A 274,451-nucleotide genomic window follows, 5' to 3' on the forward strand; every position below is an offset into this window, starting at 1 on the left:
AACCCATAATAGCGGAAAGATTGCTATGCATAATGCATAATTACATTAATGTAAAGTTGGCAGCCTCTATTTTAAGGGAGAGGGAAAGAGAGAGAGATTGAACTATAAAGTGGACGATTTTGGGCAAACTCCGGAATCAGCTTACAGCAGTATGGAAGGAAAGAGATCTATAGAGCACAGAGATTAATTAAAGCACATCTGAAGCAAACAATATCTAAATGCATAATAAGAGTGGAACTGAAAAAGCAAGAATTAAACAGATGAATAGTGAAATGATAATGTTGATAATGTTGATAATGATAACATACTGACTACAGCGGAAGATATCGTAGAAGTTTCTCCCTGCAGTAAGAGTGAGAGCACTGAGAAAGAATGAAAGAATTTCTTACTGTAAAATGATGGTTAGTGATGCCCAGTAGGAAGTAATATATTAGATGGTAAACAAACGAATGAAAAAGGGTATATATATCATAAAGTATTTTAGGGAATGTTGAATGACTTGACTGTAACCGAAACCTGATTGTTTAATGAAAAAGAATAAAGAGGATTTCATATGAAATTCTATTATACGTAAAAAGGAACGCTGAAAGTTTCTTGGTATATAATGTAGACTATGGATTACGCTGCGGCCAGAAGATGCAGGTAGTACTCAAGGCAAACAAAGAAATTTTTCATAATTTCTTCCAATACCTAGCGACAAGCAGCTCCAATAAGCTCCCAAATGAAATCAAATCTATAACCTTATCTTATGCATTCAGAAAAAGATTGAGAGACTACCTCATGGGACTAAACAATGTTGACAATTACTTCAAACATATAGTATAAGAGATCATTATAACTCACATATCATATCCAATTAAGATACCAATATACTAACTAGTTCATTCACTTAGGAGACTAATATATTAACATGTACATCAAATCAAACCGTGTAAGGTGAGCCCTCATTGATACGGTCACTGGACTCGTAGTGACTGTTTGATCTAATTTAATTCTCTAGTAACCAGTATGGCTATGGCCCTTGGTTACACATAAATACACAAACTAATTTACTTTATCACTAAAAACAGTAACTTATTATAAACTACAAAAAGCTATTTTACTCTATTATATATAAGGAAACATTATTATTATTATTATTTTAACGGTGTCTCCATGGAGTCAAAAGACTCATCGCGGGAGACCCGACATTGACACACTAACCATTATTTACACAATACCTGTCATTCCTCTCCATAAATTCATTCACAGTTGAAGCATTCACAACCACCTCTGGCAAAGCATTCCACCCATTCACAACCCTCCAAGTAAAAAATCTAGTCCTAACACCCTTGTTAACCACACTCTTACACAATCTCCAGGGATGGCCCCTCGTTCTCTCACATCTTGCACTGGTCTTAAAAATATCATCAGTATTAATCCTGTAAAACCCCTTTAACAATTTAAATACCTCTATTATATCTCCTCTCCTACGTCTATCAGCTAGTTTTTGGAGCCCACAGATCATCTCTCTATCCTCATAGGGAACATCCCACAGACCTGCAACAATCTTTGTAACCCGCCTCTGCATCCTTTCCACCACTTCCGCATCACCAAGAAATCCTGGCGACCAGATCTGTGCACGATAGTCCAAATGCGGCCTTATTAATGCCTTATAGAGTGGAACAATAATTTCCCTATCCCTGCTTGTTAGTGTGTTTCTCAACAACCATGTAATTTGATGTGATGTTTTAGCAATCTTGGCAATATGCCCTTTAAACTTAAGTTCTCTGTCCACAATAACTCCTAAGTCTCTTGTCTCATCAACTTCCTGTAGTTCAGCTCCGTTAATATAGTAAATAGCATGCGATGTCATTAACTGTAACAAAATAAATAGCCAAATATAAGCGTAATTACCAACGAAAAATGATAGTAATACTTGAGTTGTATTGATAATATCGTATATTAAATTGCAAAACTGAAAGAAGCGCAAAATATTACTGAAGCATGCAAATAGAAAGCATGCAAGAAGAAACTTTCCAATTATCATCAATTTTGCACATATTTTTTTCTGGAAGTTTTAGCCGACTCCGAAATTAGTCGATCTGGCACAGGTATACAGAATTTCTCTCCTAGAGATTCAACTGTTGATCCTGCAACTCAGAATAATTTACTGTAGAAAAATCACAAAGTCCAATAAGACATGTTTAGTGATTATATATTTCAGCTTACAGAAATAGAGGCCTGTGTAGTTCTATTCAAATGATGTTTGTATCCATGGTGCAAAATGGTCCGAAAAAGAAATTCGTTTCGTACTCGCAAACAGTGGAACCCATGCTATTTCCGACAATACTATATTAAGCTCAGGGACCACAACATAGCGGCATTCGTTTGTGTCTCTTCATAGGATGCAGTTTAAATTTAGTAAGTGTCTTGGTCCAGCTATCTCTAATTGGCTATCAGTGGAGTTTGATTGCCCTTCAGTGTCCAAAAGTTGGACTGGGCTAATTTTTACTCATTATCAAACTTTTTTTTAATTTTTTTTTAAAAATCTGCTAACATCTTATATATCTCATAGGCATTAGGTGATACCGTTCTCAGTCTCGATCATTAGCTAATAAGAGATAGATGGCCAAAACCATCACTAATTCTAAACTGCATATGGTGAATGTGCATTGCACTAGTTCTGATGTACTCTGAATGATAGATGATAGATGAAATTTTGGATCTGGTAGTGATAGCAAAGACCTAAATTTCAAGCAGCCTGTATTGCGAAATATGAAAGGAGCTTTATTACTATGATAAGGGTGACAATAACAAATTGAAACAATAAGTTTTTCCGATTCCTAGCATTCAGTGGATCACTCCTGGAACATTGAATACAAATTTAGATAATTCGATATGGAACTGTTGAGAGAGTTTAGAGACAAATAAGGGCAATGTTAAAAAAATCAGCAAATGCCTTTCCCTCCCTATAGGTAGTACGTAAGGCATTTTTTTATCTCTAACTTTCGGAGAGTTAGGAAACAATTCCATCACTACAAGTAGCCAATCAGAAATAGCTAGTCCAAAGCTATCGCTAGTTATACACGAAACCAGTGAATAGAGACGGCAGACAAGTGCGACGATCTCGTGGTCCATAATCTAACACTGCTTTTACTGTCTGAAAATAGTGTAGGTTCTAAGGTCCATTTTCTTGAGTTAATGGGAGGAAAAACCAGGGTTTCCTGAGAAATAATCCCGCTTGTCAGAAATCGATTAACTGGTGATCGATTAATCATGAAACAGTCAGAAAACGGCTTAGAAAACGAAAAAGGTTCCTCTACTCGGCGACTAAATTTGAACTTACCACGCTCTTTCTTTGGGCGATGAAGCTCCGTGGACGGCACACATCACTTCCACTAGCTACACAGGCAAGTGGGAATAGTCATATAGTAGAGGGTATTTAAGTGGATGAAGGGATTTTATCAGAATAATAGGGACTCTGTGTAGCTCAGTGGATGTGGAGTTTGTACACCACGACACTTGACCGCACAAAGGAAGACTTCGTGGTTTCGAATCTAGTCGGCGACTAGAAGAAATTTTTCTAAGACTTTATTCGACCGGTTCCCAAGTTAGTCGATCTCTGGCACGGGCAAGTGGGTTTTTCTCCTGGAAACTCTGGTTTTTCGTCCGCCGGTAAATTCAAGAAAATCGACCGTAGAACCCACATTATTTCAGACATTAAATACGAGTGTTTGGGTTAGTGACCACGAGATGGCGGCACTTGTTGAGCCGTCTCTCTTCACTGCGTCCCGCTTAATTAGTGATAGCCTTGGGCCAGATATCTCTGATTGGGCATGGAAATTGAACTGCCCAATCAGTCTCCAAAAGTTAGATAGGGCTAAAATGGCCTCGCCTACTCCCTATATACGAGAATAAACAGGCTTTAGCTGATTTTTTTTTAAATAGGGACTCGCAATGTGTTAAGATGGATTTAAAAAAATTAACTTGAAAGCTCATTTTTCTAAAGCTAAATAGGAGTATGGAAGAAGAAAATGCGTGTTATGCTTTATAGATAGAAAGTGTATGTGAGTATGCCATATGAATATTCCATACATATAGTCCTTCTGGAAAGAAGTCAACAGACACCGCAATGGACAAGGTGCATCGTGTCATGCAACGAGTTATGTGTTTGTAGCTATAAATTGAAGGAATATGATGCTCTTAAGTCAGTGTAACTGTCTGGGAACTGACAGAGTTTGAAACAGGCATCCTATCATAACGTCTGTTTCAAACTCCATCAGCTCCCAGACCACTCGCCTATGCGCATACCGCAGGCCTATCTGTTCAGCAAATTATTGAGAAATTGGGCTATCCCAGGTCAACAATCAATGATATCATACTGAGAGTGAAGCACAGGGAGTCAACTGCTAGCGTTGCCAGCTGTGGATAACCTGCCACACCACACTCACCGAACGTGAGTGTGGTGCGCAGGTCATCCACATAATGCCATTAATGCCAGGTCAGTCACATAATTCCATATAATGCTTCGTAGGGTGCTACGAAGCATTATATGGAAAACCGCCATTCGTCGGCAGATACGTTGAATGCGAAATTCCGGGCGTCGACTGGAGCATGAATCCGCTCAAAAATTTTCAGACCTCACAAGATGGGTTCCATGGTAAGACCACAATATCTTACATTACCCGAACCAACATGCACCGTCGTCTTCAGGGGTGCAAAGAGTATGCATGTCACATGCATAGCGACGAATCACGCTACAGCTTCTACCTAGTAGGTCGAAGGGTGTGGCAGATGCCCGGCGCACGTCCCTTACCAGAGTGCGTAACTCAAACTATGAAATTCAGAGGTGGAAATGCGATGGTATGATCCTGTTTTTCGTAATTTGGCCTCCGATCTCTGTTTGTGGTGCCACAAACATTGAATTTCGAAAGGTATCTGAACAGTGCAATTCTTCCTACTTTGTGGCGTTTCTGTAGATTTTTCTACAGAACTATTTTTCTAGATTATTTTCTTGGATCTATGTGATTTGTGGACATGAACGCCACACTTGACTGACCTCCACAGAGCTTGATCTCAACCCCACCAAATATCTGTGGGATGAACTGGAGTGTCTAGTGAGGTCAAGAGTCGTCTGCCCCCACAACAGCCCAAAATCTCATCACATGCCTACAAGAAGAATGGTCCAAAATTCCCATTGATCTCTATCGCGCGCTTGTGGAAAGTATGCCCCGTAGGATTGCTGCAGTCATCGCATCGAGAGGAGGTCCTACATCTTATTAAGTTGGGAGCCATGGCTGTTTGTTCCTCAAACTATGGTGTCCATTGACTTCTTTCCAAGCAGTGTATATAGTATAGGAATCCTTCATAAGGACTTCTCAACGGAAGGCGAGCTAGCCAGTCTCATATACGTGCAATAGGGTTTTCCTCTAGAAAACATGGGTTTTTCATTCCCAAAAAACAATTACATCATCCAAAAGAATACACGGAGTTTAATGGACATAATACATGGCATCCAACCTTAGTTGATGGTAGCCAATGCAGATAGAATCAATTGCTCTATCACAGCGTCAGTTATAGCCAAATTACTTGGCTGTGATTCAGTCCAATATAATGCTTGTCTGTCGTATGCTAATCGCACTTCTAAAACACGACAGGCGTCTATCTACCCATTTAAAATTTTGATAATATTTTATCCATGTTTATGAATCATTTGCAAAATATTCTCTTTAACTTCTTAATAGTTTTATGTACTAATTTTTCTGGATTGTCTGAAAATTTAATATCTTCAAAGAAATTCCGATTTTCAGTTAAAAATGTGAGCTCTGCCTTAAAATTAATTAAAGAATGAGATTTTTTCAACCATGTTAAATATTAACGAATCTTATATTGCAAGAACATGGAGTGTAATTTTTAATAATTAAATAGCAATTATGGCTTCAAGATATTAGTCCTCAGCAGTTCCTGTCTTGCAATCCATATTTGACAGAAAATAATACACTAGATTATAAAATCCTTCTCTGTTGTAGTCCTGCCCTCTTTAGTGAAACTTAGGCATATGTCTTTCCCCAGCTGAATGTCGATAGTTAATCACAGTGAATTAATGGGAGTGTTTAAATTAGTTAAATGCGTTTGCCACTGTCCTACCAAGAATGCTAAGTTTTTTCAGACTGAATCCTGGTAAGAATATTACTTATGAAATAGTTTTTTATTTGTGATTATATGGTGGGAAGTAACATACGGATTATTTCATTTGCCTGTATTGTTGTAAGTTAAAATACCGCTTGAAATGGAATTAGTAATGTGTTTGTGTGCTTGCCATTTCATCTTCTATATTTTACTGTGTACCTACTTTTCAATTTTATTTATCTTTAAGAATAAATGAGTGAATTACAGGAAAAGCACACCCGAATATATAGAGGACGTTGCGTCATATCAGCCGGCCGCGTATTTTAACGCGTTACCAAATACAGTAAGTGGCCGGCTTGGTAGGTTAGGTGGATAGTGTCTGTCGGTAGTCAATAGATGATTTTCAAGGTGCTTGAAAAGGTTATACGTTTCTCTAAAGCAGAGTTACCTTTAAATAAGGCTGAAACGTATAGGGACACAAACAAATAAGTTGTGATGCTTTTTACCATACCTAGAATTATTACTGTAAACAGTTTTATGAATGAGGCCATTTAGATTTGGTGGTTGTTAACATATACTCAAAGAGAGAGAGAGAGGGAGTAAATAGATTTTTTAGATATGAAAGTGGAATATTGACAATGTTTATTGTACATATTATATCACGTTTGTAATAATAATAAAAAACATGCTATTAGATATTCATTTTAACAGATTATTTTTAAGTGCAAATTATATATATATATATAATTATTTTTAATTGCATTCACACCATAAAAGTTTGGAGATCTAGGTGTGCCTAATGTGAATGACACAAGTCATATTGAAGGGATGTCAATCATGTGGCACTGAGCTATGTTAAAAATTTTGTTAATTTTTAACAAAATAACACAAAGCAAACATCATCTGTAACGCTACATCTCTAATAAATAAAGAAATGACAACTAACACAGCAAATACTTTAAGGTACATCTTGTGTTGAAACATTAAAATGCAAAGAGAATTCAGAGTGGAAACAGCAGAAATGGATAAAAAAAAAAAATGTAAACATCCATGTTAACCTGCACATTGCATTTGTTTGCTATAGGCTCTTCTGTCTTTTTTGTGTGGGAAAAATTAAAAAAAAAAACCAACACTGAGCAGTTATCCTAACACAAATATTAAGAAAGAGAAGACAAAAATGAATAAACGCCAGTACTTCAGCATCAATAATGATAACAAATGCAAGAAAATCGAGAATTAACAGAATGCAGCACAAGTTATAGATTATGTAGATATCAAAAAGGATAAAGATAAATTTTTTGAACTATTGTTTGCACATTATTTGTTACCGGAAGTTACAACAGAAATATAAAATCACAAACACAAGATAAAAATAACATATAAAACACTAAATATACCAAAATAACACAAAGCAGATAAATACACTACACTAGATAACACAAAAGATACACACTACCTGAGAAGTGTGACTATCTAAGGTAGATCTTGCATTTAAAACAGTGAAATCATCTTTCAGAAAAAACAAAACATGGACAGCAATAATAGGAAGTACTAAGAACCTACAGTATACTACCAAACTCCTCTGGCCTGCAGCAATCAAAAGCTAACCTTGCCTTTTAAAGTCATTGAAAGCAGCCTATCACCACCCCCCTATGGAAACAATAACAACAACAAAAAAAAAGCATTCACAAGCAAGAAAATGCCAATACCAGAAACACATCACAAACATACTGCCAAAGTCTTTAGCCAATATCCCTTGAAAAAATTCAACTGATAACAGCATGTGTACCTTAAATGTTAATAAACTCCAATGCCTAATCAGAAAAAAACAGATATATGAAGAAAAATAAACACAGAAGAGTAGAATATGACATGACATTTCTTGAAAACCAAAAATAATTAAAATAAACACACCACCATTAAAACAAACATGCAAACAGTTCAACAAATGTATTATAGAAACACTACTACCAAAAACCACTAAAAATGAATACAACAAAATTAACAAAATCTTCATGAAAAAATTAACAGTACCATTCTGAACAATAAAAAAAAATTAAAAAAAAAATATATATATAATATATATATATATATATATATATATATATATACACCTCTGTAAACATGATTCAAACCAACCAGTTAATAACATTTCTGATTATGTTAATCACATGACACACATAGTTTTGCTGATTTCTTGGCTATCAGAAAGCTGTGGCTTTTGTGAAGTAATATCCCTGGTCGGGTAAAGGTTAGATAATCAAGGAAACCTGCTCTGTTGGCAGAACTTTATTTCAAGCTACTTCAGGCTGCTGGCCTGGTTGGCCAAGTGGTTAGCATATCTGCTCTCCAACTGACAGGTCACTGGTTCGAATCCCACACTGCAGTCATGGTTGTTTGTAATTGTCACACCTTGTGTACTGCTATAACCTTTGATATAGCACAGTATAACCTTTGCTGTCCTTTGTACCATTAAAACCATAAATCATCATCACTTCAGGCCTCCAATAAGCAGGGTGATATGCAGTATCATACAGGTTGATGAAAGTCATCTAATTATGTGTTTTCTAAAAATATTTAACCTTATATCAATTCACTGCAGACAACTTTTTTTAATCTTTAGTAGACTACACTCTAATAGCAGTGGTGCTTGAATTAAATGTTTAACAGCTTTACAGTGTTTGATCATGATTGTATTTCACATAATTTACTGAAATCTATCTCATGATACTAAACTTACAATTGTTTCAATCAGTTGTTGAATTTTGAATTTCTTTTCAGTTCAACTTAAAGCACATCTCAAAAACAGTTTTTTGTTTAGAGAGAAGTCTGGTAATTTGGCATGAAGTTGATATCATATATTCACATGATGTTCTCTTATCATAACTTTATTCTTTATTTTTCATTACAGTCTCTAGGGCAGTGGTTCTTAACCTTTTCGAAGTCATGGAACACTTTTGATTATAAGAAAAATTTGGGGAACACCAAGAGCATTAGGTAAAATTGTTCCAATTCATAAGGGAGGTGATAAGAGTAAGGCTTTGAATTATAGACCAGTCTGTGTGTCTGGAGTTGTGGTCAAGGTATTAGAGAAGTTAGTTAGGAATGAGATTCAGAATTGGGTTGACAACAGAAAAATACTCTTTGGCAGCCAGCATGGATTTACTAAAGGAAGATCGTGCTTTAGCAACCTGCTTACTTTTTATAATAAAGTGACAAATGCGTTGGATAAGGGTGTTGCATATACAGTGGTATATTTAGATTTTGCAAAGCCGTTTGATAAATTGCCACATGACAAGCTGGTAATTAAATTGGAACGGATGGGGGATGAACAGTAGATTGGTTTGCTGGATTGGAGATTGGCTGTCTGATAGGTATCAGCGAGTTGTCTATGGAGGAGTGATATCCCAGAAGAGGAAAGTTACTAGTGGTGTACCTCAAGGGTCTGTTTTGGGTCCACTGCTGTTTAATTTGTATGTAAATGATATCTGGAGAGGTCTGAATGGTGATGTGCAGTTGTTTGCAGATGATGCAAAGTTGGAGAGAGCAATCAGGAGTCGTGTGGATGCTGTAGTTTTGCAAGAGGACTTGAATACACTGGCTGAATGGGTAAATAAGTGGGGGATGTCAATTCAATGTTTCAGAGCGTAAGGTTTTGGAATTTGGGAAGCAGAGATGGGATGTAAAGTACACAATCGGTGCAAATGTCTTGGAAGAGGTAGAGGAAATGAGAGAGATCTGGGAGTGATTGTAGACAAGGACCTAAAATTTCAGGGACATGTTACTAAAATAGTGAAGATAACACAGCAGATAATGGGAATGATGCGGAGGACATTGATTTGTAGAAGTAAGGATGTTATGGTTCCTTTGTATAAGGCTTTGGTCAGGCCATATGGATTACTGTGCACAGATCTGGTCACCTGGTTTTCAAAAAGATGAAATTGCATTGGAAAAAGTTCAGGGGTGATTGACTAAGGTGGTTTCTGGTCTCTGTAATGTAGAGTATGAAGACAGATTGATAAAATGCAATTTGCAGAAATTGGTGGATAGAAGGAGGAGGGGGGATATGATTGAGACATATAAGCTGTTAAGAGGTTATTACCAGATTAATGTCGGGGAGGCTTTGTATAGAATGGGTGAGGATAGCAGGAGAACAAGAGGTCATTCCTGGAAGCTGTATAAGGAGGGTGTGAGCAAGGGTGCGAGGAGCAGGTTTTTTGCATGGAGAGTGGTGAGTGATGGGAATGCTTATCCCGAGAATGTGGTGTGTGCAGAGACAGTGAATATATTTAAGGCACAGTATGATAAACTGTGTGTATAACAGTGGACCTCCCACGATGAGTCTTTGACTCCATGGATGTTTTTATAATAATAATAATAATAATAATAATAATAATAATTAGGGTCATAAAATAACAATAAAATATGCATGGACTTGCTTTTTATAAAAATAGAACTTATTTTAATGCGATACTTGAGCTTGTCGGCTTTCAGCAATATCAGGTCTAATATGTGATATAGCTACCCTCATCTCCTTGTCTATATTAGTAAGTCTTTCGCATGTTTTAGTTTTTATATGGGTTAATATTGAGAAATCGAGCTCACACAAATATGCTGTTGAAAACTGTAACAAAATTTTCAGTGCCCTTGTGGAGGTGAGCTGGGTATTCAGCTTGAACAAAAATCCAAAATTCCTCAAGAGTTATTTCAGAGAATTTCATTTTTAGAGTACGATCCGTTGACAAGGTAACTAATTGTGCTTCTTGTAACGAAAATTCACAACTCGTTGTATCAACTGTGCCAAATGGATTTCGTATCTAGTCATAACTGTGTGTATTTAACGAAGGAAAGTAAATTGAAATCTTTTCTTCCAATATTGTTAATTGTTCTGTTATAATGGAAAAATTCCCTCGACATTTTTATGCAGAGTAGCCAATTATACTCAGAACTGTGTCAGGTGACATCTTTCATCGGCGGAACACTTGTAACCAGTTCTCGGAACACCGGTTAAGAACCACTGCTCTAGAGCAGCGGTCTCCAAAGTGTGGTACGCATACTCCAGGGGGGGTGCGTCAAAAAAAGTTTTATATTTGATAGGAAAAAAATTAAGTAATTAATTAAAGATAAAAAATATTACTTTCTTTCATCAATTAAACATATATCTAATATAGACAAAGACATAAAGATCCTGTAAACTTAAATTTGCGAGTAGCGCAAATTGGGCGACTTTGCACACATAATCGTCCGTGGCAAAGCTGTTATGTTTATTAAACTAGGGAGTAAATCTCTTACTTCTTATCATTGTCATTGTTTATAGAGCATCCTGGTATTGACAAGCCCAACTAGAGAAGGAAAATTGCTTACATATCCTGCTATCTACAGATGACACCACAGCTGTATTATTTGACTATTAGTAGTAAGATTAACGATTTTTTAGTATATATTGTTTCTGTGCAATTCCAAAGCTTACTTTTACGTTTTACGTTTTTTGTGCTTACTTTTACGTTTACACTAGAAATCGTGAATTAATATTATCAAAATTGCTTACATTTTTTAAATGGTTAAAAAAATTTCCTCCAAAGAAACTGCGAATTGAAGATAATTATGATAGTACTTCTACATCAGATGAACAGCAAGGAAAAGTAAGGATTGATTCTTCTATTCAAACAAGTTCGTTATCAGTCAAATTAAGTGATAAAAACATTAATCTGAAGCTTAACAAAACCCCAAGGATGTTCGAAATTATCAAGAAGACTACTTTGTTAGATCGTACTTCCTTGTTTTTGATCCTGGCTCTTTTTGTTTTAACTTTGTTGTTAAACAAGTAATAAGTTGCTGGTTGATTACTAATTTAAATATAGAGAAATTTATATTTTTAGACTATGCCACTCTATATCTAGATTAGTCTAATGAAATGTAGTGAAACCAAACATCGACTAAATTTATATCAATATTATTTCTTACATAGACCGAGTTTATCTCTTATGTTTGAAGCTCCTGCTAGGCCTGATAATTTCATGAACGGTGCAGTAAGGGAGATTCAGGCAAACACAATTTTAAAATCATCAAAACAAAACATTTAATTCTGGGTTATATATTATACATATAAACTCAATTCTGAGAACAAGATAATATAAATGTCTTAGCTTAACTGGTTACAACATCTTACAGATTCAGTCTATGGGCATTCTGCTATCAGACTTAGCTTTCACAATATTAAAATAACTTTTAATAGAGTTCAATATCATAAAATCCCTTAGCAACAAATTTTACTATTATCACACAGCCAGTCAAGTCTCAATAATAGTTCTCAAAAGCAGTTGTTGCCACCATTGATGGTGGCAACAACTGCTTCATGAGTATACACTTTCATACTTCATACTCTGGCTGATTTCCGCAAGAAACGTTACAGTTAATGTGGGGAATAAGAGGAGGAATTACACATATATCTCTGCACTGAAGTAATATAAAATTGGACAGTTCTTACCGGATAAATCCTTTGCTCATGGTATTCACTGAGGCACACTTAAAACTTTAGTTAACTATCACACTGGAGCTACACATTTCAAAAGTAATCTTCTTTAAAATAACTTAATTATTAATCTCTGCGCATCACAAATGTAGACACACTTTCACTAGAAAATTCACTTGTTCCTCATTTACTTCTTTGCAATAAAATCAGCTTTTCACTAATCTTCCTTAAAAACTCTGGAATTCGTCATAACTTTAGAATTCCTTATCAATATTCTGAGTTGCCAATTTACATCCCGATCCTTCGTAATCTAATTACAGCACTTAATTCCTATTACTACAGCTCTCTTACTTTACTCCGTGCTGCTAAATAGCTATCTCCTCATCTCTTCTTAATCTAATTACAGCACCTACCTAATTCCTATTACTACAGCCTCTTACTTTACTCTGTGCTGCTAATTAGCTATCTCCTGATCTCTTTTTAATCTAATTACAGCACCTAATTCCTATTACTACAGCCTCTTACTTTACTCCATGCTGCCATGAGTGCTTCCTGCCTCTCCGCACTGTCGTGAGTGCTTCCCCCTCTTTCTTCACCGCACTATCGTGAATGCTTCTGGTCTACTGATCCCCTGTATACTCTCGCTTTTCGCTTATATACCTTCACTTTCTTTCTTGCCAAAACTTGTTCTCACAGTCTAGCTCATATCAATTCCATCTCCCTTTGAATGCCATAGCTCATGCGCTATCTAGTTTTAATTTCGTCTCCATGACAACAATCAAAATGAAACATAAGTATAAGCATTACATAACATTTTACCTTTACATGCAGTAATGAAAATTAATAAAAAAAATATTATAGTTACTTAAATTTACCTTCACCTTCATTCACAATAACAAAAAATATATATATATATTACAGTTCACATAAGGCTCATAAAGTTACATACATACAATTTCTTATAATATTATTGAAGGAATAAAGTAATAAAATAAATGGCATTTACTACAGAGTCCTTTCATTATTATGACATATCCTAAAATTATATAATTAATTAATAACTTACAAAATACAGAGCAATTATATGAGTAATACAGTTTAAGCAAGAGACAAACAATATTTACAAGTCTTGCTTACGTTATGGAAGATCATGTTGGATTCTGAAAGAAATACCAATAACTTTAATTTCTCTTCATTCAGAATCCAACAACTTGAAATGGGGATTTACATCGACGATAGTCAACAATGAACCTCGTCCTACATGTGTATTGTGTCATGAGACGCTATGAAATGGAAGTATGAAACCATCATTATTAGTAAGACACTTAAAAACTAAACATCCTGAACATGAACACAAATCATTACAATTATTATTATTACGGGCAACTCCAGGGAGTTCTTAGACTCATCGAGGGAGGCCCCAAATCATATTCATCACAACTATTCGACATTCATACAGTATCTATCATACCTGGCCTTAAACTCATTCACTGTCACAGCATCCACCACAGACTCTGGCAGCCCATTCCACTCATTCACCACTCTAAAAGTAAAGAACCCAGCTCTAACACCTTTACTAACCACACTTTTGCCCAGTTTCCATGGATGTCCCCTAGTCCTACCACAACCAGCCCTGTTCTCAAAAATATCTCTTCTGAATTAATTTTATAGAAACCCTTCAGTAATTTGAATGTCTTAATCATATCTCCCCTCCTCTGCCTATCAACCAATTTTTGCAACCCACAAATCCTCAACCTGTTCTCATAAGGTTCATTCCACAGACCTGCTATCATCTTGGTCACTCGCCTCTGGATCCTCTCAACCTCCTTCCCATCAAGAAGAAACCTAAGTGACCAAATCTGGGCACAGTAGTCAAGATGGGGGTCTTATCAAGGCTTGATACAGAGGAACAATAACCTGCTTGTCAACGTATTCTTCAGCAACCAAGTGATTTGATGAGCTGATTTGGCCACTTTTGCAATGTGCCCCCTAAACTTCAACTCCTTATCCACCAACACTCCTAAATCTCGTGTCTCATCAATTTCCTGGAGTACAGTTCCAACAATGTAGTAAACTGCTGCTAATCTTTTCATCCCAAAATGTTGCAAAATTTTGACATCATCTGCATTCACTATTGTCCTACCCAACTTTGCATCATCTGCAAACAAATGAACTATTCCTCTCAGATCCTTTCCTATATCATTAATGAACAAATTAAACAGCAGTGGTCCAAGAACAGATCCTTGTGGCACACCACTAATCACAGGCCGTCTTGTGGACTCTACTCCTGAATAAACCACTCTCTGATATCTCTCCGTCAACCACCCTTCTATCTATCTCACCAACCCTATATCCATCCCCATATGCTGCAGTTTACTGATTAGAATTCCATGTGGTATCCTGTCAAAGGCCTTAGCAAGGTCCAGTAGAATCACTGTAAACCCATTACCCTTAACCAGTTCAGCCGTCACTGTTATAATACGTGAGCAAGTTACTGAGGCATGACCTACCCTTCACAAAACCATGCTGTCCCCGATATCCCATTTTCATCTATCCAATCTTGTATTTTCCTCTTGACTATTTTCTCCAAGACCTTGATAATGATTCCTGTTATGCTGATTGGCCGGTAATTTTCAACAGCAGCCTTGGAACCACCTTTATGCAGTGGAATTATTTTCCCCTCTTTCCACCCCCTTGGGACTGACCCAGACCCAAGGCTCAAATTAAACAAAATGGTCAAGGGCACTGACAATTCTTTAGCCGCTTCACGTATGACACACTAGCTGGTATACCATACAATCCCACAGATGTATTGACATTGAGGTTCTGTAATAGACTAGTTACCTCTACTTCACTCATCACAATTCCAGTATAAGCTGTTGGTTCTTCCATTCCTGCAATGTCATCACCTGGATGATATACTCTTGCAAAGTGTTCGCTCAGTAATTCCACTATATTGACTGATTCGGTTACCTCCCTACCCTCAGCATTTTTTAAAATCATTCTGCCATGAACATTTTTCCTTTTACTTGCAACATATTGAAAAAACTGTTTGGAATTCTCTTTAGCCTGCATGGCCAATTTTCTTTCGTAATCCGCTTTTGCTTTTCTTACCACCCTTGTTACCATCCTGCGCCTGAGCTTTATACTGTTCCTGCGCCTGTTGGTCACCTTTCTCCTTAAATTCCCTCCACAGTTGTTTCTTTTTTTGCAGCTCAAGCTTAATAGTGTTATTCATCCATTTAACCCCTACTTGATTTATTATTCGGACTCTTTGTATACAGTCAACCATTACATCCTGCAAACACTTCTTAACCACCTTCCATACACTATCAACATCCAGCCCTTGCAGTTTTACATGCCATGACACTGAGCCAAGCACACTCCTAAGCTTGTCATACTTACCAGCCCGGTAATTCCACATGTACCCTGTCTTAATTGTAAATTCCACTCCTTTAGCCACCTCCCAAGTCATGACCTTATGGTCACTCTCACCAATTGGTGGCAACATGGTCATGTTCATTACAGCCACATTCTCAGTTGCAATTACTAGGTCAAGCACTCTCTGCCCCCTGGTATTTTCCACTACATGCTGTCGCAGATAGTTGTTCCTTAATAACTGCATAAAATCCAATTCCTTCTTCCCATGTGCCCTCTCCTCTTTGCAGTCAATGTTACCATAATTGAAATCACCCATGATAATTACCCTCCTTCAACTTATTTCTTCTATTTGCCTATGCATTCTGTCCCCGCCATATATTCCATCACCTGGTCTATAGCAGCACCCAATTGTATATTTTGTTCTGCTAGATTCTATCTCACACCAAACAGTCTCAAATGTGCTCTTTTCTCTATCCTGCAGTTCAACTTCTATACTCCTTGGCTGCAACTCATCAGCTATCATCAATAACACTCCTCCCCCCTTTTTATTCTCCCTGTCACTCCTGAACATGCCATACCATACCCGTTGCATTCAATCCCACTAGCTTTATCATCTTCTGTCATCCATGTTTCTTCCCTGTGGCCTGGAAGTGCCAACCAAAAACTCTTCCTTCTTGTTCCTAATACTCCTGGCATTAGTGTACATGAATTGCAGAAGCCCATTAGTCCCATTCGTACTCGCTCTGGCATATTATACTCATTCATACACTCAACTGCCTCCCTAAAGTCTGCATATCTACTCCCCCCCCTTAATAAATCTAGTTTCCCTCTGAGTCTGTACATCCACTTCCACATCATTCATTAACACTTTTTCAAGCCTCCATACACCAACTCCATGAGTTGGTGTATGGAGGCTTGAAAACAGGAGTTGGTGAAATCAATTCTTTGAACGATATATGAAGACATGTAATTTTCAATCCAACAACTTAAAAAAAAAAATTACTAAAATTAATGATAAATATTTAGAGGCATCTCTTGAGGTTGCATTCTTAATTGCAAAAGACCAAAAGCCATGCACCAGTGGGGAAACACTTGCACTCCCAACTGCCATAAAAATGGTAGAAATAATGCATGGAAAAGAATATGCAGATAAAGTAAAATGTATTCCCTTATCAGTAAATACTATTGGTAGATGTATAGAAATCATTGCAGATAATTTAAAGAAGCAACTATTATAACAAGTGACTCAATGTGGGAAATTTGCTATACAGCTTGATGAAAGCACAGATGTTGCCAACATGTCTCAGTTATTGGTATTTACTAGATATTATTTTAATAATGAATTACACAAAGAACTACTTTTTTGTGAGGCACTTCAGGAAAGATGTACAGGGGAAGATATCTTCTCAACAGTAAATAACTTCTTTGTTAAAAACAATATTTTGTGAAAAAACTGTTTAAGCATAACTAGCGATGGAGAAGCTGCTTTAATTGGTACAAAGAAAGGATTCAAAGGAAAAGTAACCGAAATAGCACCACATGTCAAATTCATTCATTGTATTATCCACAGGCAAGCTGTTGCGGCAAAAAAAATGCAGCCTGATATACACAAAATACTGCAGGATGTTATCAATATAGTTCATTTTATAAAAACGAGGCCTTTGAATAATAAAATATTTACAGTACTATGTCAAGAGATGGGCAGTATCCACGAAAATCTTCTATACCACACGGAGGTTCGTCGGTTATCTTGAGGAAAAGTGCTTAAGAGTTGTAGAACTAAAAGATTTTACTCATTTTCCTACTGGATGAAGATAAGAAATTTGCAGATCTTTTCAATGACGATAAGTGGTTATTAATACTATGCTACCTAGCTAATATTTTTGAAAAAGTAAACATGCTTAATTTGTCTCTTCAAGGAAAACATAACATTTTAACAATGAATGAGAAAATAACTGCATTTCGAAAGAAAATGGTGCTGTAGCGAGAGAAATTTGAAAAGGGATGTTTAGAAATGTTTCCATCTTTATCTGATTTCGTTACAAAGAATAATGTAATTGTAAAACAAACAAAAAGTCTAATATCTGCACATTTAAAAAGTTTAGAGATATTTTTGTAACTTATTCACAGATCTTCCTGGCAAAGAATTTCAATGGATTTTATACCCATTTGCAGAATATGTAAAAATTGACCACCTTCCGATTATTTTTCAAGAGCAATTAATTGACATTAGATACAATACAACTTTGATAAACGAATTTCAACAGAAATCTCTTCACAATTGGTGGATGAGACTGAAGTCCGAGTATAGCAATTTAGTAAACACAGCAAATGATGCACTCCTACTGTTTGCCTCTACTTATTTATGTGAGGTATAATTTTCTAAAATGACAGGTATTAAAATCAAATATCGAAAAAAATTAAACTTGGAACCAGACCTTCGTATCGCAGTATCAGAGGCCATCAAACCAGAATTTCAAGAAATTATGAAAGAAATGCAATGCAAGTTCACATTAAATATTGTAATAAATGTGTTTGTAAGCTGTTAATAATAAAAATAATGCATAAAAATATCTAGCTTTTTTAATTATTATATGATGATACAAGGCATATTTCCTCTTTATAATACTTATTACAATAGATTTTTGCTCAATCAATTGGGGGTATGCGCTATTTATTTTTTCTGTCTTGGGGGTACACGATCAAAAAAGTTTGGAGACCACTGCTCTATGATGTTCTCTTATCATAACTTTATTCTTTATTTTTCAGTAGCAGTCTCTAGAGCAGGGGTTCCCAACTCTATGCCTGCGGGTACCATGGCGCCCATCGACCAATTTGTGTGTGCCCGCCGCTGTTCAACCGTGTGGCGTATTATTTGAAATAATCACGCAACAATTCATGGCATGTGTTAATGACACATGACGAGTATTAAATGCATACAATGTAAAGTAGACGTGCATTCGAAGTTGTTCATTCCAGTTTAAGAACTGGAATATCTTCATATTCTTCTAATTATGAAGCACTGGCCAATGAAATGCAATGCCAAAGATCACACTAACTTACATATATATATTTAAATTTTTATATAATGTAAACTTTTAAGTAATAAAACATTTGATTATAATGTAAACTTTGTATGTATTCATTTAACAAAAGAATTCAAAAAATTTGTTTGAAAAAATAGATGGTGCCCGTCACCCTATCGGTATTTTAGAATGTGCTCTAGGAAACAAAAACGTTAGGAACCCCTGCTCTAGAGGATAGAAGAAGGTATTTTTCTGACATATTATCTTTTTCAGCATTGACTGAACCTTCAATAATGTTGATCTTTCCTGCCTTGAGATCTACTGTATCTTCCCCCCCATGAAATGCTTGCAGGAAATTGAACACTCTGTATGTGTACAATGATTTTGGCTTCACTAGAAACTCAGACACTTCCATTAGTATATGTTGCATTAAATGTCATGGGCTATTGCCACAGGTTTCTTAACAGATTTCATGCTAACTTGCTAGATGTTTCTGAATGTTCATGTCGGTGTTGTACTTTTGGGGCAACATTTACAAGTACATTCCCCTAGGGATGTACTTGCAGAGTCCTAACCCCCTCTAGCAGGCTGTTTGATTACATGGACCTGTTTTTATTTTATAAAAACAGGTTTACATGTCATCAAAACCAGCTTATTACTGATAGCTGTTGGTGAGCTAAGAATTAAATATTCCAGAAACTCTGCTCAGAAGAGCAAATGTAATTTTTTTTTCCAAGCCACTTCAGGTCTTCAATAACCAAGGTGGAAACACCAGATGATAAAAATCATCTACTATTTAAACACATTAAAAAATATTCATGTCACACTAGGATTCAAATCTATAGCCTGTTGTTGGAGGATGGAAGTACTACTTGCTTGGCTAACTAGGCAGGCAGTCAGATATTGCTTGTTAAAATTAGTCTTACAACAGTGCATCAAAAGTTACAGAATAAAAAAAAAAAAACATTTTGTCGCAAATCTAAAATTCATTCATCCATTCTTGGAATACTGTTCATGTACATGTTTGGAGTGGTGGACCTAAAACCTCCCAAAAAATTCTTGATACTGTCTGGAGGAGAGCGAATTAACTCATAGATGCACTGTTTGAACTCTGTCTTTTCTACAGATACTTCCATGTTCAATACTCTGTTGAACTGGCCTCCATCATTCCTCTACTTTCTGTTGGGCCTATTAAAACAAGAGCAGCAGCTGCCCAACATCTCTTTTCAGTATAACTGCAAACATACCAAACCTGCTTCTCCTCTTCCTTTTTTGTTCCGTCTACTGCTGTTCTCTGGAACAGCTTCCCTCATGAAGTGTTCTCCAACTACAACTTCCAGCTCTTTAAGAAAAAATGTCAGTAAACTTCTTGGCCGACACTCACCTGTATCCCATACACATTGATGTCTTATATCGTGTATAGGATCAATAAAATAAAATAAAATTGGAGTTACTCTCCCACAATGAGTCCTTAGAGCAGGGGTCGCCAAACTTCTTTGACCGTCAACCCCTTCAGGAGTTTCTTGACTTTTTATCAACCCCCACTATTTTACTATTACGTAATTATAATAGGACAAGCAAAAAAGACGCTTATGCGAGTTTTTAGATTGTTTATTTTATAGTTACGGTGTATATTGTATGCGTAATATAGTATGTGGGCTGTTCAGTAAGTAATAAGACTAATTTTGCTGTGGCGAAACCACTCATCACAATATTAATTTCTGTGGAATAAAGAAATGTTGCTGTATGTATTAACAAAAGAGGTTGATAGATGGCGTATACGGGCTGATGTGCCAGAGTGTCACGTGACTAAATGCAAGTGCTCATCGGCACGCCTACGAGGTGCGACCAGTCTTCGAAATGGAAGCGTCCTTGGAACAGTATTATGTGATTAAATTTTGTGTGCATTTGCAAAAATCGGCATCGGACACTTTTAACGTGCTACGCAAAGCTTTCCACGATGAAGCAATGTTGAGGGCAAGTGTTTTTCACTGGCATAAAACTTTTAAGGAACGAAGGCAAAATGTGGAAGATCTTGATCGTGAGGGAAGACCTTCAATGTCCATCCCGGAGACAATGATGAACACAGTAGCGATTATCATCAAGCACGTCAAAAGGAAGCGTCCGTTACTGAAGAATGGCTTCTTATTGCACCATGATAATGCAAGGCCACATATTTGCTAGTTGTGTAGCGGACGTTTTGCAGAAGAACAACACAGATATCCTACCACACCCTCCATACAGTCCTGATCTCGCACCGTGCAATTTCTGGCTATTTCCTCAGCTCAAGAAACCACTAAGAGGCCGCCATTTCGAAAGCAACAAAGCATGTGTAAAAGCTTCAGAGGCGGTTTTGAAAGAACTCTCAAAAAACGGACTCTCGCATGTGTTTAAGAAGTGGACGCAACGTTGGGACAAATGCATCACGTCTCACAGTAGTTACTTCGAAAAAGACCATGTAAATGATGACGATTAAAGGTAATCTGTTTTCTGTATAAATATAGTCTTATTACTTATTGAACAGCCTACGTATATATTATTATATTGGCTTAACGTCAAAGGGATACGTTTTTGTTTTTGACGTTCTTCTTAACATTACATATTTGATAGGAGGGATAAATAATATATAAAATATATTTATATAAAACCACTGACATCCCTTTATTGGTAAATACATCATCTTGGCCTACTTGATTGGCCTCCGTAACTATTTTCATGACCTTGCTCCATCTTACAGGTCCTATTCATGTCACTGTTCCCACGATTCACTCTTAATTGCATTGTCATTCAGTATGGAGGTAATCCAAGTTAACTGAATTAAATATTACCTGTACAATGATGTCTTATATTTTTCTATCGATCCCCTGAGCCTGAATCGACCCCTAACAATGTTATATCAACCCCTGGGGGGTCAATATCGACCACTTTGGCGACCACTGCCTTAGAGTCATTATGGGAGAGTAACCATAATTTTAAAGCCATAATTTGTCATCATTGTACGCCCACACTTTGTAGAACCTACTTTGGCTTTGTGCCAAGAATAATCAATTCATGGTGAAGGGGAGAAAGAAATAAAAGATGCATGAATTGGCCACCAACACCCAAAGTCATGTGCTTTATACATAAATTTTCCAATTGTTGTACAAGCAAAATAGTTACCACTTTGACAACTAGAATTTTCATTAAAGAAAAGCTAAATTTCCGACGTACAATAATAAACACTCATTCCATGAAATGCATTGATTACCCTAATATCAGAATGAATTCTCCTTTTGACATGCGCAGAAGTGTCGAAGGGTCTCGCATTCTGTGGACCTACAGTAGTAATGTAGTAAAATTCAATATTAATATGTCTTCCATTTAATGTTATTAGTCCATACCATTCTGTTTTTCTTCTATAATGTTATCTTTCAGACTGTAGGAAAATAGCCATAATTTATATTGTGAATAGTAATATTAGTGTCACATAATAATAATATATTATTATATGCACTTGTTCATATTTTGCTACAAGATCTCTAGTAGGTCTTGTAGCAAAATATTTTACTACAGTCTGAAAGATAATGTTATACTCTAATAACATTAACTGAAAGACATGTAAAGAATGAAATAAATTTCTTATTTTTTGCGAAATGTGATCAGTGATTATTCATCAAAATTTAATATAGGCAGTCAGTATTCATTTTGTTATTTGCTTACTGTGTAGCACTTTGTATACTATTATTATTTTTATTATACTCCATGAAGTATCAGAACTCTCCTCCACTGCATACTGCATGTTCTCTGGCCAGTTTGTCTCTTTTGCAACAGGAAAATCCCAAAGTTCTGGAAAAGAAACCCTATTAACTTCATATTAGACTCGGCTAATTTACCTTATAAAGAGATGAGTTAGTTTTATAAAAGCCCATATAATGATTCCTCACCCATATTTTTATATAAAGTTATTAACATGACTGTATCATTAGTGACCAAAGAGAGCCACCTATGCAAATCAGACTTGATTGCAGCATGGTAAAATTTGCTAATGAGTTTTTATCTTTCATTTATATATTTATCCAACATTAATTTATTACTTCTAAATAAAACTTTAGTTGTTTTTTTAGCAAACTAAATAACTGTAAAATAATTATAACAAGAAGTCAGTTATTATTATTATGTGATGTCTCCAAGGAATCCAAGAGTTCATTTTGGGAGGGCACTCCATGCCACATAATCAACCATCTGTTTCTACTTCACCACTGTCCATCTCTACACACTATGCCATTTACTGCCTACTAAAAGTATTTTTGTCTGTTATGTGAATTGCATACATTCTCTGGATGATTTTCCTGTATGAGAGAAGAAAAAACCCAAGTTTCTAGGCAGAAAAAAAAACCGAAAAGAAACCTACTACTTTTGTATGATATCAGCTAACTTACATTCATCTGAAAACACCCTTATAAAGATTTCTCATCTTCATGATGAGAATTGAACTCTTTTTACTTGTAAAATTCAAAATATTTCTTATAACAGTTACTGTAATGTTTCCTAGCAGAAATCATATATATATATAAATTTCTTGCAGTGTTCAGGTAGTTTTATTTGATGTTTATTTAGTGTGTACTAAAACTTTTCTTTTTTAGGATGGCACTGTATAAAGAAAAGTTTGGTTATTGCTGTGTAATGTTTATCCTGTTATATATTATTTGTTAAATTACCTTGCTTGCTGTCTCTTAATATCGTTATTATGCAGGCATCTTCATGGACTCCGAAGATCCATTACAGGAGGTCCACATTAACCATTATTTACATAATACACACCATATCTCTCCCTAAGCTCATCATAGTTCATTCCTTCAGAATGCTCACAACTACCTCTGGTAGTCATTCGAATCATTTGGTATTCTTCAAGAAAAGAACCTAGTTCTTTCCCTGCTTTCATGCATTAAAAAATTTCTTTTGTATTGGAGTTATAGAACCTCCTTGAGTAACTTACATCATTATCAATTTTCTGATATGTACAGCAATCCCTCGATTAGTGCGCCTAATGCATTCTTTAAAATAGGCATATTAATCGAAAATGCACTAAACGAATATAATAACCTTCCTCTGGGAAAATGTATAATTTGTTCCTCAGATTTCTTTTTTGACCCTTAATTTTTTTTATAAAAGAATTAGGGTATGTCTCAGAGCCTAGTTAAAGGAAAACCATGAAGCTGAAAGACAATAAAACATATTCAGAATATAAATTTATTATCTGCTTCTTAACAAAGAATTGAGCTAACGTAGTTTGGCGAGCACTCTATTTCTTTTTTTCATACAACTGATGGTATGGCCCTATTGCTTCTTCTGCAAATTTTACTGGTTCTCTCTTCACCAGGGTCAGTTTCTAAGCATTGCTGCTTAAAAACTTCGATTGTACGAAAACTATTTTCAAATTGTTTCTGTGAAGCCTCTTTGGGCTTGTCAGTGATTAAATTTTTTTCATATTCTTCAGGATCTTCCTGCTGTGCATCTAAATTTAGCAGGTCGGAATCACTCAACTTCTCAGAATGAGATTTAATTAACTTAGATTCATTTGAAAAGCCTCTAAAATCATTTGCACAATGTGGAAGAATGTGCTTCCGAACGGCTCGCATATTGCTAGCAGTAATTTCATTTGACTTTATAACCAGGCTGAGATTTCTCTGATTTGGCTAGAAAAGTGTTGGAAGGAATTTGCTTCCAAAAAAAGGCTGGTTTCATCGACATTAAATATTTGTTGATCACAATAGTCTCCTTCTTACACAATTTTCTCCAAAATCTCTGGATATCTCCTTATATCTGTACTTGTAGCTTCTCCTGTGATTAGAACATTATGTAGGTTATTTCTCTTTTTGAAATGCTCAAATCACCCAGCACTAACATGGAATTCTTTTTCTTTTCCATCATTGATAGCCCTTTCTTTCCAGGTTACAAAGAGACAATACTTTTGATTTAATAAGGCCACTGTTTAGCAGGATCCGTTTTTGGTTACAATCTTCGATCCATGTTAAAAGAAGTCTCTCTAATTCAGTCATTATAATACTTTGATTTCGAGTGCATGCATGATGAACTTGAAGCAGCCTTACCCTTCTCTTTGTATTCAGCAGTTGATTCACCCATTTTTGTGTTCTTGTCCTATCTCTGCTCTGGATTCGCCTTGTTCATTTTTCTTTATTATTTCAAGTTTTTCTTCCAATCAGATTACTTTTCGAATCATTTTCACACTTCTATTTTTTGCTCACTAATTCTTTTACTCATGATTAAAGGTTAGGAAAATAATTTAAAATAAAAAAGTAAGGAAAGCAATTGCACGAGATATGATCAGCAAAATGCTATGTAAAGCAGACGACATACATTTTGGCAGTAAATTTGGAACATAGTGTACTGTACATGGAAATAGTGTAGTATGCCATTAAAAAATAACTTTGTAAAATGTTTCAAATTTGTAACTAAATTATTTCATCCTGGTGAGTGATTTTTTAAATAGTTAGCCATAAAAAAAGTATAGATCGAAAATTTTTAAAATCTGTAACATTTATTTTTAAGATGTATATGGGCACACTAATCGAATTTTAGAGGTGCACTAATTGAATTTGGGTATAAAAAAAAATGAACTCGCTAATCAGGGGCGCATTAATCAAGGGATTGCTGTACTCTCAAAGGGTGTTCAGGTTAGTATGACAGCACTACATGATTAAGTTTACATTATTATTATTAATCTCCTATTCACAAGTTAACACCAAATTAGTTTGTTACTTGTCAGCACTCCAGTATTGTCATATCTAACATTTTGTGCTTCTAAGACACTACTGACTGAATCGATCCACCTAGACCTTGATTTTCCTCTGGGTCTCTTTCCTGACATCTTGGCATCAAACATCTGTTTTGCTAACCTTTCCTCACCCATTCTATTTAAGTGAATATTTAACTTAGATTAGATTAGCCTTAGATCTCTCTTGAAGGCTAACAATGTCAAGTTCCTTTTTAATATCTTCATTATTAATATGATTCTGCCATTGATGCCATCAATTCAATCCCCCCCCTCCCCAATTTTTCTTAGAACCCTGTAATCTTTGATCAAGTGTTTTATCTCTTTCTAAAAACTGGTTTGAACATGTCTTGTATAGTTTGGTGTTTTGGCTAATTTCTCTCTTATTCCATGTAAATTTATTCAGCTGACTACCCACCATACCAACTTTAGTCTGTTGCTTATTCTCTTGTCTATTTCCAGATTTAACTTGTCATCTTTGCTAAAAACTGTGCCTAAATAGCTGAAATATTTTACTTGTTCTATAGGATCCCTATTCAGAATACAACTGAAGTTTTCTATGTTCCTGCATATTTTTATAGTTTTGGTATTTTTATTGCTGATTTTCATGCCAAATTTGTTATAGCCATTCTTCAGTTTAGTTAAAGAATCCTGGAGACTTGCACTGGATGTGTTTAAGGGTACAACATTATCTGCATAAAGCAAAGAACTAAGTTTGATATTTCCAATTCTAATATCAGGCCTAATGCCATTTTCTTTCATAATATTATTCATATAGATGACGAATAAGAGTGGAGATAATATGCATCCTTGTCTTAAGGATTGTCTTACCCCCCCCCCCCCCAATTTTTGATCAAACCATCTGACTGACAACTTAAATATAGACTATGTATTGTTCTGTATAATGTTCCATTTATTACATATAATTCTAGTGTTTTGAAAAGCTTTTCTCTGAGCATTTTATAGTATGTTTTTTCCAGATCTACAAAACTTAACTACAGATCTTTGTCATATTCCTATGATTTTTCAACTATTTGTCGTAAAGTGAAAATCTGAACCCAGCTTATTCTTCTCAAGTTTCTTTTCCACAATCTTTCTCAACCTCTTTTCAAGTATTGCTTACATAAATCTTACCTGGAACACTTAGTAGAGAAATTGCTCTGTAATTCTCACATTCAACTTTATTCCCTTTTTTTATAAATGGGAACTATGAAAGCTCTCCTCCAATCATCTGGAATTCGACTTTCTGACCAGGCCTCTGAATTATGCAGTGTAGCCACTACAAAACTTTTATACCTCCATACTTGAGCATTTTTGATCGAATACCATCTACTCCAGCTGCCTTTCCACATTTAAAGTTTGTGAACCCTTTTTCTACCTAAAGTATAGATATATACTCCTCCTTGCATTCCTCTTGAAAATTTTCTAGTATGGTTCTGTTCACTGCTTGGTCGTTTAATAGTCTTTCGGAGTAATTACTCCAGATATCTAGGATATCATTAGCTTTAGTTTTCATGTCAGCTTTATCATCTTTGATTCTGTTTAAACTTTTTCAATAGCTTCCAGAACATATTTTGCCACCTGGCTGATATTTACTTTCTATATTCTTACTAGTCTTCTTATGACATTTGTTTACTTTTACACATAGCTTAGCTCTCTTACATTTTTCTCTGTATTCTTTTTAAGGCATCTGCTGACTTATTTGCTAGGAACTCTCCAGCCAAAAGGCTGCAGATTCAAATCCCACCATGGGCATGGCTGCTTGTGATTGTCTGTGGAAGTACTAGTGGTGGGCAGTGGATGGCAGTGGTGTAGTTGCAGTTAGTTGTAGTTGGTGGAATGAGTGGTGGGGATGGAGTTGTAGAGTAAATGCCCTCCCTCGATGAGTCTTTGGTCTCCCTGGAGATGTCATGTAATAATAACTTTTGGTATGCTTTCTTCTTTTCCAGGACTGCTTCTTTAACTTCCTGTGTCCACCATGCTGTTCTTATTTTTCTATCCTTGCAGACAACTTCACCACATTCCTTCCTACCTGAGTCAATCAATGTCTTCAGAGTTTGCCACTGAGACTGCAGGGTTTGGTTCTTGTTTTCAGTGTTTCATTTTTTCTTCAATAATGCTTGTATAGTTGAGTCTATAGTTTACTTGTAAAAGCCACTCAGTTTTAATTCTTTTTAAAATTTTCTTATATACTGTTCTTTTCAATGTAATATCCATTTTAACTTGCTGAGCCACTAAATAATGGTCACTTCCAATTTCGAATCCTCTGTGCACTCTTGTATCTTGAACCAGAGCATGAAGATATCATTGTCATCAATAACATACAGGAAAACCTTGCTTAATGTGAATTCGATATGCATGATAATAAGTTAGCGCGATTGAGTGAGATGACGCTGTTTCCCCACTTTAAGCGAGTGATTAATTAGTTAACGCATTTTTTTACGTCATGCAAAATTTTTTGTCACCAGTCTGCAGGTGAGCGGAAAAGCTGAAAGTCATTAAGAGACATGAAAGTGGCACTAGAAATACAATGACTGTTGTGAGACCTGGAATAGGATACAGCGAGTCTGCAGTTTGGACTATATTAAATAAGAGCAAAGAATACAAAGAACAAGGAAAGTTGCTACTGTTCTTTAAGCATGCAGATCACCTGAAATAGAAGCCATTTAATGATTGAGATGGAGCATCTTCTATCACTCTGGATTGAGGATTATAACCAATAAAGAATATCTCTTAGTCCTGAGATATTCAGGCAAAAGCCTTCAATATTTTTACCTCATTGAAAGAGGCCAAATTTCAAGATGAATGTGTAAGCTTTTTACCGAGTTTAGGATGGTTTGACCATTTTAAAAGTGAGCTGGACTGCGTAGTGTAAGAATAACTGGGGAATCTGCTAGTGCTGATAAAGATTCTGTAGCCAAGTTTCCTGAAAAATTGCAAAGGATAATTCAGGAAGATGGTTATGACGATCAGCAAATATCAACAAAAACTTTTCTAGCTAAAACTGGAGCATCTCAACCAGGATACAAAGTATCTAAAGATCATCTTTTATTTTTATTTTTACGCTTTTATTAGGAGGTAATGCATAGGCTTTAAACTCAAGCCTATGTTAGTTTATCATGCACAAAATCCAAAATCTAAGATTATTGAAGAAATCAGCAGAATTGGAAAAGAACTTGGATTTAATGAACTGGATAATGAAGATGTGAGAAACTTGCTTGATTCCCTTTCAGAATAGTTAAGAACGAGAATGATCTCTTTGAACTAGAAGAACGGTGTGCATATGAAGAAGAAGAAAAGGAGTGTGAACAAGAAGAGAACGTTACGACTAAGAAGCTAACTGCATAAAAAAACTTTAGCTAATTTTCAATCACATTGAGTATTCTAAGGAAATTTTGGTTGATCCTGATATGGAATGAAGCTTTGAAGTCCACAGAAATTTGCAATAGCTGGCGATCGCTTTATCAAGCGATCGCCAGCTATTGCAAATTATATGACAAGATGAAATGTCGAGCATGATTCAAATATCTTTACTTAATTTTTTTGTAAAAAAGTAGCTCAATCAAATGTTTAGACATTAAATAAAAATTTAAGCAATTGATTTTTATTAACTTTAATGATTTTATCCTCTAATATAGCTTATATTGTAATTTTTTTTTCAAAATTTTCACTAACTGATGGATGAATTATAATTATTTTTATGGTTATTGTATTCGATTAATGCGATTTTGCTTAGCGTGTATTAATTGATTAATTAATACACGCTAAGTGTATTAATTAATCAATTATTTGATTAATTAATGTGATTAATTAATCCATCAATTATTATTAATTGATGGATTAATTAATCACATTAAGCGAGGTTTCATGTACTGAGGCTTTTCTTATTTCTTGTGTCTTTACTCCATGTGAACTTGTGCACAATGTTATGTTGGTGTTAGTAATGTCCATGTCCTGAGCATGAGTCCAGCAAATACTTACCATTATTATCTTTATGCTTTTCTCCAAATTTTTCCGAAACATTCTTATATGCCTGGCAGGATTCATTTTATACTCTACTGTTCAGATTTCCAACAAAGACCACTTTTTCCATTTTCTTTATGTCAGTACCTGTTCTAATAACTGAAAAATTCTTCCATTTCTTCCTTAGAAGAACATTCTGGGGAGCATAGGTACAAATAAATTTCAAGTTTCATTGTCCATTTCTCCATTTTGAAGTTTGTCCATATAAAAACTTGAAACTGCCTTCCAATCGAGAAGTTTATCTTCATGCTTGGTGTTGAATGCTATTGCCACTTCTTCCTTTTGTTGATTATTATTGTCTGAATATAAAATCCTATACTTATTATTTAATAAGATCTCACCTGTTTTTGTCTTCTTTGTCTCAGCGATACCAATTATGTCTATGTGGTACTTTTCCATTTCCTCAAGTTCGGTTTCCTTTCCATTAATACTCCTTATATTGATGGTTCCTATCTTAAGTTGGGTTTATTCTTCTTCTTCTAGATGCTAAATTGGAGCTTGTTCCAGTAGCTGAGAAGTAGGGGCCTTGTTTAATGGGTAACCTCCCAGCCAGCATGAAATTTCATCATGTACCATCATATGTATTTGTACCATCATATGCATTTGTGGTTTAAGCCAATAGAGAGTACAGTTTGATCGGCTAAGTCCCAAATTGCCAGCCCATCCTCGTTCATTCAGTACCCAGTAGATACTTAGTAATTGGGCACACCACGTGAAGGTGAGGATTAGACATTAGGTCAGAAGTCCCGATCGATTAATGGCATTGTTATTATCATAATCATTTTGCTCTCCGTGATTAATTGTTATAAATTTTACCAGTATGTGAAGACAGATTAATTGTCAGCGTAGTTAAATTGTCCTACTGATGCACATTGTTTAGGAACAAGCTGTTGCTTATTTACTATTAATTTTTTTAATTTTTTTTCTGCTCTAGGTCACGATTAGTATTATATCATGCACATTCAGTTGGTACAGTAAAGACCTGCTCACGCACTTTTTTTAATTTACCTGGTGGTTCCGGGAGGCACAGAGAATATTCGGAACGAAGGCTTATAGGGTAATTATTTCAGATTTTCAGTTTCCAAATACAGTTATAATCAAATCAAAAGAAGTACAGTTGTATGCATGAATACTCAGGGGTTCGCATTTTATAATTAGGTACACATATGAACACACACAGTCATATGGTATTTCATGTTATGCTGTATATTTATTTAGCATTACATAAGTTGATTTTAATAGTTATAGTTCATTTGATATTTAACATTTTGTGCTTTATTCTTTTTTTAAATTATCTCATTATATATATATATATATATATATATATATTTTTTTTTTTTTTTTTTTTTTTCTAAATGTTAACTTTATAATTTTGTTCAAAAAATGTACCTGGTTGGCACTTCTTACTCACTAACCAACAGCCTTGGGTTCACTTTGCCTAGTGCAGGCATAGATGTCTGTGAATATTTTAGGGTAGTGGATGAATTTTATTGCCCTTTTTGAGACCATCAACATAGATTATATAACTCTTCCTGCTCATGGTACTAATGTACAAGAAGTTTACAAACTTTATTGGTTGGAATTCACTTAAGCTTTTAATGGTATGGTTACTATCACTTCTGCTGCTGATGTTGAATGTCATCAATACATTTTTTCATACAGGATGATTCTTCCAGATGTCTTTGAGGAATGTGTAATTTTAATCCCAGGGCTCTGTGTTAAAAATTGATGATTTACTGTACTATAATAAAATTAGTTTAATCCTTTATCCAAGTGTGAGCAAACAAAGTTTGCACCTGAAAGTATCTTCAGGACTGGGGTAAGGTGGTCCAACTCGTTGCAAAGGTGGAGCAAGCTACCAACACTCCTATCTCAGTATCTCCTATAATGCAAAACACATCTCCTTGCAGATATGTCTAATGTTATGCATTAAGGGAAGGGCCACTACTCAGACTAGTTTCGACCTTTATTGAGGTCTCTTCAGTGGGAGCCAGGCCCAAGTGGAGATAACAGGCAGAAGCATTAGCAGGTCATAGCAGTGTGGTGTTGTACCACCTTACCCCAGTCCTGAAGATACTTTCAGGCGCAAACTTTGTTTGCTCACACTTGGATAAAGGATTAAACTAATTTTATTATACTCTAACCAAGTGAAAAATAAACTTTCAACATCTTTCTCTAAATACAAAGTAATTTATTAAAAAAGGGTGGCACACCATTTGGCAACTCCTATAGGTAGAGATGACCTGCTAATGCTTCTGCCTGTTATCTCCGCTTGGGCCTGGCTCCCACTGAAGAGACCTCAATAAAGGTCGAAACTAGTCTGGGTAGTGGCCCTTCCCTTAATGCATAACATTAGACATATCCGCAAGGAGATGTGTTTTGCATTATAGGAGATACTGAGATAGGAGTGTTGGTAGCCTGCTCCACCTTTGCAACGAGTTGCCTGGTGTTGTACCACCTTACCCCAGTCCTGAAGATACTTTCAGGCGCAAACTTTGTTTGCTCACACTTGGATAAAGGATTAAACTAATTTTATTATACTCTAACCAAGTGAAAAATAAACTTTCAACATTTTTCTCTAAATCCAGATTTACTGTACTATAATAACAAGCATAGCTGAAGTGTTCATGTGATGATCCCTTTCAGCTTGTTTACAAGCTGGGGATTCTGCTGCCAGCGATCTACAGTACAGTATAATATAATACAGTACAGTACAATCTTCTATAGTTTTCTACAGTTTTATAGTGCTACTAGCATCCTCTTTATCAGAGACACAATGGCTAAAATTAAATGGCCCTTATGGGAACCGGCCCTAACAATCATATGACACAATATAGAGGCCCTCTCCTTTAAAAGAAGATCTTATTGCAAAAATGTGTAAAGAACAAAAATGTGATATATTATGTCTACTGGAGACACACAAAGGACCTCAACAAGCCAGACCTAAAATCGCTAGAATGAAGCTCATTAAAGAAATACCACATGAAAAATATGAAAGTGCTATTTTCACTCGGCAGGAGATTCAGGTTACAGGATGCCTAACCACAAGCCAAAATAACATAGAAATCCTTTGAATAGATCTGGGTAACATCAGTGTTTTCTCAGTATATAAACCACCTAGTATAACTTTTGCTTTTGAAATTTCCCAGTATTTGACGCAAAGGAAACCTGCTATTATTATAGGCGACTTTCATAGCACACAGTGGGGTTATAGTGAAACAAATCAGAATGGAGAGTTAGTCGAACAGTGGGTTGAAAGTAATCAAATGAGTCTTATACACCATCCTAAACAGCCATCATCATTTAACAGTGGAAGAGATGGAAATGAGGATATAACCCAGACCTTGGATTTGTTAGTAATAGAATAGTTAATCTGTGTACTAAACAGGTACTTGCACCAATCTCAAGTTCACAACATAGACCAATAATGCTGCAAGTTTTCCCACCAGTCCGACTTAAGGAGATCCCACTTAGAAGACACTTTAATTTTAAAAAAGCTATCTGGGAACGGTTCTCCAGAGAATTAGACATAAACTTGTCCAACATTTCACCAATACCAGAAAATTATGGAAAGTTCATCAAAGCTATTAGATGGTCTGCTACCAGGCACATCCCAAGAGGTTGTAGAACATGTTATATTCCAGGTTTTACAGAACACAATGTGGAAATATATGAAAGATATTGTGACCTATATGATAAAAATCCATTTTCATCAGAAACAATTGACACAGTCCAGGAACTTATAGCAGCACTGTCTGAAAAAAAGAAGTCAACAATGTGCAGAGAAAATTAAAAGCTTAGATGTGAAACACAGTAGCAGGAAAGCCTGGCCTTTACTCAAAAAATTATCTGGTGATCCCACAACAGCAGTAACCGAAGTTAATATAAATGCAAACCAAATTGCAACTCCGCTATCTCTGAATGGTAAATTGAACACCAAAGTTAAAATATCTAAAAATTACATTAAAAAAGTTATTCAGAAAATAATCTCTTCGACGAACCATTTACTAAAGAGGACCTAGAAAATACCCTAAAAGCCTTAAAACCGTGAAAAGCTGCTGGTATAGATGATAACAGAAATGAGATACTAAGAAATCTGGGAGAAAAGGCAAAGGAGTGGCTGTTAGAATTTTTCAACTTTTGTTGGAAATTTGCTAAAATACCCAGCATATGGTGACAAACGAAAGTAATACCTATCCTGAAACCAGGTAAGCCTGCTGAGGATCTAAAGAGCTACAGGCCTATGGCTCTCTTATGCACAACGCTGAAGCTGTATGAGAGGATAATCTTGAACAGACTAAGCCCAGAAATAGAGAAAGTGCTGATAAAAGAACAGGCAGGATTTAGACCAGGAAGATCATGCACTGCAAGTATAAAACTTAACACAGTTTATTGAGGATGGCTTTGAAAGGGGATTAGCAACAGGAGCTGTATTTATAGATTTGACAGCAGCATATGACTCACTAAATCTTAGAAAGCTTATAGTCAAAATTTACAGCATGACAAACAGCTATCGGTTAGTGGAGGTATTCAGATCGCTGCTATTCAGCAGGAGATGCTTTGTTGATTTTCAAGGAAAAAAGAGCAAATGGCATATCCAGAAAAATGGTCTACCTCAGGGAAGTGTGCTCTCTCCCCTCCTTTAATATATATACTAACGTGGTTCACTCAAGAACCTTATGTGCAGATGACCAGGCAATAGCTTATCAAGCAAAATCCTTTGATAACATTGAGAAGAAGCTCACACAAGAACTAGAAACCCTTACAGTTTACTATAAGGAAAACCAACTGAAATCAAATCCCAGTAAAACTGAAATGTGTCTTTTCCATCTCAATAATAGGGAGGCAAGGAGAGAGTTGAATATAGAGTGGAATGCCGTGAAATTGGTCAATTATCGAAATCCAACTTACCCAGGTGTCACACTAGATAGGACCTTAAATTATAAGCGACACATAGAGAAGACAGCAGCTAAAATTCAAACATGTAATAATATCCTATGCCGATTAACATCATTTCAGTGGGGTGCAAGTCCACAAGTACTGCACACCTCTGCACTGGCACTTTGCTTTTCAACAGTTGAGTATGCTAGTCCTGTTTGTGAAAGATCATCACATGTCAAAATTATGGACAAGGTTTTTAATGAAACGTGTCGGCACATTACCAGCTGCCTTAAGCCTACAAAAATTGACCAGCTATACTCACTGTCTGGAATTGCACCACCTTATATCAGAACAACACAGAGTAGATATGAGCGGAAACAACTAAATGATGAACAGCATCTTTTGTATGGACATGTTGCAGTAAATAGGAGGCTAAACTAAAGGAAAAGTTTTATTCACTCAGTGGAATTGTTGGTTGATTCCATAAAAGCCACAAGGCCAAAAATGTGGCAAGAACAAGCTCCAGAGGCTCTGAATTTAAACAAATTTCTTCCAGCTTACATCTAGACTGGCAAAGATGGAAGACATTGAATAGACTTTGTTCTGGAATGGGCAGAATATGGCCAGATTGGGCTACACAGACAAAATGTGGTGAAACACAAACTATGGATCATCTTTTGCAATGCTGTCTAATGGACATTAATAATATATGTACCTGAGAAGATTTAATGTGGTGTAATGAAACAGCTTTAAAGTATATTAATCATCACTGGATGAGTGAAATTTGACATTTTATGTTTTTGTATAATATTTTATGCAAGTGGCATTTTTGTCTCTTAATGTATGCTTTTAATCCATATTCTTTTAATGTCTATTTCTTTAAATGTATGCTTTTAATCACTTATATTTATGATCTTACATTTTCTGTAGTTCGCACACAAAATAAATAAATAAATAACAAGCAACAAAACACTAATAAAGATGTGAACCACATAGCTACATTCAAATTACAGATAACATCTTATCTTTCAGCACTCAGCTCTGGTTTTAAAATCTGAGTTTTATTATCAGATAAATTCATTTAAATACTTTCTGCATACACTACATTATTTATAGCCCAACAGCACAAGTTGATATGAGCCACTGAAAAATAGTGGGTAGCTTTTGAGGCAGTGTGGTGTAAAATTCACCAGACTAATAGAACAAAATATACAGTTGCTTGCTGTTATAGGCTGAAGAGAGATTTCAGGGATGATATGAAAGACATGTCCCATTAGTACAATAAGTGCTGGTCAAGTAATTATTACAGGGGGACTTCAGCTATGGAGCTATAGATTTGGAAGGAGGAAAGATCAAATGGCAGGAAGGAAATGGAATTTATACATTTACTGAGAGATAATTACTTGAAGAAGCATGTGATGGAATGGACTTGGGTTATGAGAGTCATGGATCTGATCATAGAGTCCAAAGACCTATCCATAACTAAGGTGACCATGCTGCCTCTAATTACAGAGAGTGATCATGCAGTCTTGATCTGCGATGTTGCAAAATATGTGGAATTTTCAGTTAAGAAGGAGTATTTGTGGGTCTACAAAGACAGGTGCCTATGACAAGCATCGTCTTCGGAGCTCGTTGAGGAAACTCCAAAGACTATGCACTGTCGAAACAGCTCACACCCTGTTACTCCCACCCCTGATCTTATTCCACCATATCCTTCCCCTTCCCAAAAAATTTCTATTTTCTCTTGATCTAGACACTCTTGATTTAATCAAGTCTAAATTTCCCCCAGATATTTTTGAATTATTTCAATTTACCATGAATGCAGGTTACTTTACATGGGGGGGGGGGAATTCTACAAACAGATTAATGGTACTGCTATGGGTTCCCCCCCTCTCTCCCCCGTTAGCAAATTTTTACATGGAACACTTTGAAAACAAAGTACTTACCACAGCTACATACAAGCCACAAGTGTGGTTACACTATGTAGATGATGTATTTGCCATCTGGCCCCATGGAAGACACTTTGGATGCTTTTGTCACCTACCTAAACAGCCAACACCCCAAAATTCACTTCATAGTAGAAAAAGAATCAAATAACTGTTTACCATTTCTTGACACATTAGTCACCCGCCTTTCAGATGGATCACTATCTTTTTCTATTTACAGAAAGCCTACACACACAGGAAGATACCTACATAAACAATCACATCATCATCCAGTCCAGCAGTACGGCATTTTAAAAACACTTACACACAGAACCAGAGCCATTTGTTCTAACGATACAGCTCTGACCACTGAACTCCAATACCTGCGCCATATGTTCTTAGCCAACGGCTACAATCCCTATAAAATAGATAAAATACTACATAGGCCCATTACTCTGCCCTCCCCTAATACACAAGAATACGACATGACCATTTCTATTCCCTATATCAGAGGTACATCAGAAAAGATAGCCAAAGTATTGTTGAAACATGGCCTTCGCACCACTTTCAAACCTCATGTCAAGCTGGCAACTCTGATCCGCTCGCCTAAGGATAAACTTCGCCCTTTAGCACATCCAGGAGTGTATGAAGTTCTATGTGACTGTGACTTGGCCTATTATGGGCAAACAGGAAGATCAGTGAACATCCGCCTGGAAGAACATGAAAGATACATTCGCTACTATTACTATGGCAAGTCGGCACTGGCAGACCACGCTTTGGACACTCCTTCACACAGGATTAGATGGAGGAAAATGAATGTGCTATTTAGGAGTCGTTATAGATCTGAAAGATTATTTTTTGAGTCAGCAATGGCTTTGGATAATTCTCCCAACCTTAACAAATATGGTTGCATTAATTTGCCAAAAATTTGGGAGACGGTTATCCTTAAGAAAAACTTCTGGATAACTGCTTGTTTTTTTTTTTTTCTTTTTTTTTTTTTTTCTTTTTTTTTTATTGGGTGGAATGCTTTGCCAGAACTGGTTGTGAATGCTTCAACTGTGAATGAATTTAAGGAGAGATATGACAGGTATTGTGTAAATAATGGTTAGTGTGTCAATGTCGGGTCTCCCGCAATGAGTCTTTTGACTCCATGGAGACACCGTTAAAAAATAATAATAATAATAATAAAACATCTTTGTTGATAAAAGTGTTTGTGGTGTTGTTAATACCGTGAAAAATAAGTCATGAATAACCATCAACACCTAAGCTTATCTGTTAGATCTATAAGCTAAAATTGGTTTGAACACAGTCTTCTATACAGTTACTTCAGTGTCTTGATCAATTTTCTTTTTTCCTTATAAATTTATTCAATTGACTCACCACTTTATCAGCTTACTTATTTTCCTTATTTTCTTGCCTTATTTCCATATTTAATTTGCCAGCTTCACAAAAAATTATGATTAAATATCTGAAGTGTTTTAATTGTTCTATAGGTTCCCTTTTCAGGATGCACCTCATGTTTTCAACATTCTTGCCTATTTTCATAGTCTTTGTCTTTTCTTTTCGTTTCTTTTTTTTTTCTAATTTTCATGCCAAAATCTTACCATAGTCATTCAGTTTTGTTAAGGAATTTATACCAACTTGTACTGGATTCATTTATTATTTTAACTTCATTAGCATAAAGTAAAGAGCTGAGGTTAACATATCCAATTTTGGTATCAGATTTAGTGCCACTTTCCTTCATAATGTGAACCATATAGCTAATTATCATCATCATCGAATTCCTGCCATGTACTCTCAAGGGGGTGTACAGGATATGATAGTACTACATGAAAACTTTACATCATTACTAACTTCCTATCTACAACTTTCCTCCAAATCAGTCTGTTACTTGTCAAGATTACTGTATCAATCCACTTATATCTTGGTCTTCCTCTGGGTCTTTTTCCTGCCAACCTGGCAGAGAATACTTGTTTTGCTAATCTTTCTTTGCCCATTCTGTTTTAAGTGACCATACCACCTGAGATTAGCTCTGCTAACACATTCCTGGATGCTGACAATCTCAAGTTCTTTCCTAATATCCTAATTTTTAATATGTGATTGCCATTGATGCCATCTGTTCGTGCTCCTAATCTTTCTCAGGACTCTCATATCTTCAGTCTCTAGTCTTTGGTCAAGTGTTTTACTTCTGACCCAGCTATCAGATCCATAAGTTAAAACTGGTTTGAACACTGTCTTGTATACAGCTAATTTAGTGTTCTGACTAATTTCTCTCTTATTCCATATGAATTTATTCAATTGACTTCCTACCATACTACCAGCTTTGTTGATTCTGTTCTCTATTTCCATATTTAATTTTCTTCCATCCCTCTTCACTAAAAATCGTGCCTAAGTAGCTGAAATGTTTTAATTGTTCCACAGGTTCTCCATTCGCAACGCACTTGACATTTTCAGTGATTCTGCTTATTTTCATTGTCTTTCGCTTGTTATTGCTGACCTTCATACCATATCTATTACAACAGTTATTCAATTTACTCAGGAAATCTTGCAGACTTGTAGCGGATTTATTTGAAAGTATAACATCATCTGCATAAAGCAAAGTGTTGACATTAACATCTCCAATTTTGATATCAGGTTTAATACACTTTCCTTCATAATGTGATCCATATACATAATAAACAACAGAGGGGATAAGGAAAAGTTGGTCCTTGTTGGGGATCCAATAATCTGTGTATTTTAGTCTACAGTTCACATTTGAGAGCTGCTCAAATTTTATTCGCTTTAAAACTTTCTTACATGTTCTTCTTTTCAATATGAAATTTAATTTTATTCTGCTCAAGACTAAATAGTGATCGCTTCCAATTTCAAATCCTCTGTACACTCTGGTGTCCTGCACCAGGGAGAAACATCACTATCAACAATAACATAGTTAATGAGACTTTTCTTATTCCATGCCTCTTCTCTCCATGTAAATTTGCGTATATTTTTATGTTGGAACATGGTGTTAGTAATAACCAGTCCATGTCCTGAGCAGAAATCCAACAGGTATTTGCCATTATTATTAGCTTTGCTCTTTTCTCCAAATTTTCCCAAAATATTTTTGTATGTCTGACAATCATTTCTTACTCAGCTATTTAGATCCCCAACAAGGACCAACTTTTCCTTTTTCATTGTGTCAGTTGCTTTCTCTAAAGCTTCAAAAAATTCCTCCACTTCTACCTTAGTAGAACATTCTGTGAGACGATAGATACAAATAAGTCTCATTGTCCAGTTTCCCATTCTCATATTTGTCCACATCACTCTGCTTGAGACTCCCTGCCATTCAAGAAGATTAGCCTCGTATTTAGTGTTGAATACTATGGCTACTGCTTCTTTTCCTTGATTGTCATTGTCTAATATAACATTTTGTATTTATTACTCAGAAAGATCTCACCAGTTTTGTCTGTTTTGTTTCAGTCATGTCAGTCTGGTACTTATCTCGTTCCTTAGCGCCATTTCTTTGCCATTCAGGCTTCTTATGTTGATAGTACTGATCTTTAACTCTGGCAATGTTGAGTTGGGGTGTGTTTTAGGATTTGTTCCAGTAGCTGACTTTTTGCTGTTTGTCCTTATTATTTGTTAATTACTATATAGTTGCGAATAATAATTATTATTATTATACGTGCACCTTCGTGAAGTCCAAAGACTCATTGCAGGAGACCTACTCTATCTACATAATCTGTCATACCTCTCCTTGAACTCATCCTCTCTACTGCTTCCTCATCCCCAAGAAATCCAGATGTGGGCATATCAAAGCCTTATAAAGAGGAATAACAACTTCCTTCTCTACGTGTTAATGTGTTTTTCAATAGCCAAGTAATCTTATGGGGTACTTTAGCAATATGTCCTCTAAACTTTAACTCTCTGTCTACCATCACCCCTAAATCTCTAGCTTCATCTATTTCTTGGAATAGATGAAGCTAGAGATTTAGGGGATACACTGCTTGTAATCTATTTTTCTCAAAATGCATAACTTTACATTTCTACACACTACTGATACTCATATCTTTTGGCCATATACACACACCATGTGCTCTGCAGATTCTCATCTAAAAAGAAAAGCACTTTTATTAAAGCTACTTTAATCTCTTTTGGTTACAACTCTGATATTATTACAAAAATAATAGAGAGTTATGGCTTTCTTCTCAAGAAGACCCATCCCACATGTCAAAGGCTGAAGTGAAAAATAAATTAACTTTTCTTCCACCTGTTCCAAAAGATTAGTGTTCTCTTTCTCTTTTGTATCCAGGTATTTTATTGAATTTTTTATTGCTGCAGACTTCCATATTATGGGGGAGACATAATTTTAGAGACACCCTATTTCTACAAGACACAGGCCTCATTGGAAAATGACTAAAGCATTAAAGCCAGTTTTGTTAGAAAGCTTGCATAAAGAAAGTTGTAAAACTCTTATTCATCAATGAAACTCAAATAGGAACGATTTTCTAAGTTTTTTCATCAGTAATTTAATTTTCCTTTAGTGATTACAGATTAAGTCATATGTTATAATTTTTAACTGTTATATTTTATTTTCTCTAAGTATTGATAATGATCATGAAACATGGCTGAAATTTTTTCATTCATTGAATGATATTTTGTTCTCAATGTTTTTGCTATAGCAAAGCTTCCCGTTATGACAAGCTATTTCTGTGGTCTCTACACATTAGCAGAAGTGAACATCGACTGTATTATGATATCTAAAGGGCTTTCATTGTATTATGATTGACATTATAATATATCTGAAGGGCTTTCACTGTTATTTAATTTAATTATTTTTAAATCTCTAGGTACTCCATGACTCAACTATTTGAAGTGGTTTCAGGAGTAGAACACTATCAGCAGTTTGTTCCATGGTGCACACGTTCTGTAGTTACTAAAAGGAGTCCTCATTATTTAAGAGCTGATATGGAAATTGGATTTAGTCCTCTTGTTGAACGCTACACTTCTTCTGTTACCCTAGCTAGGCCACATTTAGTGAAGGTAAATGTTTTAATAAGTACTTGTTAGTTAAATTTGTCTTAGTTACATTCATAAATATAATATCAGTACAGATGCAGCATGTAGGATATCAGCACAGAAGAGTGTTCAGTTGAACTGACTATTCTTTTGACCAGGCTATATAATTTGAGTCTCAGAAAATGGAAGATTCCACAGGAGTGGAAAGAACATGGTAATCATTGCACAAGGGTAGTGCAAAGACTGATGTATCCGGCTATTGACCAATCAGTATCTCAGGAGTTGTGGTGAAGATTTTCGAAAAATTGGTTAGGGCTTGCATTCAGAAATAGGTTGTCAGAGAATCTCTACTTTGCAATGAAAAGCATGAGTTAACAAAGGAAAATAATGTTACCTTTGAGTTAGACAAGGGAATGGATACACTTTTGCATTTCTAATTCTCAAAACTCCACTCTTTCTAAACAAAAATTTAACTGTCATCTTCATTAATCACTTTTCATCTAACTTTGCTTTCATTTAAGACACTGTTGAACTCCTTTTTGTCTCAGATGTGAATATGAATACTGGTGGAAAGGCTTAGCCATTGATCATAACTGTATTTTTTAAGGAAATTACATGTAGACTAATATATTAACTATAAAATAAATTTAATTAATACTTCTATTATTTCAGTAAAATCAAATTGCCATCATTGGGAAACAAAATATAATATGATATGTGCATGTAGGCACTACACTAAGTAATGAGGCTGAAGCATATCAACTGAAAGTAAGCCCAAATTCCTAAATAGCATCCCATGGTGCACTAAATTGGACATCCTTGGCTGTTGGGCTGAAGTACGGAGGATGAAAGCATCTCAAATTTGGGACAGTTTCTTGCAACCAAATTTGTGGAGGTTAGGGTAGTATCCTATGGCAGTGTCCAAAACATTGTGGATTGGGTGCTGTTATCTGAACTGATTAATTTTATCCTGTTATATAAAGTTTTAATAATCCCATGCTGTTTGGGGTGGTTACTGTTTGTGAATGTATCTACTAGTGTGAGGGAGTCTTCTGTAAATGAAGAATTCTAGGGATCCATCATGCTGGCATGTAATTAAAGTGTCTAAGAAGGGGAGACTTATTTTATTTTTCTAATGTGAATGAGATCCTAGGATGTTGATTGTTTAAGTTTATTAAATAGTATCCCCTAATGCAGTAAATTAGGCATCCTTGGCTGTTGGGCTGAAGTACAGAGGATGAAAGCGTTCCAAATTTTGCACAGTTTCTTGTAACCAAATTTGTCGAGGTTAGGGTAGTATCCTACGACAGTGTCCAAAATATTGTTGGCAAGTCTTACAGGACTGTAATGAATATAATATACTAATATATTAATAATATATTAATATATTAGTCCACATTGTAATTTCCTTAAAAAATACACTTATCAATGGAGAATACTTGCATATGTTTGGTCTGATATCTCTTGTCTGATAGCTTTCAATCTAAATCTTCCTCCTATCAATTTTCTTAAGCTAATCCAGCTTGTTCTTCTGCCAGTCTCTTCCAATTTTTCTCAGCTTCTTTTCAAGTATGCTTGCATAAATCTTACCTGGACACACTTAGTGGAGAAATTCCTCTGTATTTTCACAATCAGCTTTAGTCTCTTTTTTTATAAATAGGATATGAATTCCAACCATCTAGAATTTTACTTTCTGACCAGGTCTTCTAACTGAATTATGCAGTATAGCCACAAAACTTTTATACTTCCATTTCTGGGTTGAATATTCATCTCATTCAACTATCTTTCCACGTTTCAGGTAACTTTTGATAACTTTTTATACCTCAAGTATTGATGTGTGCTCCTGTTTGCATTCCTCGAAAGTAATCATTCCAGACATATAGAATATCCTTATCTTCATGTCATCTTAATCATCTTAGGTTCCTTTTACAGTACTCTTTCCTCCATTCCTAATTTTTTTTTGAATAGCCTCCAGAACATTTTGCCACCTTTAGGATATTCATCTTCTATATTCATACTGAAGTCTTACCATGACTTTTGTTTCACTACTTTTACATGTATTAGCTCTCTAACACTTTTCTCCACATTGTTTAGGGCATTTTCTTATTTGTGAGGAACTTTTGATGTCTTCTTCTTTACCTACATTGCTTCTTCAACTTTTTTTTTTGTCCCCATGGTGTTCTTATTTTTCTGCCCTTGCAGCCAACTTGGGGTAAAGTTACCCCCCCCCCCAGCTGAATCAATCAGTGTTTTCTTCAGAGTTTGCCACTGAGACTCCAAGGTTTGGGCCTGGTTTTCAAACTCTTCCATTTTTGTTTGAATAAAGTTCGTATAGTTAATTCTACAGTTTACCTGTAAAAGCTGCTCAATTAATTTGCTACTCTGCTGTTTAGATCTCCAACGAGGACCACTTTTGTCAGCTGCCTGCCCCTAATGACTTGAAAATTTTCTCTACTTCTTCCTTAGGAAAAATCTTCCTTCGGATCATAGATGCAAATAAGTTTTATTGTTCATTTTCCCCATTCAAGAAGTTTATCTATAAACTGAAAATTAGCTCATATGCAATCCTAAAAAGGGCAACAAAGTTTCTGTTGTCAAGACTTCAGTTCTTTCTCGAGTAATGGTGCAATCTACTAGCAGTTCACTTGCACATTAGGTTCTTTTTGCTTATTTTCCACCCAGCATTTGAACAGATGCATTGAAAAAGTTTGGAGAAACTCGTGTGATTAATCTTTAATTAGGCATTTGATTTGTTTGGAACAAAGATGCCTTTAAGTCATATATCTTATAGTCATTTCCTTTAATTGCATGTTATGTATAATGGTGGATATTTATCATCAAATTTTACAAATAACACTGGGATATTACAAGGCTTTGATCTTTCACCTGCTCTTTTTCTGATCCGTTCCACAGTTTTCCTGATGACAGTACATCACACATTTCTTTTTTATTTGACAACCTTTGCACTATACAAATCAAGAAATTTTCTTGACTCTACTTATGTAGTCCTAAATTCTCCAAAATCATTCTTTAATCGAATTTCGATGGCAAGGTTATCAGAATCTCACTGAAGCAAAACTCTCATTTTTGTCTTATTCCTGGAAAAAAAATCTTTCAATCTTAATTCTCCAGACAAGATGAGAATTCTCTTCTTGGAATGATTTTAACCTCTACTCTTTCTTGGCACAAACATATTACAAATATTGCCTCCTAAGCAACCAAAAAATCAGGTCTCTTTTGCTTCATTACTTTTTCAACATTACAAACCATAAACCAATTTACCATTGAGTAATACAGGATGATTAAAATTAAAGTATCTGTTCGAGGTCTTGTGGAGCGCCACCTAGTGATCCAAATGCTACAAAACTGTGGAAATATATTATGCATCATGTGGAAGCGATATCTGAGGGGGGGAAAGAAAGTAGTTTCGAAATTCACCACCAGGGGTGCTGTGTCGTGTACCAGATGTAGTAAGTTTTCTGTGTGTGTAAGAAGGAGAAAAGTGACAATCAGAAATAACATATTTTTATTCACTTCCATTATGCATCACGGGCTGTATTGTTCAGTGTGCTACTCTTCCCAGTATGCTACAAAATGCATCCTTTGCAAACTGCAGAGGATGCATTTTGTAGCATACCCGAAAAAAAAAACAATTCGCAACTGATTTTGTACACAGATGCTGTCTTTCAGTGCTGGCAAGTTATCAGGATGATCTGGATAAAACCTGTATGAGAAATCTCTAGAGCAAGAGGTCATAGGAGATCAAATCAGGTGAATGAGGCAGCCATGTAGAGGAAAACACACAGCTGATCACTCTGGCTTCCATGAAATGTTCTCGAAGAACCTCCTGTATGGACCGACTTTTATGAGGAGGGGACCCCATCTTGCATGAAAATGACCAAATTCATGCACAGGCACTGCTGTAGCACAACAAAATTGTTTATTATATCACGATACTGCTCTTCAGTAACTGAGTAGGTAGCAGGACCTAACTGGTGAATGTCCTCAAAGAAGAATGGTCTAATGATAAACGAAGCTGTAAACCCACCAGACAGTAACTTGGGGTGAATGCAAAGGAATTTGTTGGATTGCATGCAGGTTTTGTGTAGCCCATACCTGGAAATTGTGGGTAAAGTCCTGCGGGTGCAAATCCTATGTCACAGTTACCTTGAATGGGTGGAAATACAGAGACTCTTCCATAGAATTTTCCAGATTGTGTAAGGCACATCCACCTGTCTTGACACAGCATGTGCATTGCAGCAACCAACGCTATTATTCATGGCCTACTTCACAAAGGCAGTTGCAACTTCATCCGCTCGTTGTGAACTAATTGGTTTGCAACCTCTGCCAGGTCTAATTCCCACGATCTCGTTTCTTCAAGATGACTAATCATTCCTCGCAGAGCATAGTGGACCTCGTTGACAGACATCCAGGTGACAAAATTTGCAGGATGCAGCAACAGCATTGCAATTTTTTAGGTAGTTCAGCTTCACGAGCAAAGCCCAATGGGGAAAAGTTAGTGCCATCACTGTGGACATTTACCAGAATGAAGGGAAAAATCCACTGTCAAACTATTTAACCTTTAAACCCTCCTGGCACCTGCCGAGTTCCATGATATGCAAATTTCATGCATTTAGTGTTTACAGTGCCCCTGGCGATGAAGTTTGGACCCCCCCCTACTCAGATATTGCTTCTGCATGATGCACAATGTATTCCTACTAAGTTTTGCAGCATCTTGATCACTCTGTACTTGTCCTTATATCTTTTTTTTTATTTAAGATTACATGGTGGTCAGCATTCATAGTGAAGAATTTATGGAGACACGTATTAGAATAATTATTTATCATTAAGAAAGTAACATTCGATGTTTCGACTTCTGTATTGAGGTCATCATCAGGAAAGCATACGTATGTATAGGATACAAGCTACATGACACTACACTATACAAAAGTAAGATGAATCTAAATGTTTGTTAATCATTTACCTTAGCCAGACCTCTGGTGGGAAAAAAACTACATCAAACAATTTCTAAAGTTCTCTTGTATTAAGATTTTCTTCTACTATATTGGGTTGAAGATGGGTCTTCCAAATTCTTGGAATAATTAATCCATCATTCGTGTTCAGATTTGGATGATGTTTCAGCATTTCACAGGCTTCTTTGAATTTTCTTTCAAACCAGGTTTTGGTGCAGTGTAGTGACTTGGTGCCTTTCCAGTCAATTCTGTGACGTTTGGAGTGGGTGGTCTGACAGGCCTGTTTTACCATAGTGGAGGTATTTAAAGTTCATTTGTCCTGTTTGCCCCCATGTAAGGTCGGTTGCAGGTACGTAGGTTACGTACCAAATGGTTAACTACAACCTTACAAACCTAGTAAAAAGAAAAGAACAGAATTAATCAAATCAGTGACCATGCGGCCAGAGGAAACAACCAAAAAACTAATACTGCATTATGCCTGCACTCCCAGAATTTATGGCCTGCCAAAAATACACAAACCAAAAACACACCACCATGACCGATAATCGAAAGTATCGACAGTTCTAATTATCACTTAGCCAAGAAACTAGCGGCTACACTCAAGGAGTTGGTAGGTTATTTTTCCTCCTACATAAAAAATGCACAACACTTCATAAACAAAATTAGAAACATCACTTTCAACGCCGAAGATTTATTAGTCAGCTTTGACATAACTGCCCTTTTCACTAATGTCCCGATCACTGATACTATTCATCTCATACAGAACATATTTCTGCCCGATATCACAGCTCTCTTTGCCCACGTACTCTGCTCTGGATTTTCACATGGCAAAATAATTTTTATCTACAAAAAGAAGGTATGGCCATGGGCTCACCACTCTCCCCCCCCCCCCCCCCCCAATAGCTAACCTTCACATGGAAGACTTTGAGCAACAAGCTCTAGATTCTCCTAGCCTGAAGCCCAAAGGCTAGCTTAGATATGGTAATGATATTTTTGCCTTTTGGCCCCACGGGTGCAAAACATTAAATACATTCCTAAGCCACCTGAATAAACAACACAAACATATCCAATTCCCAATCAAGATTGAAAACGATAACTCTCTTTATTTTCTAGACACACATGTCATACGTCTTCCCTCAGGCTGCCTCTCCTTCACAGTCTACTGCAAACCTACATGCACAGGCCAATACATGCATAAAAATTCATACCACCATCCAACACAAAAACTAGGCTTCATCAGCACCCTCAAACACAGAGCACTAACAATTTGCTCCAAAGAACAGCTCTACCAAGAATTTGAAATTATTAGCTAACCATTTGTAAAAAAAATGGCTACAATAAGAAAACCGTTCACAAGATACTCCATAAAAATGCCATTAAAAGCAAAAAGACATGGTATGGCTATGGCATTCTCATAGCCATATCATACGTTAGAGGCATTTCTGAAACAAATCAATAGAACACTACTTAACAAAATTAAGACAACCGTCAAAATCCCTGCAAAATTAAGAAACTTACTTAGCTCTTCCATACCTTGCCCACCCAGGGGTTTACAAAATTCAATGTGCCTGTAACCTACCTTATATAGGGGGAAACAGGATGCACCATCCCAATTAGGGAAGATGAACACAAACACCATATTAAATACCTCCACTATGGTAAAACAGGCCTGTCAAACCATGCACTCCAAACATGTCACAGAATTGACTGGAAAGGCACCAAGTCCCTACACTGCACCAAAAAGTGTGGTTTGAATAAAAATTCAAAGAAGCCTTTGAAATGCTGAAACATCATCCAAATCTGAACAAGAATGGTGGATTAATTATTCCAAGAATTTGGAGGACTCATCTTCACCCTATATAGTATCCAGAACAACCCCCAAACAGAAGAAAATCTTAATGTGAGAGGATTTTTTTTTTTTTTTTTTTCCGCCAGAATTCAGGCTAGGGTAAATGATTAACAAACATTTAGATCAGTGTTTCTCAATGTGGGGCGTATGCCCCAACAGGGGGGCAATTAGAAAATGTACATGCACATATTTATATTATACTTTTCAAAACTTGGCTGACTATTATGCTCGGGGGGGGGGGGGGGGGGGGCATATAAATCTTTGAGACGTTGAGGTGGGGCATGATCCAAAAAACATTGAGAAACACTGATTTAGATTCATCTTACTTTTGTATAGTGTAGTGTCATGTAACTTGTATCCTGTACATATGTATGTTTTCCTGATGATGACCTCAATACAGAGGTTGAAACATCGAATGTTACTTTCTTAATGATAAGTAAAGTAAAACGCATGTGTTGTGTCTCCATAAATTCTTCACTATGAATTGTCCTTATATCTGGATGTGCCTCTAAAAGCTACCTAAAACTGCTTGACATGATACAGAGGAAAGGACAACAAGATTGATTAATAATCCATTACATGTCTCTGTAGTGCAACCACAAGAATGGCATGACATTTGCCCTTGTTGGGAGGCTAGGATTTGAATCTTAACTAGGGCATAGGGAACTTTTTATAAAAGGATTTTGAACTGAAGGCAAATTAGTTAGTTTCTTGTGGAGATAATAAGGATTTTCCTGCTAGAAACTTGATATTTTATCCTGCAAAACAGATGAACCTACTAAAAACTGGGTTTATATGGGACTTATGGCTTTAGTTGCCTCAGCTGTATCATATTCATTTTTCTAGTATACATATATACCCTTAAAGTACGAACAGGATAGTATGATAGCTACAGAATTAAGTTGACATTACTACTAGTTTCCTATCAGCAGTTTTCTTCCACGTTGTTATTCGTCATATCTGCACAATTGTCACGTTGTACAGTCTTCTAAAGCATTATAGACTGTATCTGTCTACTTAGATCTTTTTCTTCCTCTAGACTTTTCCTGGCATCAATCTGTTTTATTAATATTTCTTATCTCATTCTGCTTAAGTTTTTTTCTACCTTTGTTCACACATTCTTGAATGTTAATAAATCAATTTTTTTTTCCTGATAGCTTTGGTCTACTACTGATGCTTTTTCTCCCCACATTGGCTTCAGCTCTCTCATATCTAGTCTCCAGTCTTTGCAGTTGCTATTTTATTCCAACCCAACTTTCAGTTCCTGTTAAGGCCGAGTTTGAGGATCATTGATTTCTTTAAAACCTTTGACTCAATCCATAGACAAAGAATGTTTGAAAATTCTCAGTTGTTATGGCATGCTCTTGAAAATAAAGTAATAGTAGAACTGTACCAGAGTAATGGTTAATGGAGAGATAACTGAGCACTTTCCTATTTCTCTTCAGAAAGATGCTTTTGGCATCATATCCTTTTATTATTACCCTTGACTATGTATGCAGACTCACAGGAAATGGTTATGGAATAACTCTTGAAGCTTTGGCGTGACAAGCCCACATAAGCAGTCTTTGCTTTGTGGATGATGTTGAACTAATTGACTAACATTCAAACTGCCTAAAACCACCTAGAAAATTTATGTAAAAATGCAGCAGTGAGTGAGTGAGTGGGTTTGGCAGTCAGCAGCAGTAAAACTAAAGAACAGAAGGAAATATTAGACTAAATAACCATGCTCTTTAAGTAAAAGATTTTCAGTACCTTAGTTTGTACATTGATACTCTGACATAGTGAAAAGAAAGCACAAAGCTTTCAATTCCATAAAAGCCTAATATCTGGAAATCCAATGTCATTGCCACTAATACAAAAATTCATCTGTACAAAGCAATATTTATATCTGGTTCATTGCTTTTTATACATGGAATTTATACATGGAACATCGCTACTGAACAGGCAGTTGATATCATCAATTGCTTTGAGACAACATGCCTTCGATGCCTTGAAGAAAGCAAACAAAGACCTCTATGAGAAGCAATTTAGAAAAGTCAGCTAAGGTGGTTGGAACACTTTTTGCTCTCTACAGACCACTATAGAAACATGGAGAAAGAGGATGGCCAAGAAAACAGTTTTGGCAATATATAAGTAAACTTATTTTTGAAGTTGAAACTCATGAACTATCTGATATTTTTACCTAACAGAGCAACTTGGCTCATCTTCATTTAATAGACTATTTTCACGAGTTCTTGTTATATGCATATTTCTATATTTCCCTGTTAATGCATGAATAAATGATGATGATGATGAATTCTTAAATGTTTATTTATATTTCAGCACAATATGATTTATAATTTGAGAGTTGATAAAACTACAAGACTTTATTTTTCTGTGATGTGACAGGCTTGCTGTACAGATGGTCGCTTATTTAACCACTTGGAAACAGTGTGGCGTTTTGGCCCAGGACTTCCTAACAACCCTAGTACCTGTACATTAGATTTCAAAGTAAGTATTGTATTCCTCAGCATAGTTATTAACTATTTAATTTAATGGAGAAGATATGCATAATTCCTGGATCGGAACTAATAATCTGTTATTCGTAGGTTTTTCGTTTAAAAAAAAATGTGAAAAATTAAGACTAAAATCATCTGTTTTTCGAGGTGCTTAAGGGTCAAACCTGCATAACTCAGAGGAGGCCTTTTAAGGAATGAAGAACTCACCAAGGCTTCTGACCTAATGTCCAGTCCTCACTTTCTCATGGTGCACCCTGTTAAGTATCAAGCTGGAAACTGAACGAACAAGGATGGGCTGGAAATTTGGGATTTAGCCGACCAAATTGTATTCTTAATGGTTTAAACTGCAATGTAAAATGATGGTACACCATGATAGAATTTTATGCCAGTTGGGGCATCACCCAGTTAAACAAGGAATCCATTGTTTTCGCCAGGGAAAACAGCGAAAAGTGCTACTGGAACAAATCTGAAAACACATCCCAACTCAACATCACCAGAGTTAAAGATCGGTACTATCAACATAAGAAGCCTGAATGGCAAAGAAATAGAGCTAGCTTAGGAATTAGATAAGTACCAGATCGACATAATAGGGGTGACTGAAACAAAAAAGACAAAAACTGGTGAGATCTTTCTGAGCAATACAAAATGTTATATTCAGACAATGACAATCAAGGAAAAGGAGTAGCCATAGTATTCAACACAAAATACGAGGCTAATCTTCTTGAATGGCAGGCAGCCTCAAATAGAGTAATGTGGGCAAATATGAGAATTGGGGAACCAGACAATGAGACTTATTTGTTCCTATGGTCCCACAGAAGGTTCTACTAAGGTAGGAGGAATTTTTTGAGGTTTTAGAAAAAGCAACTGACACAATGAAAAATGAAAAGTTGGTCCTTGTTGGGGATCTAAATAGCAGAGTAGGAAATGATTGTCAAACATACAAAAATATTTTGGGAAAATTTGGAGAAAAGAGCAAAGCTAATAATAATGGCAAATACCTGTTGGATTTCTGCTCAGGGCATGGACTGGTTATTACTAACACCATGTTCCAACATAAAAATATGCACAAATTCACATGGAGAGAAGAGGCAAGGAATAAGAAATGTCTCATTGACTATGTTGTTGATAGTGATGTTTTCTCCCTAGTGCAGGACACCAGAGTGTACAGAGGATTTGAAATTGGAAGTGATCACTATTTAGTCTTGAGTAGGATAAAATTGAATTTCATATTGAAAAGAATAACATGTAAGAAAGTTAAAGCGAATAAAAGTTGAGCAGCTCTCAGATGTGAACTGTAGACTAAAATACACAAAGATTATTGAAGAAAAAATGAAAGTTTGAGAACAGGAACCAAACCTTGGAGATTCAGTAGCAAGCTCTGAAGAAAACATTGATTGATTCAGCCAGAGAGGCATGGTGAGGTTGTCTGCAAGAATAGAAAAATCAGAACTCCATGGTATGCACAGGAAGTTAAAGAGGCAGTAAAGGAAAAAGAAAAAAGCATATTGAAAGTTCCTGGCAAATCAGGCAGCTTGTATTCTTAGAGAATACAGAGACAAATGTAACAAAGCTAAACACTGTAAAATTAACTAAACAAAAGTCATGGGAAGACTTTTGTCAGAACAGAAAATAAATATCAGGAAGGTGGCAAAGTATTCTGGATACTGTTGAAAAAGCTCAGAAATGGAGGAGAGAGTGCTATAAAAGGAATTAGAGATGATAAATTAAAGGTGACATGAAAACCTGGGAAAAAGATATCCTTTATGTATGAAGTAATTACTTCAAAAAATTGCTAAATGAAATAAGTAGTGATAGCACAGTTGTAAAATAACACTGACCAGGCATGCAATCAGGAATACATATCCATACTTGAAGTAGAAAAAGCCATCAAAAGTGTGGAAAGGCAGCATGAGTAGATGATATTTGACTAGAAACACTCAAGTATGGAGGTACAAAAGTCTTGCAGTTACTGCGCTGCATAGTTCAGAAGGCCTGGACAGAGGGACGAATTACAGATGATTGGAGTAGAGCTCTCATGGCACCCATATACACCATCTACCAATAATTGTCTGGACACTTTAGCAATTTATAATTGATACCAGCAGGCAAACCCTAATATCGAGTATGTTCACCTTTGGCTTTGATCGCCTCCTGCGCACTTTGAGGGAGGATTTCCACCAATATGCGGCAGACATCAGTTTTGCGACAGATCAAGGACATGCTGCTGTGGACCTCAATTGTTGTTGCAATTCATCCTACAGTGTTCATTGGGGTTAAGGTCAGGACTGCACAGCCCAGGGTAGTTGTTTAGGATCCATCTCTTCATACCATTCCATAACAGCTGCAGCTTGGTGGCATGGGGGCATTGTTGTCTTGATAGTAACACGGGTCTGTTCCATAAAAACTCCACAGTCTAGGCAGCACCTGATTATTCAGAATATCAGTGTATTGAGCTACTTTCATGGAACCATGGACAACGACCAGTGATCCCACTCCCAACCAGCTGAATGCATCACACACCATTACTACTCCACCACCAAACTTTACTGTAGGTTCAACACACTGTGGTAACAAGTGTTCACCAGGTTGCCTCCACATCAACACTCTGCCATCAGACTGGAAACAAGGTAACCTTGATTCATTGCTCCAGAGTACTGTTTTCTGCTGATCAATTGTCCAGTTCACATGCTCTTTGCACCAGGCCAGACAAGCTGCCTTGTTCATTGTTGTGATGTTCGGCTTGTGTGTTGCTGTTCTTCCTTGGAAACTCGGTAAATAGAGTTCTTTTTGTACAGTAATAATGCTAACCATGGTGTTACTAGTGCTCTGGAACTCATCACGGATGTCTGTGCCGATTGTAGCTGGTTTTTGTGCGCTACCCATTTTAACATCCTCCTGTCCCTGTCAATCATTTTTGACAGCTGCCCTGGGTGTTTTCCTTCACTAGTGATGCCAGAACATCTCCATTTGTTGATCACATTGCAAACAGTTGATTTTGGATGCTCCATTGGAGTGGCAATATCATGTATGGACATGCCACCAATGTGACAGCTGACGATGACACCTCTCTTTCTCGAAGTCACTGAGTTCGTGTTGTGTTGCCATACCATCTGTATTCAACTGCTACGATGAAATACTGCTTCCTACTATCTGCACACCAATTTTTATGTTATGAACAAACCTGGAATGTTCCATAACTTCAAATAACAGGGGTGTCTGGACAATTATTGGTAGATAGTGTATAAAAAGGGAAATAAAACTGAATGTGAGAATTACAGAATAATTCTCACATTCAGTTTTATGAATGTGAGTGTGCCTGGTAAGATTTATGCAAGTATACTTGAGAAGGATTGTGGAAGGGAAGCTTGGTGAAGAACAAGCTGGATTCAGGCCAAATAGAGGCTGTCAGGATCAAATTTTCACTTTATGACAAATAGTTGAGAAATTGTGAGAATATAACAGAGATCTGTATTTAAGTTTTGTAGACTTGCAAAAGACATATGAGAAGGCACTAAGAGAAAAGCTGTTCAAAATGCTACTGTTATATAGTGTCATTGGAGCATTATATCAAGTAATACTTAGTCTTTATTAGAGTTATAAGTCAGCAGTTAGAATTCAAGGAAGTACATGAAGATGGTTTGATGTTAAATCTGGTGTCAGACAACGATGTGTATTATCCCCTCTGTTATTCATTATCTATATGGATCACATTATGAAGGAAAGCAGAATTAAAAATATACATCAAAATTGGAGATGTTAATCTGCTCTTTACTTTATGCTGATGATGTTACACTTTTAATAAATCCAGTACAAGTCTGCAAGATTCTCTGATTAAACTGAATAAATTTGGGATGAAAATTAGCGGTAACCAGGCAAAGACAATGAACATAGGCAGAAACATTGAAAACATCAACTGCATCCTGAATAGAGAACCTATAGAACAAGCAAAACATTTCAGTTACTTTCTTTTCTTCTCTCCCGTAGTCCTAAATGGACCATTGGGCCATTCATGTCTGGTAGGTGATATTTTTTGTTAGCCTCCTCCAATCATCTCGGTCTCTTGTTCTTGATGTCAGTTGAGAAAGGGGGAATTTGTCCATTTTTTGATGTTATCAGTCCATTTTAATTGAGGTCGGCCCCTAACCCTTGGTCCCGGAACGATTCTTTCTAGTGTTTGCTTTGGAATGCCATTAGCCCTCTCCGCATGTCCGAACCATTTAATGTCTTCTTCTGATGACTGTCAGAATATTTTCTCTTCTTCTCCCGTCTATTGAATCAATCAGTTTTCAGACATCTTCATTGGTTTCGTGAGCGGTAGAGGGAATTCTCAAAAGTCTTCTGTAAGTTTTCATTTCAAAAGACAGGAGTCTCCTCTCATCTTCCCTCAATAAAGTCCAGGCTTCACAACCATACAAGAGGATAGAATTCACCAAGGTGTCAATTAGTCTTAGTCTTGTTGGGATTGCTATTCTGTTATCTCCCCACAATGGTTTTAACTTCTGTAGGGCCACGGTTGCCTTAGCAATTCGGTATTTAATGTCAGTTTTTGAACGACCATCTTGACTCAACGTGCTTCCTAGATTAAGTGAACTTGTTTACATTCTCAATTTGTTTATTGCCAATTTGTATCTTTAAGAATTCAATGTCTGATTTTGAGGTTATAATTGCTTTTTTTTTTTTTTTGTAGGTTTATGTATAATCCATATTTTTTTAATATTCCAAAAACACAGCTGGTTATCTCTTGTAATTCTTCACTTTCTGCCAGAAGATTGATATCGTCTTCAAAATGTAAGTTATTTTTTCTTAGTCCACCAACCACTATTCCAGTTTCATATTCATGAAGAGCTTCATCTATGACATATTCCAGAAAACAATTAAAAAAAAGAGGGGACAAGATGCATCCCTGTTTGCAAGAGGAATAAAGAGATTTAATAATCCTAATGATTTTGTTGTCAATACCATAATGTTCTAAAATTATCCATAATGCCTCATGCTATATTGAGTCAAAAGCTTTTTGAAGGTCTAAAAAGTTGTGACAGATTATTTTGTTATGTTCTATGTATTTTTCACCTAGTATGTGTATTGTAAAAATATGGTCAATTGTACTTCTGGACTATCGGAAATCCTCTTGTTCATCTGATAGTCTTCAGTTACTTAGGCATGATTTTTAGTGAAGATTGTAAATTAAATATGGAAAAGCCGGTCCTACAAAATTAAACATTGTAGAACTTCAGTTGAATTTATAGGAAATAAGAGAGAAATTAGTTAAAACACTAAATTAGCTGTATATAAGAGCATTCAAACCAATTTTAACTTATGGATCTGATAGCTGGGTTAGAAATAAAACACTTGACCAAAGACTAGAGCCCACAGATATGAGATTCCTCAGAAAGATTAGGAGCGTGAACAGATGGCATCAATGGCAATATCATATTAAAAATGAGGATATTAGGAAAGAGCTTGACATTGTCAACATCCAGGAATGTGTTAACAGAGCTAATCTCAGGTGGTATGGTCACTTATACAGAATGGGAGAGGAAAGATTAGTAAAACAAGTGTTTTCTGCCAGGTTGGCAGGAAAAAGACCCAGAGTTAGACCAAGATATAGGTGGATTGATAGTAAAAAGTGCCTTAGAGACAGAAATATAAGATCTGTTAATGTTGCAGTCTTGACAGATAACAGATTGATTTGGAGGAAAATTGTTGATAGGAAGTTAATAATGATGTTTTGAAGTATTTCATGTAGTACTATCATATCCTGATAGTACTACATGAAATATGTAGTACTATCAGGTGCTACATATGATACAGATGGTACATGTCAGGAATTTGATGATGATGATGAGCTATTGTCAGTAAAAATGTTATCATTATATCTGGATTACCTAAACTACTTTAGGGATGAGCTGTTAATCATTTCTTTAAGATTTTAAAATTCTCCATATTGGCGAAATATATTTATATGAATTAATAACTGGCTGTGTGCCTGCCATGGGCATGGATGTTTAGTGATTGTCTTTAGGTGGGAGATAAATTTCATCACTAAGTATAAATTACTGCCCTGTTATTTGAGATCTGAAGTGACTTGAAAAAGTTCCATGTTTGCTCTCTAGAGTAGGGTTTCTTTACCGTGAAAAAATAAATAAAATACAGAAAAAAAGTAATAAAAAATAGAAAAAAAATCGCTAGGTCATCCATGGTACTAATGTACTGTAGGTCTGCAACCTTCTGTTGCTGGGAATTACATATAAAAATATGAAATGAGATATAGATATTGAGAAAGAAAGGTACTTTCTTTGAGTCAGTTTGGTACTTCTCATAATTTCAAGTCAAGTTTAATTAACCAAAGGCAACTTCTGGAGTTTATCAACAATAGCAGATATGATCATCCATACTAGTAAAACAAATATGAGCTAAAAATGCAAACTATAGTATAGCCTGAAAACAGAAAAACCAATGTGTCTTAATGTTCACGTTCGTTTCTTTCATTAAAAATATTTGGAAATTACCAAACATTTCTCCATAAAATGTGTTAAAATGAAAATAACAAATTCCAAAAAAGTAAACAGCTATGAAAATAGTTAACATAAAGGTATCACATGTCTGTCATGTAAAAATACATATTTATCGATCTGCACTGTAGGTTGTATTTCTTGAATTATTTTGGTAACTGGTAAAGAAGTCATGACAGATGGAAACAATTAGTCTGTCTTTTTTTGATCTTGGGTGTCAGTTTGAATTTGTATCTAACTGTAAAGAAGCAACAAATACAGAGATGGTGATATTTTTTTGTTTTTTCCATTAGAAGACAAGGCACTGCAAGTGAGACCACAACCTTGCTTGTAGGAGGCCTGAAGAGGTTGTTTGGTCTCTTGAGCAATATTTCCAGAGCAGATAAAAAAAAAAATGTAAAGATTAATAAAAATATATATAATAATCCTTAGTCCACTCATGTTACTAATGTACTATAGATTTGCAACCTTTAAAAAGTGGGAGTCACATTCAAGACCACAGACTATCATGAAGTGGAAATCATATGGAATGTAAATATAGGATTGTTATTTTAACTATAATATAATATGTAAGTACAGGACACAAAAGTTCCATTTCTTTACTTTTATCAATTTTGATAAAAGTAAAGAAAAAAAAGTAAATAAAATGAAGCAACATGGCATGAGACATAATTTATTGAAAACATGCCTGCAGCAACTTCTAGTTACTGACTAGAGGAACTTTTCTAGGCCTTTAGTCAGCATATTTTCTAATGGTTGTGTGGGAAAGGTTTCTCCTGAAAGAAAATCAGGTTTTCAGTACTCTCCACTAGCACACCTGGAGAGCGCATAGAAGATTATTCACTATCTTACCTGAAAGCTTCTTGAAATGTTACCATTAGATCTTGGAAGCCTCCTAAAGGATTACAATTAAGTTCCATCCAGATATGTTTTTTGATGAAGTATCAGGTCTGCAAAATAAATAACTGTTCTGAAGTTGTACTTGCAAAAAGAAGAAATGTTGAGTCTTTCCTGATATCTGACATAATTCAGAAATTTCACTTGTTGCACATTGAAAGAAATGGTGAAATAAAGGTCCGGAGTCCAGACGTGGTTTTTGGCCACACCAAGATTAAATGAAACTCATACTACATAGTGCCTAGTATCACAGAGGTTTGACCTTTCCTCTGAATGATGTGAATGCCATGCCACACCTTTATTGTTGCCTGTGTTAGTTCATTCCTGGAATTCTGCAGTCTGATGTGGTTAGAGAGTGTGTGTGTATCTCCAGGGGGCCGCTAATATATGTACCAACTTGAAGGTAATAGGTAGAGGATTTGGTTGCTGCAGAATGACTGGCTTCACTGAAGTTTTCCATTTTTCACATTGTGCAGGTCAAAATATCAGTTCTATCAGTGTTTTAGACTTCTGAGGCTCAGCCCTAGACACTGCAATCTGTATTGGCTATCCTGAGAAAAATATCTTTAATCCTCTTTTAGGTCCAAAAATCTACCACCTGAGAAACAAATTTTTCCTCCCTGGGAATTGAGCCTAGGCCTCCTCATGAAGCACAGATAAGTACTATACTTCGGAGGAAAAATGTGACAAAACTACTCAGACAAGGTCATATGTATTAAAATATTTTCTAATTATACTTCATTTATTCATTTCTCTAAGCCTCTTGGATGCTTAGAGAAAAATTTGCTACTCAAAGTTATTTTTGGTATATCATCTTATTTGTGTGAACATTTTGTCTATTTTTATTGTAGAGTGCTTTAATTAAATAATTTTTTTTGTTTGTAGGTTTCCTTTGAGTTCCGTTCACGCCTTCATTCACAACTTTCACACTTATTTTTTGATGAAGTAGTCCGACAAATGGTGAATGCTTTTCTTAGTAGAACTGAACAGCTGTATGGAAAACAGTCCATTCCATCAAGAAGTATAACATACCTTTCTTAGGCAGTTTATATTTTCAAATAACATGTATATAATAACAAGAGTGGCCTTTATTTAAAGTGATATATAGTGTTACTCAATATGTAAATAATTCTTTTAGAAACCATGTTCAACCTATGTGATTAAGTAGGTAACTTGATTACTAAGGTGAATAATTCATATACACTGGTCTTTTGAATATTCAATAATCTACCCTGCCATCCTTTTCAGGTGACATTTTCTAAAACAACTGACCAGCTATAGGTATTTTTTAACTCCTTTATCCAGTTAGGACAATAAAACCTATATATATATATATAGTGGTATCAAAATTAACTGATCATGTATAGATTATCTCCCTTTCCATGAACTGTTAAGAACCTCATTGTTATTAAGTTATACAACCTTTATTTACATTGTAAAATGAATAATTGTACTTACAATCTGCTCACTGTAGCAATCTACCAAAAAAAAAAAAAAAGTTCCAGCCAAAGCTCCACAGCATTAATTTTGTTCTAAAGGAAATTCACTGAGCTTATAATGCAGTAATTTTTTATTGTAATAAACTGAAACAAGAATCTGGTCATCTATTATTACCCAGATTCTTCTCTTCTAGAACAGTAAGCATCCCCCCCCATTCCAAATGTAAGAATAATATAATAATATTCTTAAGATTGGGATTTAATAGTATTAGCAGTTTTGCAGGTGAGGAGTAGTGCCCTCAGCAGAAAAGAAAGCTTTCTGAGGCTGAGTATGTGATATATTTGTGCTAGAAGTACAAGCATTAAGCATTTCCTAAGAGAAAGAGAATTGATATCTTTCTTGTAAAGCTTAAACAGGATTGCGGTTTGGTTAGCATTAAAGTTCACAAGGTTGAAATCATTACCTCTCCACTGGAGAATGACACCAACAGAATCATAGCATTGGTTATAGAAGCTCTGAACTATAAGATTTATCAAATGAAGAACAGGAGTGGACTGCATCTGTTAGCAAAACACTGCATGGGGCTTTGAAGTCACTGAGAGGATTTATGTACAGAGTCCAACTAAAAGTATTTTCAGTGCATGGTCTTTCAAAGAGAATGTTATATATCATACCATAATACTAAAGAATTGTTGAGGACTTTAAACAGAATTATAATAAAACGTGTTTTCATTAGGAAGCAACAATTGAAACTTTTAAAAACATGTTGAAATCTGTTGGATAAGTTTATAGTAAATTACAAGCATAAAAGGCTAAATTACAAGCAGAGATGTGCAACTGAGTGATTTTTAATTTTCCTGAAATGCTAATGCTCTTTCTTTCCATTTTAAGACTAAAAGTAATATATCAGACTCAGGTAGTGCACATGCATGCATGCATGCAAGCAATTTAAAATAACAATGCAAATTTCTTTTAATTATTTCAGCTGTAAATATATTTAAATAGTTGGTGTTTTAAAGGTTTGATTTATTACTGTCCTGAAAAAGTGATTACATTAATTGTTACCACTTTTTTGAGGACAAATTGTTGAATAGACATTAATTTTCATCAACTTCCTTGTAGAAATATAGGAAAACTTAAAAAAAAAAAAAAACATCTTTATAATTAGCATTGACTAGTCACAGTGGCCAGCATTTTATGAAGCTTGAGGACATGGCTTTATTTAATGATTTCTGGAAACATATAGACCCAAGAAATTTAATCATACTTTATTATTGCAAGTATTTCAAACTGAAACTAATAGATAAGCAATTCAAAATGGTAAAAATGGATTTTCCCCCTTTTTCAACAGCTACAAGCCATGGTTCTAGAGCCACACCATATGACAGGCGGTAGAGTATGATATATAATATATATAAATAAACAATCTTATTAAAAATAATGAAATAAGTGGATTATTGCTTGTGTTAATAAGGATAGGACTCTACCAGATTTTTTGCGAAGGAAAGAGTCAGTCAGTCATTACATTTGTGCAAATTTCACTCTCTTTGAACAGTCACTCAAAACAACACTAATTTAATATAATAGACAGGTAGTATATTCTATTGAAAAAAAACACTCTAAGAACATCAGTTTTACATCATCCATAAAAAATTTGGCCTGACACAAGATGGAGTGAACATAAACCACGTTATCCTCTCGTCCAGGACCTGTCTGTCACATTGGTGTTAAGTTGAATCAATTGTTCAGAGAGTGCTGAAGTATTGTTACTGCCCAAACTTAAAATGGGGTGACTGTCTCTCCATAGCAAAAATTTGGGTGATTCTTATCCTGATTAATGGCAAGCAGTAACCCTTTTTTTTTTTTTTTTTTTTAATTTTTATTTATGTATCATACTTTATCATCTGTCCTATGTTGCCTCTCTACTATTTGAATTGCTTGTTCACTGATGCTGCTGAAAGCTTGTTTAATTAATGGCTTTTTTTTTATTAACCTTCATTATCACCAGACCTTTTTTAAACTTGTCTGCTTGAATTTCAAATATGTATACAGAATATTTATTAATTACATTTCAAAATTACAAAAATGCTCTTAAAAGCAATTTGCATTTATTTCTAGTATTATTCCTGTTTATCTTTGTTTTTATCATGTCATTGCTAAAAAGAGAACTTCTCTGTAATGAAGTTGAAAACTTCATTACATTGTTATTTGAATAACTTCCTTTTTTTTTAAGTTTGATTTAGTTTCTCTAATTTTTCATCAGCCACTTCTTTGCCTCCACCATTTTGCATGTTTCACATGTAATTTCTATAACCCTGTTGGGGTATTGAGAATTATTGTTATTACACAGATATCTTTATGGAGTTGAAAGGCTTATCACCATTGTGGGAGACCCACATTAACCATTCTTCACACAGTATTCATCATTCCTTAAACTCATTGGAGCACTCACAGCCACCTCTGATAATCTGTTCCATTCATTCACCACTCTCCAAGCAAATAATTTAGTCCATGCATCCTTACTAATTACTCTTACCTTCGGTCTACACCTTTATAAGGAGCATTCCCATCATGATCACACATCTCTGAATCTTCTTCACCACTATTTCCTATTCACCAAATATATGTATAGTAGTCAAGATGCAGCCATATCATAGTCATATAAAGAGGGATAATAACCTCTCTTTCTACTTGTTTGTGTGTTTTTCATCATCCAAGTAATTCTTTGGGCTATTTTGCCAACTGTTACAGTGAGCTCTCTGAACTTTAAATCTCTGTCCACTGTCACCCCCAAATTCAATTCCCAGCTTCATCAATTTCCTGCAGTCCAATACCATCAATGTAATACACAGTATATCTATTCCTTGCATCCAATTCCTTACATCCAATGTAAAGTGCACACCTTTTGTGCACTTTGCATTAAGGGATACTAAGGCAACTGATGTCGCCATTAGCTTCTATATATATATATATATATATACATGAGTTGCCCAATCCTGAAAATACTTCAGGTGCAAATTTTGTTTGCTTACACTTGAATAAAGGATTAAACCAAATATACAGTCATCCCTCTACTTACATCAGGGTTCTGTTCCGTTCAGCGGGACATAAGTCGATACATTAAATCAACAGAGTTATAGGGGTTAGGGACTTAACCGTAATAAGTATACTGTTATTAATTTTTAAACCTTATAAAACTGTACTGTGCATTACTGCCACTATAAAAGAGAATAATCACCCAAATCTTTCCCCACAATCACATCTTCATTACCTTTTCTATGTGAAGGACCAGGCTGTAGCTCTTCTGGTGTAACCTTTTGTTTGTTTTTTTTTTTTGATGAAAATGTCTGATGTGCTTTGCTTATTCCTCCTCTTCTTTTCATCATAAATTGGTTTATAGCAAATAAACGCATCATGTACTTTCCTTTCTACTAATAAGTAGTGTTCAACATTGGGATTCATGTCTTCAGCCATTTTGAGAACATTTCTGCAAGACCCTTCACTGAATTGTTTAACTACCTCTTCTTAATTTTCTTGTTCTTCCTCTTCTGCAACACATTGTTCCTCCAGTTTGACCAATTCTTTTTTGGTCAACTCTTCATGGGCACTTTCTATGACTTGAACTATGTCGTCATGATTCACTTTGAGATTCAGATTGTTTGCTAGGCTCACTGTTTCTTCACTCAATTTAAAAAGGTCTTTATTTTTTTTCAAAACTTCCTAAATCGTGCACAAACCTTTTTAATGACATTTTCCACATGCCACGCATACACTTGAGAGGTCACAGTAATATTTTTGACAGCATGATAAATATTGAATGCTTTTGCAGAATTGCATGAGAGTCTGATCATTTCCTTCAGTGAAGTTTTCTGTAGATAATAAATCTTGAACCCCGATCCAGTATTTGAAGGGAGAAACATGACCTTGATCTTGCTGTGAAGATCACCGATGTAAGTTGGATGACCTGGAGCATTATCTAGAATTAATAAATTTTATAAATTCTACATTTTCTTTCACACAGTAGCTTTCCATTTCACTCGCATAACAATTGATTAAGGCATCCTCAAACACTTTGAGTCATCCACAACTTCTTATTGCTCCGATAATGAACTGGAAGAGTATGCTTCCTAATGTTTTTGAAGGCACGTGGATTCTCCAGAATCGTAATATGGTCTTTAAGAGCTTTGAAACCGGGCATAGATTTTAGTATTTGGTGGATGAATGTCCACTCGGACATTCATACACCAAAATGAGGTCTCATCCATATTAAATATTTGCTGTGGCAAATAAATTTTCCCCTATAATAATTTCTCCACAAACTCCTTAGCAGGCTTCTCATTGACACTTGCAGATTCACCATACATTTTCATATTATGCAGTGCAAAACTGCTTGAATCTCGTGAATCAACCAGAAAAAGCGTTGAATTCGTAGTTGTAATCGGGTCCTGCTTTCTCCTTCAACATGTTGAAGAGACTTAGTGCCTTAGCGGTTATGGTCATAGTGCTAAGGGGGATATGCACTTTTGGTTCAGGTCCTCTATCCATGATGCAAGTAGCTTTTCCATATTACTGATAGGACCTTGTCGTTGCTTTGTCAGTGGATTTAATGGAAGCAGATCCTTTCACAGCCTCAATGATTTTATCCTTATTTTTGAAAATGGCCATCACTGTGGGCTTATCAGCTTCATGTTGCTTTATAACTTGCAACTTCGTTTCAAGATCAATTGCTCACATCCTTTTCTGTGATTCTTCACTAGGGTTTTTGATTGGGCATAAAGGGGGGCCATGTTTCACAAAATATCGCAAAATATTTAACGGTAAACACAAATAACCTATTTCTCAAACAAAATCAAAGGGACTATTGAAGACACGTGCTGATTGTCGACTGAACTTGCCGCTGAATGCACTGCTGTCACGATGCATTGTTGCTAAATAGAAACCTTTTTACTCGCTTACGTTTTGTTCAAAAGTATAGTTGAAAATGTTATGGGATCATGGATGTAAGTCGAGTGATGATTGTATATAATTTCTTGGTATCTTTAATTTATGCTTTTAGAAATGTTTTTAAACTGTCATAATTTTCATAACTGTTGCCTCTTTTTTTTTTTTAAGAAAATGGCACTTTTTTTTCAAGATGGATATTATTTCCACTTGATTTTTTAATATGTACCTGTCCATGCCATATTTCTAGAAATTTCCATACAAAATCAGTAAACTTAATATCAGCTTATTTTAATGAACAAAATAGAAAAACAGACTCTCACTGCAGTGAAAATATTTTGGAATCACAGGAATAGTTTGTTGTAGTGAATTTCCTTTAATATTGCTGCTGTAGGCTTGGAACCTTTCAGTAGCTTATGAGTTTACTTTTGTGAGGTGATTGTAGTTAAGAAATCTATATTTTGATTCATAAAAAGAAGTGGGACAAAAATCATCTCTTCAGGTGAGAGAGAAATTATAAAAACATTAAAAACACTTTAAAGGTTTTACATTTGCAAGACTGCTTACTGTTAAAATGTGTTTTCAAATAGTTCACTTAATCTAATAATCTATTTATAGATTATTTTGTTTTGAGATAATTTTTGATGGGATTGTTTTTGATAGTGATAAATAGTTGTGCTTTTATGAAAAGGATTAAGCCACATTTCTAGGAAATATAATTGTGCTTTTGTGAAAATGATTAAGCCATATTTCTAGGAAATATGGCTCAATATGAAAATAATGATTGTTGTCATTAAGAGAATATATATCAGTGTCAAATTTAATAGATAAATGAATAAAGTCAGGTACAACCTTTATTTTCTTTGTCAACTGAATTGATTTTTCACTCGATTTTTTCTGATTCTCTGTATAGGAAAATGCTTATGTATAATCATGGTTCACTAACTGAACCATACCTATACAGGAAGTTGACTCATTTTGATAAATATTGGTTTGTTCTTTGGATAACCATTGCTTAACTTATCTGTTGATGGTGTTAAAAGATATTTCTTAGAGTTCCTGATTTCTTCTTTCTGAAAAAATAATTAAGATACCTATCTCAACGTTGGAGGTTCAGATGTCATAACTACTAGACAAGAAACCAGACTACAGCATGCTGCTGCACATATCTATGATGATGTTACAATGTTCAGGAATATTGTAACTGAACTCAGTTTTGGATGATTTATGGGAGGAAAAACCTATATGCTAGCAGTGTTGTTTCTGTGGGATTCTGAAATCAAGTTTGTTCAGCTAGTATCAGCAGCATTGAAAAAATTAAAATTGATAATAATGAAATACTTTTTGAAAACTGCATGCGTATGAAAAGAAACAGCATTATTTTGATGTGATGAATGTGCATTAAACTAAAAATGTACTTCCAAATCTGCAAGAATTTTTTGTGCAGTGGTGTAAAGAGTAATTACTACATGCTGGTTATATTTTGTAAATAAATCTTGGAACCTACCTAGTAGTTTGTTCACCTTGTGTGTGTATACATGTTGTTAAAGTAGCCATGGTGACGATGATCAGTGGTAAAGGCATAATGAATAAAATTGTTCATTCAGAATCCCACACAATACTGCTAGCATATAGGTTTTTCCTTCCATAACTCATCCAACATTGATTCAGTTACAATATTCCTGAACAAAAACATGATTATACTCATGATTCACAAGCAAAAAGAAAACCAGGACGTCCTCTAAAGAGATTCAACGATGACTTCTAGGCCTAAATCCTTGAAAATCGTGATGATTATAACCCAGGGAGCATGATTTCTGGCAATCAACTTGATCAGAACTTTAGTTTTTACACTTATATTAAACTTATTAGATGCATAAGTTTTTATTTGATTTCACTTTATCTTATCTTTAAATGCCTCTTGGTGTATTAAAAATGATTTTTTAATCTGTTATGTTTGTAATAAGCCACCGTCTCTTTTATATTTATATGTATAAATTTTTTTTTGACTTTGACTGCAACCTTCTGGTTGCAGTCAAAGGTGACTCATTTTTCTGCAAGACTTATCCTCTGCCTAAATCAACAAAAAACCTAGAGTAACTACAGCATCCCTGATTTTTGTTTATAGTTGTGTGCACTTTACTCAACAGAGTGGAAAATTTAAGGATGTTTGGTTAGGACAAGGCAGGAAGGAAAGTGGTCCTTTTTTTCTAACCACCTGTTTGCAAAATAAGCATCTACAATTTATTGTGCAATATTTCCAAAATAAAGGGATCTAATCTTTAAAGGTACCTGTGGCATAAATAATAAATTACACGATAACCACAGTAATTAACTTTAATGAAATAAAGGTACAAATATTTTGTACTGAAATTAACAGTACCTCATCACTGTAGACAACAAGCAATTCAAACGACTGGAATACAAAGTACATAACAGTCGGTGGATTACCAATTAAAAACTGTTGCTGCATGCTAGAAATTAATATTAATAAAATATTAAATAATTCTTAAAAATTGTTATGTAGTTTGTATTCCATTCCTTCGAATTGCTTGTTGTCTACACTGATGATGTACTGTTAATTTCAGTACGAAATATTTGTACCTTTATTTCATTAAAGTTAATTACTGTGGTTATCGTGTAATTTATTATTTAAAATAAAGGGGGTGCCAATCTAGATATTCACTGGGTAAAATTAGAACAACTAATATTTGATAAATGTGCTTTTACAGCCTGAAATGTTGTAATAAGCCACATTTCATATGAATATTTTTAAGAAATCGTATCTATTGTTTCACATATAGTAAATCCAAAAGAGGTATGTCAGTCAGTTTCAGTGATATAGTGTGCAAATGATTATAGGACTTTTTTGAAAGTGCCTGTCAAGCAGTGAAATCAGGAATGTGCAACTCTGAACTTGCAGTAATTTGCCTGTTCCAAAAACTAAGCCATTTTGTAAGAATGGTATTTGTATGCACTTCAAGAAAATCTCAGGATTCTTATAGGATGTTGTTTTCAGGGGATATATTAATTATGTAAAGCGAGGGATCCTGTATTATGAGTTTATGCTATTTAAAAGATGATCTTGAAGCAGTTATATTTTTGCTTCCCACAGCTCTGAGGGGAATCAAATAGTTTAAAATAACTACTACAGGGAAACCAATTTTCTCTTATATTGACTTGGTAGAAACCTAATTGATGCTATGATAGGATGGTTAATCAAACTTGCATAGTTACTTTGTTATTTTTTGGATGGTTTGTCTAATGGGGTGAAAAACTTGAGCTTCAAGGAAGAAAAATCTTGCCAGTTTCATATAAAACTGGCTAACTTTTCTTCTATTGAAAGGCTTATAAAAGTTCTTCACATTTTAGGTGCCATTCAAAACAAGGTATTGTGTTATTTCAAATAAATCTGTTGTGTCCTTAGCTTCAGCCAAAACTTTGCAGTAGTGCCTTGTCGTGTTACATATAGAGTATGGCATTCACATCTTACCTCTGAATATTGTTAACAACAGGCTCAATGTAGCTAACACCTTGATATGTAAGCAACCACCTAAAAGAAATCTCTCAAACAGTTAGCTCTATGCTCTCTGCAAATTATGCAAAGATAAAAGTATAATTACTGCTACTGTGATCCTCAATACTAATTATAATCGTAAAATGAATGTGTTTCTCACAGACTCCTAGATTACGATCCCATTTTCTTTATTTACAACTGTTCCAACAGAAACTGTCAGATGGATCAAACCTCTCCATTTCTTTCTATCTTCTCAAATTCCTTCGTTAGCACTATTCCAGTTCAGGTTTCTTTTTTCTGTATATCCTCTTATCTGGTCTCCACCTTTTTCATGGTTTTCCTCTTTGTCTTTACCCCTCAAACTTCATTTCATACATTCTTCTTGGTATTCATTCTTATTTTATGTCCAGCATTTTTTCACTTTCTAGTCTATGATCCCACTAATTCCTAGAAAAATATATTAAAAAGCTTCTTTAAAATGTCACATCTTGGCCTTCTGAATTAGTTAAAAAAAAAAACTCTGCCTCCAATTGTGGAGAGGGACCGTGCAGTCTTGTTCTGGGAAGTTTGTGGAATTCTCTCAAGGGTTTATTTTGAACTATGACAGACTTGAGAAGCTACAAAGAAAGAATGGCAGTAGTGCATGGGAAGTGGCCAAAGATTGTTTGAGAGAAGCACTATCAGACTGCAAGGAGGATAAACCAAGCAAGAATTAAGTGGATGAATAGAGGTATAAAGCAAGAGTGGGAAAAAGAAAAAAAACTGTGGAGGGAATATAAATAAAAAGGTAATCAGCATGCTCATGAGCAGTACAAAGTGCAAACAAGGTCTGGTAGGAAAGGCCAAATCAGATTGAGAGAAAATTAGCTAAGCAGGACAAAGTAAACCCAAGAGTTTTTTTCATCATGTTGCAAATAAGAGGAAAAATTACTATGGTAGGATGAATTTAAACAATGCTCATGGTAGAAAGGTGACAGAGGTGAAAGAAATAGTTGAGTTGCTAACTGATCATTTGGCAAAGGTGTATTATCCAGGTGGAGATTTTGCAGTTGCTGATAATAGATGCATATCAAAATTGAGGTAAACGAAGAGGAGCATATTGAAAAATATTAATGCAAACACAGCCATTGGGACTGGATAGCATGTCGGCCCATGTATTGTGTGAATGTCCAAGAAAACTGGCATTGCCTCATGACGTTCTTCAATCCAAGTCTCAGCTCTGGTAGGGTTCCAGGGGAGTGGAAAGAGAGGTAAGATAGTTCTATTGCATAAAGATGGTAAAGTAAAATACAACATTAGGTGGATAGAGATGCAATACTCTATAGTGGGCAGCACAGTTTTGTAAGTGATAGGTCCTGTCTTAGTAATTTATTCACATTTTATAATGAAGTGACAGTGGAATTGGATAAAGGAAATGGTTACATCACGATACTGCTGGATTTTGCAAAGACACTTGACAGAATACTACATGGAAAACTATTACAAAAGGTGAAGCAAATGGGAATGGATATGAAGCTAGTAACATGGATTGGGAGGGGGGGGGGCTGACATACATACACCAGAGAGTATTATATGGTGGAATGGAATCTACGGGGAATGAGTGCGACTAGTGGAGTACCTCAGGCTTCTATACTAGGGCCACTTCTCTTTAATTTTTATATCAGTGAAATAGAGAAAGATTTAAAAAGAAACAATCATTTGTTTACCGATGATTCAAAACTAGGGGGAGAGCAATAGTAAATAAAGGTGATGTAGATATCCTGCAGGATGATTTAAATAAATTGGCATTGTGGGAAGAGGCTTATGATTGTCAATTTAATGTTGCAAAATGTAAGGTTATGCACTTCAAGTTGAAAAGGTTGTATCATATTGATTTTACTGGATTGCAGGAAATTAATGAGGCTTAAGGGACTTGGGGATAATGGTGGACAGAAAATTGAAGTTCAGAAGGCATATTGCAAAAGTTGGTAAAATGGTTCAAAGGATTACGTGGATTATCTCTCTTTATAAAGCTATGATTCGGCAACATCTTGACTACTTTGCACAGATTTGGTCACCTGGGTTTCTCAGGGAACAGCTGGTGGTAGAGAAGATTCAGAGATGAGTGACTAAGCTGGTGACAGGTTTGTGGGTTATAAAGTTTAGTTGATAGGTGGAAAAGAGAGGGCATGATAGAAACTTTTAAGATATTAAAGCAGATTTATAAAATTGATGCAATTTTTTTTTTTTTTTTCAATATATGATAAGTAGCCAGAGAACTACACCCTCTGTCCAAAAAGAAACCGAATTTTTCAAAGATAGAAAAAACTGGACTGAGCAAAGTTAACAACCAAAAAGTGTGTGATTTCATCAAAGAAAACCCAAAATCATCCGTGAGATTGATTGAAGATGAATTGGGGATTCTAAAATCAACTGTGCACATTTTGACCGAGAGTTTGGGCTTGTGTAAACTGAATTCGTGATTTGTCCCCACGAGTTGACCGACAACCAAAAAATATATTGAATTGAACACTGCAAGGACCTCATTAAAACTGCTCGTAAGGACTCAAAACTTCCTTGAAACGATTGCTACTGGTGACGAAGCGTGGTGTTTTGAGTATGAGCCCTAAACAAAGTGCCAGTGCTGAGTGGAGACCACCAGAAGAGGGGTATCCGAAAAAAAGTCACTTGGAGAAGTCAAAAAAGACGATGCTGATTTGTTTCTATTATCCACAAAGAATTTGTTCCGCCTGCCCAAATGGTCAATGATGAGTTTTATCTCGAAGTTTTGAAGTGATTGATAGCGAGAATTCGTCGTGTACAGCATGAATATCGTGATGCAGGCAGCTCATCTCGTCATTCGAACGTTGTGAGACAGTTTGTGAGCAAAAACCAAGTTTGTGTGTTGGATCACTCACTGTATTCACCTGATTTTAGCACCCTGTGACTTCTTTCTCTTCCCCCGACTTCATTTGCCGATGAAAGGAAAGCGATACACCAATTGAAAACGTTCAAGTGGCAGTAACCATGACCCTCAACAGTAGCCCAAAAACCGATATAAAAAACTCATTTAATGAATTAATTGACCATGCCAAACGCTGTATCGAAGCTGAGGGAGAGTATATTGATTGAAATAAATGATTTGAATAATTATAAGGTACCTGAGGTAAATAAGGCCCATTTTAAAAAAATCACATTTACGGGAAGTTGTGCCAGTTTGGTTTCTTACACACACAGAAGCAATACAATGGCACCATATTGTCTAGCGACTGTATTGTGTCAGTTTGACCTAGACCTTTGTGGGAGGTGGTTGTGTCTTCCCGTTTAATATTATGCCACAATAGTTTGTAAGTTTTAATTAAAAATATTGTTCTTTTCGCATTGTTTTTATATTTAAATTGATTTGAATTCATATTTTACCTGAAAATAGATGTGATTTAATCTAGTTCGCGGCGGTTAATGGGCCTTATTAAACTGCTATCATTTATGATTTTATTTTTTGGTGATTGCTCATAATAGTTATTTATGAGCAATCATAATTTTATTGCTAAAGGCCTCTGAAAATGTCAGAAGTTAAGAAGAAACAGGGTCTTTGGACTGATGAAAGACTAGAAGCAGCTATGAAAGCTATGCAAAGAGGACAACTATCACAATGTGCAGCATCAGAATGCTATGGAGTGCCTAGAAGAACATTGAGGAACCATTTAAAGACAGAGAAGACGATGAAAAGATTAGGAAGAAATACTGAGTTAACAAGAGAAGAACTTGGTAGAAAGAATAGTAAAGTTTGCTTCGATTGGCATCCCTTTAACTCCAAAAGCTATACGCAGGCAAACTTTTATATTTTGCGAACAAAATGAAATTAGGAATAACTTCAATAAAGAAAGTGGCCTTGCAGGAAAAGATTGGTTGAAGTTATTTTTAAAGAGAAACTCAACAATTTCTAAACGTAAAGCTCAATTTTTGAATCCTGCTCAAGCTGTAAGAACATGTCCTAATCCTCCATCTTGTGATTCAGATAACTCCGATGATGAGATTCCATTAGCAAATCTAAAAACAAACAACTCTTTGAAGTCGGTTTCAGGAGTTAATGTCAACGTCAAATTATGCAGTTGTAAAGGCAACACCACGAAGAAAAGCGTTAGATTATAAGGTCCAGAGAGTGACCAAAGATCTTTTCAAAGAAAAGGATAGTAAGAAAGAGAAGGCTGCCACTAAAAAAACAGGAAGAACCAAAAAAAAAATAAAGGAACAAACAGTGTGTCAAAAGAGGGGTGGTATTGCCATGGATGCAGAGAAGAAAAGGTTGCTGATATGAGGCAATGCACAGTGTCTTAAATGGTACCATGAAGAGTGTGTTGGTCTCACCAAAGAAGAATGTGGCATATTTGTATGCCCTTATGACTGTTCTTAAGCTAATAATTATGATTAAAATTAATAATTAAAAATAATTGTTATACTTTTTTAAATATTTAATTTTGTTCAAAGGTTTACTAATGATTTAATTCTACAATGGTTTAATAAGACCCACACAAGGTGTTTTTTAAAGAGTTGGTTAAAATATAAATTACTGCAAGAATTGTTCTTGTTTGTTTTTTAATTAGTGATAATACAAACTTTAATATGAACACTGTTGTTTCAATTAATCTAAAAAATTGTCTAACTTATTCCAAGTTTAAATAAGGTGGGCCTTATTTGCCTCAGGTACCTTAATTGGTCTGTGTTTTATTTCCTATCAAAAGTTTCTTTCTTTTTGGACAGAGGGTGTAGAAGCCATCCATGGAAGTTGTGTAAGAGTGTGACTAGTATCAGATGAGGTTATTTTTTTGTAGGGAGAATGGTGAATGAGTGAAATGGATTGCCAGAATTGGTTGTGAATTCCCTGACTGAATGAGTTTAAGGAGAGGTATGATAGGTTTTGTGAGTTTCATAATTTGGGTCTCTCACAATAAATCTCTGGACTCCATGGAGACACCATATAATAATAGAATAAAGTAAAACTCAGGAAAGTGGTATGCTCGTAATAAAATGAAGACCTCGTAACTGGGTAAGTTTATGCATTTGCAGGGAATCTAATATCTAAATATTAAGTGCTTTGGTTAGCACTTTGTATTTACAGATACTGTTAATATATGATAGGAAACTTTTGTAATGATCATAAGCAGAAATCCACTTGTCACTGGCAAGTTATCAAAGGCAATTGAATTGTCAATGTCATTCTAAATGCATTCAAAATATATTACTTTCTTTGCATAATTTACACGTATTATTTTAAAAAATTATCTCATTCACTCTTAGGTTATTTGATTGCAGGTTGCTGCCCAAGAAATTTATTATTAAAGAAGGATATTAAATCCCACATTGTTTTAAAATCAAATAAGAAACTCAAAGATCGGAATCAAAGAGTTTCATGCCGAAGTTTCAAACCGAGTTTCTTATTCGGTTGTAAAACGATGTGGGATTTAATATCCCCTTAATTTAAATAATGTTTACATCGCCTAAATGAAGCCTACCGGCTCTTTATTTTAAATAAATTATTAAAGAAGTTTTATTTCCAAAGCACTAGAAATAAAACTTTCAGATGTGAAATCCTTAAATTCAAACACTACAGCATTCCCTTTTAAAGAATCAAATCAGCTTCACTTTTTCTTCATGCTTTCATCTCCTTTAAGGTTCAGAACTTTATATTTCTTTGTCATTAAAAACTCAACCTGATGTATTTTCTTCCTCCAATATTTGTTCTATTGTCATTGTAATCACATTGATGACTTCAGCACTTTTCTTTCTACAGGTAACTCTATTTATGCAGATTCGCTTTTGCATTTTCCCCCCTTCCTTTTCTGCTACTGTTGTCTACGTCTGATCACTGAACTCAGTATTTTGTTATTCCTCCTTTAGCCCGAATGATGGCTTTCATCCTTCATGGCATGGACTCTAAGCTTTTGACAGTCAGTTGGCAGAATTTCACTCCAACTTTCTGTGATTGCTTGATGTAATTTGATGACATTTGTGGGCCTTTTTTTTGTTGATTTTTCGCTTTAAAATATTCCAAACATATTCGATCTGAGCTATTCAAAGGCATAGTTTTAATTGGCGTGTTTCCACTGTTTCACAGATAGTTCTTGATTTGTCTGCTGCAATGACAAGATGCATTATCATCTTGAAAAATTAACATACTTTAAAATTCTTCATTGACTGTACGTAATATGCTACATAGTTTTCCAACACCTTGCATCCCCAAACAGTAAATGAGGATGAAAATTTAGCCTCGATATTAATGCACTCATTGAAGAACTTTCACCAACTCTTCTCCCTACAAAGATATCGTTATTATCACTGGTTCCAAGGCAAATTCAAGATTAGTCACTAAAAATGACATTTTTCCAGTCATCAAATTCCCAATTTACATGATTTTTACACCAGTGGAAATGCACTTTTTTGTGTTGCTTTGTCAAAAAAGGTTTTGTTTTGCATTGCAAAAATGAAATCCTTGATCATTCGGCTGATTTGGTACTTTTCATTCACTTACCTTCACCCTGTAGTTCAACCATGTAGCATTAAGTTGTTTGAATGTTGAACAGCATGGTTTTCACAAGTTCAACCAGTTTTCTTTTCCTGTCTATGTGAGGTGGCACATCGAGGCATGTTTTATACACTATCATTCGAATGATATTTTTTCCAAATGTTGCATACAGTACTTGAGCATATTTTACTAATGTAGCTACTTGTCTTTGAGATATTTAGTCATTATGTTTTTTAAATTGCTGGAAAGTTCTATCACAGGAGCCATGACTTAACACTATAGAAAGAATTCAGATTTCACAACCACAATTCTGCTGCTTATAAATGTTTTCTCTATGTTTTTTATGATGCACAGACAATTGTAGATTTGGATATTGAGGAATGATAAGCGTTTCCTCAGCGATCGCTTACTTTTTTTCTAACAGACTATTTTCCTTAAATGAACCTCTAAATCATACATACATTTTTCTTTTCTTTTCATACTTTAAAGTGAGCTATTTCATTTCTTGCATGCTAAAACGTTTGTAAGTTAAACTTTCCAAGAAATATATGGGGTATATTGCAGTCATAAACAACACTGATCAGATACTTTTTTGCCATGGGTTGTATATATTGTACTGCATCATTTACAACAGTATGATATACACAGATAAAGTATTCATTCATTAATTTCATTATATCCTTTGCAACTGTTATTCTGCTGCCATGACTGTCCACTAGTATCAACCTGCCATAATTATTCTTTCTCTTGCTTGCCATATATAGCAGAAAAATTCCCTTGAGTTAAGCCTAGTCTCACCAGCCAATCTCTTCATACTACACCTTTTCTTTCTTTACCATGCTCGTCACCTTTCTAGCCTCCACTTTATACTCTTCATGGATCCAATCACCACCAACTGTCTTCTACCTCCTCCTCCATAGCATTTTCTTTTCCAGCACAGCTTGCTTGATTTCACTGCTCTATTTACTCACTTAACCCCTGGTATGCAGTTACATATTACTTTTTTCAGGTACTGCCTTGTGAGTTTACATGCATTGTCAACATTTTTTCTGCTCAGCTCATGTACCCAATATACTGGTGGTAACTGACTACAGAGCTTCCTATACTCACCCACTTTATACTTCCACATATATCCATTTTTGGCAGTAACCTTTTCTTGTTTCATCACTTCCCAAACAAGTACCTCATGATCATTCTCATCAACCAGCAGTAGTGTCAACACCTCATTAACAATCACATTTATCACCAAATCCAAAACATTAAAACCTCTAGTTGCTTCAGTCATGTGCTGCCTTAAAATACTTACCTCTCAGAAATTCTACAAACTCACTCTCCTCCTTCCATTCTATATTCCTGTAATCCAAGTCTCCCATCACGATCACCTTTTTACATGCCCAACTAATTTGCCTAAACACTTCACAATCAGTATTCTCTGCATTCCCTGACCTATAACAACATCCTATCAGATATACTAACCTGTTTATTACAACTTCCATACTTTGTGGACACAATTCCTCTGCAATCGTTAACAGTACTTCCCACCTTTTCACATTTCTATCCTTCCGGAAAATCATATATCCTTCTATTTCTAATCCTCCTCAGACAACCAAGTTTTCTTTATTTCAATTATCTTTGTGCATACTGACTCAATCAATGCAATAAACTCAGCTCTTTTTTTTTAATACTCCTTACATTTGTATACAAATGTAACAATCCCTGTGTCCTTGCCAGCACCAAGATTCTCTATTCTAGCTGCTATACCACACCTCTCTTTAGTCTGACCACTCCCATTTCCCTGATCCTGACTGATTTCCATTCCTACCTGTCTCATCCTTACCTTTATGCATTCCACCACCACCTTGTGCTGCTGCAATTACATCTTCAACCTCATATTCATCTTCCTCCTGTTGTACAATCCTTCTTCACAAATAGGCTTTGGTCATTTACTACATTAACTTCTTGACTCTGTGCCTTCTCAAAAAACAATACCTTTCTAAATGCCCAACACCAAACCCATTCAAATGCAATCCATCTACTTTATATCATTCCAACTTTCCTTCAAATTCATTCCACAGATTTACAAATTGAAGTCCCTTTGCCTCACACAGCTCAGCCATCTTACTATTCATTATCTCTGCTCTCCTTCTCAATTCACTGTTGTCGTATCTGGGCAACATGCCTCCAACTTTACCTTTACCTTTTCATAACTCTTGCACTATGGTGCCAACACTTACTCTAATTTGTAATCTATCAAGACACTTTTCACATATGTCAATGCTTTCCTTCTTTATACAATTTGTGGACTGTTTATACAGTCCATAAATTGTTCACATTTTTCAGTGCATACATATAGCAATTTTCGTAATGCATTCACTGTGAAAATACAAGGTAGGGCTAGATCTCTGACCAAAGCCTTACGCTAACGTGCGTTTCTTTATGGATACCATTTTCAGAATCAGAAGTATGAACAAACAAGTAGCAAAACACAATATAAACAACACTACTGAAGGTCACTTGTATCTAAACTGAAAAATGCAGTACAAGTTGCAATAAAAAGCCACAATATTACACTAATTAAAAACTTTTTACAGCCCAAATCTACCACTTATTACAGAATAATATGCAACTCCATTTTTTGTGAACTGACTACAAAATTTTGATGATTTGAAACATTAAGTAGACATTTAAAGAAATATTAATGCAGTGCAACACTAGAAATTCTATTTGCATACAATTTCTCATCCAAAATATAAATGAGGAAATAATGAGAATGTGTCAGTTACACGATAGTGGCATGATCCAAACTGTCCCGAAGTCCTAACGTTTTTATATATGTAAAAAAAAAAAGATTAACTAGCTTGAGCTGCATGAAGAACAAAATAGTGGCATGATCCAAACTGTCCCGAAGTCCTAACGTTTTTATATATGTAAAAAAAAAAAGATTAACTAGCTTGAGCTGCATGAAGAACAATTTTCTGTAAGGGGAGAATAATTAAAACCTATTTAAAAAAAAGAAGTCCTACATAAAAGCCATTTTCTTATTAAAACATGGCATGTTCTCATTGTTTGATTCTTCAGTTATGTTACTAATGGCTTGTTTAATTTTTGAATTTTTCTGCAGATTCTCTTGATACATAGGTGAAATTTTTATGCAAATGAAACATTAATGTAAGTTCTACTGTATTAATTTTTCAACATTTATCATGTGTAAGAAATTCTAGTTTTCTATTTTCTTACTTACTGCTCAAGCTAAATTTGAAACTAATAATTTTTATAATTTATAATGCAACAATTATTTGCAAGAAAAGTGAAATGGAACCATTAAAAAAAAAAAAAAAAAGTGGCTGTCAAAGCATGAGTTTTTACCACTCATATACACATAATTTTGTGTGCAATATCAGCACAAAAGTCCCAAACAAAACCTAGAACAAAGGAACAAAGAATTCTAATTTATCGCTTACACTACAACATCCATACTACCAATATATTATTATTGTTCCGGGCAACTCCGAGGAGTCGACAGACTCTTCGGGGGAGGCCCTAACATGTCAAGAACAACTATTCGACATTGACACAGTATCTATCACCTTGCCTTTAACTCATTCACGGTCGTAGCACCCACAACAGACTCTGGAAGCTTATTCCACTCATTCACCACTCTCCAGGTAAAAAACCTAGCTCTAACACCCTTGTCAACCATGCTCTTGCCCAGCTTCCATGCATGGTCCCTAGTCCTCTCACCACCAGTCATATTTTCAAAAATATCTTCTGGATCAATCTTGTAGAAACCCTTCAGTAATTTGAATGTCTCAATCATATCACCCCTCCTTCGCCTATCGTCCAATCTCTGCAACCAACAAATCTTCAACCTATTCTCATAAGGTTCATTCCACAGACCTTCTATCATCTTGGTCACTCGTCTCTGGATCCTCTCCACTTCCTCCCCATCACGAAGAAACCCTGGTGCCCATAACTGGGCACGGTAGTCCAGATGGGATCTTATCAAGGCTTGATACAGAGGAACAACAACTTGTTTGTCTCTGCATGTTAAAGTATTTTTCAGAAGCCAAGTGATTTGATGAGCTGATTTAGTCACTTTTGCAATGTGCCCCCTAAACTTCAATTCCCTATCCACCAACACTCCCAAATCCCTGGCCTCATCAATCTCCTGGTGTACGGTTCCACCAATGTGATATACTGCTGCTATTCTTTTCACTCCAAAGTGCATAACCTTACACTTTGGCACATTAAATTGACATCCATTTTTCCTAGCCCAGTCCTCCAAACTATCCAAATCATCCTGTAACATTTTGACATCCTGTGCACTCACAATAAAGGGAAGTCACGCTCCCTGGATGCCTACTGCAAATACTATAGATGGTCATTAAAGTAGAGTTATTTTCCTCACTGACAGCACTTTCTCAGGTGTTTATTTTAAAGACTAAGTGCAATGTGTGTGTGTGAACTTTACAGCGTTATACCGTTAAGACTTAGTATACGACAATTCATACTAAAATTTTGCTATTTTTAAATCTTATTAAAAATAGCATAAGACTTCTTATTGAAGAAGCTAAAGCAGGAATGTTCAGAGATCATAGCAATATGCTCGTTTTATATGTACATGGAAATACCATACACATACTGGCCACTGAATTATAAACTTATTTAATACTGTGTCTTTAGCCTGAATTACAGCACATATGCGGTTTGGCATAGATCCCATGTCTACGACATAGCAGTTATTCACCAGAAAGTCCTTTAACTAGTTCAGATTTGAGAAGAGGACTTTTTGCTCCTGGGTCTGTTTATCTAACACGTTCCATACATTCTCAGAGGAGTTCAAGATCAGGGCTTTGTGGTAGCTAGGGGAAGATGGTGTCATGCTTCCTGAACTACTGTTGAACAATTATTTCACAATGAATAGTAGCATTGTCATCCATGAAACAATCTTCACCTGCTGGATAATAAGTCAGCAGTGTAGGGTGAACTTATCGGCAGCAATGTTCAGATATTCCTTGGAGGATACCTGATCTTCCAGCAATATCAGGGGACCCATTTGATACCAACAGAACATGCCCCTGCACCATGACACCGCCTCCAGAACCTTGAGTTGTGTTTACAAGGCAAGTTGGGTTCATTGCTTCATGGGGGGGGGGGGGGGTCCTGCCAAACTCTGTCTGTCATCGTTACAGAACAGGGCATACCATGACTTTTTTCCCAGTGTCCCTGACACTACTGTAGATGAGCTTTCCAGTTCTTTGCAGAAATTAGCGGTTTTCTGTATAGGCACATAAAGCAATTCCTTGCACATAGTTCGGGAAGAAATGTGGGTTTTAACGGCCTTCATTAAATGCTTCAGACAAAGTTCTGTTTATACAAGCCTTTTTAGATGACAGCAATCTCTTTCCTGACAGAACATCTTAAAACCACAGTTATGCCTCTTCGACAAGCAAGCTGGGTTATTTTCCCACTGACTAAACACCCAGGATATCTCACCTTTTGAGAAATCATAGCCCCAGTCAGACAGGCACTCACAATAAGCCCTTTTTCGAATCCCAAAAGATCCTTTGTTTTTCCCATTGTGATTAACACTGACAATTACTGACCAGCAGCATTCTTAAATAGCTGCTTAGACGTGGTGATGCACTTTACCAAGTATCATGCTGCATAAGTGATGTTTACATACATCTGCATAAAGGTTTCTAAATTCAGTGACTGGTATGTGCAGAGCATCCTGCTGGAATGTGGTTATGCTGAAAGTTCTCTAAATGTGGTGCCACAAAGAAGAATGGCTATACAATCCTGTTATGCAGGAGACCACTATGCATTAATTGTTTTTTCACCTTCATGAGTGAGATATGGATTCTCTGCTCCTCAGATGTAACAATTCTATGTGAAATTTTGCTTTATCAGAGAATACCATCTGGTTCTTTTATGCTGAGTTGCAGTTCACATTGTTCATCGCGTATATAATTTTTGAGATTATGTTACCTGTCAAACCACTTACAATTTATAGTTACTAGCATGAAGACCTCTTTGAAAGAGTAGCATGAGTGTTTAATATCTTTGATGTTCTGGACCTTCCTCTACTTTGTTCCAGCTAGTCTTCTCAAATTCTTCATCCATGTATAGGTCTCTTCAAGTGGCTGCTGGTGTCATGCCAAACATTAGGAATCATTTTGGCACTAAGTGATGCAACTTCAATTCAGTACAAGTATGAAAGATTATTCATTAACACGTTCATTGCCAAGCTGAAAATTGGAATTTCGTGTGGTGGCCAAATTTTTTTTATTTTTTTATTTAGTTTTTATTGTGCTCAAAATAAGTTAAATATATTATTTATATGCTTTTATTATTATGTACATAGGATTTATGTACTCTAAATATCTATTACGCGATATCGCGTGATATGTAATTCGGTCAAATAAGTTATATATTTTACAAATAAAAAACATTTAAATATAATAATTATAACTTTAATTATCAGTCTTTTATAATCACATAGAATTTTTAAAAATAACGTACAAATAGAAAAAAATAATTATCAAAAATCAATTCATAGGGAACTTACTAAAAAAAACAAAACAAAAACAATACTCAAAATAAATAAAAACCAAACTTCAAGCACGCTAAATCAACGAATAACTAAACAAAATCGTCACCTTGTCCAAACCACTGTGCGCACAGGCTAACATAAACAATAGACAATGGCTGGCGGCCATCCCCACTCCACAAAAGTCGATCCCTTCCCTAGTGGCCAATATGCTATTCCGCTCAGAAACTTGATAGCGACGTTCACGCGATAACGCGTGATCGGCCGATCGGTGCGTGCTCGCATCACGCGATATCGGCAATGAACGTGTTAAATCGGTCTCAGCTCTGAAAAACTTCTCAAACCTCAACAAATTTTGCATGAGACTGCCTCAAATTTAAGAAGCTTACATCTAAGGTCATGAGCCCAACAGCCAAGAAAACCCAATTTAGCCTGCCAGGGAGCATCTTTAGGACTCCAGGATCAGCTTCAGTTGTCTTTCTTCAGCCTAATTTGCTTAGTGCTAGTGCTTGCATGCACATATATCACTGTTTTGTGATCCCTGGAGATGGCAATGTAACATTGCTGAAATATAGGTCATTTTAATAATTAATAATATAATTTACATTGTTTCCTTAAAAATTAGGAGTATGTCTAACCAATCTATAAGCCTCTACAAAAATTCAGTCAGCCATAGCACATATTTCACTTCCTCTTGTGGGGTTATCATAATGTGATAGGAAACATGTTATGTAGAGTGACTAGATTTTCAGTTGTTTGCTGATGATGTAAAGTTGAGGAGAAGTATAAAGAGCACTGCTGATAATTCCCTTCAAGATTTGAATAAGACTTCTTAGTTTGGACAAATTAGTGGAGTTCTAGTTTTATTAATAAGTGCAAGATGTTGCATTTTGGGACACAAATAAGGCAATATAATGTATTGACAGAACTGTGCGTTAGAAAGTGAATGAGATTGCAAGTGTTGCATAGTCAGTATCCTTATAACATCGCATTGCTGTTATAAGGATACTGACATGTAAGAAAAAGGTGGCGGGGTTGCATAACTTCATTACTGGTCAGTCACACTTGGGCTGTTGTGCTCATATTTGTTCACCTAGTTTTCATTGTGATATGGAAACAGAGGACCGGGGATCAGTGACTAAGGCAGTATCAGGACTGGAATTTGGTGGATAGGATGAAAAGGGTGATATGATAGACAATTTAATACAGAGGATCATAAGAATAGAAGGGAAGAACAAGAAGCCATCCCTGGAAGCTGTATAAGAATGTGGAGAACATTTTTTTATATATTATTTTTTTTCATATTATGAATACTCCACAGGTATAGAAAAACCTGTGGAGTATTCATAACTATAAATTCACATGTATGACACAGTAATTAACTTTTTAATTAAATATTTCGTCTTAAGTATCATAAGACATCAGTATAGTTATAAACAACAATAGGAATTATATTCAAAAAAACACAGTGTGAATGCACTGTATACACTTGAATCCCTCTGTGTATACAGTAGCATGTTTAAGGACTAATTACTATTGGGCTGTAATTAAATTAAAACTGATAAATTTATTTCATACAGTTTAGGATAACAATTTCCCAAACTTTTGGGATAGTGAGACAGTTAAGACTGGGTCTGTACTGTAAGGCTTCAGCACTTGCTTTATACAAAGGCTCATGTTTATATATAGATCGGTGCAGTAGCTTGGTGTGTTGCCACTGGATCTTGTGGTTGGCATTTTCAACCCCATGTTGTGCAAGACCCGATTTGTGAGGTTTGATAAAATGGATGTGGTCTTGATGTTCAGAGATGTGTTTATTTACAGATCTTCCTGTTTGTCCATAGGAAGACAATTTACAAGAGCATGGCACTTCATATACAAAAGGTAGCAGGGAGTTTGTATTTCTTCAAAATTTTTGACAAACTTTCAGAGATGTCTTTGATATATGGTATAGGAGTCCTGTGGGCTTCTTCTCGACTAGGTTGCCATTTTGGAGGGTGGCTAATAATTTTTTGAGTTGTTATTGGATTAAATCCATCTAGCAAAGCTGTATCTTTAACAATTTCCAATTTTTGTTTTAAAGATTCTTCCGAGGAACAAAATTTGTGCGCTCTGGATACCCAAGATTTTGTGATGCCGTATTTTTGAGATGGATGGTGAAGTCTATGTATTGTGGATATAACGACCTGAAAAAGTTGGTTTTCAATAGACCGAAGTGGAAATGGAACCATCTTGATTACGTTGGATGTGTACATTGAGGAAGGGAATACCTTGCAATGATTCCTTTTCTAGTGTGAATTTGATGTGAGGATGCAGGTTGTTGATAATTATGTAGAAATGAGTCAAGTTCTTATTCCATGTGACTCCAGACTGCAAAGATGCCATAAACATATCGTAGAGTGAAAATTCTTTCTTCTAAGTGTTCAAGAAAAAAGTTGGCTAAGTTAGGTGATAAGAGTGAGCCCATTGCTGTTCTTGCCTCTTGTTTATATATTTTATTTTTCCATATGACATATCCTGATGTGATTGTAAATTTGAATAATTCCACAATATTGGATGGAAATTTCTGGGGTAACAATTCTATTGTCTCTTTGTGAGGGATATTAGTGAAGAGAGAGACAATGTCCAAGCTTATTAACATATCCGTATCTGACAATTTAATGTTTTATTATTTTGTGAAATTCTGTAGAATTTTTTAGCGATGAAGTAGAGTAGCCTATGAGGGGACGAAGAAGGTTAGACAAAAAGTTTGATATTTTATACGTGGGGCCACTTATAGAATCCACAATAGGTTTAAACAGACAGTCGCTCTTATGTAATTTAGGTGAATCAGATATTCTAGGTCTGTATCTGCATGGTGTGTTTTAAGTCTTGATGGTTTCTTGATCTATGGATGTTTTTTTATCAGTAACTTGAGTTTTTGAGCTGCCTTTTTGTAGGATCATAATTGAGCTGGGAGTATGTATTGCGATCTCAAAGCAATAAATTCATTTTCCAATCGTATGAATTAGTATCCAAAACTACAGTTGTATTCCCCTTGTCAGCTTTTGTGATAATTATGTTATTATGTTTTAAGTTCAGTGCTTTTAATTCTGAAGGTTTGGCATCATAGATCACTTTGGCTATTTCAAACTGTAGTCTATTGGCTTCAATAGACTACAGTTCTCCATACTTCTGCTGTTAGGTCGAAGTATGGAGAACGAAGACATCCTAACATCCAAACAAGGTATGTGCAAAATTTCTTCCTCTATTATTAGCCTGCATATATTTACCTCTAAAATACACTTATAATGCCCTAAAACATTCTTGAGTAAAAAGCCAATGTATTTAAAATAAGGGACACTACTAAACAGAAACAAGCTAAAATAGCCGTATAAATAAGTTTTTTAAGAGGAGTAAACATGAAAATTTTCCCAGAAATAATACCAAATTTACAATTTTTTACCTTCTCCAAAAGAAACTATCACCACTGATGCTACCTGGCATATACGAAGTGACACGTTCTTGTAAATTGTCTTACTATGGACAAACAGGAAGATCTGTAAATAAATGTATCTCTGAACATTAAGACCACATCTGTATTATCAAAGTTCACAAAATCTGGTCTTGCACAACATGGAGTTGAAAATGCCAATCATGGGATCCAATGGCAACACACCAAGCTACTAAACCGATCCATATATAAACATGACCGTTTGTATAAAGAAAGTGCTGAAATCTTACGGCACAGACCCAGTCTTAACTGTAACGACTTTTTCGCTATCCAAAAGTTTGAGAAATTGTCAACCGTATAAAATAAACTTACCAGTTTTAATTTAATTTAATTACATTACAGCCCAGTAGAATTCCAATGTAAGTATGCACACTTCGTTTTTTTTTTTAATGTAATTCTACTGTTGTTTATAACTGTACTGATGATGTCTTATGATACTTAAGAAAAAGGTTAATTACTATGGCATACATGTGAATTTATAGTTATAATATAATTTTTTTACATAGAGAAATGTTTGTGAATGGAAGGAGCATTAAAGATTTTAAGGTTCAGTATGACGAATTTTTGGTTGAGTGAACCTCCTATGCCACGCCTGATGACTCCATGGAGGGTATGGCAATTATTAATTATAATCTGTAACATTTTATGGCAATTATTAATTATAATCTGTAACATTTATAAATAAACTTTTGTATGGCTTCAGCATTTCTTCATTTTTTTAGCTACCCTATACACAGAGTTAGCTTTGCATTAGCCCCCCCCCCCCCCCCCCCCGATTTATATATTCGGTACGATAACAAAGTACCACGTAATATCAATGACGCATGTGGCTACTATAAATGGACACACCTATCCTCTGTACTTTGCCAATAATGGGGAAATGTGGTGACATAAGCCAGTTTGACCGTGGGCAGATAGTTGGGGCCCAGAGAGGAGGTGACAGTATTTCGGAAGCAGCCGTACTTGTTGATTGCTCCTGTACTACTACTGTATCAAGGGTGTTAACCATGACTGGATTTACCATTACAGACATCCAGCAAAAGGCACATTGGTCAACCATGTGTGACTGTTCCTAGAGGTGAGCTGAGCATCATGACTGCTATCTCAGTAACGACGTGCAACAGTCACACAGCTCACTCATCCACCAGTACAACACCAGTTCATTAATAAGTTCGACTCATTCACCATACCTTGCTTTGCCTTGGGTTCCACAGCCAATAACTATACAAGATGAGCGAAACACCATGCCGACGTGTGCCTTGGGTTCCACAGCCAATAACTATACAAGATGAGCGAAACACCATGCCGACGTGAACAAGTTAAAACTAAGAAATATATAGTGAATGTTATGGCAGTTTCAGATATTTTGGAATTCGGTTGTAAAGAATCAGTATTTCAACTCAATAATTATAGACTTGATTTTGTCATTGAGTCACGTGATCTTTTGTTAATACCGCACCGATCATATGCACATCTTCATAGCTGCTCAATCTCTGCCAGCCTATCATTGCTGTCCGTTTCGTGCTCTGCTTTCACTTCTCATTAGTCATCCATGAAGGATCGTTCATTATGTATCTCAGGGGTCTTGTAAATTACTGGTAATTTTTGCTTGAAATATGGAGAAACGTTCAAGTTACAGTGCTAGTTTTAAACTCAAAGTTATGATAATCTTATGATTCTAAAATGATAAAAGGACAAGCAATAATGAAACGGTTAAATTTAATTACAGAAGCATCGTCGTTAAAGATTCAAAAGTGAGCAACCAATTGCATAAATAACTAATTAAAATTTAAATACACTCATTTGATAAATAACGTGAGCAATTATAAATGTCAATTTAGTTTTTGCCTGAAAAACCCCACATATATCTCACACCAAGATTTTTAAACTTTAATTCTGGGGAAAAAAGTGAGAGTTATATTCGAGTAAATATGGTATACTAAATGCCAATAAATAAATGAATCTACATATTTGTACAACTCCTAGGTAAAGGCAATTTGCTATAATAAATTATTCCATCATTCTTAAGTTTCCATCAATCTTTACTTAAGTTTTGTGTATGTAAGAAATTGCCATTATAGTTTGAATCAAAGCATATCATTGTGCCATCAAAAAACTGATGTCTATATTAACCATAGGATTTCTTTCACTTCCCATATTTAAATTTTTATGTATTATGTAAGTTATTTCTCTCACTGAGAAATTAGCTATGCAGTTCTGGTTTGTCACCAAAAATTCAAAAAATTATACAAAACAAAACAGTTTATTTAGCCATAAAATAAATGCATCTACAAAAAATCTAGAATGTGTGTATGTGAATTTCTTTTTATCATAATGAATGGAATGAAAAAACAGACATGATATATTCATAATATTCGAGTTTTTGCACATAATCTTACTGCTGATATGATCTTCATCGGAATATTTTAGTTATCTAGTTTAATTAGCTACCTTATTACATATCTAGTCCACCCATTCCCCCCATCCCACCCATTCCTCCCATGCCCCCCATACCACCTGCTGGCATCTTTTCTTCTTTAGGAATTTCTACCACTACTGCTTCTGCTGTTGACAACAGAGATGCTAAGCCAGCTGCATCTACTAACGCAGTCCGAACAACCTATAAAACAAAATGTACAAAAGTGCATTTCACATCAGAACAATTTAAAATAATCAAGATTCCACTAATTTTTATTTGAATTAAAGGAAATTATGCCTTAAAATTAAATTGCAATTAGATTACACAAATAAAATCATGATACAACATGACAGAATTTCATGCCAACTGGGGTATCGCCCGGTTAAACAAGCCCCTCCCCCCTGCTGTTTACGCCAGGGAACCAGAGCAAACAGTGAAAAGTCAGCTACTGGAACAAATTCTAAAACAAACACGAACTCAACGTCACAGTTCAAGATCAGTACTATCAACACAATAAGCCTGAATGGCAAAGAAATGGAGCTAGCTGAGGAATTGGATAAATACCAGATCAACATACTAGGGGTGACTGAAACAAAAAAGACAAAAACTGGCGAGATCTTTCTGAGCAATAAATACAAAATGTTATATTCAGGTAATGACAATCAAAGAGAAGGAGTAGCCATAGTATTCAACACTAAATATGAGGCTAATCTTCTTAAATGGCAGGCCATATCAAGTAGAATGATGTGGGCAAATATCAGAATGGGGAACTGACAATGAGACTTGTTTATGCCTATGGTCCCCCAGAAGGTTCTACTAAGGTAGAAGTGGAGGAATTTTTTGAGGCTTTAGAAAAAGCAACTGACACATTGAAAAAGAAAAAGTTGGAGACCTAACTAGCGGAGTAGGAAATGATTGTGAGACATACAGAAATATTTTGAGAAAATTTGGAGAAAGAGCAAAGCTAATAATGGTAAATACCTGTTGGATTTCTGCTCAGGACATGGACTGGTTATTACAAACACAATGTTTCAACTTAAAAATGTGCACAAATTCACATTGAGAGAACAGGCAAGGAATAAGAAAGTCTCATTGACTATGTTATTGTTTATAGTGATGATTTCTCCATGGTGCAGGACACTAGTGTGCAGAGGATTTGAAATTGGAAGTGTCTTGAGCAGGATAATGAATTTCCTATTGAAAAGAACATTTAAGAAAGTTTTAAAGCGAATAAAAGTTGAGCAGCTCTCGGATGTGAACGAAAATACACATACATTATTTAAAAAAAAAAAAAAAAAAAAAAGAATTTGAGAACAGGAATCAAACCATGGGGGGGTGCTTAAGGGTCAAAGCTGTATAACTGAGAGGAGACCTCCACATAGCCTTTAAAGGAATGCGGAGAACCGACCAGGGCTTCTGACCTAATGTCCAATCCTCACCTTCTCGTGGTGCACCCTGTTGGGTATCTACTTTGATACTGAACGAACGAGGATGGGCTGGCAATTTGGGATTTAGCCGACCAAATTGTATTCTTATTGGTTAAACCAAAATAAAAAATGATGGTACAACATGACAAAATTTCATGCCGGCTGGGGCGTCGCCCGGTTAAACAAGGCCCCCGTTGTTTTCGCCAGGGAACCAGGGCGAACAGCGAAAAGTCAGCTACTGGAACAAATCTGAAAACAAACCCCAACTCAACATCACCAGAGTTAAAGATCGGTACTATCAACGTAAGGAACCTGAATGGCAAAGAAATGGAGCTAGCTGAGGAATTAGATAAGTACCAGATCGACATAATAGGGGTGACTGAAACAAAAAAGACCAAAACTGGTGAGATCTTTCTGAGCAATAAATACAAAATGTTATATTCAGGCAATAACAATCAAGGAAAAGAAGGAGTAACCATAGTATTCAACACAAAATATGAGGCTAATCTTCTTGAATGGCAGTCAGTCTCAAGTAGAGTAATGTGGGCAAATATGAGAATGGGTAACTGGACAATGAGACTTATTTGTGCCTATAGTCCCACAGAAGGTTCTACTAAGGTACAAGTGGAGGAATTTTTTGAGGCTTTAGAAAAAGCAACTGACACAATGAAAAAGGAAAAGTTGGTCCTTGTCATCATCATCATCATCATCATCATCAAATTCCTGCCATGTACCCTCAAGGGGTGTACAGGATATGACAGTACTACATGAAAAAATTACATCATTACTAACTTCCTATCTACAATTTTCCTCCAAATCAGTCTGTTACTTGTCAAGACTCCAACATTATCAGATCTTATATTTCTATCGTCTAAGGCACTTTGTACCGTATCAATCCACCTATATCTTGGTCTTCCTGTGGGTCGTTTTCCTGCCAACCTGGCAGAGAACACCTGTTTTGCTAATCTTTCCTCTCCCATTCTATTTAAGTGACCATACCATCTGAGATTAGCTCTGCTAACGCATTCCTGGATGCTGACAATGTCAAGTTCTTTCCTAATATCCTCATTTTTAATATGATATTGCCATTGATGCCATCTGTTCACGCCTCTAATCTTTCTCAGGACTCTCATATCTGCGGTCTCTAGTCTTTGGTCAAGTGTTTTACTTCTGACCCAGCTCTCAGATCCATAAGTTAAAATTGGTTTGAACACAGTTTTGTATACAGCTAATTTAGTGTTCCGACTAATTTCTTTCTTATTCCATATGAATTTATTCAATTGACTTCCCACGATACCAGCTTTGCTGATTCTGTTGTCTATTTCTATATTTAGTTTACCATCTTCAGTAAAAATTGTGCCTAAGTAGCTGAAATGTTTTACTTGTTCCACAGGTTCTCCATTCACAACACAGTTGACATTTTCAATGATTCTGCCTATTTTCATTGTCTTTGTCTTTTTATTGCTGACCTTCATACCACATCTATTACAACAGCTATTCAATTTAGTCAGAGAATCTTGCAGACTTGTAGCGGATTTATTTAGAAGTATAACATCATCCGCATAAAGCAAAGAGCTGACATTAACATCTCCAATTTTGATATCAGGTTTAATACCACATTCCTTCATAATGTGATCCATATAGATAATGAATAACAGAGGGGATAATGTACATCCTTGTCTCACACCAGATTTAACATTAAACCATCTTCCTGTACTTCCTTCAATTCTAACTGCTGACTCACAACTCAAATACAGACTAAGTATTGCTTGATATAATGCCCCATTGACACCATATAACTGCAGCGTATTGAATAGCTTCTCTCTTGGCACCTTGTCATATGCCTTTTCCAAATCAACAAAACTTAAATACAGATCTTTGTTATATTCCCATGCTTTCTCGACTATTTGTCGTAAAGTGAAGATCTGATCCTGACAGCCTCTATTTGGCCTGAATCCAGCTTGTTCTTCACCAAGCTTTTCTTCCACAATTCTTCTCAACCGTTTCTCAAGTATACTTGCATAGATCTTGCCAGGAACACTCAGTAGGGAAATACCTCTGTAATTCTCACATTCAGTTTTATTTCCCTTTTTATATATGGGTACTATGAGAGCTCTACTCCAATCATCAGGAATTCGTCCCTCTGTCCAGGCTTTCTGAACTATGCAGTGCAGCCACTGTAAGACTCTTATACCACCATACGTTGATAGTACCGATCTTTAACTCTGGTGATGTTGAGTTGGGGTTTGTTTTCAGATTTTTTCCAGTAGCTGACTTTTTGCTGTTCGCCCTGGTTCCCTGGCGAAAACAACGGGGGCCTTGTTTAACCGGGCGACGCCCCAGCCGGCATGAAATTTTGTCATGTTGTACCATCATTTTTTATTTTGGTTTAACCAATAAGAATACAATTTGGTCGGCTAAATCCCAAATTGCCAGCCCATCCTCGTTCGTTCAGTATCAAAGTAGATACCCAACAGGGTGCACCACGAGAAGGTGAGGATTGGACATTAGGTCAGAAGCCCTGGTCGGTTCTCCGCATTCCTTTAAAGGCTATGTGGAGGTCTCCTCTCAGTTATACAGCTTTGACCCTTAAGCACCCCCCTTGTTGGTCCTTGTTGGGGATCTAAATAGTAGAGTAGGAAATGATTGTGAGACATACAAAAATATTTTGGGAAAATTTGGAGAAAAGAACAAAGCTAATAATAATGGCAAATATCTGTTGGATTTCTGCTCAGGACATGGACTGGTTATTACTAACACCATGTTCCAACATAAAAATGTGCACAAATTCACATGGAGAGAAGAGGCTAGGAATAAGAAAAGTCTCATTGACTATGTTATTGTTGATAGTGATGTTTTCTCCCTGGTGCAGGACACCAGAGTGTACAGAGGATTTGAAATTGGAAGTGATCACTATTTAGTCTTGAGCAGGATAAAATTGAATTTCATATTGAAAAGAATAACATGTAAGAAAGTTTTAAAGCGAATAAAAGTTGAGCAGCTCTCAGATGTAAACTGTAGACTAAAATACAGAAATATTATTGAAAAGAAAATGAAAGAGTTTGAGAACAGGAATCAAACCTTGGAGATTCAGTGGCAAACTCTGAAGGAAACATTGATTGATTTTGCCAGAGAGGCATGTGGTGAGGTTGTGTGCAAAGATAAAAAAATCAGAACTCCCTGGTGGACACAGGAAGTTAAAGAGGCAGTGAAGGAAAAGAAGAAAGCATATCAAAAGTTCCTGGCAAATAAGTCAGCTTTTACTCTTACAGAATACAGAGACAAATGTAAGAAAGCTAAACAGTGTGTAAAACTAGCTAAACAAACGTCATGGGAGGACTTTGGCAAGAATATAGAAAATAAATATCAAGAAGGTGGCAAAATATTCTGGAGGTTGTTGAAGAAGCTTAGGAATGGAGGAAAGAGTGCTGTAAAAGGAATTAGAGATGATAAAGGTGAAATGAAAACAGGAGAAAAAGATATCCTTGAAGTATGGAGTAATTACTTTGAAAAACTGCTAAATGAAACAAGCAGTGATGACAGCACGGTGATAAAAAACACTGACCAGGCATGCAGTCAGGAATACATATCCATACTTGAAGTAGAAAAAGCCATCAAAGGCTTGAAATGTGGAAAGGCAGCAGGAGTAGATGATATTCGACCAGAAATGCTGAAGTATGGTGGTATAAGAGTCTTTCAGTGGCTGCACTGCATAGTTCAGAAAGCCTGGACAGAGGGACGAATTCCCGATGATTGGAGTAGAGCTCTCATAGTACCCATATATAAAAAGGGAAATAAAACTGAATGTGAGAATTATAGAGGTATTTCCCTACTGAGTGTTCCTGGCAAGATCTATGCAAGTATACTTGAGAAACGGTTGAGAAGAATTGTGGAAGAAAAGCTTGGTGAAGAACAAGCTGGATTCAGGCCAAATAGAGGCTGTCAGGATCAGATCTTCACTTTACGACAAATAGTCGAGAAAGCATGGGAATATAACAAAGATCTGTATTTAAGTTTTGTCGATTTGGAAAAGGCATATGACAAGGTGCCAAGAGAGAAGCTATTCAATACGCTGCAGTTATATGGTGTCAATGGGGCATTATATCAAGCAATACTTAGTCTTTATTTGAGTTGTGAGTCAGCAGTTAGAATTGAAGGAAATACAGGAAGATGGTTTAATGTTAAATCTGGTGTGAGACAAGGATGTACATTATCCCCTCTGTTATTCATTATCTATATGGATCACATTATGAAGGAATGTGGTATTAAACCTGATATCAAAATTGGAGATGTTAATGTCAGCTCTTTGCTTTATGCGGATGATGTTATACTTCTAAATAAATCCGCTACAAGTCTGCAAGATTCTCTGACTAAATTGAATAGCTGTTGTAATAGATATGGTATGAAGGTCAGCAATAAAAAGACAAAGACAATGAAAATAGGCAGAATCATTGAAAATGTCAACTGTGTTGTGAATGGAGAGCCTGTGGAACAAGTAAAACATTTCAGCTACTTAGGCACAATTTTTACTGAAGATGGTAAACTAAATATAGAAATAGACAACAGAATCAGCAAAGCTGGTATCGTGGGAAGTCAACTGAATAAATTCATATGGAATAAGAAAGAAATTAGTCGGAACACTAAATTAGCTGTATACAAGACTGTGTTCAAACCAATTTTAACTTATGGATCTGAGAGCTGGGTCAGAAGTAAAACACTTGACCAAAGACTAGAGACCGCAGATATGAGAGTCCTGAGAAAGATTAGAGGCGTGAACAGATGGCATCAATGGCAATATCATATTAAAAATGAGGATATTAGGAAAGAACTTGACATTGTCAGCATCCAGGAATGCGTTAGCAGAGCTAATCTCAGATGGTATGGTCACTTAAATAGAATGGGAGAGGAAAGATTAGCAAAACAAGTGTTCTCTGCCAGGTTGGCAGGAAAACGACCCAGAGGAAGACCAAGATATAGGTGGATTGATACGGTACAAAGTGCCTTAGACAATAGAAATATAAGATCTGATAATGTTGGAGTCTTGACAAGTAACAGACTAATTTGGAGGAAAATTTTAGATAGGAAGTTAGTAATGATGTAATTTTTTCATGAAGTACTGTCATATCCTGTACACCCCTTGAGGGTACATGGCAGGAATTTGATGATGATGATGATCAAACCATGGAGATTCAGTGGCAAGCTCTGAAGAAAACACTGACTGATTCAGCCAGAGAGGCATGTGGTGAGGTTGTGTGCAAGGATAGAAAAATCAGAACTCCATGGTGGACACAGGAAGCAGTGAAGGAAAAGAAGAAAGCATATCAAAAGTTCCTGGCAAATAAATCAGCTTATGCTCTTAGAGAATACAGAGACAAATGTAAAAAAGCTAAACTGTGTGTAAAACTAGCTAAACAAAAGTCATGAGAGGACTTTGGCAAGAACATAGAAAATAATTATCAAGAAGCTGGCAAGATATTCTGGATGCTGCTGAACAAGCTCAGAAATGGAGGAAAGAGTGCTATAAAAGGAATTAAATGATAAAGGTGACATGAAAACAGGAGAAAAAGATATCCTTTCGGTATGGAGTAATTCTTTGAAAAATTGCTAAATGAAACAAGCAGTAGTAAAAACACTCAACAGATATGCAATCAGGAATACATACCTACCTGAAATAGAAAAAGCCATTAAAAGCCTGAAATGTGGAAAGGCAGCTGAATAGATGATATTTGCCCAGAAATGCTCAAGTATAGAGGTATAAAAGTCTTTCAGTGGCTGCACTACATAGTTTAATAGGCTGGGACAGAGGGATGAATTCCAGATGATTGGAGTAGTTCTGATAGTACCCATACATAAAAAGGGAAATAAAACTGAATTCTAGAATTACAGAGGTATTCCACTACTGAGTGTTCCTGGTAAGATTTATGCAAGTATACTTGAAAAGGATTGTGGAAGGGAAGCTTGGATTCAAGTCAAATAGAGGCTGTCAGGATCATATTTTTACTTTACGACAAAGTTGAGAAATCATGGGAATATAACAAAGATCTGTATTTAAGTTTTGTAGATCCTGAAAAGGCATATGACAAGGTGCTAAGAGAGAAGCTATTCAAAACACTACAGTTGTATGGTGTCAATGGGGCATTATATCAAGCAATACTTAGTCTTTATTTGAGTTTTAAGTCAGCAGTTAGAATTGAAGGAAGTACAGGAAGATGGTATGATGTTAAATCTGGTGTCAGACAAGGATAGATATTATCCCCTCTCTGTTATTCATTATCTATATGGATCACATTATGAAGGAAAGTGGTATTAAACCTGATATCAACATTGGAGATGTTAATCTCAGCTCTTTGCAGATGATGTTATACTTCTAAATAAATCTGCTACAAGTATGGAAGATTCCCTGACTAAAGTGAATAACTGTTGTAATGAATTTGGTATGAAAATCACAATAACAAGAAAAAGACAATGAAAAATAAGCAGAAACATTGAAAATATCACTGTTTCTGCTTATTTTCAGCTGCTTAGGCACAATTTTTAGTGAAGATGGTAAATTAAATATGGAAATAGACAACAGAATCAATAAAGCTGGTATGGCAGGAAGCCAAATTAATAAATTTACATTAAGAGAGAAATTAGTCAAAACACTAAATTAGCTGTATAGAAGACAGTGTTCAAATCAATTTTAACTTATTCTGAGAGCTGGTTTAGAAATAAAACACTTGACCAAAGACTAGAGACCACAGGTATGGGAGTCCTGAGAAAGATTAGGGGCGTGAACAGATGGCAATTTCATATTAAAAATGAGGATATTAGGAAAGAACTTGATATTGTTAGCATCCAGGAATGTGTTAGCACAGCTAATCTCAGGCGGTATGGTCGCTTAAACAGAATGAGAGAGGAAAGATTAGCAAAACAAATGTTCTCTGCCAAGTTGGCAGGAAAAAGACCCAGAGGAAGACCAAGATATAGGTGGATTGATACAGTAAAAAGTGCCTTGGAAGACAGAAATACAAAGTCTGATAATGTTGAAGTCTTGACAGATAACAGATTGATTTGGAGGAAGATTGTAGATAGGAAGTTAGTAATGATGTAAGTTTCATGTAGTACTATCACATTCTGTACACCCCTTGAGGGTACATGTCAGGAATTTGATGATGATGATAATGTAGCAATTAAATTATTAACGAAAATACTTTGTTCACAGAGATAAATTGCCTAAACATCTCTAAACTTAAGAACGATAACAGTAATTTTACTAATAACCAATGTCAGTTAAATTAGTCAAGTTTCTAAGGCTCATGAATCAGCCAGTTTGCAATTTTTTCTGTGTAGAAATCTGATATCACCACTTTATGCTCCAATCACAAATTTCTCATAAGTTAATTATTTTACATCTTTTTACTGTATTCAGTCACTACAGATTATAAAAAAAATTTGAATGGCAATATAATGAAGTGGTACAGAAGATTGCAAATGTGTATCACTTCATACGCACTGGGAACCAGCCAATACATGTTTACACATCAGTCAAAACATGAATATGAAATGTAAGATAGCCGATATCTTTCTTCCATATGGATGGATTTCTGGTCAATACTAGACTGCTAAGGTCAATTTTCTGATATGAACCTGGGTGTTTCAGACTACGTGACACACTTACGTTATTATTAATCTGCTATGAACAGTTGCCCTCCAAATTAGTCTGTTACTTGTCATCACTCCAGTACTGTCATATTTAACATTTCTTTCTTCTAAGGCACTTCTGACAATCCACCTAGATCTTGGTCTTCCTCTGGATTTCTTTAACTGGCCATGCCTTAGATTAGCTCTGCTCACACATTCTTGAATGCTAACCAAACATTGTTAGTTCCTTTCTAATATTTTCATTATGATTCTGCCAGCTGTTCTGGCTCCTTATTTTAAAAAGATGTAAAATATCGAGTGCTTCTACAGAAAACATTCATTCTGTATAATTGAGGAATATGGTGTACATGTAATTATGTAATCAGCAAATTTAAAAAAAAAAAATGCACAGGTGGAATGCCAATATTATGCATTGATAAAATATAAGCTAGGAAAATAGTCTTAACAATACTGTAAAATTATATATCAAAAATGAAGCAAATAAAAAAATAAACAGAACACTTTCTGAAGATTAAAACTGCAAATTTGGATAAATCAGCTTGTGGCAATTTGTACAACTGATGTTAGAAAGTAGAAAGCAGGTACACATTCAAATTTTTGAATTTGCACAAAAGGATCATGTGGTAGCACTCAACAGAGCAAAATGCTGTGTGAAGAAGCTTTTTTTTTTTTTTCATGAAGGAATAAAGTTGCAAAATTGAATGTCTTATGTCTCAAAAGACATCTAGATGATTTCAGATGTAGAATTACTGGAAAGTGTGAAGAAGGCTGTAGAATTACTGATATTGCCATAGAATTTAGAATCTCACATAGCATTGTATCCAGGCATTGTTTCAAACCAATGAAATGTGTTCCAGACATTTGCTAAGATATCGCCCTCCCTCTACAATGGAGCATGAAAACAGATTTTTGGTTATAACAGCAAAACATAATTGACACACCATGGTAGGTCAGCTTGCAAGTTGGCTTCATTCAAGCACAGTTACACAGATATCTCGACAAACTGAGATAAGATGCATGCAACAGGTCAGCCTATAGTCTGCATCCCTTTATCTGCAGCTCATTGCAGAGCACATTTTCAGTGATGTATCCATAAATGGAAAAAACACCAATAGGCTAATGTACTCTTTACAAATGAGTTGTTTTAGTCTTTCCTCTGATTCTAGATGACACTTGATCTGGAGCAAAAGTGGTACTGCTTACCATCCCAAGAATGTTCTTGAAAGGGATAGATATGGTGTTTGTGTGTGTGTGTGGGGGGGGGGGTATTATGCTTAATGGATGCACCAAGCATCCATTAAGAATAATACCTCCAACCAAAGGGACTTATCCTTGCTCTGAAGGAAGAGTGGGCCAGTTTTCCTCAAGAACTCCTGAATTACTTGGCACTAAACATGGTATGGCGTTGTGAGAGTTGCATTGCAGTTTGGGGTAGACATATTCCATAATGAAAAGTCACTGTGCATTAATTTCTTAATTACATCCTTAGGAAATTTGTAACTTTTGGCAAAAATATATTGCAATTTAATTTGTACAAAATTTCTAACATTCTTTGTACTATAATTTATGTCCACATTTGGCTGTAATCATGAAAACTTTCATATACAGGTAAAAATGTAGTCTATCCTTAACTTTTGAACATCAGTGTAATAATGACTTCATATTATTCTTGTGATCTCATATCAAATTATCAAGCAGCACCAATTGCTTGATTTGCATGTGGTTGTGATTTCTCTTAACATGTCAATGTTTTAGCAGAAATCAGTGTTAAACTGCTGTGCTTTGATATATTTGAATGATATATATATATATACTAACCATTTTATGCTTTGCATCAATGCTTTAATAGATGTTTAAACATTCCACTGTACTAGCCATGACATGTTTATGCATCAATCAAAACATGGATGACCTCCATCTATATAAATGAAACTTGGCCAAATAAGATTCTTCAAAACAAAGAATCAATGAGTTATTTAAAAATTAGGCGGCAACTCTTGTGGTGGTAAGCTTCCCAATTTATAGTGAAAATGCTCACAGAGGACATCTGCCTGGTAGTAGCATTTTCTCAGCACTACATTTGTTTCCTTATTTAACTTTCAGGAATGGATCACTCAAACTGCACAGATCCCCAAAACCTTAGCATGCTCATCTTTTTTTTTTTGTATTAAACATTTCAGCTTTAACAATTAGATAGCATCTTCATTAAAATCAGATTTTTTGTTTCAGATTTTCATTGACTCATGCAGAAGTATTATCTGTTAATCACAAGAATCAAGCTTTCGATCTAAAAATAGTAACAAGCATTGAAAATCTGCAAAAACTATACAAGATTCCTTGGCAAAACAATCTGCAGTGGTTAATTTGTGGGTGAATAAGTGTCAAAAGTCAAGCTAAAACTACTGTTCGAAAAACCTGTGAATGGACTGCCATACAGGTTTTATCAATTGATTTAATCATGTAATCTCAGGTCTAATCTTCTGCCAGATAGGAGAAAAAATAAATAAAATAAAATAAACAATTGTATTTTTCCTGCATGCTGTTATAAAGTGTAGTTTCAGTGTTTTGAAGCAAAATGGCATCATTCAAAATTGTCCAAAGAAAGCAAGTCGAGAACAAGGCAAATGTAATGCATGCACACAGTGCTGATCAATGCACTTTGCTTAAATTACTGAAAATTAGCGACAGTTTTATATAATTTATTTATTGCTTATTTTTATTAAACTCCTTAATTATATAATAATGTGGTCTCAATACAAAAAACTTCCCACAGAATCTTTAAAAACTACATTTTTTTAGTTTTTGGAAATGCAAAACTGAATGTGAAGTTATAGGACCAGAAAATATTATAATAGCATTGAATATTTCAAGAAGCTTGAGGAATTCAAGTGGTTATGCTACAAAGTTGCATTCTGTAACATAAAAAAAGATTCTGGGACTGCTGAGAGAAAGTCTAATTTTTTGAGGTTTTTGAGGCCTTTAGTTTAATTTTCACAAAAAATGCTGTGATGAGACTTGATCAAAAGTCTTCCAAGAAATATCTCTAGCTACTTTCCAAAGAAAGATGGATTCTAAAGTATTTGAAACTGGAAGCACCTTTTTAATACACTTTATACTTTTTAATACTGTTATAAAGCTAAATTCAATAAACCATTTACAACTTCATTGGCCCAGTAGTCGAACAGTATCAAAATGACAATGAAATGTAAAGAATGTCTCAGTTACTGCTGTCAAACAAAAATTACTTTGTGAAAATTTGAGAGTCTTCTAGAGGCTTTTGCAGATATGCAAATATTTCTGCCAGAATTATGGAGATACATAAATAAAAATCAGAGAAGGCATTTGTTTACATAATTTCTCTCCAAAACTCAGATGCAGTGTGCTTCCATAAATAAGAGAGTGAAATGAACAAGTTCCTCTTGTCTCAGAAGACTGGCATGTAATATGTTGATGAACAATGGGCTGGTAGCAAAACTAAAGACATGCCAGATCTTACAAATTATTGTATATATAATTTGGCTGTTAAATTCTATTAAAGATGTTCTCTTTCATATATGTGTACACACAATCTCAATGGGCATTAGTGAGACCTAGCTATCTGAGGCAGGCGTACTAACTGTTATTGAGCGTAAAGGGTAAGTATTTTTAGGAAGAATAGGACAGTCAAGGGTGTGTTGCTAATGATATTGGATGACTTGAATTCAGTTAGAGCCGAGACTTATGGCTGCAATATCAGTAACAGTTTTTCATGTAGCAGTGAGTCCAAAGCCATCTGGTGCAAAATGGAGTCTGACAAGATCAAATACTGAGTTGAGCAGTTGCTAGTGACAAAAGGCATTATCAAATAAAGACGATGGGTGAGAAATCATAATGGGAAACTTTAATTATCCAAACATTGATTGGATAGCAGTGAAATCTCAAAAAAACTAAACGAAAACAGCAGAGGGCCAGACAATGCCCCAGCTGGCATGATACTAAAGATATCCATCCTTGGATTTTTCATGTTTTTTTTTTTGCTAATTTTTATAAGCACTATTTGGACTAAATCCAACCTGTTCTTTCCCAAGTTTTTCAACTTTTCTTAGTCATTTCTCAAGTATGCTTGCAAAAATCGCAAACTGAAACCTAAGTTTACTAAGGAAAGGTTATATTTGACTAACTTGCTCACATTCTATAAAAAGTTAGACAAGGGATAATTATTTTGGACTTCAGTAAGGCTTCTGACAGCATGAGGAGCTGTTGTTTAAGATGCAGGATGTGAGACTGGATTATAAACTATTAGCTTGGATAAGAGAATAGCTGACTGACATATCAATAAGTGGTGTATTTGGGGGGGGGGGGCAGGATTTAAGGTGATCAGTGGTATATCGCGGGATCAGTTGTTGGGTCATTGTTCAATCTTTACATTTAATGACACTGACAAGGATTTGATAGGAAACATATGAATTAGCTGTTGATGTAAAGATAGGAAGAGAGTAATTAGGAATGTGAATGACATGTAGCACTTGCAGAATGATTTGAGTAGGCTGAAATTTTATGTAAAAATGGCTGTCAGTTCAATGTTAGTAAATGTAAGGGTATACACTTTGGTGTGATAAGATATCCAATGGCATATTATATTATAGAAGAAACCGATCAGGCCGTGGATGTTTTAGGACATCACTTGGATGGTAAGCAAATTATACTTGCCAAGAAATTATATTCTTGTTTAATCCTTTAAGTATAAGCAAACAAAGTTTGCACACAAATATCTTCACGACTAGACTACTTGTATACAGAGACTGATAACTTCACATCAATTGCCTTAGTATTCCTTAATGCAAGCACACTTCCTTTTGGAAGTGCATTAAGGAAAGATCACTATCCACCATCTATATATCCCACCTACAATAATTTCGTTAGTAAACTGCATGTGTCTTCTCAGCTAAATTTGTCTGCATACAGGATGAAAACCTAAATTACCAGGAGAGGAAACCCTACTGCTCTCATATGAGGTTGATTTCATCTTCAATTGAAAAAGCCCTTATATTCCTCTTGTCATAAAGAGATTGAAGTTGGATCTCTTCCTTTTTTCTTTTTCCCCCCTAGTAAGCATGTGCCACAATTACTGCATATCTGCCCCAGCATGCAAAGAGAAAGCTAGGACAAGTTTTCAATCATTCACTCCAAAAAACTTTCCATGTTTGTTTTTTTCTTTCTTTTCCTACCTACCTCAAGTACTCTATACTCCTGAGAGCATTCTTGAATGTATTCTTCTGCTGTTCTGTTACTGCTTCTCTCCTGAAGGCAATTTCTCAAGATAATTATTTCAGCCATCATAAATCTGGGAGATTATGTTAGCTTTATCATCTGATTTGTTTTAGAATAATCTTTCCTCTATTTTTAAGTTTTTTTCAATAGCCTCCAGAACATTCACCCTCTTGATATTTATTTCCTATGTTCTTACCAAAGTTGTCTCATGACTTCTATTTAGTTACTTTCAGAATTTAGCTTCTCTTCATTTTTCTCTATATTCTTTGCAGTGCACCCACTGACTGACTTGCCAGGAATTTGATATTTCTTCTTTTCCAGGACATGCTTTCAACTTCTTGAATTCACTAAACTTTTTTTTATGGATAATTTTTTATCTTTGTTGCCAAATTTTTCTCATGACATTGGATGGGTGTGTTTTCTTCAGATTGTGTTAAGAGTTTTTAAGGTTTGGTTTTTGTTTTCAAACATTTTTTTTTCCCTCCAGTAATATTTGTATATATTTGAAATGAAAAGAATGAAGATATAAATTCTTGGAATCTCAGAGGTTAGATATAAAGGGAAAGGAGATAAGAACAGACAATGGATTTAGATTTATTTACTCAGGAGGAGAAGAATATCAAAGAGATGCTGGAATGTTGGCTAAAAGGATAGCTGACATGGTGGAGGGATATTGGCAGAGATCTGAAAGAGTGATTGCTTTGAAAATAAAAACCAAACCTAGAAATATCCTTATAATTCAAGTATACTTGCCTACAACAGATCATATAGATGAAGAAGTCGAAGAGTTCTATCAACAAATAGAGGAATTTTTACATTTGAAAAATAACAGATAATGTAATGGAAGATATGAATGCAAAGATAGGGAAAGGAAGAGAGGATGGTACGGTGGACCCTTGGGAGAAAGAAATGAAAGGAAACACTGGTGGAGTTTTGTAGAAGACACGATTTGATAGTGACCAACACCTGGTTTTAACAACACGAGAGAAGACTGTATACTTGGAGAGCATCTGGGCAGAGAGGTGAAGAAATGAGAAATCAGATTAATTATATACTAATTAACTCAAGATATAGAAGTGACCACAACCTGCTCACAAAGTAAAAATCAGATTATCAGATTAAAACGAATAAACAAAGAAAATGCAACTAGAAAGAAAAGATATCGGAGAGAAATATCAAGCTGAACTAGAAAATAAGATCAGCAATATTGGTACTGATAGACCCCTGGAAGTAATCTGGATTGATTTAGGAGAGAAAATTAAGGAATGTGCTAAAGGTCTTCTGGGTGAGGGAGGAAGCCCTGGATTACTGGGGAAGTGATAGAAAAAAATGGATGAATAAGAAAACGACAAAGTCCAAGTCAGATATAAAGAGATCAATAAACAAGTAAAAATTCTGACTAAAAAGGCAAAGGAAGACTGGATTAATCTGGTCAGCAAAGAAATAGAGGTAAATGATTCAACAAAGGATATGAGAAAGGTCTATGAAGGCTTGAACTTGATTTCAGGGAAGAAGAGAAGGACAAAAAGCAGTGCTTTGAAGGATAAACGAGGAAAAAATTTTGTTGGAAAATGATAAAGTGGAAGAAGTATGCAACAGAACTTTATGGAGATGAAGATAATCTGGAATGGATAGAAAATGAAGATGCCCCAGAAATTAAGGAATGGGAAACTGAAACAGCCATTAAAAGAATAAATAAAGGATAGGAAAGTTCCGGAAGTGGATGATACTTAAGGAGAGCTGCTGAATGCACTGGGAAAGTAAGGAATAAAACTTCTATCCATCATCTTTAATAGAGGTCCAGAAGAGGATAGAATAACTAAAGACTTCGTAAGATATATTTTTATTCCTATTCCCAAGACTACAGGAATGATGGATTGCAATAAGCACAGAACTATCAGCTTGATTAGCCATGTTGCAAAAGTCCTAATCAACATAATATATAGAAGAATGGAACAGATGATAGAGAATTAAATGAAGCATAATTTGGTTTCAGGGGAACCAGGAAAGCTATTACAACACTATGGATATCGAGGGAAAGAACGATCGAGTGCAATAAAGATTTCTATCTATGCTTTGTGGATTATGAAAAAGCTTTCGATAATGCTAATCACTCTATTTTATTTGATATTTTGCATAAAGTAGGAATAGATGAAAAAATTATCACTGTTGTTCAGAATATATAAACCTCGAAGCTAGGGTTACATTTGAAGGAGAGGATACTGAATGGATCCCCACAAGAAAGGGTGTGGAATGTCCCCACTCCTTTTTAATGTCTATAGTGAATGGATGATGAAGGAGGCCTTGGAAGATCTGAAGGATGGAATAAAGATAAATGGATATCTGATAAATAATATAAGATATGCAGATGATATTGTACTTATGAGCAAAACAGAAGGTTTGCAAAGAATTTTGAATAGACTGAACGGGGTTGAAAATGAGAGAGATAAAATGAAACTAAACATTCAAAAGACAAAAGTGATGAAGATTTCAAGGAAAGGAAATCACTGAATGGCCTGTAATAGAATGTAAAAAGTTTTAAATCCCTTGGGAGTTGGATAACATACACGGGGTCTAATTATGAAATTAAGAACAGAATTAAAAAAGCAAAAGCAGCATTTTTCCAACTATACTACATATTAGGGAACAGAAATCTAAACAAACAGTTAAAAGTAAGAATCCTCAAGGACAATAATCTGGAGCATGGGGACATATGGATGTGAGTCCTGGATGATCAATAAGAGATGAGTGACCAATTGAATGCATTTGAAATGTGGTGCTTGAGAAAAATGGATCATATCAGCTGGACTGATAGAGTGAGCAATGAAGAGGTTCTTATATGACTGCAATGGAAAGACAACAAAGACTGGAGAGGCAGAAGTCTTACAGAAGCAAGAGATAGAGAGGCATGGAAGAGGACTGTTCATCAGCTGCAACCCTCTTAAAAGCCACAGGAATGTATACAAATATTAGAATATTTGTATACATGAGGCTACAGTTTGCTTCTTCAGTCTGCTCAACTTTGATCCTTTTTAAAACTTGTGTACACTTTTTTCTTTTCACTAACATTTTTACCCTGGACTAGGGGGAGGGGGGGTCATACTATCATGCCACCCACAATAACATAAGTGAATAAAAATTTCTAATTTCTTGTGTGCATTCTTCATAAGAATTTATGCCATCTTTATGTTAAAAGAGGTGTGCTAGTTCTACTCAGATGTTTAGATCCCCAACTAGAATCAGCTTTTCAATGAATATTCTCCTGTTTCACTTTTTAAAATTTGTTAGCATTATCCGAGAGGTGGGAATAATTGTAAAAAAATTAAGATTTATTTGAACTCTACTATTTATGTGAAACCCCACCTACAAAAGTTTGTATGCCTACTGCAAAATTAGTACCATGGGTGGCTTCAGTAATCCAGAAATCCTTCTTTAGAGAACAAATATAGAACTTTGTTAAGCCACTCCAGACTTCCAAACATGCAGGATGGTGTCTTGCACCAAGTGACAAAATTCATCTACCCCATAAGATATTCACAAATATCCATGTCACAGTCAGATGAGAACTTTGAGGCTGCTAGTTGGAGAAGACAGAAATTGTGTCCATTCTGGGACAAGTGAAATACAAGAAGAATCGAGCTCATCTCATTCCTTCTTCCTTTTCATGTTATACTTAATGTCCTGTCATGGCCAAGAACTTGGCCTTCTTTAGAAACCTTGGTGCTGCTTGTGATAAGGCAGTTAATCCTATATCCGATTTGTTTTGCAGGATGAAAGACCCTGCAACCTTTGTATATACCTTGTGTATAACTGAGCTATGGAGGCTCTCAAGAATCTATCTAAAACTGAATAACAATAATAAAGCCTAAGTCAGGTTGTGAAATCCTACTATGAAAAAAGTATTTGTGTCTTTAGGTGAAGAGATGTATTTCAACTGCTGTGTGTGTGAGAGAGAGAGAAAAAAAACTGTCTACTGAAAACAAGATGCTTGAGAAAAAGTATTACTTTTGGTCTCTAGATTTTCATATTATTTAACCTTTGAGACATCCATGGTACTAATGTAAGTTAAATTTACAATCTTTCATGGGTGGGATTATCATTAAAAAAGTTAATCAAGCTCTTGACACCTAATCAGTTTTATATTTATAACGATATAGCATGATACAATAACAGTAATCCCATAAAAATTCTGTTCTGAATGATGTCCAGAAATGTGTATCTAGAAATTTATAATGCATACTATGTAATTCAAAAGTCTGAAGAGTGCAATTCATTTTTATTATATGATTCCCACTCATGAAAGATTTAAACCTACAGGACAGGGCAAGACAATCCAGTTGCCCTGCCCTGGAGATCAAATAAAGCATTATTTTCAATCTATTTCAGCTCTCCATTAAGTATTGTGATGGTCTCACACTGGATGAAAAGAAACCACCAACAGACATTCCCAAAACATTACATGTATACATGTCCATTCAAACCCACAACCTATTGGTTGCAGAGATGGGGGAGGGGGCCTTCCACTTTGCCAACTAGGTAAGCCAATTAATACAATGCTCTAAATGCATCCAGGAAAATTAAGTATGGTCATCTTTTACAATAGCATCTTTATAAAGAAGAAAAAAAAACCTCAACTTGCTATAACAAACTAAAAAATCAAGTCCTGAACAGAATCCTAAAGGCATAATGCTGTTCTAAAGGAAAATCATTACAGTAAACTATATCAGTGGTCTCCACAAGTTGTCTCTATAGTGAGAACTGACTATAGAACAAAAATCCTGTCCTTAGTTTATAGGTACTGAATTCACACGTGAGCATACTTACTTTTGTAGGATCAATGATACCAGCACTCATCATATTAACATATTCTCCCTTAAGTGCATCATAACCAAAATCAGCAGATGTCGAATCTATGACTTTTTGTACAACTACTGCAGCATCCACTCCTGCATTTGCAGATATCTGCATACATGGCATTTTCAAAGCTTTCCTTACTATTTCAAGACCTAAACAAAGTAAAAATGCATTAAGGAAATATTAAAAATAACATTTGTGATTATATTTTGCAATAGTTAAAATCCAGATGATATATGAAAATCTTATACCCTGTATACTTACTACATAAATATCGAATAATTTTAATGTTTAAAGGTACCTGTACATTAACTATAAAACAAAATTGCATAATAACCACAGTAATGAACTTTAATGAAAGTACAGTACATCATCACTGTTAATTTTTAGGGAAAGACAGCATACACTATTATATTAGTTAAAAAAATTTAATTTGAATAAATTAGTTTGATTCGCCGAAGTAAATTTATTCAAATTAAGTGGATATCCCCACCCCCCCCCCCCCCCACCCCCCCCCCCCCCCACCCCCCCCCCCCCCCACCCCCCCCCCCCCCCACCCCCCCCCCCCCCCACCCCCCCCCCCCCCCACCCCCCCCCCCCCCCACCCCCCCCCCCCCCCACCCCCCCCCCCCCCCACCCCCCCCCCCCCCCACCCCCCCCCCCCCCCACCCCCCCCCCCCCCCACCCCCCCCCCCCCCCACCCCCCCCCCCCCCCACCCCCCCCCCCCCCCACCCCCCCCCCCCCCCACCCCCCCCCCCCCCCACCCCCCCCCCCCCCCACCCCCCCCCCCCCCCACCCCCCCCCCCCCCCACCCCCCCCCCCCCCCACCCCCCCCCCCCCCCACCCCCCCCCCCCCCCACCCCCCCCCCCCCCCACCCCCCCCCCCCCCCACCCCCCCCCCCCCCCACCCCCCCCCCCCCCCACCCCCCCCCCCCCCCACCCCCCCCCCCCCCCACCCCCCCCCCCCCCCACCCCCCCCCCCCCCACAAAGCTAATAATAATGGCAAATATCTGTTGGATTTCTGCTCAGGACATGGACTGGTTATTACTAACACCATGTTCCAGCATAAAAATGTGCATAAATTCACATTTAGAGAAGAGGCAAAGAATAAGAAAAGTCTCATTGAGTATGTTATTGTTGATAGTGATGTTTTCTCCCTGGTGCAGGACACCAGAGTGTATAGAGGATTTGAAATTGGAAGCAATCACTATTTAGTCTTGAGTAGGATAAAAATTGAATTTCATATTGAAAAGAATAACATGTAAGAAAGTTTTAAAGCAAATAAAAGTTGAGCAGCTGTCAGATGTGAACTCGAGACTAAAATACACAAAGATTATTGAAGAAAAAATGAAAGAGTTTGAGAACAGTAATCAAACCTTGGAGATGCAGTGGCAAGCCTTGAAGAAAACCCTGATTGATTCAGCTAGAGAGGCATGTGGTGAAGTTGTCTGCAAGGATAGAAAAATCAGAACTCCATGGTGGACACAGGAAGTTAAAGAGGCAGTGAAAGAAAAGAAGAAAGCATATCAAACGTTCCTGGCAAATAAGTCAGCTCTTAGAGAATACAAATGTAAGAAAGCTAAACACTGTGCTAAACTAGCTAAACAAAAGTCACTGGAGGATTTTGGCAAGAACATAGAAAATAAATATCAAGAAGGTGGTAAGATATTTGGAGGTTGTTGAAGAAGCTTAGGAATGGAGGAAAGAGTGCTGTAAAAGGAGTTAGAGATGATAAAGGTGACATGAAAACGGGAGAAAACTATATCCTTGAAGTATGGAGTAATAACTTTGAAAAACTACTAAATGAAACAACCAGTGATGACAGCACAGTGGTAAAAAACACTGACCAGGCATGCAGTCAGGAATATATATCCATACTTGAAGTAGAAAAAGCCATCAAAGGCTTGAAATGTGGAAAAGCAGCAGGAGTAGATGATATTCGACCAGAAATGCTGAAGTATGGTGGTATAAAAGTCTTACAGTGGCTGGCTGCACTGCATAGTTCAGAAAGCCTGGACAGAGGGATGAATTCCCGATGATTGGAGTAGAGCGCTCATAGTACCCATATATAAAAAGGAAAATAAAACCTCTGAGAATTACAGAGGTATTTCCCTACTGAGTGTTCCTGACAAGATATATGCAAGTATACTTGAGAAACTGTTGAGAAGAATTGTGGAAGAAAAGCTTGGTGAAGAACAAGCTGGATTCAGGTCAAATAGAGGCTGTCGGGATCAGATCTTCACTTTACGACAAATAGTGGAGAAATCATGGGAATATATAAGAAAGATCTGTATTTAAGTTTTGTCTATTTGGAAAAGACATATGACAAGGTGCCAAGAGAGAAGCTATTCAATACGCTGCAGTTATATGGTGTCAATGGGGAATTATATCACGCAATACTTAGTCTTTATTTGAGTTGTAAGTCAGCAGTTAGAATTGAAAGAAGTACAGGAAGATGGTTTAATGTTAAATATGGTGTGAGACAAGGATGTACATTATCCCTTCTGTTATTCATTATCTATATGGATCATATTATGAAGGAAAGTGGTATTAAACATGATATCGAAATTGGAGATGTTAATGTCAGCTCTTTGCTTTATGCAGACGATGTTATACTTCTAAATAAATCCGCTACAAGTCTACAAGATTCTCTGACTAAATTGAATAACTGTTGTAATAGATATGGTATGAAGGTCAGCAATAAAAAGACAAAGACAATGAAAATAGGCAGAATCATTGAAAATGTCAACTGTGTTGTGAATGGAGAACCTGTGGAACAAGTAAAACATTTCAGCTACTTACTTAGGCATGATTTTTACTGAAGATGGTAAATTAAATATGGAAATAGACAACAGAATCAGCAAAGCTGGTATGGTGGGAAGTCAATTTAATAAATTCATATGGAATAAGAGAGAAATTAGTCAGAACACTAAATTAGCTGTATACAAGACAGTGTTCAAACCAGTTTTAACTTATGGATCTGAGAGCTGGGTCAGAATAAAACACTTGACCAAAGACTAGAGACTGCAGATATGAGAATCCTGAGAAAGATTATAGGTGTGAACAGATGGCATCAATGGCAATATCATATTAAAAATGAGGATATTAGGAAAGAACTTGACATTGTCAGCATCCAGGAATGCGTTAGCAGAGCTAATCTCAGGTGTCATGGTCACTTAAACAGAATGGGCGAAGAAAGATTAGCAAAACAAGTGTTCTCTGCCAGATTGGCAGCAAAACGACCCAGAGGAAGACCAAGATGTAGGTGGATTGATACGGTACAAAGTGCCTTAGACGATAGAAATATAAGATCTGATAATGTTGGAGTCTTGACAAGTAACAGACTGATTTGGAGGAAAATTGTAAATAGGAAGTTAGTAATGATGTAATTTTTTTTCATGTAGTACTATCATATCCTGTACACCCCTTGCGGGTACATGGCAGGAATTTGATGATGATAAGAGGAATTGATGGTAATTTTAACATCTTTGAAGAACTTATTGGTCTTGAGTCACTTCATGGAAAAACCAGAGGGTCAGACATATTTGACAAAGTAAAGTCATGTCTAGAAAATCTACAACTAGATTCTAGTAAGCTCAAAGGTGTGTGCACTGATGGAGCACCGTCAATGATAGGTAGAGTTTCTGGGACTGTAACTTTACTTGAAAGGCTTTTAGGTCGTTCTCTACTAAAGTATCACTGTATTATACATGAAGAATCTCTGTGTGGAAAAACTCTAAATTTGAGGCATGTTATGATACCAGTTGTAAAGTGTGTGAATAAAATTAGCGTAAGAGAATTCAGAGAATATTGTGAACTGCTAGATATGGAATATGGTGATCTTATCCTTCATTGTGAGGTGTGCTGGCTTTCTAAAGGACAAGTTCTCAGTAGATTTTGGAAGCTGAAAGAAAGTGTTCGTAATTTTCTGGAAGAGAAGGATTAGCTGATGAGGAAAAAGCCCTGTTGTGTGATGAGAAATGGCTATTTGATTTAGCATTTTTAGTTGATGTTACCAGCGACCTCAATGATCTAAATTTGAAACTGCAGGGCAAGAACAAATTGCTTCCTAGCTTAGTAAATGACATCAGTGCATTCAAAATGAAATTAAAACTGTTCATCTCCTAGTTAGAAAATGGGGATTTAAGTCAATTTCCACATTTAAAAGAACATAGTGAATCTGTTGAAAATAATGATAACTTGATAGAATATGAGAAACTCACTCAGATTATTTAACATTCGTTTTTAGCGACTTTGCCGAAGAAGGAGAACTGCATACTTGCATTTATAAATCCCTTTTCACTTACTAAACAAAAAATCTTGACAATGCCTAGTAACATACAAATGGAACTTATTGATCTCAGAACCAATTTATTGAAAATGAAATTTAATGAACTTCCATCACTCCCAGATGCTTCTGATATAATTAATTTCTGGTGATCGTTGCCCTGTGAACATTTTCGAGAACTGAGAAAATTTGCTCAGAGTTGTATCTGTCATTTTGGAACTACATACAGATGCGAACAAGCATTTTCATAAATGGAAATTATTAAGAACAAACTATGGTCGCGACTGACTGATTCAAATTTGTAAAACTATTTGATGCTTTCTGTAACTGATTTAACTCCAAACATTACAAGCTTAGCAAAAGCAAAGCAATTTCAAAAGTTAATAAAATAATTAATGTTTATCTTGTCTTTATATTGAAATCCTTTTATTTAAAACTGCTAAAAGTGTCTATATTATTATATATATAATAAATCATTTTATGCATAACTGTTAAATATATCCATATTACCATATTTTAAAAGGGCTGAAAAGTGGTATAAGTTTGTATGGCGCATCTTAACTAAAAAATGAAAAAATTGACGCATGAACTATAAAAAGTTGGCCACCCATGCCCTAGACTATGCCAATTTTTTATATGGTTTGTAACAAGTTGTCAAGTCATATTTTTAGGATTTTTGTTAGCTTTTCAGAAGTACCCTGAATATAAGGAATGGTGATAGATTAGAGTAGTCCCTGTTATGGAGGAGGGGTTGGGGTTAATTGGTTTTAATATTTTTGGGATTTTATGGGGGTTGTAGCCATTGGCTACAAAAGGTGTTAAGAATATGGTTAAGTTTAGTAGTAAAGTCATTATTATCTGAACTGATTAATTTTGACCTGTAAATAGGGTTTTTATAATCCTATATTGTTGGGAGGTGGTGGGGGGGGGGGGGGTTGCTGGTGAATGTATCTACCTGTATGTGTAGGTTTTCCTTAAACAGAGAAAGCCAGGGATCCATTAGGCTGGCATGTAATCAGTGTCTAATAAAGGGAGATTGTTATTGTTTTCTTTTTTCAAGGTAAACTGGATCCTGGGGTGTTGATTGTTTAAGTGTGATAAGAAGTTGTGTGTGTCTAAGCCATGCAGCCAAATAGCAAAAACATCATCCGTATAGCGTAGTCAAACAGTAGGTTTAAGTGGAGCCGAGTTTAAGGCTTTTTCTTCAAAGGTCTCCATAAAGAAGTTGGCCAGAGGTGGAGAACTCATGGCTGTCCCCTCTATTTGTTTACAGAATTTTCCCTGCCAAACGAAATAGCCTGAGTTTATGGTGAACTAAAATAGGGCTGAAATATTGGGAGGAAATTTGGCTTGGATGAGGTCCAAAGTATCTTTGAGTGGGACATTGGCAAATAAGGAGACATCAAAACTGACCATTATGTCAGTGTGTTGGAGTGAGAGGTTTTCTATACGGGCTTTAAAGTGGGCTGAATTTTTGTATGTGTGAAAGTGCATTGCCAGTATGCTGTGTGAGTACTTTGGCTAATTTGTATGTGGGGGAATCAATGCCATCCATAATGGGATGTAAAGGCACATTCTGTTTATGGATTTTTGGAAGTCCATATCCATATATTCTGCGTGGGGTCTAGAGTTAAAAGGTTTTAGTTTGTTAGTCATTTCCACAGGCCAAGAAGTAACCTTCTTAAGGAGCCTATAGTGTCCTGATTTGGGAGCTGGTGGAATCATATTCTATAGGGAGATAAGTAGACCGATCTAATAGTACCTGTAGTCAGTTTTGTTTAGAACTACTGTGGCATTTCCCTTATCCACTTTAGTAATTATTACTTTACTACTAGTTTTTAATTTCCTGTAGAGCTTTGAATTTTTTAGATAGGTTGCTTTTTGGAGGTTTAGCTTGGGTAAGAACACCTGCTACATCTAGTCTGATATTGTTGGGAAGGTTGTGGATACCACGTTCTACCTGAATCATTATTTCTAGCAGAAAATACAAATGCATGTGTTATTAAGATGAGAAAGGACAGACTTCCAGTAGTGAATCAGATTCTGGGGACATAAACTAGTGAGAATATATGTAGTCTAATAGAAAGCACTGATACTGATGACATTCTGTTTGGCTGAATGGCCTAGACGAATTAGATATTCTTCAACTCCCTCATTAGTCAGAATTCCTCAAATCCAACAGTCAAGATTTGACCTCTCTTCTTGGATTGACCCTTACTGTTAGCGTTTCTTGTATAATGACATCATTTCTATAGCAGTGTCAGCTTCCAGAAGACTTGACATCCTCTTTTGCTCAAGATTGTTACTTTCATCAATCCAGTTATTTACTCTCTACAAATCTGCCCAACCGTTAATACTACTCTCATATTTGGGTTGGTACACCTAAAACCTCTAAAAATTCTTGATGCTATTCAGAAGAGAGCAGCTCATAGTTGATCATTGATTCTCTTACCAACTATTTAGCCAATGTTTGTCTCTTCTACAGATATTTCCATCAGCATAAGCATGAAACTGGCATCCGTTATATTTCCATTTCTGGTAAAATACAGCAACAACTGTTAAACATCTTTTAAACATCCAGATACTCCCAGTCATCTTTCATTCCATCTGCCTCAGTTCTGTGGACAGCTCCTTCCTCCAAGACAACCTTGACCTCATCCCACAGACAGGATTTGTTATAGGTTTTGCAGCAATAAAAACATTTAACCAATCAGTTATTCTCAATGTAATGAACTGGTACATCAAACTTAATCTCTAGCAAACCATCAAAAAGTTCCAACTAAGCCTCAACAAGCACAAGGCTATTAAAGGAAATTCACTATACCAAATTATCCACCATAAACTACTTCTGTAGTTCCTAAAAATTTGCTACAGCAAATTGACTGTACAATCATTTTTAATCTATATTACAATTAAAAATAAGTTTTGTATGTGTGCATTGGAAGAGATACTAGAGTAAGGACTAGGAGAACAAAAACTACTCAGAGTATGGCAGAAATTTAAGAGCATCCTGTTGAGTACTACTGGAATGATAAAAGACATGAGACTAGTTTGGATGGATGAAGGCTACTGGAAGATAATGGAAGAGCTACTGGCTCTCTGTTTAATATGATTTGTTTGATATATCTGTAAAAGGTTTCACCTTTTACAGATATATCAAACCTCTTTTACAGAGGTTTGATATATCTGTAAAAAGAGAAACCTGAGCAGAGACTATATATGACAAGAAACCTACTTTGATGCTGGATGTTAATGTTTCACAATTCCATACAAAATTTTCTCCTCCTTTTATTGTTTTTCATGGTTGGTGATGTCAGAAACTTACAGAATAAGGACATACAATACAGGGATGAAAACTGATAACTTTCAGTTTAACATGTCACATATCAATAAGTATCTAGTCTTTTGTTATCTGTACATGTTTCTACAATAATCCCCTGCATATTGCTATACTCTGATCCAGATGAGGTCTTCTACATCTTACCACCAGGTTTCGATCCTGTGTAGTATATGTTGCAACCAACCTGCAAGGCTGCTTTACATAATACTGTATTTCAAATGGAAGAGCTACTGGCTCACTGTTTAATATGATTTGTTTGATATATCTGTAAAAGGTTTCACCTTTTACAGATATATCAAACCTCTGTAAAGGGATGAAAGAGAAACCTGAGCAGAGACTATATATGACAAAAAACCTACTTTGATGCTGGATGTTAATGTTTCACAATGTAATGAAAGTTATCTGTTACTTGGTGAGAGAGGTCTAGTTGGCATTCCCTCCCACTAGGGAGGTATTTTTATAAGGTGTCAGCAGCAAAACTTGCTTAGGGCATGAGATCCACAATGGTGGAAACAGACTACACTACTGGAGGTTGAAGGAGGAATATTAACAGACCTTTGTGCTACTGCACAAAGGTCTGTTAATATTTCATATGGGCAATTTTTTTCCTAACTATTTGTTAGGCTTCTCATCTGATCAGTTCTTACTTTCCATTTTCTAAGGCAGTCCCAGTTGTATCAATTCAATCTATTTTCTTCTGGTCTTTTTTCCTGACATCTTTGCTTCAAATAATGTTAATAGTATCTTAGATTAACTGTACTACTCAACAATCAATGAACCTCTCTACTGCAATTTTTGTTTCCACTTTCTCTCTTGTTCCTTGTAAGTTAATTCAACTAGATGTACACCATATCCATTTTGGTACTGTATTCAATTTTTAAAGTATCTTGGCTGGTGATTTTCACAAAATTTGTAGCAGTATTTTGCACAAGTAGCATTGATGATTTACAAACATTTCAACCTTCAAGCACAACACACAAAACTGGAAATATTTCAGTAAGCTGTATATGCAGTCTCTGCAGAGAACAAAGCTGACTGTTTAAAAGTGTTTTATATACAATTTACTCTAAGTGGAATTTAGGACAATTACATCATACCTGTTTTCTGATCTTCATTATCTACTTTTACATCATCTAAAGCAGGAATACACCTTAAAAGTGCAGTTCCACCACCTGCAACAATACCTTCTTCAACTGCTGCTCTAGTAGCATTCAGAGCATCATTTACACGATCTTTCTTCTCATTAACTTCTATTTCGCTAGCTCCTCCTACCTTTGTTTATTAGGAAAGAACTTAAGATTAGTCTATATAAAAAATTTTGTAAAAAAAATAAATGTTATTATATTTAAATAATAAATGCTAAAACAAAATCTTTCAAAAATATTATTCCTTAAAAGAACATTACATTATTACAGAGCATGCTAAAAAGTATGCAAAATATTTTAACATAAAATATCTTGTAGACAATCCAAAGTTATTTATGTTGCTCCCAGCCACAAAAGGTTATTAGCAAACCTATAGTACATTTTGTACTATGGATAAGCTAGAGATTCCTTTATTCTATTTTTATCAGTTTTATATCAGCCAGCCTGGTTGGCCGAGTGGTTAGCATATTCACTCTCCAGCTAAAAGGCTGCAGGTTCGAATCCTGCTGTGGGCATAGATGTCGTGAAAATACTAGTGGTCAGCAGTAGATGGCGTTGGTGTAGATGATTGAAAGTAGTTGCGGTTGGTGGATTGAGTGGTGGAGAACAAGAGTTGTAGAGTAAGTGCCCTCCCTCGACGAGTGTTTGGACTCCCTGGAGGGGTTATGTAATAATAATATTTTTTTACATAGTCTAGAAAGCCTGCTCTAGAGACCAAACATGGAACTTTCTTCATGACATTCATAACTTGCACTGCTTCTCATATCAGTGTTCTCTTGCTGACATTCAATCCTATCTGTGATCATGCCACCCACCATTTCTCCTACTAACATGATAAACCTTCCATGTGTTCAAACACTGCAAACTTCATGATCTGAACTCCGATCTCAACATCTCTTTTGATTGGGTGATGACAACCTAGTTTACCTTCAGTGCTCAGAAATTATTTTTGATCTCTCCACCCTACAAAGGAGGAACCCTTACCTTACTTTTAATCATACTCAGCTTAAGATCAAAGCCAAATATCTCTCCCTTGACTGTACATCTAGGCCTTCCTGGCACAAAGCATGAATTCTCTAGCATCATCAGTCTACAAAAATCTTGGCATCTTTTTAACTTAAGACATAACTTTTTGCCTGTCTGGTTACTAATTCTGTACAAACTGTAAATATGCCAACCTTAGAATATTGCTCTCACTTTGGGGATGGTATACTAAAAACATCTCTAAAAATTATTGATGCTGTCTAAAAGAATGCAGTTCTGGTAATTGCAACCCCCCCCCTACTCTGACTCTCTCCAGACATCACCTCTCAGACCTATATTTCTACAAATACTTCTATCAGCAGAATTGACATGCATCATTCTCTGAATTTCAGCCAAACCTACATAACACAAGCAGCAGCTGTGCAACATTCATTTACTGTTCATAATTGCTAACGCACAAAACATGTTACTCCTCATCTTTCATTCCATCTACCTCTGTTCTCTGGTACAACCTTCCTCATGAAGTTCATTCTAAAAACTACAACATTCTTCAAAAAGATAAAATCAGATCACTTCCTCCATTAACCTCATCCCTACAGAAATATCAGATTAATGCCATGTGGGAGTATGTTCTGCAGCTTCTTGTGTGTGTGTGTGTGTGTGTGTGTGTGTGTGTGTGTGTGTGTGAGGGAAGCTGTAAAGCCTATGCACTTTGCAGATAAAATTGATTTTTAATACTGACTGCAAACAACTTAAGCAATACAATGAAATGTGACCATGTCTACATAAATCATAAAAGTTAGTAGAAAACGCAGGTAAACCTCAGTATTTTTTAATAAAAAATAAATAAAAATTTTTTAATTTCTTTTACTTCAATTTTCATTCTAACTTTCAATCCTGCTTTATAATACTGAAATATTCATTTTGTTCTATTATTCAAAAGAAAATATAGTTTCTAAAAGCATGAAAATGAATCAATTCTGGGTAATGTCATTCCATCACATAATTACTCATTTTAGCAGCATGTTATAATGCATCTTTTAGGTTTCGTTTCTATGGTTTAGATTGCTTGTACTGCCCAAACAAACTAAAAAAAATCATGTTAATTAACTCAATCAGGTTTTGCATACCTTACATGTATGCTTCTCTCAGAGAAACATAACTAACGTATGTTACAAATCTAATAAACACGACATGAATAAAGGAATAAACAGTTCAATGATTATTACTTATATTTATTAATATGTCCATGTTGTACTGTCCTAAGTCCATCATATCCAAGTGTGCAGGGTTGATATGGTTGATGAAAGAGGACCAAATAAGTCCTTGACTTTTATTATATTGGGTTTGGATGCATAGCATTACAGAGGTCTCCTTGAATTTATAGATATAACTGTTGTAGACAGCACATGCCATTGCAGTTTCTTGCCTGGGTGGTTAATGACCATCTGTTTTGTGAAATGCTAAGCCTGATTTATGTTTTCTTTTGAACATCTGATGTGTCAGATGAGAACATCACAGAAAATACTCCTAAGAGCACCAGATTTTATGGACTCCTAGTTTAGTGGCGAATTTAGACGGACAAAAATATGGATACTTCATAAAGTGTAGAGGGGTGAGGGCTACTTTTATTTCATGCTGTTTTAAATCTTTAATGTTTTATCCATCACAGTTATGGAGTTACAGCTCTTTTGTAGTTTTGTTTACTTAAGAACTTCTTGGATGGCTGCTGTGTTTTTTAGCAGCTTTGGTCTTATACTTATTTTGCAATAGGATTATAAGGCTAAATTAAACTTGGTTCTACTTTTCATTATTTAATATTTTTCCTGAAGTATACCACAAGATTTGCAAAACCTAATAGTTAAGAATTAATAAAAATGGTTTCTTTAGTTTTATTGTTTCCATTTGGCTAATAATAAAAAGCATTGAGAACATGTTATACATTGTTCAAAACTCAAATCTTGCCTTTAACACAGCTACTCCACTTGCTAATCTTGCAAGACGTTCACTTAATTTTTCTTTCTCATATTCTGAATTACTCAATTCTCTTTCATCCTTAATCACATCTATCCTCTGTTTAATATCTTCTTTGCTGCCTTTACCCTAAAAAAAGGTAATAATGTATGATGAAAAAGCTTGAGAAATAAGGAATTCAGGTTTGAATACTTTGAAACAGCTAACTAAACCTTTAAGCATGAAATTCTATAGGTCTATTCTAGCATAAAACTGAAAGAGCATTCAATTTGCACTCTGAAGAGTATTTGTTAGCATGCATCAAAATTTTCAACATATCATATTGTAAATTAATACATCATATTTAAATATTATATGCACCTAAAAACAGCCTGTACAAAGAACCACTTAATGATTAGTGTTGAAAATACACTAACTTTTTTTCTATATGAATTGCATCCATAAAAGATTAGAAACTCATATTACTACAGATCTAGATCAGCTAAGAGCTAGAATAATTGAAAGATATGCACCAGTAAAGGCCAAATGTTGTACTTTTAGATATCCAGTAAGCATGGTGATCTCACAGAACAATGAAAATCATCTAACATTCCCAGACAAATCCATCCTATTGAAATATCAACCCGCAGCCTTGTTTGACAGTAGAGATTTTTCACCACATGAATAATCTCGTGAATTCATGCAGTGAAAAAGACCAAGTTCAAGCAAAAAAAAAAGTAAATAACTTAATCATAGAACCAAATATCCCAAAATTTTGTAAATCTTGAAAGGTAAGAAATATGCTAAGAATAAAGGTATTCAAAAAACTAGAATAGTGTGAATGCTGAATGACCATAGAAAATTCTTGAAGTTAAATAGCAAACAAGGTTGTACATCATTATCCTTTAGTTATATAATGATCACATTAAGAATATGTGAAATCATTTTCTCAGTGTGGTCAGTGGGATATCTGTATTAATTATTAAACTTCAGATATCTCACAAATTTAAAAAAAAAAAAAAATAAGTTTATCATCAAATTCCTGCCATGTACCTTCAAGGGGTGTACAGGATATGATAGTACATGAAAAATTTACATCATTACTAACTTCCTATCTACAATTTTCCTCCAAATCAGTCTGTTACTTGTCAAGACTCCAACATTATCAGATATTATATTTCTATCATCTAAGGTACTTTGTACTGTATCAATCCACCTATATCTTGGTCTTCCTCTGGGTCGTTTTCCTGCTAACCTGGCAGAGAACACTTGTTTGCCAATCTTTCCACGCCCATTCTGTTTAAGTGACCATACCACCTGACATTAGCTCTGCTAACGCATTCCTGGATGCTGACAATGTCAAGTTCTTTCCTAATATCCTCGTTTTTAATATGTAATTGCCATTGATGCCATCTGTTCATACCTCTAATCTTTCTCAGGACTCTCATATTTGTGGTCTCTAGTCTTTGGTCAAGTGTTTTACTTCTGACCAGCTCTAAGATCCATAAGTTAAAACTGGTTTGAACATTGTCTTGTATACAGCTAATTTAGTGTTCTGACTAATTTCTCTCTTACTCCATATGAATTTATTCAATTGACTTCCTACCATACCAGCTTTGTTGATTCGGTTGACTATTTCTATATTTAATTTACCATCTTCACTAAAAATCGTGCCTAAGTAGCTGAAATATTTTACTTGTTCCACAGCTTCTCCATTCACAACACAGTTGACATTTTCAACGATTCTGCCTATTTTCATTGTCTTTGTCTTTTTATTGCTGACCTTCATGCCATATCTATTACAACAGTTATTCAATTTAGTCAGTGAATCTTGCAGACTTGTAGCGGATTTATTTAGAAGTATAACATCTTCCGCATAAAGCAAACAGCTGACATTGGCATCTCCAATTTTGATATCATGTTTAATACCACTTTCCTTCATAATGTGATCCATGTAGATAATGAATAACAGAAGGGATAATGTACATTCTTGTCTCACAGCAGATTTAACATTAAACCATCTTTCTGTACTTCTTTCAATTCTAACTGCTGACTTACAACTCAAATAAAGACTAAGTATTGCTTGATATAATGCCCCATTGACACCATATAACTGCAGCATATTGAATAGCTTCTCTCTTGGCACCTTGTCATATGCCTTTTCCAAATCGACAAAACTTAAATACAGATCTTTATTATATTCCCATGATTTCTCCACTATTTGTCGTAAAGTGAAGATCTAATTTTCACAGCCTCTATTTCACCTGAATCCAGCTTGTTCTTCACCAACTTTTCTTCCCCAATTCTTCTCAACCATTTCTTAAGTATACTTGCATAGATCTTGCCAGGAACACTCAGTAGGGAAATACCTCTGTAATTCTCACATTCAGTTTTATTTCCCTTTTTATATATGGGTACTATGAGCTCTACCCCAATCATCAGGAATTCGTCCCTCTGTCCAATTATTCTGAACTATGCAGTGCAGTCACTGTAAGAATTTTATACCACCATACGTCAGCATTTCGGGTGGAATATCATCTACTCCTGCTGCCTTTCCACATTTCAAGCCTTTGATGGCTTTTTCTACTTCAAGTAAGGATATGTATTCCTGACTGAATGCCCGGTCAGTGTTTTTTTTACACTGTACTGTCATCACTGCTTGTTACATTTAGCATTTTTTCAAAGTAATTACTCCATACTTCAAGGATATCTTTTTCTCCCGTTTTCATGTCACCTTTATCATCTCTAACTTCTTTTACAGCACTTTTTCCTCCATTCCTAAGCTTCTTCAATAACCTCCAGAATATTTTGCTACCTTTTTGATATTTATTTCCTATGTTCTTGCCAAAGTCCTACCATGACTTTTGTTTAGCTAGTTTTACACACTGTTTAGCTTTCTTACATTTGTCTCTGTATTCTCTAAGAGCAGAAGCTGACTTATCTGCCAGGAACTTCTTTTGATATGCTTTCTTCTTTTCCTTCACTGCCTCTTTAACTTCCTGTGCCAACATGGAGTTCTAATTTTTCTATCCTTGCAGACAACTTCACCACATGCCTCTCTAGCTGAATCAATCAGGGTTTTCTTCAAGGCTTGCAAATGAATCTCCAAGGTTTGGTTCCTGTTCTCAAACTCTTTCATTTTTCCTTCAATAATCTTTGTGTATTTTAGTCTCGAGTTCACATCTGAGAGTTGCTCAACTTTTTATTCACTTTAACACTTTCATACATATCATTCTTTTCAATATGAAATTCAATTTTATCCTGCACAAGACTAAATAGTGATCACTTCCAATTTCAAATACTTTGTACACTTTGGTGTCCTGCACCACAGAGAAAACATCACTATCAACAATAACATAGTCAATGAGACTTTTCTTATTCCTTGCCTCTTCTCTCCATGTGAATTTGTGCACATTTTTATGTTGGAACATGGTGTTAGTAATAACCAGTCTATGTCCTGAGCAGAAATCCAATAGGTATTTGCCATTATTATTAGCTTTGCTCTTTTCTCCAAATTTTTGTATGACTGACAATCACTTCCTACTCTGCTATTTAGATCCCCAACAAGGACCAACTTTTCCTTTTTCATTGTGTCAGTTGCTTTTTCTAAAGCCTCAAAAAATTCTTCAACTTCTACCTTAGTAGAACCTTCTGTGGAACCATAGGACAAATAAGTCTCACTGTTCTGATATTTGCCGAAATCACTCTACTTGACACTGCCTGCCATTGAAGAAGATGAGCCTCGTATTTTGTGTTGAATACTATGGCTACCCCTCCTTTTCCTTGATTGTCATTGCCTGAATATAACATTTTATATTTATTGCTCAGAAAGATCTCACCAGTTTGTCTTTTTTGTTTCAGTCACCCCTATTATGTCGATCTGGTACTTATCTAATTCCTCTGCTAGCTCCATTTCTTTGCCATTCAGGCTTCTTACGTTGATAGTACCGATCTTTTACTCTGGTGATGTTGAGTTCGGGTGTATTTTCAGATTTGTTCCAGCAGCTGACTTTTCACTGTTCGCCCTGGTTCCCTGGAGAAAACAACGGGGGCTTTGTTTAACTGTGTGATGCCCCAGCCAGCATGAAATTTTGTCATGTTGTACCATCATTTTGTATTTTTGTTTAACCAATAGGAATACAATTTGGTCGACTAAATCCCTAATTGCCAGCCCATCCTCGTTCGTTCAGTATCCAGGTAGATGCCCAACAGGGTGCACCACGAGAAAGTGAGGATTGGACATTAGGTCAGAAGCCCTTGTCGGTTCTCTGCATTCCTTTAAAGACTATGTGGAGATCTCTTTATACAGCTTTGACCCTTAAGCACCCCATAATAAATTAAAAGTTTGTTAAATACTTGATCATTATTGTCAATATTTAATATGAAGCTATACTTATTTCTGTGTTACGAATATTGTAGAATTAAATCTGTGGTTTGTATTTTTAGTGTAGTAATTTTCCTTTATCAACTCATTACCACATTTCTATTATTTTACATTAAGATAGGCACTGAACAAAAGTGTCAGTATTTAAAAACAGCTATTTTAAAAACAAGTGGTAGAATCTGAGAGGAGACCTCCACAGAGCCTTTAAAGAAATGCAGAGAACCGACCAGGGCTACTTACCTCATGTCCAATCTTCACCTTTTCGTGGTGCATCGAGTTGAGTATCTACCTGGATACTGAACGAACGAGGGCTGGCAATTTGGGATTTAGCAGACCAAATTGTATTCTTATTGGCTTAAACCAAAATACAAAATGATGGCACAACATGACAAAATTTCATGGCAGCTGGGGTGTCGACCGGTTAAACAAGGCCCCCGTTCTTTTCGAAAGGGAACCAGGGTGAACAGCGAAAAGTCAGCTACTGGAACAAATCTGAAAATACACCGCAACTCAATATCACCAGAGTTAAAGAACGGTACTATCAACATAAGAAGCCTGAATGGCAAAGAAATGGAGCTAGCTGAGGAAATAGATAAGTACCAGATCGACATAATAGGAGTGACTGAAACAAAAAAAAACAACAACAAAAAAAAAAACTGGTGAGATCTTTCTGAGCAATAAATACAAAATGTTATATTCGGGCAATAACAATCAAGGAAAAGGAGGAGTAGCCATAGTCTTCAACACAAAATACGAGGCTCATCTTCTTGAATGGAGGCAGTCTCAAGTAGAGTGATATGGACAAATATCAGAATGGGACATTGGACAATGAGACTTATTTGTGCCTATGGTTCCACAGAAGGACTACTAAGGTAGAAGTGGAAGAATTTTTTTAAGGCTCTAGAGAAAGCTACTAACACAATGAAAAAGAAAAAGTTGGTCCTCGTTGGAGATCTAAATAGCAGAGTAGGAAGTGATTGTCAGACATACAAAAATATTTTGGAAAAATTTGGAGAAAAGAGCAAAGCTAATAATAATGGCAAATATCTGTTGGATTTCTGCTCAGGACACGGACTGATTATTACTAACACTGTGTTCCAACATAAAAATGTGCACAAATTCACATGGAGAGAGGAGGCAAGGAATAAGAAAAGTCTCATTGAGTATGTTATTGTTGATAGTGATGTTTTCTCCCTGGTGCAAGACACCAGAGTGTACAGAGGATTTGAAATTGGAAGTGATCACTATTTAGTCTTGAGCAGGATAAAATTGAATTTCACATTGAAAAGAATAACATGTAAGAAAGTTTTAAAGCGAATAAAAGTTGAGCAGCTCTCATATGTGAACTGTAGACTAAAATACACAAAGATTATTGAAGGAAAAATGAAAGAGTTTGAGAACAGGAACCAAACCTTGGAGATTCAGTGGCAAGCCTTGAATAAAACTCTGATTGATTCAACCAGAGAGGCATTTGGTGGGGTTGTCTGCAAGGATAGAAAAATCAGACCTCCATGGTGGACCCAGGAAGTAAAAGAGGCAGTGAAGGAAAAGAAGAAAGCATATCAAAAGTTCCTGGCAAATAAGTCAGCTTGTGCTCTTAGAGAATACAGAGACAAATGTAAGAAAGCTAAACAGTGTGTAAAACTAGCTAAACAAAAGTCATGGGAGGACATTGGCAAGAACATAGAAAATAAATATTAAGAAGGTGGCAAAATATTCTGGAGGTTGTTGAAGAAGCTCAGAAATGGAGGAAAGAGTGCTGTAAAAGGAATTAGAGATGATAAAGGCAACATGAAAACAGGGGAAAAAGATATCCTTGAAATATGGAGTAATTACTTCGAAAATTTGCTAAATGAAACAAGCAGTGATGCCACAGTGGTGAAAAATACTCAACAGGCATACATATCCATACTTGAAGTAGAAAAAGCCATCAAAGGCTTGAAATGTGGAAAGGCAGCAGGAGTAGATGATATTCGACCAGAAATGCTTAAGTATCGTGGTATAAAAGTCTTACAGTGGCTGCACTGCATAGTTCAGAAGGCGTGGACAGAGGGACGAATTCCCGATGATTGGAGTAGATCTCTCATAATACCCATATATAAAAAGCGAAATAAAACTGATGAGAATTACAGAGGTATTTCCATACTGAGTGTTCCTGGTAAGATTTATGCTAGTATACTTGAGAAACAGTTGAGAAGATTTGTGGAAGAAAAGATTGGTGAAGAACAAGCTGGATTGGCCAAATAGGTCTAAAGTGAGATCTGTCAAGATCAGATCTCACTTTACGACAAAGAGTCGAGAAATCATGGGAATATAACAAAGATATGTATTTCAGTTTTAGATCTGGAAAAGGCATATGACAAAATGTCAAAAGAGAAGCTATTCAAAATGCTAGTTATAGGGTTTCAATGGAGCATTATATCAAGCAATACTTAGTCTTTATTTGAGTTGTAAATCAGCAGTTAGAATTGAAGGAAGTACAGGAAGATGGTTTAATGTTAAATCTGGTGTGAGACAAGGATGTACATTATCCCCTCTGTTATTCATTGTCTATATGGATCATATTATGAAGGAAAGTGGTATTAAATCCGATACCAAAATTGGAGATGTCAATGTCAGCTGTTTGCTTTATGCGGACGATGTTATACTTCTAAATAAATCCGCTACAAGTCTGCAAGATTCACTGACTAAATTGAATAACTGTTGTAATAGATATGGCATGAAGGTCAGCAATAAAAAGACAAAGACAATGAAAATAGGCAGAATCATTGAAAATGTCAACTGTGTTGTGAATGGAGAAGCTGTGGAACAAGTAAAATATTTCAGCTACTTACTTAGGCATGATTTTTAGTGAAGATGGCAAATTAAATATGGAAATAGACAACAGAATCAACAAAACTGGTATGGTAGGAAGTCAACTGAGTAAATTCATATGGGATAAGAGAGAAATCAGTCAGAACACTAAATTAGCTGTATACAAGACAGTGTTCAAACCAGTTTTAACTTATGGATCTGAGAGCTGAGTCAGAAGTAAAGCACTTAACCAAAGACTCTTATATCTGCAGTCCTTAACCAAGGATTACAAATATGAGAGTCCTGAGAAAGATCAGAGGCATGAACAGATGGCATTAATGGCAATATCATATTAAAAACGAGGATATTAGGAAAGAACTTGACATTGTCAGCATCCAGGAATGCATTAACAGAGCTAATCTCAGGTGGTATGGGCATTTAAACAAAATAGGCGAGGAAAGATTAGCAAAACAAGTGTTCTTCGTCAGGTTGGCAGGAAAACGACCCAGAGGAAGATATAGAACCCATCTATATTCCAAGATATAGTTGGATTGATACGGTAGAAATATAAGATCTGATAATGTTGGAGTCTTGACAAGTAACAGACTGATTTGGAGGAAAATTGTAGATAGGAAGTTAGTAATGATGTAAATTTTTCATGTAGTACTATTATATCCTGTACAGCCCTTGGAATTTGATGATGATATGAAATATTAACATGACAGTATAGAGTATCAAGAAGATTTGGAGGGGCCTACTATTCTTACCTGGAAAGTAAGAAATGCCATTAGGAAATTGAAACCAGGAAAAGCTCTACGAATGGATGGAATTATGGCAGAATATCTAAAGGCTTTAAATGATAAGGCTATAAGGTCACTGACTGATATATGAAACAAAATATACGAAACTGGACACCTGCCAAAAGATTTTAAACACTCGATATTCCTACCAATACCTAAAAAATCGAAGACAATCAAATGTGAAGAGTTCAGAACAATCAGTCTAATCAGTCAGATAGCAAAAGTTATGTTATTTATCATCCTAGAAAGAAATAAACATCATAGACATTATAGAAAGATATCTGGAGAATCAGAAAGAAGTCTACTTAAACGTTATTGAATACACAAAGGCCTTTGACAATATACAACATGAACTAATTAAATGCATCAGAAAATGACAAGTAGATGGTAAAGATACCAGATTACTGATAAATCTATATTGGGAGCAAACTGCCTTAAGCAAAATATTAGGAGGAACCTTGGAGGAATTTCCATTAAAGAAGGATGTCAGACAAGGCTGTGTTCTTTCTACTATATTGTTTAACCTCTATACTGAAAATTTCTTCTAGCAATTAGAAGAATTTAAAGTCAGCATAGGAGGCAGAAACATAAACAATTTAAGATATGCAGACGATACAGTACTGCTAGCTGAAAATAAAAAAAGATCTTCAAAACCTACTAGAATAGATGCTGAAACTAAGTGAAAAACATGGACTTAATTTCAACTAAAAAAAAAAAAAACCATGCTGGTAACAAGAGAAAAAGGGAAAATACCTGATATAAATATTAAGATCAGAGGAAATACCTTAAATCAAATAGATAGTTATACATATTTGGGTTATCTAATTACAGAGAATGGAAAGTGTGATAAGGAAATATTAAGAATAGAAATTGCTGGATCAACCTTCATTAGTATGAAAAACATTGACCTCCAGGGAAATTCACACAAAGACAAGAATTAGGCTGTCCAAATGCTACGTATGATCAACACTGCTATAGGCAGCAGAACCTGGACAATATCAAAATATTGTGAAAATAAAATAAAAGCCTTTGAGATGTGGATCCTCAGAATTTTTAGAGTCCCATGGACTGCTAAAAAAAACTAATTTAGAAATATTAGAGATGACTGGAGAAGATACGAGGGTGGTCTGAAAAGTTCTCAGCCTCGGCCATAGATAGCAACACAATCAGCAAGATTTTTTTTTTTCTAAGTTGGTACATCTGTCATAAGCATCCATGTGAAATTGCAAGTCATTCTATCAAGTAGTTTGTTTTATACAGCTGTCTGAAGCAAAAGTGTTGTCTTTATCCCTTGAAATGGATAAAATTGAGTAAAAAAATAAATAAATCAGCTAACGCCTTTATATTCCCGTATATAGGAAGTAGGCAAGTCCAATTTTAGCCCCATCTATCTTTTAGAGACTGAGTGGGCAGTTCAATCTCCACTGGTACCGAATCAGAGATAGCTGGCCCAAGGCTATCACTAATTAAGCAGAACGCAGTGAAGAGAGACAGCTCAACAAGTGCCACCATCTCGTGGTCCCTAACCCTAACACTCATATTTAATGTCTGAAATAATGTGGATTCTACGGTCAATTTTCTCGAGTTTACGGGACGAAAAACCAGAGTTTCCATGAGAAAAAACCCACTTGCCCGTGCCAGAGATCGACTAACTTGGGAACCGGTCGAAAAAAGGCTTAGAAAAATTTCTGCTAGTTGCCGACTAGATTCGAAACCAAGAAATCTTCCTTCATGCGGCCAAGCGCTGTGGTGTGCAAATGCCACATCCACTGAGCTACATAGGCTCTCGTGCGGTTATAAAATTTTTTGTAAAAGAAGGTTTAACGCCAATAGAAATTCATTCAAAGTTCATAAATGGACTGCCGAGTTTAAACATGGCCATACCAGCCTTGAAGATAATCCAAGTGAAGGACGTCCAGATAACACCACCAGAAACCATTGATCAAGTGCACGATATGGTATTCATTGACCAGTGAATCAAAGTGCGTGAAATTGCTGAGACTACAGGCACTTTAAAAGAACATGTAGGATATATTTTGCATGAAGAATTGCAAACAAAAAAGCTTTGCGCAAGATGAGTGCCACGTTTGCTCACAGCAGATCAAAAATGCACTCGCATGAAAATCTCTGAACAGTGCTTGGAGCGTTTTAGCAAGAATAAAACTGATTTTGTGTATCAATTTATTACTATGGATGAGACTTGGATTCACTATTACACACCAGAATCCAAAACAGCAGTCAAAACCGTGGACAGAATCCAGTTGTTCAGCGCCAAAGAAGACAAAGTTGGTTCCATCAGCGGGAAAATTCATTTTGGGATGCTAAAGGCATTTTGTTTATTAATTATCTCGAAAAGGGTAAAACAATAACCAGAGAATATTATTCCAATCTTTTAACCAGACTAGACGAAAAAATTCGTGAGAAAAGACCCAGTTTGCAAAAGAAAAAAAAATCTTTCATTCGGACGATGCACCTGCCCACAAAAATGTTTTGGCAATGGGAAAATCAAGGAGGGGGTGAACAGAAAGGTTTGAGTTTATTCGTGATGTCCGGGGGCCAGGAAGACACTTTTTTAAGTAAGTTTTTTAACTTGTGTTTTTGTGGGGTCATGTTCTAGGGGGGTGTAGGTAGAGCGATCTCTGAGGATAATCTCCATTTTTCGATTGTATTCCGTGGCATTACCCTTTAGTGTCACCCACGTGGTTGGGCTTAGTATTGTTTGTTATTTGTTTTTATGTTACATTAGTTTTTTTTGTAATCCCTGAAGATGTCTCATTGACTGAGACGAAATATAGGAAGAATTAAATTCTGTTTTTAATCCTTTCTGAGTGCTGTATACAATCCATTAAGCCTCCAACATGACACTTTTCATTCTATCTTCCTCTGTTCTCTGAAACAAATATACAGTATTGGCAGTTGTATAGGCGAGCAGTGCCAAGTGGGAAAGCAGTTTTTTTGCAACTGTAGAAGCTATAGTTGAAATATGTTTGTCACATCTAGAGGTATAGGTCCTTGTCCTGAACAGAAATCCAGCAGGTACTTACCATTGTTTTTATCTTTGCTCTTTTCTGAAAGTTAGGGGAAGTGACAGAGATCTTTCTTGGCAAGGCTGGATCAGAGTTACACTTGCTGGTTACAGCTGATAAGGCTTTTAATAAATGGGCACTTTTCATTTGACAAGGTTTGTCAAATATAAAGTGGAATGGAGTACAGTCATCAGCAAAGCTATGAATAGGATTATGTCAATGAGAACAGGCCACTTGTGTAACAGGAAGGGTGTCGGTAAACAGAGCGGTGGGGCACTCCTGCATTGGTAAAGAAATCTGAGGAAAGGAAACCATTCACTATGACACACACACACACACACACACACACACACAGTAAGTAACCAAAGAGGAAGCTGGTGACCTAATTTCAAAGGATAGAAGGCACACCATAGGGCAGTAGGTATGCTGAGAAGGCCTCTATGCCAGAATCAATCAAATGCCTTAGAAATGTTGAAAGCAACCATATGAGTTTCTTCAAACCCTCCCATAAACTGGGTCCAAAGGTGTGTGCACAGTGTAAGCTATATGATCAGTTGTGGAGCAGGAGTGGTAAAATTCATACTGACTGTCACTAATTATCTGATTTGTCTCCAGGTGGTGAAGTCTGTGCTCACATTCTTCATGCTTTTTGAAAGAACTGAAGTGAGAGCAACTGGATTATAGTTGTTTGTAACTTTGGAATGGCCTGGATGTAAGTGTACCTTCAACAGTATGGTAGGTGCCAGTTGAATAGAAATGACCCAAGATGTGACAGTAGGCATTACTTCTGGGGGCACAAGTTTTTAGCACAGAGGGGATAATACAGTCAAGACCAGATGTCTAATTCAAGTGAAGTTTATTTAGGGTTATTCTGATTTCTTTCTGGCAGAAAACTTGGGATGAGAAGTTCTTGGTAAAGTGGGAAAACTTTGCTTTGGTCATCAAGCAAATTGGAATAGAGTGATGGCAGTAAGTCAGCCTTATCTTTGGACAATGTTACTAGAGTAGCATCTGGATATGAGATCAGCAAAAACATGGTTGGGTAAAATTTGCATTCCAATGACCTTAGCAAGGGACACAAAAGGGAAGTTTGTAGCATTTGGCCCTTTCAAAATCTAATCTGAATTTGTTGGAGTTTTTTTTGTAGTTGTTACAAGCCACAATGTAGGCTGCGATGGGCTTTTGCTTGAAGCCAAATGTAGTATGCTGAATTTTTTTCTTGAAATGTTTGGCACACTTGAAGTAAAGCTTGGATTGGTCAGGAATTTGGGATGAAATTAGGAACAATAGGCCTTCAAATTCCAGTGAGAGTTATTTCTTTTCTTTGGTCTAAGCAGCTGTTTTGACTCAGGAGAATAGAAACAATAGTCAGAATATGGAAAGGAGTAGTAGAAGTCACGGAGGTTATCCCATTTGGCACATTTGTAATGCCAAAAGATGCGAGATTGAAAGTTAATGGGTGAAGGTCATTCCATAGGTCTGACTAATGCTTTATATATGGTACAAACTATCTCCTCATGACTAGTAATTACGTGCTATGTAGTCTTTGCAAAACTCACAACATGCCATCTAAACTCCAGACAGTTGTCTACCATCACCCATAGTTCTCTAATTTCATCCACCTCCTGAAACTTTCATCAATACAGTGTGCAATACCTCACACTTATTAGCATAAAGTGCAATACCTCACACTTATTAGCATAAAGATTACAAACTCACTTATTTGTCCAAGCTAAATCTATTTAAATCTTCCTTCAGGAAGATATCATAAACAGAGGATCAAAGTTAGTCTACATGAAGTATTAAAAATAAATTAAGCAGAAGCTCAAGAATCCTGTGGCACACAATTTTCCATTCTGAGAATATCCATTATACGTAAGTTGATGGTAACATTCAAAGAGCCATTTCCAATTCATGTAACTAATCTGTTATTATTATTATGTGACACCTCCAAGGAATCATCATGGGAGGGAATACTACTCCATTCTACAACTCACTGTCTCCTCTACTTAATCCTCCACCTACACAATGAGATTACCGCCATCTAACACCCAACACTACCAATAAAAACTGTCTGTAAATGATACGTGTTCTTATGGCCAAATATGCACGCTTGCAGCATGAAAAACCTGAGTTTACAGGGGAAAACATCCTGCTACCTATATATATGACATCAGCTAACTCATCTTCAACTGAAAAAGTTCATATAAAAGATTCCTCTCATCATGATGAGAATCAAACCCTGGTCTTTTGCACTCAGGTGCTTACCCACCCCACATATTACTAAGAAACTTGACATTATGAGCATTTAAGAATGGACAGATGTAACCAAAAGGTAGTATGATCCTTCAACCAGAATGGAAGAGAAATATAAAACAGGTGTGTCAGGATGGCAGGAAAAAAAGATTCAGAAGACAAAGATCTATGTGGATGAAAGGAGTTAGTGCCTTAGAATTCTGAAGTGTAAAATTTGACAAATTATGTCAGAATTGATTTGTTAATAAGAAGTTAGTAATATAAACTTCAAGTATATAATCAGTAAATGAGATTTTGTGATGCTTTGCAACAATAACTGTGCACTGCACTTTTCTTGCTGGTTTGTTTTGTAACATGAAAAATCCAAGTATTCAGGAGTTATTTAACCAGAATCATTTGAGCATAATTATGCTCAAATGATTTTAATAAATTTGTCCCCTCACAAAAAAACACCTATGAACCTTAATATCTATAACTACAAAAGTAATTAACTACCTTTAACAAGAGTGTATCATCTTTTGTTATGATTACTTCTCCAACCTCTCCTAAGTGCTTTTTTTCAGCTTCTTCCAATTTGGTCAAATTAGCCTCATCTCCAAAAACTATACCTCCAGTAGCAATAGCCATGTCATATAACGTGTACTTTCTGTTATCACCAAATCCAGGGGCCTTCACAGCTGCAACTGGCAATCCCACTTTAAGCCTAAGAAATAAACAAAGGATATGGATCATTCTATGAGATCAAATTAAAAATTAAATTGAAGCCACAGAATTTTGTATTTTGATGAAAATGAGTTTGGTTATCCTATACCAGTGTTTCTCAAATGTCATATCCACGTACCCCATCTTAAATTTTCATTATTACCAAGTACCTCCTAATTAATTAATTAAAATTAATAGATTAATTTAAAATATTAATTAAAATTAAATATTTATTTTATTTGAATTTATATGTTCATGTAAACAAAAAATTATTTATTTTTAAATTTTGGTTCTCTAGAGATGTCAGACAACATATTCTTATCAATTTCATTTGATCCAGATGCAATATCAAAGTTTTCTTGTTACTTACAGCTAGTTGTATTTGCTATATTGCTCTCTTTTGGGGGGGTTTTATAAATCCAATCTTTAACCAATGATCCATACATAAGAATTTGAAGTCTACAAAAAAATACTGTATTTACTCGAATATAACTAACTTTTTTCCCAAAATTAAAGCTAAAAAATCGTGTTGCGCGATAAGTGCGGGAATTTTCGGAAACTAAAGTTTTCAGAAAAAAACTGAAAATGGTGCGACTTACCAAGAAGCTCCTACTCGCTATCACTACTTTTGGCATCGAGAACAGTTTCTTTGTGTGCATCGTCAAAGTCATCTACCCAAATAGCGTCATCTTCTTTCCCATTATTTCAAGCAAAAATTACCAGTAATTTACAAGACTTGAGATATGTAGAGCAGCAAAGAACTGCATATGATTGGTGCGGTATTAACAAAACATCGCACGAACCAAAGACAAATTAGGATTTCAATTGAGTTGAAATGCTAATTCCCTTCAACCGAATTCCATAATATCTGAAACACATTCACTATATATTTCTTAGTTTTACCACGTTAACGACGGGGTTGATGTCAAGCAAAACCATATATTCCACCGGCAACATATGGTTTTGCTTGGTCTATACAGCAATTTCAGTTGGAGAGGGGATGTGATTCATTAGTTAGTGACGTTTTATCCCATCTCTAATTGCACTGTTTGTTGAAAAATATAATGACTCCTTTAATTATGCATAGCCAAAAATTGCCACATACCCCCCCCCCCAATGACCTTTCGCGAACCCCCAGGGGTATGCATACCATACTTTGAGAAACACTGCCCTATACTTTTGATGGAACAAAATTTAAAGATTTTTCCTGGAATCCTAATTATAACCACTGTTTTCAGCACCCACAGGCTTAATAAATTTGGAGGGTTTTAAAATTAATCGCAGCTCACTTCCAGATTGTCTGATTTTTTTTTAACTGTCATTTTAATGTTCAAGGTGCATACTTTATGATTTCATATTTGCATTTTCAGGGATGGCAGCCACCTGCCTTATGTTCTGAGTGACTTTTCCCCATTTTGTGCTCTACCTTGTAAGCCCTGGGTTGAATCCACAAGTTTTGTAGGTGTTTTATTTATACATGTGGTGCCCCAAAATCACTTTGATTGAAGCACTTCTTCTATGGGGAAAAAAAAAAAAAGCTGCTCCAGAAGTGCAAAAAATTAAAAACAGCTTACAGATTTAAAGCTCAAAATGTTATTTGTGAGAGCTAATCTTGTTGGTGTCTATAAAGAAAATTTATCCCATTCTGTTTTCACCCCAGACAGCCTTTTTAAATAAAGAAAACCCACAATTTTATTTATTTTTTGTTGTTGCATCTTTCAGCAATATTTAGTACATTCACTTACCACTTATCACAGAACTTGACATGGTTAGCATCCAGGAATGTGTTAGAAAAGCTAATCTCAGGTGGTCACTTAAACAGAATGAGAGAGGAGAGATTAGCAAAACAAGTGTTCTCTTCCCAGTTGACAAGAAAAAGATCCAGAGGAAGACCAAGATGTAAGTGGATTGATACAGTAAAAATGCCTTAGAAGACAGAAATATAAGATCCGATAATGTTGGAGTCTTGACAGGTTCATTTGAAGATTGATTTGAAGGAAATTTGTAGATAGGAAGTTAGTAAAGATGTAAATTTTTCATGTAGCACTATCATATCTTGTATACCCCTTGAGGGTATATGTCAGGAATTTGATGATGATGACTTATCAAGACAATTTTTTTAAGCATTATGAGTGTGTGCCATATGACAGCAGCAATGGGAAACTAAAAATTAACTATGTACAGGTACACCAAGTGAACATCAGATTATTTTTTTTTAAAGATTCACTCTCATTTTAATTTCAAGAGAGAATGAACAGACTTTTGGTAAAATTCGTATGGTCCTGAAATTATATGTATAGTTTTGAAATTATATATGGTAATAGTTTAATGAAGGAAAGAGCATGATATGAACAGGAATCATCTAAAACACTAATTTTCAATTTCAAACACTGTATCCATTTGTAGTGTATTTAAAAAAAAATGTTGTTTATAGTTTGATTCTCATTGTGATAGCAGTTTTTTTCTCCTGAAAACTCTGGTTTTTCATCCTGCATACAGACAAAATATACTTTTGTTGGTTGTGATGGAATTGATGGTGGGAATAGCAGTGTCATCATATGTAATGGGAAGACTGAGTAGTGGAGGTGATGAGTTTCTGTAGTAGTTAGAGGATTAAATAGTAGAGTAGAAGGCCCTCCTGCAATGAGCCCTAGGACTCCTAAAAAGGTGTCCCGTAATAATAGTAAAAAAAAAAAAAAATTTTGTATCCAGAAAATATACAGAATATGAATAAGCAGCCTAAAGAGATATTTTTTTTAAAAAAAGAGAAAACTGAACACATCACAACCAAAGTCAGTCAATGAGAAAAATGTTATGTCCTCCACTTTTCTGCTTCAGAGAGCTTTAAAGTTCTTGCAGTTCTTTGAGCACCAGATATTTCAAAGCAGTTGAATGATTATCCTTCATAATATTCAAAAAATATTATTGAATATCATTAAAAATTTATTAATAATATGACAACGTGCTTACCATTATCGGACCCTATTCATGAACATTTGTATACCTATGGTACCTTGGTACTGTGGAAAGGTTGCTTTTTTTGTAATTTTATATTTATAATAATAATAAAAAAAAATCTTGAGATTATTGTCTGATACTGAGTGATGAAATTTATCCACCTTAAGACATTCACAAACATTAATGTTCCCTGCAGTCTGATGGTGGAAGAATTAGTATGCTAGCCACTTTGCCAACAAGGCCAGAAAAATACCAGCTTAATACTTGTGTCTATTAATATAGACAGAAAGATATATTTAATAACATGACGCTTTAATGTTTTGTTAATATTTTTATTCATTTTTTATCTAGTCTAGAAACCCTGTTCTAGAAGCCAAACATGAACTTTGGAGCCATTTCAGGCCTGAAGTGGCTTGAAGAATGAAAACGCTATCTTTGATTTCCCTTTTTATTCTCTCCTGTTTCACTGCTGTCTTTCTTCCTTCCTTCCTTGAAATTAGCCAATGTTCCACTTATTCCCAAGAAGAGTGAAATAATTATAATCATATTTACTCAAAATAAAAAAAAAGGAGGAGAGGACAGGGCAACTAATGCTATCTGAAAATCTCAGCTAATAATCACCAGACTGAATTGAAATCAATAAGAATCTTCCTGTCACCCACCTCTGAACATATACATATTCCCACAATACTTAGCATTGTGGGAAGTTCACTATCTAGACCAGGTTTGATCTTTACTGATGTCTTATCAGTGGGAGCCAGACCCAGGGAAGATACTAAGTTTGAATTAATGCAGAAGTCAAACTTGGTATCTTTCCTGTTATAAGCAAGTGCAAAACTTTTCTGCTCTCATTACAAATTTGGATGGAAAAGAAAATTACAACATATAAAATGTAGCTGTTGCCCTGATTTTCTTTCAGGATCTGGCTCACAGTGATGAAACCTCAAAGGTTTAAACCAGTCTTTGGGCAGTAACCCTCCCACAACAGGAAGTGTACTTTGCATTATAGGATATTAAGGCAATTGATGTGAAGTATACTAGGCTACTTGTATACCTTTATATACAAGTAGCCTAGTCATGAATACTACACATGCAAACTTTGCATCTGGATAAAGAATTAAATTTCTTAGGAAGTATAATCTGTCTATTAAGCTTCCATCATGTCTATCTTCTGACATCTGCAACTAGAATGCCAGATTTTTCATTTTTAGAGAAACCTGTGGCATAGTATAATTATTAAAAACAACACGTAAGTCCACAGTAATAACTTTAATTAATAAATAAGGATATTTCGTACTAAAACTAATAGTACATCTTCAGTGTTACAAACAGATAGGATTAGAATACAAGTAACGAACATTTGGTGGATCACCTATTAAAATACAATGTTGTGAGCTAGGAAATGAAAGAAATTAATAAATAATTAATACTTAAGATAATTAGTTTTTTAAAGATTACATAAAATAAAAGTCTCCCAGATCTTCGAGAGAGAGGCAATCATTTCGATTTAAATTTGGTCGGTGTAAAAATGCTTCACAACTTTCTTTAAAGAGGCGTTCATATTTGAACCTGCATCTATGCAAGAGAATAGCTTTATCCCACTGGATATTATGGGTAGTGGTAATACTGTGTAGTGCTAGACCAGACTTCTGAGGTCTGTTGTAATCAATATAATATTGATGTTCTTTAATTCTTTTTTCCACAGAACGGCCTGTTTGTCCAAAATAAAAAACATCGCAATCACAAGGAATTTGGTAAAATTATTTTGGACAAACAGGAAATTTAAACCATTGCCCTACTTAGTGAAGGCCTGAAGTGGCTTAAAGTTCCATGTTGGATTTTTAGTGCATCAATTCTGGATTATGGAAAAAAAACAAAAATATATTAAAAAAAATTTTAAACTCTTAAGCCCACCTGCTATACTATGTAGTATAGGATTACAACCTTTTTGCAGGAATCAGATAAAAAAACCTCATATCATACACCAGAGGAGGTCTCGGTTAAAGACCTAACTATTCTGCCTCCAGTTGGTGACAATCATCATACAATACTCACATGGGAAGTGGCAAAGTTTATGAATGTTCTATTCAGAAAAGGTTATATGCCGAACTACAAAGCAAGAAATTATGACTGCCTGAGGAGTAGGAATAGAGTACGAGTTAAATGGATGTGTAATTAATTAAGCAAGAGATTCATAGGAAAAAGATGTGGAAGAAATACTTTGTGTGCATAAGAATGACGTCAATTATATAATTATAAGCAGCAGGCCAGAAGAGTTACAAGTGTTATACAGAAAGCAAAGTCTGAGTATGAAAGTAAATTGGTTCTGCAAACACAAACTGAAAGCATACTGTCGTTATGCAGCAACTAAAAGTTATGCACAGACTGAATAAGAATTCAGCAATAGGAACTGATGGGATATCAGCACAGATGCTAAGTGTTCAGCTGAGCTCTCTATTCCTTTGACCTGGCTATATAATTTGAGTCTCAGAACCGGAAACATTCCACAGGAGTGGAAACAGTGTATGGTAATCTCATTGCACAAAGGGTGGTGCAAAGACTGGATATATCCAACTATCAACCAATCAGTATCTCAAGAGTGATGGTGAAGATTTTGGAAAGGTTGGTTATGTCTCGTGTTCAGAAATGGGTTGACAGATAATCTCTACTTTGCAATGAACAGCATGGGTTTACTAAGGGAAGGTTACGTTTTTGCAACTTGCTCTCATTCCATAATGTTACCACTGAATTAGATAAGGGGGAATGGATACACCATGATACCTTTGGAATTTGCTAAGGCTTTTGACAGAATGGAAGACTGCTGCATAAACTGGAGAATATGGGATTGGATTATAAAATATTAGCATGGATAAGAGGATGACTGACTGACAGATATCAAAAAGTCATATGGGGGGTATAAATCTGCAAGATTCAAGGTAATCATTGGTGTGCCTCAAGGATTGGTCCATTGTCGTTCAATCTGTACATTAATGATTCAACATGTGACATACCTTGCTGATGATTCAAAGATAGGTAAGGTAATCAGGAGTGCTGCTAATATGCAGTACTTGCAGAATGATTTGGATAGGCTGAGATTGTTGGCATGTGAAAATGGCTGTCAGTTCAATGTTAATAAATGTAAGGTCATGCACTTTGGTATGATTAGATATCCAATGTAGTATTATACTGGTGGGATTATTATTATTACGTGACACCTCCAAGAAGTCCAAAGAAGGGGGGGGGGAACCTGCTCTACAACATCTCCACCACTCAAATCCACCAACTACAGTGAGCCACATTATCTACACCAATGCCATCTACTGTCCGCTACCACCACCAATATTTTCTCAGACAATCACAAACATCCATGCCCACGGTGGGGTGGGATTCTCCAACCTTTTGGCTGGAGAGTGGATATGCTAACCACTCGGCCAGCCAGACCAGCTAGCCAAGGATCAGGATTATGCTAAAAGAAACTGATCAGGCTAAGGATCTTGGAGTTTAAGCAGGAAGTTGAAATTCAAGGGGTCATATAGCAAAAATTGTATATACAACTCAGAGAATAATGGTAATGCTGAAATAAACCTTGACATGTAAAGATGAGGAAGTCATTTTGCTTCTTTACAAGGCCTTGATAAGACCTCACCTGAACTGCTGCACGCAGATCTAGTCTTCTGATTTCCGTGGTTATTTATTTATTTATTTATTCTTATGGCAAAAGCAGCTGCAGGCCAATGTCCAGACCAGAAAGCTAATCCAGGGCCTCATCTGTCACCTCATGGATGTCCTGGAGGCCACCACCATGAAATTGGTGCCTTGGGCAGTCATTCACAATATGAGCAATCGTCTGGGCCACAGAGGAACAGTAATAATAAGGTCTCCATTTATGTAGTAGGTAGCCACATCTGCCCTGGTTAGTTCTAATCCTGTTGATAGATGCCCAAATCTTCCTAGGAAGGGCAAAACCAGGCTGCAGAGTATAGGGATCTTCAACCAGGGAAACTATTTGTTGGAAGATTGCTGGACCAGTGTTCTCTCCACATGTCAGGTGTTGATGGTAAGGCAGCTGAAGAGAGTTCGTCCATGGACCAGTAAGGGTTTCTTGATTTTAGGCGAAGACTAGATGGATATATGAGAATCTGGTGCAGGGGCAGGAGCGGATTGCTCATTATTTTATTAAATACTTTAATCGAGGCTTGTCTTCTACATATATTTGGTGGAGCAATGTTAGATAGGACAGGTGGCAAGGAGAGAGGGGGGAGTGCTTCTCACTGTCCCACTAATTGTGCACATGGTAGAGTTTAGGTGGGTGTCTATAATGTTAGTGTGTGTGCACTTCTTTCCCAGACAGGGACACGGTATTCTGCTGCAGAGAATGCGAGGGCTAGTGCAGATAACCTTAAGACATCAGCACAACAATCCCAGGTTGTTCCAGCAAGCCGTGAAATGATATCATTTCTCATTTTAATTTTGTTGGACAGGTTGGTGATGTGCTTTTATATATTAGGCTTCTGTCCAAGCTCACTCCAAGGTATTTTGGGTGAGGCTCATGTTCTACCATTTTGTCACAAAAAGAGAAGTTGAGGCGTCGATTTGCCTCTGCATTGTTCAGGCGGAATGCTGTGGACACAGTTTTTGTTGGATTTGGCTTCAGGTACACTGCTTGAAGTACACCTCCAGGATGTTCAGGTCTGTGTTCAAGATTGTTTCCAGTTTGGCAAAGGAGGTAGATTGGTGTAGGATCGCAAGATCATTGGCGTGTATATTTGCTTGAGCTGGTATGTGATAAGTTAGACACGTAGATGTTAAAGAGTAATGAGGATAACTCAGAGCCCGTGGAAGACCGTTGTGGAGGAATCTGGGCCTGCTCTTTTTTCCACCAATATGGACCTGGATCTTTCTGTTAGAGAGAATGGATTCAAAAAGCTGGAAAGTTGTTTTGCACCTTATGATATTGCTTAGCTTTAGGAGGAAGCCCCTGATCCAGATTGTGTCATAAGCTGATGTTAGGTCAATGAAAGTGACTCCAGATTTTAGTGTTTTCTGGAAGCCTGCTTCAATCTGTGTTGTCAGGGCCAGGACCTGGTCACAGCAACTTTTTCCTGGCCTGAAGCCAGCTTGTTCAATCAGGGGTGCTCTCTCGATGAATGGTGAAATTCTTTTAAGGAGAATTCTTTCAAAGTGCTTAAAGGTGGAGCAAAGCAAGGAGATAGATCATAGATTTTTGACATTATTTGGATCTTTCCCTGGTTTGGGCACAGCAATTATTTTGGCTTCCCGCCACAGTTTTGGTAGTTTTCCAGTTGTTATAATTTTTGAGAAAATGGCAGCCAACCAATGAGGTCAAAGATGTTTTAGAAACTCGGGGAGGATACCATCCACTCCTGCAGCCTTGCCATTCTTGGCAAGTTTTAAGGCTTCCTGTACCTCTTCCAGAGAAACTGGGTATATAAGTTCAGGAAGCTCAGAGGCCATCTTCAGATTATTTCTGATGGAAGATTGCACAGTTATTTTCCTGGTAGAGCTGGGACTTATCTTGGAGGTTTTCAGTAAATGATTAGCCATTTGATCAGGAGTTATCTCTTCGTGTTTATATGTTGTTGGTTCTGCCTCCCCCTCCCCCCTAATTTTCTCATAAGTGACCAGCTTTTCTGGCTAGATTTGGTGCAGTCAAGTTCACAGATGGTTGAGATCCATCTTTCCTTTCTGTTTTTGTTAAGCGTTGCTATGAGCTCCTTAATTTTTTCATATTTGCTTAAAGTTCCTCGGTATCCTTACTCCAGCATGGAACGTATTGTTTTCTGTAGCCTCTAGGAATAGAGGTTTTGGCTGCAGTTTGATTAGTTTGACAAATCTGGGATAGCAATTAGGGGTGGATGGTATTGCTGTAATGATTTGCTCAATTCACTTCTCAAATAGATTCCAATTGGATCTTCAAAGGTTCCATCTAGCAATTGGTGTTCAACTGATGATTGCGATTGATGTGCCTGTCTCTATTACTATATGACAATGCTGACTATTAGGGAATCTGTTGAGGATAGTTCTGGTTGTTGGTAGAGGGTGGGCTTCGAAGTCTTTAGAGACTATGCACAGATCGGGGATGCAAGTTCCGTTCCATCTGGCTGAGTGAAGGGTGCCTTTTTGCTTGGTGCCATAGATCAAATACAGGTTATACATGTCCATCCAGTTAACTAGATTATCACCATCTTGGTTGTTAGAGGAACAGCCCCACATGGTGTGATGAGAGTTGAAGTCACCAACATAGATAGCAGGGTGAGATGGTGGCCAGTCCATCTGGTCAGGACGGGATTGCGATGGTAGTATTTTGAATTTTAATACCTATGGAGTATTTCCATGGTGATTATGATACAGTGGAGAGAGTACAAAGGAGTGTCAAAAATGATATCAGGATTGTGGAATACCAATTATGAAGTCAGATTGAGAATTTGTAGATTGGTGACACTAGCAAACAGGAGAAAGAGGGGTAATATGATTGAGACTTACAAACTTCTGGAAGGGTCACTGCAGGCCATGCTCTGGATGTTCCTTCTTCACACAAGGCGAAATGGAAGAAGACATCTGTGCTACATAGGAGTTGCTATAAGTCTGAGAGATGGAGGGTGGTGAAAGGATGCAAGGTCATCCTTTGAAATTTAGATTGAATGCTGCCAAAAAGGGAGTGTTGACTAGATTTTTTCTTCATAGAGTAGTGAGTGATTGGAATGGATTACCATTAGATGTTGTGTGTGCAAGTAGTGTGAATGAATTTAAGAACCAGTATGACAGCTAGTGGGTATAGCCTCCCTCTATGAGTTCCTAACTCCCTGCCTGGAGCTCTATCTTAATAACAATAATAATATGATTACCATAAGTGTTTTTTTTGTTTTTTTTTTTTTACAAAACCTACAACACATTATCACCATGAGTGAACTAAACTAGGTTCTTTTGCTCAAAATATTGCTTTTCCTATGAACAACTTAACTATACAATCACCTGACTGCTCTCGTCTAAATTTGTTAAAATGTATGCAGTGACTATTTCAACACCATTTCACAGTTCAATTTCAAAATCTTGGGGGTGGGGAGAATTTCTTCCTCTTCATTCAGATTATGAAATACGTAAATTAATGTACTATAAGCCAAAACAGCCTACCATGTTTTTATGGAAGGAATTACCATAAAATTACTAATAATATTTATCAAATAAAGTAACTATATTTTATAACAGTAAAATAAGGTTGGTTCAGTGGTGGATGGACTGCAAACTCATGTAATTTTGAAGGGTGGTTGAAGGTATGTTACAGTTTAACAAAGGGAGAATTAGAAGAGCCCTTGACCATCTAGAAAAGAATATTTATTCATAAAATTTTTCACTTAAAAATTTTGTAAACACGTGAAATTAACGAAAAATTGTATACTCTATAATGTATACACTTTTCCTACTAGGATTTCATTCTTAAATGCACCAGCATCCTCAGAGCATAAGTTTATATCACAGTATGGCTAACAGCTCAATCATGGTGGCCTGTTATGTTTAAGTAATGCTCTATTATTACTACTTTTTTTGATCCTGAAAAGGGTCAAAAATATTTTTGCATTATTAAAATTATGGGCAATCCCTGATATCCATTTACTATGGAATATTTTATTCAGTTTAAGTAATGATGCTTGTTACAATTAAAAAAACTTCTGTTAAATGAAAACTGACAAACTATTAAAAAAGCAGCATTACAGCTTAGCAACTGACCTCATGGACAGAATTTTCTAAGGAAAATGAATATAGTCACTCACTGTAGCAAACTTATAGGGAACACAGGCAGGTTACTACAGTGAATTTCCTTTACTGTATGGGGTGCTCAGAATTCTTAGTTCTGTTACAATAAGCAAATTTTTTTTAAAGTAAGAATCAACTGTATCAGGGATCATCCACATTTTTTTTCCTCTAAAATATTCAAATTAAAAAAAGAATACTGTATTATAAATTAAATGTTATGCCAAAATATTGAACCCTATGCATTAATTACCTATTGAGAACCAGAGTGCTGAGTGCTTCACCATCAATATCTTCAGCAATGATAACTAAAGGTTTTCTCAATGAATTTGCCAATTCTAAAGCAGGAATAATGGACTGTATACTAGAAATTTTTTTTTCACTAAAAAGCACTAGAGCATCCTGAAACTCAACTTTGGAACCTGAAAGATTTCCACAAATGTTACTTAAGAACAATATTTTCTATGAAGCTAATATTAGAAAATCAACTTTATCTTAAATACCATACTATAATTCTAAATCACTATCTCTGAAAAAGTATATCTGCAGAGAATTTGAATGTTTATAAAAGGAATAACACAATAAGATCAGTTATTCAACTGTTGGTAGTTATTTCTAGTACATAAAAATAAAATTTGCATTGTGATTTATGCTAACTTCAAGTTGACTGTTCTTTCTGTAACATTAATTCATCTTCTCAAGTCTTACTGCTGTATGGGAAAAGGAAAATGTATTCAATACCATAGCTTCAGGCACAAAACTGGATCAAAATAAGTCACAATTTCATCCAAGGAAATAATTGACTTAACATCCATCACTAAGTACCAGAAATTAATTTAGTATTCAGTTACTAAAAATATATATTCTAGAAAATGACAAATACTAAAATGATCACTTGGAGATAGGAAGTTAGTAATGATGTGAGTTCTTCATGTAGTACTATCATAATATCCTGTACACCACTTGAGGGTACATGTCAGGAATTTGATGATGAGTGTGTGTGTGTGTGAGGGGGGGGGGGAACTGTAAAAAGAGTAATTTATGTAAAACTCCAGGAGAAAATATATAAGCAAAATAAATAAATCAATATATATAAAGAACCTAGAAAAAATTAACACTAGCCAGCTTGACTGAACATTTTTAGTACACATGCTGATATCCCATCTGTCCCAATTGCCAAATTTTTATCAGATGTTACAGCTCTAAAACCTCCTCTTGAAATTTTTTGTCTTCATCCAGTGTAGTGGTAGCACCTGTGCACTCTGTTACATACACCAGGTTGAGAGATCTTGAAGTAAGTACACATCATGTGAACTATTTCATCTATTTTGATACTATGGTACAATCTGCATTCAGTAAAGTTATTTTTTTGCATTTATTCTTTTACTTGCAGCATAGCGATAAAATTATTTTAGGCTACCTTTAGCCTGTGCAGCCAATTTCTTTTCATACTTGAACTTAGCTTTCTGTATAACACTTAGTTTTCTGGCCTGAGCTTGATATATTTCAAAACTCCTCTCACTCCTATTTTCATGATATTTCCACATGGATCTCTTGCTTAATAAGATTGTTCATCCGTTTTATTCCATCCTATTCTTCTAACTCTAGGGACACATTCAGATACTGGATCATTTAAGCATCTTTTCAAAGCTTTCCATTTCCATGCACTACATCCTTGCTATTCAACAACTGATACCTTGAAACCAAAGACAGTATTGTCATGAGAGTGTCGTAATTTACAAATTTATAGTTCAGCATATAACCTGTTCCAATTGGAACATCCATATAATTTGTACATTACAGGTCAGTACAGCATGATCAGTACCACCAACTAGTGGCAGAACAGTCACATCCTTAACTGAGACACTTCTGATTCTATGATCAAATTTAACACTGTCCTCGAGTTAATTCTTTCACATGCCACTTGAGAAAGTTGGCATGCAATAACTCAATAAATTCTCCTTCGTTCTTATGAGTTTTCTCTGCTGTCCAATCAATATTCAGATAACTTAAGTCACCCTCGTTTAATACTCAAGGTAATTTGGTGATGCAGGTCTGGTAGTTCATTTGCTGAGGGATGAAGGAACATGATGAAATATATGGTGGGGATACCCTACCATATATTTCATCCTGTCAGCCTCCACTTTACACCAGACATCAAACTCAGTGCTACATGAAACATTATTACATTCATGTGTTTCTACCCTAAATGGACTCAAATTATCTTATATCATTAGTAGTCCTGCTCCTCTCTCTCTCTCTCTTCTGTTATTCCTAAAAATACTATATCTTATTCTCTTAATATTATAAGTTACTCTCTTTATATTACTTCAGACTTCTCTGAATGATGGAGGCAGTGTTTATCTGGGTTTGAGGTGGGGGAGGGGAACATCAGTAGCTAATGGAACAATGTTTTCATTAATTGCTTGAGCAGTACACAGAACATACTTCCCTTTCTTTATGGTCTGTTGTGTCATCACTACAATGCTTCAATTTGTAAAAAAAAAAACTTTTTTGAATGCTTTTATAACTGGAGGTTATATTATGTAGGAAGAATAACAGAGATAATGTGTTATGTATTTGCCATAAGAAAATTTGATATTGGCAAATACATAAGAAGGACAGAAAAACAAGTAATTAATAGTATTTTTTGTATTAATCTCATCTTAATGTATTAAAGATCTCAAGTAATAAGTTGAATTAATGGTTGAGAACTAAAACAATTTCCATTTTGATTTTCATTTTGTTGAGATATCAGTAGTAATCAAATTATAACCATTAATTGTAAAACTTTGCAAGCTTTGCAGGATTTAAGTTATATTGTATTTACTTTTCTGGGTTGTTTTCTTTTAATAAAGAAACCGTTTCCTTTTTATTGGAGTTTTATATTAAATATTGTGTAATGTTTGGCTTTTTTTTTTTTTAACCTCTTTGAAATTTTATTTTTTTTCTTACATGCAGCATTTTGTTGTCTGCTTAGTGCAGTGTTACTACATGACTGAGAACAAAAGATGTGGCATCTGATATGTTTTCTGGAATTCTCAGTCTGCAGAGAAGCTATCTCCAAAACTTGTCCCAAAATGTTCACTCATGCACACACAAAATAGAAAAACAAAATAAAATAAAATAAAAGCACTTTGAATTTTTCAAAACTGGTCCAGCAGAACTCAAGTTGTCACAATATTTCAAAACATGAGGTTATGCTAGCCTCTGCCTGTACTCCATGCTGAAGCAGTAGATGCAGAAACTGGTATGCATGCACCACAGCCATAATTACTTCCAGGCAATGACAATTACTTCTGTAACCTAATTTTGTGACATGCATATAAGTTTACTCCATATAGAAAATGGGTGTAGGGGAGGAATACTAGTAAAGTTTCACATCAGAATGTAATACTTTTCTGTATCCACTGAGGAATAGATGGACACTGGCCTTCCAATTCTTCCCAAAATCAAATGACAAACACAAGCCCTTGGAAATCAGTGTCTACAAAGAAAATAAAAGAGAAATTCTTAGTAGAACTGTCATGGATTCTGCCAAAATATTGATAAAGGTGTTCTGCAGAAACAAACCTGTTTCTACAAGAGACATTTAAAACCCAATGAGAATCCTAATTTCATAAGGACAGAACAAGATCAACCTGCTTATGAAGCAGTCATTATGACTCTAAGCAACCAGATCCCTTTTCGGCACATCTACTTTAACACCACCTCTAAAAGCTCTAACCATCTGTCTTTCAGTTGCTTGTTATTGCAATATGTTCCATTGATTTATCACCACATTCTAATTTAACTCAGACCCATCTTGATAAATAATCTTATACTGCAAATGCCTTCACTATACTTATGAAAAACTACTGGAAACTGTGGGATGGTACCAATACAATAATGACCTCTCTTCTTAGTAATGGACACAGCAGTTTAACTTCAAATGCCTATCCACTTTCTTCAATAGATCTTACCATCTTGTGTTCCCCCCACCATTCTTCCTCTGTTTATGTGAGATGAAGAGAGGATAAATATTGCAAAATTTAATCTCAAGATTGTAAGGCAAACACCTTAATATTAAGGAGGCAGTGATACATGTGACATGCTGTATTGTCCAGGCAGCAACAATGGCAATTCAAAAAAAAATCTATTTCCACCATCCAAAACCATGATTGAATCCAAATTGCCAAGCAGCTAAAATAAACAGCATAATGCATATTTAGCCATCCTACCATATCAAATCTCAGCTTTTAAATGTGTCCAGGCCAAAGCATGTTACATTAAACGTCATGTCAAACAATCTTGGACCTAATTATCATCACAGAGCAGTATGGGATGAAAACAAGAAAATGAAAGATACAGAACACATTTGCATATCCTTGAATATAACGATGTGTAATTCCTGAATCTGAAATAACTGCATTTTAAGAGAAAACTGTTATAACCTCAGCAACAGCTTCATATTGAAAGTACAATAGAAACAGTGGCCTAACTTTTCTAAATGGGCAAGAGCTGTTACTATCAGCCATCAGTCACTCATTCAGGAGAAACTGAAAATAAGCACTTTTATTCCCCTATTCCAGTGCAGCAGAGCCTAACGCATCTCCTATAATCCATTAGGAGATGATAAACATCTTCCATGGATTTCTACCTCTTGCCATACAGAATACTTACGATGAATGTCTGAAAACTTCTACAAGAAGTTTTTAGATTCATGGCATAAGGCGTTACTGCCTTCTCAGATATAGGAAAAGATCCAACTTGCAAATAATTATTCTAAAGCTCTGATCAGCTGTCTTTAAGATCATGGAGCAAAACATTTAATGCCTACTTCTGTGGTATGATATCTAGAAAGCAATATATATATTTTTTCCAAAAATATATATATTGCTTTCTAGATTTAAGAATGGAACAAACTATTATCAGAAACAAAGTTTCAGAACCCCAAGGGCACTGAATATCTCTGCACTCTGTCCTCTATAAAATGGAGTGCTGAATGATGTTTCTTACTTACCTGGCATTGTGCACTTGTTTTCTCAATATATGAAATTAGGTCACAAGACTACATTTCTGCAAGGAGATGCTACTATGGATTAATCCTATCCACCAATACATATCAATAACAACTGGTGCATGGGAGATTCTCATTTTATGTAAACATCAAAAATAGTTTTAATATTTATTAATATATTAATTTCTAGCATGCCACAACTACTTGTAATTGGTAAACAGATTGTTGTATGTATCCTGCTTCTTTGATTTGCTTATTTCTATGCACTGATGATGTACTGTTATTTTCAGTACAAAATATCTGCACTTTCATTTCATTAAAATTGGTTACTGTACATCACCAATTCAGTTTTTATATGGAATCAGATGAACTTGCATTAACAGAAGCAGTTATCAGAACTATGCCCTAAAAATAAAGGGTCAAAGCAGCCTACATGAACTTGTATTTTCTTCCTACAACGGAAGCTCAATATTACATCAGACTTATTTGCTGGTTTGGCATGCATGTGAAAGATTATACAAGCTCTTGGCATTCTTTCTGGAGAACTGTTTATTAGTTGAGGTTTCCAGGTAGCATAGTGCTGAACTGTTATTTTTTTCCATTACCTGAGAAATATCTGAAGTCAGAACAACTGAATAAACAACAAATTACATGATAACTACAGTAACCAATTTTAATGAAATGAAAGTGCAGATATTTTGTACTGAAAATAACAGTACATCATCAGTGCATAGAAATAAGCAAATCAAAGAAGCAGGATACATACAACAATCTGTTTACCAATTACAAGTAGTTGTGGCATGCTAGAAATTAATATATTAATAAATATTAAAACTATTTTTGATGTTTACATAAAATGAGAATCTCCCAAACTTTTGGGGGGGGGGGGGAGAGAATCATTCTGATTCAGGTTTGGCCAATGCAAAAAGGCTTCACAACTTTCTTTGAAAAGGCGTCCATATTTAAAACTACTTCTATGGAGAAGAAGAGTTTCATCCCACCAGATACCATGTTGTGCCATCAATATAATATTGGTATTCATTAATTCTTTTTTCCACAAAATGGCCTGTCTTCCTGAAGTATGTCAAATTACATTCACAAGGTATCTGGTAAACACCAGCTAATGATAGAGGTGACCATTTGTCTTTTGTAGATGGTAAGAGATGAGAAATTTTGTTGATGGGAAAATGTGGGAATAAGTAGAATTGAAGAATCCTGAGGTGCTGGATCATAGGAGTCAATTATCTGCTGGATTTAATGAGGGTTGTAACCATTAAATTCCATTAAAGTTTTGATAGTGAGAAGTTCTTGTTGTAAGCTTGAGAGAGAGGAGCATACATTATGTGCTCTATTAATTAAAGACTTGATAACATGAATTTTTTGAGGTGTGATGAGCAGCCCTTTGATTAATGTATCTGTCAGTAAAGATAGATTTTCGATAAACACTGGTCAACAAATTACCAGAGGCTGTGCAAGTAAGAAGGGTGTCCAGGAATGGTTAAACTACCAGCATTTTCTTTTTCCATGGTGAATTGAATGTGTGGATGAAGGCTACTGATCCATTGTAGGAAAGTATTAAGTTCATTTTCAGAATGAGGCCAAATAGCAAAAACATCGACATAATGAAACTAATGAGAAGGTTGGGGATAAATGAAGAAGAACAAGATATCTTCCAGATGGTTCAAAAATAGTTTGCCAAAAGTGGAGACCGAACACTACGCATGGCAGTGCCTCCAACCTGCCTATAGATCTTGAAATATCCTGATTCTATAACAAATTCAGGAATCTTAGCAATATCAGGAGGATCATCATATAGTAATTAATTGGTAAACCGATTGTTATATTCCTGCTTCTTTGATTTCCTTGTTTCTGCGCACTGATGATGATGTACTGTTATATTCGATATGAAATATTTGTACTTTCATTTCATTAAAGTTAATTATATATATAATTAATAAAAAATAGAAAAAATCTTTACTGTCCAATGAAGTATTTTCATTGGGACACCATTTTCAGGACTGGGACAACTGGTGATAAAGGTGGTATGACTTCACATCACTTGCCTTAGTATCCCAAAATGCAAAGCACATCTCCTTGCAGACATGTATAATGCTATGCATTATGGGAAGGGTCATTACCCAGACCAGTTTCGACCTTTATTGAGGTCTCATCAGTGGGAGCCAGGTGCAAACTTTGTTTGCTTACACTTGGATAATGGATTAAACCAAGTATATAATTTCTTGGTATCTTTAATTTATAGTATAACCAAGTGGAAAAACTTCCAACAACTATATCTCTAATCCAGAATATTTTAATAATAATGTGTGACACCTTTTGGCAACTCATATAGGAAAATATGATTTCTGCATTACTTCAACCTTGGTATCTCACCTGGTTGGTCTGGTTCCCACTGATGAGACCTCAATAAAGGTCAAAACCGGTCTGAGTAGTGATCCTTTCCATATGCATAGCATTATACATGTCTGCAAGGAGATGTGTTTTGCATTATGGGATGCTAAGGCAAATGATGTGAAGTCATACCGCCTTTATCACTAGTTGCCCCAGTCCTGAAAGATACTTCAGGGGCAAACTTTTTTTTCTTACACTTGGATAATGGATTAAACCAACTATATAATTTCTTGGTATCTTTAATTTATAGGTTTAAAACCTTTTGTGGGAAGTCATTAAAAAAATCGTTAAAAAGCAAATGCACATTCTCCATTTTAACTGATGTTTTAAACACTGTACTCACCTTTGGGTGTATTAATAAAGTAGGGTGAAATGTAACCACGATCAAACTTCATTCCTTCTATGACTTCCAACTCATCATTTAATGTTTTCCCATCCTGTTAAAATCAAAATAATAATCTAATATTTTAAATACCGAATTAGTATGCTTAAGATGTTCTCAATCTATAAAATCAGTAATAGCCAGTAAAATGAATTACTGATCAATTGCAACTGAATTCAATGATCATTATACAAAATAAGTAAAGATGGCACTTTAAAATGTTACCTTGAACTAGTGCTCCACTTTTTATCATTTTTAAGTGATTCCCTCCAAACTTCCTACAAATGACAATACAATACTGGGATCCAACTATGTCTCCTGCATGAAGCAAAGATGGTGGTAACAAAGCTCAGTGATGATAAAGCACTCTACGTCTTACTAGCACAGACAGATCATTCAAAGCTATAGAATGCCATAACTTCAGGCTGGGCATCAAGAAAATAAGTTTTTGAACATTCTGACACTGTGGAAATCAGTGTCGGAAGGTGATTTTGTTTTCAGCAGATGCATTTTACTGTGTGCAGAGGTTGAAGAATCAGTCAGTTTGGGCTAACACCAATCAGTTATTCTATCCTTTGTGCTTGCTTTCAGTTATTTACCGTTCTTAAACCTAGGAAAGTGCATGGAGAATCTGGAACAGCACAATTACCATTCTTGATGAGACTTTTGCTCGCAAAATTGAATCAACAGAAAGAAAACTTGAATGATTCACAATTGGCACATTGACACATTAGCACACCTAACTGTCAACAGTTCATGACTTGACTGAAGAAGAAAGATATAATGCTATCAATCTCAACTTGCCAGAAATTTTAAAACCACATACTTAATACTAAACACAGTATTAAGTGTATGGTTTTAAAATTATGGGCAAATAAATTGTGTTTAATATTAAGTGTATTTTAGTTTATACAAGCATATTCATACCTAGGTATGCTTATTTTTTCTCTCTACACCTCCGAATCAAAAAATTAGAATAATCAAAGGAAATGTGTTGAATCATTTGCAATTCTAATTTATTGCATAAAAAATAATTATTACCAAATATGAATTAGCATAATCTAAATCTACATACTTTGTAGATTATATAACCATCGCATAAAAATGTAATGTAATGTAAATTATAAGAAAACTTATTTGAAGATATTCATAAAATTAGAATAATTTTTAATGTGGTTCAAAATTTTAGAATAATGTGAAAATAAATGCACAAAAATTAGTCAAAGGGAAACATGATAATTAGTGCTTTGTTGCATCCCCATTAGCTGTTATGACTGTTCATAAACAGTTGGGCATGTTATTTACTAGCAGTTCAGTTTTTTTTTTTAATCAAAACATGTCATGTTTAATAACAAACATGACAGGTTCATAAAACAAAAGTATACAAAGGATTTCAAAATAGAAGATCATGTAGTTTTGAGTAGGATAACACTGAATCTTATTGAAAAGAGGAGTGTGTAAGGAAATTTTCAAACGAATCAGAGTTCAGCAGCTTTCAGAAGTGAACTGTAGACCTGAAATACATAAATATTATTGAAGAAAAAAATCACCATCAATTTCCTGATATATACCTTGAAGGGGTGTTCAGGTTACTATAACAGCACTACATGATTAATAACAATGTAATCTCCTATCAACAATTTTCCTCCAAATTAATCTATTACTTGTTGGCATTCCAGTATTGTCATATCTAACATACTTTGAATGAATCAATCCATCTAGACCTTGGTCTTCTTTTGGGTCTCTTTTCTATCATCTTTGCAACAGCTGTTTGGCTAACCTTTTCTCAACTGATTGCATTTAAGTGGCTATAACAGCTTACATTAGCTGTGCTCACACATTCTAGAATGCTAACAATGTTAAGTTCCTTTCTGATATCTTCATTTTTAATAATTTGACATTCATGCCATCTTCTCATTCCCCTAATTTTTCTCAGGATTTTCATATCTGGTTTAAAAACTGGTTTGAACACAGTCATGTATAATGCTAGTTCGATATATGTTAATTTCTCTCTCTCTCTCTTATTCCATATAAATTTATTCAACTGACTATTCAACTGTTATTTAATTTAGTTAGACAATCCTGGAGACTTGCACTGGATGTATTTAGGAGTACAATATCATCTGAGAAAAGCAAAAAGCTAAGTCTGACATATCCAATTCTAACATCACATATAACCATTTGTTTTCATAATATGAGACAATTAATAAAAGTGAAGATAATGTACAACCTTATCTAACCCCTGATTTTACATCAAACCATCTTCCTGTATTTCCTTCAATTCTAACTGCTGACTTAAATATAGACTATGTATTGCCTTGCATGTTCCATTTATTCCATATAATTGTAATATTTTATTGTAATGAAGTACAGAATGGATTTAGAAAAGGACAATCATGTATATACCTGGCCTTTTGCCTAAAATTAATAATAGAGAAAAGAAGAGAATATAATTTAGAAACACATATTGCATTTATTGACTTTGAAAAAGCATTTGACAAAGTTAAAAGAAACATATTATTTAACATATTAAAAGAAAGACAAATACCAAATAATATCCTAAAAGCTATCACAAGTATATATGAAAATAATCAAATACAAATAAGATTAAATCACGAGCTATCATATACGAGAGAGATAAACCAAGGGGTCCGACAGGGAGGTCCCCTCTCAGCAACTCTTTTTAATATCTACTTAAATGAAATAATAATAAAATGGAATAAAAATTTACATCAAGGAATTAAACAAACTTTCTCCTACAGTTAACTTAAACACTCTTCTCTTTGCCGATGACCAAATATAATTACAAATTCTGAAGATAACTTACAGAAAGCTATTTTAGATCTAAATGAGATATCCAAAGATTATGATATGATAATATCAACGGAAAAATCAAAAACTATGGCCTTTAAAGGACAAGATCCAGCAAGAACTAAAACAGTAATAGATAACAAGATCTTTTAGAACAGGTGAATTCATTTAACTACCTAAGATGTACGATCACATATGAAAATGAAAAAGATATAAACGTAAAAATTGCAAAATATTTAAAAATAACAGGTGTAATTAACTCTATATTTAAACCAAACCTAGTACAAAAACAAACCAGACTAAAAGTATACAATACATTAGCCCTACCAGTATTAACTTATGGAAGCAAAATCTGGACAATAAAACAAAAAGACGAACAAAGATTAATAACAGCAGAAATGAAGTTTATGGGAAAAACTGCAAAATATGCTCTATTTGATCACAAAAGAAACGAAGAAATTATGAAAAATTAAACCAGGAATCAGTAATAGAAAAAATTAAAAAATATAAACATAAATGGATGGAACACGTTCAAAGAATGAAAACATAAAGATTACCAAAACAAGCCTTAAAGTACAAGCCATTAGGAAAAATGGCCATCCAAGAAGTCCTCTTAAACGATTCAACGATGACTTCTAAGGCCGGAACAGGCCATGCTAGGCCTAAATCCTTGATACACATGATGATGATGAATTGTAATATTTTGAAACGCTTTCCTCTGAGCACCTTTACCAGATCTACTTTATAAATTAATCTTTCAATTAAATTATAGGGAAAAACAGTATATATAGGGTTTGGTACTATCCGTGGTTTCAGGTATCCGCAGAGTATCTTGGAATGTATTCCTTGCAGATAAGGTGGGGAACTACTGTATTTGTCATCAGCTTATTACATCTCACTGTTGGACAGTGGCCTCCTCGGTGTTCTCCACTTTTCTCTCCATATTCCCATGATTTCTCAACTATTTGTCATAAGCAAAAATCTCATCTTGACAACCTCTATTTTGCTTCAGGTTGTTCTTCTCCAAGTTACTGTTCCACAAAATTTTCTTAGTCTCTTCTGAACTATGTTTGCATAAATCATGCCAGGAACACTCAGTAAATAAATTCCTCTATAATTCTCATATCCGGCTTTATTCTCCCTTTTTATAAGTAGGAACTATGAGTGCTCTGCATGAATCACATGGAATTTGACCTTCTGAATGATGTGGCATAACCACAGCAAAATGTTTATACCTCCATATCTGACCATTTCTGGTTCAGTCACTGCTTGTCATTGCTTAACTAACAGTCTTTCAAAATAATTACTCCAGACATAGGATATCCTTTCTTCAGTTTTCATGTCACTTTTATCATCTTTGATTGTGGTCACCTAATAGAAGAAAAATCAGCAAACCAAGTGCTTTTTTGCCAGGAGAGAAGTAAAAGACTCAGAGAAAGATCAAATTCTGTAGATTGATACAGTTAAAAAATGCCTTAGAAGACAGAAATATAAGATTTGATATACCGGAGTTTTATGGATAACATTAATTTGGAGGAAAATTGTCGATAGAATGAAAGTAAATCATTCTATCACTCTATACAGTAAATCATGAAAGTAAATAATTACATCATTGCTAAATGATGTACATGAAAGTTACATCATTTGGCAATGATGTAACTTTCATGTACTATCATAATATCCTGTACAGTCTCTAAAGATACAAGTCAAAAATTTAATGGGCTTCACACAAAGAAGTTGCTTTGAATTGTAGTCAACCTCCTGCTACTCAGTTCATTTTTCTAGATATCAGATATTACATAATTAAATACATAAAAAAATGCAACATGTGTCCAAATTCTCAAAAGGATCTTAAACAGAATAAAAAAGGATGATATAGTTGACTTGCTATAAACAAACTTGTAGGCACCATAAGAATGATTTGTTGTGGTTTGATATGACTTTCTTTTATCACAGTACTGTACACCTTCAGGACTTTTCAGCAGTTTTGTTATTGTGGCATTCGATACAGTGACAGTAGACTATTTTGAAATTGGTTCACACACTGTAGAGGTGAAAGAAGCCAGCATCCTTTGCTTTATTTTAGACTGACTGGAAGAAATTCTTTGAAAACCATGAACATAAAAAAATATACTGCAACTTTGGTTTAAACCAGTTCAATAATCAACCTATGATTATTTTAACCAGTTTAAACCAGTTCAATAATACCACTGAAAGGTGTCTGCAAAAAAGTAATCCCTTGCCACACACACCCCTATAACTTTTTGTTTGATTGGACTGAAATTCTTGCAGAGCATAAGCAACTTATGAAACAATTACATCCAAATTTAGTCAGAATCAATTAACAATGCAATCTAGTTAGATATCATAGAAGCAATCTCATCCTTAATTTCAGTCCTAAATTACTTTATTTTTGTTTGATTAAATTAAATTTCTCGGAAAGACTTATGCAACTTAATAAACAATATACTTCAAATGTAATCAAAGCTAGTAATTCAACAATCACTCATAAGATGTTCACAGAGGAGAAACAAAAAAATGGCCAACAGATATTTATGTTCAAAGTTCTTTCATTAATACCAGATTTAATGCTTAAAATTTGATTGGCTATGCCTTGTTGAACAGAATATCAGGAAAATAGAAATGAAATGGAAAAAATTGTCCAGAATTATTACATTAAGTGCTACGCATTCACACAGTGTCACTCCAATAAAGTTAAACAAGCATCCAAAATATTGCAAGAAGAGATAGAATATGCTCTAGCAATGAGGTTCACTTGGTACCTAAATGAAGATAGAATACCTGAGGAAATCATCTAAAACCACCCTAAAAAAAGAATGAATATTAACCACTAGACACCAATGTCTCCTGTCCCACCTCTAAAAAATATTCAAGAACCGTATTAAATATAATCAAAAAATACTATATTAAAATAAAAAAGGAGCAAGCAGGATTTAAACAGGATCATATACATACAATAAACCAACTAACTGAAAAACGCAGATATCTTCCACTTTGCTATTTATTGATTTCAAAAAGCATTTGCCCCAGTAGAACAGAATGCAGTTTTCCAGGCACTAAAAGATCAAAGCATTGAACAACTATATATCAAGTTAATTCAAAACATATGCAGGCAGCATGTTTTGAATTTAATAAACCTTTTGATAACACCTCTTGGGAGAGGAGTAAGACAAGATGTCATCTCCCCCAATCTCTTGACATAAGCTCTAAAAAAAAAAAAAAAAAAAAAAAAAAAAAAAAAAAAAAAAAACATACAGCTAACAGAAACCTGTATGAAGGTTTAAATATAGATGGGGAGAATCTTAAAATATTCCTGTTTGATTATGTGGTTTCTGATCTCAACCATCTGAAGTAGAAATAACATTGAACAAAATAGATTTGTGCTGTAGAATGGCAAGATTACATATCCACTCTGACAAGAAAAAGTGGATGAAAAATGAATACTGTGATGACCAACAAATCAAATTGAAAAATAAAGCCATAGCAAAGGGCTACATTTATTTAGGACAAGATATCAAAATGGACAATGATGTAACAGATGAAATAAACAGATGCCAAAAAGCTGCTTGGAAAGCTTTGAACCAGATAAAAGATGCTATCATAAACCAAATAGATAAACAGGATCAAACTTTTTAATAGTATTATTCTGCTAGCAATGACCTAGGGTAGTAAAGACATGGAACACAACAACAAAAGAATGAAAGAAGAAAACCTAATAACAACCCAAAGGGCAATAGAAAGAAGGGTGTAATATAAGCAAGAAAAATCATAAGACAATGATTTAAACAAGACAATGAAATAAGGAAAAAATCTGGATTCATGAATGTGATAGAAGTTATCTATGATAACAAGAAAAGTGGACAGGACATATAGCACACATGAAAGACAATGGACTTCAAGAATAACAGAATGGTCCATACATAAAAAGAAAACTTGGTAGATCACCTAAGATGAGAGGATCCTATATTCATATCAATATATTAATAGGAGAGAAATGGAGGAGATTCACTCAGGATAGAATGAATATTCACATCACGGTTCATCATGAAAATCATGCCTTGTTGAATATCTCGAAACAGAAGTGGTGAATCAATAATATTCAACTTAGAACTAGGGTACAAGTCAATCTAAGCAAACAGAACTACAACTGGACAAGCCAAGTATTGTAGAGTTACTGTCTACAGTACAAGACTTAACTGCTTAATTAACACTGCTGTGACTAACTTTTTTTATTTTTTACAAGAAACACTGAAAGTTTAAAACAAGTTTCTTCTTGATGTCATTCATCTCTGACTGTGATTCATGTAGAATGTCTGATTTTAAAAGGAAAAACGTGACAAAGTTCAGAATTTCAGTCAAGGCAACTAAAGTTGTGAGGCCAGCCTATTATGTCTGTTAATTATCCATATTCTTTTTGGCAAGATTGTTTTGAAGATGAAAAGTCTAGTTTCTATATGAAAAAGATCCTGTCCCCTGTATGTGAGACTGGCTAACTCATTGACAGTTAAAACAAATAAAGGACGGCAATGGGAAGTAATTACATCAAATTTTTAGTGATGCAATTTTAAAAACAATTAGGTAGTTTTCACTCAATCTTGGTTTTGATTCACAAATAATGTGCTTTCTAGTCATTGTTGAAATTGGACTTAACATACTACTGCATAAAGTCTACACATCTCACTGTATAAAGTTTGTAATTAAAAAAACAAATAATAATCAAATAATTCTTATTGTTCTATAGCTGCAAAATAAATTGGTTACTCAGCTGCTTTTCAGTTTACAGAAATGTACTGAGTAACCAATTTATTTTGACAAATTTTGACGATTCCCATGATCCAGTTAATCAGAAACTTGGAATAACATCCTCAACTCAGTAAGCAAATATAATTTGCTCTATAGTCTTAGTTCTAGGGAACATAAAATGCATATGAGAGACTTGAACAATTTGGCCAATCCTAGATTCAAAGAATTCAAATTGACCAAAAGTGGAAGAAGACTGCCAAAGATAGAAAGAAGTGGTCAAAACAGGTGTAGGCCTTCATCCAGCAGTGGACAGACCAAGGCTGAGAGAGAAGATTCAACAAATGCTAAATGAGAAATCCCCCCCCACTGTAAATAGAACCAGTTTTACTGGCAAAAATTGTAATCCCTCCCTGAAATTTAAAATTTGGTATCATCAAAATCTGTCATTTCAACTAGACCATTTTAATAACAAAATCAAAAATTTCTAATAAATACATGTGCAGTTATTCAAATCCAGTGTTAAATTTCTTCTTTCTCCTCAATTTTTGCCCATTCACAGTATTATAAGATGAACAATCCTTATGAGAATCCCAAATGAGAGTAACAATGAATAAAGTCATTAACACCTTACTGCACCCATAAAGACTTCCAATAGTTAAACAAAATCATTAATTACACAGGCACTGTGAAAGAAGCCTCATAACCACCATTTATTTTGGTATGAATTGAAAAAAATTCTTTGAGAATAAGAAAATGTACCTGACAGAATATTCCTAGTTTTGAAATACCACAATATAAAAATTGCATACACTCACATAAACAAAGTAACCCAATTCTATGATCAGTGAGGTCATCTCATCAGCCATTAAAGCTGAAAGTTTATAAAATATATTGTAAATATATTATGGAGGACAGACTCTGGAGAAATCCACATGGCTAAACAAATGAGAGATGTATAGATGACTCATTATAGCAAACCACTCAAAAATTCCAACCAAACCCCCATAGGCAAATGCTATTCAAAAGAAAATTCACTATAGCAAACTATCCACTAAAAAAAAAAAAAACTATTCTTGAGGCCCTATGAATTAGTCAGTAGACGGTAAAAAAAAAGCAGATAAATTAGGTTTGGCTGTTCCAGAGTAAGGCAGCAAACTGAAATGCCATATAAGTTTAAGAACTTTGGAAATGAAATTTACTCACTGCAATAAGAACCAGGATTTAATAGTGAGCAATATGTAGTGCATACCAGGATATGAAATGCAATATGCAGCCCATAACATTTGTTGGTCTGGTTGGCCGAGTAGTTAGCATATCCACTCTCCAACTAAGGGGTCAAGGGTTAATCCTGCTGGGTGTGGATGTTTGTGATTATGTTTAAGTTGGAGATTAACTTCATTGCCCAATGCGAGACCACTGCCCCTGGTTATTGGAGGTTTGAAAAGTTCCATGTTGGGTCTCTAGAGCAGTGTTTCTAGTCTATGTTAAAAAAAAAAAAAAAAAAAAAAAAAAAAAAAAAAAACACTTGGCCCATTCTGGTACAAATGCACTATAGGTTTACAAAAACCTTTCATGGGTGGGAGCCATATATATATATATATATAAGGCAGCAAACTGAAATGCCATATAAGTTTAAGAACTTTGGAAATCAGGATATAAAATACAATATGCAGCCAGATGAACAATGCATACACAGTCAGTGTTTTACAAAAAAAAAAGGTACATTTTAAAAATTTCTTTTAATCATATTTTTGAGAAAAAAGACCCCACTCGCCACAGTCTGTGAAGCCAGTTTGTGATTACTAGTTTATTTTAGAGAATATAATTTATTGCACTGACTTGTGCAAATTGTTTGCATACATTTCATAAAATATAGATAAAAACTAATTTTATGTATACCATAGTTTATTAAAGAAAGAAGTTTATTAAAGAAACTACAAGCACAACCTATTTTAAATTAACTTATGATTGGTTAATTTTATTGCCAATTTGTGTAAAATAAACAATGCTATCAAAGATATACGTGCATACCTTGACCGTTATAACACCATCATTTCCTACTTTTTTCATTGCACTTGAAATTAATTCTCCTATTTGACTGTCTCCATTAGCTGATATAGTTGCAACCTGTAATAAAATTACCTTTAATTATTAATTTGAACTCTTTCTCATAGACACTAAAATGATTAATAATTCTTTAGCAAATTAAGTTTGCTTGTCATTTGATATGCAGTTAGTTATGTCATGTTAATCATCAATTGTATATTGGTGATTAACATGACATAAATGGTGTTAACTGAGTAATGAGATAGGAAAGATGCAAAAAACATGTAGGAAAAGTTAATGCATTTGGTGCTGCATGAAAATTAAGATCCAATGATTTAACACATTCACAATGTGCACAGGACAAATTGCATCATATTGGAAGTTTTTTTTTCACTTTGTTATGTTATAAATTAAAGATGCCAAGAAAGTATATTCTTGGTTTCATTCTTTATCCAAGTGTAGGCAAACAAAGTTTGTGCATGAAGTATCTTCACGACTGGGCTACTTGTATATGGCAGAGGTCTTTCCCATAATGCACAGCACTATACACTTCCGTAAGAGGGGGAGCTTTGCATTATGGAATACCAAGGCAACTGATGTGAAGTCATTAGCCTATATACATATATATAGTTCATCTTATTATTAAAATACTATTAGAGATGTTGAAAGTTTTTTCACTTGGGTATAATATAAATTAAGATACCAAGAAATGATATTCTTGGTTTAATTCCTTATCAAACACAGTTTGTGCATGAAATATCTTCATGACTAGGTTACTTGTATATAGAGGCTAATGACTTCACATCAGTTGCCTTAGTATCCCATAATGCAAAGAATTCCCCCTTAAGGAAGTGTATATTGCTGTGCATTGTGGGAAGGACCACTACCATATATAAGTAGCCCAGTTGTGAAGATACTTCACATGCAAACTCTGTTTTCCTACACTTGGATAAAGGATTAAACCAAGAATATAATTTCTTGGTATCTTTAATTTATAATATATCCAAGTGAAAAAAAACTTTCAACATTTATTGCTGATACTAAGTCTTTTAATAATAAGTTAATACACTTTTTCACCACATGTATGTGAGAAATATGATTACTGCATTACTTCAACCTTGTATCTGTTACCAGATGGTCATACGTCCGGTTATAACCTACGCCTCACCAGCATGGAGTCACACATCACGATCAAACATTTTAAAACTCCAAAGAATCCAAAATAAATGCCTAAGGATGATTCTAGATGGTTCATCAGAAATTCACAGATTCATTGAGAAACCGACATTCCATACATCTCCTTTCTTTGTGATCTCGCAGAAAAATTCTTCGTCAAGTCAAGTTTGCATTCAAACCCGCTGATCATACAAGCTGTCAATTACAATGAAACAAAACTACTACTACAAATACAAAAGACAATTGGGAGTAAAATAGCCTTCAATCTTGCTAACACAACTGTCCCCAGTGGGCGAACTTAATTTGCTCACAAAACTCCCTTTCCCAAACAACTTCCAGCACAGACAAATGGGAATATGAAAGTACATGTGCTTCACCCATCCTGACAGTAGCATAATGCCTTGTATCTGTTTTTGGTCTAGTTCTCACTGAAAACATTTAATAATATTCATCTTTGGGCTTGCTTCCTGGAGAGTAGATAGATGGTGATGGGCTTTTGTCTGTCACTGAGTGGTGCCACTGCTAAGTTTCCTGTCCTGGAGTGGTGAGTTTAGTAGTGATCCTTTAGGATCCACTCGTGAATTAGAGTGGATCCTAAAGTTTTTGGAGAGATATCCCTGCACTTTAACATACCTCATAATGCAAATCATTATACACTTCTGTAAAGGGAGGGAGAGGGGTGCTTTGCATTATGGAATACTAACATAATTGATGAGAAGTCATTAGCCTCTATATACAAGTAGGCCAGTCGAGAAGATACTTCACATGCAATGCCTATGCTTGGATAAAGGATTAAACCAAGAATATAATTTCTTGCTTCCTGTTTGCATATCAGGCAACAGACAAGCATGCAACAAAATTATTACAAGTGCTTATATTTTTTAATTTTTTTTTCTTCTAAAAAATATTATTTTAATGAATAATACTATGCTAACACTAATTCTCTCCCTTATGCACATACCCACCCCATACTGCACAGCAAAACAAAAAGTAGAAATTTTATTGTAGCACTTAGTAAAGTGTCATGACAACCTATTTCAAAAGAATTAATAAGTAAAATTTATTCTAAGAATTTCTGAAGACTATCTTATTCTTTTACCCCAAGAAAATAACTTAGTTTTTAGACTATTTTCAAGAAAAAAGACTTACTGATCCTTTAATCTACTTTTTGGAAATCACCTGGGATAAAACAGATTGAAATAACAATTCATGAAGCTTTATGCAAAATCTACATTTTGAATTGAATACCAATAACTATTTGATACAGAATTTTATAAAAATGTTATACAATAAAATTTAATAATAATAATAATGACATGTATTTTTTTTTTGCATCTGACTGCATTTTCAATGGGTAGGCAATGTACCTAAATGAACATTTGCATTCACCACTGGTATATAAAATCACAAGTTCAACAAATTGGTTGATAAGTAAATCACACATGCAAATTCTTCTTTGTATGGAGTTTACATCTTACCTTGCTTTTCTCAAAGCAACATTTAAATTTAAAAAACCTCAGTTGTAGTATTTTCTACAATTAAGGATTAATGTAATTTAAACAGCAATTCCTAATTATGTGCAATGATACTTCAGTATTGCTGAATGGGGGGGGGGTATGAATTGTAATGATTGGTTTTTCTTTTGCTGATTTTGCAGATAATAGAAAACTGAACTATTGCTAAGCATTGATAATATACACACAACTCACCAGAAGAAGAAACCAATCCATTATATGTAATGGGTGATATTCCAAATTTTTTTTAAGATCATGAAATTAAGATAACATTATGGCTAAGATTTCTATATCATAAAACAGTTCACAAATACCAGTTCTGCAATCCACACACCTTCAATCCATACTCATAGGTAACATTCCACAGGCCACGCTATCTTGGTCACTTGCCTCTGAATCCTCTCTACCACTTCCTCATCCCCCAAGAAACAAACCCAGGGAACCAGACTTGAGCACAGTAATCCAGATGTGGGCATATCAAGGCCTTATAAAGAGGAATAACAACTTGTTAATTTGGTAGAGATAAGGTTAACAACTTGTTAACCTTATCTCTACTTGTTAATGTGTTATTCAATAGCCAAGTAATCTTATGAGCTTAGCAACCTTAGCAATATGTCCTCTAAACTTTTACTCTGTCTACCACCATCCCTAAATTTTTAGCTTCCTCTATTTCCTGGAGTACACTGTCATCAATCTGATACATAGCTTGTAATCTATTTATCCCAAAATGCATAACTTTACATTTCTCGACATTAAACTGACATCCATTAACTTTTGCCCATACTGAAAGCCTATTTAATTCATCCTGCAAGCTCTCCACATCACCTTGATTAACTATTACTCTACCTAATTTCACATCACCAGCAAACAACTGAATATTTCCTTTCAGGTTCTTTTCTATATCATTTATGTACAAATTAAACAGATTAGCAAAACAAGTGTTCTTTGCCAGGTTGGCAGGAAAACGACCCAGAGGAAGACCAAGATATAGGTGAATTGATAAAAGTGTCTTAGAAGACAGAAATATAAGACCTGATAATATTGGAGTCTACATTTAACAGACTGATTTTGGAATAAAATTGTAGATAGGAAGTTAGTAATGATGTAAATTTTTCATGTAGTACTATCATATCCTGTACACCCCCCCCCCTTGAGGGTATATATCAGGAATTCGATGATGATTAATTAAACAGCAATGGTCCCAGCACTGAGCCTTGCAGCACACCACTAGTCACCTGCTTTTGACTCGATTCTGCCCCTCCTCATACTACTTTTTGGTATTTGTCCAGCAGCCACCCTCTTATCCACTTAACCAGTGTCTATCCATCCTAATTTGCATAACACAGTCCCATGTGGTATTCTGTCAAATGCCTTTGCAAAATCCTCATGTAGCCATTTCCTTTATCCAACTCAGTTGTTATTCTATCATAAAAAGTTAATAAATAACTAAGGCATGACTCAACCTTTAAAAAATCATGTTGACCCTCATACAGTATCATATTTTTTATCTACCCGTTCTTGAATTCTCTTTTTTATCAATTTTCCAGTACTTTTACCACCATGCCTGAGATACAGATTGGCCTATAATTTGTTACTGCACAAGTTACATAAATTAAAAAATGTGTTAAACATTATATTATATACCATTACTGTTTGTGTTCATTTTTCTCTTATTTCATATATGAAAGCTTCAAAGAGCAATCTGAAGTGGTTTGCATAGGTAGAAAATTCATGGTGGATGCAAGTTAATATTATTAGAATTAATAATTAAATAGTTATTAAATCATCTGTCATTTCCTGAAACAAAAATTTCATTCTTTAACTTAAAAACAGAGCTGCTATTTTTGGACATTCTCCTACAGGTCTCTAAAGAACACAATCTTTTCTGTAAACAGAAAACCAACCCACACTGCCATGCTGTATCTCACTACCACTCGGCACTAGAAGTAACTATGATGCTGAGAAACAGAGCATATATCTATAACAGAGAGGAACCAAAAACTTGCCTCAGCCACACTATCTGAAAAAAAAGATAAGACAATCAGTAATACCAAGGAATAGTAACTGCTTTATATCTAGCAACTGGGATAAAAATATCTAAACCATCATCTTGCCCTTAAAAAGTCAGTTTTTATAAAATCCACTATTAATGTAGCATATGCTATATACGAACCCCTGATGACGACACTAATTTGCATTGAGGATGAGTCTACAATGCATACATTTAATTTATGCACTGTAGCCTGTCACCCACAATGTATCAACATATACTTGATTTCAGATGATAATTGCAAAAGGTTCTTTTCAAATTATTCCATAAATAAACTGGTAAGCTGCAGAGAGAGGAGAGTTCATTACAAGACTTTCATCATCTTAATTGTTTATACTATAAACAATTAAGATGATATCCAGTGGAAAAAAAAAAACTTATGATCTTGTGACAGGTCTAGGGTTTCTTCTCTGGGAACCACGTAAACAGATTTGTGACAATCTGGGGTTTAGTTTTTTCAACTAAAATGTAAATGCTTAAAAAGAACATTGTTTTTCCTTTGTTAAAATCTACACATACTGGCCACTGAATTAGAAACCTTTATGTAGATGTATGCAAACATCATTTATGCAGTGTATATGCAAAATACTTGAACATGTGCACAAGGTCGTTGCCAGATTAGATCATGCCCTGAGGCAAGTAATTAAATATCGCCCCTGATGGATTATAAGACAAAAATATAAGAAAATCTCCAATTGCTATTTTGCTTTTATTACAAGAAAAACATTAATGCAAAACGATTACATAATAATATTAATAAAATGTTTGCTCTACAGGGATATTGCACAATAAAACTGTTTATAAGCTCTTCTAAATTTAAATTATAAGCTATGTCTGCCCCTCGATATAGCAAATAATTTTTAATCAGTTTAAGCTTGGAAAAACTTCTTTCCACACCTGCTAAGCTAAAAGGAACTGTTAGCGTAGCGACGCCGCCTACTACAATATGGCTGAACGAGCACCCTTATTAAGCCGCACTGTGAGGTAGGCTGCCTCTATGCTACACCCTGTCGACGGTACTGCACGTGCATCACCATGTATTCTAGGCAACTATTTAAGAATGCTACTGGTCAGTGATCATCAACAGTGTTGATTACAATGGGAAAAACAAAGGATCTTCTGGCATCCGATAAAGGGCTTATTGTGGGTGTCTGTCTACTTGAAGCCACAATTCTGAAAACAGCAGAGCTGACTGGTTTCTCAAAAGGTGAGCTATCCTCAGTGTTTAATCACTGGGAAAATAACCCATACTGCTTGTCTGCATAACTGTAGTCCTAAGACAATGTCAGGAATGAGAATGTCATCATCTGAGAAGGCTTGTATGGCAAGCCTTCTTGACAAAACTTCCTGTGTGCAGCAATTAACAAAGCTGTTCCTGATCCATATCCCACTGAACTATGCACAAGGAATTGAAGAAGACTGGTATTGGCAGTCCTATAAGGAAACCACTGTATTAAATAAAATTTTCTAATTCAGTGGCTGGTATGTGTAGGTGTAAAAGACATTTGCAGAGAATGGAAAATCTCTAGCATCTACAGGTCTCAGAACAGGTAGGAAGTTCCTCATGTTAGATCCAAGTGGAAATTCTTTCTTCAGCACCCATCACTATTTTTGTATGCTTTTATTACTACAATGTTGCTGCTGTTGTGATATACTATTACAACTTCTGTGCACGCACACACACACACCCTGCACTGAATTGCACAATCCCAGTTCTGCTAGTGATGCTGTGCACAGCCAACATCTGCATGTTTATCAGTAGAGAGAGAGAGAGTTGTCTAGCTGTATGTGTTAACATGCAGCGGGGAGATTATGAGAACTGTGTAGCTGTAATAGCACTCCACAAGGTTGGAATGCAGTCACCTGTTATTTTCAACAAACTAAAAACACTTGGGATCTACAAGATGTTCTATATTGGACTAACTGTTATAATGATACAGAAGTTATATATGACATCCAAAGAACAGCTGGACCACACTACATTGAGATGCAACAGCTTTGAGGGGTGTGAAGGCACACCTCTGCTGTAATCCTGCGAGAACACAGAAAGTGATGTCGCGAGAGATGGACATTTTGCAGAGAATGATGTCACACATACTATCTGATGACCTGGGGTGAGGGCCTCTCATCATTCTACTGGACACTTCCTAACACAACTTATGCAGCAGAGGATGATAAAATTAAATGCACTTCTCTGGCAGTATGAAAAAACAACAGACACAGTGATATTCTCTTCAGAGATTAAAATGTTCACAATTAAAGAGTTGTTTAACTGTCAAAACAATTGGGTATGTCCTAGCTGGTCACACAGGCATGTGTATTAACACCAAGGATTCAGAGAGATCATCACCCCACCATGTCAGTGATGGTTTGGTGAGGGATGACATATAATGGGGTATCCAAGTTGCACTTCTGCAAGAAAGGGATCAAAACCTCTGCCAAAGCATATCAAGACAGTGTTAGAGCCTGTGATACAGCCCCTGAACAACACCTTGTTTCCCAGTATGGCAGTGGACCTTCCAATAGGAATCAGCCCCTGCACACAGGGCAAGGACCACGCAACGGTGGTTGGAGGCAAATGTGTCCAACCATATATCACCATCCGATTGTCCATCTGGAAGTCCGATCTGAATCTGTTGGACTTCAAATTGTAATCAGAACTTGAGAGAGAGCAGCATGCAAGACAATGCCCAAGCACATGCAAGCTTGAAGGGAGATTTGGAGCAAGCAGTGGCAGCATTTCCTTGGATGTGCATGTGCCATCGATGTCGCCTCACATGGTTTGTGTGTGCTGAAAGCTGTAAATGATTTAGTGATATATTAAAGGTTTATGCACTGCTCAATTTTTAACAGCATTTACAGCTAGACTAGATAATTTCTGGAGATGCAAATTCCATCTTAGTAATATAGCATGCTGTCTCAATGTGAAAAGGTGAGTCTTTGGGAACCTTCCTAGTCCTTTTTTTCTATATCCGCAATGAACTTTATTTTAGAGATGTTGTTAAGGTAAACAACATCTCCAGTTATTAAACACCTGTTTTACCTTAAAAAATAAAAGGGGTGCTTAAAGGTTAAAGCTGTATAACTGAGAAGAGACCTCCACATATCCATTAAAGGAATGCAGAGAACCGACCAGGGCGTCTGATCTCATGTCCAATCCTCACCTTCTCGTGGTGCACCCTGTTGGGTATCTACCTGGATACTAAACGAATGACGATGGGCTGGCAATTTGGGATTTAGCAGACCAAATTGTATTCCTATTGGTTAAACCAAAATACAAAATGATGGTACAAGATGACAAAATTTCATGCCAGCTGAGGTGTCGCCCGGTTAAACAAGGCCCCCGTTGTTTTCGCCAGGGAACCAGGACGAACAGCAAAAAGTCAGCTACTGGAACAAATCAGCACACAAACCCCAACTCAACATCACCAGAGTTAAAGATCGGTACTATCAACATAAGAAGCCTGAATGGCAAAGAAATGGAGCTAGCGGAGGAATTAGATAAGTATTAGATCAACATAATAGGCGTGACAAACAAAAAAGACAAAAACTAGCGAGATCTTTCTGAGCAATAAATACAAAATGTTATATTCAGGCAATGACAATCAAGGAAAAGGAGTAGCCATAGTATTCATCAGAAAATAAGAGGCTCATCTTCTTCATTGGGAGGCAGTGTCATGTAGAGCAATTTGGGAAAATATGAGAATAGGGAACTAGACAATGAGACTTATTTGTGCCTATGGTCACACAGAAGGCTCTACTAAGGTAGAAGTAGAGGAATTTTATGAGGCTCTAGAGAAAGCTACTAACACAATGAAAAAGGAAAAGTTGGTCCTTGTTGGGGATCTAAATAGCAGAGTAGAAAATGATTGTGAGACATACAAAAATGTTTTGGGAAAATTTGGAGAAAAGAGCAAAGCTAATAATAATGGCAAATACCTGTTGGATTTCTGCTCAGGACATGGACTGGTTATTACTAACACCATGTTCTAACATAAAAATGTGCACAAATTCACATGGAGAGAAGAGGCAAGGAATAAGAAAAGTCTCATTGACTATGTTTGATAGTGATGTTTTCTCCCCTGGTGCAGGACACCAGAGTGTACAGAGGATTTGAAATTGGAAGCGATCACTATTTAGTCTTGAGCAGAATAAAATTGAATTTCATATTGAAAAGAATGATATGTAAGAAAGTTTTAAAGCGAATAAAAGTTGAGCAGCTCTCAGATGTGAACTGTAGACTAAAATACCCAAAGATTGTTGAAGAAAAAATGAAAGAGTTCAAGAACAGGAACCAAACCTTGAAGATTCAGTAGCAAGCCTTGAAGAAAACCCTGATTGATTCAGCCAGAGAGGCATGTGGTGAGGTTGTCTGCAAGGATAGAAAATTCAGAACTCCATGGTGGGGAAAAGAAGAAAGCATATCAAAAGTTCCTGGCAAATAAGTCAGCTTGTGCTCTTAGAGAATATAAATGTAAGAAAGCTAAACACTGTGCTAAACTAGCTAAACAAAAGTCACTGGAGGATTTTGGCAAGAACATAGAAAATAAATATCAAGAAGGTGGTAAGACATTTGGAGGCTTTTGAAGAATCTTAGAAATGGAGGACAGAGTGCTGTACAAGGAGTTAGAGATGATAAAGGTGATATGAAAATGGGAGAAAAAGATATCCTTGAAGTATGGAGTAATTACTTCGAAAAATTGCTAAATGAAACAAGCAGTGATAGCACAGTGGTAAAAAACACTCAACAGGCATATAGTCAGGAATACATATCCATACTTGAAGTAGAAAAAGCCATCAAAGGCTTGAAATGTGGAAAGGCAGCAGGAGTAGATGATATTCGACCAGAAATGCTGAAGTATTGTGGTATAAATGTCTTACAGTGGCTGAACTGCATAGTTCAGAAGGCCTGGACAGAGGGACGAATTCCTGATGGCTGGAGTCGAGCTCTAATAGTAGCCATATATAAAAAGGGAAATAAAACCGAATGTGAGAATTACAGAGGTATTTCCCTACTGAGTGTTCCTGGTAATATTTATGCTAGTATACTTGAGAAACGGTTGAGAAGAATTGTGGGAGAAAAGCTTGGTGAAGAACAAGCTGGATTCAGGCCAAACAGAGGCTGTCAGGATCAGATCTTCATTTTACGACAATTAGTTGTGAAAGCATGGGAATATAACAAAGATCTGTATTTAAGTTTTGTAGATCTGGAAAAGGCATATGACAAGGTGCCAAGAGAGAAGTTATTCAATACACTACAGTTATATGGCGTCAGTGGGACATTATATGAAGCAATACTTAATCTTTATTTGAGATGCAAGTCAGCAGTTAGAATTGAAGTACAGGAAGATGGTTTAATGTTGAATCTGGTGTGAGACAAGGATGTACATTATCCCCTCTGTTATTCATTATCTATATGGATCACATTATGAAGGAAAGTGGTATTAAACATGATATCAGAATTGGAGATGTTAATGTCAGCTCTTTGCTTTATGTGGACGATGTTATACTTCTAAATAAATCTGCTACAAGTTTGCAAGATTCCCTGACTAAATTGAATAACTGTTGTAATAGATATGGTATGAAGGTCAGCAATAAAAAGACAAAGAAAATAGGTAGAATCGTTGAAAATGTCAACTGTGTTTTGAATGGGGAACCTGTGGAAGAAGTAAAACATTTCAGCTACTTAGGCACGATTTTTAGTGAAGATGGTAAATTAAATATGGAAATAGACAACAGAATCAACAAAGGTGGTATTGTAGGAAGTCAACTGAATAAATTCATATGGAATAAGAGAGAAATTATTCGGAACACTAAATTAGCTGTATACAAGACAGTGTTTAAACCAGTTTTAACTTATGGATCTGAGAGCTGGGTCAGAAGTAAAACACTTGACCAAAGACTAGAGACTGCAGATATGAGAGTCCTGAGAAAAATTAGAGGCCTGAACAGATGGCATCAATGGCAATATCATATTAAAAAGGAGGATATTAGAAAAGAACTTGACATTGTCAGTATCCAGGAATGCATTAGCAGATCTAATCTCAGGTGGTATACTCACTTGAACAGAATGGGCGAGGAAAGATTAGCAAAAGAAGTGTTCTCTGCCAGGTTGGCAGGAAAACGACCTATTGGAAGACCAAGATATAGGTGGATTGATACGGTACAAAGTGCCTTAGACGATAGAAATATAAGATCGGGTATAATGTAGATGTTGGAGTCTTGACCAGCAACAGACTAATTTGGAGGAAAATTGTAGGTAGGAAGTTAGCAATGAGGTAAATTTTTCATGAAGTACTATCATATCCTGTACACCCCTTGAGGGTACATGTCAGGAATTTGATGATGATGTTAAGGTAAAATTGAAGCCTTTCAACAATATATTTTATTTCTCACATCTCAAGTTCTATGAAGATAGATTAAATATGGTTTTTATGGGGTAAGTAATGCAGTCACCTGTTATTTTCAACAAACTAAAAACACATTGGACTAACTGTTATAATGATACAGTAGATGTATATGACCTCCAAAGAACAGGTCAATCACACTACATTAAGGCGTAATAGCTTGTGAGGGAGCATGAAGGCACACCTCTGCTGTAATCATGAGAGAACACAGAAAGTAATGATTTCTCTTTTTTTCAAAAAAAAAAAAAAAAAAAAAAATCGATTTTTAAAAAAAATTCTTTATTATCCAAGATGTTTTATGACTCTACAGGTAATGCAGATACCTGATCATGTGCAGAGTAGAATACAAACTGCAGTAAAGTATAATGAACTCAGTCATGGCTGATTTTATATTAGAACTCACAAGAACTTTGGCAAAAGTGTAGTTGTGCTGAAATTTAGAGATCATGGCAAGTTCCTTCCTGTCTAAAGTTAAGACAATTTGCAAAACAAGCAAAAGTATCAGATATTTTTCATCGGATAATGGTACATCAATGCACTGAAAAATGTCATGTTCGTGTGCCTAAAAAAATTCATTCTACTCATTTTAAGAGAAATACTTCAGCAAAATAAAAAATATACATTTAGTGGTTTAAAAACTTGCTTTACCTGTGCAATCTCACTAGGGGTAGTTACTGGTTTGGAAAGCTTCTTTAAATGCTCTACTACTTTGTCAACTGCTAACATAACACCTAAATAAAAATCAAAAGGTATTCTTTAAAACTGAAAATATACAAAAAAGAGAAAGCAATGTAAATACTTATCACAAAAAGGTACTGTAAGCCAAATTGCATCTCTATATAGATAAATCACAGATTTTAAATCCAACAAACCAGTAAAAATCAAATTTTTGGTTCAATGGAATTTGAACCCAGACTGGTTCAAATTCCATTGAACCCTTCTTTTTTTTTTTTCAACGGCTGGCTGAGCTGTTATTCAGCATTAATCAACTAAATATTTAATCCATGTTGCACAGTTTGTTAGACAAAGACTAGGTTTTTTTTCTTTTTCCCCCCTATAACTGGTAATAAGCTGCCTTAACTGTTGGAATAGCCAAGGTTAGATAATCAAGCTACCAATCTCGTGAAATTTATCCCACCTAAAAACATTTAAGTATTCATGCCTGCAGTGAGATGTGAATCGATGACCCATTGAATGGAGAGCAAAGATGCTATCTACTCGGCCAACCATAAATGGTCATAAGGAGTAACTAACAAGTGTAGATAAGGATATGATTGTGCTAATGTATGAAGCATTGGTCAGGCCACACTTATACTACTGTGCTCAGATTTGGTCAGTGGCGGCTGGTGAAAATTTTAAGTGGGGGTGCTGCATATACAAAAATCTAATCAGCAACGAATTTATTAATAAATAAATTTATATATTAAAAATTGCTTTATTAAAAATATTTCATCCTCACCACGAACAAACACCAATAATAAATGTTTCATATCAATAGCAATGACAAACGCAAATGAACATCGGCGTTAGATCGCAGTGCATTTGTTTCGTGTAACGATAATTTAAAAACTATAATTCTTTTCATATTTTCAACAGTGACACTCGTCATAATTCAGCCTTGTATCTATAATAAATAAATAATTATGTTATTTTAACAAAATAAAATTATACTTATACTACTGTGCTCAGATTTGGTCAGTGGCGGCTGGTGAAAATTTTAAGTGGAGGTGCTGCATATACAAAAATCTAATCAGCAACGAATTTATTAATAAATAAATTTATATATTAAAAATTGCTTTATTACAAATATTTCATCCTCACCACGAACAAACACCAATAATAAATGTTTCATATCAATAGCAATGACAAACGCAAATGAACATCAGCGTTAGATCGCAGTGCATTTGTTTCGTGTAACGATAATTTAAAAACTATAATTCTTTTCATATTTTCAACAGTGACACTCGTCATAATTCAGCCTTGTATCTATAATAAATAAATAATTATGTTATTTTAACAAAATAAAATAATAATAACAAAAGATAGTTCACCACGCACATGCACCAATAATAAACGTTTTATATCTTACAGAAATAACGTGTGTAAGGATACTAAAAATACATTGCCATTTGGGCAGTGTCGGAATGACGTAACATGCAATGAGTAGCGCAAACGAATATCGGCGTTAGATCGCTGTACATTTGTTTCATAATCTTAAGTGTTAATCGAACAATTCCAATTATTAACTATTCAATCAATGTCAAAACATAAGCTGTAGACTTTAACATGTTGTATTGCATTTATATAATGTTGTACGCATTGTTATTATTTATAAACACAAACAAAATTTTTCATTTTTTCCTTGGGGGTGCTGCAGTATCGTAGTGCTTATGTACGGGCCGCCACTGGATTTGGTCATCTAATTTTCATTGTCATGTGGAAACATTCGAAGAATATTCAAAAACAAGTGACCAAGGCAGTTCAGGGATGGAATATTGGTTATGAAGAGAAGGTTAATGAAATGTATATTGCAGCATTTGATGGACAAGCAGAAAAGAGATGGTGACAGAAATATTTAGGTTAGTGAAAGGATTTTATTGGATTAAAACAATGTGTGTGTGTGGGGGGGGGGATTATAAAAAGGGAAGGTTTGATAGAAGAACAAGAGGCCACCCTGGAAGTTATGTAAAGGTGCGATGAACTATGCCTTTATACGTGAAGAATGGGAAAACAGTACTGTGCCACTCAATTTTGGGAGTGTTAAGGATCGTACGATTCAATATGATTAATATGTTGCAGTTGAGTGAGCCTTCCGTGATGAGCTTGACTCCATGGAAGTTGATGTTGTGATAATATATATATATACATACATCATGTGTGTGTAATAGATAATATATCACCACATCAACCTCCATGGAGGTTGATGTAATAATAGTCATCAAGCTCCCTACATATATGGAAGCCTTCAGAGTCCAAAAATTCATTGTGATGTCCACACAATTCCCATCATATCTTTTCTTAAACTTATTTGATGATAAAACACCTGTGACTACTTCTGGCAACCATTTCCACTCATTCACCACTCTGTGCAAATGATGTAGTTCTCATCCTTGCCACCCACACTTATTACACAACTTCCAGGAATGATCCCTTGTTCTATCCAGCCCTGTCATACTGAAAAATTTCTATAGCATGTACTATAAAACATTTCTATCATACTCCTCTTTTCTGCTGATCAACTAAGCTTTGTAATTCACAAACTTTCACATAGAGCAACTCTCCATACCAATCCCCATTTTTTTTCTCTCACCTTTGGAATCCTCACCAACACTTTCACATTATCAAGGTGACCAAAGTTGCACATTAAGTGACTCCTTGAAAAAGAATCATTTACGTGTTCAGTAAAATGCAATGAAAGAAACAAAGTTATCAGCCCACTAATAATAATAAAATTTCTAATATTTCAAACTCAGAATTAAAATTAAAAGTGGCATCTTGTGAAGAGATTAACTAAAATTAAAATACAACACTAAACATATTTATGGCCAATTCAGACTAGTTCATTTCAGCATCTAATGACTATTTAGCAATGCATGCAATTATTTGAAGGTCTAATACAGTAAACCCTCAATTTAACAGACTAATGGTGGCTACGGGGTTGTCCGTTAAATCACGATTTTTTTTTTTTTTTTTTTTTTTTAATAAAAATATCTGTAACATTATACTGCAATTTTAATCAATATTAGCACTGTAATAACAAAAAAAATTGTTTAGCACACTTTCAGATAAGTTAATGTGAAGTTAATGTTTGATGTTGAGGCGCTTGGTTTAGGTAATCCTGCTTTGAAAAACTATAAAGTTTTTCATGAACTTTTGAATTCTGCTGTTTTTTTTTTATAATTAACTCCCTAAAATTATAAAAAATGCATGTAATAAAATTGCCACAGAAAGTCATGCCAAGTGACAAAAGAGCCAATTACCATGCGATTGGTGTGATCACGTCCTAATCGTTCTAACCAGTACAGCCACTCTGGGCTTGCAGACCATGCTCTGGATACTCGCCACAGAATAAGGTGGAAGAAAGCCAGAGTAATACACCGCAGCAAGTTCAAATATGACAGGCTTTTCATGGAATCAGCCTCAGCCCTTAGGAACATGCCAAACCTCAACAAATTTGGATGCATGAGACTGCTCCAAATTTGGGAAACTTACACCAGAAGAACTTCAGCCCAAAGGCCAAGAACACCTAATATAGCCCACCAGGGGACACCACCAGGACTTTAGGAAAACGGTAGCTTCCTCGCTTCTGTTCTCATTTGCTATTATGTAGTACTTGTGTGCACATGTCTTTGTTTAAGTTCCCATTGAAGATGGCAACGTGACATTGCCGAAATATCGGAAAGTATATATTAAAGTTGTTTCAATTTATATTTCTAGTTTACGCTGTCAATTCCTTAAGTATTTAATTATCATGTTTAACCAGCGTATAAGCCTGTCTACAAGAAGTCCTAATCGTTCACTGAACATGTTTTATGAGCGGTGACTCATTTATGTCAGCTCAATTACTAGTGTTTTTCCAACAATAACAAAAAAAAAAACCTGTTAATATAATTTTAAGTAAATAAAAGCATTTTAAAATTAACAGGCCATTAATTTTCACATGTGACATATGGACTGGAAATTTTGTCCATTAAATCCGAAGTGCGTTAAATCGAGGGTTTACTATACTGTTGGAAAAAAATGATAGTTTCACAGCCATGCGACCATATGAAATCATTACACTCCATTAAGCCTAAACCCTGAAGTAACATACAAAAATTGTTAGAAAACATATGAACCATATATTGTGATAACTGATTTAGCATAAAGACATAAGAAAAATACAGTTCACTCTTCATAAACAATACCTCAGCATGATATGAGCAGAAAAAGTTCACAACTTAACTGCTATCTTAAATCCAATGTATTCTTGTCATATCTCCATATTCTAGTGGATGACATAAAAGTCCTTCTGTCTCTACATATACTGACTACTGATATTAGTAACCTGATGAGGTTGTCAAACTATAATGATACCATGATAAATAAAAATTACCTCAAAACAGAACACATATAAAGTAGTTTAAGAAAAAATACCAAGTATGTCCATTACTTAGTATTAGAACATCATCATCAAATTCCTGCCATGTACCCTCAAGGGGGTGTACAGGATATGATAGTACTACATGAAAAATTTACATCGTTACTAACTTCCTATCTACAATTTTCCTCCAAATCAGTCTATTACTTGTCAAAACTTGAACATTATCAGATCTTATATTTCTATCATCTAAGGCACTTTGTACAGTATCAATCCACCTATATATTGGTCTTCCTCTGGGTCGTTTTCCTGCCAACCTGGCAGAGAACACTTGTTTTGCTAATCTTTCCTCGCCCATTCTGTTTAAGTGACCATACCACCTGAGATTAGCTCTGCTAACGCATTCCTGGTTGCTGATAATGTCAATTTCTTTCCTAATATCCTCCTTTTTAATATGATATTGCTATTGATGCCATCTGTTCACGCCTCTAATCTTTCTCAAGACTCTCATATCTGCGAACTCTGCATATAAAAAATCCTAAAATGAATCAAAAAGAAGGTGAGGGTGAGACAAAATATACAAGTTCCATGCTTAGGAACCTTAACCACCACTAACTTTGAACATGGTGGAAAACTGTGTTCAGAGCTGCAAACAAGACTTATGAAGATTTGGAATTTTGCTGTTCATAATTTTGGTTTTGTTTAGTCTTAGCACTTACTGAGAGTGATCAACTAACACAGTTCTATCTTAAAAAAAAAAAAAAAAAAGACTAAACCACATTGAAATGCAAAGTTAAGACCAATTCCGAAAGTTCATTCAAAAGTCCTTTATTCTCAATTTTACTAGTCCTGATCTTATGATTGTTAGAGTCCCAAACAAGTCCATTTTAATCCACAATCAAAGCAGAATTTGCATTTGCAGTGAACAGTAAGAAAATAGGCAAATTACATGAATATCATCAAGCACAGTATGTATTTTGCAAAGGGGGTGCAAACGGCTTTGGGTTCAGAATAAGTGCATCTGGAAGGGAAAAGAAAAAGTTCTCCAACTATGCCAAATAGACTGTAGATGTGAGTATAAGAAAACACCAGGTGCTAACTTGCCCATCCACAAAAGCTAGGAGCATTAGGAACTAAAGCTTGTTGCTTTTGTGAATATGTTGTGACCTAAGATTGTTACCATTAGTGAAACTTGGCTATCAGTTAGATGATTTGTCTCACAGATATATCTATGAGACGAAAATATAGAGACACGTGCACACACACACTGCTTAGAAAAAAAATTTCAACGGACACCACTCCCAATTGGTAAGGTGTATTGTGCCATGTAACAAACATGTTTGTAGTCAGTAATAAATATACCAACTACAAACATGGAATGCAATACTCCCGAGTCAGTGCAACTGTGTCCAAGCGAAATGGCTGCGAGAAGGGAACTGATGGAGTTGGAAGGAGGCAGTGTGATAGAATGGCATGTTGCAGATCTATCTGTTCAGTAAATTGCTAAAAAATTAGGCTATCCCAGGTCAACAATCAGTGATACCATACTGTGATGTAAGCACAGAAAGTCAACTGCAAGTGCTATCCACAGTGGATGACCCACCACACTCAAATGTTACAGTAGGATGCTACAAATAATGATATGTAAAAACTGCCAATCGTCAGCTGACACACTGAATGCAAAGTTCCGGGCATTGATTGGAACATGAATCCATACTAAAACATAGAAAACCAAGGCTCACAACAGGGGTTTCCGTGGTATGACTGCAATATGCAAGCCTCACATTACTCAAACCAACATGCAGCATCATCTTCAGTGGTGCCAAGGTACATGGAAGTTTGGAAAGCTGTGTTATGGAGTGATGACTCATGCCACATCCTCTAGTGAGCAGATAGAGGTGTGGGTGTAGCAGATACCTGGTGAATGTATAACCAGAGTGTGCAACTTCAGCAGTGAAATTCAGAAGTAACAGTGTGATAGTATGGTCCTGTTTTTCATGGTTTGGCCTAGGACCTCTGTTTGTGGTGCCATGAACACTGAACTCTGAGAGATATCTGAACATTCTGAACTAAATGGATACAAAGGGATGGGCCACAAACTAGTAAGACAGTGGTGATATTTTGACTGGCAGTGCGAGTTATTATATTTAATAAAATAAAGAGCCAAAAGGCTTCGCTTCGGTGATGCAAAATTATCTAAATTAAGTGGATATTAAATCCAATATCATTTCAAAGCCGAATACAGAAACTATAAAAGTTTCGTGCAGAGATTGACCAGAGAGCTAACGGGAATACACTGTCGCCATACTACGAGTTACCCTCGCCGAACTCTTAGTTCACATAAAATGAAATTATGAAAATGTGTAATTTTCACTCCTAGAATAACGAAACTAGGAATTTTACATGGGATTTTTTCAACCAAGTCGGAGATAGGCTCTCTGACAGTGAAGCACTGATTTTTCTTTCCTGAAAAACAAGGCTAACCTGCTAAAATATATATATAAAATAATAATTTTAACAGACAAAAATACTACACACTTTGGTACTGAATTGTATAATACAGACTACAGATCACAAAAGTCCAGAGTGGCCTACCAAAAAATCCTGCTGCAATTCCAGGATCATGTAACAAACTCCTGATACATTCTATATAGTAGTGGTGTACTATATAGTAGGTAGTGTACAGGAGACTATACTATGCATAGTCTCCTGTACACTACCTTCAAATAGTGTACAGGAGACTATGCATAGTATAAACTACCAACATTTATCCTTTAAATTAACCTACTATTTGTCAGGTCAGATCTTATAATTTTGTCTTCTAATGCCCCTTTGACAGAATAGATGCCAAACATCTATTCTGTCAGTCTTTGTCTCCCATTCTGTTTACATGACCATACTACCTGATATTAGCTCTGCTCACACACACTTAATACTTTCATTTTTTAATGATTTTGCCACTGATGCCATCCATTCACCTCCATAATTTTTCTCAAAACTTTTATATCCATCATTCTTCATCTAATATTTTTCTCCTTCATTCTGCTATTAGCTAATGAAATTTTATTGTTTTCATATGTCATTACAGTTAATTCACAATATGAATTTGATTTAGTTTCTTTCAATGCAAAGAAATTTTTTTTACTATAAAAATAGAAATATGAAATTACTGTGTAACAAAAATTCTAGCTTCATCCTTTCATTTTCTAACTGTAATATAAAACAGCAATAATTTTATGCAGTATTCCTTAGCATTACTCCAGAGAGCTGTATTTTGTGAGGAAATTCTGTTTGCTATCATGAAGGTATTGCACTTTTAATGTTTACAATAGTGAGCTTAAGATGGCATTAGTTCTATGGGCCTTCTTTTGAACATTTTGTTAAATGAGGGTAGTCTCAGAAAGAAAACAACTGTCACTTTTCAACATAATCTCCCTTTACTTCACACTTTTCACATCTTGAATTAACATTTCTATGCCCTTGAAAAAATAACCTGTATTTTTGTCTGCAAAATGGTCTAAAACTATATCTTTCACCTCATTGTCATCTGCAAATTTTCTTCCTTGAAGGTCTTTCTTCAGTTTCGAGAAAAGATAATAGTCAGTGAGTGCTAAATCTTGGTTGTAGGGTGGGTGTTCAATCTCCTGAAAACCACAGTCCTTCACTGCAGCCTTCGCAACAACTGCCATATGGACTGGAGTATTGTCATGAAGCAGGCAAACACCATGACTCAGCATTCCTCATCTCTTCTCCTTTATGGCGTCACACAGTTTGTGCAGGAGTGAAGCATAATATTGTGCACTCACAGTGGTATTCCTTTCTTGAAATCAATCAAGAGAATTCCCCAGCAATCCCAAAAAGATTGTTACACTGATCTTCTTGGTGGACTGAGTGACCTTGGCTTTTCTCAGCAGTGCTTCGCATGGTTTGCACCACTGCATGGATTCTCTTTTGAAAAAAAAAAAAAAAAAAAAGGATCATAATAAAGGGCCATGGTTTCATCTCCAGTGACGATGGATTCCAGCACGTCTGATTCCCTTAGCAAAGCTCTAAAAACATGCAGAAAGAGGTCACACAATGCTCCTGAATTGAAGAGAGAAGTCAGGGTACCTATCTTGCACTGACCTTTGTCATGTGAAGCTTCTCGTGAATTATGCAAAAAACTGTTGTTATAGAAAGCCCCAATCTTGCTGAGATTTCTTTGAGCTTCATCCATCTGTCATTATCATCTATCTAATAATTATGCATTTTTTCTAACCAGTTTGTTTTGTTGGATGAAAAATATGTTTCCAAGAAGAGAAAAATCTTGACACCTACATACAAGACCAACTGAAAATCCTTATGAAAGTTATTCAGATTTTCCTAGATGGGATTCAAATTCTGATCTTCAAACAATGAGCATCATTGTTACTGATTATGATGCTATTGAGGGTTTGAAAAAACAAGAAAATGAATGGAGACAATCATAAATAAACATTTCATGAGAGCATTCTTGTATGGCAACTTCATTTATCATCCCAACAACTGACCTCAAAGGGTCAAAGCTGTATAACTGAGAGGAGACCTCCACATAGCCTTTAAAGGAATGCGGAGAACCGACCAGGGCTTCTGACCTAATGTCCAATCCTCACCTTCTCGTGGTGCACCCTGTTGGGTATCTACTTTGATACTGAACGAACGAGGATGGGCTGGCAATTTGGGATTTAGCCGACCAAATTGTATTCTTATTGGTTAAACCAAAATAAAAAAATGATGGTACAACATGACAAAATTTCATGCCGGCTGGGGCGTCGCCCGGTTAAACAAGGCCCCCGTTGTTTTCGCCAGGGAACCAGGGCGAACAGCGAAAAGTCAGCTACTGGAACAAATCTGAAAACAAACCCCAACTCAACATCACCAGAGTTAAAGATCGGTACTATCAACGTAAGAAGCCTGAATGGCAAAGAAATGGAGCTAGCTGAGGAATTAGATAAGTACCAGATCGACATAATAGTGGTGACTGAAACAAAAAAGACCAAAACTGGTGAGATCTTTCTGAGCAATAAATACAAAATGTTATATTCAGGCAATGACAATCAAGGAAAAGAAGGAGTAGCCATAGTATTCAACACAAAATACGAGGCTAATCTTCTTGAATGGCAGTCAGTCTCAAGTAGAGTAATGTGGGCAAATATGAGAATGGGGAACTGGACAATGAGACTTATTTGTGCCTATGGTCCCACAGAAGGTTCTACTAAGGTAGAAGTGGAGGAATTTTTTGAGGCTTTAGAAAAAGCAACTGACACAATGAAAAAGGAAAAGTTGGTCCTTGTTGGGGATCTAAATAGTAGAGTAGGAAATGATTGTGAGACATACAAAAATATTTTGGGAAAATTTGGAGAAAAGAGCAAAGCTAATAATAATGGCAAATATCTGTTGGATTTCTGCTCAGGACATGGACTGGTTATTACTAACACCATGTTCCAACATAAAAATGTGCACAAATTCACATGGAGAGAAGAGGCTAGGAATAAGAAAAGTCTCATTAACTATGTTATTGTTGATAGTGATGTTTTCTCCCTGGTGCAGGACACCAGAGTGTACAGAGGATTTGAAATTGGAAGTGATCACTATTTAGTCTTGAGCAGGATAAAATTGAATTTCATATTGAAAAGAATAACATGTAAGAAAGTTTTAAAGCGAATAAAAGTTGAGCAGCTCTCAGATGTGAACTGTAGACTAAAATACAGAAATATTATTGAAAAGAAAATGAAAGAGTTTGAGAACAGGAATCAAACCTTGGAGATTCAGTGGCAAACTCTGAAGGAAACATTGATTGATTCTGCCAGAGAGGCATGTGGTGAGGTTGTGTGCAAGGATAAAAAAATCAGAACTCCCTGGTGGACACAGGAAGTTAAAGAGGCAGTGAAGGAAAAGAAGAAAGCATATCAAAAGTTCCTGGGAAATAAGTCAGCTTTTACTCTTACAGAATACAGAGACAAATGTAAGAAAGCTAAACAGTGTGTAAAACTAGCTAAACAAAAGTCATGGGAGGACTTTGGCAAGAATATAGAAAATAAATATCAAGAAGGTGGCAAAATATTCTGGAGGTTGTTGAAGAAGCTTAGGAATGGAGGAAAGAGTGCTGTAAAAGGAATTAGAGATGATAAAGGTGAAATGAAAACAGGAGAAAAAGATATCCTTGAAGTATGGAGTAATTACTTTGAAAAACTGCTAAATGAAACAAGCAGTGATGACAGCACAGTGATAAAAAACACTGACCAGGCATGCAGTCAGGAATACATATCCATACTTGAAGTAGAAAAAGCCATCAAAGGCTTGAAATGTGGAAAGGCAGCAGGAGTAGATGATATTCGACCAGAAATGCTGAAGTATGGTGGTATAAGAGTCTTACAGTGGCTGCACTGCATAGTTCAGAAAGCCTGGACAGAGGGACGAATTCCCGATGATTGGAGTAGAGCTCTCATAGTACCCATATATAAAAAGGGAAATAAAACTGAATGTGAGAATTACAGAGGTATTTCCCTACTGAGTGTTCCTGGCAAGATCTATGCAAGTATACTTGAGAAACGGTTGAGAAGAATTGTGGAAGAAAAGCTTGGTGAAGAACAAGCTGGATTCAGGCCAAATAGAGGCTGTCAGGATCAGATCTTCACTTTACGACAAATAGTCGAGAAAGCATGGGAATATAACAAAGATCTGTATTTAAGTTTTGTCGATTTGGAAAAGGCATATGACAAGGTGCCAAGAGAGAAGCTATTCAATACGCTGCAGTTATATGGTGTCAATGGGGCATTATATCAAGCAATACTTAGTCTTTATTTGAGTTGTGAGTCAGCAGTTAGAATTGAAGGAAGTACAGGAAGATGGTTGAATGTTAAATCTGGTGTGAGACAAGGATGTACGTTATCCCCTCTGTTATTCATTATCTAAATGGATCACATTATGAAGGAATGTGGTATTAAACCTGATATCAAAATTGGAGATGTTAATGTCAGCTCTTTGCTTTATGCGGATGATGTTATACTTCTAAATAAATCCGCTACAAGTCTGCAAGATTCTCTGACTAAATTGAATAGCTGTTGTAATAGATATGGTATGAAGGTCAGCAATAAAAAGACAAAGACAATGAAAATAGGCAGAATCATTGAAAATGTCAACTGTGTTGTGAATGGAGAACCTGTGGAACAAGTAAAACATTTCAGCTACTTAGGCACAATTTTTACTGAAGATGGTAAACTAAATATAGAAATAGACAACAGAATCAGCAAAGCTGGTATCGTGGGAAGTCAATTGAATAAATTCATATGGAATAAGAAAGAAATTAGTCGGAACACTAAATTAGCTGTATACAAGACTGTGTTCAAACCAATTTTAACTTATGGATCTGAGAGCTGGGTCAGAAGTAAAACACTTGACCAAAGACTAGAGACCGCAGATATGAGAGTCCTGAGAAAGATTAGAGGCGTGAACAGATGGCATCAATGGCAATATCATATTAAAAATGAGGATATTAGGAAAGAACTTGACATTGTTAGCATCCAGGAATGCGTTAGCAGAGCTAATCTCAGATGGTATGGTCACTTAAATAGAATGGGAGAGGAAAGATTAGCAAAACAAGTGTTCTCTGCCAGGTTGGCAGGAAAACGACCCAGAGGAAGACCAAGATATAGGTGGATTGATACGGTACAAAGTGCCTTAGACGATAGAAATATAAGATCTGATAATGTTGGAGTCTTGACAAGTAACAGACTGATTTGGAGGAAAATTGTAGATAGGAAGTTAGTAATGATGTAATTTTTTCATGTAGTACTGTCATATCCTGTACACCCCTTGAGGGTACATGGCAGGAATTTGATGATGATGATGATGATGATGATGACAACTGACCTCAGAACTATTTGTAGCTTACATACTGTACAATTTTATTTTAACCAGTTTTGCTACTAAAAATGATCCAATCATTAAGATTACTTGAAAAATTTTAGTCAAGATCCTAGATGTCAAATTGCAAATTCCATCTGGTCACACACATCATCATTTATACAACATTCAAAATCATCATTTTGAATGTTGTATAAATGATGTGACTGTAATCAAAATGAAGTTAAGCAGACTTGTTTTGATGTCCATCCTAAATACCAAATTTAACTTCCCTACTAACTATGTAGGTATCTACTGATATGAACATGGATATGCAAAATTAAGATATCAATGACATAAGATGGATCTGGAGCACACCCACCCACTCACACCATCCATTGTAACCATTTAGGTGGTTAATTCTATTGAGCCAAAGTAGTTATTGTTTTGTATAAATAGTCCAGCTGATATGAAAAGTGCAATGACTAGATAAATTTTCATCAAATTCCTGATATGTATCTTCAAGGGATGTACAGGATAATTATGATAATACTACATGAAAAAGTTACACCATTCTGATCGATAATTTTCCTCCAAATTAATCTGTTCTGTCAAGACTCCAATGTTATCAAATCTTATATTTTTGTCTTTTAAGGTGCTTTTAACTATATCAATTCATCTTCCAATGGGTTTTTTTCCCTGCCAACCTGGCAAAGAACTCTTGTTTCGTTAATCTTTCCTCTCCCATTCTGTTTAAGTCACCATACTACCATTAGCTCTACTAACACATTCTTGAATGCTAGATAAATTTTCAAGGATTAAAAATAGAGAAATTAAAATCCATTCAGCCAGAACTCAGGTATTACACACACATAAATGGATGAACAAAACGAATGATTAGTGCTTATGCATTTTACAAAATGTACATAATTAAATGGGTAAACTGTTCAGTTATTGAGAATTTATGTTGGGAAAATAAATGATTAAAAAATTACTATCTTAAGGCTACCAAAAGAGGTGAACCAAATATAGGCCAAAGGGAAAGAGAGAAAGACCAGCGACAAGATGAAAAGACCAGTGAAGCCAGAACAGGCAAATGCCTAATCCTTGAAGAGAAGAAGACTGTTTTAAGCCTATTTCATTCCTTTGCAAAGTTAATTTTTTTTTTCTGTTCACATCTTATAAACTATAAGTAAAATATAAAAGATTGAAAAGCATTCTTCATAAATTAAGACCTCATGGTTCAGATTTTTTTTGGGGGGGGGGGGGGGGGGGGGGGTAAAACACATCCTTTTGTTACACTCAACTGCAGATTATGCCAATTCTACTGATATTTGTATTTTTGGACTTAATTTTAAATAGATGCTAAAATTCGGATCACTGTTTAAAGATCAAAATCCATCTTCTCAACATGAGCTTCTTTCACTAACTTAGCAAAAATAGACTAAGATTTTAGGGCAGACAAACAATCTAGAATTTTATCATAAATGAAGAATATTTAGAAGTGATTTTTGTAACTATGCTGGTTACCTTTTCTGATCTCAATAGGATTAGCTCCTCTGCTAATTTTTTCAAATCCTTCCTTAGCAATTGACCTTGCTAAAACAGTAGCTGCTGTAGTTCCATCTCCGGCTTCCTCATTGGTGTTATTAGCAACATCCTGGACTAATTTGGCTCCAATGTTCTGAAACTTGTCTTTCAGTTCTATAGCTTTAGCAACAGTTACTCCATCTTTTGTAATTTTAGGTGATCCCCAAGACTGTTCCAAAATCACATTACGTCCCTAAATTAAAGTACAAACAACAATTCTTCACAAGGTTTTACAAAAATAACTTCATTTGATATACAGAATAAATATTAGTATCTTATTATGTAAATCATTAGAATTACTTATCAGCAAAACATATAGCCAGCTATAGTGAACTTCTTCACCATATATATTCAAAACATCCTAGAGCATAAAGGCTGCTGCTGTTTGAAATTATGTCCAAATCATTTAATGCTACAAAAGCCAGTGTACTATATGTTAATTGTACATGTTCTTGATGGTTTCCTATTCTGCAGTATGAAACCCTAGCATCAACGCTATTCAAGGAAATTACCATTTCTTGTTTTAACAAGCTCACATACCAGATAAACAAGATGCAACAGTAGTCACAGAAACCACTTCTACAGATAGGCAATCACTCAATTTGCACCAGTACATTTATAGTCTGTTTAACATGATGGTGAGAAATATTCACAGACTTGAGAAGTATTTTCTTTTACTGAAATGTAAACAGCACTAGGAATGAAATGAATGAGTTTAATGAATCCAATGTTTCATCTATCTCAGTCAACACTGGGAATACAATAATAACAGTAACATGTACATAAAAAATGAGAAATATTCTTATTTTGATGAAACTAAGGCAATACAAATAGCCTAGTAGTGAAGATACTTCATATGCAAATTATGTTTGCTTATGCTTCAGTATAGGATTAAAACAAAAATGATTTCATTATAATAAAACAATTTACCCAACATTTTGACCTTCAGCATGCTGAATTAACACTATTTGGTCAACAATTAACATTACTGGCCTGACCTCTGGCAGAAAATTACATAGCTAGAGTCCTGTTATCTGTCTGGCTATTAACAACAAAATAAATGATAAATCACAACAAAACAGTATTGGTGGTGGTTAATATATGAAATAAGAGCTAAAATTTCTTACTTCAAAAATTGGCTACCAAATAATTTTGTTTTAATTTATCTGCTAGTAGCCAAACAGACAACAGGACTCTAGCTATGATGTAATATTTTCACCAGAGGTCATATCAGTAATGTTAACTGGTTGTAAACTTTAAAAGTAACAAAAAAGAAAATTCTTAGCATAAGCTTGATGTTGCTCGGTTTACTGAGCAATGTGCATTTAGGTGTAGATGTTTTTGTTAATTGTGACAAGCAACTTAGCAATACAGCCTTGAACTTAAAGATCACTAATGAACAGGTGAAGCAAAACAAAGCCATTTCTTGTCAACCATCAAACTTGTGGTGTTGGCCTGTTTCTACAAAAGAGGCTCTGGTGCAAATGCAGGAGTGTCCCAAGATTGCTTTTATCATCTACTCTTTACACAAGCACACAATATATATATTTATATAAATGACCTCCCATTGACCAATAATCCTATCCATAGTTTTGATGATAATAGTATACATCACATTTTTCCTTTTTTTGACAAACCATGCAAGTGCACAAACATCCAAATGTCAAATGTAATAAAACTATAGTTTCATTACATATATACTTTTAACTAGAACTTTCACGTCTGGACATGTCTAAAGTTAGAATTACACAATCAGTGAGTGAAATGAAAGTGGCAGTCTCATTTATGAACACATGCTCTCATGCTACCCCCAAAGAATGGACTCATCACAAGACTCTTCCACTACATGCCAGATGTAGTCATCCCTCAACTATAATTTTCTCTTACATCCTACCATCAATAGTCAATGCCCCAAAACTAGAATCAACCAGCATCATCATCTACTTCGCAACCATTAAGTTAAGTTGCACACAGTTCGTTGGTATTCTAAAATCCCCAAGTGGTAGCAAACATGCCATGTATTTTGTTCCATTTACTTCTGATTCACAAACCACACTCACTCTGCAAGATTTAGGCTACTCTCAGACCACTACCTACTAAGGTGATTTGACTCTTACATCTATCATTAGTAAATCTCTTTCCCCTAATTTTCTCTCTCTTCCTTTTATATAATATAGTCAGAGGTGGCTAGTCTATAGGGGCCAGGTCCCCACCTATATTTGTATAACTAGCCCAATAATTGTAGTTTTAAAAAATATGTTTCTTGTAATTATTATTTTTTGATCTATTTCCAACACGTTTTATTGTTTAATAAAAAAATTACTGTAGTATTTTGTGGCAATATTGTATAATGCGACTTAGTATGGTCTCTGGGACCAGCCAGTCCTATTTTTATAAGTGTAGAACACAGGGCATATATGAGGCACGTGCACTAGCGATCATGTTTGTTTACTGGGCGCAACACTTATCTTGGGACCAGTTTAGTCTGGCCGAGTTACTGTGTTGGCACGTACGTATACATAGCGCACATTCTTTGATAGTGAAGCAGTGCACTAGCAAGCGTGTTTTGTTTACCGGGCACAACGCTTATTTTGGGGCCCGTTTAGTCTGGCCCAATCACTGCGTTTGTATGTAAATAGCCATTTACTTATTATTTATTCTCGTTGTTGATCTGTTTTACTGTGTTTAGTTATTGTTGTCGTTATTTGTTATAATTTATTTTAAAGTTTAAATTTTTATTACATCTATAAACAATACATTTTAACTATGAACAAAACCGATAGTTTATTGGAAAAACATTTCTCGTTATTAAGTTTAGAAGAAAAATTGGAAATCAAAAGACTTGGCGCATACCAACCCAGAGATGTGCGTATTACTCAACAAGATGGTAAAAAACAAGAACATTTTATGTAACCTGGTTTGACAAGAAATCATGGCTTAGTGTGAGTGATGAAAAAAATCTTTGTTCTGTGTTTATTGTTTTGTTTGGTGGCGAGAGCTTGGACACTCAGTGGCTGTAATGACCTAAAACATCTTTCCAAGTGAATACAAAAACACGAATCCAGTAAAATTCATATAAACAATGCAGTGCAATTTCAAATGTTCGGTAAAATGAACATCTTATCTTCCGTTGTCCTAACAATTTTAAAAAATTAATAGCTCAATGCATCAGTGGATTCTGACTAAACATTACTGTAATAGAAATACTAACTATAAATCAATAATAGAACCCACTATTTAAATATAAAAAAAGTAAGTTGTTTTTGGCCCCCTGGCCCCACCTGTTTCTATTGTCACCAGCCACCACTGAATATAGTCACTCTATTCTTGATATGTATATTCCTCTGTTAGCCAGGTCTCACTAATGCCCAATAATTGTAGCACACTTTGCACATACCAATCTCACAAATTTCTTTTGTCTTACTGCTTCTGGAATTAATAAACATATATGACCAGCAATCAGACTTATGAATTGCTTGTCCTTATGATCATGTAACAGGCAGTCTGAATTTCTTGCACATCATCTAACTTGCATTTCAAAAAGCACTTTTTATACATGTAGTCATTCCCTCCACATCAAACTTTTCATCTCTCTTTCATGTTCATCAAAATCACTTTTGATCACTCAGTTTATGTTTACATGCTCAAAGAAATGTTTCATCCAGCAATACCACAAATCTTTCTGTCCATCCAGATCATTCCAAGCATTCTTGTACTACACACTATTCTTATCAGTAGGCTCACATTTTTTACACTTGCTTTTTGCCTTACGTAAAAGCTCTTTTTCAAAGTCCTCATACTTTTCATCTTCCAAGCCATTTGTCCCAATTTTGCATAATAAACAAGCACATTTGCTTTTTACTAAATGAAGTTGTTTTCCACCTCTCCAACTCATGATGCATCACGATGAAACACTTATCTAAGCTCCGAAATTTTTCTGTTATTGAACAATAGCAGACTTTACTTTTTTTTTTCACAATTCCTTTTTTCACACCCATCACCGCACTATTATTCTTTTTCCATCCTCTCAACCTCATACATTCCCATACTATTTGTACTTGCATTCGTTCTTACGCATCTCATGATACTGCTAACCTAAATTCTTGCACTGCTTTACATTCTTATATAATTTTGCATGCCCCTTTGTATCGTTATACAAAAAACATGAAAACTGATATGTAACCAAAATTATGTGAAAATCCTTATAATTAACAAGTTAAAAATATAAAAATTAAAATATTCCATTTCGGATACTGAAAACTAGTGCAACATTAACAAAGTTCGGGTGTTGCTACCCAATATCTATCAGACCCAGACAAACAATGAACCATCTTCAAAGATTCATACATATAAAATATATTAAATAGATTATTAACATTACTGAACAGTGGTTCAATCCTATAATGATGAATACCTAAAGACGTGATTAGCAATATAATTACTTTTCAAAAAGCATTGGTAATAGAGCAAAGTAGAAAAAAAATGGAAATTACTACAAATAAATAATAAATTACATGATAAAAATTTAAAGATTTGGAAAAGATTTTGAAAAAAAAAAAAAAAAAAAAAAAAAAATTACTACATTAAATACACACCTTTGGTCCCATAGTAACAGCAACAGCATCTGTCATAATATCTACTCCTTGCAACAATACAGCTCTGACATCTGGGCCAAACTTTATATCTTTTGCATAATTTCTCACAGATGGAGAGAGTTTACATCGAGCAGCAAATTTTAATGCACATGGTAACCGATACATCCCTGGAATCTATTTCTAGTATAAAAAAAAATTCTTGATACAAAAATATGATATAGATTTTTTTTTTTATTAAACTTGATAAAATATACATTGGAAGATGGACTATTTACATATTATAAGAATGTATATTACAGAGAAAAAAGGATTTTCTTTTTAGATAAATAATAGAAATGAGGGGAAAAAGTACATTAGGATGTGTCTTTTCAATAACAGTCAATATTACAGTTCAGTATCACTTTTAGTTATTTTTCAGCTAAAGTGTATTGTCGTTGGCAATCCAGAAAAGGGTATCAGTTGGGTTGCACTCCTCTATGAATTTTGAGACAGTTCCTGTTTCTTTTTTTTTTCCCCGTTTCTTTGTAATAATCAAATTCCAGTGAAAGCTTGCTTTGTAGTTTCCGACGTAGGAAACACGAGGGTTTGTTCCAATTCAGTGATGGATGGGTGCTGGTTATTTCTTGTGTGCTTAAGGTAGAAACTGTAAATGACGGCCTTGGCGCAGATGAAGAGGAAATTGCATATTCTGTGTTTGTTCTCTTCTGTATGGACTAAATTCCAGTAGTCTTCTTGGCTGTGTGCATAGTTACAGGTGCTAGAGGCGCGTATTCAGGACATTAGGTAATCATCGCTTTGTTTGTGGGACAGGTTAGATATGTGTGTTCCAAGGTACCTGAAACGTCACATGGGGAGGGGGAGTACTTTGAGGGTATGCCATAACACACTCGCAGCCATCTGGTTGATTATTAGAATTCTTCCTCTAAGTGAAGACATTGAACGAACGCTGTTCCATTTTCCTAGCACTTGTTTAAATCAGTTGTGTAGCTGTATCCAGTTCAGTGCATTATATATTTTGGTGTTGCTAAGGTGTACACCTAAATATATTTGTCCTTCATTTGACCAGGTACATTCAATCGGAGAATCAGTTCTGGCCTTCCATCTGCCTAACCACAAGCCAGTGCTTTTTGCAGAGTTTAATTTTGTCCCTGAGGCTTGTGCATATAGTCTATGTGCTTCATTGGTTACTGTCATTTCTTTGTCATATGATATATAATTTTTTTATTTTATTTATTTAACTTGTTAAACAATGTTTCACCAGGTTTGACTCAGATGCGAACTGTAGACTAAAATACACAAAGATTATTAAAGAAAAAATGAAAGAGTTTGAGAACAGGAACCAAACTTTGGAGATTCAGTGGCAAGCCTAGAAGAAAACACTGACTGATTCAACTAGAGGCATGTGGTGAAGTTGTCTGCAAGGATAGAAAAATTAGAACTCCATGGACACACGAAGTTAAAGAGGCAGTGAAGGAAAAGATGAAAGCATATCAAACGTTCCTAGCAAATAAGTCAGCTTGTGCTCTTAGAGAATACAAATGTAAGAAAGCTAAACACTGTGCTAAACTAGCTAAACAAAAGTCACTGGAGGATTTTGGCAAGAACATAGAAAATAAATATCAAGAAGGTGGTAAGATATTTGGAGGTTGTTGAAGAAGCTTAGGAATGGAGGAAAGAGTGCTGTAAAAGGAGTTAGAGATGATAAAGGTGACATGAAAACGGGAGAAAACTATATCCTTGAAGTATAGAGTAATAACTTTGAAAAACTACTAAATGAAACAACCAGTGATGACAGCACAGTGGTAAAAAACACTGACCAGGCATGCAGTCAGGAATATATATCCATACTTGAAGTAGAAAAAGCCATCAAAGGCTTGAAATGTGGAAAAGCAGCAGGAGTAGATGATATTCGACCAGAAATGCTGAAGTATGGTGGTATAAAAGTCTTACAGTGGCTGGCTGCACTGCATAGTTCAGAAAGCCTGGACAGAGGGATGAATTCCCGATGATTGGAGCAGAGCGCTCATAGTACCCATATATAAAAAGGAAAATAAAACCTCTGAGAATTACAGAGGTATTTCCCTACTGAGTGTTCCTGGCAAGATATATGCAAGTATACTTGAGAAACTGTTGAGAAGAATTGTGGAAGAAAAGCTTGGTGAAGAACAAGCTGGATTCAGGTCAAATAGAGGCTGTCAGGATCAGATCTTCACTTTACGACAAATAGTGGAGAAATCATGGGAATATATAAGAAAGATCTGTATTTAAGTTTTGTCTATTTGGAAAAGACATATGACAAGGTGCCAAGAGAGAAGCTATTCAATACGCTACAGTTATATGGTGTGAATGGGGCATTATAACAAGCAATACTTAGTCTTTATTTGAGTTGTAAGTAAGCAGTTAGAATTGAAAGAAGTACAGGAAGATGGTTTAATGTTAAATATGGTGTGAGACAAGGATGTACATTATCCCATCTGTTATTCATTATCTATATGGATCATATTATGAAGGAAAGTGGTATTAAACATGATATCAAAATTGGAGATGTTAATGTCAGCTCTTTGCTTTATGCAGACGATGTTATACTTCTAAATAAATCCGCTACAAGTCTGCAAGATTCTCTGACTAAATTGAATAACTGTTGTAATAGATATGGTATGAAGGTCAGCAATAAAAAGACAAAGACAATGAAAATAGGTAGAATCGTTGAAAATGTCAATTGTGGTTTGAACAGAGAACCTGTGAAACAAGTAAAACATTTCAGCTACTTAGGCACGATTTTTAGTGAAGATGGTAAATTAAATATAGAAATAGACAACAGAATCAACAAAGCTGGTATGGTAGGAAGTCAATTAAATAAATTCATATGGAATAAGAGAGAAATTAGTCGGAACACTAAATTAGCTGTATACAAGACAGTGTTCAAACCAGTTTTAACTTATGGATCTGAGAGCCAGGTCAGAAGTAAAACACTTGACCAAAGACTAGAGACTGCAGATATGAGAGTCCTGAGAAAAATTAGAGGCCTGAACAGATGGCATCAATGGCAATATCATATTAAAAATGAGGATATTAGAAAAGAACTTGACATTGTCAGCATCCAGGAATGCGTTAGGAGAGCTAATCTCAGGTGGTATGGTCACTTAAACAGAATGGGCGAGGAAAGATTAGCAAAACAAGTGTTTTCTGCCAGGTTGGCAGGAAAAAGACCCAGAGGAAGACCAAGATATAGGTGGATTGATATGGTATAAAGTGCCTTAGACGATAGAAATATAAGATCTGATAATGTTGGAGTCTTAACAAGTAACAGACTGATTTGGAGGAAAATTGTTGATAGGAAGTTAGGAATGATGTAAATTTTTCATGTAAGACTATCATATCCTGTACACCCCTTGAGGGTACATGTCAGGAATTTGATGATGACGATGAACTTGTTAAAATATACATTAGACGATAGATAACAAAGGATTATTTACATATTATAAGTATATATATTACAGAGCATGAAAAATTTTCCTTTCGGATATACAATAGAAAATGCAATAAATTAATCAAAATTACATTTCAGTTTCACTCTTTAGTTATCTTTCAGATGAAGCGTATTGTTGTCAGGAATCCAGAAGAGGGTACCAGTTGGATTCCATTGGCGACAGTTCTTGTTTCTTTGTAGCACTCAAGTTCCAGTGAAAGCCTACTTTTTTAGTTTCCGACAGAGGATATACATGAGGGTTTGTGCATTTCGGTGATGGATGGATGCTGGTTATTTCTTGTGTGTTTTAGGTAGAAGCTGGAGATGACAGCCTTAGCACAGATGAACAGGAAATTGCATATTCTGTGTCTGTTTTCTTCTGTATGGACTAAATTTCAGTAGTCTTCTTGGCTGTGTGCATAGTTACAGGTGCTAGAGGCAGTATTCAGGACATAGGTAATCATCGCTTTGTTTGCGGGACAGGTTAGATACGTGTATTCCAAGGTACCTGAAACATCGCAGAATAAACACAGATCCATTTCTCTTAGCTGAAATTTGTAGAGCTTAGGAGTTGGCAAGATGCTATGCCATAGTTTCCACTGTATGTCGTGGTTTGGCACACATCGATTTATATGGAAGATCCCACTGAAAACTGAGTGGCATATGCAGCCTTGTAGATGAGAGGGTTAAGGATGAAGATACAGAGAGAGAGGTTGGAGACACTGTCATGAAGAAGATATATTTTCTTGTAGTTGGAGAGAAGAATTGGAAGTGAGGCTTCAGATTGTACAAGATGAAATATCAGCTCCGAGCAGTTTCTAGAAGGGATACGGATTCTCTGAGGTGTAGCAATATCTGGATAGGCTTTTATAATAGCAGCTTGCATCTGTTGATATTGCTTTTCAGGTTTTGGGTTCTTCATTGGTGGGCTTGTGAATATTTTCCACTTTAGGGTCTGAGTCAGGAGGTCCCCCTATAATTCTTATTCCTGCCCATTTCCATGTAGGGAAAAGAAAGGGCTGGCCAGTTGTAAGGCTTGTTATGTTTCTGTTCGAAAATAGTGGTTCTGTAAGTACAGCTGACTCTGTTGATCCTGTCAGTGTGTGATGAAGTTCTGTGATGTTTTACAGAGATGCTCTACCGCTGTCGAGCATCTCTGTAAAAATGAGGTAGTTTAGAAGGAGATAGTGCAGAACTTGCCATTCGAAGGTATTGTGGAAAGTAAGTCCTCTGGTGAATGATTTTGTGATGTAATAGAAGGTGGTTACATAAGTGTGATTGCATTGAAGTGTTTAGGAGGAGGATTATCCTGAAGGATCTAATCTTGTTTTCAAGGAAAACCAGGCCTTGACCTCCCTTACTGGGTGGCTTGCAGAGTTCAGGATACGTTGTCCAGTTAGTATTGTTCCAGAGGAAACGTTTGATTGCCTTTTGAATGTGGTGGAGAAATTCTTCAGGGGGTGCGAGTACTTCAAGGGGTATGCCATAACACACTCACAGCCAGCTGGTTAACTATTAGTACTCCTCCTCTAAGTGAAGACATGGAACAAATGCTGTTCCATTTATCTAGCACCTATTTAAAACAGTTGTGCAGCTGTGTCCAGTTCAGTGTGTTATATATTTTGGTGTTGTCAAGGTGCACACCTAAGTACCTTTGTCCTTCACTTGACCAGGTACATTCGATCGGAGAATCATTTCTAGCCTTCCATCTGCCTGACCAAAAGCCAGTGGTTTTTGCAGAATTTAATTTGACCCATGAGGCTTGTGCATATAGTCTGTGTGCTTCCTTGGTTACTGTCACTGCTTCTTCATTTCGGACTATTACAGTGATGTCATTGGCATATGCTGATAATGTTATTTATGTGGCTCTATTATGCTAGTTCGTTTGGAGATGATGGTGTCGTGTACTCTTTTTAAGAAGGGTTCTATGGCCAGTGTGTATAATTGTCCAGAGAGAGGACACCCTTGCTTGATCCCTCAAGAGTATGACAAAGTACGAGTGAGCCTGTTGTTAATTTTTAAACAGAAGTGTGCATCTCTGTATAGCAATTGCATGGTTTCAATGATGAGAGGACCATAGCCAAATGCCTTTAGGACTTCATAAAGGTACTTGTGCTCTATCCTGTCGAAAACCTTCTCCTGATCAAGGCTGACGAGTGCTAGGTTTTCATGTTGGCTGTTTGTGATGTGGATGAGATCTCTTATTAAATGGAGATTATCATGTATTGATCTTCCTGGGACAGAGTAAGTTTGATGTTGGCCAATAACTTCAGGCAGTGTTGGCTTTATTCAGTTTGCTATAATTTTGGAAATGATTTTGCAATCGGTATTAATTAGGGAGATTGGACACTAGTTTCAGAAATCCGTGTGGTCTCCCTTCTTTGGGATCAATCGTGCTACTGAGGTTGTGACGGATTGTGGGAGCCCAGTGAGGTAGGCTTCTTGCAGTGTTTTGAGGAGAAGTGGTCCGAATCGATTCCATAAGACTTGGAAAAACTCTGACGTGAGACCATCAAGGCCAGGAGATTTGTTCTTTGGCAAGGATGTGCATGCAGTTTTCAGTTCATCTAGCATGATTTTGTTTTCTAAGTGGTTCCGATCTGTTGCAGAGATTTTTTTTTTTGTTTCTTTCAGTATTTCGTGAATGGCATGATATATAGATATGTATGGGGGGGGGGGAACTGATGTTTTCTAAGCTTCTTCAAAAAAATGAATAGTGAATTTATAAGTATATTAAATGATATTAGATATTTAGATACTGATATTAGATATTTAGTACAACATGTCAGTTATATTTAAAGCAATGCAAAAAAAACAATACTGGGAGTCAAGAAACAATATATTATACAGTAGAATGAAGCTAAAATAACAGCTGTCAACTCAAATATTAAGTTATTAAACTCTTCACAAATATTATAAAATGTGAGTCAAATTAATTCTTTATCTCTGTATTGCACATTGATTTAAAATCCAGATAAAGCAGTTTGCTAGTTTTTTGCCAGATACGTTGATAGATCTGCCTGGCAGTTTAACAGATCTTTATGATCTGTTAAAGAAGTCTTTTCTTATGAGCCTCTGTCTGAAGAAAAACCCAGTGAAGGAAACGCGTGTGTGTGTGTGTGTGTGTGTGTGTGTGTGTGTGTGTGTGTGTGTATATATATATATATATATATATATATATATGAGAAGCATGGATGACGCTTCAGGAATGAAAAGCAGCAAACCATAGAAAAAGTTAAATGTTAACATATTCGGATGTTCAAAGAAAATAACAAAGTTTTTTTTTCTTCTTTCATAGTAAGTTTTACTACTAAATAACATGAAATCTAAGAAATAACAAAGTATATATTTCTGTGGAAATTATCAGATTATATTCATTAAAGGTATCAAAAATTTAAAAATATTGGCTTCAACTGCAACTTGACTGATATGTCATAATAATTAATAATGGAATACACTTTACTAAATCAGTGGAATGTACTTGAAGTGGAAGAAGCAAGGAACCTAAGAAAAGGTAGTGAATACAGAACCCAAATTTAAAAGTTCTTCAACTTCCAAGAGGACTATGCTACTGAGGAGTGCACAGAATAATAAAGTAAATGTGCCATTGTATGTATGTGACAATGATCATACAACATCAGAACTACTAAATGTATAACACTTAACTTGCATCTGATCATTGTCACATACATACAAAGGCACATTTACTTTATTATTCTGTATCAGGACTGTGAGATGTTGAGCATGAAGACAGATTGAGGAAGCAGCTTGCAGAATTTATCAGATAGGAACAGAGACAATATGAGATATATATACTTAGTGAGAAAACTTATCAGACAGAATACAGGAAAGATAATAAAAAGATATCTGATGAGAAAACAGAATGTATCTCCCAAAAGATTATGGAGGAATGAAATGAGCTGGCAGAATAAGTAATGAATGCATACTGAATGAGTTCAGAGTAAGGTATTATGAGTTATTATTGAATACAGTGTGTTGAATGGAGTCGCACAATGATCCACAGTGCATCTTGTGGATCATTGTGAGACTCCATTCAACTGTCTCCATCTTTCAACAGTAAGACTCCATCACTGCTCCATATAATGTAATATAAGAAAAAAATTATTACTGAATGAATTATATTGATTAAATAAATTCATACAGTTCATAAATGTAGTAAAATATAGTTGATAAATAATTCATAGCTGGCCTGGTTAGCCGAGGAGTTAGTGTATCCACTCTCCAGCCAAAAGGCTGCGGATTCGAGATATATATATATTATGGGCATGGATGTTTGTGATTGTCTGTGAAAATACTAATGGTGGTGGCGAGCAGTAGATGCTGTTAGTGTAGATCAGCGATTTTCAATCTTTTCCATAATACGGCACACCTAGACTAATTATTAAAATTCTGCAGCACACTAAAAATATATTATTTTAATTTTTTTGATGATCTGGCAAAAAATAGGCATAATTTTGATTGATTTACACACACAAGAAGAGGAAAGACCAGACACTAATAAATAAATGTGCAAATCACAACATTATTTCTTTCAATTAATTTGTTTTCATAAATCTCACGGTACGCCTGAAGACCTCTCGCTGCACACCGGTTGAAAATCGCTGCTGTAGATGATGCAATTCGCTGTAATTGGTGGACTGAGTGGTGGAAACAGAGTTGTGGGTGGGTGCCCTCCCTCAATGAGTCTTTGCACTTCTTGGAGGCATTGCATAATAATAATAATATTTATATTTGTATTAAATTGCCAATAAGGCTCTTTGACCAAAAAGATGTCAGTATGAATTCTGTCTAGGAAGTAAGGAACCTTTGTAATATTTTTTTTTTCTTCTTTTCAGGCTGGAAAAAACTTATGTCTCAGATAGGGTTTTTTTTTTTTCTCTTAAAGTCTGGTTTTTCATCCTATATCAAACTTACCAGAATGCAATTTATGGATAAAATGCTAGCCTTAGTTACTCTGGCTATCATTATAAAACAATCAACACCTTTTATTATCTCTTGCATCCAATGATGGATTGAGATTATTCTTGGGTATATCAACCTCATCTGAGACTGATAGATGCAATGCAGTCAGCTTTGCATCACTCTGCTATAGGATGCATTCCGTAGGTGTAATGAAAATTTTTATCATAAATAGGTGACAGCTGTTCACAAGTACACATTTTCATGAAATCATGACCTATCACGCACAGATGCAAACGTACACAATAATAACTTATTATTTGTTAGCTATTTTAAGAAATAGAGTCAGTAACAAACAACCGTTCCATTAACAAGAACTTGTACATTAGTGCAATCGATGTCAGGCATGTTTGTCCAGAGGAATACACAAACCGAAAAATAATTTCTCGGTCTGGTGCAAGTACAGTATATGGAAGGAAATTAAGTATTAAAATAATCAAAAGTTAGATTTATATGTATGTGATAATTAACAGCAGACCTTTGGTTTCAATAAATCGAAAAACAACTAAAGATAGTATGCCTGATGAACAGTATAATATGATACCATACAAAACGTTTACTAAAGTAATGATGCAACAACATTTTGGAATTACGACATTTAATAAATGATAACCGTCTCAAAATAGACATGCACGTAAAACACACAAAAAAAAAAAAAACAATTCAACAAAAAAGAGAAAAATGAGCCCAACCTACCTTAATATCCCCAAGTATAAAATTAACAACACTAACAAAACCAAGAATCAAAAACTGAACGCATGGAACTCAAGGAAGAAAGCACTTGCACGTTTCTCTTAAATATACCGCGATTTCAGCGCCCTACAACATTTATATATACTGTATAAGAGAACTGAAACAGAAGCATCTCGAGATCTAAAAGCAATCACATGGAAGCAGCTCTCATAACTTGCAATAGAAATATAATAAGGATTGGAATTAAAATTCGTGATAATTTACATACTGAATAAATAGTGAACGATTTTCTCGCCGATGAGACCACAACTCTGACCACCAATCTGCATACTGGAAGCTTCTAAAGTTTTAAAGAATCTTCATAGCAGAATTCTCGAATTATCTATTCCTCAGTTCTACCCTGTCACTCGCAGCATTATTGTAATATAGGACTACAATCTTCCTGGGTGGTACTGTCATAAAAATAAAGAAATGAACAATATGCATTAAAATTATAGTACCGTTATAAGATATATATTTTAAAGATACCAAGTTATTTTAAACCTGTTTTTTACTCCATTTCCCAAGTAAGCAAACAGACAAATAAGTCACGTTTGCGCCTGCATGTAATGCAAGTCTAACTGACCCGTAAAGTAGTACACGTCCAGGCAACTCGTGGTAAAGTTAGAATAAGCTCTGATCACTATTCTTAATATTTACCCTTAATGCAAAGCCTTGAGGAGATGCATGATGCTATGCATTAAAGGCAAGAGGCCACTACCCAGACGGGTTTCGACCTTTATTGAGGTCTCATCAGTGGGAGCCAGGCTTAGAAATACTAAGGTTAAGTAATACAGAGCTTATAAGTATTTTTACCAAAACAAGTTACCAAAAGGTGCTTTGACCTTATTAAATAAAAATAACTTTCTACATCTATCTCTCATCCTGAGATTTTTATTTAATAAGGTCAAAGCACACCACGGTACTTGACCGCACAAAAGAAGACTTCATGGTTTCGAATCTAGTCGTCAACTATAGGAAATTTTTCTAAGCCTTTTTTCGACCGGTTCCCGAGTTAGTCGATCTCTGGCTTGGGCAAGCGGGTTTTTTCTCCCAGAAACTCAGGTTTTTCGTCCGGTAAACAAGAAAATCGACCGTAGAACCCACATCATTTCATACATTAAAAAAATATCGTGTTAGGGTTAGGGACCACGACATGGCGGCACTTGAAATATTCTCCGAAATTTTGCTTAGATAACATTGAAAATCTTAGTTTGGTTCTGACTGACTACTAATGGAACTTTTTCTAATCGTTTCTTCGACCATTTCCTGGAGTAGACAAACTATGGCAGTAGCAAACAGGCCTTTCGTCCCAGAAACTGGGTTTTTATTCCCGTAAACCCAAGAAAATCATCCGTTGATACGATACTATTTCAGGTGATAATATACTGCATGAGGTGTAGGGAAAAGATGAAGGCAGTTGGCTACTTCTCTTCACCAGATGCTGTTCAAAATTAGTGATAGTCTTAAACTAGCTCTCTCTGATTGGCTATGGTGAGAACTGACTTCCCCACAGTCTTTAAAAGTGATAAGGCTAAATCTGTCTTGCCTAATCCCTATGGTCGGGAAAAGCGTTAGTGGGTTTATTTTATTTGAAATTTATATATTATTTTTACATTGTATCATCATCAATAAGTCCAATGACTATTGCTGGAATCATTCCACATCGTACAACCCACCAGCTACGTTATTTATCATTCACACACACATTACATCACTAATACTGTGCTATTTGGTCAGTCAATTGTTCAGGTACTCTAACCGATTCACCTTGTTAAAAGTTGTTAATTCTGCATGCGACGACATGGCGACATCATGACGAGAATTTAACACAGCTTTTTTCATCGAAGAAAGCAGTGTCCCATCGTTCATTATATATGGACGAAGGGACAGACATATATCCCATATTATTATTGACGTATATCCCTTATTATTATCATCTCTGGATATTGCGTTTGAATCCATAGCGCTAAGTCACTCGAAGAAATCAGACCCGAGTTCGATTTTAGTCATCGACTAGAAGAAGTTTTTCAGACCATTTATTCGACCATTTCCCTAGTTAGTAGATTCTAGCAGAGGTAAGTGTACATTTTCTCCCAGGAACTCCAGTTTTTCGTACCATAAACGCAAGAAAATCCACCTTTGAACTCACACTACTTCAGACAATAATACATAGTGTGAGGAACATGAGATGGAAGCAATTGTCTACCTCTCTTCACTATCTCAAAGATGTAAGTCATGATTATTTGTCACTAATTTCCGTGTTTTACAATCACGTGCATCGAAATAGATCTGTGCCCTATCAATTATCCCTATTTTGTATCCGATGTATCATTATTATTATTATTTTACACAAACCTAAAACTACAAAAATCACACAGGTGAAAATAACACGTTATCTCGTACTTCACTTCGCTGCTAATCAAAGTTAGAATGGCCATACAAATTACACAAAAAACTCAGGATAACAGCAAGCAAGCTATGTAAATTTAAACACATTGCTCCGATATATATAAAATTATTCGTCTATAATGCATTATGTGAAAACATTTTAAGATAGCAATTTCATCATACGCATTCCGCACAGAATACAAACTCAATAGACTACAATCATTGTAAAATAAAATGGCCAAACTAATATTCTGGTAACAAAGAGAAGAAGAGCCCACACTCATAAGGGCAGAAATGACAGAGCACCAAATATTTAAGGTGAAACACTTATGCACGTGTTTCACCTTAAACCTGTTTCCAGTGAAAAATAATTACTAAAGCAAACAGCTTAAACATTACAGTAACCGAAACAACATATCAGATAATAAGACCACATTCAATCAACTATATAGCATATAAGTATAATAATCACCGAAATTCCATCCGAAACTTCTACACTTCTACATACCTGACATGATCAACAAACTGCCAGAAACCTGAGGACCTACACAGAACAGAAACAGGCGCTATGTAGATATTATAGCGAGAATGAAAATTACAGGGAAATTACATTACAACGAATTTCTCTCAAAGACCAATACAAGGACACAAACACTCCATATCCAAATTCAACCCTCCCTCCAAAAACAAAGGTTAATATGTGCGCATGAAGTTGTCCGTAGGTGCAAGTACTCGCTTCTGCAGTTAACCGGAAAGCTCAGTCGATACAGAAGAAACTCGTTGATCGGAAAAACCTGGGTTCGTGACGTGAGGAACCTTTATCAGGTCTTTACGAATAAAGGTGAGTTAACCGGTCTGATAAGAAGTTGGAAGGTTTTTCTCTTTGTAAATCGGTTTTTTTTACACTTAAATATACTATTTTCAATACTTTTTTTATACTTTTTTATACTTTTTGCCATACGTACGGTATGGCAAGGAAGGCAACAGGAGACCAGAGTGCTTCATAATCATCTGCCTAGTATAGCAGCATATTGCTACTCCAACAACCGTAAGTTTGAAGGGAACACACACACACATTTTTGAAACAGATTACATGACTAGAGGCAGAAACACTATTTTATTTTAAATAAACCGCACAACCAGTTTCGTCTACTTAGAAGACTTAATCGGGTATATAACATTAGAGAAATACCAACAAACATTGCGAGAGAAAATCTATATATTAAAACGCTTAACGTATTTACATACAAATGGCGTTCTGTGTATCACTTCATTGTTGGGCGTGTAGACGCGTTGAAGATCTCGGGAATGTAAAAGTTGGATACGTCGCAATGACAATCTGAGAGGTTATAACTAGAGTTAGTGTTGAGATATAGTGGATTGTGGACGATTTCTTTAAATTCTGCCATTTTTCTTTCCAATTCGTCATAGCATCGAAAGATATTTTCCTATTTGTTCCGATGGAGTTTTCGTCATTGGTGTCAGCAAAACTGACACCAATGTTAGATGTGGTTAGAGAGAGCACTGGCTCTAGTTCTGCTATATGTGATGTCTCTTTTATATTCTTCTAGACGTAACTCGATGGATTTTCCAGTCTGGTCAAAATAAGGCATGTTGCAGTTGCACCAAACACGGCAAACGCCGGGATATTTTTAGTTGTGTTTTTGTTTGGGCATATTGAATAAGTAACAGACTTGAGTAGAGGATTAAAGAAGTCCAGATGTTAAATTTTTAAGAACTTTAGCTAGCTTAGGTGAAACGAACTGATATATGGTGGGGATATGTAACCTTTTTCATTATTTCTATCTTCAATATGGCCAGGAGATGAATTGAATAGTAGTTTTTTAGCCCTGAAAGGTTGTAAGAAGAAACTGAAGTTCTTTGTTGATATCTTCTTTGCAGAGGAAGAAGCGAGCACGTTTGCCAAGGGTAGATATAATGTCAGTTATTGAGGCGGATAGTGATGGAACTGTGCGTGGATATATCGCTTGGTGTGAGTGGGTTTTTTTTATAAATGGAGATATTCAATTTTTCAGATACACGAGTGAGTTTGACATCTAGGAACGGGAAAGAACTATCAATCTCTAATCCTGCAGTAAATTGAATTTTCGATGTTGACTGTTGATAGTATAGGAAATTCTTTAAGGAATCAGGTCCATGACTCCAGATTAAGAACATTTCATCTATATATCTCTTCTATAACTTACGTTTCAATGGGAATTAAGAGAATTTTTTTCCACAAAATATTCTAAATAGAAATTCGTCAGTGTGGGAGCTAAGGATTACCCATGGCTAAGTCAAAGCTCTTTTGTAAATAGGAAATAACCAGAATTAACGCGATGGATTTATAAAGAATAACATTTTTCCGATAACTTATCTTTTAAAAAAGAGATTTATAACTTCTTCTGTAGGCAATTAATGAAGAGGATAACAACACGATACCTAGTCATAATTTTCTCTTTTTGAATAAGTAAATCTTTGACACTCGAAATAAAATTTAGAATTTTTGAGGAAAGAGGAAGTCAAGCCGAATAAACATTTCAGAGATTGGGCTAAATACTTTGAGAGGTTATATTTAGGAGAACCAATGTCTTCTAGAAATTTCTATAAAACTCTGTAGTGGTTCTCAGAGGGTTGTTGATACGGTTATGGAGTTCACGAGTTGGATTTCTGTCAAGAATAGAGTATCTGTTTGTGTTCGTAATAATTGAAACATTTTGTTAGTATAGTCATCAGTATCCAGGATTACAGTCGAGTTACCTTCATCTGGGTAGAATTATTACCCCTTTGCGTTTTGGTTGTTTTTTTTTTTACTGCTTGACATTCTGCTAGAGAGATATCGACTGTAAGAGGTTTTGTATTAATTATATATATTGGGTTTTATCCTTCATCCAAATGTTAGCAAACAACGTTTGTGCCTGAAGTACTTTCAGGACTGGGGAAACTTGTGGTAAAGGTGGTATAAGTTCTCATCACTTGTCTTAATATCTCCCATAATGCAAAACACGTCTCCTTGAGGACATGTATAGTGCTATGCATTAAAGGAAGAGCCACTACCCAGACCGATTTCGACCTTTATTGGGGTGCTGTTTAAGTAAAGACCTTTCTAAAAATTAGGCGGTCCCCCAGACTACTCCCTACAAGTGACTGAATTACCGTACAACTCAGCGGTGGCTCCACTCAATGACAGGCTCATCCCACCACCAAGCAGAGCCATAATCTCAGAGACAGGCAAAAACCTACCCCCGAACAAAGCCATAATCTCAGCGATAGGCCCAACTCAGAGACAGGCAGAAATCTACCTCCGCCCAAGCAGAGCCTCTCACATCTCAAGGAAAACAATCACTTCTGTGCAACAGCACATCAGTGGGAGCCAAACCCAGAGGTGGTGATACTAAAGGTGGAAGTAATGGAGAAGTCATATTTACCTATACGAGTTGCCAAAGGGTTTCACACCCTATTATGAAAATTCTCTGGATTAGAGATAAGTTTATGGAAGTTTTTTCACTTGTCTATGCTACTAATTATATATTGGGTTTCATCCTTTATCCAATCCTGAAAGTACTTCATGCACGAACTTTGTTTACTAACACTTGGATAAAGGATAAAACCCAATATATAATTAGTAGCATAGCCAAGTAAAAAGACTTACATAGGTTTTGCATTATTAATTATAAAAATGTATTCCATACGAAGTAAATTAGCTTCTTGAGTAGGAAGGAAAGAGGTACCGTTTTCAATTTTTAAAGTAACACCTCCTTTGGAATGGATTTTGTGAACATACCGAAATTAAAGCCTTTATTAAAAACATTCTTTTTAACATTAGAAAGGACAGCGGTGCACGCAGGATTTAATCTTGGAGGGGGCCGAGCACTCAAGATTTAATCTTGGGGGGGGGGGGGGAGTTGAGTAGACTATTTGAGAATACACACTGCACATTGAATACGACCTATGACTGATTATCTGCAGTGATCGCCAATGCATGATACCCGTGATCTCCTCTGGCCTGGCTCGGGCAGACAAGCGCTCAGTCTGCCAGAGCACTACTTCCTTCGCCTTGCGTTCATAGAGGCCGCGATTCCGAGAGCTATAGGGTATTGAATACCGTATTCAATACCTGACTACTGCTCACCACCAAAAGTTAGAAAGAGCTAAAATGGCCTCGCCTACTACCTTTGGAGAATAAAAGACGTTAGGAGATTTATTTATTTCATTTTACTTATATTCCTCAAAGAGATAAATCAGTACTCACTCTTTAGCGTAATGTGTTGGAAGGAACTAGTGGCTAGTCTTCATCTTTGCCATCTTCGAATCATTAACGTTGCTACGATAGTTAACCAATCGTAGCCACCAACACTACTTAAAAAGTTACAGCTAAAAAGTATTGATTAATCCCTTTGCAGAATATGGGGCACAATTTCTTTGGCTAATCTGAAGTTATAGATAATATCATGACTATAGGTACCTATGAATAAATCCTCTAACAATTATTCATTTCACAAAGAGAGATAGAGAGCAGTAGCGCACCCGTGGGGAACAAGGGGCCCTGTCCCCCAAAAGAAAAAGGAAAAAACACTAGAAAATTTTCCAAATTTCTTTTCCTAATTAAAATTCATTTTTTTGTTTATTTTGTGTCCTGTCTTCTATTCCTATACTACTTATGAATTAGCGATCACATAAGGTGGGAATACTCTATAGCTCTCGGGAATCTCGGCCGCTGTGAACTCAAGGCCAACGAACAGCACTACTTCGTTTACCCGGGCAGGGCCAGAAGAGATCACGAGTATCATGTGCGTATTGGCGATCACTAGAGATACTCAGTCATAGGTCGTAATGCGTAGTGTGTATTCTCAAATCATCTACTCTCAACTCGGGGTCACCCCGCCAAGATTAAATTCTGAGTGCCACTGATAGAGAGAATCTTTTAGCCAGAAGTATTGGAAGACAGTAGACAGCGACCTGTACCCATGGATATCATTGGTAGTTTAGTTCATTTTTACTGACGATTTATAGATCACGGCGATGAGAGTTAAGCATTCAACTTCTACTATTGTGTGCTCCTAAGTTTTTTTTTTTTTTTTATCTAACGCTCATTAGAAAAGCTTCCAAAACTCATAGCAGACTGGTGTCAATATATACGAGGATGAAGAGAGAAAGAAACGGTTTGAAATGGTGCATGCGGTTATTAGAGAATAATTCATAAGGAGATGTGTTTCAGAAGATAGAGTCATATTAAAAAAAAAAAGAGTTATTCCTATGTATCCCTGTGGAAATGGCATATTTTAACTTCCATATGACTAGACCAGAAGAAAGAACGTCACAGATTAAAATATAGCCACCAAATAGAAGAACTTTTCTGCTCTTTTTTTTTTCTCAGATCACCAGTTAACTGACCTTTGACATAGAGAAATTTAGCCTTTTCTTCTGGAAACTATGAGAAAAAACGAAAATTTAACCCCATCACTGAAGAAAGTCTATAATAATAATAATAATAATAATAATAATAATAATAATAATAATAATAATAATAATAATATCTTGTTAAAGATATAAACCACGAGATGGCAGTAGTTATCTGCTTTACTTTCTTCCAGAATGCTTATGAAGCCATTCATAGTTTGGGGCCAGCTATTGGTGTGGGCTTAGCCCAATAATCATTGAGTTGAGATTGGCTGCCCATCGATCTCCAAAAAAGGTGGTAATAGATTTATATTAAGAAATTTATTTTATTTAGGATGAAATCAGGGCGAACAGAATTCGTGGGTTTAATATTGACTGTGAAGTATGTCGAGAGTGTATTAAGAGGATTAGCGGAAAGCAGAAGAACAATGGATGTCATTTCATATGGCTTGTTTAGCTTGAGCATATCATCTTTCCACAAAAATCAATTATATGGGATTCCAATTCCACAGCTACACGGCAGATTCAGACATTCACTCATAACTGCCTTATCCCTTTCTGTTAGTTTATGCGCTTTTCATGACGGTATTGCCATGATCTCTCCACCTGGTAATTACGTCATTCAGTTTTCCTTATATGTTCTAATTATCCCCCAAAAGTATGAACCTAAATGATGAGTGATGTGCTCTATGATAATACCTCGCTATAGGTCAATTAATTTATAAGCCATGAACTTTTTAAGTACCGTACATTACTGTACCGTGTAGCATCCATTTCTTTGCCTTTTGCATTGCTATCCCTCTTAGCTTGTTCCTGCTACATATTTTAGCGAAAAACGAGGATGCTATTCATTTCAGTTTTTTTTTTTTTTGTAACATAATTTATATTCTCGGATTTGCGTATTTTTTAAAATATCAAAACTCCATATATAATGGGTTGCAAAATTTATAGCACATTATTGGTGTGCATGGAGAATAGGTTTTAATGGGAAAGAAGGATCTTGAAGTCTTTTTGGAGAAGACAGAAAAAGGACGCTGGTCCAAAGAATGAGGGTAGATGAGTTAACAAATGAGGAAAGAATTTTTATTCTGTAGATTTCAAGCTGAACAGTAAACGGAGATTCACCAGCTGGTGTTAGTGGTGGGAATTCCTAGAAAATAGGCAGAAGGCAAAAATTAAATCTATGGGATAGTGATGAGAGTGAATCTGTGAGAGAGGGGAGGGGACCATTAATTAATCGGATTGTCCTGTTCTAGACGGCATAAAAATTTTTTAAATAGTAATTTAGAAAATAAATCCTTTTCATTTGTCTAATTGGGGAAGCAAGCATTTTTCTTTTCAGCAATAGCGTTTTTAAATTTTATACAGTAAATCTCCACTTTTCATAATCTCCGATGTTGAATGATATATTAAATAATATGCTTTGTTGATAATCTAAGGAGCGTAGCATTCATTTGCATGTACCTGAATGAATTATGTGCTTGATTTTGCTGAGTTCGTGGTTAAAAGAAGTTTTTTTTTTGGGGGGGGGGGAGAATTAAAGTATTTGCCACCCCCAAAGATCGACTATTTCTGGGCTAAGTATAAAAATAAAAGAAACCTAGAAAAACTTATTTTAGTCATTGACAAAAATCGAATCTCCAGTGGTCTTTCTTTTAGCATCATGGAAATTAAAATTACCGCGAAGCTGGTCGTGTTCGTGGCATTTAAATTATACAATTGAAATTTGACATTTTAAAATTGTATCCTCTAATATCCATAATATCCTCCTTCCCCAAAAATTTCTATGTTAACCTCTCTGCCCACCTTTAATAATTTAAAAAATATAAAAAAAATCCGGGATTTTCAAAAAAGTTCGCATACCTCTTGCTTCGCGAATAATTCTCCCACATTTCTCCAACCCCACTTTTCCGACCCCCCCCCTTCCGTTCAGTCATCATATTTCCTTTCTTCAACAATGAATGTATATCGCAATACGCCGGGATGCCACTGAAAAAGAAAACAGCCAGCAACATCCCACAAATGTATGTCAGGTTTATCTTCCTATATATTCTTCATATATATCTAGTCCATATAAAACATCAGTAATGCCCTAACATTTGAGTAAAAAGTCAATGACATTATGAAAAAGGGGTCTTCCTAAACAAAAATAGGCTAAATAGCCATAAAAATAGAATTTTAAAATTTTCCGCGTATACTGTAATTAACGATAAATAAATTTGGTAAATTAATTATAGTAAGAATTTTTTTATTTGGTTATTTATTTATTCTGTTCGCTTCAGCTGAAATCTGAAGAGAAATTCCTGAGATCAAACTTGGTTAAAATTCTGAATAAGATTTTGACTCCATGTCATGGTGTGCTTTGGAAATTGTATTTATTTATTTTTATTTTATTAATAGTAATGATAGTTCTCTAGGATCGTTCCTGTTTTCACAATTAATTTTAGAAAAAACTTTTCAGGAATTTACTATGTGTCGAAAGTGCTACAATTTAGACTTTTCGTGCATTACTTGAGTACCGAAGTTTCTGTTTTCTGAACTATATTGAATGCGATAGAGCTAAGTGAGTTTTATAATCACTTTTGTCTGCGGCCTTTGTGTATTTCCAAGTGCAGTTGTAGGTCAAAGGGTTGTTTATTTACTGGAAATTTTGTGATAAAGTGTCAGAGTAAATGTACCTGTACCAGATAACATGGATAAGAAACGTCGGCCTTATTTGAAAAGCAAAGAAAACGGTTTTTGTTGTTGTTGTTGTTGAGGTATCAATGTACTTCTCGATACTTCTGCAGGCAGACAATCGATAAATTCCCTTTGGACTAGAATTATGCAGCCGATATTTGTTAAATTACACTCGAAACAATGTAAAAAGACACAATAGCACACTTTGTAATGAAAAGGCTATCATTAACACATGGAAAGGTAATTTTTCTGGAGAAAAACTGCTCAGAGAAACTTGTCTTAAAGAGATACTAGTATGGAATAAAATTTCAGATACCGGTAGGTCATTATAAACAAAATGTTTAGAGGAGTGCCGATTTGAAGTTGCAATACTGCATGAATTATATTTAGATAAATGATGCAAGGTAGGAGAATTTTTATTTTGGTCGGCAGTGAAAATATTTAGCGGGGAGGGGGGACAGAAATATTTGAGAAATGACCGAAAAATACTTTGTTTTATTTTATTTTATTTTTTTTGGGCGTGGGGGGTACATACTTTGGAAATGATTGAAGATACTTTTTTAAAACCTTTCTTGTGTCATTAATATAATTTGGTTTCAGTATTTATATTTTTGCTTCATAAATAACACTATAACATGCTATGGATGTAAATTAACAATTCGCTATATTTCACTACATGTCTGACAAGCGAATTCAATTGCTATAGAAGAAAATTAAGAAGTTACTTGGATGGTGGAGCTATGCCGCTCTCCAGCCAAAGGCAAATCTAGATCTAATATAAAATTTCAGTTTACATTAAAAAGTAGTATAAAAGACACACCCAGTTGTGTAATTTTAGAAGGTAGGAATGAAAATATATTTTGGAGTCAAACTTCCTGAGCCGAAACGTGAATAAAATTAGGAAAACTAAAATTTTCATAATTTTAAGAGTTTTTGTTTCCTTCTGTTCTTTAATTTTCAGTTTTCCAAATATTTAATTTTCATAGTTTTAATTCAAAATCTGTAGTCCATTCCATTCATCATTTTTTTGGTTAACCGATTACTGTATGCTGATGTTTCATTTTCGGCAACTAAATGTACTTATTTAAGTTTACATAGCAAAGTTTCATTTCTCTTATTGTACAGTTCGGCTCATTAGGTTTGGCTACAAGTACATTCTAACATTACACAACCAGGTGTGTCTTTTAAACTTTCTTTTAATATAAATTAATATAATTTTGTCTTTGATTAGAGAGAGAGACAGCTCTCTTACTCATTAAGCTTTGCTATTTCTGAAACTGTTTTAATTCAGGAGCAACATATATTAAGAAGTTACTTGTGCGTTTGCAAAATGTGTTATTCGTTTCAAAGTGCCATTCTGTATGACTTGGTTTTACTATTTAGGCTGATTTACAAGAATAGAAAAACTTTTAAATAGAAAGATTTTCCAAATACTAGTGATGAAGTTAAAACTTTTAATGCTGAATTAAAAGATAGAATAAGTAGAGAATCGAGCGAAGTTATTTAGGCTAAACGTCACTGAATCATTCAATATACGATAACAAAATTATTGTCCATACTTCAAATTAAAATATTCCAAATTGGTAAAGCGAGGCAAAACTCTAAAAAAACTGCTAAAAGTGATACTTAAAGACTTTGTCACTTCATGTTAGGAAAATATTAAGTAGGGAGTTAAACAATTGGGGGTACCGGCATAGTTTCTTGAAAAAAAAAAAAAAAACTTTCAAGATAATAATATCTTTACTATTATATTTATTCATGGCTGTATCAAAATTATCATTTACCACACACACACACACACACACACACACACACGTGGGTGTGCGTACTTTAATGTACGGTAATACTAATGTTAGATGCTTCAAGATCTTTCATAAGCAGTGATTTGAACACTGATCTCCTCAACATCGTAAAATGGGGGTAAAGACAAATTAGCATATTTTAATGCCAAAACAAACAAAAAATAAAAAAATCTGAAGCCCACCTTATTATCCACAAGAAAAATCCTACCTCACTCTCTATTACTTTTGATAATGTTCCAGTTTCCTTTCAAGGTCAGCTTTCTCTTCTTGGGTTGACTGTAACATTCAATTTATCCTCGCACAAACATATTACTTGCATAGCCTCCTCAGCTTCTGAAAAGCTTGGTGTTCTTTATTGTTCTAAACATCACTTCTCTTCCTTTCAACTTCTAACACTTTATAAGTCTCAGATCTAACCAACCTTGCAGTATTGTTCCCAAATTTTGGTGAAGCATTCAAGACTTCCCTAAGAATTCTTGTTAGTATTCAAAAGAAGGCATTCCACTCAATAGATGGCCGTTTGCCCATAGACTCCCCTTCAGTTACTTTCCCATGGGTGCTGTATTTCTGCAGTATGCCTTTTCTGTAGGTACTTTTGTGAGCACTGTTCCTCTGGATTGGCAGCTGCTATTCCTCCACTTTCTTCTAACCTTGTAAGAACCAGATAGCCACTGGCCAATACCCATACGCTCTTCAGCAATAACTAAATTCTGAACAAACTTATCATCTTTCTTCATTCTGTCTACTTCTATTCTTTGGAACAGTCTTCTCAATAATGTGTTTTCCACTCAGTACAACTTCCCACTAAACTCCTTAAGGTCACAAAGCCTGTAACACTATAGTGTTAAAGATCCTGTGACCTTTCATGTGTGGAATCATTATAAAAAATTAAATTAATATAAAATTAAGGAATAGACTGAGTTCTCTCCCATGATATCAGCTGCTAGATATGGTGGACATTGGCGGCACATCGGAAGCATTTTAAAAAGACATAAATGATGCAATATTGGAATGTGTGCCTAAAGTTAGAGGAATCAATAAAGTATGAACGAAATGGAGGTATAGTCATATCAAGAAGGAGATTCTTAAGATAAAGATCATGTGGAATGAATACTCTGTGCATAAAAAAAATGATAGGGTACATTCCTGATGTGTTATAAGTATTTTAATGAAAAATAAGCCTGACAATGAAACGAAACTGCCTCTGCAAGTCAAAGATAGATCAAAACCATCCTATCATTATGCTGCAAGTGAAAGAAACAATGAATGTGAAAGAATAACTCCACTGAAAGCAGATCTCATGTAGATGACACATTCAGAATACATTGTTCAGCTAATAGGTGCCTGTTTTACTGAAAGCTATAAGCCTGGTGTATACTTCTGCCTCTTCAATGGACGAAGAAACTCAATTGCATCATTAGATGATATTAAAGCTGTTGCATAAACTGAATAAGAATTCCGCAAAAGGATGTAGGGGGATATCAGCAAGGAAGCTAAAAGCGTACAGCTAAATGTCCTTTAAGCATCCGTGACTGTGCTTTTGACCTGCCGTATGATTCGTCTCTAAATAGGGTCATAGGAGTTTCAAGAATGTAGGCTAATCACAATCATATTAATCAACTCTTAATATGTTAGTATCTCTCGAGTGATGGTGAAGATTTTGGAAAGTTGTTCAGATTGCGTATGCAGAAATGGATTGACATGGGTAGGTAAACAGCATGGGTTTACTAAGGGTAGGTCAATTATATTTGAAATACTTCCTCGCATTTTATAATAATGTTACGATTTAGATATTTTTTTTTAAAATACTTGTGCCATAAGGTTTTCATAAAATTAAACATGATACCACAAGGAAAGGAAAGTAGTGAATAATCTGGTCAGTTTCATTTCATAATTAATCCCACCAATATACCACGGTACTAAATATCTCATAATGCTAGAAGTTGATGAGGCAAGGAATCTTGCAGTTTTAGAAAACAGGAAGTTGAAGTAAAGAGTCAGATAGCAAAGATGAGGAGTGTAAAACTCAGGGAATAATTGCAATGCTGAAATTAACATTGGTATGCAAGGATAACGAAATCAATATGTCTATATAAGGCCTCGATACGATCTTAGAAGGAATATTGTGCGCAGATCTGACTTCCTATTTGGAAGTCAGATCTGCACATAGTTGGTGATATACAGAGTGAAACGGGAAGTGCTAAAGATGATAGTGTTTGGAATGTTGATTGTGAGGAGAGATTGAGGATTTGTGCATTGATGACAGTAGCACACAGGAGAAAGTGAAGTGTTATGATAGAGACCTTCAAACTTCTGAACATCATATAAGTTATCAGTATATAGAATATTTAATTATTTTATGGAAGGTGGAAAGAGGATGTTCGTGGAAGACGAGAATGAAGAAATGCATCAAGAAAGGGGAGAAAACCATATTTTCTGTAATGGAATGGTTCATTATTGGAGAGGGTTACTGTAGGTAATGGAAATAAATTCAAGAAAATGTATGACAGCTAGTGTAACTGAAACGTGGCCTCCCTTGGTTGCTCCGCGAGTCCCTGGAGATTTTTGCTAATCCGTTAATGCCTTTTATTAACTTTTGAGCAGTAGTTGTAATCTAAAAGAAAGACTACTATAGATTTGATTCCAGAATTGGCAAATTTTAAGGCATGTTCTTGAATCTAACTCGGGAAAACCTTTTTAAAGATGTTTCCGGATTAGACGATCTTTAATAGAGGAAGGATTTCTCACGTTGAAACATGTGTTTTAATCCTTCAACTCAAAAACGATAGAAGAATTCACATTATTCCAGAAAATGATATACACCTTTCGTCGAAAGAGACCAGATAAAGGTCCTTCACGTCGCGGATGAGAATCGAACCCACGTGTTTCCACCCAAAGGGCTTCGTCTATAGCGACTGAGCTACGGAGGCTCTGTCTATTTTAATTATGCGGAGTATTTCTGGTGATAATGAAACTTTCGGGCAATGTTTCCCAATGTGTGTCCACAGTCCGGAACCATTCCACGAAAAAAAAGTTCTCAGTTCTCAGAAATAATAATAATAATAATAATAATAATAATAATAATAATAATAATAATAATAATAACAACAATAACCAGCTATTGCCTATTATTACCTTATAGGGAGTAGGCGAGGCCTTTTAATCCTATAGGGCAGAAAATATAATCTCCGCTAACGCCTTATATTTCCCTATAGCAGTCTTTCTGAGCCTTCTTTCATGTGTGCCCCCATTTTTTAATATTAGTTTTGCGGCACCTCTCCACCTTCTCCCCTTGCAACTGTGGTGTTGAGAAACTGACAAAACCCATAAAAGTTAGCAAAACAAAACAAAACAAAAAACAACAACTAGGAATTAATTAAAATTTTTAAATATTCATACAAATTTAAATGGACCATTAAATCTTTCGAAAATTGTACAGATCTGGCATCACTCCACAGACCGCTGAATCGTATCGGCCTTTCGGAAACATTTGCGATTTTATCACGGGAAGTCTCGAATGTTCTGGAAATGTTTCTGCGAGTATAAATGAGGCTTGGAATGGCAAGACGGCAGTAACACTGCAACAGTCACGAACAGTAAGAAGTCGATGGTCTGCGTTATTTTACTCCTATTTTAACGACTGTGATACACGGTATAAAAACAATTTTTTTCTAGTGTAGAAAAATGGATAAATGGCTGCGGGTTCAAATCCCGCAGTTGATATGGATGTTTGTGTTTGTCTGTGAAAATTCTAGTGGTGGTGAAGGGCGGTAGGTGGCGATGATATAGATGATGACAGAGAGTGAAGACAGAGAGTTGTAGAGTAGGTGCCCTCCCTTGATGAGTCTTTGGACTCCCTGGAGGTCATGTAATAATAATAATAATAATAATAATAATAATAATAATAATAATAATAATAATAATGTTTAATTGGACGTAAGTGGACATCTGACTACTGTGGAGTGTCGACGTCAACAAATTCAGTTTCACAGAATATCAATCCGAAAGTAAAATCAAGAAACTATGCAGCCGAATATTTAGATTTCGGTTTTACAAAGACCGAGTAAATGATGAAGACAGACTGTGTGTTATTTGTTCGAAAATTTTGGCAGCTGATAGAATGAAACCGAATAAACTTAAAAGACATTTGGAAACACTTCATAAGGAGTATGTTAACAAACCTCGTGAGGTCTTTGCTGCCAAAACTGGAATGTTTTGAAAATCAAAAATCTAGCATTAAAAAAGCTTTGTCTGTAAATGAAAACGCTTTACTAGATTCTTACAAAGTTGCATTTGAAATAGCTAGGTGCAAAATGTCCCACACTAAGGGAGAAGACGTAATTCTGCCAGCAGCGATTGATATTGTGGAAATTATGCTTGAAGAAAGTTTTACTAAACAACTACAGTGCATACCTCTATCAAATGATACTGTCGGTCGGCGAATTGGTGAGATATGTGAAGATATGCAGCAGCAACTTTTGTCGAAGCTTTCTGACCAATTATTCTCAATTCAGCTTGATGAGGCAACAGATTGCAACAAGGATTGTCATTTAATTGCTTATGTTCGATTTTGCGATGGATTATCAGCAGTTAAAGAGTTATTGTTTTCTAAACCAATAGAAAGAAGAGGCACAGCACCTGGATTGTTCAAAATATTGGACTATTTTATATTTATATGCAAGGCAATTTATAAACTTGTTTATAAAAAATATATTTTTATAAACCTTGTTTATAAAAATATTTTATAAACACGGCAAACACACCATCAGTGCAAATTGGAATTTGCACTGATGGTGTGCTCGAGTTATGTCCAGAACGTTTAAAAGTTTATAAGCCCTTGTGAGGGAAAAATCCCCACAATGTATTTGGACACATTGCATGATTCATAGAGAAGCTCTTGCTGCAAAGAAAATGAGTCCTGGTCTAAACATTTTGTTAACAACAGTTATAACCTTGGTGAATTATATAAAAATGCGACCCTTAAAATCAAGACTGTTTTCTGAACTTTGCAAAGACATGGTCAGAGCTGAACATTCAATGTTACTGTTTTACTGCGAGACAAGAGTTATCACATGGAAAATTTTTTCAATGTGTTTTCGAATTAAGAGACGAAATAGCAATCTTCTTGGAGGCAGAAAATCACAAAGATGCAGAGAAGTTTAGAGACACTTATTTGTGATGAAATTGAGTTACTTGGTGGACATATTCGAGAAACTAAATATATTAAACCTGCAACTCCAAGGAAAAAATACACATATTATAAAGATGAGTGACAAAGTTAATGCTTTCTGCAAAAAACTAGAGTTATGGAACAAAAAGGTAAAGTAACAAAAAATTAGAAATGTTTGCAAATGTAATGTGAATGAATTTATCAAAACCTACAAGGCAGATGAGCAACACTTCAAAGTTTTTTTCGCAACTATTGAAAATCCTTTAACAATGTTAAGGAAGAATTTTAGAAATTATTTTATAACAGATGACAACATAATGGCAATGTACCAATGGGTTAGAAACACATTTCAAATTACCCATGAAGGTTTCTCATTTAAAGAAGAGAAACAATTTTTCGACTTCACGTCAAGTGGTGAAATCAAAAGACAATTTATATCTAAATTTCACTTTTAAAATTGGGCCGGTGTTGATGATGAATTTTCTGCACTAAAGTCAAGAGCTTTGAGTGTACTTTTGCCATTTTCAAAATCTTATCTTTGTGAAATCTACATCTTTTCTATATCTGATTGGCTACCAGATTGAACTTGTCACTCAAAAGTAACATAGCACTGGAAAAACGCCAACGCCTACTCTTTATAGGTCAGGTAAAAGGCATTAGCAGAATTTTGTTTTAAACAAAAAGTGGTCCAAGAACAGAACAGAACTCTATAGTTCTCACTTGTCGGGTAACTTTTCGGGACGCTGCAACTTTATACACAATTCAATAGCTTCTGTCTATCAACCAGTGATTGATAGAGAGAAGCGTGGTACACTGTCAAATTCTAGAGGAAAACTGTGTATCATATACGAGGGTGGTCGGAAAAGTTCTCGGCTTAACAATAAAAAAAAAGGATTTATAATTTCAAAATTATTTTTATTTTTCAACTTATCTCCCTTAAGACTAATACATTTATTCCAGCGATGCTCCAACGCTCATACTCTTTATAGGTCAGGTAAAAGGCATTAGCAGAATTTTGTTTTAAACAAAAAGTGGTCCAAGAACAGAACAGAACTCTATAGTTCTCACTTGTCGGGTAACTTTTCGGGACGCTGCAACTTTATACACAATTCAATAGCTTCTGTCTATCAACCAGTGATTGATAGAGAGAAGCGTGGTACACTGTCAAATTCTAGAGGAAAACTGTGTATCATATACGAGGGTGGTCGGAAAAGTTCTCGGCTTAACAATAAAAAAAAAAGGATTTATAATTTCAAAATTATTTTTATTTTTCAACTTATCTCCCTTAAGACTAATACATTTATTCCAGCGATGCTCCAACGCCATTATCCCATCCTTGTAGTGGTTCTCAGTAAGATCTGCAAAATACCTCTCTAGAGCTGCAATCACCTATTGATTCGAAGGAAGACGCTGACCAGCATGGAAGAGTTTTAGTTTTGGGAAGAGACAGAAATCAGAGGGAGCAAAATCTGGGGAATAGGTGGATGTGCCAACAATTTATAGTGCAGATCCCTTAATTTTCCCATTGCCAAAACACCTTTGCGGGCACTGTCCTGATGAAAGATGATTTTTTCTTCTGCAAACCGGGTCTTTCCTCATGGATTTTTTCATCTAGTTTCGTTAAAAGATCGGAGCGATATTCCGCGGTTATTGTTTTACCCTTTTCCAGATAATTAATAAACAAATTGCCTTTAGCATCCCAAAACACCTATGCCATGACCTTTCCTGCTGATGGGACCGACTTTGTCTTCTCCACTGTTTTGACTGCTGTTTGGATTCTGGTGTGCAATGGCGAATCCAAGTCTCATCCATAGTAATAAATTGACACACAAAATCAGATTTCTTCTTGTTAAAACACTGCAAGCACTGTTCAGAGATTTTCATGCGAGTGCGTTCATGATCTGCTGTGAGCAAGCGTGGCACCCATCTTGCGCAAAGCCTTTTTATTGGCAATTCTTTATGCAAAATATATCCTACATGTTCTTTTGAAATGAATCATCCATTTCAAGTCTCAGCAATTTCACGCACTTTGGCTAGCCTGTCATCCAATACCATATCGTGCACTTGATCAATGATTACTGGTATTGTTACACTTTTTGGACGTCCATCACGTGGATCATCTTCAAGGCTGGTACGGCAACGTTTAAACTCGGAAGCCCATTTCTTAATTGTCGAAAATGAAGAAAAATTGTATCCATAAACTTTTATGAACTTTGAATGAATTTCTTTTGGCGTTAAACCTTCTTTTACAAAGAATTTTTTAACCGCATGATACTCAATTTTTTCAATTTCAAGGGATATAGGACACTTTTGCTTCAGACAGCTGTATTAAACAAACTACTTGATAGAATAACTTGCAGTTTCACATGGATGCTTATGACAAATGTAACAACTTAGGGAAAAAATCTTGCTGATACTGTTGTTATCTATGGTCGAGGCCGAGAAAGTTTCAGACCACCCTCGTATTTCTAAAATGGTTTTAATTTGAAATATTTCAGATTTTTTTTTTTATTTAACACCCATACTAAGTAGTAGGGCGAACACTATTTCTAAAGTTTATAACCGCAAATTCAGAGGAATCAGCTTGTAGCTATTTGTATAAGTGATGATTTCGAGTAAAAACAGGTCACATTCAAATTTTGTTCTTGGGCACTTAGTAGCACTCAACGGGTTTACCTCACTTAATAATTCTATAAATTTTCGTTTATTTAAAGCGCGTGCGGATATAAAATTGACCAATTTTGTTACAATGCTCATAATATCTTCCTTGAAAATAGCCTTTGCGCTTAAAACCTGCTGATGTACAATACAATGAAAACCCAGACTGAATGTCCAATATATTTAGTAAATAAATTGACGAACCCATTTTCCTCTACAGTCATACTGGAGCACCATCAGTAGTTACTGATACAATTTTGGAGGGATCTATATCTCTTTTAGCAAGTGCATTTACAACTGCGTTGCAAATATCTATTCCTTTTAGTTGTTGTTACTAATGATGTTAAACTTATCAATTCTTCTTTGAAGTTATTCCCAACACAATAACGAATAAAAATTATTAAACGAGCTGATTCAGTTATGTCAGTACTCTCATCAAGACAAAGAGAAATTAAACCAGAAGATTTTATATCTGGTTTTTGCTGATGAGTTATATTTTTAGCCATTTCTATGTTTTATCTTTCACCGTGTTTCTAGCCAAAGGCATATCTTTTATTCTTTGAATAATTTTTTCCTTGTTTTCAAAATCTTCAAAGAGAACTGGTGCGCATTTTAACCATGCTTCTTTTATATATTCCCCATCACTAAAAGGTTTCCCGTGTTTAGCAATTACATTTGAGGCAAAAAAAAACTAGCAGCAGTTATATTTGAACGACTGCCGATAAATTTCATTAGGGTTGTTGACTGGATATTCCTATTTTTAATTGCTCGCGCAATAAATTCTTTCTGTTCGTTCTTGCTTTTCTCAAGGAGCGATTTATGGATTGTCTCATTATGCCGTTTTACTGACGATGTTCTGCACACAACTGTCCCGGAACATAAAACTTATATTGCTTTATTGTCTTTATTAATCATGCCATACTGTATGGAGATTCGTTAGTACTAGGTGTGTTAGTAGAGGATTTGACAAAATCGTACCAACCTGGTGCGACCATCAAGGACGTAACTGAGTCTATTAGTGAGCAAAAGGAAAGGGTGAAAGAAATGATTGTTGTTGCAGGTACGAATGATTTGAAAGGAGATAAAATGGAAATGATAGAGGACCTGAATGAATTGTTTGAGGTAGCAAAAGAAAAGATTGAGAGAGCTAGGATGATTAGTCTTTGGCCGCGGTATGACAGTGAAGTGTTAAAAAGGAGGGCCATAATTGCAAATGACTTTATGCATGGGTTATATATGACGAGTTGTGTGGAATTTGTGGACGTGTGGAGTGAGTTCGATGGGCAAAAGGATCTATATAAGATGGATGGCTTGCATTTGAATGGATTCGGTGTAAGGAGACTTGAAAAATGCATTTTTTATAGTTTCAAAAAAATCAACATTTTATTATATGCCTAAATTAAATTATCTTTATAATTCCCACTTGCCGCTGCATATTTCTGCCTACTGGCAGATGCGCAGTGCGAAATGCATAATGAACGCACGTATGATTAGAAAAGGGAAAAGTCAGGGAATCTAAGGACAGTCGTTCTCAATTGGCGTTGATTCGTAGTAGAGGTTCGGTGTAGTGGTTGAGACAGTTTTAGGTATCCTCCCGCGATGAGTCTTCGGACTCCTTGGAGGTGTCAGGAATAATAATAATATAACATAATTCTTTTTCTATAGCCTGTATTTTTTATTTATTCTTACTGTATTAGAGGGCTCAGTCCCGACCAACTTACTCGTAAATACCATTCCAATTTTTTTAAAGTTCATACATTAAACTAACATAAGTATTAATATTATATAAATTAAGTGGATATTAAATCCAACATTATTTCAAAGCCGACTACAGTAACTATAGAATTTTCGTGGGAAATTTGGCGAGTGTATTCCCGTAAGATGTCTCGTCAAATTTCGCAAGAAACGTCTATAGTTTCTGTAGTCGGCTTTGAAACAATGTTGGATTTAATATCCACTTAATTTATATAATTTTGTATCGCCGATGTGAAGCCTTTTGGCTATTTATTTTAGTAAATAAGTATTAATAATTAATTATGGCATAATCATAAAGAGTATTAATACATATAACGGTGTAGCATGTCGACAAATATAAAAGTACGCATTTAAATTAGTTATCAATCATAGAACTAATACTAAAATATTGGAGTTTCCTCAGGCCAACATCATTAAATTAACTTCTGGTAAGTTTTATTGACGTATCCCATTCTGATCACCAAAAATTTATAATATTATTCAGTATTAAAATTGATTATTGCATTATTAAATTGATTTTAATGATGTTGGTTTGAAAAAAAAAAAAAAACGGTAGTGAGAGAAATATTTATGCATTGTAACTCACCATAGAAGACAGCGGAGCAGGGGAAGCAGCAGAAGGGTGTCGATGTCGGCGAACGCTTACCTTCGAATATAACTTGCCCTCGCGTATAACTGGCACCCCTGATTTCACTTTACGAAGAAAGACATTAAAAGGTTTTGCATATATATATATATATATATATATATATATATATACCTCCCACACAAAAAGTACGCCCTCCCCAACAGCCATTATATATTGTAGAAGCAAGGAAAAAAAAAGTTTTATTGTATCTCTGAAGAGGCTTTTTGCAGCCTGTGTAATATATTTCTCAACAAATAGTGCAATTAGAGACAGCTGGAATAAAAACGGCGCCTAACTAATGAATGACATGTACTCCTCTCACAGAAACTACGCTGTATAAGCAAGCAAAACCATATGTTGCACCGTAATCACAGTATCTAACTAAAACGATTGTCCAATTTTTCAATTACATGAAATAAGTGTTTATTTGACTGCATTTGAAATTCTCGATGTCATTATGACAGATCAGAGGCTAACTTCAAATAAAATTCTACCACGAATTGAAACATGCCATATAATGCTTGTGTGAGTTCCCCTTCCAGCTCAAACGCAAACAAGGCAATAAAAACTAATCATGGATTGAAACTTTGTGTGAGTTGAGCCCGCCGGTAATGAGAACGATAAACGACACCCCGTCGTGAATGTCTTAAAACTAAGAAATATATAGTGAATGTTGTTATGACAGTCGCAGATGTTATGGAATTCGGTTGAAAAGAATTACTATTTCAACTCAAAAATTGTCGGTTCCATTTGTCTTTGGGTCACGTTATTGTTTGTTAATACTGCACCAATCAAATTCATGTCTTCATAGTTGCTCCTCCTGTAAAACAAAATTTAACTTGTGTGTATTGTAACAATTTAAAAAAAAAAGGCTGAATAATTTATAAGCATATAAAAGGATATCACAAGTAAATCGTTGACGTGCCAGCAAATTTCTCGGGCGTGCAATAGGTTCGCCACCACTGGTGTGGAGCATGCGTAAACCAAATTAATTCCATGTGGGTTCCTAAGGATGGGATCATTTTCTTTAGTTTTGTAAGAGTGTCGGTTTGTGGTGAGCGAGTTCTAGTTTTAAAATTACATTTTGAACGGGTCTTTTCTTAACGGTCCCATAATAATCTTTCAAAAACCGGTCATAATTATAAAATCACGTTTTTTTTTTTACCCCAAAGAGGAAGCTGATATTAAAGAAAAACACAAGGACGACTGATGGTATAGTTACCAGCAATGTTTTATTTTTCGTGTACTTTTATAAGTTTTATATGCTTAGCGTTGGTATTACAAAATATATTTTTTTTCACATTAAAAAACATCGGAAAATAAAACTTTTTGACCAATAATAATTTCAATAACATATACTAATATTTCGCATGCGAATAGTCAAGTTGTAGTCACGATGTTTAGCGACCTAAGTGAAGTGGTGTTGTCTCCATCCGATCATTCACCATATTTTATTTAAATATTTGCTTATGATATATATATATATATATATATATATATATATATATATTTATTTATTTATTTATTTATTTATTTGGTTAACAGATTTCTGTTTTGGAGCACAGCTGTTTTTAATTTATTAAAGGCACCTAAGAAAATCAATAACATATTTTATATGTCCTGTAGATGGGTTGGAAGTATCATTAATATATATATATATATATATATAAGCAAAGCAATGTTTTGTGCGTGAAATATATTCACGTCCGAGCTACTTATTACTTGGCTTAGTATGTATTCCATAATGCAAAGCACATCTCCCTCTTTTGAATGTGTATAATGTATATAACTATCCAGAATGGTTTCGACCTTTACTGAGGTCTCATTAGTGGGAGCCAGACCCAGGAGAGATACCAAGGTTGACGTAATGCAGAAGTTATATAGAAGTAGACAAAAGGTGCTTGGCCTTATTAAAAAAAAAATTCTGGATGATGGAAAGATATAGTTTTTTATCTTGGGTTTATTATATGTTAAAGATACCAAGACATTTTATCCAGATCCAGAGTTTTTTTTATTAATAAGGCCAAGCACCTTTTGTCTACTTGTATATGAGATATATATATGACTTCTGGATTACTTCAACCTTGGTATCTCTCCTGGGTCTGGCTCCCACTGATGAGACCTCATTAATGGTTGAAACCTGTCTGGGTAGTGACCCTTCCCTTATGCATTGCATTAGACACTTCTGAAAGGGGATGTGTGTTTTGCATTATGGGATACATACTAAGGCAAGCGATATGAAGTCATTAGCCTCTATATACAAGTAGCTCAGATGTGAATATATTTCACATGCTTTCTTGGGATAAGGATTAAAACCAAATATAAAATGTCTTGGTATCTGTAATGTATAATGAACCCAAGGTAAAAACTTTCTACATCTTTCTCTCATCCAGCAATTTTTATTGATAAGATCAAGCACCTTTTGTCTACTTGTATATGATATATATGATTTCTGCATTAATTTAACCTTGGTATCTCTCATGGATCTGACTTCACTGATGAGATCTCAATAAAGGTTGAAACCAGTCTGGGTAGTGGCCCTTCCCATTATTCATTGTATTGGTAAAGATACCAATGTCCTGGTATCTTTAACATATAATAAACTCAAGGTAAAAAACTTTCTATACATATATATATATATATGTATATGTACTGCTCAAAACAATTAGGGGATATTTTAGTTTCTGTCAGATAAGACAGAAAGATGTAATTGATGAGATATTGTTTAAATAACTGATATTTATTACAAATTGTGTTACATTTGTAATTATTTTTATAACTTTATAATTTACAAGAAAACCAAATGATGATGAAGAAAACCAAAATATCCACTAATTGTTTTGAGTAGTGTATATTAAGTTGGTTTAAATTAGTATATAAACTCTTTCCAAAAATCCATTCTAATGATTAATTCACTAGAATTAATCATTAGTATTGACATTCTTTTCACATTGGATTATAGTCTGGTAGAAGGATGATAATTGCCAATAATGTTTTGAATGGTAGTTTTGCTGTATCCATTGCACATCAGATTTCTTTTAATTTTATTCATTCATCTGACAAAAGGGAATCAGAAGAGGATCTCTTGATATCAAGACTCTTGATAATGCCCATCTTTTGTGAAGAAATGGTTTGAGGATGAGTGAATGTATCTGCCAGTACAGATTGGCTTTTGATTTAAAAAAAAAAAATGTATTTGAAATTCTGTTAAAAGTATCATTCAGCATTTTTGAAACTGTTATTATTTTGGGAACTCTTTATGGAGTCAACAGACTCATATTTCAACATCCACTCTTTATAATTTCTTTTGTATTAATCTGATAGTCCCTTAACTAACTTGAAGGTCTCTATCATAGCTCATCTTTTCCTCCTATCCACCAACCTCTGCAATCCACTACCAGTCTGGGTAGTGGCCCTTCCCATTATTCAAGAGTGTTTGAGAGCTATCAAGAGTGTTTGAGAGCCAACACTCTAGAATCTGGATATGACTTTGTTTATTCATCTTTGGATCCTTTGTAGTGTTTCAGCACCACAATGAAAACTAGGTGTCCAAATATAAGCACAGTAGTCCATATGTGGTCTGACTGTTTTATATAGATGCACCACACCACCTTATCCCTACATATTAATGTACTTTTTATCATAGCAGCACTATGATGTGCAGTCTTTGCAACACTTGTGATGTGCCCTTTGCTTGGAGTGATGGTAGACAGTCCGCTGTCTTCCAATCACTCTAAGATTTTGAATCTCATTCACTTCCTGAAGTCCAGCTCTTTGGACCCTCTCAATTGTTTCTGCATCACAATGAAAACTAGGTGATCAAATCTAAGCACAATAGTCCATATGTAGTCTGACTAATGCCTTATATAAAGCACCACCTCCTTATCCCTACATGTTAATGTACTTTTTATCAATAGCAGCAATGCGATGTGCAGTCTTTGGAACACTTGTGATGTGCCCTCGGAATTTCAGTCCACTGTCTGCCATCACTCCAAGATCTCGAATCTCATCTACTTCCTGAAGTACAGTCCACCAATATAGTACATAGTCTTATGTTGATATAAGCTTTGGAAATGAAACATCGAGAATTAAATATACTTTGATATTGAAGTGATACTTAATATGCTTCATAAATTCAGGTTTTCAAGTAGAGTGAGGGCTGAGCAACCTAAAGGCATACTATGTGAAGGAAAAAAAAAGTCAGCAGCATCTGTTTTATTAAAAAAAATGTGCTGAATATAATTTTTTACAAAAACCTCTCCTGTAAACAACTTTAAAATTTAGCTATCTTTATTTTTACATAAAATGCCTTGATTTGATTGTTTTTTTTTTTTTTTTTTTTTTTTTTTTAGGCAAGAATTGGAAGGAAACTTTTACCCTTGTTAGATAGAGTTTTAGTAGAAAGATTTGTTCCTGAAACTAAAACCAAAGGAGGTATTATGATTCCAGAAAATGCTCAAGCTAAAGTTCACAGTGCCACTGTAATAGCAGTAGGACAGGGGGCAAGAAATGAAGTAAGTTCCAAGAGAAAAATTCATCTCATTATTTTAACTGCTTGAAAGAAAAAAGTAGGAATGTAAACATATGCAAGTATCCTCTGATAGTAATTGCATTCCCAAGAGTAGTTGTGTAGTTGAATTCTTCCCTCTTTCCCCACCATAATTATAAACAGTATACTTACCAAACCAACATTGCCTAAATTCACTTTTTTTAGTGTGTGTGTGTGTGTGTGTGTGTGTGTGTGTGTGTGTGTGTGTGTATGAAATTATCTATATTTCTAATAATTTTTTTATATTATGAATTTAAAAAAATATTAAATAGAGAAAACAAAGCATTGAGAAGTCATTTCAATTAACAAAACAACAAAAGAAAAAACAATTATGATTGACTGAATGCTTTGAATTATCAAGGATGAACATTTTTTCTGACAGTTGATTTTGCATACCTCATATTCTTCTTTTTTAGATCTTATACGTAGCTAATCGGAACTAATCTATCTCTTTTCTCTTGACTTTTGATGCTTATATACAGAAACCCATTTTGATTTAACTGAAGCCTCTCTATAGTTTGCATTTCTTTTCATTTATTGCGCATTATAAAGGGCGAATTTATATGAAGGATTTCTGAAAAGTAAGGTAACAAATTTTTTTCTTGGATGTTTATTAATAGGAAATTGAAATTATACACCAAGAAATAAGTGAATGTGCACTACTTTTTCACAAAATCTTGAACTTTATTGATGCACTTGTCCCAACAATAGATCAGTTTATCAATACCATTACTGGAGAAGTCCATGCTTCACCCAGTAACTAGCATCACACCACCTGATGAATTTCCTTGTCTGTAGTGAAATGCCTTCTGGGAAGGTGTTTCTTAAGGGGGCCAAACAAATGGAAGTCTGAAGGTACTAAGTCTGGGCTGTATGGGGGGGGGGATGTGGCACAGTTTCCAACAATTACAACACAACCACTCACAAGTGGTGTATGTAGAGTAGCTTTGTCGTGCAACAAAATCATGCTGCTTGTGAATAGTCCTGGTTGTTTGCATCGAATGTTTGGCTTTCAGTTTGTCCAACATTGCACAGTAAAGCTATGCATTGATTGTTCCTCCTTTCAACAAGAATTCCACCAACAAAATGCTTTGGCAATCCCAGAACACTGTGGCCATGACTTTTCAGACAGTGGGAATAGTTTTGAATTTTTTGCACACAGGAGATTGTGGATGTTTCTTAGTCATGGAATCTTGTTTGCTCTCTCTCTCTCTGAGGTAAAGTGAAGAAAACCCACGTTTCATCTCCTGTGACTAGGCGAGTGGGAAAATCCCTGCCTTTGTTGCTGTATTGCAACAGATACAGCTGCTCCAGACACATCCTGACGTGTGTGTGTGTGTTGCTTTGTGCTCCTCTGACAATTGTCGAGGCACTCAGTGGGAATACACCTTTTGAAAGCCAAGGACATCGTCAGCAATTCTGTAAATAGCGGACTTGCTCGAGTTCACCACTTGTGCAGTTTCATTTGCTAGTCTTCAAGAGCAATGCCCTTATTGTGCAAATTGTTGTCTTCTGTCTTGCTAGATGAAGGCCCGCCCATCTGATGTCGATCTTCATTGTCACCATGGCCTGGCCTGCTTTAAATTCATTGCACCAAAAACACACCTGCTTCTTTGAAATCACTTTTTTGCCATACACAGCAACCAATTTATAGTGAATCGGTTTTTGTGAATGGATTCAAGGAGAAGTGTGATAGGATTTGTATATATAATGGTTAATTTGGAGCATCCACAACGAGTCTCTGGACTTCATAGAGATGCTGTTAAATAATAATAATGTTACTTGGTAAAGCCTCTTTTGTTTGCAATAAATGAATAACTTCATGGATATCTGTTTTGGACCACACTTGTACTGCAGTCATCTTGCAACTGGAATTAGCTGTGAGGCAACAGTAGTGCCACACTACAGTAGCAGTCTTTTTGAACGCTATTAATGGATCTATCAGAGACCCCTTGTATAGCTTATCCATAAAAAATCCTTCAACTGGAGAGAAAAGCAGTAGATTCCAAAAAGGTCAATGGCTAGCAACGAAGCCAAACTAACTTTTCATGATGTAATTTCAATAACCTGATCCATTCTCCAGTTCTTCTTTTGCAAGATAATTGTGTTTTTTAAATAACACTATTAAAAATCCTTTTCATCATATAAAATGGTCAAGTATATAATTGCACTTAGCTAATTTATGTTATGAATGTGAAAATAACTTTATGCCAGAACTACTACTGCATACCTACTTAAGGGTTAAAGAGGATGTTGGAAGAATTACAGTTGTCAGTGAAATAAATGAAATTTGGTCTTAAATTAATTTTTTTAAGGATATCTGAATTTTATAAGAATAGTGATGACTTGCAAGTTATGCAAAATAAAAAGTTGTTTGAGAATGCTTGATTATTTATTTCAAAATTAATCCATGTATGCAGGGTGGGCTTTACTTTATAACATAGGCTGAGAGAAATAAATAGTGCTACCTCTTTTCATAGATGGGAAATACTTCATATTTGGGAAACATTAGCAAGATATCTTTAAGAGACCTTCGTGCAAAAAAAATTTGGCAGGGATAAACTACTACCTACAAAGAAATTAACTTATTAAACTAATTTCATAAGATAATAATATAATTTTTAATTAACAGCTTCACATATGTAAGAAAAAACTAAATATAATTTATTACTATGGGGGTGTTTAAGGATCAAAGCTGCATAACTGAGAGGAGACATCCACACACCCTTTAAAGGAATGCGGAGAACTGACCAGGGCTTCTGACCTAATGTCCAGTCCCCACCTTCTCATGGTGCACCCTTATCTACCTGGATACTGTAATACTTCCTTAATTTGTGTTGTATGTTCTCCTGTTCTGTTCTTCTTAATTTATTTATTCTAAATTTTGTTTGCATGTTGGGTTATTTCAGCTTCGTTTTTCCCTTACTTCTCAATCCCTTAGTTACAGCCATCTATCAAAGTTCCCAACCTTTCTGTGGCCTCACTTTTAATCGAACTCATGTGCAAATCTTTCAGACAAAGGGATTGCTGCACAGTAGAGCCAAATTCTCCCGGGCTGAAAATCTGAAGTCAACTCCTCTTCGGAATTAAGAAAATTTATTTATTTTGAATTTATTTATTCTAAATTTTGTTTGCACGTTGGATTTTTTCAGCTTCATTCTTCCCTTACTTCTCAATCCCTTAGTTACAGATATCTATCAAAGTTCCCAACCTTTCTGTGGCCTCACTCTTAATCGAACTCGTGTGCAAATCTTTCAGACAAAGAGATTGCTGCATGGTAGAGCCAAATTCTCCCAGGCTGAAAATCTGAAGTCAACTCCTCTTCGGAATTAAGAAAATTTATTTGTTTAGCTGTGCCATCTTAATTCCTATACAATAAAATTAATATTGTCAAGGAGTCAGCCCATAGACTAATTCACGATTTAGCAATCTAATACAAACAAACCTTTACAATGCTTATTTTTATATTGCAGTCATAACCAGTTCCCACGGTTTAACTTACACAGGTTCTATTTATAGCAAGTGGTGCATTGGCTTGAAAGATCAGACATGTATTTTGGGTAAAGAAAACATGAAAGTTTATTCATTCGAAGTAATGGTACATACTAATCAAAAAACTAATTTAAATGAAAAGTCTTTATAAGTAATGCTATACTAACAGACAAGATCTATAATACAATCGGCATTTTACATTAAGGGACATTAGCAGAGCCAAACTGTCTTAATCCCACTCACCTGTTACAGTCATGTATATGAGTATCTTACTCTCTCCTCAAATATTAAGATATAACACATCAAATTAATCTAATGACAATGCTTAAAACAATACACTTTTAGAGCTACAAAGTTCATTGCTAGAGGATTAGGTATTTAGAGTCCTGAATTCTATCAAGTCCAATTACAAGAAATTTAACACTTTCGCTCGCCCTGGCCTTAAAATACAATACAGTGGACATAAAAACTCTACATTACCGACCAGTTCAATCTTTCAGGAGACACTTCTCATCAGATCTTCTTGTAGGCTTCTTTCGGGTGGTTACCTTGTTCTGGGATCTGTTGTTCCCTGTCTCGACCTTCCAGTGATTTTGGTCACGAATCACTTCTTTGCCTTATACCCGAAATTCCTCTGACGGAAAGGTATGGCTGGAGCTGCATGAAATTTCGGTGTTCGCTGGTTGTCTTGTTGCACTTGGCCGCTACTTAACCGTATCGTCGCCGCTTGACCATCCTACGTTCACCTGAACGACTTCTACTCGACTCCGACGCTACGAAAAAAGAACCACGAGAGAGAGAGAGAGAGCTTGCGCTGCCAAGCCTTTTATATTCCTCCACGTCTGCTCTCCCTACTACGTCATCAGTTGCAGACGCTACCCAAGCCTTTTGCACACGATACTTTCTCCTCTCCGTTGCATCTCCACGTAGGCTTCTCGCACGTGCCTCGGACCTCATATAGCTACTGCTTGGGGTCATGTTTATAATCCATTTATACAAGTCTGCACTTTGCTCTGACTTTCCTGTTACAATATTACTTTTACAATATCTTGTTTCTTGTCTGTTATTTACAGGACCATTTATAAATTAATACATAGTAAAATACATAAAAGAACCATTATTACTATATTTACAACTTAGAATTTTACCTATTTACAAGTATTTCTTTTGGGAAATTTTGCGTCCCAGTTAAATCCCAAATGAAATGCTTAAGGACAAATTAAGCCTTTCATTCCAGATTTAACAATACTGAATGAACGAGGATAGGTTGGCAATTTGGAATTTATCCGACTAAGTTGTATTCTTATTGACTTAAACCACAATGCAAAATGATGGTACAACATGACAGAATTTCATGCAAGGCCTTAGCCCAGTTAAACAAGGCCCCATAGTTTTTGCCAGAGAGCAGGGGCGAACAGCGAAAGTCAGTTACTGGAAGAAATCCTGAAACACATCCCAACTCAACATCATTAGAGTTCAAGATCGGTACTATCAATGTAAGAAGTCTGAATGGCAAAGAAATGGAGCTGCCTGAGGAATTAGATAAGTACCAGATCGACATAATAGGGGTGACTGAAACAAAAAAGACAAAAACTGGTGAGATCTTTCTGAGCAATAAATACAAAATGTTATATTCAGGAAATGACAATCAAGGAAAAGAAGAAGTAGCCATAGTATTCAACACAAAATACGAGGCTCATCTTCTTGAATGGCAGGCAGTGTCAAGTAGAGTGATGTGAGCCAATATCAGAATGCAGAACTGGACAATTAGACTTATTTTTGCCTATGGTCCAACAGAAAATTCTACTAAGGTAGAAGCACAGGAATTTTTTGAGGCTTTAGACAAAGCAATATTAAAAGGAAAAGTTGGTCCTTGTTGGGGATCTAAATAGCAGAGTAGGAAATGATTGTCACACATGCAGAAATATTTTGGGAAAATTTGGAGAAAAGAGTAAAACTAATAAAAATGGCAAATATCTGTTGAATTTCTGCTCAGAACATGGACAGGTTATTACTAACATAATGTTCCAACATAAAAATGTATGCAAATTCACAGGGAGAGAAGATGCAAGGAATAAGAAAAGTCTCACTAACTATATTATTGTTGATAGTGGTGTCTTTTCATAGTGCCAGACACTAGTGTGTACAGAGGATTTGAAATTGGAAGTGATCACCATTTAGTCTTGAGCAGAATAAAATTGAATTTCATATTGAAAAGAAAAACATTTAAGTGAATAAAAGTTGAGCAGCTCTCAGATGTGAACTATAGACTAAAACAGACAAACATTATTCAAGATAAAATGAAAGAGTTTGAGAACAGGAAACAAACCTTGGAGATTCAGTGTTAAGACCTGAAGAAAATATTGATTGATTCAACCAGAGAGGCATCTGGCAAGGTTATCTGTACGAATAGAAAAGTCAGAACTCCATGGTGGACACAGGAAGTTAAAGAGGCAGTGAAGGAAAAGAAGAAAGCATATCAAAAGTTCTTAGCAAATGTCAGCTTGTTCTCTTAGAGAATACAGAGACAAATGTAAGAAAGCTAAACACTGTAAAACTAGCTAAACAAAAGTCATAGAAAGACTTTGGTAATAACATAGAAAATAAATATCAGGAATGTGGCAAGATATTCTGGAGGCTGTGGAAAAAGCTCAGAAATGGATGAAAAAATGCTGTAAAAGGAATTAAAGATGATAAAGGTGACGTGAAAACTGGAGAAAAAGATATCCTTGATGTATGGCAATTACTTCGAAAAATTACTAAATGAAACAAGTAGTGACGGTACAGCGGTAAAAAAACACTCAACAGGCATGCTATCAGGAATACATATTCATAATTGGAGTAGAAAAAGCCATCAGAAGCCTGAAATGTGGAAAGACAGCTGGAGTAGATGATATTCAACCAGAAATGCTCAAGTATGGAGGTATGAAAGTCTTGCAGTGGCTGCACTGCATAGTTCAGAAGGCCTGGGCAGAGGAACGAATTCCTGATGATTGGAGTAGAGCTCTCATACTATCCATATATATAGAAAGGGAAATAAAACTGAATGTGAGAATTATAGAGGTATTTCCTTACTGAGTGTTCCTGGTAAGATTTATTCAAATATACTTGAGAAACAGTTGAGAAGGATTGTGGAAGGGAAGCTTGGTGAAGAAAAAACTGGTTTCAGGCCAGATAGAGGCTTTCAGGATCAGATTTTCATTGGCGGCAAATTTTTGAGAAATCATGGGTGTATTTAAGTTTTGTAGATCTGGAAAAGGCATATGACAAAGAGTCGGTAGAAAAGCTATTTAAAACACTGCAGTTATATGGTGTCAATGGGGCATTAAATCAAGCAATATTTAGTCTTTATTAGAGCTGTAGGTTAGCAGTTAGAATTGAAAGAAGATGGTTTGATGTTAAATCTGGTGTCAGAACAAGGATGTACATTATCCCCCCTCTGTTATTCATTATTTATATGGATCACATTATGAAGGAAAGTGGTATTAAACCTGATATCAAAATTGGAGATGTTAATCTCAGCTCTTTGCTTTATGTGGATGATGTTATACTTCTAAATAATTCTGCTACAAGTCTGCAAGATTCCCTGACTAATGATTTTATGTTATTTTCGACCATATGAACTATGGAAAAGATCGACATCAACTGGGTATATATTGGTCAAAGTAATTTATTTGATACTAAGTAAAAAATACCGACAAGGTTTTCCAACTTAGCTGTTTGGCTTCTTCAAGGTGAATTAAATAGATACAAAACAACTTAAACACTAAAACTGTTCATGAAGGAATGAACCAAATACAATTGTATTTTTTACAAATACAGAAGAATGCATACATCACACACATGGAGCTTGTATGAAATCAACTGTTGTTATGTAGGAACGTTCTGTAATTAGCAGCGAGATTCAACTCTGGCATGCTTAAAGATCTTATGAGGGGGCTTCCAAATATCAGCCAGAATCAATTGTTGGTGTAACATCGAAGCCTGGATGTAACATCCTTATTTACGAATGTTGCAGTAGACGAAGCAGTCGTCATTTTGAGAAACCTCTTCCCTCAAGATATTACTTCTCTTTTCCATCGTTGTCTAAAATCTAATTTTTTTTTATGGAATGAAACGATTTACGAACAATTAACAGGCCTCACAATGGTCAGCCCTCTTTCCCCTCCCCCCTTGTGCAGATCTCTTTATGGAGAAACTGGAAAATGAAATTCTGTCTCAATTAGACCCTAAACCCACAGTGTGGTGGAGGTATGTGGATGATATTTTTATTGTATGGAAAAACGCAGAAAAGGGTCTTTTGATTTTCTTACCAAGATCAGCTCTTTCCATCACAAAATAAAATTTACCTTAGGACTTGAGAAGGACAAACAATTACTATTCCTGGACACTTTAATTAAGAAACATAAGGATGGATGTATCAGCCTTGCAGTCTATCGCAAACCAACCACACAGGTCGATACTTGCACTTCACATCTTCACACCATGTTTCTCAAAAACTAAGCATCGTATACATACACATGCTAAAAAATAGGGCCGCTCGCATCACTACAGAAGATAAGGATCTCAATTGGTTACCCCAAAAAATTGATCCATAAGATACTTTTCTGTGACCCCCCCACAACAAATCTGAAGAAATAAGTTATAAATCTACCATCGCCATTCCTTATGCTGGGACAGTTTCCAAAAAGATTGCTACATTCCAGAAGCCACATGAAATACGAGCGACTTTTAAACCTTTAAAGACTATCTGCCAATTTTTAAGATCTCCAAAAGACAGTCATGCCTTCTTCAAATATGCCGGTGTGTATAACATCCCCTGTTCATGCGGATTAAACTATATTGGTCAGACCTCTAGAAGTTTGAAAATCAGAAAAAAAAGAACATGTTGGAGATGTAAACAACAACAGAGAAGATAATTCGGTGTTAGCACTTCATTTCTCCAGGACAAACCATACCATAGAATGGGACAAAAGCTCCATGCCCTATTTAGAGGAAGATTTCCGCTCCCGAATCATAAAAGAAGCCATAACAGTAATCCGTTCTAAACGCAACCTCAATAGAAACCAAGGATTGATTCTGGCTGATATTTGGAAGACCCTAATAAGATCTTTAAGCGTGCCAGAGTTGAATCTCACTGCTAATTACAGAACGTTTCTACATAACAACAGTTGATTTCATACACGCTCCATGTGTGTGATGTGAGCGTTCTTCTGTATTTGTAAAAAATACAATTGTATTTGGTTTATTCCTTCATGAACAGTTTTAGTGTTTAAGTTGTTTTGTATTTATTTAATTCACCCTGAAGAAGCCAAACAGCTAAGTTGGTGAAACTTGTCGGTATTTTTTACTTAGTATCAAATAAATTACTTCGACCAATATATATACCCAGTTGATGTCAATCTTTTCCATATTCCCTGACTAAGTTGAATAACTGTTGTAATAGATGTGGTATGAAGGTCAGCAATAACAAGACAAAGACAATGAAAATAGGCAGAAACATTGAAAATATCAAATGCATTGTGAATGGAGAACACATAGAACAAGTAAAACATTTCAGTTATCAGGCACGATTTTTATTATTATGTAACACCTCCAGGGAGTCCAGGCTCATCGAATGAGGGCACCCGCTCTACAACTCTCCATCTCCACCACTCCACTAACTGCAACTACACCCACACCAATGCCATCTACTGCCAACCACCACCACTATTTTTACAGACAATCGCAAACATCCATGCCCACAGTGGGATTCGAACCCACAGCCTTTTGGATGGAGAGCAGATACGCTAACCACTTGGCCAACCAGAGTGACAGTGAAGATGGTAAATTAAATATGGAAATAGACAACAGAATCAACAAAGCTGGTATGATAGGAAGTCAACTGAATAAATTTATATGAAATAAGACAGAAATTAGTCAAAATATTAAATTAGCTGTATACAAGACTGTGTTCAAACCAATTTTAACTTATGGATCTGGGAGCTGGGTACTTGACCAAAGACTAGAGACCACAGATATGAGAGTCCCGAGAAAGATTAGGGGCATGAACGTCAAGTTATCCATGGAGGAGGATGTTCGACACTTTGTTGAATCTGTTCCTAGACATCTGCAAGACATGATTGCACAGAGAGGTGGACCAATGCATTAGTAGGTGGGTGTTCAATGCAAAGCTAACTCAGTGTTATGATAGAGGTAGAAAAAAAAGGCATTAAGGACTTATGTACAAATGACACCTACAAGCTAAAGTTTGCACAAATTGTATAAAACTAAACCTACTCCCTGAATATTTCTTTACCTGAATTACAAGCTCTCCAACCTTTATGCCAAAATAATAACAAACTCTGACAAAGGAAATGCAATGGTTATTATTGATACCACTGACTTCAATTGCAATTTAATGTTTTACTGCAGGATAGATCCACTTATAGTATAATTGACAGAGATTTTATGCAAAGCTAGCTAAATGAATTGAATAAATTATTAGATCAAACATATTCCTTAGATGCTAATGCTATTGATAGTTGCAGATTCATCATGATCATTGTCCACGTATTTATGGCCATTTTAAAGTGCACAATTCTGATTATCCATTATGTCTAATATTTGAGTGAATAGGATTTTCTACTTATTATTTGGCAAAATATATTTCAAGACTTCTATGAAACTACTGAAAAACCACCTGTTATAAATAAATAGTCTTATAAATAGTTTTGACTTCAAAAAAAAGTTAAACATCTTCATCTTTAAGAGAGAAATTATTGTTTTCTTTAATGTAGGAAACTTTTTTACTATTGGTGCTGGCTATTTTACTTGGCATAATAAATTTCAGTAGATTGAGGGTACTGTGATGGGTAGTCCTATGTCACCTGCTTTGGCTAATTGTTTTATGTAGCATTTAGAGGATTGGATTTCTAATATCATTTGTCCTTGACCTCGCATTTGGCTATTTCGTGGATTACATCTTTGCAATCTGGTCTCACTCTGAAACAGAACTGCTTCAATTTCTGGATTAAAATTCACTCCTCATATATTTGCATCAAATTCACTAACAACAACAACAGTATTCCCTTTTTGGATACCTTAGTACATCGTAACTCTGCTGGTAATATTGAATTTTCTGTTTACAGGAAGCCATCCTTTATAGGCAGGTATATCCATTCATCTTCACATCATCATCCTTCACAAAAAACAGGCATTATCACAAGTCTTGTACACACAATTTGTGCTTTTGAGTCTTCTACCAAAAGAATTAAATAAAAATACTTACTCTATTACTTGGATGCAGTGAGATCTTGATACAGAAAATTTGATAATTATTCTCTCTCTTCCAGATTGCAATCTGATATTAAAAGGATCATAACTTAACTTAAAGAAACATCTGAACAAATAGCAAGGACTCTTCACTGATATAATTTGTATATGGTCTTCCAACCGTGCATGTCTTCGTGCATATCTCTATTAAACTTCTAGTAATTCCATAAGACTCTCCTGGTTGAAAATAAAGCTTCTTTACTACATTTATTGGCAGTTGAAAGTGATCATATACCTTGATAATAAATGAGCTTTTATTTTAAAATGAATAAAATTTGTAAATAATGTGAATAAAATAAGGCAGTGCATTTTGAATCCATTTAGAATGAGGCTGAAAAATCCACTTGTCTGTGATAACTCATCCATGGAGTGGATTTCTGGAGCCTTTGTAGTGACAGTTGTGGGACTGTACTGTGTGAATCACTTAAAAGATTAGAAATGTTAACCTTTGTAAACATGAACAAATGAAAATAAGTCATTTTTGAAAAACAAATGTGTAATTAATACAATAGTAACTTTGATTCCTGACCAATGCTGAATGTGAATAAAAGTGCAGGGAAAATTTTGACAGCGAAAAGATGTATTTCATAGTATGTATGATGACAGATTAATTGATACAATCAAAGCCTTTAGAAAGATATTGAATAATCAAACATTCATTTTAAAGATGTTTTCATCAAAAACATCTTTCATCATACATTCAAATATTCATAAAGTTGAATCAAACGTTCATAAAGATATTTTCAGCATAAATTAAAAGATAGTACTTTCATTGTCTAGGGATCTAGGGATGATGGTGGAGAGAGATTTGAAATTCAGAGGACATATTGCAAGAGTTGGCAAAATAGCTAAGAGGATTACTTGGATGCTGAAGAACACATTGACAAGTAAATATAGGGAGGTTATAAATCTCTCCTCACATGGCAATCATTTGGTCACATGCTGATTACTGTGCACAGATTTTGCCATCTGCGTTTCTTGAGGATTGGGAGGTGGTGGAGAGGATTCCGAGATGAGTAAGCAATCTGGTGACATGTCTGTAGAATGTTTCCTATGAGGATATATTGAGGGTGTGTGTGTGTGTGTGTGGGTTGCAGAGTTCAACTGAAAGGCAGAGGAGAGGAGCTTCTTGATAGAAACTTCTAAGTTACTAAAGGGATTCTATAAGATTGACACAATTCATAAGGAATAGCCCCCCCCCCCAACTTCTCATGAATATCAATACATGAGGAGTGGGGGGGGGACACGGGTCACACTTGAAACTTGTCTAAGAGTGGGTAAGGGTATAACAGTGTTCAAACCAATTTTAATGTATTATTGTTAATATTGCACTTGCTCCTCCATTTAGTCCTAAAACTCATCATGGAAGACCCAAACTAACAACACAATATCTATCGTGTTGATAGTTTGAAAATGAAACCGTTATCAGACTATCAACCAATTTCCTGAAACCATCAACAGACAAAATACTTAAAACTGAAACAGGCAACCCATTCCATTCATTCACCACTCTCCAAGCAAAAAAATCTAGTCCTCACACCCTTGCTAACCACTCTTACCCAAACTTCCAGGGATGACTTCTTGTTCTGCTCCCTTTAGCCAAGTGCTGAAACATTTCCCCTGCATTAATCCTATAAAATCCTTGAAGTAAATTAAATGTTTCTGTCACCCCCCCCTTTCACTATTAACTAACTTTTACAATCCACAAACCTCCAATCTGTCCTCATAGGGAATATAATGCAGACCACTCACCATCTTGGTCACTTATCTCTCCATGGGTCCTCTCCACCACTTCCTCATCTTCAAGAAACCTAGGTGACCAGACATGAGTAATCCAGGTGTGGTCATATCAAGAGGCTTTATGAAGAAGAATGATAACTCACTTATCTCTGTTTGTTATTGTGTTCTTCAATAATCAAGTAATTTTGTTAGCTACTCTGCTACTTTAGCAATGTGTTCTCTAAACTTCAACTCTGTATCTACTAATACTATTCATAATCAGTGGTCCTAATGGACACTTAAGCACCCATGACCTTCCAACTATTCTTGGACTTCGCAACCACATTCTGGAGGACAAAAACTCTGGATTTCCAGTCTCTTTCAATGAAAGAAACTGGATCTTCTTCTTCAACTACACCTCTAGGATATATGAGAAGAGTTGCCTTTAATATCACACACGTTGTCTACACATGCCCTAATTGCTTTAGTTTTCCTGACTTTGATCTTTCCCACTCTCGATAAACAAGGCTATCTCCACCATTTAAGTGCAGTACATCAAACTTAGGCCATTGTTCCTTCTGCACAACCTGCATATTCATTAGCTAACATTGCTGTCCTTCTCAGTTCACCTCTATCATAGCATGGCAGCAGACTCACAAATTTCATCTTGTCACTGTTCTCTTATGCTTCTTCAAGCAACTCTTTGACATCCTCCCTCGTACCATTGGTTTCAGCTGAAACAATTAATTCTTTCACCTTTCTTTCTGCATTCTGACAGCATTACTAATATTAATAATTTTTTCACCAGGGAAAAAGATTTTGTAGCTCTTTTATGAAGAATTTGCTTATGCTCATTCTTTTGATTATTCTTACAACTTTTTTTTTGTCTTCAGACCTCTTTTTTTCTGTTTTCAGTTCGACTGATCTCTTGCTGTTTCTGCATCCTTTCAGTCTCACGCTTTTTCCTGTGAAGTGCACAATTTTTCAGGTCTTCTATACACTGCTGCACAAATTTAGCTTGCCCAACAAAGACATCTTTACTGCCATTGTTCTGCTACACATAGGTGCTATACCAACAATATATATATATATTTTTAATTTAAGGAAATATAAAGTTTTACTTAGGTCTAAATAACGTAGTCTATCTTGCACACTTATAAAAAATAAATACAATAGATTCACTTAGTGTTATTAGAAAAATTAAAAAAAAATTCTTTATATTTTCTACAGCATCACAAATCAATGACATTCACCAAATATCCTCCTTGAACACGATGAATGAATCTAAGAGTTAGAAAGAAAGAAAAACAAAAAGTGGTCGATCAGACTGGAAACCACAGACATCAGGATTTTGAGGAAAATTAAGGGAATGAATAGATGAAATCAATAGTGAAATCATATTAAAAATTGTATTAGAAAGATATTTGATATTATTAACATTCAACAATTTGTGTGCAGAGCTAATCTAAGGTGGCATGTTCACTTAAATATAATGGAAGAGGAAAGATTAATAATAGAGGCATTTGATTCCATCTTAGTAGGAAAATACCCAGAGGATGACTGAGATATCTAGGTCAGTTAGCACAAAGCCTGAGAGAAAGAAAAAATAGAAAGAAAGGAAAATAAAGCAGTCAATCACTGGAAACTGCAAATATGATGGTTTTGAGGAAAATTAAGGGTGCGAACAGATGAACAGTTTCTTTCTAATATCATATTAAACATGATATTAGAAAGAAACGATGTTATTAACATTCAAGAATTTGTGTGCAGAGCTAATCTAAGGTGGCATGTTCACTTAAACAGAATGGAAGAGGAAAGATTAATAATTGAGGCATTTGATGCCATGTTGGTAGGAAACTACCCAGGGGATGAGATATCTATTAGCATAGAGCCTGAGAGAAAACCAAAAAAAAAAATCTTCTGTGATTCATCACGGTGATTTTGGAATCTGCAGCTGACTGACCTAACTTAAATGTGTAAACCAATTCAAATTGGAACTAATCAGTTGAATCGTTGTTCAGGATGTTCATTACTCTCCAGGATATTGTAAACCATTATTCTAAGAGACCTCCTCTTCAGCAGCTAATACTGCCTACTAGCACTCATAGTTGGTACTCTGATCATTTCTGTCGTTCCTGTGTCACACATTACAACTTTGTTTTATGTATGCTGACATTTCTATCTCAGAGATATAATACTGTAATTGTAGTCGTTATGCTATCATTTATTTCATTCTGTGTGCTGTACTTCATTCTATTAAACTGTATTTTTTTCTTTCTCACAGAAAGGAGAGCTGATGTCAGTGAGTGTAAAAGAGGGAGATAAGGTTCTTTTACCAGAATATGGAGGAACCAAAGTAGAAATTGATGACAAGGTAATTCAGATTTAGCTGAAGGATTTTCAGCTGCATTACCATTTTTTTTCTGTTACTTTGCATTTACTTATTGATAAAAAAATTTAATATGCAAATATCAGCTGTAAAAAATGAAAATTTCAATTTGAAGTAAAATATATATTAGAAATGCAATTCTTGAGCAAGTAAACTGCTTTAACTATTTTGATTTTAGTGTCACTTACAAAAAATGAAGCTGGCATTAATAATAAAATTCAAAAGTATAGCAGAGTACTTAGAATAATTAAGTTTTTAATCCAATAGAACTACAGAGGCATACCAGAATTAAGCATAAATAGCAAGAATAATACTTATCCATTGGAGTAATGCCTGGACAATCAGAAAACAAGATGGGCAATGGCTGGCCTACATCAGTTGAAATGAAATTTATGAGAACTTCAGGATATCGATTATTGAGCCAAATAAAAACAAAGATAGAATGGCCTGCCCCCCCCCCCCATAATTATGGGATTAGATCCATTTCCAGTGGAATGGATAAACAAAAATAGCCACAGTATGCAAAACCGAATGAATAGACCAAAATACACCCTCTGTCCAAAAAGAAACCGAACTTTTGATAGAAAATAAAACACAGGCCAATTATAATTATTGGCCTGTGTTTCATTTATTTCAATGCATATACTCTCTCTCTCTCAGCAAGGGAGATACAGCATTTTGCACGGTCGGTTAATTCGTTAAATGAGTTTTTTTATATTGGTTTTTGGGATACTGTTGAGGGTCATGGTTACTGCTGCTTGAATGTTTTCAATGGTGTTGTATCGCTTTCCTTTAATCGGCAAATGAGGTCAGGGGAAGAGAAAGAAGTCACAGGGCGCTAAATCAGGTTGGATCGCTACAGCGAGTGATCCAACACACAAACTTGGTTTTTGCTCAAAAACTGTCTCACAATGTTTGAATGATGAGATGGTATGTTATTATGCAAAAGTGACCAGCTGCCTGCATCACAATATTCATGCCGTGCGTGGCAAATTCTCACTATCAATCGCTTCAAAACTTCAAGACAAAACTCACCATTGACCGTTTGGCCAGGCGGAACGAATTCTTTGTGGATAATTCCCTTGGAATCATAGAAATAAATCAGCATTGTCTTTACTTTTGACTTCTCCAAACGATTTTTTTTCGGGTGCCCCTCTTCTGGTGGTCTCCACTCAGCACTCTGGCGCTTTGTTTCGGGCTCATACTCAAAACATCATTTTGAGTATGAGCCAAAAACATCACCAGAAACGATCATTTCAAGGAAGTTTGAGTCCTTGCAGTGTTCACTTCGATACATTTTTTGGTCGTTGGTCAACTTGTGGGGAACAAATCGCGAATTCAATTTATGAAGGCCCAAACTCTTCGTCAAAATGTTGTGCACAGTTGATTTTGGAATCCTCAATTCATCTTCATTCAATCTCACGGATGATTTCGGGTTTTCTTTGATGACATCACTCACTTTTTTGGATGTTAACTTTGTTCAGTCCAGTTTTTGGACTGCCTGGCTTTTTGCCGTCCTCAAGCGTCTCACGACCACTTTGCAATTGCTTAAACCACTCGTAAACTTGAGTACGGGATGAGCATTCATCACCGTATGCTTTTTGAAGCATTTCATGCGTTTTGGTAAAACGTTTACCAAGTTTAATACAAAAGTCAATCGCAGCACTCTGTTTGAAACTCATTTTCCGACTGTTCGTCAAAACACAGTCATTCTTGGCACTATAACTCGGCTTCTAATGAAACAAGTGTCATAAACAGTTGATACAACACCAATGAAGGTTGCCGCTTTCGACAACAAAAAAAAAAGATACAACAGGTGGCGCCACTAGTTTCTTCTATTTTCTTGATATCTTTGATATCACTCACTTTTTTGGATGTTGACTTCGTTCAGTCCAGTTTTTGGAATGCCTGGCTTTTTGTCGTCCTCAAGCGTCTCACGACCATTTTGAAATCACTTAAACCACTCATAAACTTGAGTACGGGATAAGCATTTCATGCGTTTCGGTAAAGCGTTTACCACGTTTAACACAAAAGTCAATTACAGCACTCTGTTTGAAACTCATTTTCCGACTGTTCGTCAAAGCACACAGTCGTTCTTGGCACTATAACTTGGCTTCTAATGAAACAAGTGTGTCATAAACAGTTGATACAACACCAATGAAGGTTGCCGCTTTCGACAACAAAAAGATACAACAGGTATCGCCACTAGTTTCTTCTATTTTCGAAAAGTTTGGTTTGTTTTTGGACAGAGGATGTACTTAGACAGTTTTTCCTCATTCTTAAAGGAAAGAGACGACCAGCCAAAAGATGGTTTAAGACTGCAACAGGCTACTAGGCCTACTATTGGACAGCACGATGATGTTACTTTGCACATATTGGTATACAGATATACAAATCATATTTTTAACAGTCTGAATTTCATATTCCAAATTTGTTAGTATTTAATCTGCAGATTAATTTGTTTTTTAGAATTATGGGATTTATACATATAATTCTCAAACAAGCTTATAATTCTCACCCAAAATTTTTATTATTTTTATTTAATATATGGTGGAAATGATGCATTATGATATTTTTGAATCCAAGTTGGATTTCTACCTCATTAATTTTCTAGTCTGTAATTTTTTTTTTTGTCTTGTTGCCAACCTTACTTGACATTGTTGAGATATTCTTGATGACAGGGGAAGTTATCTGATGATTTATAAATATGACCTCCATGTGATTGGTTTGTTTTGAATGCATGCCAGTGTAGTGCAAAATGTACATATTTAAAATTTTTTAAATATTTTAATATACAAATTTTATTTTATTATTTTTTAATGTTTATCCCAAACAAGAGATTTTGAATCCTATAGTACACCAATAACAAAAAAAAAAAAAAAGAAACTTAACATAATATTAAAAAATCTCAGAGTACATGTTTTTGGAAATGGATATGAAGGGAAGTTGTTTCTACAGACAGAATCAAAAATTACTACTGGTTGCACAGTTATTGCATCTAGATTGCCTGGAGGAGATCTTCACTTCCTGTAAGGAATGAATTGAGTGTGGCTTCAATTCCCAGTATCCAGTTTTTACACTTCCTATGGTATGTCATTAGAGGGGAATCCACTTTGAAACTAAATAAATGGATTTGATATTAGATGAAAATGTGCATGGATTATAATGTGACTACACATGCCTACTGGGATGTTGCCCAGTTATATAATTGACTCTCACTGTAACAAATCACTGAAAAGTACTGCCCAATGTACCACAGATAGAATGTTATTCTAAAGGAAATACACTATGAATTATCCATATAACAATCCTGAGTTCCCTATGAACTTGCTAAGTGAGGGCACAAGTCTCTCTTTTTGTTTTCATCAGAGAACCAGGACAGAGTTGAAGCTTGAAGAGGAATTATAGAAATATCACGGTTGCTTATTTGGTGTTACTGAAATGAAGACTTAAACAGGTGACATTTTTCTGAAGGATTATGTATAAGATGATTTATTCAGGAATTCAACAATAGTTGAAGAGGGCTGTGGGCACATTTTACAATTGGGAATTGGACAGTGAGACTTATTTATGCTTATGGTCACACTGAATGTTCCTGTATGATAAATGAGAATTTTTCATGTCATTGGAAAGGAGAGCAGTTGACAAAAGAAATGTTTGTTCTTGGAGAAAAAGACCAGACTAATCATTAATTAGTCTTACCATTATTATTATTATTAGTTTTACTACATCACTTACACCATATTCTGATATGGTGTAAGTGATGTAGTAAAAGTTGTGTTTTGTGTATTCTTCAAGTGCATAAATTCACTTGAAGAATACACAAAATATACACGATTGTTGATAGTAATATCTTCATATTGCTTCAGGATGTATTGAGGGGATTTAAAATAGGAAGTGAGTATTACCTCAGTGTTAAATAGGATAAAAAAAAATTAAAATTCTGATAAAGAATTGAAGTTCATGTGAACATATATATGTTCACATGAACATATATATATATGTAGAAAGTATTTTACCTTGGGTATAATAAATGTTAAAGATACCAAGCTATTTTAAACCTGGTTTTACTCCATTTCCCAAGTAAGCAAACAGACAAACAAGTCAAGTTTGCGCCTGCAAGTGTTGCAAGTCTAGCTGACCCTGCACGTAGTGCAAGACCAAGGCAACTCATGGTAAAAATAGAATAAGCTCTGATCACTAATCTTAATATTTACCCTTAATGCAAAGCACATCTCCTGGAGGAGATGTATGATGCTTTATATTAAAGGCAAGGGGCCACTACCCAGACCGGTTTCGACCTTTATTGAGGTTTCATCAGTGGGAGCCAGCCTAGAAATACCAAGATTTTAGTAATACAGAGCTTATAAGTATTTTACCAGAACAAGTTACCATAAGGTGTTTTAACCTTATTAAATAAAAATCTCAGGAGGAGATATAAATGTAGAAAGTAAAGACCAGACAAACAAGTCAAGTTTGCAGCTGCAAGTGTTGCAAGTCTAGCTGACTCTGCACGTAATGCAAGACCAAGGCAACTCATGGTAAAAATAGAATAAGCTCTGATACCAAGCTATTTTAAAACCAGGTTTAAAATAGCTTGGTATCTTTAACATATATATATATATATATATATACACACACACACACACACACACACACATATGGTTCGGTGTAGTGGTTGAGACAGTTGTAGGTGTCCTCCCACGATGAGTCTTCGGACTCCTTGGAGGTGTCATGAATAATAATAATATTTAATATAAATCCCACCCACAAAAGACTGGTAACCTGTAAAACATTTAGCACCTTATATAGGCTTATAGTTAGATAATCTAGAGATTTTACTCTAGAGACCAAATATGGAATTTTTTAAGCAACTTGAGGCCTTCAATAAGCAAAGTGGTGGTTTTATAACAAATAATGAAAATCACCTGCCATCTTAAAAAAAAAAGTATTATCCTGGCTAATAATATACAAATATTATTTGGGGGATATATACAATTATATAAAAATATTGAGGAAAAAAGTGAGAATTTGTAAACAAGAAACATCTCCAGTACTAAACAAAATCTGAAAAAGCTGTGATTGAGCTTGGGAAGCATGTGAAGTCTGAAAATAGAAAAATGAAGATGAAAAAAAAAAAAAAACATGGTGAGAAGCATTCTATGAAATGAAGAAATTGTAAAAAATTGTGGCTGGAAAGGTATCATATGGTCTTTAGAGAATATAGATAAAAAAGTAACAAAAGCTAAATTTTGTCTAAAAGATGCTAAACAGAAGCCATAAGAAAATTTTGGAAAGTATGGAAAATATTATTTTATTATATTATTATGACAGGCCTGTGTAGCTTAGTGGAAGTGCCGCTTGCGTCCTCTGCATTTGGTCACTTGAAATTAGACTTAGGTTCAAGTCCAGTCATCAACTAGCTGACTGGAGGTATTTTTCTAAGCCTATTTTCGACCAATTCCCAAGTTAGTCGATCTCTGGCATGGGTGAGTGGGTTTTTCCTCCCAGAAATTCGGGTTTTTCGTCCCGTAAACTCAAGAAAATCGACTGTAGTACCCACATTATTTCAGACAGTAACATATCCTGTTAGTGTTAGGTACCAAGAGATGGCAGCACATGTTTGCCAGCCTCTTCATCTTTGGCTGCCTATAATTAGTGATAGACCTGGGCCAGCTATCTCTGATTGGCTACCGGTGGAGATTGAACTGCCCTCTCAGTCTCCAAACGCTAGATAGGGTATAGAGGCCTCGCCTACTCCCTATAAGGGAATAAAAGGCATTAGCTGATTTATTTTATTTATTATGACACCTCCAAGGAGTCCAAAGACTCATCGAGGGAGGACACCTACTCTACAACTCTGTCTCCACTACTCATTCCACCAACTATAGTGAACCATATCATCTACACCAATATCATCTTCTCACCACTGCCACTAGTATTTTCACAGACAATTACAACATCCATGCCCATGGCAGGATTTAAACTCGCAGCCTTTTTACTGGAGAACGGATATGCTAACCACCAGGCTGGCAAAATGCTTTGAAAGAAGCTATGAAAAAAAGAGTACTGCAGAAGACAGTGGTATAAAAAGTGATAGTGAGGATATGCTGAATGTTTAGAGTAATTATTTGAAAAATTATTATATGAAGTAGTCAGCAATAGAACTGATAGAAATATCAAGGAGGAATGGTATGAATATTCTTTCCTAAAAGTAGAAAAGTCCATTAGAAAATTGAAATGCGAAAGGTACTGGAGAAAATGTATTCAACCCAAAATGCTGAGGTATTGTATACAAAAGTTTTGTGGATAACCCAGAAAGCTTGTTCTGATGGTCAAATTCCAATTGATTGGAATGGCATTCTAATAACATCATTTCATGGAAAAAAGAAAACAAATATAACTGAATGTTAGCATTGCAAAGGATTGAGCCAAGTATATGTTTAGAATAATTGGTGATGAAAGCAATCTGGGTTAAGGAAAAAGAAGTTTCCAAGATCAGATTTTTACCTTATGACATATAGTGAAGAAATCAAGGAAGTAATGAGGGATCTCTACTAAAATTTTGTTGATCTCTCGGAAAAGGATATATGCCAGTCCCACCATGAAAGTTTGTAAACCTGTTGCACATTTTATGTACTGTGGAGTTGTTCCAGAGACCAACATGATACTTTTCAAGCCACTTCACACATCTGGTAAGCATTGTAATGGTCTTGTACTGTGTGATTAGAATAGTCTGGTCTCTAAAAACAATAACACATCCATGTTACAGTGAAGTTCAAGTCTACCTTATTGGTTGGAAAGTCCAGAAGATATCTATTTGGCTAGCTTGACTGGTACATGATAAAGTGCCAAGATAAACTGTTCATAACACTGTTCAGTGTAATTGGAAGCTTTTCTACCAAAAGTTTGGGGGATGTGCATATATAAATATGTTTATTGATGGAAATGAATAACATGTTCCTGTCTGCACTCATAAATGCTTCAGTGTTGCATGCAAGAACTACTAATGTCTACTAGAAAGTGTTATTGAGTTTCACTTGTGTTTAAAGCATTCGTAAGTCCTAATGAAGAAGACCGCAATATAAAATAGGCACAATTGCTCAGAACATGTGTTGCACATAAGTCATGATTCCAGGCACTAATCTAATACATAACATTAATAGCAAGCCTACTTCATTACACTGTCACCTCCAGACTTTGTCGGGATGATGACGCGCACACACACACTCAAGTAATCATCCTCCATGTCCAGGTATTAGACCAAAAGAAAGGATAGTATGATTTGTTACTTCAGAGAATCTGTTTTTGTTAATTGGGCCAATCTTGGCCCATGCCGATCAGTGAAGTGTATTAGCTGTTTTTAGGTTTGTGGGTTGCACCTCTCTACAATCATGGAAATACTTATGGTATTGCTGAATGTGAGAAAGTTCACACTCTTTTATTGACCACAAAATTTGTTTACTGCATACCCATATCCATTTCCATTGAGTTATGGTAGGATAGGTATACAGACCACATTATTAAGGAAAGTGATATTAAATCTGATGTCCAGGTTTGAAATATTGAAGTTCTACAATGGTGACAATGTTATCTTTAATAATAACATCGTCATTATTAAAGATAATGATGTATTTCTTTTAATTCGTATTTATTTATGCTAGATGTATTTCCTCTGCATGTTTTGCTGTCTGTTTGATTAACAGCAGCATCCAGGGGTTACTTAACATAAATTAAAAAAAAAAAAAACAGCAAAAAAAAGTTTTCTAACAGCAGTTAATATCTGTAGTTGAAAAGACTGGAATGATAGTCTTATCACAAGTATCATTAGGCTCGTTACATGGAGTCTCTCCATTGTTGTGTAAACCCTCTGTGTTTGCTGTCATAGGACACGTCTTTTTATACAAGTTAAGTAATAATTTCCAGATGTCATGGAAAACATGGAAAAATTTGGAGAATCAACTATAGAATAGGCAACTGTAAAACCATATGTATGGTGGAGATATGTGGATGGCATCTTTATCATCTGGAAACACACCAAGAAAAGACTTGAAAGATTTTCCATATTTTTGAATAATTGACATCTAAAAATAAAATTCACATTAGAAGTAGAAAAGAATGGAAATTACCATTCCTAGACATCCTTGTCAACAAAAACATAGCTGGAGGATTATATTAGAAATCTATAGGAAAGAAACTCACACAAGCAGGTGTGAGTTTCTACAAGCAAGCTAATTCCATCACCCACAATAAAAATTAGGTATAATCAAGAGCTTTAAACATACTAAAAAATGATATCAGATGAAAACAAAAACTTCAAATCCTATTTCATCATTTCTTCCAATATGGATATGATGAAATACCCAGATATGATGATATACCCAAAATGGATATTATGAAACTGATGAAACACCCCATGATAACACAGAAATTAATTACAAAGGCATGGTATCTGTTCCATACATTAGCAATGTATCAAGAAAAATAGCCAAAATATTAAAGGCAACCAACATCAGAACAGCATTCAAACAAGTCAACATCTTACAAAGCTTTTTACACTCCCCTAAAGACAAAGTTCTATTTTATGAACAAGGGGTATATATAAGATTCTGTGCTCTTGTGGGAAGGTCAGACTGGGAGAAGTTTCGAAATCTGCAACAAAGAACATATGAGCGACGTTGAAAACAAATGGGAAGCAAAAAGCAGACTTGTAGTGCATATCCTTAAAGAACATGGCATGGCAAGCATCCTCCATGCCATACCTAGAAGAGAATTACTTCGACAGGTCGTTCAAGGAATCCTGTGGTCAAAAGGCATGCTAAATAGAAATTTAGGAATGATCCTTCAAGACATCTTGAAATCATTAATATGTAAAATTAAAGACCTTTCCTATGCCAGCAATCACATACAGAGTTTACACAACAATGGAGATGCTGCATGCCTAATGATACTTGTGATTAGATTATCATTCCAGTCTTTTCAACTATAGATATTAACTGTTGCTTGAAAACTTTTCTAAGTTTTCGTTTAAGCTTAAGTTTGGATTTTTGTTTGCCCACAGTAGGGAATTTTTTTTTATCAATTTAGACTGAATCAACAACCTGCCACTTTTTTATTGCTTGGTGTATAAATGAATACTAGCATATTGTAAAAAGCACCATAAGCAGAACTTTCATAAGTAAGAAAAATTTCACTTAATTTAATCTGATTTATACACTTCTAGGACTATTACAGCAACTGTAAATATTTCTGATGTTGGCAAGAGAACAATATTTCAAGAGCAATTATTTAATGTTTTAGCATACCTAATGATAGCCTTGAACTAATCAATGGGAAAAACTGATTTTAAGCATTTCCCAAGTAACATCCATGCCGCTCTAACTCATTGATCTGCTGTCTGAAATATTTTGTAACTCTAATTATTGCTATGAATTATGTTGATTTGAATGTTGTTTTACAAAGGTGTTATTAATGGTTTTCTTTCAAATCTGTTATCTGTGAGATCCCTAATAATGAGGTCATCTTTTACATTTCAGTCTTCTAAGGTCCATCATTCTATACAGATCATGGTCTTGTTCAGTCGGTTTCAGAGATGCTCTTTGGTTAGAAAGATCTCTGTTTGAATCCCATCTACAATGTGAAGAACCCTTATCAAGACTTTTCAACCAACATGAGTTAGTTGGTCTCATATGGAGGTGGCTGTCTCCTGGAAACTTGGGTTGATCCTGCAAAGAACAAACTTGACCAGAAGAACACATGCAATTACCAAGCATAATACACTAATAAGCTTTAGTCATAACTCCATATAACTTATATCTCTAATTATCCTCAGATTTCTCATATTTGTAGTAATATGAGAAATAGTAATAGTTTTTGAGTAATTATTTCTAACTCAATTTTCAGGTCCAGAAATTGGTTTCATTCTCTTTTTCTTTATTTGTCTCATTTTCAAATAAATTTATTCATCCTGCTTTTTGCCATAACACTTTGTTTATTATAATATTATATTCACATTTAATTCCATTATCACTAAGTCATAGCTAAGTAGCCAAAATATTTTACTTCTATATTTTCACCATTGCTACCACATATACATGATATATTGAAATAACTTATCGGTAGGGTCCTATATAATATAATAAAAAACTGAAAAAAAAAGTAATGAATATCATTATACAATATAATTGTATTTTATTTTTTGCAGGAATATTATATATTCAGGGATAGTGATATACTAGGAAGATGGGAGAGTTAAGGAACAGCATTCTAGATTTAGCACCCTAAAAGATATCTTGTTTCATGAATCCATTGCATTCAGAAAGCAGCAGAATCACTAGAAATCGTGCATTTATTATATTTTTATTCCAAGAGAAATTAAATAGTTTTGCATTTAATTTAGTGTCATTTATTGAAATACAGAACACGTTTTATTATTATTATTTTTTTTTATAGAAAAAGACAGCATCTAAGAATTGGGATGTTCATTGGTATTATGCATTTTTGATATTATTTAATAAAATTATTAAACCAGTAGGATCACTTACATTTTGATAAAATGATAAACTGGTAATAAAATCATACTCCACCAGATATAGCAAACTAATTAAAAATTATATTCCATCCCTCTCTCTCTCTCTTCATAACTGCTAACATCTATGGCATGCAGTAATTACAAAAGCCTGATTGAAAACCAGACTTAATTGTAACTTGCCCATTGCAGATTTGGACTTAATGCATCACATCATAGTATAGAAGAAAATGTATAACCATTTCTCATATTGTTAAAAAAAAAAAAAGTTATCACTTATTAAAGGCAGAACTAGTGGATAAAATGTGAGTTCATCAGGCACATGAAGGAGAAATCCTGGTTTTGTAAGGCTAGTTTAAATTGCATTTCTGTCTTGTGAATTGAGAAATACAGAAATATATTTTCTTTGTGGCTATGTAAATTCCTCCTCTTCATCATCATCACTGTAGCCCCATCAATAGTTCCTTGCTGCCTAAAATTTTCATGGTTATCCCAGTTATCTATCTCCTGATCCAAATTCCTTGGTTCCTGGCATCACTATTCAATCAACTTTCTTTCTTGGACATCTAATTACTCTCCATCATACTAGAACTTTCTTGGTTATATTACTTTCCATTTGAAAACATCTACCCATCTGTCTCTGTTTTCTACAGCTCACATTTACCTGTATCCCTAAAAAAATATAAATCTCCTTGTTATGGTGCCTTCTTCATAACATGCTATCTTAATAGGCCCATAAATCCTCCTGAAGACTTGCAAACATGCCATGGCATCTCATTTGTTGAAGGCCCATGTTTTGATGCCATACATAAGTACTGGTCATATCAATGTTTTATGTAATATAGTTTAGTAGCTCTCAGTAATGCTTGACTTTTAAGATACCTTGATAACCCATATTTAACACTTATTAGCAACTGATATCCTCTTACTTCTTTAGTCATGGTATCTCCTTGTACATGAGATCCAAGATGTGTGAAATATTCAACCTTCTCAAATGACTACTGCTTATTTAGATGGAGGAACTGTCTTCACCTTTCCCAGCAACAAACATCAAGTATTTGGACAGATTTATTAAATATCATGCTGCTTGTCCAAGAAAGTTAAGGCATTCCCTTGCCTTGGACATAAGACTGAAATTTATTGGAGAGATGATACTGGATCTTTATAAAGCCATCCTTACTTTATACTTATACCTTATAATTTTAATTCCATTATGACCATATAAAGTGCATTCCTTTTAACACTCCTAAGTAGCTTTAAAATCTGAGAATAAATTATGGGCATTATATTGAACTTTAGTTTTGAGGACCTGCCTTTTAGCAAAGATAACAGAGTTGAACTTGTCTTTCCCAAAGCTACATTGGTGCAGACCAGTTTCGCTTTCATCATAAAGGGGGGGGTCTCTGATTGATAATGTATTGGAGTTCAGTTTGTTCTTCAGTGATGTTGAAGAATACACTGTCAAACAATTAAGGCTTTTTTTTTTTTTTTTTTAAGAAGACTTTCATATATAGCTAAATCTTGACTCTGTTGCCTGGAAGGAGGAAAGTGAATTTTCTACCAGGTGGAAAAGAGGGGATAGAAACATACAGTATAAAAGGGTTTTATAGGATTGATGCCAAAGAATTTTTTCATTCTACATGAAGGAAGGGAGAAAATTGTGTGAACAAGGGCTCATCCCTAGAAATCATAACAGTGTGGTCAGTAAGGGCACGAGGACTGTATTTTTTGCTTAGGGGATGATATGGTTAAGATGAGTTGCCAGAGTCATTCATCAGTACCTTCTGGTGAATGGCATCAAAGAGAGGTTATTGGTATTGTGTGAATAATGATTAGTGTGAGCCTCTCATTATAAGCCTTTGACTCAGCAGTGATACTCAAGAAAATATCTTATATGGTGTAGTCAGCAAGGTATCATTAATTTCCTGATATGTATCCTCTAAGGTCTTGTTCTTCAACCTGTGGCCCGCCAAAAATTTCTTTGTCTCAGAAACAACGCTCCAGCAACGTATATAAAATTTTCTAACCTCTAAGCAGCAGCAGATGTCGCACTAGCTAAAAATTGTAATTTCATAACATTGGATAAAAAATAAAATACTATCTATATTGGTTTATGTTTTTGTCTTAGCCGTCAGCCGGTCCGCGAAATATTTCTCCTATTTTCCCCGGTCCGCAGGTGTAAAAAGGTTGAAGAACTCTGCTCTAAGGTGTACAGGATATTATGACAGCATTTCATGTTATTATTGATGTCCAGTCAACAGTTTTCCTTGAAATTATTCAGTCAATTATCAGCACTCCAGTATTATCAGATCTTATATTTTTTGTGTTTTAGTGACACCTCTGCATCAATCTACCCAAGTCTTTCCTGCCAGGTGGCATCAAAAACACCTTCTCTGCTAACCTTTGCTCTTCCATTCTGTTTTTAGTGACCACAGCCACCTTAGATTAACTATGCTCACACATTCTTGAATGCTAATATCCTCATTTTTAATGATTCTGCCATTTATGTATCTGTTCACTCCCCTTTTTTCTGATAACTCTCATATCTGTGGTTTCCAGACTTTTATGATTTTTTATTTTTAATCCAATTCTCAGATCCATAAGTTAAAATCAGTTTGAACACTGTCTTGTATACTGTTTTTTCAGTGTACAAGATGGTTTCACAATTATTCCATATACATCTATTTGGCTCCGCACCATACCATCTTTGCTTATTCTGTTGTCTCTTTTAATATTTATTTTGCCACCTTCACTAAAATTTGTGATAGCAGGTTTAATGCCACTAAATAGTAAAAATGTTTTATTTGTTCCATCAGTTTTTTATTGAGAACACAGTTGAAATTTTCTCATATTCTTATCTATTTTCATAGTTTTGGTGTCTTTTTATTACTATTTTTCATGCAAAATTTTTTACGGTTGCTATTCAGTTTTTGCTAAAGAATCCTGGAGATTTGCACTGGATTTGTTTAGGAGTACATCATTTGCATAAAGAGCTTTCTCTTGGATCCTTGCTATACACTTTGCTTTATGTAAAGTATATGACAAGGATCCAAGAGAAAAGCTGTTTGAAACAGCACAGTTATATAGGATAAATGGAACCTTATACAGAGCAATATACTGTCTGTATCTAAGTTATAAAAGTCAGTAGTTAGAAACTGAAGTAAGTACAGGAAGGTAGTTTGATGTAAAATCATGTGTGAGACAAGTCTGTATTCTGTCTCCACTCTTATTAATCATGTATATGGATCACATCATGAAAGAAAGTGGCATTAAACCTGATATCAGAACCAGAGATAACAAACTTAATGCTGTAATTTTCTTTCATGATATGATCCATATACATGATTAATAAGAATGGATTAATAAAGTGTCTCACAGTGTCTTCACTCTGTCTCACACATGATTTTACATCAAACTACCTTCCTGTACTTCCTTCAGTTCTAATTGCTGACTTTTATAACTTAGATCCAGACTGTCTATTGCTCTGTATAAGGTTCCATTTATCCTATATAACTGTAGTGTTTCAAACAGTTTTTCTCTTGGATCATTGTTGAATACTTTGTCTGGATCTAGAGAAGCTAGGTACAGATTTCTGTTATAGTCCCACAATTTCTCACCTATTATTAATTTGCATAATCATCATTTGCCCCTCTAAAATTTTTCGTACTCATTAGATTACACCAGTGCTAGCACTTGTCAACTTGTAATCTGTTTGATTAAATGTCAAGCCATCCTGTGATTTCCCTGTAACATTATGGACCCTCTTGGGTTCAGACAGCTTCCAACAAGAAGTTCATACGAAGCAGCAAAGTTAACCTAAAGACTATCGTTATTTGTTTCTTTATAGTGACCATGTTGACCAATTGTAAGAAAGAAAATGTTTTCTTGGCCCAGTTGAGGATTGAAGTCACCATGAATGATTTTTATATTATTCTGTGGGCATCCCTGTCTACTTTCTCCAGAGAAAGAATCATAAAAGGTATCTTTTTTTTCATTGGCATGTGCTTGTTGGCTGGGGGACTTTGGTAGTTGCATTAATTAGAAATCCTTGAAATTTTTTATTTGATATATAGCTAATATATCCTAGGGCCTTGCACGTTTTTATAACCCATAGCCAACTGCTTCAGTTTCAGGCTTAGTATAAATCCTGTTCCAGAAGACGTTGTCCTTCATGCAACTACAGAAATAGTGCAGTTCTTTTCTAAAATATCTTATCCAGTTTGGTGATTGCATCAGATACTTTAGAAGTATAGGTGACCTTCACTATACAAATTAATGAAATACTCTTAAAATTATCTGACGTTCAGATATATTTATACTATTTTATGTTGTATATTATCACTAAAATATATTAATGTAGTTAAATGTCAGCATATGTTTAAAACAATTTTTCTATGTTGATCATCTTTTTCATTTATGTCATATAAATTTTTTAAAATGAAGTGTTTAACATATAAGGAAACTTATCTATGTATCAGTTTTTGTGAATATGTCTATAAATGCTCAGGAACAAATGATTGAGAGTGAAAGAAATATGAGTATTGCAAAAAACAAAGGGACCGTAAAATTATTATATGAATTTGTGAAGGTGTGTATATATATACAGTATATGTTACGTTTAAAGTGATAAATCCGGTTATTATTAATAATTACCGGTTAAAGTGAATAATTCCTAGAGGAGTCTGGTAAATGTAATAAAAAATGTGTTTATAGCTTTTGTATATAGGTTTTCATTCTCAATAGAAATTATAACAGCTTAGGTTAGGTTAATTTATAATGAAAAAAGTAAGGAAAGTACTTATTTTGCACTCAATGAAATCAGAAATCATTATAACCTAACCAAACCTTTATCGGTTGGAAATCATAAACTAACCTAACCTTTATTGGTTAGGTTAGTTTATAATGAAAAAAGTAAGGAAAGTACTTCTTTTGCACTCAGTGAAATCAGAAATCATTATAAACTAACCTAACCTGGATGTCGAACCAGAGTGTAGTCGTAGTTTGTCGTGGGCAGATTAATCGGGATGAAAGATAAACGTCGTTGTGGGCCGAGCTTGATGATTTCAGGCAGATAAATGGGGATAACAAATAAAAGTTGTTGTGGGCAGATGAATGGGGATATGGATAAATCAGAGAGGAATTGTCAGTGTTTTTCTCCATTGATGAGGAAATTGTTTCAAGGATACTTGCGACATAAGACTGAATGATATAATCACGTAATCACAAGAAAGATATTTATTTAACCAAATATTTTGGTCTGGAAATAGCAGACCATCGTCAGTGGTATTACAAGAACAGTTTAAAAAATACAAGCTAGAATACTAACAATAGATTGTTAAAATTAGAACACGCGTCGTGATGTTATATCACTAAGTATGAAACAGAATATTTTGAAGAAGAAACGATTGAATTTGCTATTTAAAAAAAAAAAAATTAATGAGTAATCTTGATTAGACTTTCCCAGATTTTTGATATAGATATACAGACATTACGATTCAGGTTGGGGCGATGGAGCAAGGTCTCCACGCTTTCCTTGAACAAACGTTCGAACCTATAATGGGATCTATGTAAGAGGCGAGTCCTGGACCAAAGGATGCTGTGGTCAGTTTCAATCCCGTGTTGAGCCAATCCAGACTTTTCAGGTTTGTTGTGAAGAATGGATGATTGATGTTCTTGGATTCTTTTTTCAAGAGAACGTCCAGTTTGTCCAAAATAAGAGAGATCACAGTTGTACGAAATTTGATAAACTCCAGGAAGAGATAAAGTTGAGCATTTGTCTTGAGAAGGAAAATGAGAAGACAATTTGTTAATAGGTGAATACGTAGTTGTTGAATCATATTTCTTTAAAATTCTTGCGATAGGTTCTGAAATACCGGAGATATAAGGAATAGGCACTCGACGTATTGAAACTTTGTTGTTTTGTGGAGGATTATAAGAATTGAGAAGACGTTGAGTACTTTTTTCAGAAAAGCCATTGAGTTTCATGTGTTGTTGGATAGTAGAAAGTTCTTTCTGTAGATAATCAAAAGTAGAACAATTAGTTTTGGCTCTTCTGATGAGGCATTTTATAAAGTTTGGATAAAGACACAATTGAAAGACTTAAAACTCATTTTGCAAGACCTCCTAGATTTTATGGACTTCCAAAAATCCATAAGATTGACTATCCTCTTCGTCCAATAGTAGATTGTATTGATTCTCCTACTTACCGTATAGCCAAATATCTAGCTAAATTATTGAAATCTTACATTGGCAACTCTAATTCTTTTTTAAAAAACTCCTCAGATTTCTTAGAAAAATTAAAAAATGTCTCATTACAGCTTACAGATCTTATGGTTAGTTTTGATATAGAATCTTTATATACCAACGTACCTCTCAAGGAAACTTTAAAATTACTTGCTGACATCTTTCCTCAAGATATTATAAAACTATTCGATTTCGTAATACATTCTGGATATTTCGTATGTCAAAATAAATTTTATAGCCAAGTAGAAGGAACGGCCATGGAAAGTCCTCTTTCTCCGGCTTTAGCCAACTTTTATTTAGAACATTTAGAAAAAGTCCTCTTTGCATCTATTTTTCCCTCAACCATCTTTTTGGGTAAGATATATAGATGACATATTTACTATTTGGCCTCACAGCAAAAACGCTTTACCTTTTTAAACAGTATTAATTCCTTGCATCATCGCATAAAGTTTACTATGGAATTAGAAGAAAACAACCAGTTACCTTTTTTTAGACGTTCTCCTCATCTGATCACCTTCAAATATTCTTACAACTACAGTATACAGGAAACCAACATTCACAGGTCGTTATATTCTTAAAGAATCAGCCCATCATCCATGTCAAAAAACAGGAATTATAAAATGCCTCATCAGAAGAGCCAAAACTAATTGTTCTACTTTTGATTATCTACAGAAAGAACTTTCTACTATCCAACAACACATGAAACTCAATGGCTTTTCTGAAAAAAGTACTCGACGTCTTCTCAATTCTTATAATCCTCCACAAAACAACAAAGTTTCAATACGTCGAGTGCCTATTCCTTATATCTCCGGTATTTCAGAACCTATCGCAAGAATTTTAAAGAAATATGATTTAACAACTATGTATTCACCTATTAACAAATTGTCTTCTCATTTTCCTTCTCCTAAAGACAAACTCAACTTTATCTCTTCCTGGAGTTTATCAAATTCCGTGCAACTGTGATCTCTCTTATTTTGGACAAACTGGACGTTCTCTTGAAAAAAGAATCCAAGAACATCAATCATCCATTCTTCACAACAAACCTGAAAAGTCTGGATTGGCTCAACACGGGATTGAAACTGACCACAGCATCCTTTGGTCCAGGACTCGCCTCTTACATAGATCCCATTATAGGTTCGAACATTTGTTCAAGGAAAACGTGGAGGCCTTGCTCCATCACCCCAACCTGAATCGTAATGACTGTATATCTATATCAAAAATCTGGGAAAGTCTAATCTAGATTACTCATTAATTTTTTTTTTTTTTAAATATCAAATTCAATCATGTTTCTACTTCAAAATATTCCGTTTCATACTTAGTGATATAACATCACGTGGCGTGTTCTAATTTTAACGATCTATTGTTAGTATTCTAGCTTGTATTTTTTAAACTGTTCTTGTAATACCACTGATGATGGTCTGCTATTTCCAGACAGAAATATTTGGTTAAATATCTTTCTTGTGATTACATCATTCATTGATGAGGAAAGAGGTACAGCAACGATGTTTATCTATTATCCCCATTCATTTGCCCACAACAAATTTTATTTGTTATCTCCATTTATCTGCCCGCAATCATTAAGCTATGCCACAACAACGTTCATCTTTCATCCCCGTTAATCTGCCCACGACAAACTACGACATCCAGGTTATGTTAGGTTAGTTATGATTTCTGATTTCATTGAGTGCAAAAGAAGTACTCTCCTTACTTTTTTCATTATAAACTAAACTAACCTAACCAATAAAGGTTAGGTTAGTTTATAATGATTTCCAACCGATAAAGGTTAGGTTAGTTTATGATTTCATGGAGTGCAAAAGAAGTACTTTCCTTACTTTTTTCATTATAAACTTACCTAAGCTGTTATAATTTCCATTGAGAATGAAAACCTATATATAAAACTTATAAACATGTTTTTATTACATTTACCAGACTCTTCTAGGAATTATTCACTTTAACCAGTTAAAGTGATAATTCTCATAAATTATTAATAATAACCGGATTTATCACTTTAACCATAACATATATATATATGTTGTTTTTAGATTTCTGCTGCCAACCATTTCTGTATTAAAACTGCAGTTTACATGAGTGGCAATCTGATTGGTCAGCATTATGTAACATTTTGCTGGAAGGCATGTTACTATTGTACCTATGGTAACAACTAGAGTATAGAGAAGAATGTTGGAAATAGCACAAGGAGGTGATTTAATGATAAAATATTTGCAAAGATTAAGGATTTCTTCTTTCTTCTGATATGTCATCATCAGCAGACTACTGATATGTACCCCTCAATAGGTATACACGATATGATAACACATAAAGATTGTACATTGTTAACTTCCTGTTGAGTTTTCCACCAAATGAGGTTGCCAATATTGTCAGGATCGTTTTTTTTTTTTTTTTTTTTTTTGCAATCCTATTGAACACCTGTTTTTCTAACCTTTCCTTTCTCATTCTGTTTAAGTGACCACATTCCCAAATTCTACAGTATGATAGCATTGATACAGAGGTTACTCAAGATCCTTCTTAATATTTTCATTTTTAATATGACTGCAGTTCATGCTATCTGTTTACTCCCATAATTTTTCTCAGAACTGTCATATCTAAGGTCTCATTTTTAATCAAGTGCTCTATTTCTAATCCAATTCTCATATTCATAAGTTAAAATTGGCTTGAACATTATCTTGTGTTCAAAACACTGTTAGCTGAAATATTGTTTGGTGTTTGGGCTAATTTCTTTCTCATTCCATGTAATTTTATTTAGTGATGATTGTGAATTTAATTCACAATTAAATTACCCCCCCATCCCATTGACAGATGGCGTGAAGATCAGCATTTGAGGCATATTGGTTGCTGATGATCTTCAAATTTGGGATGTCTGAGCACTGCATGGTTTTTGAATGAGTGGAGTGTACCATCATCAGCAAAGCTGTGGATGGGATTAGTGGTGAGTAGGAATTGGTCCTTTATATATAGGAAAAATTGGGGAGGTGATAGATTAGAGCCCTGAGGCACTCTTGCATTGGTGGTGAAGCTGAAAGAAGAAGTCAGTCATTTGATATGCTGTAAAAAACCAGAAAGCTAGCTCTACCCAAATATAAAAGGTGGCAGGTAGACCGAAGGATAGCAATTTGGCCTGGATGCTCAAAACATGATCACAAGTCTTCTGTCTATCTGAAGGCCCACCAGTTAATCAGTGACTACTAGTATGGATTCAACCAATCTAGATCCATGGCTGACCCCTAGCCTACATTGTCCAAATCCATACTAGTAGTAGTCACTACTTAACTGGTGGGCCTTCAGATAGTGGAGAATTTGACTGCTTATGACTTTCTCTGGTATTTTGGTTCTGTACATAAGTGGTAGAAGAACGCCACACATGGCAGTGCAGGTGAGAGAAGTTTGTTTGCATTTTTCTTGAAGTGTTTCCCAACAATAAATGAGGAAGAGAAGTAGGTTCAGTTTGATTGTAATTAGACTGAAAAAGAGGTGTTACCTTTCTGTAGGGCCTATTAAAACAAGCAGCATCTGCTTGTTTTAATAGGCCCGTCTTTTCTATGACCATGGACATGCACTGTTTCAGTCCTGTCTTTTCTATGAGCATCTGAAATAATTATCCCTGACTCACTTCAACTACTATCATCCAAATTGCTCTCCTCTGCACAGCATCGAAATTTTTAGTGATGTTTTGAATGTACCACCTCCAACATTATACAGATGTGAACAAAAAAAATACCTTTTTATTATTATTTTAAGAGGCTGAGAAAGCTATTGAAGTGACGTGTTTATGCCCAGAGAGGCTGAAGTTACCAAATATCCAGTTTGATTTGTGTGTTATTTAAAGTTATTCTTGGTAATACACAGAACTTTAAAAAATGGGAAGGGAGGGGGAAACAAAACTATTTTCATAGCATCGGAAGTAACCAGGTCATCCTTGTCTCAATGAAGGAACTGTTGGAAGTTTATTTTCCACTTGGTTAGATTATAATAAATTTAGTTTAATCCTTTACCTAAGTGTAGGCAAACAAAGTTTGTGCCTGAAGTAGTTCAGGACTGAGGCAACTCGTAGTAAAGGTGGACCAAGCTCTCATCACTTCTTGTCTCAGTATCTCCCATAATGCAAAGCACATCTCCTTGCGGACATGTATAACGCTATGCATTAAGGGAAGGGTCACTACCCAGAGGAACCTCAGTCCTGAACTACTTCAGGCACAAACTCTGTTTGCCTACACTTGGGTAAAGGATTCAACTAAATTTATTATAGTCTAACCAAGTGGAAAATAAACTTCCAACATCTTTCTCTAAATCCAGAGTAAATTAATAAGGTGGTACACCTTTTGGCAACTCGTATAAGTAAATATGACCTCTCCATTGCTTCTGCTTTAGTATCACCACTTCTGGGTAGTGGCCCTTCCCTTAATGACAGGCGCAAACTTTGTTTACCTACACTTAGGTAAAGGATTAAACTAAATTTATTATTGAAGGAACTGTGTTTAAGGCACAAATTGCAGACAATATTGAAACTTGGGATGTTTGAGGCAACCATCCACCATTACTTGGTGGATGGCTTCATAGCTTGCTACCAATCACAGAGAATGACAAGTACCTCCCCTCCCAACCCCAATGAATTGAGCAGGCCTCTCTGTCAGACAATCAGATGCTCTGCAAATGTCAAGAGTGACTGCATGTGTTTCTTCAAACCTTTCCATAGCTTGTATCCAGTGATCCATACTGGTAATCATTGATTCACTGGGCCTCTAGGTAGTGGAAAAATTAACTGTCGATGACTTTCTCCATTTTGTGGAGAGGATTTAGGCAGACTTATTATCCCTTTATTATGTTGGATATAATATATGCTTTTATGCCAGCTGAGTATAAAAGATTGTAGAGATGATATAGGAGGTATTAGTTCTGGAGCACTATGCTAGACTACTATTGGAGAGAGAGGCCATTGTGTTTTTAGTTTCTAATGTCTTTTTCGAAAAGCAATAAGGCATATATATGGTGCACTGTCGTATGACTGGAAGCAATTTGCCTTTGGTCATATATGCAGAAGTGGAAGGAGAAGAGCATGTGATGCAGGTCAGCTTAGTATTATATTATACTTAAACATATTATATTTAGTATAATACATAGCCTATATTTAAGTTGTCAGTCAATAGTTAGAACCGAAGGAAATATAGAAAGATGGACACGTAAAATCAGGGGTAAGACAGGATGCATGTTATTTCCACTCAACTGGCATCAGCCTGATATTAGAATTGGAGATGTCAAACTTAGCTCTTTGTTTTATGCAAATGATGTTGTACTCTTTAACACATCTAGTGCAAGTCTCCAGGATTCACTAGCATTTAGTTGCATTCTGGAAATAGACAACAGAATAAGCAAAGCTGGTATGGTGGGTAGCTAGCTGAATAAATTTATGTATGGAATATGAGCAAAATTAGTCAAAACACTAAACCAGCCATATACAAGACAGTGTTTAAACCAGTTTTAAGTTATGGAGCCGAGAGTTGCGTTAGAAATAAAGCACTTGATCAATAAGCATTCAAGAATGTATCAGCAGAGATAATCTATGGTATGGCCACTGTGTGCCGAAACAGGAGTGCTACCCCAAATCAGCTGCAATCTGACCTTGGTTCGTCAGATTTGTTTCTATGTGCCTAATTTATGTGGCCTAATAGAAAGATGAAGCATATAGCATATAGTTATCCGTTCAGCTGAACTGACACACTTCCAACGTAAGACGATAGGTATCGCATTAGTGGTCTTTGTCCATGACATTGCTGAAACCCACAAAAATATAAGTATTTAATAGCCTTTTAATTTTTACTCTTGATTCCAAAATAGTCTGCATGGTTAGACAGGTTTCCATGCGCTTTGCAACCACATGCCTGAAGGAGTGTCCTAGGTTCGATTCCCGGCAACTGAGGAGCTTAAGGATTTTCCTCAGCCATAGCCAAGTAAGCCAGTCTTGGGCACGGACAGCAGGGTTTTTCCTCCTAGTTTATCTTGGATTTTTCATCCTGCAAGCAGGCAAACCGGCCCTGTGTTCACAGTCATGAATATTGCCCTTAGGGAATGCAGCAGAGGACTGGCTGTATTAATACGCCAGTAACCCCTCATTAGGAGGGGATTCAACCCATCTTCCAGAGATGAGAAGGATCATCATCATCATCAAATTCCTCCCATGTACCCTCAACGGTCTACAGGATATGACAGTAAAACATGAAAAAAATTACATCATTACTAACTTCCTACCTACAATTTTCCTCCAAATCAGTCTGTTACTTGTCAAGACTCCAATTATCAGATCTTATATTTCTATCATCTAAGGCACTTTGTACCATATCAATCCACCTATATCTTGGTCTTCCTCTGGGTCGTTTTGCTGCCAACCTGGCAGAGAACACTTTTGTTAATCTTTCTTCGCCCATTCTGTTTAAGTGACCATACCACCTGAGATTAGCTCTCCTAACGCATTCCTGAATACTGACAAGATCAAGTTCTTTCCTAATATCCTCATTTTTAATATGATATTGCCATCGATGCCATCTGTTCACGCCTATAACCTTTCTCAGGTCTCTAATCTTTGGTCAAGTGTTTTACTTCTGACCAAACTCTCAGATCCATAAGTTAAAACTGGTTTGAACACTGTATTGTTTTGTATACAACTAATTTCTCTCTTATTCCATATGAATATATTCAATTGACTCCCCACCATACCAGCTTTGCTGATTCTGTTGTCTATTTCTATATTTAATTTACTATCTTCATTAAAAATCGTGCCTAAGTAGCTGAAATGTTTTACTTGTTCCATAGGTTCTCCATTCACAAAACAGTTGACATTTTCAATGATTCTGCCTATTTTTATTGTCTTTTTATTGCTGACCTTCGTACCATATCTATTACAACAGTTATTCAATTTAGTCAGAGAATGTAGCAGATGTAGCGGATTTATTTAGAAGTATAACATCGTCTGCATAAAGCAAAGAGTTGACATTAACATCACCAATTTTATGGAGATGTTACATCCTTGTGCCCCATTGACACGATATAACTGTAGCGTATTGATTAGCTTCTCTCTCTTGACACCTTGTCATATGCCTTTTCCAAATCGACAAAACTTAAATACAGATCTTTGTTATATTCCTATGCTTTCTCGACTATTTGTCGTAAAGTGAAGATCTGATCCTGACAGCTTCTCTTTGGCCTGAATCCAGCTTGTTCTTCACCCAGCTTTTCTTCTACAATTCTTCTCAATCGTTTCTCAAGTATACTTGCATAAATCTTGCCAGGAACACTCAATAGGGAAATACCTCTGTAATTCTCACATTCAGTTTTATTTCCCTTTTTATATATGGGTACTATGAGAGCTCTACTCCAATCATTGGGAATTCATCCTTCTGTCCAGGCTTTCTGAACTATGCAGTGCAGCCACTGTAAGACTTTTATACCACCATACTTCAGCATTTCTGGTCGAATATCATCTACTCCTGCTGCCTTTCCATATTTCAGACTTTTGATGGCGTTTTCTACTTCAAGTATGGATATGTATTCCTGACTGCATGCCTGGTCAGTGTTTTTTTACCACTGTGCTGTCATCACTGCTTGTTTCATTTAACAGTTTTTCAAAGTATTTACTCCAAGGATATCTTTTTCTTCCATTTTCATGTCACCTTTATCATCTCTAACTCCTTTTACAGCACTCTTTCCTTCATTCCTAAGCTTCTTCAACAACCTCCAGAATATTTTGCCATCTTCTTGATATTTATTTTCTATATTCTTGCCAAAGTCCTCCCATGACTTTTGTTTAGCTAGTTTTGCACAGTGTTTAGCATTTGTCTCTGTATTCTCTAAGAGCACAAGTTGACTTATTTGCCTGGAACATTTCATATGCTTTCTTCTTTTCCTTCACTTCCTGTGTCCAACATGGAGTTCTAATTTTTCTATCCTTGCAGACAATCTCATCACATATTTCTCTGGCTGAATCAATCAGGGTTTGCCACTGAATCTCCAATGTTTGATTCCTGTTCTCAAACTCTTTCATTTTTTTCTTCAATAATCTTTGTGTATTTTAGTCTACAGTTCACATCTGAGAGCTGCTCAACTTTGATTCGCTTTAAAACTTTCTTGCATGTTATTCTTTTCAATATGAAATTCAATTTTATCCTGCTCAAGACTAAATAGTGATCACTTCCAATTTCAAATCTTCATGTCCTGCACCAGGGAGAAAACATCACTATCAACAATAACATAGTCAATGAGACTTTTCTTATTCCTTGCCTCTTCTCTCCATGTGAATTTGTGCACATTTTTATGTTGGAACATGGTGTTAGTAATAACCAGTCCATGTCCTGAGCAGAAATCCAACAGGTATTTGCCATTATTATTAGCTTTGCTCTTTTCTCCAAATTTTTCCAAAATATTTCTGTATGTCTCACAATCATTTCCTACTCTGCTATTTAGATCCCCAACAAGGACCAACTTTTCCTTTTTCATTGTGTTAGATGATTTCTCTAAAGCATTAAAAAAATTCCTCCACTTCTACCTTAGTAGAACCTTCTGTGGGATCATAGGCACAAATAAGTCTCATTGTCCAGTTCCCCATTCTGATATTTGCCCACATTACTCTACTTGAGACTGACTGCCATTCAAGAAGATTAGCCTTGTATTTTGTGTTGAATACTATGGCTACTCCGTTTCCTTGATTGTCATTGCCTGAATATAACATTTTTGTATTTATTGCTCAGAAACATCTTACCAGTGTTTGTCTTTTTTGTTTCAGTCACCCCTATTATGTCGATCTGGTACTTATCTAATTCCTCAGCTAGCTCCATTTCTTTGCCATTCAGGCTTCTTTTGTTGATAGTACTGGTCTTTAATTCTGGTGATGTTGAGTTGGGGTGTGTTTTCAGATTTGTTCCAGTAGCTGACTTTTTGCTCTTCGCCATGGTTCCCTGGCAAAAAGAACGGAGGCTTTGTTTAACCCAGCCGGCAAGAAATTTTGTCATGTTGTACCATCATTTTTTATTTTGGTTTAACCAATAGGAATACAGTTTGGTCAGCTAAATCCCAAATTGCCAGTCCATCCTCGTTCGTTCAGTATCCAAGTAGATGCCCAACAGGGTGTACCACGAGAAGGTGAGGATTGGACATTAGGTCAGAAGCCCTGGTCGGTTCTCTGCATTCCTTTAAAGGCTATGTGGAGGTCTCCTCTCAGTTATACAGCTTTGACCCTTAAGCACCACAATGAGAAGGATGATTTCCAAATTAGTGATTAGCATTAAACACACACTAAGTAAATACAGGGTGCATATTTGATTGCCATAAAACAAAATCCATTGCAATTTGATTTAACATGTCCTTCCACATATAAGTACTGATTTTTTTGCCTGTCTGTGGTATTTCATATTCTTGAGCATTTTATGTGACTGGCAAAAATACTACGTGATTATAAAATTAAAACCACTACCTATCCATTCATGAAAATCATTTCATCGTCAGTCTGGTAGATGCTAGTCCTACATGAGGGGAAAGAGGATTTTCTTCAGATGACAGTAATATCTGGAGAGAAGAGCAGGGTAGATGTGCCTAATTTATGTGGTCCATAATAGAAAGATTAAGCATATAGTTATCCTTCCATATTTGGAGGTCTGCGGTAGATACCAAAGGGTGTTGTTTGTTACCCCATTTTTGTGTGTGTTTCATCAAATTCTGAAAACTTTATGTAACATTTCTGTATCTGGGCTCAGGATGATACCACCTAGTTATGTATGATGAAGGATGTTCAAAAAAGGAAGGCAACCTTAGTGTGTTGCAGGATTCTGTGTTTGCCCCCCTGCTGTTTAACTTCTTTTTTTAATCATATTTCATGTACATTAACTGAGGATCTTTAGTTTGTTGATTATTGTGCAAAGTTCTGAAGAATTATTGCTACTGATAATTCTCTTCATGAAGATTTTTGAATAGACTCTGCATCCACTGAAGTAGGCCTTTGGAATGTTGATTATGGGAAGAGGTTGAGGGAATGCAAATTGCAGAGAAGTGTAGTAGACAGGCAAAAAAGAGGTGATATGATAGAGATGTTCAAGTTAGTAAGGGGATTTTATTGGATTAATACAGAGGTATTATAAAAAGGGAGGAAGATGAGAGGTCCTGGAGAATGTGTAAAGGTATGGTGAAGAAGGATGTGAGAAGTAGAATGATTGATTCCTGGAGAATCAACACTCTCCACATTTGATTGTAACATTATAAGAAAATTAATTACAGAGAATGTAAACTCAACTAGTTTCTCTTGGAAATTTATAGGTGGTTTGCACAGTAGGCTAATAGGTATGTCAGGATAACTTCTTGTAGGAGCTTCTGAAGGAGTGTGTATGTGTGTGAAGAGTAACACCTGCATTTTTCTGTTCACAAGCTGTGTATTTAAAACTATAGTTTTATTGGTCTGTAAGTAGTATTATGATATTAGTATTTGCAAGCATTTCTTATAGTTTGATTTCTAGGTTATGAATGGTGGTTTTGCAGAATTCAAGAGGTTATTTTTAAATGTTACAACACGTCAATCTGGATGCATGGTTACAGCCTTTAATAAGAGTCAAATTTTCTAGTAGGGATAAAGTTAATCAGATTTCTTAACGACTATAGTGTCAATGAGAAGATGCCATGGAGGTCGTCCTTGAACTATTTTGATTGTATTTTCTCAAAGTGCCACCTGCTGTATATGTATATATGCTATTAATTGGCACATAATAAATCTGTCTTCGATTTAATTCGCTGTAATTTATATCTTCTGAAGCAATATTGTTGTTGTCAGATAATTACAAATATTCAGTATTAATAATAATACTGAATAAGCAGATGTTTCCAAGGGACAGTGTATTATATAATATATAGTTTAATAGTGGTTCATCATATGTTCATTGGGCATTCACAGACACCATATGGTCACTCCAATGCTCAGTGATGTGCCACACCAGGCCTCGCCATGTAGTCCTGTTCTGTGCTTTTCCAGAGGCTTCAACTCCCTGAAGATCAGTCACTCCACACAACATCCATCTCATTGACGGTCTACCCCTTCCTCTTTTCCCAGGAACTTTACCTTCTATTCTGAGAAGTCATCCTTTCAATGTGTCCAAAATATTTTAACTTTCTTCTGTCAATATCCTTAGAGCCTTAACACTCTAGTGATCATTTGTATGCCTTATCCCCACTGATATCCTCAATAGCCTTCTATAACACCACATCTCAAAAGCAGCTATCTTTTTCTTACATGTAATCCAAGTCTCACATCCATAAGTTGCTGTTGGAAAAATCCTCAACTTTGTTCCCATGGAGACAGATCCATCCTTCCAGATTTTAGACAAGTGTCTGTTAGTTTTGGCCATTCCTAATCTTCTTCTGTCTTCGGAACAGCAATTTTTCACATTAATAATGGATCCCGGATACTCAAAACTTGACTTCAATTCTTTCTCCATTAAGGTATATTTGCTTCTCAAGAACTTCCCTGTTTGTACTTCCTTGATAGTGGTTAACTTATGTTAATTACATAATACTCTGAATAAGCTTATATGAATTATAAAATATCACAATAATAATGTGGTAAGAAACAAATCCAACATTTGTTTCTTAGGTCCTTCTTTACATTTGTTTCTCACTCATAACTGCATATAAAGGGATAATAAGTTGCACATAAAAAGTTTGTAAAAGCAGCCACATCTTTGCTGCTGCAATACCGTACTATGGCTAGACATTTCAGTGTAATAAACGTCAACAAGAACATTTGAGAGCATTATTTGGTACGCTCAGAAACACAACACTTCAGAATACTTTTCTAATGCTCAGAAATGCATTTTGCCTCACCAGTAATTAAAAGGTAATTACTTCTGCTCCAATGCAATGAATAACCATTAATGTAAAATGTAATCAATTTCTGGAAAAATTATAATGAATGTAATGCATTTTACACTAATTACAAACTACATTAGAGTGAAGCTTGTGCTGTTTGAAATTGCATTGTGCAAGGTATTTCTGTATGCCATTATCATATTTATTGGGATAGTTTAATCGAGACGCATGGCATAAGAAATCAATAGAAGAATCAAATGACAGTGTTCTGCCAGCAAAGAATGAGATAATCCAAAACAAGATGAGTTGCATGCATTGAAATATTTCTTTTCAATACAAGTGGGAAAATAGCATTAAGACAGTTACAACATTACCCCTGCCCTCTCCCAAGGATTAAGCCAAATTATTTTTACTAGAGATGATCAAGTCTGTAACAAGCAGTGTTTTTTAAAAAATCTATGTAAATGTTTGGCATTAATTCAGTTCCTGTTTTTGTTGGCCAATGTCTTTGCTTTCTAACAGACTGTAGGTTTGCATGTGATAGGTGGTAGCTAACCGTCATGCTTATTGGAAATGGCTCAAAAATCTATTTGATCTCAAGAGTAGGAGTGCCTGTTTATCTGTCTAACCCCTTAGACTTTCATGGTACTAAAATGCACTATAGGTTTCCAGTATTCAAAAAATCTCCAGATTGATGTGATTACACAAGGAGTAAGATACGTATTTGGAGTATCATACTTTTTCAAAGGAGAATGTAACAGAGGTAATCTAAGGAATTATGGTTTTAATGCAAGAATGGCAAAACAGGATTTTAAAGTAATACTGGCAGGGTAAAAGACCAGAGAAAGATGCAGTTAAAACTGCATTAGAAGACAGAGGCTGATTTGGAAGAACATTGTCAATGTGGTAGAAAACCAGTAATTAAAAGGTAATTACATTGAATTATAATATTTGATACCCTCTTGAAAATGATATTTTTGTAATGACAGAATTATTACATATGAGAATTCTGCTTATTATTTAACATCTCAGTAATGAATCATTTTATTCAGTACATCCTGCTGAGCTGGCCACAGAACATTTAATTGTTCCATAGAATACATTATACAGGAAAATGACATTGTTTTCATCTTAGTGATTCAAAGCTTACTTTTCCTTACACAGACAATCACTATAATATCTTGCAATGCTCTTTTTCTTCTTCTTTAATCCTTAACTGGCAGTGGATGAGCAGGTGCCTCTCTCAACCAATACCTTGTTGCAGGTGCCGCTGGATTCTGTATATCATTCACAATATGCTTCCATTCTTGGCAATTGTTGGAGACAAATCTGGCTTCATCAGTGATCAGCCACTGGTTCCATATCCAAGCTACATCAGTGCTGCTTGCCAAACTCTCCAGTGGGCATGTCATTGATGCCAGAACAATTTGTGAGGCAGCCGACTGGTGTTCATTCTGTAGACATAGCCAAACCACTGCAGTCCATATTTTTGTATTTGTTCATCGACAGCAGGTTGGTTGTTACACCTTGCCTGAATAGTCTCATTACAGTGGTGATCATGAAGCGAGACACCCAGGATCTGCAGCTATTGCATTTGGAAGACTTTGTGATTGATGCAAGTAGAGTCCATGTTTCTGCTCCATACATGAGGATTGGCATGATCAGTGTCTGGAAGAGGCGAATTTTAATCTTGGTGAAGATGTTGGCTCTCTTCCAGCGGTATCATTTGAGTGAGGTGAAAGCTTTGTTGCCTCTCCTTGCAATGCTACATGGAGATTTAATTTTATTGATTGATTTTAGAAAAAAAAAAAATCACTAAAATAGGGAAAAAAAACAGCTTTTAGGATCAGCATGCAATAATTCTATTAAAATCATATTGCTACTGCCCAACCTGTAAACAGTCGATGAATATGAAATCCCATCAATGTTTAGATAAATGCTTTTGAAAATCAACCTTTTTGGTTATAAAACATTCCTGATGTGTCTTCCTCCCTGTTACAAAAGAACCCCTCTCTCTCTCTTCCAAGTGTTATATAATTTCTGAATGAGCCCTTGTCAGACTTCACATCACAAAATGATCTTAGGAGACCTTAAGTATAAGTGGGTGGTATTGTAATCGCCCCCCCACCTTCTCCAGTAATTGGAATATGAATTTCATCACCTAATGTGAGATCACATCTAACCTTTATTCCATCCATGATACAAATGTACCATAGGCTAACAGCCTTTTGGTGAAACTGGAACCAACTATACACTGCTTGGAGAGAAGTCAATGAACATCCTCAGGGGCAAGGTGTATTGTGCCATGTAACAAGTCAAGCGTTTGTAGCCGGTAAATTGGAGGAATATGATGCTTCGAATTCAGTGCAACTGTGTTTGGGTAAAATGGCTGCGAGAAAGGAACTGATGGAGTTTGAAAGAGGCGTTGTGATAGGATGGCGTGTTCCAGGCCTATCTGTTTGGCAAATTGGGCCATCCCAGATCAACAATCAGTAATATCCTAAGATGGAAGCACAGGAAGTCAACTGCAAATGCCCCACCACACTCACCAAATACAACTGTAGGGTGCTACAAAGGATAATATGTAAAAACCACCATTTGTCGGCCAACACGTTGAATATGGAATTCAGGCATTGACTAGAACATGAATCTGCACAAAAACATTCAGAACTGAGGCTCACAACATGGATTTACTGTGAAGGACAGCAATATCTAAGCCCCACATTACCCGAACCAACATGCAGATTTGTCTTCAGTGGTGCAAAGAGCATGTACAGTGAGATGTGGAGGTTTGGAATGTTGTGTTATGGAGCGACAAATCGCACTACACCTGTACCAAGCAAACGGGCAGGTGTGAGTGTGACAGATGCTTGGTGAATGTTTCTTACCAGAGTGTGTAACCCCAACCATGAAATTCAAAGGTTGCGGTGTGATGGTATGATCCTGTGTTTCTTGGTTTTGCCTTGGACCTCGCCATGAACATTGAACTCCAAGACATATCTGAACATTGCAATGCTTCCTACTTTGTGGTGTTTCTACAGAACTGGTCATTGTCTCTTTCAGCAAAACAACGCACTGTGTCATAAAGTAACTGTGTGGTTTGTCGACATGAATGTCACCGCACTTGACACTCCACATAGCTCTGATCTCAATTCTATTAAACATCGATGGGTGAGGTCAAGGGACATCTGCCCCACAACAATCCAGGACCTTGTTACATGCCTACAGGAAGAATAGTCCAAAATTTCCATTGACTGCTATTGTATGTATGCTTGTGGAAAATTTCCCCATAGGATTGCTGCAGTCATTGCAGAGAAAGAAGGTCCTACATCTTATTAAAGTGGGTGCCATTGCTGTTTGTTACTCATACTATGGTGTCCATTGACTTCTAAGCAGTTGATGTGTACTATATGATTTCTACTTAGTATGTGATATTTTTTCATTTAATATGTTATAGAAGGCTTCTAAACATGTAGTTCTATAGAAATAATGTTTCATTGAATTCCATTAAAATCAGATGTTTATTATATAGATTATTTAAATGTTTGGTTAATCATGTATTATTCTAAAGTGACAATCTGATAATGAGCCAAATTTACAAGAACATAAACATTATTTAAAGTAATATACACAAGCATTATAATTATTCATCATAAATGAATGTGATTCAGATGTTTGATAGTTACAAAATGTTTCTAAATAAAACAACTTTCTCACTAAATATAATTTATTTACATTCTGCAGTGTAATAAAGTTAATGAAGAGTTAGAAATATTTATGGTATCAAAAGGAGAACATTCCTAAACTTATAATGTAGCACAAAAATATACATGTTTGGTCTATAATTGTATTATAGAAATAGAATGCCACATAAGGCACAATTTTAAATCTTGATAATTATAAAAAAAAAAAAAAAAAAAGTTCTTTTGCAACAGGATTGCAATTCAAAAGTAGAAATTTTCATACAGTAGATGCTAGCTATAGCAAACATTTAGAAACATGGGTGGGGGGATACTGATCATCACACTCCATGAAAAAGAAATCATGGGAACCAGAAGAAAAGAAATCTCAAAATCCTAGAAATAAAAAAAAAATGTGAGAAATGTTTTATTTCTATGAAAACAAAGGAAATCTGGGAAACCATACATTGATGAAAGAACACAAAAATTAGCAGGAATCAAAGTACATACTAAAATGATGACATAAAAAATTACAAATGCAAACAATGGGAGATAAGAAATAACTAAATGTTATGTTAGCT

The 274,451-nt window shown here is 35.4% G+C and overlaps 3 protein-coding genes across 4 annotated transcripts; 2 read left to right on the top strand and 1 right to left on the bottom strand.

Moving 5' to 3' along the window:
- The first annotated feature begins 6,025 nt into the window (after nt 1-6,025).
- Nucleotides 6,026-98,769, top strand: LOC150100394 (coenzyme Q-binding protein COQ10 homolog B, mitochondrial). 2 transcript variants are annotated; one of them, XM_090402754.1, is made up of 6 exons: nt 6,026-6,162; nt 30,720-30,842; nt 41,418-41,610; nt 50,797-50,898; nt 59,201-59,336; nt 98,481-98,769. In XM_090402754.1, exons 1-6 carry the CDS (start codon nt 6,059-6,061, stop codon nt 98,489-98,491), a joined length of 669 nt encoding a protein of 222 aa, XP_090258880.1. In that variant the 5' UTR covers nt 6,026-6,058; the 3' UTR covers nt 98,492-98,769. The 2 variants fall into 2 exon arrangements, with proteins under 2 accessions (XP_090258880.1, XP_090258879.1); XM_090402753.1 differs by lacking the exon at nt 98,481-98,769 and having other exon boundaries at nt 59,201-65,553.
- On the bottom strand, nt 87,006-199,669 carry LOC150100395 (heat shock protein 60A-like). Its single transcript, XM_090402752.1, has 12 exons — nt 199,588-199,669; nt 190,443-190,622; nt 185,788-186,040; nt 171,963-172,045; nt 160,153-160,248; nt 150,508-150,601; nt 143,010-143,178; nt 131,822-132,029; nt 118,080-118,217; nt 115,083-115,257; nt 106,326-106,507; nt 87,006-87,381 (listed from the first exon to the last, which is right to left on the bottom strand). The coding sequence occupies exons 2-12, from the start codon at nt 190,605-190,607 to the stop codon at nt 87,217-87,219; spliced, it is 1,728 nt and encodes a 575-aa protein (XP_090258878.1). The 5' UTR covers nt 190,608-190,622; nt 199,588-199,669; the 3' UTR covers nt 87,006-87,216.
- A 23,428-nt stretch (nt 199,670-223,097) lies between these two features.
- LOC150100396 (10 kDa heat shock protein, mitochondrial-like) lies at nt 223,098-251,963 on the top strand. The gene is made up of 4 exons (XM_090403002.1): nt 223,098-223,318; nt 226,459-226,620; nt 241,465-241,554; nt 251,774-251,963. Exons 1-4 carry the CDS (start codon nt 223,316-223,318, stop codon nt 251,822-251,824), a joined length of 306 nt encoding a protein of 101 aa, XP_090259128.1. The 5' UTR covers nt 223,098-223,315; the 3' UTR covers nt 251,825-251,963.
- Nucleotides 251,964-274,451: the final 22,488 nt, after the last annotated feature.

The sequence above is a fragment of the Typopeltis vanoorti genome, chromosome 13 (assembly GCF_054136105.1).
Source record: "Typopeltis vanoorti isolate ZY-2024b chromosome 13, IOZ_Tvanoo_1.0, whole genome shotgun sequence".
Lineage (NCBI taxonomy): Eukaryota > Metazoa > Arthropoda > Arachnida > Uropygi > Thelyphonidae > Typopeltis > Typopeltis vanoorti.

Coding starts and splice junctions, on each gene's coding strand:
- LOC150100394 (XM_090402753.1), top strand. CDS start 6,059: ATGTCGATAGTTAATCACAGTGAATTAATGGGAGTGTTTAAATTAGTT. Junction 41,611..50,796: donor CTAGGCCACATTTAGTGAAG/GTAAATGTTTTA, acceptor GTGATGTGACAG/GCTTGCTGTACAGATGGTCG. Junction 50,899..59,200: donor CCTGTACATTAGATTTCAAA/GTAAGTATTGTA, acceptor TTTTGTTTGTAG/GTTTCCTTTGAGTTCCGTTC.
- LOC150100395 (XM_090402752.1), bottom strand. CDS start 190,607: ATGTATCGGTTACCATGTGCATTAAAATTTGCTGCTCGATGTAAACTC. Junction 118,218..131,821: donor ATGATACACTCTTGTTAAAG/GTAGTTAATTAC, acceptor ACCTTTTTTTAG/GGTAAAGGCAGCAAAGAAGA. Junction 115,258..118,079: donor GTGGAGTAGCTGTGTTAAAG/GCAAGATTTGAG, acceptor TAATAAACAAAG/GTAGGAGGAGCTAGCGAAAT.
- LOC150100396 (XM_090403002.1), top strand. Junction 226,621..241,464: donor GACAGGGGGCAAGAAATGAA/GTAAGTTCCAAG, acceptor TCTTTCTCACAG/AAAGGAGAGCTGATGTCAGT. Junction 241,555..251,773: donor AAGTAGAAATTGATGACAAG/GTAATTCAGATT, acceptor TATTTTTTGCAG/GAATATTATATATTCAGGGA.